The sequence below is a fragment of the Mesoplodon densirostris genome, chromosome 11 (genome assembly GCF_025265405.1).
Source record: "Mesoplodon densirostris isolate mMesDen1 chromosome 11, mMesDen1 primary haplotype, whole genome shotgun sequence".
Classification (NCBI taxonomy): Eukaryota; Metazoa; Chordata; class Mammalia; order Artiodactyla; family Ziphiidae; genus Mesoplodon; species Mesoplodon densirostris.
Genome location: NC_082671.1, coordinates 16,859,696 through 17,147,321, shown reverse-complemented (window position 1 = coordinate 17,147,321; position 287,626 = coordinate 16,859,696). Strand labels below are relative to the sequence as shown.

Here is a 287,626-nt window from a genome sequence, read left to right as displayed (position 1 = left end):
GAGCTGACAGTCTACGAGGAGAGGCGATTAAAATGAGTAAAAATCAATAATACAGTGCGAGGTACTGAGTCCATACGCGCGACATAGAGCCACAGGTTATCATCTAACCTGCGTTCGAATAACCCGAGGAATGGTTAAATCACAGTCTCAGAGCAGACATGTGTGTTCAAGATCTTCAAACTTTTTAGCTCCTGAGCCCTCTAAAACGATTTTGTACATCCTTATACGGTTTAAAGTGACATCCACATTTTTTCCAGCTTCTTATATTTTATAACTGTCACTTTTTTAAACGTAGCCAATGAACCCTAAATACCGTAGAGATTTAACACCCACCAATATCCACTTTTTAGAATCTGATCTCTTTTATGCTTGGGCAATTTCCATCCTTTATCTTCTGGGACTCATGTACATTTTACATCCTGTCCAGAATTTTATCTTAATAATATATTTTATATTCGAACTGTTTTATCGATCATCTTATATTTCCTTGTAACAAAAATGTGTACAGAAATTGAAATTTAACGGTTGTTTTTAAATCTCCTGTGATCATAACACTCTTAAGTCTTATTTCAACTGCTCAAAACAAATATATTTCAAAATATTTATAAATAAATATTAAACACAAAAGTAAAGTTTTGTTGGCAATGCACCTCACAAAGATGGAATTGAATACTTTTTTAAACGGGATTATTTATCAGTGGATGAGTATTTCTAGAATGAGAACGAGCTACTTCAATTCTATTCCAAGCTTTCAGTTCCATGGATGTAAGCACTGAGAAAACTTGTTCACATAAATAAGTACATGAGAATGAATGGAGTTTTGTTACAGCAATGCAACTCAATTCTTCGAACTGTTTCCAAATTATATGCCCCAAAAAGTCACACAAAGATCTAACAAGAAAAAAATACTTTTAATGGTCTATCTGCTGACAACACAGACTAGGTTCTCTTTCAACTTTGTTGAAAGCAAGTAATTGAAAACCACCTGACTTGTAAAAGGATGTGTTACTCATTCTCATTCACCAGTCAATTGTTCCTTTTTCGATGTCCTGGAGGTTTTTGCATCCCCGGAGTACAGCACCTTAGGAAGATGTGAGGTGGGGCAGAATTATGCCTTTCTTTTGTAAAGTAGGGGAGGGGCAATTGGGATAAGGGAAGCTGCAAAGGAGCCCACATTACCCTCTGACCCCAGGGCACATTGTCAGGCAGATCCTTTTAGGTAAAAGGGAAGTGAGAATCAGAGAACTGGACGCCTTAAAACAGGCTTGGTGCTCCTACACATCTTAGAAAGTCTTCATACACCATGAATACCCCAGTATTATGTCTATTGCCTTAGGCCTTTGGACAGCTGTTATATGTTCCATATGCTGCCTCAAGGGAAAGCAAAAATAAAAATAAGAAATAATAGTATGGGGCATTATGGGTTACAGATACCTTCACACACACAGACAATGCAAAATGCTAACCGCAAATATGTTGGCCTCAAAGCCACTCTTTGAGATAGACTAGGAAGGTATTATCTTGCTGTGTTGTCAGTTAAGAACTATTAGAGGGACTTCCCTGGCAGTCCACTGTTTAGGACTCCACGCTTCCACTGCAGGGGGCACAGGTTTGATCCCTGGTCTGGGAACCAAGATCCCACATGCCGAGAAGTGAGGCCAAAAAGAAAAAGAACTATGAGAGAGTGCAGCTGAAAAGTGTATATTAAGTGTATGTGCCAAGCACTGTATGAAGCCCTAGAGATTTTCGCTGAGTTACTTAAGGAAAACTTAACGAAGAATGTAGGATTTGAACAGTTGTGAATGTAAGATATACTACATTTAAGTTTAAGTCATTTGAGCTGGATCTTGAAGAGTGAATAGACTAGAATTCTGTGTGAGGGGGAATTCTAGGACTGAGAAGCAATAACACTGGAAAAGCATAAAAATTTAATTTGTGACTGTTAATTAACCATGAGAAAATGAAGCTAAAAAGCTGAAAAAGAGTTCAAGATGAGATTACAGAAAATCTTGAATAAAAAGATTGACTTTGAAAGATGACAGGTAGGGGCTTTCCTGGTGGCGCAGTGGTTAAGAATCCGCCTGCCAATGCAGGGGACACGGGTTCGAGCCCTGGTCCGGGAAGATCCCACATGCCGCGGAGCAACTAAGCCCATGCGCCACAACTACTGAGCCTGAGCTCTAGAGCACGCGAGCCACAACTACTGAAGCCTGTGTGCCACAACTACTGAAGCCCATGCGCCTAGAGCCTGTGCTCTGCAACAAGAGTAGCCACCGCAATGAGAAGCCTGCGCACCGCAACGAAGAGTAGCCCCCGCTCTCAGCAACTAGAGAAAACCCGCGTGCAGCAGCGAAGACCCAATGTAGCCAAAAGTTAAATAAATGAATAAATAAATAAATTTATTTTTTAAAAAAAGAGAACAGTATGGAGGTTCCTTAAAAAACTAAAAATAGAACTACCATATGACCCAGCAATCCCACTACTAGGCATATACCCTGAGAAAACCATAATTCAAAAAGAGACGTACCAAAATGTTCATTGCAGCTCTATTCACAATAGCCCGGAGATGGAAACAACCTAAGTGTCCATCATTGGATGAATGGATAAAGAAGATGTGGCACATATATACAATGGAATATTACTCAGCCATAAAAAGAAACGAAATTGAGTTATTTGTAATGAGGTGGATAGACCTAGAGTCTGTCATACAGAGTGAAGTAAGTCAGAAAGAGAAAGACAAATACCGTATGCTAACACATATATATGGAATTTAAGAAAAAAAATGTCATGAAAAACTTAGGGGTAAAACAGGAATAAAGACACAGACCTACCTGAGAATGGACTTGAGGATATGGGGAGGGGGAAGGGTAAGCTGTGACAAAGCGAGAGAGAGGCATGGACGTATATACACTACCAAACGTAAGGTAGATAGATAGTGGGAAACAGCCGCATAGCACAGGGAGATCAGCTCGGTGCTTTGTGACCGCCTGCAGGGGTGGGATAGGGAGGAAGGGAGGGAGGGAGATGCATGAGGGAAGGGATGTGGGAACAGATGTATATGTATGACTGATTCACTTTGTTATAAAGCAGAAACTAATTAAAAAAAAAGATGACAGGTATATTTATATACCACAGTGTGTGTGTGTGTGTGTGTGTGTGTGTGTCTGTGTGTCTATATATTTAGAAAAAAATTTTTAAAGGTGCGCTATGATTAAAGTTATAAGGGTATCTAATGTTATAGATGATATGGAGAAAAATGTGAAAAGACTGAAAGGTGAATGGAGATTAGACACGTGGAAATGGCAGGTATCAAAGCCACAAATGAATGCTCCGACTGCAGTATTTATACTTGAAGATGAAAACGAGCTATCTTAGAACTGGCTTTTTGGAGAAAAGTGTGTTTCCCATCACTGGAGAGGTTTTTTGTTGTTTTTTCTTGTAATTGCAAATTTTCTGAAAATTTGAAAGAATTCAATAATAAACACCTATACACCCGCCTAGATTCATCAATTACTAACATTTTGCCACATTTGCACAGTCTGTGTCCCTCTGTCTCTGTTTCTTTCTCTGTGTCCCCTCCCTCTCCCTCCCCACTCTCCCTTTCTCCCTCTCCCTCTTGGTTTAGTTGCAGACATCATTACTCTGCATGCATCTCCTTAGAACAAGGCCACTCTCGAACATAACCAGTGTCACAACGTCATTATCGCATTCAGTGAAGTGTCTGACTAAAGGCCGGACCTCTGGGTGATAGAATTTTTTTCAGGTGGCATCAGGTGAGAGGTTGGATGAAATGCAAGCAGTGTGGTCTGCAGACCAGTGCCCATCCACCCCCTGTTCGTTACCAGCCTGCAGCTAGATACATGCTGAAATTAGCTTCAGGAAACTTTTATAACAACATGGTAGAGTAATTTTACATCTGCTGAACCTAATAATAAAAAATGGAGGCTTATTTTTTTATGTCATCAGTTTATTTTTTATCTTATAATTCTGGTAATTCACTCTTTTTTTAAATTTGTTATCTTATTTATTTATTTATTTGGTTGTGCCAGGCCTTAGTTGCCGCTCACGGGCTCCTTAGTTGCGGCAGGCGGGCTCCTTAGTTGCAGCATGCACGTGGGATCTAGTTCCCTGACCAGGGATCAAACCCAGGCCCCCTGCATTGGGAACGGGAGTCTTAACCACTACGCCACCAGGCAAGTCCCATCTGGTAATTCACTTTTATTGTATTTTTCAAAAGCCTCAGTCCACTGGAAAGTAAAAAACTGATCCTTTAGTCGAGAATCACTGTTCTATTTCCCTCCTGCCTGCTTGGAGGGTATGTGATTCTATGCATAATTATAAGTTACCCAATAATACACCATTGCATAAGAGCTATTTGATTAGGAATAGTATTCAAACTCATCAGCCACAGTACCAATGGGTCAAATTAGCAACAATAACTTGAATTTTACCGGCGCTTCTACCTACCAAGCCTGCTAACACAGGCAGGTCATGGCCCGTTTTCGGGGAGCCCCTGGGGTGGGGGGGCTCTCTGCTCACCCAGTGGCCCCCTCCCCTGCTCTGTTCCTACCAGACACTGCAGGCTCCTCCTACCAGGGCCTGTGATACAAATAAAACAGCCAAAGCCATGGTGTAGCCTGAAGAAATGGAGATTGCTGTGTTGACCTCTTTTAGGGGAACCCCGAGCAGACTGCTTGGCGCGATATCATATATGGTTTTCAATGAAACAGCTCTTTATGGTTTTACTCAGAGCTGTGTCTCTCCTAGGAACCCAGACATGCTTTCATGGGCCTAGATTGGCCATGGATTTGAGTAACAGCTACCCCAAGCTGTATTTATTACTCCCCATCCAATGACTAAGTCTTTCTCATAGGGCTTCGCTGTCTAATTTTCTTTTCCACGAACGTGAGTCCTGTTCAAGGAAGCAGTCTCGGCCCCCAGGTCAGCAGGTTTCTTTCAGCCCTGCCTTACCAGTTTGCCAGACATGCCGAGACACGCGTGAACCCCAGCATCAGACCCAGCTTAGATTCAAGCTGAGATTCCTGCTATACTACATGTAAGATACTCCTGAAAAATTCTCTAAAATATGCAGCCGTAGCAGGTTTTGCACCTTTACTTGAAGTTCCTCATTCTGCTGGTTGACACTGCCATGGTGAGCAGAATCAATAGCAGTGTAATGACCTCATTCTCTGATTGACTTGACATCTAAAGAAAGTACGTGTGAAAAGAGAGAACATCTTACTGAAAGATGGAATGATAGGATTTTAAAGCTGGAAAAGAACTAGAAATCTGACGAAACCTTCCTCAATCTGTAGATTGTCATCCAACAAAAATACAACCAACTAATTATTACGTTTGTTTGTTTGTTTTTTAAATAGAAGAAGTATCTTACATTTACTGTAGCACTTTCTGGTTTCTAAAGCATTGTAGCATCCCTCATCTCATCGAACTGGAGAGGCTGTGTGGTGCGGTGTTAAAAGTATGAGCTCTGGGGCTTCCCTGGTGGCGCAGTGGTTGAGAGACCGCCTGCCGATGCAGGGGACACGGGTTCGTGCCCCAGTCCGGGAAGATCCCACATGCCGCGGAGCGGCTGGGCCCGTGAGCCATGGCTGCTGAGCCTGCGCGTCCGGAGCCTGTGCTTCGCAACGGGAGAGACCACAACAATGAGAGGCCCACATACCGCAAAAAAAAAAAAAAAAAGTATGAGCTCTGGGGGCTTCCCTGGTAGCACAGTGGTTAAGAATCCGCCTGCTAATGCAGGGGACATGGGTGCGAGCCCTGCTCTGGGAAGATCTCACATGCCACGGGGCAACTAATCCCGAGGGCCACAACCACTGAGCCTGCGCTCTAGAGCCCATGCTCCGCAGCAAGAGAAGCCACCGCAATGAGAAGCCCACGCACGGCAACAAAGAACCAACACAGCCAAAAATAAATAAAAATAAAATAAATTTATTTAAAAAAAAAAAAAAGCATGAGCTCTGGGGCCAAATTGCCCGGGTTCAAGTCCTGTTTCTTCCCTTTACACCTGTGACCTTGGGCAACTTAACTTCTGTTCTCTGATCTGTAAAAGGAGGTTGATAATAGTATCTCCCTCAGGGTTGTTGTAAAGATCAAAAGCTGAGTATCCCTAAGGGGCTCAGAAGAGCACGTTAGTTACCATCATTATCATCACTATCAGCATCATCATCTTCATGATTACAGTTTTTGAGTTAAAGTTTCTGTCGTCAGTAGGACCATTTTAAGACGTAACTGCTTTGGCTGGTAACTTTCCACAATAAGGACATCATAAGCATGTCTGGTATTTTGAATAGTTTCTCATTTTGAATTTAGTAAAATGCTTTTTCTATAAATTAGCAATGAAAGGATAAGCAAAATGTGAAAAGTGAATAACATAAATACCATGGTTTGGTTTTTTTTTAATGACAACTTAGTTTTCACTCAAATGAACGAACCTTTACATCTTAACCCATCAGTGTCCATTTCCTACTCTGTGTCTTCAATCCCACCCTCTCTACTGGCTCTTTCTTTTCAGTTCATGAACCCGATCAGGTCTTTTCATCCTTGTAAGTATTGATTCTGTTTTCATCTAAGCTTCTAAAAACATGAACAAGAGTTGCTTGTTGCACTCTCTTACCTCCCATATATTGTCCCTCTACTGCTAAATGATATCCAACCCCATTACATTTTTGAAAACTACTCTCAGTAAAATCATTAATTGCCAAACCTAGGGGATACTCTTCAGTTCTTACTTTACAACTTTGCTATCACACTACGATGAAAATAAGTCTCAGGTCAAATTCTGCATTGTGCACTTTGTGGCATATTCATTCTCCTCTTCTCTCTTGATTTCTACGATGCCACACTTATCTATAATAGATTGCCAATACCTTTCATCATTTCTTCTTGATCATCTGTTCTTTAAGTGTTGGTTCCCAAGTCTATATACTTGGCCAACTCTCTTCTTGTTCTACAGAGTCTTCCAGGTAAATAACATCCAGTCTCCCGATTCTGATCCCTTGATGATGAATCTTGAGAGCCTCCCAGATTCATCCTTCACACGGCTGGAGAGCACCAATGCCTCCCTACAATAGAGGATCCTTCATTTATACAGCACCAATATAAAAACTTGTCTGTGTGTCTGTCCCACAGTTTTCTCATGTATTGCCAATTGACTTCAGCCTTTTGGGTCCTTCAGCAACTGTCCGGTACTCTGAGTAAATATCAATTTACTCAAAGTCCATTGATTGGACTACGCAGAAGTTAAGCATGCCCCCTCTCCCACCCAACATTGATGTCAGGTGGTAGCTTACAAGGAAAGCGAGCCTTCGTCGACATTCTTCCAAATGTGTAAATTTTTATCTGCAAGTGGGCAAAAAAAGATATAACCTGCTCATGTAAGGTTAAGGAAATCCTCGCTCTCTGTCCTGAAGCACGCCTAAAGCATCCTGTAGGAGACGCTCACTCTGAGGTGGGTGCAGCAATATCCAAACAGCAGAATCACTCAACCTTCTATTCAGGTCTGTCAGTAGATGCCTCCAAGAACTGAATAGAAGATGGACCTAGAGATTATCACACTAAGTGAAGTAAGCCAGACAGAGAAAGACAAGTATCATATGATATCACTAATATGTGGAATCTTAAAAAAAAAGATACAAATGAACTGATTTATAAAACAGAAACAGACTGACAGACATAAAAAACAAACTTACGGTTACCAAAGAGGAAAAGCAGGTGGAGAGGGATACATTAAAAGTTTGGGATTAGCAGATATAAACTACTATATATAAAATAGATAAAAAACAGGGCTTACTGTATAGCACAGGGAACTGTGTTCAGTATCTTGTAATAAACTATAATGGAAAAGAATATATATATATACGTGTGTGTGTGTGTGTGTATATATATATATATATATATATAATACATATATATGTAACTGAATCACTTTGCTGCACACCAGAAACTAACAACACTGTAAATCAACTATAAATAAATAAAAAACAAAATTAAATAAAAAACAAAAAAGAATAAAGGAAACAATAGACACTATTTTAAAAAATTGAATAGAAGGCACTGGGGAGAGGTAGATAACACAGAACCATATACAATTTAGACTGAGAAGGTAGTAGGTTGCTGGGCTTTCTAGCAACTTACTCACCGTATATTGGATCTATTGACTGTCTCCTATGTGTCAAGCACTGTTCTCAGAACTGGATATAGACCTATGGTGGGTAAAGTCAAGAAAAATTCCTACTTTCATAGAGCTTACTCTCTGGTTAGGTGTTCTTGTACCTCATTCTCACAAGAGTGACAGGGCTGTGAAGTCTTTGTAGCCAGCCATATATCTGGGACATCATTTATTTCACCAATGAAAATGTATTTCTAACATCCCTTATGCTAATTAATGAACCTTCTGGTATAAATTTCAATAAAGATCCTTGAAATGCTTAAGTAGCCACCTGGGGAGTATGGATTCCTGATTAGGGCACTTCAGATGATAACTAACCACCTCTGGAGCGTGAATTCTTAATAGGGTAACTCTAATGATAACTAACCTCCCCTAGAGTGTAGATTAAAGTTAATTTACACACAAGTACATTACACTGTTTATAAGGAAGTATTTTAAAATAAATTATTACAGAGGCAATATGACAACACGGCAGGAAGTATGGCTGCTCAGAACTCCCAAGTTTCACATAGAGATCTTTTTTTTTTTGGGCTGTGCTGCAAGGGTCGCAGAATCTTAGTTCCCCCACCAGGGATTGAACCTGGGCCCAACAGTGAAAGCACAGAGTCCTAACCACTGGAATGCCAGGGAATTCCCCACATAGAGATTTTTAAATCCTGAAGCACACTACCTCCCTAGGACTCCCAGATCCTTCCCAAGACCCAGCAACTACAGGGACAACAAAAGGCATCAGGATGCCCCCCAGGCCCCTCCTACTGCCACATGGTTTCTATCCATTCTGAATGGCCAGTGCCCATATCATTCCAATCACTGAATATTTTAAATAGCACTCTTGCTCAAATCTTTAGCCATGAAGAAACTGACGAGACTCTCTGAATCTCAACCCCAAATACCTTGGGGAAGGAATTATAATCTTCCCAGTTGGTCCTGGGATTCACACCCAAACTGATTGAGATTGGGCAGACCACAGGACCTTTACACTCTCATTGGATGGGAGGATGGGGTTGTTTGCAGATTTTGTGTAGGAATCCAAGACAGGTATACTGGATTGCTCCAGTGTCAGGGCTCTGCCAGGAGGGTAAGTCAAAAGGGCAAAAATCCAAAAGAGTTGAAGATGTAAGCAGGAGAATGGATAATGGAATGTAAGTGGATAGAAAGGGAAATAAAAACAGGACTTTATATTAAACCATTTACAGTATTTTAATTTTATATCAATAAAATATTGAATTTTATTTATATCAGAAAGAGCTATCAATGTACACTCGAAATGCTATAGATTCTGGTCCATGTATATAAATACATATATGTAGGGAATTCCCTGGCAGTCCAGTGGTTAGGATTCTGCGCTTTCACTGTTGAGGGTGAAGGTTCAGTCCCTGGTTGAGATTCCACAAGTCACGAGGTGCAGCCAAAAAAAACCCCAAAAAACATATATATACCTCCCTGGTGGCGCAAGTGGTTGGGAGTCCGCCTGCCGATGCAGGGGATGCGGGTTCGTGCCCCGATCTGGGAGGATCCCGTGTGCCGCGGGGCGGCTGGGCCCGTGGGCCATGGCCGCTGAGCCTGCGCGTCCGGAGCCTGCGCGTCCGGAGCCTGCGCGTCCGGAGCCTGTGCTCCGCAACGGGGGAGGCCACAGCGGTGAGAGGCCCGCATACCGCAAAAAAAAAAAAAAAAAAAAACATATATATATATATACACACACACACACATATATATATAGTTCCACAGATGACCTGAGAGTGTTAATCACTGCTACTTTGACGCAATAATATTTTCCATATCTTATTGTGATGCTGTGATTTAATAAGGAACATATATATTTTGGTCGCCGTGCCCTGCTCCTGGCCAGTGCTCCTAAAGTCTTTGTAATTTCCTAAGCAATATAGGTGCTAGGAGCATCTTTTGTTTTAATATATAGTCTCTGACCTCAGCTCCTGACTCAGAGTTCCTAGACCATTTGGAATTTCCTGGATGATAGTAGCATCTTTTGTTCTAATGAGGCAACTCTTGGTGGACCCCTGGATAAATTCAGGATGGGGGCTGGTCACCAAAAGACCAAGCCCTGATTAGAAGCTTGGAACTTTCAGCCCCATTCCCCTCCTCCAGGGAGGGGAGAGGGGCTAGAGCTTGAGTTAATAATCTATCATGCATATGTGATGAAGCCTCCATAAAAATCCCTGAATTATGGGGTTCAGAAGCTTCCAGATTCATGAACCATGAGGAGAGAAGCTCCTGTGATTGGGACCCTTCTGGTTTGCACTATGTATCTCTTCATCTGGATGTTCTTCTGTATCTGTTATTATATCCTTTATTATATAATAAACTGGTAAATGTAAATGTCTTCTTGATTTCTGTGAGCTATTCTAGCAAATTATTAAACCTGAGGAGGGGGTCATGGGAGTCCTGATTTATAGCGAGTGGCTCAGAAGCACAGGTGACAACTTGGGACTTTCTTTTTTTTTTTTTTTTAAAGTAGTTATGTATTCAGTATTTTATTTATTTATTTTTGGCTGCGTTGGGTCTTTGTTTCTGTGCGAGGGCTTTCTCTAGTTGCGGCGAGCAGGGGCTACTCTTCATCGCGGTGCGCGGGCCTCTCACTGTCACGGCCTCTCGTTGCAGAGCACAGGCTCCAGACGCGCAGGCTCAGTAGTTGTGGTTCATGGGCCTAGTTGCTCCGCGGCATGTGGGATCCTCTCAGACCAGGGCTCGAACCCGTGTCCCCTGCATTGGCAGGCAGATTCTCAACCACTGCGCCACCAGGGAAGCCCCCCCAAAATTTTACTTCAAGTAAAAGCCAAGAATCCAAAGGGAGAATTAGGTCAGGCACCCAGAATCCTCCAGTGTTCCTCGTGAGAGACCCCTTGAAGGATTTAGCCTAGGGCATCATTGCTAAAGGTACAGGCTACAGACCTCTTGGGATTTGTACACCCTACGTACACAATGGGAGGAAAATGTGATTTTTAGAAAAATCACATATCTTGGGAATTCACTGGTGGTCCAACAGTTAGGACTTCACGTTTTCACTTCTGAGGGTCCGGGTTCAATCCCTGGTCAGGGAACTAAGATCCCTCAAGCTGCACGGTGAGGTGAAAAAAAAAAAAAAAATCACATATCTTTTTTTTTTTTTTTTTTTTTTTTTGTGGTACACAGGCCTCTCGCTGTTGTGGCCTCTCCAGTTGGGGAGCACAGGCGACCGGGGCACGAACTCGTGTCCCCTGCATCGGCAGGCGGACTCTCAACCACTGAGCCACCAGGGAAGCCCCAAAAAATCACATATCTTGAATATCTTTCATTTGGCCAGAAGAAAAAAATCTAATTTCCAACATTTATCCTGTTGTTCCATAGGCCATTGTTTTTACCAGTAAAACCCATTTCTCATGTTTGGTTGGCAAATTATAAAGTGTCATGGTTGGTCAAGTTACTGGTAACAGAAGCATTTGCAAAAGCTGCCTCTGAAAGCAAGAAAAGCACCACCCCTGGACTGTGTGTTATTTTTTTTTTTCTTTAGCTTTTCATTATAAACATTTTTTTATACATACAGAAAAGTGGAGAGAATAGTTTAATGAACACCCATATACTCATCACCTAGTCCTAATACTCTTAACATTTTATCATATTTGCTCAGGTATTACATAGTTAATTATAGACATCATGATATTTCACCCTTAAATACTTTATGATGCATTTCTAACAACCTAATACATTTCCCCATGATCACAATACCACCATCACGTTGAATAAAATTAACAGTAATCCCTAATATTCTCTCATGCCCAGCCTGTACTCAGATTTTCACATTTGTCCCCAAAAGGCATTTACAGTTGATTTTTAAAAACTAGACCCGGGCCTCCCTGGTGGCGCAGTGGTTGAGAGTCCGCCTGCCGATGCAGGGGATACGGGTTCGTGCCCCGGTCTGGGAGGATCCCATGTGCCGCGGAGCGGCTGGGCCCGTGAGCCATGGCCGCTGAGCCTGCGCGTCCGGAGCCTGTGCTCCGCAGCGGGAGAGGCCACAACAGTGAGAGGCCCGCGTACGGCAAAAAAAAAAAAAAAAAAAAAAAAAAAAAACTAGACCCAATGAGGATCTTGCCTTTCATTTGGCTGTTACTGGCTTGTACCTTCCAGATTAGAATGCTGGTAGCATCTGAATTAGAGCCTAATCTAAGTGGTACACATGTAACATCCCAATATACAGGCTAAAATATGTTAAAGAAAATTATAGAACTCATAATGACTTTACTAGATACTTTTACCAACATCATCTCATTTATCTCTTTCCCAGAAAGGAAGAAGGTTTCCAAAAGACTCAGCCAAGCTAACATGTATTCTCTGTAGAAGACACCTTTCTAGTCAATTTGAGAATTCTGAAGTTAAAAGAAAAGATGATTCCAACACCACACTTGGAGAAACGCTGGCCAGTGGTGTAATACGCAGACTCTCAGGTACGGCTCTGAAGGCTCCCTAGGATTTGGCCTCAAACCACTTTTCTACTGCCTTCCGTCCCCACGTAGGTACCCGGAGCTATTCAATGTTTGCTGACTAGTCAGGCGGGGACTAGGGCGAGGAGAGACGCCTGGGACAGAAAATGCCTGGGACGGGAGAATGCCACGCCTGTGCTTGCATGAAGGTGTCTTATTAAACTTTGTGTCCTGCGTACCTCCCTCACCTTGCCCTGTCCCCACCCTGAGATCTCAGGCACCTCACCTGTACAAACAATTTCAGCACATCACACACGGAGTTTAGGATTTCCTCTTATAAAAACTTTGGAAATCAAAGCGTGCGTTCTTGGTAACGGTTCATAGGTTACCTGAATTTTGGCACCTGAAGATTTGAGATTCCTAGGGCCTCTGAGAATCCAGACAAAGCCTACATGTGACTGCTGAAAGGTGCTTTTGTCAGGACAAGACAGCCCTGCAGAGGGTACACGCTGGGCAGGCAGTGGCCTGGGAAAGTGCAAAACCTGCTCTACCCAAATGGCAGGGATCTATAATCTCTACCTCATATGTGGGTGATGAGAAATGGGTACTGAATAGACCTTTCCAAATCCAAGCCAACCATTTTCCAGGAAACTTTGGGCTTCACCTGACTTGCTCGTGCCTGTTTCCTCATCTCTAAAATGTGAGTAATCATCATTACTTTTTTAGCATTATTGTGAGGAGTGAAAGAGTCATAAGTAAAGCCTTTCTGCCTGTAACATAGTTGGTGCTCATTAAATGCTAGTTTCTCTAGAAGGCTTAGTAGAGAGTTAATACATCTGTTTCCTTCAGGAAATGTTCCAGCAGTGGTGGAGGTTTTGGACCTGCCAAGACCTGAGATGAGGGTAAAAATAATAATAAGTAGGAGGGGGGAAGGGACGGTGAAAGGGAGGAGGAGGGGAAGAGAGGAGGGTGAGGGAGAGGAAGGAGAGGAGAAGGAGAATTTATTTATTACTATTATTTTTAATTTTATTGATTTATTTTTGGCTGCGTTGGGTCTTCGTTGCTGCACGTGGGCTTTCTCTAGTTGCGGTGAGCGGGGGCTACTCTTCACTGCGGTGCGTGGGCTTCTCATTGCGGTGGCTTCTCTTGTTGCGGAGCACGGGCTCTAGGCGCCCAGGCTCAGTAGTTGTGGCTCTCGGGCTCTACAGTGCAGGCTCAGTAGCTGTGGCGCACGGGCTTAGTTGCTCCGTGGCACGTGGGATCTTCCTGCACCAGGGGTCGAACCCATGTCACCTGCACTGGCGGGCGGATTTTTTTTTTTTTTTTTTGCGGTACGCGGGCCTCTCACTGTTGTGGCCTCTCCCATTGCGGAGCACAAGCTCCGGACGCGCAGGCTCAGCGGCCATGGCTCACGGGCCCAGCCGCTCCGCGGCATGTGGGATCTTCCCGGGCCGGGGCATGAACCCGCGTCCCCTGCATCGGCAGGTGGACTCTCAACCACTGCGCCACCAGGGAAGTTCCAGGAGAAGGAGAATTTATTGTCTTTACTTCTGCCAGACATTGTTCTAAGAATTATATGTGGATTAACTCATTTAATCCTCCCAACCCTATGAGGTAGTAATTTGTAAAATCCCAGCACAGAGATGCAAAACGGCCCTCTCCAGAGTCCTGAGGATCCTCTGGTTCAGTGAGCTAAGGCAGAAGAGGAAATTCTCATTGCTTTTTCTCTCGAGTCCATGTGGATATCTGGCCAGGCTGGGTCTCCTTACCTGGCCTGTGGCACGGCAGTCAGGGCACACACTGCCTGCCCAAGGGGGTACCATGCTGAGATGAGGAGTATCCTCTCCTCTGACCAGTTTCTAATATTGTGAATTATCAAATAAGCTGTGCCGTTCGTATAACACTAGAGCTAATGATGAACGCTAGATCCTAAGATGATTTCCTTTGTGTTTTATAAAATATGAGAGTAGGTTTGTTGGTTTGTTTAGTAGAGTTAAATGGTTTCAGAAGATCCACTCCCAAATTGTAGTTCAAGTTCCCACATGCTGACTTTCAATCATTTGCCAAAAGCTTCGCGAGTCCTTTAGTTTATCAGTCAGCAAAACGATTGTGTGGGGACTTCCCTGGTGGTGCAGTGGTTAAGAATCCGCCTGCCAATGCAGGGCACACGGGTTCGAGCCCTGGTCAGGGAAGATCCCACATGCCACGGAGCAAGTAAGCCCGTGCGCCACAACTACTGAGCCCACGTGCCCCAACTACTGAAGCCCGCACACCTAGAGCCTGTGCTCCGCAACAAGAGAAGCCACCGCAATGAGAAGCCCGCGCACCACAATGAAGAGTAGCCCTGCTCATCGCAACTAGAGAAAGCTCACATGCAGCAACGAAGACCCAATGCAGCCAAAAATTAAAAAAAAAAAAACACCAAAAAAAATGGTTGTGTGTTTCACGAATGGTGTGCGTTTCACATCTGTTAGCATCTCTGAGAACTGTTAGTGAACCTAGTCACTTCTGTCATCAACTTCTCCAGGCCATTGATATGGAAGTTAACTTTAAGTAACAAAAGTTAGTTTACCCAAAACAAATGATGCATTTTAGCACTTGTAAAGCATGTCATGTCTCCTCTCCATTGCCTCCCATGCAGCTCTTTACATTGCTGGCATATCAATGACAGATCTCTTCAAGCTCACAGCAATGAAAGGTCTTCAAAATGCTTCCTGCCCCAGAATTCTTGGCTATCAAGATCCACATGGGCAGAAAGGGTTTTGATCATTTCCAGCCTTCCGGCAAACAGATCACGTATGTCATAATTTGGTATTTTTATTTATTCAGAAAATACTGACTGAACACCTACTACGTGCCAGGATTTGTAGAGTCTCTGGCAGAGAATTCAGAAATCTTCTTCCGGTTGGAGAAGGGGATGGAGAAAGCCTAGAAAAAGGAGAGAAGCAATTCCTAGAGGCACAGGGAGGCTGTGGAGAGAGCAGGGCGTTCGCACAGACTCCCTCAGCTAGAGAAAACGTCTGTGAAAAGACCAGACACAATGCAGGTTCTGTCTCAAATATTTGAATCTATTCCATCTACACCATTTGGCTGGCAGGAAGTCCCTGCTCTCTGTGGATTTACTAACGGGAGACACAAACCTCTGACATAATGAAGTGGCAGGAGGCATGCTTTACTCCAACTTCCCTTGAAGGGAGAATAGTGACTAAAGTTTCTTCTGTTAATCCCAGGGCACACATTTTCGTGTGGGTGCACTTGCTGGTACGCAATTATCTGTTAAATGCAACAGGCTTCAGCTCTGTAAGATACAGAAAATGAACTCATTGGTATTTTCAAACAATAAGAAAAAGGAGGCGTAGCAGCAAAGTTTGGACACTGGGCCCTTTCTTAGAATGAGACAGTCTGATCTCTTAGAGGAGAAGCTTTGCTTGTATTGTTTTCTTGCCCTGGTCTGCTCCATCCTTGCACATTTCTGACAACTACACGAGCTACAGGCTGAACTCAGTTCCCTTGATCATATTTAGCTACCAGTGAATCTGGGGAAAACTCTAGATTTTAGAAGGTTAAATCAGACAATAATTCAGAAAGTTTGTTTTTAAGGAGAGGCAACGTAATTATTGCTCAGAAGAAAATTTTCATGCAGTCCACAGATAATTAGCTACAAAACCTAAATTAGATGCAGTACTTGCTACATCGACTTTCTGTAACCTAGAAAAAAAAAGATTCCTCAGCAAAGCCCACAACATTGTAATGAAAAAAGTCATCTACTAAGCCTGGCCTGATTGACTTGGTCAAATGGTATATAAATTAAATCCATCTGAAGAATCTGATCTCCAAATGGGATTTTCATTTCCATAAGACTGCAGTTTAAAAATGTATGTGAAGTAAGAAAGAATAAAATCATTTCCCCCCACGCCTGGTGAACTTGGCAGCCCACGTGGAAAATGAGCCAGCTCTTCCCCTGCTGAACAAATCCATTCAAAAGGATTTCATAGTTTTCCTTCCTTATCCTTTGGAATGTGGAAGCCATTTTCCAGTGGGTTTTAAAAAAAAAAATTCTGAATTTAACCCCTTGAGAGAAGATATTCATTCACTTTTTTTATTTCTCTAAGGGTATGTAGAATAATGCAATGGAGTTTTTGTTTGGTTTTTTTGTTTTTTGTTTTTTGTTTTTAGCACAAATGCTATAGGCATTTAATGAGGACCCAAGGGAAATAGTTGTGCCTAATATAGTGCAAAATTCTGTAACTGAACTAATGTGATTCTGCAGCCACCTGCCAGGGAAATACCAATGCAGGTAGATTAAATGATACAGAAAACTTTTTTTTTTTTTGCTTTGGTATTGCAAAATTAAATAAGCTAATTAAAAACACGAGTTGATGCAGCCATTATGGAAGACAATGTTCAGGTTCCTCAAAAAACTAAAAATAGAGTTTCCATATGATCCTGTAATCCCACTCCTGGGCATATATCCAGAGAAAACCATAATTCGAAAAGATACAGGCACCCCAATGTTCACTGCAGCACTATTTACAATAGCCAAGACACGGAAGCAACCTAAATGTCCTTCGACAGATGAATGGATAAAGAAGATGTGGTACGTATATACAGTGGAATATTAGCCGTTTAAAAGAATGAAATAATGCCATTTGCAGCAATATAGATGGACCTAGAAATTATACTAAACGAAATAAGTCAGAAAGAGAGACAACTGCCATATGATATCACTTATATGTGGAATCTAACATATGACACAAAGGAACATATCTATGAAACAAAAACAGACTCACAAATATAGAGAACAGACTTGTGGTTGCCAAAGGGGAGGGAGTGTGGGGGAGGGATGGATTGGGAGTTTGGGGTTAGCAGATGCAAACTATTATATATAGAATGGATAAACAACAAGGTCCTACGGTACAGCACAGGGAACTTTATTCAATATCCTATGATAAACCATAATAGAAAATAATGTGAAAAAGAATATATGTATGTATAACTGAGTCATTTCGCTATAGTACAGCAGAAATTAAATACAACATTGTAAATCAACTATACTTCAATAAAATTTTAAAAAAAATCGGGCTTCCCTGGTGGCACAGTGGTTGACAGTCCACCTGCCAATGCAGGGGACACGAGTTCGTGCCCCAGTCCGGGAAGATCCCACATGCCGCGGAGCGGCTGGGCCCGTGAACCATGGCCGCTGAGCCTGCACATCTGGAGCCTGTGCTCCGCAAGGGGAGAGGCCACAACAGTGAGAGGCCCGCGTAACAAAACAAAACAAAAATCTTCAGTTGAAAACCGCTAGCTTTTGTAGTCAAGCTGGATTCCTTCTGGAGTGTCATTCTTCCTTGTCTAGTTTATCGCCTATCCTAAGCCAAACTCTATTCCAGGTAGAAAAGATAAATACATATTTGCTTATATATGCATAAAATACATCTTCCAGAAGAGAAACACACACACACACACAAAAAAAAAAAACTTTGTAATTTTTGCATATTTTATATTTTCTTTTTCTGTATTGATCAAGACAACTTGTACACTGGGACTCACAAAACGAAGCCAGCCTCCGTGGCCTGGCCTACATCACAAATTTCAACCTAAATCAGCCTGTGTTTATGGGAAACACCTGTCAAGAAACTGAACCTAACCAATCAAAATCCTCTAACTCAGCTTTCACTAGCTTACCTGACCATAGAAAATAGGATGGCTGGCCTTATAAGGAAATCCCCCGCCTCCTAGCCCATCATGCCCTATTTCCATGTTACCTCTTCTAATAATCTGTAAAACTCACTCTTGCCCCAGATCTTGCTCCACTGTTCCTGAGGCACTGGACTCCCCAAATCCACGGAATATTTCCCTTAAATAAAGGACATCAAACTTGCTACTAAGTTGTTCTAGTTTTGTCATTTGACTAGTATAGGTAATTCATTCACATTAATCCAAACTGAGAAAGGATATATAGGAAAAGTCTTTCTATCCCTAACCCCTAGCTGCCCAATTTTTCCTTTCCAAAACAACTAATATTGTAAGTTTGGTTTCTTTTGTTGTTGTTGTTGTTGTTTTTTGCGGTACGCGGGTCTCTCACTGTTGTGGCCTCTCCCGTTGCGGAGCACAGGCTCCGGACGCACAGGCTCAGCGGCCATGGCTCACGGGCCCAGCCACTCGGCGGCATGTGGGATCTTCCCGGACTGGGGCACGAACCCGCGTCCCCTGCATCGGCAGGCGGACTCTCAACCACTGCGCCAACAGGGAAGCCCTGTAAGTTTGTTTTGATTTTGTTTTTGTTGCAGTAAGGAGTGTAACTCTTTCTGAGACATTTTATGGATATTTAGGTAACTACATATATGTATTCTCTAAAGCCTAATCTTTATTTTTATACAAAGGGTAGCGTAGCAAAATGTTAATCTGTGCCATACCTTTTTTTAACTCAAAATATACACTTGACAAAGGAGCAAAATCTGTAACAACTGGATATCCACATCCAAAAAGAAAAAAAAAAAAAGAATCTAGACACAGACTTTACATCCTTCACAAAACTTAACTCAAAATGGATCATAGACCTAAATGAAAAATGTAAAAAGTATACAACTCCTAGAAGACAGATTAGGAGAAAACCTAGATAACCATGAGTATGGTGGATGCCTTTTTAAATATAACACCAGAGGAATTCCCTGGTGGTCCAGTGGTTAGGACTCTGCACTTTCACTGCCAAGGGCACGGGTTCAATCCGTGGTCAGGGAACTAAGATCCCAGAAGCTGTGCATCACAGCCAAAAAAATAAAAGAAAGAAAAGAAAGAAAAAAAAAAAAAGATAACACCAGAAGCATGATTCATAAAAGAAATAATTGATGAGCTATTTTTCATTAAAATTAAAAACTTCTGCTCAGTGAAGGACATTACCAAAAGAATGAAAAGACAAGCCACAGACTGGGAGAAAACATTTGCAAAAGACATATCTAATGATGGACTGTTATCCAAAATATACAAAGATCTCTTAAAACTCAACAATAATTGGGTATGGTGAAAATATATTTGGTCTTTGCCTCAGTTCCTAACACAGAACTCCTAAAACCCTAGGAATTTTCTGAGTAATAGGAGTATCTTTTTATTCATAACCAGCCCCTTCCACCACAATGGATTTATGCTAATGAGGTGGCTCATGGTGGGGCCCTTAGATAACCTAGACCTAATGATTAGAGGCAGAGCTCTCAGCTCCACCCACCAACCTCAGGAGGGAAAGGGAGGCTGGACATTGAGCTCTAAGAGAGTTGGTGAACCCATTAAAGTACTAGGAGGGTGGTATATACAGAGTGGGTGTGGAAGCTTCTTGATTCCTCCTACCCCCATACTTTACCCTGTGAATCTCTCCATTTGACTCTTCATGAGTTGTATCCTTTATCCTAAATATAATTAAAATGCTTTCCTGAGTTTTGTGAGCCATTGTAGCAAATTATTGAACATGAGAGTGGTTCATGAAAACCCCTGAATTTGTAGTTGGTCAGGCAAAACTGTATGTAGCCTGGGTATGTCATCTGCAGTTGGCATCTGAAGTGGGACAGTCTTTTGAGCCTGAGTCCTTTAACTTGTGGGATCTGATGCTAACTTCAGGTAGACATTGCCAGATGAATGGAATTGTTGGATACCACGCTGGTGTCAGAGAATTGGCGAATTGATGGTGTTGGAAAAGACACCATATATTTGGTGTCTGGGGGGGAAAAGCCTCGCAATAAGAAAATGAACAAACAACCTGATTAAAAATGCACTGGGGCCTCCCTGGTGGCGCAGTGGTTGAGAGTCCGCCTGCCGATGCAGGGGATACGGGTTCGTGCCCTGGTCTGGGAGGATCCCATATGCCGCGGAGCGGCTGGGCCCGTGAGCCATGGCCGCTGGGCCTGCGCGTCCGGAGCCTGTGCTCCGCAACGGGAGAGGCCACAATGGTGAGAGGCCCGCATACCGCAAAAAAAAAAAAAAAAAAAAAAAAATGCACTGGACGGCAATTCCCTGGTGGTCCAGTGGTTAGGACTCAGCGCTTTCAGTGCCAGGGCCTGGGTTCAATCCCTGGTTGGGGAAACAAGATCCCGCAAGTCATGTGGCAAGGCACCCCCCAAAAAAGTTTTTTTAAATGCACTGGACTTGAACAGAGAAGATATACAGATGGCAAGTAAGTATATGAAAAGATGCTCAACATTATATATTATTAGGGAATTACAAATTAAAACAATAAGATCTCACTACACACCTATTAGAATGGTGAAAATCCAAAACACTGATAATACCAAATGCTGGCGAGGAGCCACAGGAACCACAGGAACTCTCCTTCTTTGCTGGCTTAATGCAAAATGCCACTTTGGAAGACACTTTGGCAGTTTCTTACAAAACTGAACATACTCTCACCATGCAATCCAGCAATTGTGTTCCTTGGTATTTACTCAAGTGTGCTGAAGAGTTATGTCTACACAAAAACTTGCATACACATGTTTATAGCAGCATTATTCATAGTTACCAAAACTTGGAAACAACCAAGATGTTCTCCAGCAGGTGAACGGATACACAAACTTTTTTTTTTTTTAATGAGGTTAATCTTACATCTGGTGACTCTTTCAAAATGATTCATATTATTTTTCCTGAATTGACACAAATTTTTTTTTTTTTTTTGCGGTACACGGGCCTCTCACTGCTGTGGCCTCTCCCGTTGCGGAGCACAGGCTCCAGACGAGCAGGCTCAGCAGCCATGGCTCAAGGGCCCAGCCGCTCCGCGGCATGTGGGATCTTCCTGGACCGGGGCACAAACCCGCATCCCCTGCATCGGCAGGCAGGCTCTCAACCACTGCGCCACCAGGGAAGCCCTTGACACAAAATTTTGAACAGGTCATGAAACCTAATATTTTTTTTTTATTTATTTTTATTTTTTTTTTTTGCGGTATGCGGGCCTCTCACTGTTGTGGCCTCTCCCGTTGCGGAGCACAGGCTCCGGACACGCAGGCCCAGCGGCCATGGCTCACGGGCCCAGCCGCTCCACGGCATATGGGATCCTCCCAGACCGGGGCACGAACCCGTATCCCCTGCATCGGCAGGCGGACTCTCAACCACTGCGCCACCAGGGAGGCCCAAAACCTAATATTTACTAGGCAAGGAGAACTACTGCTGCTAATAATATCGAACACTTTTTTTGTTTTGTTTTTGCTCTGCACACCACAGATTTATTTATTCCCCATCCCAATCAGGCTCTACCCCTAGTAGGATGCCCCAGTCAGCACCCTCAGACCTGATGGTCTGTTGACCACACTCTTTCCTGGGGAATAATAAGGAAGCAGGAAGAGAAGCTGAGACATTTTCTTGACCACTAGACTCCTGTTGGAGCCCGACAAGTCACCACAACAAACGGACTTCAATTGTTGTGACAATGACAAGTTATTGTCAGTTCTTTACTTTCCTGCTGTAAGAATTGAGGGAGGGGGTAGTGTCTAAAAATGAGGATCTGCCACGGGAATATGTTGGGCATGTGACTTTTATCTGTCCCATGGGTCCCAGCACTGATGGGAATGGCAGGTCTGGAGGTGTCCACTGAGGAAGTCCACAGCTTCCACGTGACAACCTGTCACGTTAGAAGCAGTACTCACACGCCCCTTAACAATATCTAACACTTATTTAGCACAACTATATGTCAGCCACTATTCGAAGTGTTTTACATACTTCTAATTCCTTATAACAATCCTGTGAGGACGTTTATATTATCTTTTTTGGGGGGCCTCACTGCATGGCATGTGGGATCTTACTTTCCTGACCAGGGATCGAACCCACGCCCCCTGCACTGGAAGCATGGAGTCTTAACCACTAGACTGTCAGGGAAGTCCCTATATTATCTTTATTTCACAGATGTATAGACTAAGTCACAGAGAAGTAAGTAACCTGCTCAAAGTTACACGGCAAGAGTAGTGGAGCTCGAAATTATAAGCAATTTGGCTTCAGAAGCCTTCCTCTTAACCATGAGGCTATATTCACTACTAGTTGCCAAAGACTGTATTTTAAATGTATTATTTCATTTTTAATCCTTACAGCCCTATCTGATTTAAAACTATTAAAACCATTTTACACATGGGGAAACACAGACTAAAAGATATCAAGTAACATGCCCAAGGTTATATACCAATCTTGGAGTTACTGGTATTCCAAAGCTGACCAGCTTTCTATTACTCCTTTGCTGCATCTCATATTGTCTACAAAACTGCACTGCTTTATTTACATACATACATACATGTATCCATTAATTTGATCTTTAGTCAAAGGTAAATAAATCTTGCAATCAGAGCTTCTGGTGAGGTTGGGTCATCAGAGATACCATACTGACGCATCTCCTTTCACTCAAAGCAAATAACTTGACCTTATAGTTAACCCATGAAGCCTTTTTGCAGAGAAATTTATTATTTTCCTTGAACTTTTAGAAAATGGCTTAGTGGCCCTTTTTCATCTTAAAGGTCTCTCCTCTCATGAAAAGTGCTTAGCAGCCCTTTTTCCTCACTCTACTATAAAACACGATTAATTTAATATTTATTATCGTTTGTTATAGAACAGGCACTCTACTAAGAGCTGGGTTACAATGATGAACAAAACAGCCATGGTCCCTACACTTAGGGGAACTTCCATTCTAATGGGGAGAGAGACAATAAATAATCATCCAGATTTATATTGATGAACTGTGATAACTGCTCTGATGCGAAAGTACATTGCTCTGAAAGCACATAACAGGGCAGTGGGTCTAGTTTTGGTGTGTGGAGGGGAGGGTGTTGAAGACAAAAATCCCTCAGGAAGTGGGACTTCCTGATGGTCCACTGGTTAAGACTTCGCCTTCTGATGCAGGGGGTTTGATCCCTGGTTGGCGAGCTAAGATCCCACATGCCTCAGGGCCAAAAAACAAAACAAAACATAAAACAGAAGCAATATTGTAACAAATTCAATAAAGAATTTTAAAATGGTCCACATCAAAAAAAAAAAATCCCTCAGGAAGTAATATTTGAGCCAAGATCCGCAGAAAGGGGTGATAGAGGAGGCATATTCAAGGGACTGAGAGGACTCCGGGGTGCCTGGAGCACTGCTGACCGAGGAGAACAGCTCACAGTTAGGCTGAAAAAGGAGCAGGCGTGAGCCAGAGAGCGTGCAGCACTTTGTGGGACCTTAAGGGATTTTGGTCTTTGGTCCATAAACAATGGAAACCCTTTGAAGGGTTTTGGGCTGTTTTTACTTATACCACTTCTGACACCACTTCTGTCTTTTCCAACACCATGACTCCAACTCTTTGATGCCAACTAGATGTGCAACAATTCAATTCAATTCTGATACTATCTACCTGGGGTTAGCGTCAGATCCCACAGGTTGAAGGGCTCAGTCCCACAAGACTGCTCCCACCTCAGATGCCAACTGCAAGTCCAGAACACTCTTACTTCTGAATGACCGACTATAATTTGGGGGTTCCCAGAACCATCTCCTCAGATTTAGGAATTGGCTAGAATGACTCACAGAGCTGAGGAAATTGCTTTACTTGCTGTTACTGGTTTATTATAAAAGATAGAACTCAAGAACAGCCAGTGGAAAAGATGCGTAGGGCAGGGTATGGGGGAAGAGGCTCGAAGCTTCCATGACCTTTCTGGGTGGGTGGGCCATCCTCCCAGTACCTTGATGTGTTCACCTACTAGGAGCTCTCCAAACTCCATTATTTAGAGGATTTTATGGAGGTTTCATTATACAGGCACAAATGGTTAAATCATTGGTCATTGGTGATTGGACTTGGTGATTGGTCTCAACCCCCAGCCCCTCTCCCCTCTCCAGAGGTTGGGTGGGGGGCAGGGAGGGGCAGAAAGTTCCAACCCTCTAATCACATGGTTTGGTCTTTCCTGGTGAACAGTCCCTAGCCTAGAGCTATTCAGGTGTCCCCAGACACCAGTCACCTCAATAGCATACAAAAGATATTCTCATCACTCCAGAGATTCCAAGGGTTTTAGGAGCTATATGCCAGGAACCAGGGACAGAAACTAAATCTTTATTATTATTATTTTTGGCCATGCGGCTTGCGGGATCTTAGTTCCCCTACCAGGGATTGTGCTCCCTGCAGTGGAAGCGCAGAGTCCTAACCACTGGACCACAAGGGAATTCCCTAAATCTTTATTATTTATGATACGATGGATTTTAAGTGGAAGGATATGCTCAAGTTTCCATTTTTGTGCAGAGGAAAAGGGATTGGGGGGAGATAAAAAGTGAGTGTTGGGGCTTCCCTGGTGGCGCAGTGGTTGAGAGTCTGCCTGCCGATGCAGGGGACATGGGTTCGTGCCCCGGTCTGGGAAGATCCCACGTGCTGCGGAGCGGCTGGGCCCATGAGCCATGGCCGCTGAGCCTGTGCGTCCGGAGCCGGAGGAAGAGATGAGGAAAAGAGCATACACTTGAGGAATACGAAGGTCCAACAGCAGGACTGGAAGGCAGATGTCGGGGGTAAGACAGGAAGAGCCATGACTGCGATAGCTCCCTGGGGTCCGTCTGCGCAGCTGCACAGAAAGTGACGCCAATGACGAGCTAAGAACTGGAGGAGGCCTAGGTTTAGAGCGAAAGTGTGTGAACTCAGTTTTCAGCACATTGTATTAAAGGTGCTTTTGAGACATTCAAGTGGAGATGTCAAACGTGCAGCTGGAGATATTCACCTGAGACAATGATGTGCTTCCAGATATTTCTGTCTAGGGCTAGTCCCGATATCACAGGGGACAGAATATAAAGTGAGAAAAGCTGGAGGCTGAAGCATGGGTTGATTATCTAGTTCATGAACTTGACCAAATTCTCTTCCACTCATCATTTGGTTCCTAACAGGTACTGAAAAAATGTTTGAAGAATAGAATCTTTTAATATTTTCAATGGTTATTTGGACCTCATCCTGGGCTGCTCATAAGAGCAAGAAAAACATCGGTTGGTATGTCTCCCTCCCTAGTTCCCTCTCAGTTACACTTTTTTTTTTTTTTTTTTTTTGAGGTACGCGGGCCTCTCACTATTGTGGCCTCTCCTGTTGCGGAGCACAGGCCCCAGACGCGCAGGCTCAGTGGCCATGGCTCACGGGCCCAGCCGCTCAGCGGCATGTAGGATCTTCCCAGACCGGGGCACGAACCCGTGTCCCTTGCATTGGCAGGTGGACTCTCAACCACTGCACCACCAGGAAAGCCCTCAGTTACACATTTTTTAGGGAGTGGAAAGGAGACAACACTAAGAATCATTTCTTTGGTGTCTGGCTGTAGCACAGTAGAAAAGAACTCTAACCACCACCGTCTCACCAAACCTCACTGCCATTTCCTCTGGAAATCCTTTCCTTGTGCTCCCCATCCCATAGAAGAAAATCCCATCTTTGGATCTCCCTATATGGAAGATATACTATCACGGTAGCAACACCCATCATTCCATTAAAGCATCAAGTGTTTCTTTGTTTCTGTCTCCCTGCAAGACTGTGAGCTCTTTCTTCAGGGCAGATATGTTGTCAGAATCCATCTTTGTATCTCTAGCACATTGCTTAGCTCAAAGTAGGAAGGGCTCAATACATTTTTTAAATCAAAACTTTACTTTTTAGTGCTGTTTTAGGCTCACAGCAAAATGAAGCAGAGAGTACAGAGTTCTCATATCCCTCTATCCCTACACACACATACCTTCTCCCCCTATCCAGCACCAGAGTGGTACATTTGTTACAACTGATGAACCTATACTGGCACATCAGAATCACCCAAAGTCCATAGTGCATGTTAGGGTTCACTTTTGGTGTTGTACATTCTATGGCTTGGACAAATGTATAATGACGTCCATCATTATAGTATCACACAGAAGAGTTTCCTGCCCTAAAAATCCTCCCGCCCTCTAACCCCTGGAAACCACTAATTTTTTTACTGTCTCCATAGTTGTCTTTTCCAGAATGTCATATAGTTGAAACCATACACTATGGAGCCTTTCCAAAATGGCTTCTTTCAGGAAGTAGTATGCATTTAAGGTTCTTCCTTCTCTTTTCATGGCTTGATTGCTCATTACTTTTTGGGGCTGAATAATATTCCATTGTCTGGAGGTACCACAATTTATTTATCCATTCACCTCCTGAAGGACATCTTGGTTGCTTCCAAGTTTTGGCAATTATGAATAAAGCTGAGATAAACTTGTGTTCATGTTTTTTGTGTGAACACAAATTTTCAGTTCATTTGGGTAAATACCAAAGAGTGTGATTGCTGGATTGTACGCTAAGAGTAGGTTTAATTTTCTAAGAAACTACCAAGCTATCTTCCAAAGTGGTTGTACAATTTTGCATTCCCATCAGAAATGAATGAGAGTTGCTGTAGCACTACTACACACCTATTAGAACAGCCAAAATATCTTTAAAAAGTTTTTAAATTTTCTACCTAAATGGATAGATTATATTTATTGGTAAGGTGCTGTGAAAAACCTCAGAGCTAAGAATTACTCCGGGGTTTCCCTTTTAGGAAAGCCCCGAACTCAAACTTCTAAAACTTTGTGAAAATTAGATTAGAACTAAAATGTAGGGGCTTCCCTGGTGGTGCAGTGGTTAAGAATCTGCCTGCCAATGCAGGGGACACGGGTTCCAGCCCAAGTCCAGGAAGATCCTACTTGCTGCGGAGCAACTAAGCCTGTGCGCCACAACTACTGAGCCTGTGCTCCAGAGCCCATGAGTCACAACTACTGAAGCCCACACGCCTAGAGCCCGTGCCCCGCAACAAGAGAAGCCACCGCAGTGAGAAGCCCGCACACTGGAATGAAGAGCGGCCCCTGCTCAACGCAACTAGAGAAAGCCCGCACGCAGCAACGAAGACCCAACGCAGCCAAAACTAAATAAATAAAATAAATAAATTTATTTTAAAAAAAGAAATAAAGAAATAAAATGTAGATTTAATTTATTTGGTTCCAATTAGTTTATAAAAAGTATTCTCTATATTTTTATAAAAAGCATAACATTGGCAGATTAATAAGAACAAGAAAGAAGTAGTTACCGAGTGTACCTGCATGTTGATTAGGAGGGAAATCTCAATGAAGAAGTTAATTAAAAATTTAAAGAAACACTTCAGGAAGTTTTAAAATCTTTGCTGATTAAAATAAATGACAGGGGGCTTCCCTGGTGGCGCAGTGGTTGAGAGTCCGCCTGCCGATGCAGGGGATACGGGTTCGTGCCCCGGTCTGGGAAGATCCCACATGCCGCGGAGAGGCTGGGCCCGTGAGCCATGGCCGCTGGGCCTGTGCGTCCGGAGCCTGTGCTCTGCAATGGGGGAGGCCAAAAAATAAAAAAATAAAAATAAATAAAATAAATGACAATAATTTGTTGCTCTCTATCATTTTGGAAGAGATAGGACATTCGGTCATTAATATCTGCCTATTTGTAAGATAAACCCAAGTCGTAAGTTACATCTACAATGCTGTCCTTATTCACTCGAAATGCCCTTTAATATCCTACTAAGAAAGCTCCTATCCAATTACTTAAGAACACTTCAACTTCATAAATTGTGAGCTGTTTCGACAGGTTGATTCAATTAAGAGTATACCCCCCCCCAAAATCCATGTAACTATTGTTATAAAATTCTTTAAAATTATGCAAAAGCCATATGATCTTCCTGAGGTAAGACTGAAACACAAACAGCGCTGTTTTCTTTCTACTGTGTGTTATTAAGTTTAATTGCTTCATTCTCATGATTGCTTTTGAAAGAGAAGAAATCAATCAAGCTTTCACTGAAAGTGGATACCACTGCATTATGTATGAGGTTGGCAAGGGAAAAGAGACCTGTGACCTAAAAGGAAATCAGGATCTAAAGCACTTACAAATGTGAGGCTCTTACGCGTCCAAGTCTCCTTTGTCAAGAGGCACGCTGCCCTTGAACATGAACTTCAACATTATTCACTTATATAAGTTTCTTAAGTTTATTTTTTAAGATCAGGCAGGCCCTTGAATGTGAAGAGGATGCTACTGATATATTAAAGAAAATATAAAGACACGCTTTCCCCAGGAGTGTTGAAAAGGTTCTGTCTACACTGCTTTCTTAAATCCCTTGGGAATTTACAGCATTGTTTTTGAGGTGACAAAGCAGGATTAGAGGTGGTGATGATGGGAGAAAATGTGCCTGTGTTTGAATCCCTTAGTCCCCTGGGGGGAAGCCTTTGGTCTCCTTGGCACCAGAGTTCAACAAGCTGAGTGAGTTGGCCTAGATTCTTCATTTAAACACAATTATTTCACATCCGAAATTTTTTTTAAGATATGTGCAATTTATTTATTTTTATTTATTTATTTTTTAATTTTTTGGCTGCACCCCAAGGCATGTGGGATCTTAGTTCCCCGACCAGGGATCAAACCCACGCCCCCTGCATTGAAAGGCGGAGTCATAACCACTGGACCGCTGGGAAAGTCCCTCGTACCTGAATGTTTTAAGTGAGATTCGAGGGGTAGAAAAATAACCCTTGTGTTTCTCCCCTCATTTCTGAATCTGTCTACACATTGAGTTTATTTCCTTGCTATAACAAGAGGTCACCACTAGGAACTGCTGAAATTCACAGTGATTGATTGATTGATTTGATATATACATATAACATATACTTATATATATAACATTCACAGAGTTTTCTTTTTAATTTTTTTTGAATTTTATTTTTTTATACAGCAGGTTCTTATTAGTCATCAATTTTATACACATCAGTGTATACATGTCAATCCCAATCTCCCAGTTCATCCCACCACCACTGCCCCCACCCCACCCCTTTCCCCCCTTGGTGTCCATACATTTGTTCTCTACGTCTGTGTCTCAATTTCTGCCCTGCAAACCGGTTCACGTTATAACCCATGTTACCTTCCACCACAGTTCCAGAGCAACTTCTCATATTGAAAGCCTTCTCATCCAACCTGCCAGCAAGACGGAGCTTTATTAATGTTAATTTGTTTGTTATCTTTGTAGGCAAGATGCAACAGGCTGGAGAAATAGCTAGCAAAGATAGGATATCTTAGTTGGGAAGAAATCTTAGGAGGTAAAATAGAATTTGGTAGAGAAAGTGTCTTTTAACGGCCTTCACTCTAGAAAAATCCCATAGACTTCTGCTCTGACAGAGATTTGATTCTCTAATCATTATAGTTCCATTGAACCTAGATATCATTAACAAACAACTTAAAAGCCATGTTTCTACAAAAAGGCAGGCATTCTCTTCCTAAGTTTCTAGTTTCTCTTTTATTAAGAAACATTTTAGTCTATCAAATGGTTGAACTTGGAGCCGGGCTTCCAGAACACACAGCCCTTCTTTCGCAGCCCTTGGGAGGATGGAGAGGGGACAAAGGGAACTAATATTTTTTGAGCTTCTCCTTAGAGCCAAGTACAGGACTGGGGAATTTCCCAACTTCTCTTACATACAGAAGAGGAAACTTTGGGGGAAGTTATGATGTCTGAGGAGGGGCCGATGGTTGGGTGAACCATAAGCAGTGACCACAGACCGGTTCATGCCACCATCCCCACTACCTTGCTGAAGAAGTGACCCCTGGTAGGAAGGGAGAAAGGCAGGGTTCACTGTCATTCAACTACAGCAAGTAGAATAGAAAAGCAATGAAGTTGTGGGTGTCCTCTTTGTTTGGGCAGTGCTAACAGAGCGTCCCTCTGCGCCGTAACAATGTCTTATACATCCTATACAACATGCAGCACAGTGCTGGAAATACGGTGGATCCTCAAAGGAGGTTTGTTTGTTTGTTTATTTATTTATTTATGGCTGGCTGGCTTTGGTTCTTCTTTGCAGTGCGCGGGTTTCTCTTGCAGTGGCTTCTCTTGTTGCAGAGCACGGGCTCTAGGTGCGTGGACTTCAATAGTTGTGGCACACGGGCTCAGTAGTTGTGGCTCACGGGCTCTAGAGCGCAGGCTCAGTAGTTGTGGCGCACGGGCTTAGCTGCTCTGTGGCATGTGGGATCTTCCCGGACCAGGGCTCAAACCCGTGTCCCCTGCGTTGGCAGGCAGATTCTTAACCACTGTGCCACCAGGGAAGCCCAAAGGAGGTTTTTAGAATTAATTCCATCATCATCCTTTAAAACATATGTTTAGGACATCCCTGGTGGTCCAGTGGTTAAAACTCTGCGCTTCCACTGCATGGGGCACAGGTTCGATCCCTGGTTGGGGAAGTTCCGCATGCCTCGCGGTGTAGCCAAAACAACAACAGCAAAAAAAACCCAAAAAACAAAAAACATACATTTAATGTCAGTTGTCATCACTTCTGTGACAGATTTTGGTCATCATTTGAGTCCATTTTCTAAAAAACACTAACCATCATCTGAGCCTTCAGATCACCATCGCAGATATAATAATAATGAAAACATTTCAAATATTGCCAAGAATTACCAAAATGTGACACAGAAAAGCAAAGTGGGCAAATGCTGTTGGAAAAACGGTGCCAATAGACTTGCTCAACGTGGGATTACCCCAAACCTTCAATTTGTAAAAAACACAAACCTGCGAAGCACAATAAAGCGAAGCTCAATAAAACAAGTTTGCCCATATTAAAAAACAACAAACACTTATGACATACTTATGCATTCAGTGAAGATTTACTATGTGCAAAGCACTCTGCTAAGCAGCAGGGATACAGCGATGATACACACATGTAGTTGCTGGCCTCAGTGGTTACTAAGTGCTGTGATAAGGGAGAAGTTAAAGCTGTGAGGGACACAAAAGAGGAGGGTTTCATCCTGAGAGGGGTGACACAGTCCAGAAAGGCTTCTAGAAGAGTGAGGTCTAAGCTGACTCAAGGGTAAGGAGGCATTTCTTAGACGAGGGCACAGTGTGTGTGAGTGAGTGTTTGCATCTCTACATTCCGTGAAGCGTGCGCCAGCAGTCAGATTTGAGGGGACAGGGTAGTGAGAGGATTAAGTGCACAGACTCTGAAGCCCTCTGTCTTTTTTAAAACAATTATGGTAAAATACACGTAAGATAAAATTTACCATTTTAACCATTGTAAAGCGTGCAATTCAGTGGCATTAGTACGTTCACAACTATCTTGTGTAAAAACGTCACCACTATCTAGTTACAAAACTTTTTCATCACCCCAAATGGAAATCCCAGGGACTTCACTGGTGGTCCAGTGGTTAAGTCTCCGTGCTCCCAGTGCAGGGGACCTGGGTTCCATCCATGGTCAGGGAAATACATCCCACATGCACACGGCAACTAAGAGTCTGCATGCCACACCTAAAGATCCTGCATGCTGCAAGTAAAGATCCTGCACACTGCAACGGAATACCCCGCACGTGGCAACGAAGATCCGGCGCAGACAAATAAATAAATATTTTTTTTTAAAAAAAGGGAAGAAAATAGATTGAGGGACTTTCCTGGAAGTCCAGTGGTTAGGACTCCATGCTTCCACTGAAGGGGGCGCGGGTTTGATCCCTGGTCAGGGAACTAAAATCCCACAGGTCCCGCGGTGCGGCCAAAAAAAGAAGAAAATAGACTGAAAGTAAGAGGTAACTCTGCGTTTGGTTTAGAGGCTGGTGTAGTAATCCAGGTGGGAAATCATAGTGGCATTGTGGGTGGAACTGAAACCAAGCAGGATCCTGTGAGGCTCCTGGGCACACAAGCCTTTCTGTCCCTGTTTCTTGCTTGTAGGAAATAGAATCCAACCTCCATGACCTTTCCTGAGTTCCAAAGGGCAGATTCAAACAGCTGCTAATCAAGGGAGGAGTAGCCAAGAAACCACCTGAGGCCAGGAACCAGAGAAGCTCATCAAGATTACCTGAGACCAGATTAGAGGATTGCAGGCCCTGCACACACCCTAATCTTATCAGCAGCCCCACCCTTGAACCGCTGCTATAAAACCCCTCATCAAATCCTCCTGGGTTGGGACACATAGTTTTTGGGGGCAGGAGCCCACTGTGTCCCCCTTTGCCTGGCAAAGCAATAAAACTACTCTTTTCTGCTTCACCCCAAACTCTGTCTCTGAGATTCAATTTGGCACTGATGCACAGAGCTCTTGGCATCAGATCTAAGTAGATATAATCAAGAGAGCCTTAGAAAATAAAATGGACAGAAAGGTATATGGATCAGATGTAAGCATATGCTGATCTTGCTGATTTTACCTCTTAAATATAAATGTTACTCAAATACAGCTAGATTTCTCCAACTTATCACTTCACCTGTGTAAGCTATCATCCTCTCTCAAGTAGACTGCTATAATGATCTCCTAGAGCTTTTGCATCTCAATTATTATTTTTATTCCATATCTATTCTCGATCTTTTCTAATCTCGTCTCCGTATTGCAAAGTGATGTTAATGAAGTATTTCAGACATACAGAAAGTAGTAAGGAATAATGTATATTCATGTATCCAACTCACATGTTAAGAAAATAAAAATAGGGAATTCCCTGGCGGTCCAGTGGTTAGGACTCTGTGCTTTCACTGCCGAGGGCCTGGGTTCAATCCCTGCTCAGGGAACTAAGATCCCAGGAGCCGTGTGGCGTGGCCTAAGTAAATACATTAATAAAATAAAAATACACCTGGTTGTGTCCCTCTTGTAACCTCTCCAATCATCTTCTCCTCTCCTCAGTCTACCTGTATTTAAATATTGCAGATAAACACCCAAATCAGCATGGTAGACACCTCTATCATTTCCTCACACATCTGTATACTTTTACAACATTAGTATGCATCCCTTTGTGTATCTGTGTATTTTCTTGAATGCTTTCATGCCTCATAGAGATGAAGTCACATTGCATGTGTCATTCTGCCACCGCTCTCCACCCGCACCTCAATTAAGCTCCTGTTAGTGTTCATGCTGAAACGTGTTGTCCTGGTCCATTTGTTTTCAATGCAGTGGAATCTTTTCATTGTATGCATATACAAGAATGACACACTTATCTATTCAAAAGGCAGATCCTATCATGTCAATCCCCTGCTCAAGATACCTCAAGCAGTAGAAAACTGCTGAGAACTGCAATCACGTCTGGCTTGATTTCAGGCTCCTTCTACCAACCAAAGCCTGTCCTAAGCCCCTGGCTTGTTCCCCTTCTACTAAGTAACTCCTACTCACTCTTCAGATCTCAGCTCAAATTTGCTTCCGTGAGAAAGTCTTCCCCACCATCTCTACCACACCTGCTGGATCGCTTCCTTTACATGCTTTCATAAGAAGTTTCTAGAACAAATAACTACATGGTTGAATTCCTGTTAGTACCTCCTTACCCAAACTAAAAGTCTGCAGAGGCCATATCTATTTTTGCTCACATTGCATCTCCAAGAGCCATACCAAGTGCTTGGCACTTAGTAGGCATTCAATAAAACTTGGCTGAATGAACAAGAACAGAAATAAGTATTAGAAATATTTTCCTGACTAGTAGATACGTACTTCTAATTAATTTTGCTTAATTTAAACTTGTTAAATACTATTAAGCCCACAGACAATGTACTGATCCAGTAAGCTTTTATTCAGCAATTCATGAATCAGGTAGCATCCAATCTAGCAGACAGAAAGGCACTCCAAAGAGCTGTGCAAGGCTAGAGATTTTATAGACAAAAGCTAGAAGGAACAAGGAATTATACTAGGCATTCCCTGATTGGTAAAAGCAGGACCACCTTCCTTATATGGGGTAAAGGGGAACTCTAGCTGGGTCAGGTAACTTGTGCTGAGCTGGCAAGTGCTGACTGGTTGACCTAGGTGTTCCTTTTCTGGGAGAGCTGAGGAGAGAAACTTAGTTAAGTTTTGGTTTGCTGATGTGGGGCTTAGCATGAGCAACTCCATCTTGGGCCTATTTTAGATATTTTGACACCACTTATTCTAGAATTTAATTTCAAACCCTGATTGGGTGGCTGGGACTGCATACACCCTCCCTCTGTAAACAACTAGAAAACTGGACAAAATATATGAAACTATTCTTTTCAGACAGTGGACAACAAGAGTGCAGGACTGTGAACAAAGCTGAGAGAAATGAAACCAATGAGATAAGCCCTACTTTGCTCCATAGGCATTTTGAGGACAATGGTGCAGGGAGGGAGATCCCAAGCAGAGATAGCACTCAATTCAAAAGAAGAAAAAAAGACAAAAAGACTAAAGAACAGATGAGATAATAGCAAACAAATAGCAAGATGGTCGATTTAAACTCAACCATGTTGAGGGAATTCCCTGGTGGTCCAGTGGTTAGGACTTGGAGCTTTCACTGCCATGGCCCGGCTTCAATCCCTGGTTGGGAAACTAACATCCTGCAAGCCTCACGGCTCAGCAACAAAACAAAACGAATAAACAAACAAAAAACTCAACCACGTTGGGCTTCCCTGGTGGTACAGTGGTTAAGAATCCGCCTGCCAATGCAGGGGACACGGGTTCAAGCCCTGGTCGGGGAAGACTGCACATGCCGCAGACCAACAAAGCCTGTGCGCCACAACTACGAGCCTGCGCTCTAGAGCCCACGAGTGACAACTACTGAGCCGGCATGCCACAGCTACTGAAGTCCGCGAGCCTAGAGCCCATGCTCTGCAACAAGAGAAGCCACCGCAATGAGAAGCCCACGCACTGCAACGAAGAGTAGCCCCACTTGCCGCAACTAGAGAAAGCCCGCATGCAGCAACGAAGACCCAATGCAGCCAAAAATAAAGAAAGTAAGTTTTTAAAAAAAGAAATGCACTTTAAATATAAAGACACATATAGGGTGAAAGTAAAAAGTAGAAAAAGATATATGATGCAAACACCAATCATAAAAAGGGTGATGTTCCTATATTAATACCAGACAAAGTAGACATGCAAGCAGATAAGGCAAGGGGTCGCTGGAGATAGAGAACCAGGCAGGGCTTTCTTGATATAAGAGAAGCCATTTTGGCCTAAGGCATTTTGTGATCCAAGCCTGGCTACAATGCTTGCCCTTGAACGGGTCTCAGTGATTAAAGACCTTAAGGGAACAAAAAATGCAGAAACAGAAGACTGTTATCAGGCAAGTGAAGTAACAAAAGCAAAGATAACAAATCAGTTGTAAAGACACCCAGTACTATTTCAATGGTAAAGACTAGCCTAAACCACTGTCTTGTGCTGTCTTGCAGAATTTAAATTCCCCCTCTGTTGCTCAACCACCAGATCAACTGGAATCTAAGGGATGATGATGTTGACTTTTTCTGATCCTCAGTGACTTCAGTCAACTAAAGCTTGGACTAGACCACCCAAGCCCCTTCATGAATATGCATGAATGCTTAGCTTAAAACTTACCCAATTTTGCTGTCCAGGGAGACACTGCATTGGGAAAGATCCCTGGTGTTCTCCCTACTTGGTGCAAGTAATAATAAATCCTTCCTTATCCAGATCTTTGGCTTGGTCGCGTCTTTCGGCTTGATACCCACCAAGAGGCTAACCCAGTTTTTGGGTAACAGACACAAGGACAAGGAATTTCACCAGAGTTAAAGAGCAATACATTTCATAATGACAAAAAAAAAGTCAATTCATTCAGAAGACATAGCAATCCTAAATATGCATGTACCTAATATCAAAATTTCAAGATACGCTAGGTGAAAACTGACAGAACCAAAAGGAGAGATAGACAAATCCACAATCACAATTTTAGGTGAAGCTTCCACTACTGCTCTCAGCAACTGATAGAATATCTCGAAGGACACAAAAGATGTGAACAACATTATCTTTTCAAGTACACATGAAACATTTACTGAGATAGAGAAAATCTGGAGACAAATTAAATCCCAATAAACGTAAAATGATTGAAAAACTACAGAGTGTTCCTTTTTAGTACAATAGAATTAAATTGGAAATTAATTACAGAAATTATCTGGAAAGCTGCCCAGATATCTGGAAATTAAACAACAAATTTCCTTGTAACTCATTGGTCAGAGAAGTTGCAAAGGAAATTAGAAAATATTTGAAAGGAAACACAATCCATCAAACACAATCAATAGAATGGATAAACTCTAGCCAGAGTGATTAAGAAAAAAGAAAGGGGGGCTTCCCTGGTGGCGCAGTGGTTAAGAGTCCGCCTGCCGATGCAGGGGACTCGGGTTCGTGCCCCGGTCCGGGAAGATCCCACATGCTGCGGAGCGGCTGAGCCCGTGAGCCATGGCCGCTGAGCCTGCGCGTCCGTAGCCTGTGCTCTGCAACGGGAGAGGCCACAACAGTGAGAGGCCCGCGTACCGCAAAAAAAAAAAAAAAAAAGGAAAAAAAGAAAGGGAATATACAAATTATCAATATGAGGAATAAAAGAGGGGACATCTCTGAAGATATTAAAGCGTTAATAAGGGAGTAGCATGAACAACTTTATGCCAATCAATGAAATGGGCCAATTCACTGGAGACATAAATTACTAAAACTATTTCAAGAAAAAATAAAAAATTGGAATAGTCCTATATCTAATAATTAAATAAAATTTATAGTTAAATACCTTTCTGCAAAGAAAACTCCATGCTCATATAGCTTCACTGTTGAATTCCATTAAACATTTAAGGAAGAAATAACACACAAACTCTTTCAGAAAATAGAGGCGGAAACCCTTCTGTGTATGAGGTCATTATCTGACAACACCAAAACCAGACAGTCATTATAAGAAACGAAAGCTGCAGAGTAATATTGCTTGTGAAGGATAAACGCACAAAATCCTTAACAAAGCATTATCAAATTGAGTCCTGAAATAGAAATGCAAAGGACCTAGACTAGCCAAAACAATCTTAAAAATGAAGAACAAAGATGGAGAACTTACACTATCCGATTTCAAGACATATTACAGTAATCCAGATAATGTCACATTGGGGAAAGACCAGACGTATAGACCAACAGAACAGAATGGAGAGTCCAGAAACACAAATATATATATAATTATATTACATATATATATAATTATATATAAAACGTGTACATAATTTTTATTATATATTACATATTATATATAATTTATAAAATAATATGTAACATATATATTATATAAAATATATGTTATACATATATAAAATTCTTTTTTCAATTGATTTTTAACTCTGTGAAGGCAATTCACTGGGGAAAGGAAAGTCTTTTCAACAAATGGTGAACCACTGGATATCTACATGAAAAAAAGTGAACACTGATCTTTATTTCATAATATAAACAAATATTAAACTCAAAATGGACCATATACATAAAAGTAAGAGCTAATAATATGTAAGTTCTAGGAAAAAAGTATTGGAGAAAATCATTGCAACCTTGGTATAGGCAAAAATGCTCAGATGAGATAATCTAATCACCAATTATAGAAGAAAAACTTGGTAAATTGTATTTTATCAACACTGAAAGCTTGTTCTTTGTGGGCATTGTTAAGAAAACTAAGAGACAAGCCACAAAATCAAAGAAAATATTTGTAACACATGTATTTAACCTTATATCCAGAATATATGTACCTTAAAACAAAAATAAGAAAACAACCCAATAATAACTTGGCAAAAAATTAGAATAGATGCCTCATGAAAAAAGACATAGGACTCGCCGATAGCACATGAAAACATGCTCAACATTTATCAGGAAAAGCAATTTAAAAGTAGTGAGATACCGCATACCCTAAATAGAACGGCTAAATTTAGAATGGCTAAAATTAATGACTGATAACACCATGTGTTGGCAAGGATATGGAGCAAATGCAACTCTCATAGGTTGCAGGTAGCAATGTAAAGTGGTCCAACCACAATGGAAAACTATTTGGCAGTTTTGTAAAAAGTTAGACTTACATCTAACCATATGACCTATTAATTCCACTTCTATGTATTTAGTCCAACAAAATGAAAACATATATCCACACAGACTTCTTTTATATAGCAATGTACATGCAGCTTTATTCATAACAGCAAAAAACTAGAAATAACCCAAATGTCCATAACAGATGAATGGATATACAAATTTTGGCATATCCGTTCAATGGAATATTTATTCAATGGAATAAACTATATATGCAACAAAAATGAATTTCAAAAACCTTATGCTGGGTGAAAGAAGCCAGACCAAAAAGGGTACACTATATGAGTCTATTTATACAAAACTCTAGATAAAGCAAAAACAATCCACAGGGTCAAGAAGTACATCAGTGGTTGCCTGGGGTGGAGGTTGCCAGGGGTAGGTCGGGGATATGATTTGCCAAGGTACAAGGGAACATTTTGGGTCTTACGGTTTTCTCGTTATACTTGGTTTTGAATCATTCTAGAAAGTCTCATGGCTAAGATTTGGAGGTCACGTAGGAGAAGAAGGCCTCATCAGATGGAAATGATCTATACCTTGATTGTGGTGGAGGTTAGATGGGGCTTACATATTTGTCAAAAAAAAAATCACCTAACTGTACACTTTAAATGGATATATTTTATGTAAATTATAGCTTACTAACAGTTCATCTAAAAAATGAAATGGTTAAAAAAAAAAATGCGGGGCTTCCCTGGTGGCGTAGTGGTTGAGAGTCCACCTGCCGATGCAGGGAACACGGGTTCGTGCCCCGGTCCAGGAGGATTCCACATGCCGCGGAGCGGCTGGGCCCGGGAGCCATGGCTGCTGAGCCTGCGCGTCTGGAGCCTGTGCTCCGCAACGGGAGAGGCCACAACAGTGAGAGGCCCGTGTACAGAAAAAAAAAAAAAAAAAAAAAGCGTCTTCCTTGGATACGCTCCAGACTTAGTGAATCAGTAAGTTGGGATGGTAGGGCTAAGTGGGGACAGAAAGGCCTCATCAGGTTGATTTTAACTGACTGACTTGTTTACCTCCTGTTTCAGGTCCAGTGAGAACTTAAAAATGGAAATTTATTTTCTGTTCCTTATTCTAAAACTAAGACATGATTGCTTGCCCAAAAAATTCAGGGAATGTAGAAATCTTTAAAGATCCAGAATTAACATTATCATATATATCAGGTTCTTCTGCAAATGTATAGTATACACATGTATTTTTAACAACATGGAGTCCTATGAAACATACTATTTTATCAACTACTCTTTTCACTAAATATACAGTGAACCACTTTTCATAGATTAACCACACCACAAAAAGTGACTGCTTACAATGGGTATTCTCTCATTTATTTGAACAGTTCCCCAAATATGGACATGTAGGGGCTTCACTGGTAGCGCAGTGGTTGAGAGTCCGCCTGCCGATGCAGGGGACACGGGTTCGTGCCCCGGACCGGGAGGATCCCACAGGCCGCGGAGCAACTGGGCCCGTGAGCCATGGCCGCTGAGCCTGCACGTCCGGAGCCTGTGCTCTGCAGCGGGAGAGGCCACAACAGTGGGAGGCCCGCGTACCGCAAGAAAAAAAAAAAAAAAGATGGACATGTAGGTTGTGGGGTACTTTTTGCAGCTTGGCCTACTCAACACCGACTTCAACTCCCTTCTCACTGCCCTGTTCAATTCTAAAAGCTGGTAAGATAAACACTTGCTTTCTCAGATACCCGGGCAGGTCCGGTGGCCATGTCATCTGGGTCTGGCCAATGAGACAGAAATGGAAGCAGCTAACACTGCCTCCTGGGCTTCCTGCTCCCGAGGGGGCCTGCACTTGGGGGCCCCAGGTACAGCAGTCACTGCCTAGAGCAGAGAAGGAAGAGGGCAGTCTGGTTCCCTCACAGCACCCCTCAGTCTCCAGACAGCCCTGGATGCCCCTCTGGTGGACTTCTAATGGCATGAGATAGACACCTTACTTAAACCACTAACAAAACAAACCACAAAATGCCGCTGGGTACTCACTAGGTTATTTCCAAGAAAAATTCCCGGAAGTAGAATTGTTGGATCAGAGTATGCGTTTTTAAATACTTTTGAAACGTTTTATCAATTGACACTCCCACCAGCCCTGTATTATTACTGACCTGCGTCCTTGGACTCTTTAATCAATAGAAATTGATGAGGACAGACAAGAACTTCACGCAAGGATTTCTTGGTGCTCGTGCTGCAGCACCATGGAACGAAAACAAGAAACAGGTGACCTTGCTCGCTTTCCGAGGATGGCTGGCTGGTTCCTCAAATGGGTGCGGGTGAGGCGGATTGGTGGGTGGGACCAGAGGCGTGGCTTTGGTGGTCTGCCCTCCCTGACCCCCTCCCTCGGTGGTGCTGTGCGCAGGGGTCATGCGCAGTATCCTGCTTTTGCTCCCGGCACCTAATACATGGCAGTAGGTTTGTAGCCTTTTTGTAGCTTGTTGTTCAAAATGGCTGGGACTGCAGCATGCATGCAGTTATTTTTAGTCCTTTATAGTTTCTTTGTATTCTGTTGCTTGAGGAGGCGTTTACACTCTGCACTCCAGTAAAGGGTCCCAGGTCCCAGGCTATCTCTATATAAATTTACAACTTTCTCTACACTCTGCCAACTCAGGATATTATCACTTATCATTTTTATATTATAAAAAACAAAACAGCTTTATAGCGGTATAATTGATATACAAAGAACTGCACAATTTGATGAACGCAGACATATTCAAAGACCTGTAATACTATCACAACAATCAAGGGAATATACACATCTAACCCTTCCCAGAGTGTCCCTGTGTCCCATCGTGTTTTTGTGTGCGTGCAGGCAGTAAGCACAGTTAACGTGAGATCTGCCGTCTTAAAATTGTTTTCCAGGGCTTCCCTGGTGGCGCAGAGGTTGAGAGTTCGCCTGCCGATGCGGAGAACATGGGTTCGTGCCCCGGTCCTGGAGGATTCCACATGCCGCGGAGTGGCTGGGCCCGTGAGCCATGGCCGCTGAGCCTGCGCGTCCGGAGCCTGTGCTCCGCAACGGGAGAGGCCACAACAGTGAGAGGCCCGCGTACCGCAAAAAAAAAAAATTGTTTTCCAGCTTTATTGAGCTATAATTGACATATAACATCGTATAAGTTTACTTCTTAACAGATTTTGAAGTGCACAACATGGACTGTGGACTGCATTATCACTTCTTTTTGCACCATTTCCAAACTGATGGGTAAAAAAGATACCTCATTGTAATTTGTCTCATTTTAATTTGTCTTTGATTACCACTGATAATTCATACATTTAGTGAATGCTTCTATTCCTTCTTTTGTAAATTGCGAGTTAGACCAGGGAACTTACTGGAAGCAGCTGCTTCCCTCGTCTTTGGCTGTGGGCAATGTTGGGGGATATGGCTAGCAGCCAATTTGTTTGAAATTCCAGCAACTCCATTACATCCCTGTCACTTTCCAGTAGGATATTACAGACATGAGCTCTGTTTCAGGCCTGCTCTTTGGCAGTTTCCAGATGTCTCCACAAGCCCAACACACTTGGGAAGGATCTTGGTGAGGTATGTTATGTCTCCAAGGAAAAAAAAAAGAAAAAAAAGCTAGGGATCTTTGAGCAGCTGCTATTTTAAGGTATATGCTGAACAAGTTTCTGAACAGCGTGAGTTGCTACTTCAGATACAAAGGGTTGAATCATTCATTTTCTTACATTGGGTGGAACCAGACAGTCCGGCAGAGAATAGCAATTTCTTACAGGTGACACGAATGTCTCCATATAAATCACGTACTGTATAACAAATAACATCATTTGGGTGAATAATGTAATGGATTTTTTCAGGGGTGCTCCTCCATGTTGACGTGGAGTGACACGTCTTCATTTACCCATTTTGAACTGGTGTTTTCGTAATCACCCAAGGCTATGAATAAGGAAGTATGAATTGGGTATGAGGGCTAGAGTAAAAATTCAAACACAGCTGGGGACCGAGGCAAGGCCAAAAGTGTGTGTTGAAGCGGACAGAGAAAAAGAGAGAGAACAGATATTCCAGGGAGCCTCAGCCTTTCTACACTTTTGCATGTATGGACGCCGGCTTTCTGAGTCATTTTTCATGAATGATTTGCAGCCTGCAGGACCCAAGAGAGACCCACAGGCTCTGGATGTCACTAACAGAAACTGGGGCTTTCAGTTCAAGGAGCAGACTGGTGGTGATCTGCAAGTAGTGACTGTAAGTAGCACTGTCCTTAGGAAGGTGGGCTGGTATCTCCTTCGCCCCTCAAAGCTTTCAACTGCGCCCTGCAACAGGAGGCTGACCTCTAAGGACTATATGAGAGATTCTCAGACTTTTGAGTCTCCGGATTCTCACAACTTAACAACTATTGAGGACTCTAAATAGCTTGTTTTGTGGGTTATATCTATTGGCATTTACGGCAATAGAAATTAAAGCTGAGAAACATTTAAAATATTCTCATTCATCGAAAATAACAGTAGTAAGCCCACTACGTGTTAACATAAATAACATGCTTTTTAATTTAAAAAAATTGATTTCCATTGTTGTACCGCTCTTTTCTATCGGGATTAACAGAAGACAGCTGGATTTTCACATCTGCTTCTGCACTCAGTCTGTTGACGTTATCAAAGGTCAGATAGCCTTTGGGAAACGCCGCTATTCTCTACTGAAGGAATGAAAGTGAAACAGGCAAATACCACATTAGTGTTATAATGAAAACAGTTTTGACTTCAAGGATCTTCTGAGAAGGTCTGGGAAACCCCCATCAGTTCCCGGCCACACTCAACACAACTCCTGTGACTTCTGAATCCACTGGGTTCAGCCATTGGGAGTCCTGGCAATAAGACAGTGCCATGGGAATACTTCTTGCTCTGACCCCATCCCTGCAGGGTTGCATACACTGAGGCTGGCTTGGTCTCTTGAAAAAAGATCAAGGCTTCTTTCAAGTGACTTTCTTCTATGGGTTCCACTTACTTCTCCCCTTACCCCTTTGGGCCTAGGGGTAGAACATCTCTGAGTTGTTGCATTTTTTTTTTTTTTAGTTTTTCTACACTCTGTGCACACCTTTGTAAATAAAAACAGAATTTATCCTAATTTTTTACTACCACATGTAAATAAAACAAAAATTCAAAAAATAACACAGAGCCTTATTATGTGCCAGTGGTCCTCAAGGTGTGGCACCTGGAGCGTCGGCATTAGAATCACCTGGAAACCTGTTAGAATTAGAATTCAAATTTTTGGGCCACACTCCGGACTGACAGAATCAGAAATTTTAAGAATGGGGCCCAGCGAGGCTTCCCTGGTGGTGCAGTGGTTAAGAATCCGCCTGCCAATGCAGGGGACAAGGGTTCAAGCCCTGGTCCGGGAAGATCCCATACATCGCGGAGCAACTAAGCCAGTGTGCCACAACTACTGAGCCTACACTCTAGAGCCCACGAGCCACAACTACTGAGCCCGTGTGCCGCAATTACTGAAGCCCGTGTGCCACAATTACTGAAGCCCACGTGCCTAGAGCCCGTGCTCCACAACAAAGAAAGCCACCGCCACGAGAAGTCTGCACACTGCAATGAAGAGTAGCCCCTGCTCGCTGCAACTAGAGAAAGCCGCGTGCAGCAACGAAGACCCAAAGCAGCCAAAAAGAAAAATAAATAAATATATTTTAAAAAGTGCTTCAAGTAAAACCAAAGTAACACACCACACACACACACACACACACACACACACACACACACACCAGGCAAACATAAAGACAAAAGCCCCACATAAAACCCCAAACAAATCCCAAAGAATAACATCAGCTCTCCCCTCAACACACCCATAAAAGATTGGTAACAATCATTGTGTCATGACTTAAAGGGAAATCATAATCTGTTGACTATTTCCCCTGAGAAGACTTCTGTGTGTCATCTTTAGAAAAAGGTAATATGTGTAAACATGTTCGTATGGATATAAGGAGCTAAACATTCTTCTCCCATTTTCACCTCTCTTTTCATTCACCTCCTACATTAAAGCCTGTATCTATTTGCACTTCATTTTGTGTGTTTCTGTTTGGAGCAGATGAATTCTTATACATCTGCATTTTACATTATATCTAAATCCTCTTTAACACAGCATGGAAAAAAAAAAAAAAAAAAAGACTGACCAGCACCAATTTAGTTTCAGCAGTTTTATATAGGAATCCCAAAGCCTCGCATTTCCTTGTACTCTGGGAACAATATACAGCCTGAACAAAAGGTTATAGTGGAAAGGAAATGTAATTGATTCTGAAGAGCGTGAACATCTGCAGAGAATGTGGTGTAAGAGACAATGATCTCTGCTTGTGAGGATGAAACGGTTTCTAGTTACCCATGTCAGAGAAATAACTCTGCCCCCCCCACCCCGACCCCAAGTTCAGTCCACTAAGCAAAGCGAGGCTGCAGATGCCTTCTGTGACACGGAAACCAACAGAAATAGGTAGAGAAGACTTGACAAAACTACATTTGCCCAGTGGTGTTGAAAAGTCAGAAAAGCCTTACGCTGGTGCAAATTTTGTCATTAAATGTAATGTGACTGTGGCCAAGTCAGCTTCTCTCTCTGGGCCTCAAGTTTCTCGACTTCGACATGGGTGAGCTGAGCTGGATGACAGATATGGTTCTTTTACGATGCTCTTTCCAGTAAGATTAACAGACTACTTTTTCATCTAGAAGTCTCTTAAAGTCTCAGACTTTCCATTTTAGCTGGGAAGAGCAAAAATTCTAACACAAGTGATTTAAGAACATCAACATTTATTTAACATGATAAAAAAGAAATGAGATATGAACATTTGCATTTAAACAACAGTAAGTAGCCTTTAATACTTACATTACATGTGCTCATTGTATAATATATACACAATGAACATAATTACATTTGTACACAAACTAAGTACTGGATTTGAAAACCTGCTTATTGCTGTACACATCTAGTTCAATGAAGTATAAGCCCAGTACTTCAAAATACCTACATTTTAAATTGCTTTTTAAGAAAAAAGTAAGCGATAACATTTGTATCTAAGCTGACAAGAGTGTGGCATAACTGCTGACAATGCAATCTGACTGAGAAATAATTATAGCAGGGAACGGACATACTCACTTAGCAGTAATAAAGTGGCACATTTTAAATATATATATAAAATTTTTACAAATCAAGGGTGAAACAGAGCATTGCAGTAGCCAAAATGGGAGGAAGAAGAAGAAAAAAAAAGGAAAACAAGCTTCACTGGAAATAATAACTAAATTTATGTACTGAAAAGTGAAAAGAAATATAAATCCACCTAGACTTTAGAAACATCAAAATCTGGAAATCAGCAACTAAGTAAGCTCTGGCTGTAGACCACACACTAAAAAGCACCTTTACTTATGTGCTCTGAAATCATAGCAGCAAGCTGGTGTCAGAATAATAACCTTGAGATTACATTACATAACCTTGAGTGTACATATGGGCCATTAAAGCTGTTTTGGAATAAACATTTTCCAGAAGTGATAAAATGATGCTCTGTGGCCAAAAGCATCAGAACTATGAATTTCATAGATTTAAAATATACTGTACAATATCTTCTCACATTGCCAAAGGTCCATGTCCTCAGCTTTGAATGGTTTCAACAGAAGTCAGTATAGCTGAAAAATACAAAGAAGTAAAATTACTTTGACACCTGCAAAGTTAATGAATGATCATTTCCTGAAGTAACTAAGGGCCACATTCTCTAGCAATAGAACTGACAAGCATGGCCATGAAAATCCCCAAACATAATACAATTGAAGGACATCTTCTCTTCATTTCCATAAGCTTAATTCACAAAGCAAAGAAACATAATGCAATATGTGCATAGCAATTCAGATGAAAAAAAGGACCCAAACTTGTGGCTGAATCCACAAGATTGACAAAATGAGCAGAGATTTGCACAACTTTACTAAAATACGTAATACTATATTAAGCTGCCTACATAGCAGTGTCATTTGTAAAACTTTCCTAAGTCTTGCCAAAACTACTAGTTCAGAAAGATGACACATGCACAATGAGAAGATGGATTATAAGATAATGCAAGTTTGAATGCCACTGGTTGGCTGTGGTGACTGCACAGCACAAAGCTAGAAAATATCCGGCAATCACTGTACCTTCCTCTAGTACGTAATACTACTGACTCTTGGAATGAAAGTAAAACAAAACAAAATCAAACAATAACAGCTTAAGGAACCTGGAAATGTACTCCAGTTTTAACTGTGAACATTCTTGTTATCAGAATGGTCCAAGTACAATGAATTGTAACCTGTTTATTGAACCAAGAGATGATGGGAGTGGCTCTCGAAGTACATTTCACCACTAAGACAGACAGAGGCCATCAATCAATTCTTTGCCCAGGAGGAATAAAATGAGCATAATGTTTATTATCCCTGTGTTTGGTGTTATTCTGTCACTAGTGGCAACGGCCACTTCTGAATGTATTAAGTTAAAAGTTTAAATATATGAGTGACAGAGGCAAGACACAGGTCAAGACTACAACAAATACAACAAATCCTAAAGATATACCAAGTGACAACAAACAAAGCCTCTTTTAGGCTCCAGACAGACATGATCTCAAATAAAAGTTACGGAAATGACAAGACAGTTAAACATAAATCCTCTGGCTGAAAAAAAGGGACACAGATTATAGCTGCTACAAAAAGGTGTGAATGGACGTAGATGCTAGAAAATGAGCACTACTGGATGAAAAACTTAGTCTAAGTTGGTATTTGTACTCATTTATTTTGAGTACCTAAAAATCAAAGAACATGTTTGTAGCCATGCTCATAATATCTGTAGGTGTTTTCTCAGCTTATAACTGTTTAACAGAAATTGGTGATAATCCGAAGGCACCAAACACTAGAAGATCTGGTAGATACTGAGAAAAAAAGTGCAGAAAAAGGCATAAAATGTTCACTCCATACCTCACAGCTTTTCTGAAAAATAAAAAAAGTATGTAAGTACAAAATTGAGGTAAAATTTAGCCATTGTTGATAAAGTTTAAAAGTAAGACACCTTAGGAAATTATTTGTGGTTCTAAAAGTGTGGTCTAAGGAACACTGGTTGAGAAAGGCCCCGTCTCCCTGTCCCCACCTGTGGCTTTTTTAAAAGCTACCTCCCTGACTTAAAAAAAAATAATTATTTAGAAATAATTTCTGATGGATCTTAAAGATTTTACATTCCATATCCAGTTGGCTGTGCCATAAACTTTTCTTTATTCTTAAAAATGATTAGCAAACTCCCAGTGTGGTAGATAGGTCACGCTGAATGTAAAAAACATTTCTGTATCAAAATGTAACGACTTGAATAGAATTCTCAGACCCAACTGTGGAAAGAAACGTTAGGTGGGAGCACCGCTGCAAAACACTGCAAAACCTTCCCTCCAAGTTTAGCTGTTTTTATGGATGAGGAAAGAAGAGACAGAGAAAATGTTGTTATGTAGCAAATCACTGAAGGGCTGATGTTGGAAATTTTGAGTTACTGCCCGTGGTTCAAACACTTGCTCTGCTAACTATCCCTAACACACAGGCCGGAATTCATCACAGTTTTTATTCACCAAATCAACAAAAGTCAGGCTGAAAGCTCTAACAGTAAAGCACAAAAATGAAAGGAAACGACGTACTTGTTCTGAGACTACACACACATGAAGTGTGAGCCTTCTGTGAGCTGTGGCTGAGTGGACGGAACGGGTGATGCCGAGGACTCGGGAGACGGGGACAGGCTTTGCACTAAAACACACCGAGAAAATGTGACGAGATCAAAATCCTGGAGACACCTTCAGAGAAGGAAATCCTGATGCTGCGATTCCCAACACAGAACGTGTGTCGGGAAGGAATTCTTAGTTGCATTTCGGCTCTGTTTTTTGCTATTCTGGCAACAGATTATTCAGTATGAAATGTCCCTTGAAGACTGGTTAAAAATTCTTTTTCCATGTACATCGTAAACTTATATAATGTTATATGCCAATTATATCTCAATGAAACTGGAAAAAAATAATTTTTTTTTTTTTTTTTTTGGCTTCAAGGTTAGTTTTCAGGTGTCTATCAGTGACTCACCCCTGTTGGGTCTCATTTTTAAAAGCTTTTCTAGTTGCATGAAGCTAAATACTGCAGATGGTATAAGTGTTGTGGTTTTAATACACCCACACAACCTTTAACACAGGCTTGGCATAATAATAACCGAATGTGATCAATGACAATTTTTAAAGAAAGTGAGAATTCCTGTACACATTGCCTTGTGAGTGATAAGAGGCAAAGGAAAAAGTGCTTCATACTGGTTACAAAGGAACATGGCTGATGATATAAATTTCCATGTTATATGTATATGATAAAGAAAATGCTCTTAAGAACAGTCCTGCATAATTGAATTTCATTGTACCTACCCTTCTGCAAAATGATTGGAGGTGGGGTTGGGGGTGGGAAGAGAAGAATTACTAGGGATAGCTTTTTGTTTATGGACTATGAGATGCATAACTGATACATTACACTAGTGGGATGATTCCCCTACCCCCATCCCTTGGCAAAAGTCATAAAGAAAAAAAAAAAAGAAAAAAGATGTGTGAAGAATCCAGAAAGTATAAAAGAAGAGCAAAGAAAATTTTATTTTTTCTTAACATGCTATGGATCATGATGTTCCACTATCAAAGAAAAACCCAGATGTGGATTATAGTAGGAGCTAAGTAAGTAAATCCATTCTACTAGTGTAGATATTCAATCTTCCACAGTTCCCAAAGGGGTAGGCTTATGAATACTCTGAGAATCCAGCGTCAGAGAAAAGTACTAAAAGATCTTCTTAGAAAAAAGTTTAAGGTATGTGTAAAGGTTCAGATTAAAAAAACAAATAAAACAAAACAAAGAGAAGGAACTGACGTCCAAGACAGGAGAGAGGGCGGATCTAGCTGCTCAGGCAGGGCTGGCCCTGTGCTCTGGTGCAACTGCAGCCCTCCTGACGGTGCAAGTGTAGGAAGGCAAAGGCTGCTTGGTCTGCAGTTGATGTTCCTGCGTGGCTCCCTTGTTAGAGTCTCCACATGGCAAATAAATTCAGAGGTTCAGAGGAAGCACCAGTAAGAAAATTAGGAAACATGTAATATCTACCTGCCATTGTCTGACTTCCTCTAGAAGCCTCAGGAGTTAGTTCATAAGAAATAAGAGTTTCTTCCTGCTCATGAATATTGTCCTTTGTATTTTCTTCAGGGTGGCCTTCTGGTTTATGATTTGGGATCTGTGACTCATCTTGAGGGCTAATGAAAATAGATGGAAGTTTTAAAGTTCGTTATTTTAGAATGCAATTTATTTTTTTCTTCCAACTTAGTGTTATGAAAAATCTTAACTATACAGAAAAGATGTCACCATCTGTACTTAACAATTGTTGGCATTTTTGTCCACATTTTGCCAATCTTATTTCATTCTAAACCCTCAGCCCCCAACTCCCCAAATTATCATTATTATTATTTTTAATTTATTTATTTATTTATTTATTTATTTTTGGTTGCATTCGTTCTTCATTGCTGCACGCGGATTTTCTCTAGTTGCTGGGAGTGGGGGCTACTCTTCAGTGAGGTGCGTGGGCTTCTCATGGCAATGGCTTCTCTTGTTGCAGAACACGGGCTCTAGGTGCGCGGGCTTCAGTAGTTGTGGCATACGGGTTCAGTAGTTGTGCTCACGGGCTCTAGAGCGCAGGCTCAACAGTTGTGGCACATGGGCTTAGTTGCTCTGCGGCATGTGGGATCTTCCCAGACCAGGGCTGGAACCCATGTCCCAGGCAGGCGGATTCTTAACCACTGCGCCACCAGGGAAGTCCTCCCCAAATTATTTTAAAGCAGATTCCAGACATATCATTCAGTCTGTAAATACCATCAAATACCCAGTCAATGCTCAAGTGATCCTGATTGCCTCATAATAACATCTTAGAGTTATCTGTTTGAATCAGGATCCAAACAACAAAGTCCATACACTGTATTTGCCTGAGAAGTCCCTTAAAGTCTACTTTAAAATATACCACCGCACACACCCGTTTTATCCTTTGTCATTTATTTAAGAAGGAACCTGGTTTATCTGTCCAATAATTTACTACATTCTGGATTTTGATGACTATATCCCTCATATGTTTTATAAACTGATACGATTCTTAGGCTTGATCAGACTTAGGTTTTGGGGGAAAGGAGGCAAGTAATACTCTATTAGGTGTGTGTCTGGCACTACTGCATTAATAGGCTGTCTCTTTTCCTGATGTTAAAAATGATCAGGGGACTTCCCTGGCGGTCCAGTGGTTAAGACTTCACCTTCCAATGCAATGGGTGTGGGTTTGATCCCTGGTCAGGGAGCTAAGAACCCACATGCCTCATGGCCAAAAAACCAAAACATAAAACAGAATATTGTAGTAAATTCAATAAAGACTTTAAAAATGGTTCACATTAAAAAAATCTTTAAAAAAACAAAACAAAATTTTTTTTAGCTAACAGCTTTAGCAGCACTGAGGAATATTGTTCATCCATTATTTTAACAGGGTTTTAGCAAAGCAGTGATATTCTAAGTCTCTCATTCTTTTTTTAAAATTAATTAATTAATTAAATTTTGGCTGCGTTGGGTCTTAATTGCAGTGTGCGGGCTCTCTAGTTGTGGCACATGGGGGCTCCAGAGCGCACAGGCTCAGCAGTTGTGGTGCGTGGGCTTTCTACTTGTGGTGTGCAGGCGCCAGAGCACATGGGCTCCGTAGCGGCAGCACGTGGGCTTAGTTGCCTCATGGCACATGGGATCTTAGTTCCTCCACCGGGGATCGAACCCATGTCCCCTGTATTGGCAGGCAGATTCTTAACCACTGCGCCACCAGGGAAGCCCTCTCATTCTTTATCGAGTGAAAAATTCTTCTAATAAAGAAGAGTTTCCTCATAAACACTCTGGTTGCAGTTTGTTTGGGAAAGGTAGGATAAATATTTACTTCTTTATGTACCAGGTTTTGGAACAATAAGTCGATTCCCTAGCATCCTCTGAAGGGGCCAACAAATTATTTTTTTTGTTGTTGTATCATTATGAACTCATAGATTTGTAATATACTGGAGGTGTTCTAATCTATATCTATTAACAAAAATTCAGCAGAGATTTTTTCTTATCAGCTATCGCCAAATATTTTTCAAATTCTCTCTTGCTATTCATTGAAGAGATAAAGGCATTCCTAATAACATGAAATCACAGCATTTCTCTTTTCCAGCACTAGGAATTTTTTTATGGATGGTGAGACTAAGGATATGCATTTAAAAATGCTAGTTAAGAAATATAGTTAAAAACTAAATGGCAAGGGCTTCCCTGGTGGCGCAGTGGTTGAAGAGTCCGCCTGCTGATGCAGGGGACACGGGTTCGTGCCCCAGTCCGGGAGGATCCCACATGCCGCGGAGCAGCCGGGCCCATGAGCCATGGCCGCGGAGCCTGCGCATCCAGAGCCTGTGCTCCACAACGGGAGAGGCCACAGCAGTGAGAGGCCCGTGTACCGCAAAAAAAAAAAAAGGCAAATCACTATAATTTTTGGAATGCTTATTCGACATCTTAGATATTTGATCAATGTCTGTCATTATACAGGCAACGCTGAGGTGCTTACTTTGCCGTAGCTTGTGTGCCTCTGGCATTTTTTAAAAAAAGGTATTTATTGATCACTTGCTAGGTATTTAGCACAGTGCTAAGTGCTATACACATATTTTCTTATTTAATCCCTATAACACACTTGTGAGATGGATACTATTATTATGCTCATTTTTACAAGTGAGGAACCTGCATTTAGGACAGTTGTGTAACTTGCTCAAGATCCTATCTTGTAAGAGATATTCTGGGACTGGAATCTAAGACCTCTGACTCTGAAGTTTACCATTTTTAAGCAGGTATACAATTTTGTGAATAACTCCTTTGTTTGTTTTTCCTAATTATTACCTGTATGGAACATCCTTGGGCATCTTTTCTTTGTTTTCTTCTTTATCCACCACTTCCTCAGAATTTACTCCATTTGGCTCAGGTGTGAAAAGTGTTTCGGAAAAAACATTTTCAGTTTTTTTAAACTATAGAAGAAGAAAAATTCTTTTTCAAATCATTTTTACCACATTTAATATATTATTGAATTATCTAAAATGATTCCTAAATAAAGTTTATTAAAAAACCCATACCCTATCAAATATTTACTGAAATATAAATTTATATTCAAGTGCATTAAAAATATTAATGTCCTATAAAAATAAATAAAATAAAATTCAAAAATTAAAATAAAAACACTAAAAAGAAAATTTAATGTCCTTTGCTACGAGGATAAAAGGTACATTGCCATTAGCTAGCCGCTTTGGGATATGAGTCTTTAATTGGGTTAATGATAATTTATTCCAGCCTTGATTGATCATGTTTTAAGTTTTCAATTAACCCAGTTTTTGTTGTGGCTGAATACATCAATCAAATTATACGAAGCCTATCATTTCACTAAGATCTATATAGCCCCTGTGACAGAACGACACGTAACTATTTTCAACCTTCTCACTTGATCTTATCTTCAAAAATCCACCCCTTTGTAACACTGTCCTAAAATAATCTCTCTACCTCTTCACTGAAATCTGTATTTTGAGGTTCAGCTTCTTTTAGTCGAACAGTTTCTGCGGCAGGAGTTTCATGGTTTGGCTTCACGTCATTTTCTCTAATGACGGCATCCAGTTCCTTAAGGTTATCATCCCTCCTTCGAGTCTGTTCAACAGATAGACAGCATTTTTAGATTCATACTATACGGTCATGCATACTTTTTAGATAGTACCTATTAAATTTTTTTAAGTTGGTTCTTCACTTGCAAGGAGGTTTCCTTATGAAAAACAACAGAGGAATCATATATATTATTCATCTATTTTGTAATGTGTAGAATGTGCAGTTATTCAACTGTTAATTGGTTGAATCACCATTAGCAATGCCTGCTCTCCATTAGACAAGACAGAAAGAGGATTTCTATGATGACAGGGAATCACTTTCAGCTGGTCCCTGTCTACTAACAGGGATAGACCAGACTGAAGCCACTGGAAAGGTTCCTTAGTCTGCTCTGATTTATGAATCAGGGTAACAAACAAACAAATAAGTAATAAGAAATGGAATGGTGTCTCTTTATAAGACTGAAGTTAAAATGTAATGAATAGTAGAACTTTTCTTTAGAAACCCTCTTGCTACAATTTAGGTCATGCTAAATTAGTATACAGAGTAATACACATTTCACTGGGAGGGGAACAGGGGACTATCCTGCTAACCTGCGTGGCATTTTACATTTGTTGAAAGCACTTTTATCTTCTTACTACCTCCATGAAGTAGATAGGACAGGTTGTATCTTTATTTGATTTACAGGAGAGGATATTAAGTCCACAACATATAGGAGGGTATCCAACAAGTAATTTAGCTCTGGTTTTCTGAACCCAGGGCTATTTCCATTCTACTAAGCTGTCCTGGCATATTATAAGAGTTGAATAATATAACTATCCATGTTGCTGACATTTAAAAGCCCATCAACCATGTAACTCTATGATTCTAAGATTCAAGGGATATTAGATTTACCCACAAGAATGAGTAAAAGCAATTGATATACCTGGGTAACCCGGAATGGATTATCCCTTAAATTTGAAGGACTTGGTAAGGGTGACTGGTCTAAAGCACCAATAATGTTTAATCCTTTTTTCTTTTCCCTTAAGCATGCTTGTTGATGCCTCCTGATTCTTTCCATTTGCTCTTCCACAGTCATCCTAGGTCGAGTGCTTTCAGCCAAACAGAGCTGTTCCACTGCACTTCTTGGTCTTTCCTTTAAATTGAAAGTAAACAAACAGATGAATACCTGAATACAGGATAACTTCTGAAAAGTATGTCAGAATAAAAAATGTCCTACAATGCATTTACTTTGTTTGCAAAATCTAAAGTGGAGGTTTTGGATGTCATTTAGATAACACCAGAAAGGCAGATTACTTCATGCATGCACTGATGCAGGATCAGCGGTGGAAAGAGAGAGAGAGAGAGGAGGTAGGAGGGAGGGGAGAGAAGAGGAACTTAAGGAGGGGATTTGCTTGTTTTTAAAAAAAAAGATACAAGAAAGTATGGCAGCTCTGGAGTGACCCTACCCCACAGCCCTGAGATAGGAAATTGTATAAAACTCAAACTAGGAGAAAACAGGGGGCATAGCTTCTAAAACTCAGCAATTTCTTCTATTATACTAAAAATGTAATGTTTCAAGTCACACATTTTTTACTGTGAAAAGACTGGTAGAGAAAACATCCTTAGTTCATGAAAAACTATGGAAGAATCTATTTTCTATAAATCAGAAGGTTATATTTTATATATATATATATATATATATATATATATATATATACATTTACGTGGCTCATTTTTATGGTTTACTGAAGGGTTTAAAAATATTAGTCACATTAAACAACCAGTTCTTACTTCTCACTTTCTTACTAAAGATATAAAACAATATTGGTATGAGATCCAAAATAAGTATATCAATAACTGCCATAAGGAAACTTTAGCTTATTTTATATAATAGAAATTTTAGAGATTAAACATATTCTAAGATCTATGGAATAGAATGCATAGGTTTGTGTCCTCTGAACTGAACTGCTGGGAACTGACTGAGACATTGGTGGAGTTGCTGGTGTTTTGGAAAGAACCCAGGGCAGAGGTAAGTATTTCTGTGACTAAGCAGTATGTCAGGATAACGGCCAAGATCCTCTTCTCTTCACTGCGATCTAAAATGTGTCTGCAGGGCAGTAGCTACAGATCTAGAACTGTTTTCTATTGTATAGAATATCTTGAAGAGCTCACATAGAAACTGAAAGGAGAATGAAAAATGAAAAGCCTTAGAGTGCAAAAATGATGCTTCTCATTTGTGAAACAAAGCATTTGCTTTTGTGAAAAAAATTTTTTAAATAAAGGTAAATTCTAGATACTGATTGGGAAGTTGGCTACTTTAGCACTCTTTCCTTTTATTTTTAGTAACAACAAACATGTATTCTTCCTGGTTTTTCTGTGTTTGTGCAAAAGTGTTGTCTCACTGAAACGTCCTTTTCCAAGTTATCGTATTGTACAAATGTATTTATTCTTTTAAAATGCCAGGTATTATTAATTTTTAGATCTTTTTGCCAGTATAACTGGAGAAGAGTATCTCACTGGGGTTTTAGTTAGCACTTTAAAAATGATTATCAGTGTTGAGCAATTTTCATATTTTTGTGAATCACTGTTACATAGTTTCCATTTTAAAAAACCCTAAAAATAACTGATTTATATTAATTCCTCAAATATTATGAAACTTGTCTGTTATACTGCAAGTATTTTCTTCTGGTATCTGTATTGCTTATAAAGGACTTTCCGGTACAGTATTAGGTAACTAGTCTTCTATACTTTCCCCCCAGCATTTGGTTATGTAGAAGTCTTTTTTCTAGTATTTAAGATAGTTATTTTTTAAAAAAGATAGTTACAGAATAATATAAATCCACTAATATCTTTCTGTTTGATCTCAACATGCTTTTTTTTTTTTTTTTTTTTTTTTTGCGGTATGTGGGCCTCTCACTGTTGTGGCCTCTCCCATTGCGGAGCACAGACTCCGGACGCACAGGCCCAGCGGCCATGGCTCACGGGCCCAGCCGCTCTGCGGCATGTGGGATCCTCCCAGACCGGGGCACGAACCCGTTTCCCCTGCATCGGCAGGCGGACTCTCAACCACTGCGCCACCAGGGAGGCCCTCAACATGCATTTTTAAAGTTTTTTTTTTCTGTTGCCTTATTTCACATTATAATTTCCAAAGAAAACACCCTTTTAATCTAAAAAATGCCTAACTCTATGAACAAGAGTATTACAGGACCATTATATTTCTTATATATATAAATTTGTCAGAATTTCTGGCATCTACTTTGTACCATATTTTAATATCTTTCAAGAATAATCATAAATCTTATCATTTGTTGTACCTTTCAGTCTTTTCTTATAGTTTTAAGTTATCTCATACCAAATAAATAGAATTTATAAAGATGAAAAGTAAAATTTCTTTTGCAGCCCAAATTTCTAGAGAGTACTTGGGGAAAGGGAGTTAAGTCCTTTGAGAATCTTCCCAAGAAGACCAAGATTAGACTGGTTAAAAGCCAGTCTGAATTAAATGGATCTCAGATGAAAGTGTGAAGTACAGGATTTGCTTCTCATTCTCAATTCACATTGCTCATTGTAACCAGAGGATTAGCAAACTCCAAGTCTACTGCAGCGGAAAGGCCCTGCAAACTCAGGCTGGCTTGGGTGACCACAGCACATGTCTATCACTCTCCTAAGGAAATTTTTAGAGGTGTCAAGAGAGGTAACACAGGGCAGCTATCTGAGAACAGATTCCACAAATTGTGCCCCAAAGACCACATGTGGAGTCTGAGCAAAGAAAACCCAGATTAGGCCTGTCCTCTGAGGTGCTAATTCCCTGAATGTAATTTAAAAAATTAAAATTACTAAATTTTTCTTAAGAGTATGTAAAAAAAAATTCTGATGGGAATTCCCTGGAGGTCTAGTGGTTAGGACCCCGCACTTCCACTGCAGGGGGCACAGGTTCAATCCCTGGTCGGGGAAGGATCCCGCAAGCTGTGTGGTGTGGCCCCCCCCAAAAAAAGTTTTGAAAAAAACCTCTAAAAATTAAAGCATATACAAGGTGGCAATAAATAGGTTGAGAATCCTTCTGGAAATTAATGTATAATTAAATACCGTTCTTGAATCCATCATCTTCTTAGTTTTCCTTAAAGTTACATATGAGGCTATTGTTGAAGATTCGGGTGTTGGTGATTTTGTTCTTGGAGGGACTACTCCAACAGGAAAGTGGGAACCTAAAAATAAAAACAGCATTAAGTTCTACAAAACATCTTCACATGACATTGCTTTCTTTGGACATATTCAATTTCTGAGGCTTTTAAAATCAGAAGGCAAATTTATCATTTGAAAAGAGACAGGGAAATGTAATAGCCTTTTGTTACTTATTTTACCAACCCTGTAAAAAAAGAAGGTAAATGAAGTGAAGAATCTGGGTTAACTGACTTCCTCAAGTACATATAGCTTAGCGGCAGCACGGCTAGAGCTTCTGCTTTGGCCCGTTTTCCCTTGTTGCTCTGCTTCTTCATGAAGTATTTACAATATTTTCAGAGGTTAAAAGTACCTTAATCTAATCCTCTCACAGAGATGAGGAAAGTTATGGCCAGAAGGGTTAAGTGATTTACCTAAATGTCCTTAATTCCCATTTGGTCTCTTTCAATCACACTGCACCACCTCAATAAAGAATCCACTAACAATGTTAACAATAGTTAACTACAGATAATTGAAGTTACTTTTACTTTTGCATTTTTGAAAATTTCTATAATGAACTCACACTACTTTTATACTTAGAAAACAAACAATACACACACACAAAATCATTAACACAACAATAAAAGCTAATGATCAGTTCACATAAAATGTATTCATCTGTATCATAGTCATCTTGTGTAAGCAGAATATATACACTATTGTCCACTGAGGACACAAGTAAAATAAGAAATTATTCAAATCTCACTAGTTTGCTGAAAAAAAAATCATTCTCTTTGGGCTCATTAAAGTTACATTAACTAAGTAGAAAAATGAAATCTTATTTTCCCCCCAAAGACAAATGGTGGTCAATCATGCAGGGCCCCTTTAGGTTATGAACCAAACAATCTGCAGCTTAATGAAGTTTTAATATTGTTTATGAACTCTGTGTTTATTACAGTTGTATATTTGAGAATGTGAAGAGCTGGACTGATGTATTACAAGTAATTTTTACAGTTCAAATAAAGAAAAGCCTTCTACTATGCCAGGCAGTGGCCCATTTTTAAAAGCCCGACTTTAAGTCATGTGGTACAAAATAAATTACACTGTAATCGATCTGTACACTTCAGACAATTTATTAGATGAGAGCTTATGATTATATACTAAAAAAAAAAAAACCCAAAAACCCAAAATTTAAAAGAGGAAAAACTTCCAGGAAGAATTCAAGCCATATTAGAGAACATATTTCAGATGATATCATTGTTATGACTAAATACATCTATCAGTTTTTTGCTGAGAAGTATTATAACCTGTTTAGCCATACTCTTGTTGACAGACATATGACTGCTTCCAGTTTTTGTCTATTATGAATTAAAGCTGCTATAACAACCCTTGTATATGTCTTTTGAGGGATTATGTTTTCATTTTTCTTAGGTAAATATATAGGATTCCTGGCTATGATGACTGCATGTTTAACTTCATGAGAAACTGTCAAACTGTTGTTCCATCCTATACCACCTCAGAAATGTGTGTGAATTCCAATTGTTCCACATCCTAACCAACACTAGGTAGTCAGTCTTTCAAGTTTAGCCATTCTAGAAGGTGTGAAATGTGATTTTTATTTGCATTAAAACTGCATTTCTTTTATGATTAATAAGTTGTAAGCTTTTCCGTGTGCTTATTGGCCATTTGTATACCTGATTTGTTAACTCTCCAAGGCTTTTGCCTACTTTTTTATTGGGTTGTTTATCTTTATTACTGATTTGCAAGAGTTATTTATATATTCTGGATACAAGGATTTTGTAAGGTATATGTACTGATAATATTTTCTTCCATTCTGATGGGCAAAAGTTTTAAATTTTGATGAAATTGAATTAATCAGTTTTCACTGAGAGTATAGCCCTCAGAGGGCCTCAGCTTTATTTGAGGGGATCTCCTAGCAGACTCCTAATTTGTTCATGCTCTGAGCTTTGTCCTGTCACAAGGTGAAAGCTGGCTTTCATGCTCCACTTAACTTCCTGGATGCCTCTTGCTATGGACTGAATTGGTCCTCCTAAAATTTCTGTTGAAGCCCTAATCCTTGATGTGACTATATTTGGAGATGGGGATTAAAAGGAGGGCATTAAGGTTAAATGAGGTCATAAGGGTGGGGCCCTGGCCCCCAAAGATTAGTGTCCTTATAAAATGAGATACCAGAGAATTTACAGGCACTCAGAGGAAAGGCAGCATCTACAAGCCAGGAAAAGAGTCCTCACCCGAAACCAAACCCTCTCAGAACTTGGTCTGGGATTTCTAGCCTCCAGAACTGTGAGAATAAACTTCTGTTGTTTAAGCCACTCAGTCTACGGTATTTTGTTACGGCGGCCTGAGCAGACTAATGCACTACCCTTCATGTAATTTTTGGCCTGAACATCCCTCTCTTTACTTTTCTGCAACTTGTTGAAGAGTCTCAAAAATATTTTAAAATGATATGAACCAGCATTTATAATCTGTGGAGGATTGGCCAGGTATCTAGTTACCTATTTGCCAAAAACATTTACTTTTGTTTGCAGTCTGATATTTCCTGCATATTTATAATTATATGCACAAATATGGTAAGGACGAAGACTATGACTGTTTCACTTACATCTGTGTATGAAAAGATAAAGTTAACAAAGACTTTCAATGAGAAAAAGATATGATTTGGATGAGAATGAGAAAGGTGTATAAATATTAAGTTTTCAAGATGGCAGTATTTTTCTAATTAAAAAAAACCCCAAAACAACAGCAACACAAAACCCAGCGTTAGAAAACCTAGAAGAATATTCCAATTATGGAAAAAGCTATGTGAATATTACCACTTACTATTTTTCAAGCTTTACTTTATGACCCTTTAGCAGATTATAAAAAAAAAAAATTGACTACCGGGTTATGATCAGAAATTACTTTTCTGAAAAATCCCATTTTGCCATATTTGTCTCAGCAGAGAGAGATGACATGTTGATATGTGGTTTATGGGTCATGTTATCTTCCCAATATCTGGAACTTCTGAATTCAGAAACGCATCAGGTTTCAAAGGTTTCAGATAAGGGACTGTGGACTTGTATATGTACTGTGTCAACATATAAACTAAATTTATTTCTAAGGTGTCTGAAAAGCGCAGGAGATAAAACATATCTCAAACGCTGACCTTTAACAGAAGTTTCCATTTCTGAAACAGATTCTGATTTTTCTTCTCCATTAGACTCATCAACTTCTGCCACTGTTGTTAACTCTGGTTCACTCTTGTACAGTCTATAATCTGGACCCTTGAAAGGAAGATATGTAATCACACACAAAACACACAAAAAGGCGAAAGTCTCTTTTAAAATGTTTATCTCTAAAAACTCACACTCTAACAATTAAAAGCCTCAGTCAGCTATCTTGGGTATAACACAATTAATATATATGTTACAATTAGGGTAGAAAAAAAGACTTTATAAAAGATTTTTAACCAGCATATCTTTTGATTTTAAAATTAAGAATATTCCTCTTAGGGACAAAGTCATCAGAACATTTTTATCATAGTAAAACTAAAGTCTAAAAATAATTATATCATATTAACTCAATTGGCCCTATTCCTTGTCTCCTTGCTTATTACATTTTACATTTATTTGTTTAATCCCCAAACTCCTTTTTTCCAGTTTCCATGGGTAATGTCTTTCCTTGGCAATGTCCACATCCTCTAACAGTTTTCCTAGACTGAACTGCCCACATCTCAACCTTTTGATCATTCCTGGTAAGAATCTTCTTTTCCTTGAGTCTTTCTGATCTAAAGATAACATTTTGCTTCTAATATCCTGAAATGGTATATTTAAAATATGGCTCCTTAAACACAGGCACATAAAGTAACCACTTTATGAAAATATTCATGAAAAGAAGAAACTATGAAATTTTATTAAAACTGTGAAAATATTACAAAATAAGAATGGTAAAACTAAAACAGGAAAAACAAATGATAATGTTATATATGAACAGAAAAGTGCTGGCTAAAAGTGGTGTTATAATAAAAAAAAGTTTGAGTCTAAAATAAATTAAGTTTGAAAAATGAGGGCATGTACAATTGATTATTCTGTGGCTATTGCAGCCACTTACACAGTGAGATCCATTTCTTGGATATCCTTGAACTTGGTGAATCTTCTTTTCTTCGGGCAGATGGACTGGGCCCCTGCTATAACAGAGCAAGGAGCTGCTATCACTGGGCAGAGGGGGGATTATGGGAGGCTGGTCTGTAAAGTCATAGGACCGAGGAAGTGGAGGACGAGGTGGGACTACTTCCTCTTCCTAAAGATTGTAGAATAGTCACCTTATTTAGATAAGCATATTGAATTAAGTATATCGAAATTCTTTGCAATGGTAAGTTAACTTACATTCACTTTAAGATAATTAAAGGGACACTGCCAAGCCAAAAGTCTCATATTAAAAAGTAAAACCAAAAAATGTTTATGATAGCCAATAACTGGGTTTTAAATTTGACTGCATTTAATTTTTTCTGTAACACACAGGTTAGCTTTACTCTAAAGTTCAACATCAAAACAAACGTATGAAACTACTGTATTTCATTTTAAAAATAAAAGGAAAGAATTCATTAAAAAAAAATCTCACCCTGTATTGTTTTGCTAATTTTTAAGAGAAAAAAAAAACATTTCTTTTTGACTGGCTCTTATATAAAATTCAAGACCACAGATGCTTTCAACTAGGTTGACAGTATCTCTTTGTAGTTGTCATTTCTTTATGGTATGCATGATACACAGCCAACTTATCATACCAAACAATGATAAATAAATACTCAAATTACTTAGAGTAGAAAAAGTATGACAATGTTAAAGTTCTAACATAGATGAGAAGTAGTGATTCTATTTTTTTTTCCATTAAGAAAAGGGAAGAAGATCACATTTGTTAGAAGAACCAAATTACTGAACCAGCAAAATTTCAAGATCAAAACAGTAACTCAAACATATTTAGAAAACATTTTTGTTATGAGTAGAGAAAATTCTAATTCATGTTTTAATTATAAATTAATTTATAGTTAGAGAAACAATCCAAACTTACCTCATTTTTGTACTTAACTGTTGAGAAAGGCTTTGATCCTATCATACCTATTAAAAAATTGTAAAATGTAACTACTTACACTAAACATATCTTCCTAAATCTACAGAAAAAAGGAACAATTTCATTTATTTTAAACAAAGCCTTCAGTTTCTAACCCCTCATTTATTAATGTTTTCTGAATTTAAAACCCATTACATTGCTATACAGTAGAAATTAACACATTGTAAATCAACCACACTTCAATAAAATACATTTAAAAAACCCCAATACATTAAAAAATACAAACTAAAATATCTAATATAAACAAGAGTATGGGGAAATGGGTTTTCTCAAATACTACTGGTTTAAGTATGATTTGATATAATCTTTTAGGAAAGCAATTTGGCTGTGCATATCAAAATGAAAAATGTGCACTTATTTCTCATTTCCTAGAACCCATTAGTACTAGCAGGTGTGTTTATTATGTACACAGTAATGTTCCATACATCATGGCTTATGAAAGAAAAACAAAAAAACCCACCCACCCACCCACCCAACCAACAACCTGGAAGCAACCTACACTGTTCATCAACACCGAAACGGATAAATTATAGTTCATCTATACAATAATTCTTACACAGCTGTTATTGTATTGTATTGTTAAGGAGAAAAAAACATATTGATGAAAAACAACATTTTCTGTTGTGGGGAAAAAACTCCCAAAACCAAAACACTGTGTGCGTTTATAATTATAGACGCAAAACAATGATTCATTTTTGTGTGAGTGTGGTTGGTAAAACTTTGCTTTCTATATTACATATAAACTTGGGTACTGGTTCAATATTACGAAGTGCCTGTTTTCTAATGTCAAAAATCCATTAAAATAACAAGAGAAATCCAATTCTATGTGTTATTCCATTTAGATATATTATTATGGTCAATTAGTGCAGAATAAAAGATGAAGCTAATGTACCTGTTTCTGCAGTACCTCTCTGTTGTTTGTGTTTACTCAGTCCTTCCATGACATCCTGAATTCTCCAGAGTTCTTTCTGAAGTTGTGCACGCTGAATTCCTGCTGATTCAGTCTATCAGTAAAAATGGACAGACCACATACAGGGGGAAAAAATCATTAAATACAGTTATAAATTCCACTAATTATATACTTAAAAATGAGAATTGCAGTGGACTAAGTTTTGAGAATATTTAATATGATCTGTGTGACCTTCTCAATTTTGCAATGTCAATGGCAAAGATAAAAGAAAAAAGCAGAGAAACAGAAAAATTTAATATTTCAGACTTACACACACTATTTCACATCTTTTCAATACACACTGTGTTGAGTTACTTACAATCCCAGGAAGGAATACTGATTAGATGGGACTAAAAATGCGGAACCCTTCCCCAAACCAAAATCAACAAAACAAAACAAAAACACAACAGATCAGAAACTCACAAATCCCAAATTAAACAAAACATTTTTAGGGGAAAAAAAGCAAAGTATTTTAGCCTCTTAAGTTCTAGAACATAGAGACATGCCAAAAAAGAAAAAAAGAAAGGGCAATTTGAAGAGTTTTTACTGATAGAGTTAAATGTATTTGCAGGACAAATTTTCAGTTTTCAAAATTGATTATTGCCATTTTTACTCTATCCTAAAGTTATTTCTTTACTACCCCAGTTCATGTCCCTTAGGCTAAATACTCTAACTGAAGCCAAAATAAGATCATCTTAGTAAGATTCTAGTAAAACTCTAACGACTCTTATTGATAAATACAAAAATGATAAATATCATTTTTAGGAATATAACTATAAAAGAAATAGGTAAATAAGTATGATAACTGTAACAATTATGTCAGCCCTGAGATGTGAATACTGATGAAGACTTATAGGGAGGGAATATAAACTATAAAAATCAGATAATTGCACATATAGAATATGTATTACTTTTATATTAATTTAAAGATATACATATTTTTGTCTATCTGAAAGGTGTACAATGAAAATCTTATTTTTGTTTTATTCTGCGATTTCTCTGGTTACTAGTTACACTGATCAACTTTTCAAACACTTGTTAGCAATGTGAGTTAAAATTTCCATTAATTAAAACTACTCATGTTCTTTGTCTATTTTTCTAATGCATTGTTTCTCCAAATTAAAAAGTTCTTTGCAAATCTAGACAGTGACTTGTTGAATTTTTAGAGGTCAAAGATACTTCACTTCTTCCTAGTATGTCATTTTTCAAGTTTTCTATATTGTCTTCATGTTTACTTATGTATTTAACAAACACTTACATATAGTCTGTTTTATTTGCCTGGTTCTATTCTAAGTGCTTCAAAAAAAATCAACACATTTAACCATGATAATAACCCAACAGGGGTAGGTATTATTATTATTTTCATTTTACAGCTGTGGAAACTGAGGTACAAAGCTGTTATGTAACTGGCCTAAGATACATGCGCAATGCTACTTCTCATGAGGTGTGTTTCCTAGTTCTTTATTTTTTCAAAAAATGTCTAACTACTGTGGTCTTTATTATACCCTAAAAATATAGAATCATTTTGTTAATTTTTTCTGGAAATTTGGTTGGAATGGAATTGTGCTTATGGGAAGAATTTCCATAGTGATAATGTTAAATCAGGCCATCCATGAACATGGTATAGCAATTATACCTCTCCATTTATTCAGGTCTTCTCTTATGTCCTATAATATAGTAATTAAATTTTCATGATGAACTCTTTTTGTTAGGTTAAATCAGGATTGGCAAACTGCTTTGGCCCATGGCTTCTTTTTTATGGCCTGTGAGCTAAAAATAAATTTTATAATCTTAAGGGATTATTAAAAACCCCCAAACACCAAAGATTTTGTGATAGAGCGTATATAACTGCAACATCTAAAATATTTAATATCTGGCCTTTCACAGAAAAAGTTTGTTGATCCCTTGGTTGTATTTTAGATGTTTACCATTTTTTTCTATTGTATTTAGTAACTTCAGTGTTCAGTACAGAAGTCACAACCACACATGGCTACTTAAATTTAGATAATTAAAAATTCAGTTCCTCAGTCACACTAGCAACATTGCAAGTGCCCAACAGCTACACGTGGTTGGTGGTTACTATTTTGGACAGCACGCATAGAAGACAGTTGACATTCTATGAGTCAACCTTACTCTTTATTTGTTGTATTGATTTGTTGAGTCTACTGGGCTTCCAATGTAGATGACCAAATTTACATAGGGTCACAAGCATAAAGTGACTTTTATTATTTTCTTAAATATGTATTATTTCCATTCCTCAGGGCAACACTTTAAGACAGGTATTGTTATTTCAACTTTATAGATATGAAAACAAACACCTGGAACTTGGTTCCATATCTGCCTATTCACAGAACTGGATTCTTTATGCCAAATGGTGCTGCATCTTCCTCTATTCTAATAAAATAGCAGTCAAGACAATAGGCTAAATAACGGTTTGATAAATGAGAGGGATTTAATATAGAATGGATAAGATAATTTGACACTTCAGTGCTAAGTGACATAGTTAGCTAGGAGCACAGAACACTCTAGGGCTCACCATGTGCCCAATAGGATAAAGAACTTTTAAACAGTGAGGGATGGGCTACTTTGAGAGATTGTAAGATTCCTATCATTGAAAGTATTGAAACCCAGATGTTAGGTAGCCAATAATGCAAAAACTGTTTAGGGTGTGCATGAAGCTAACAAGATGGTTTGTACAGTACCAGTCACAGCCAGTTAAAACAATGTAAAAATATTATAATTCTGTACCTGAATTTCACCAAGGCGATCTAGCTGCTCTTGCATCTGGTTCCTGGTGAGAGTTACATCGTATTCTAACTTATCATATTCTCTCCATGCTCGTTCCAGTTCCTGAAATCAGAGCTTTAATTACTTTAATGGAGAAAATGTGCTGGTGTGTTATCAATCCTGTAGTTTACAATGGACAACATAAAAAATTTTATAACTCATTTTCCTTTATTTTTTTCCTCTCTTTTTTGCTCAATTCAAGAAAAATTTACTGAGGAACTGAATTATTTATTATTGTGCTGCTGCTATACTCAAAATTACTAAAAAAAACTCCCCCCAAAACCCTAGACAACCAAAAAACCCCAAACAAACCCACCTGAACATTTATTATTTATTCATTCATGACATCAAAATATTCAGTTGATTCTAATATCTAAAGAGTTTTATTTTGAGAAAATGTGTTTTGTTTTGTTTTTTAAGAAGATGTTGGGGGTAGGAGTTAATTAATTAATTAATTAATTTTTGCTGTGTTGGGTCTTCGTTTCTGTGCAAGGGCTATCTCTAGTTGTGGCAAGCGGGGGCCACTCTTCATCGCGCTGTGCAGGCCTCTCACTATCGCGGCCTCTCTTGTTGCGGAGCACAGGCTCCAGACGCGCAGGCTCAGTAGTTGTGGCTCACGGGCCTAGTTGCTCCGCAGCATGTGGGATCCTCCCAGATCAGGGCTCGAACCTGTGTCCCCTGCATTAGCAGGCAGATTCTCAACCACTGTGCCACCAAGGAAGCCCAAAACGTGTTGTTTTATTCATAGTAATACATTTAAATTTTTCTTGAAAGTGATTTTTTTAAATGCAGAAAAGGCATAAATAAAGCACTTACTTATCTGACATGATTAAAATTTGTCCAGGAATAAAAATACTAAATAGGTTGTATTTTTTAGCATGTTGGATTTTCAATAACACCAGAAGCCTGACGTGACTTCACTTAGAATAAATTTACAGTAATGTAATGAAGCTAATTCAGCTAACTAATCTAGTGAACTTTGCTCCTAGAGACTCAACAGAGGTACGACCCACCTATACTTTTCTCCTTTGGGGAAAAAAACAACTACCCCCAAACCCTCAAATCACAGAGAAAACTTTCGTACTTGATCCTTATCCACCTGTCATCTATTTAATATAGAATAATTCTACAAGTGCTCAAAACTACACTGTCATGTCATTCTGCTTCAGGGAAGCTATTCCACAGGAGTGTAGATACTCTTCAGACATTTCGGAGAGTGGTATGAGGTCCAATTGATAAGCTAAGGACAGGAACTACATTTGATCACTATTTTGCCCCCAGTGCCTAGCGTGGTGTTGGCACACATGACACAACCAACAATGTTTACTGAACGCTGTTGTAAAATGAATTAGTAACTCTTGTCTAAGAACTTCCCTTGACCATAGATTTCTTGACTTGAATTGCTCTAAGCAAAGCTCCCCTGGGAAATGTTTAACAACAGCAATAGTTTTGGGATAAGAAAAGAGGGTACTGAACGTAGAAGAGAGGTTACTGAAAATCATCTTAACAGTTAAAAAAAAAAAAAAGCAGCAATATTCCAGATCCTAGAGGTTCTCTATTTTCTATATTCTGCAACTAGCTTACAATTGCTTAAAAACTTAGGCAATGAAAATTACCTTTAAAAATTAAAATGAGGGCCTCCCTGGTGGCGCAAGTGGTTAAGAGTCCGCCTGCCGATGCAGGGGATACGGGTTCGTGCCCCGGTCTGGGAGGATCCCATATGCCGCGGAGCGGCTGGGCCCGTGAGCCATGGCCACTGGGCCTGCGCGTCCGGAGCCTGTGCTCCACAGCGGGAGAGGCCACAACAGTGAGAGGCCCACATACCGCAAAAAGAAAAAAAAAAAAAAATTAAAATGAGTTAAAATTTGGGCCATTTGGAATAACTGATTTTTTTTTTTTTTTTTTTTTTTCTTTTTGTGGTATGCGGGCCTCTTACTGTTGTGGCCTCTCCCGTTGCGGAGCACAGGCTCCGGACGCGCAGGCCCAGCGGCCATGGCTCACGGGCCCAGCCGCTCCGCGGCATATGGGATCCTCCCAGACCGGGGCACGAACCCGTATCCCCTGCATCGGCAGGCGGACTCTTAACCACTGCGCCACCAGGGAGGCCCAGGAATAACTGATTTTTGAATTTAAGATGTCTCCTTATAAGGTTTTAAAAATAATTTATTTATTTATTTATGGCTGCGTTGGGTCTTCGTTGCTGCGGGCGGGCTTTCTCTAATTGCGCTGAGCGGGGGGCTACTCTTTGCTGTGGATCGCGGGCTTCTTATTGCGGTGGCTTCTCTTGTTGAGGAGCACGGGCTTTAAGCGCACGGGCTTCAGTAATTGTGGCTCGCAGGCTCTAGAGCGCAGGCTCAGTAGTTGTGGCACACGGGCTTAGTTGCTCCACGGCATGTGGGATCTTCCCGGACCAGGGCTCAAACCTGTGTCCCCTGCACTGGCAGGTGGATTCTTACCCACTGTGCCACCAGGGAAGTCCATAAGCAGGTTTTACAATGGATTATGTTTTTTAAAAAAGCAGAGATAAACCACTGGAGATTTTTTAATCATCTCTATATTATATAATTTAGGGAGTCTATTATGCAGATTTCACAGTGAATTAAATTTTAAAAAGGCAAAGTGGTACAGGACTAAAGATTTTAATCTCATTTATATTGTGTAAATATTACCCTCCTGACTTGGCTTCAGCAAACTGTTTTCACCTGAATCAATAAGGATATTGATCTCCTTTAAGAAAAACTGCCTGGAAAACGAAAGAAAAGAAAAGAAAAGAAAAGAAAAAAAGGGAATTCCCTGGCAGTCCAGTGGTTAGGACTCCACACTTTCACTGCTGAGGACGCAGGTTCAATCCCGGGATGGGGAACTAAGATCCTGCAAGCCATGTGGCGTGGCCAAAAAAGAAAAGAAAAATTGATTCTAGCCATCTTCTAAATTGTAAGCACCACAAAAACTGCAAATTTATTTTATTTTATTTTATTTTATTTTTTTTGCGGTATGTGGGCCTCTCACTGTTGTGGCCTCTCCCGTTGCGGAGCACAGGCTCTGGACACGCAGGCTCAGCGGCCATGGCTCACGGGCCTAGCCGCTCCGCAGCATGTGGGATCTTCCCGGACCGGGGCACGAACCCGTGTCCCCTGCATCGGCAGGCGGACTCTCAACCACTGCGCCACCAGGGAAGCCCCAAAACTGCAAATTTAAATAGTGGGCCTTTGAAGGCTTCAGGGAGGGTAAAATGAGGATAACAGACCCAGTGGCAGCCCAGCAATGAAATGAGATGGCATTGCCAGGCTGACACTGAGCCTCTTTTGTAGAAAAGTTCAAGGGGAGACCAAAGGTGTTGCAGAGGCAACTAAGTACAAGAACATTTTAGGATGGTGGGAATTCTTGTCTTTCTTACAGAAACACATGAAAAATAGAGATTGAGAGGTAGAGGTTACTCTACTAATATTCTAGGGGTGAAGAAACACAATATACTCTCAATTTTCCTAACCTGGAAAGTCCTGCCATTGTACTGTACCAGTTGGCCTGAGTCCCATTATCCTGCTGGGCCTGTTTCTGCCTTTACCTCTGGGCTCCTCCAGCATGATTATGGGTGGGTAGTAATACAAGTCAACGGGGACAGAAAGAAAAGCAGCAGCACTGGCATACCATCAGTCCTCCTAACACCTGGCTGAGTATTTCATTAAAGAATTTAGTGGCTTATACAAGTACAACGTTAAAAATCTTTAAATATGAGATTACTATTTTTTTTGTCAAGAAGATAATATATAGGTACACTAAGGCAATTAAAAGGGGTTATGACTTGCAAATATACAATTATCTTAAAATCACAGGCACAAGTCAGGAAACACAGCAGTGCTTTCAATAAAAACATGGATCTTCATGCCATACAGTTAAGAGAATGAGTTAAATCCTGCAATTTACAACCACATGGATGAACCTCATAATGTTAAAAAAAAGCCAAATAGTATATACTACATGATTATACTTTTGCTAAGTTCAAAAACAGGCAAAGCTAATGTAGAGTTTAAAAGTCAGGCAGTGGTGTTTGGGGAAGAGCCATCACTGGGAGGGAAGTTTCTGGCACGTTAGTAGAATTCAGTGCCTTGCTACGGGTGTTAGCCATATTTGCGCTGTTAAACATGTGTACTTTTCCGAGAATATGACCTACTCTAACAAAGGTTTAAAAAAAAAATGCGTGTGTGCATGTGTGGAGTTGCTAGAGGGATGGCAGAAAACTTAAAAAATTTGACTTAGTCCAAGTTTAAGGCTTGGAACAAGTACATTTTAATAGTGGTTACTTTATAGTCTGTACTGAGGCAAGACTCGGCCACCGTGGGGAAAAAAATAAACAAACTACAAGTAGGTTTGCAATCCTCAGAGGCAGTGAAACACCAGACTACCGAAAAGATGAGAGAGGATTTTTTAAAAAATTAAATTAATTAATTAATTAATTAGTCTGCATTGGGTCTTCATTGCTGCACACGGGCTTTCTCTAGTTGTGGCGAGAGGGGGCTACTCTTCGCTGCCGTGCGCAGCCTTCTCACTGTGGTGGCTTCTCTTGTTGCGAAGCACGGGCTCTAGGTGCGCAGGCTTCAGTAGCTGCGGCACGCAGGCTCGGTAGTTGCGGCACGCAGCCTCAGTAGCTGCGGCTCGCGGGCCCTAGGGCACGTGGGCTCAGCAGTTGTGGCTCGTGGGCTCTAGAGCGCAGGCTCAGTAGTTGTGGGGCACGGGCTTAGCTGCTCCATGGCATGTGGATCTTCCCGCACCAGGGCTCGAACCCGTGTCCCCTGTACTAGCAGGTGGATTCTTGACCACTGCGCCACCAGGTAAGTCCCTGTTCTATTTTCTATTTAAAAATTGAAGGGCAGTGTGAAGGAGGAAGTCTGGGGAGGCGCGGGAGCTGGGGGTCCCTGGGATTGAGCGGACACTATGCGCCGCCCGCACTGCACGCAGGACCCGACCCGTGCCCGGGGCCGTGGGTGGCTATGCGCAGCAGCTGAACCAGCTGGGCGCGCAGAAGTTCTCAGCCCTGAAGGAAGTGCTCTTCCACTGCCTCACTGAGCCAGAAGAGGTGGAAAGGTTTATGGCTCAGCTCTCTGAATTTGCCACCACCAAGCAAATCAGCCCCGGCCCCGTCAGAAGCATCGTGAAGAGCCTCCTCCTGATTTCAAATGGTGCCTTGAAGAAGAGTCTCACAGCTGAGCAGGTCCGGGCTGATTTCATAACTCTGGGTCTCAGTGAAGAGAAAGCCACCTACTTTTCTGAAAAGTGGAAACAGAATGCTCCCACCCTTGCTCGATGGGCCACAGGTCAGACTCTGATGATTAACCAGCTTATAGATATGGAGTGGACATTTGGAGTGACGTCTGGGAGCAGAGAACTGGAAAAAGTGGGAAGTATGTTTTTACAATTAAAGTTGGTGGTTAAGAAAGGAAATCAAACGGAAATTTTTTTTTTTTCTTTTTGCGGTACGCGGGCCTCTCACTGTCGTGGCCTCTCCCGTTGCGGAGCACAGACTCTGGACGTGCAGCCTCAGCGGCCATGGCTCTCAGGCCCAGCCGCTCCGCGGCACGTGGCATCTTCCCAGACCGGGGCACGAACCCGTGTCCCCTGCATCAGCAGGCAGACTCTCAACCACTGTGCCACCAGGGAAGCCCCAAACGGAAAATTTATACATAGAATTAACCTTGCCTCAGTTCTACAGCTTCCTGCACGAGATGGAGCGAGTCAGAACCAGCAAGGAGCGTTTCAGCTGATTTCTGTCCCCCTGCATCTCCACCTCGCCCCTCCCTACCCCCTCCTCCTCCCGGGTGAGTGCTCAGAGAGGCCGCTCGCTCCCAGGCCTGCCTGTGGCCGCTCCTTTGGGCCTGCTTGCCCCTTGGGAGCCCAGGTGCAAAGGTTTCTGAAAAACAAAGGATTAAGTACTTAAGGAGCCTGACAGGCTGGTCCTGAAGTGTCTTTGTTGAGGGACCCTCTACCACCTATCTCCCAGGTCACTGTTCAGATATTCAGAGAAGTGATTGCATCTCAGATGCAGGGGAGGAAATAAGTTGAGTCACCTCCCTTTCCAAGTTCCAGAGTAAACAAACGGTCTATCAATCTACACACTGAGGACCTTGCCCTGCAAAAGAACAAGGAAGGGGGCTTCCCTGGTGGCGCAGTGGTTGAGAGTCCGCCTGCCGATGCAGGGGACACGGGTTCGTGCCCTGGTCCGGGAAGATCCCACATGCTGCAGAGCAGCTGGGCCCGTGAGCCATGGCCGTTGAGCCTGCGTGTCCAGAGCCTGTGCTCTGCAACGGGAGAGGCCACAACAGTGAGAGGCCCACATACTGCAAAAAAAAAAAAAAAAAAAAAAAAAAAGAACAAGGAAGGGCTTGCTTATGGCTGAGGAAGCAGCAGACTCCGTGAATGACACACGGGGGAGCCCCCAACAGAGTTTGTATGTTTGTGGTGGTGGTGCTTTGTTGATCAGTCTTTAGTGGACACCTGTGTAAGAATACATGCTGGGTCTGCTCTGAAAAAAACTGAGGCTTCACTTCAGGTTTTGCCCTGTTGTGTGTAATGAGGTGGGCCTTCTGAGGCTATTTCAGCTTGTTTTGGTTCAAGCTGACCTTCTCTGGTGGTTAGAAGAAGAATAAAATAGGTTCTGAAGAAAAAAAAAAAAAATGAAGCATAAGGCTTTGGTGAGGAATTGGCAGTAGATGTTCTTTTTCAAAATAGAGGCGAGGCAATAATATAGATATGTGACTATTAGCTTCTTAAGCGCCAACTCTTCGATTTTAAATATTACAGATTAATGTCCACTACTAAACCTTGGATAATTAAAATACTGCGCTATCTAAATTTACTGTTATGTTTTGGGGATTAGGTACAAAAATATTAATTTTGGCCACTACCACTCAACAATAACAATTCTGTCAACTGGGTATTAGAAGCAGTTGATTTTTGAGATCAGTCAAGATAAAGTCAATCTGATTTCATTTTTACCTTCAGGATGTAGAAATTTCTTGCTATAGATTTTTAAGAATGTGTTTAGTACTTTGAATAATTTTTTTAAAAAAAGAATGCCTTTTATGATTTTATACTTGCCTTAGTACATAACTGCATCTCAAATAAAAATCACTATTTACTAAGCACATATCTTACTATACTATCTAATAATGACTACTATATTGGCTTATAAATATTTATTTATTTATTTATTTGGCCACGCTGCGCGGCTTGCAGGATTTTGGTTCCCCTGACCAGGGATAAAACCTGGGCTCCCTGCAGTGGAAGCGTGGAGTCCTAACCACTCGACCACAAGGGAATTCCCCAATATTGGCTTTTTTAAACCAAAAAAGATGTTGCAAGGGACCAAATTCAAACGGTATAAAGTGAGGTTCAACTAAATCAGGAATGGTTAGAGAGCTACCTTTATTTTAAATTTCTAGTTTACGATAACAATTATAGTCATCTGTTTTGGCTACTTATAATCTTTAACTCATTGGCTAATTATAATCGTTAACTTATATATTTAGTTTCTCTTCTAATCTTCTCTTTGAAACAAAACAATATTCCATCTCAAAGAAAGTCGTTACTTTTTACTGTACAAATTGAAGATATAATAAATTTTTATAATTATAAAAGTAGAAAGGGCTTCCCTGGTGGCGCAGTGGTTAAGAATCCTCCTGCCAATGCAGGGGACACGGGTTTGAGCCCTGGTCCGGGAAGATCCCACATGCCACAGAGCAACTAAGCCCCTGTGCCACAACTACTGAGCCAGTGCTCTAGAGCCCGCAAGCCACAACTACTGAGCCCATGTGCCACAACTACTGAAGCCCGTGTGCCTAGAACCCGTGCTCCGCAACAAGAGAAGCCACTGCAATGAGAAACCCACACACCCCAACGAAGAGTAGCCGCCACTCGCCACAACTAGAGAAAGCCCGCGTGCAGCAACAAAGACCCAACACAGCCAAAAATAAAATAAATTAATTTTAAAAAAGTAGAAAAATTAGAATACAGGATAAGATAAAAAAAGACCTATTATTATGCTACCCTTTTGTTAGCATTTTTGTGAATTTTCTTTTAACCTTTCTCAGACATACACAATGGCAATTTCCAAATATAAACAAAAGTAGCCCACTAGCACCCAAATTCAATAGTTATCAATACATGGCCAATTTGGTTTCATCTACAGCATCCATTTTCTATCCCTGTGAGATTATTTGAAAGCAAACACCAGCCATCATATCATTTCACTTATAAATCAGTATGCATTTCTAAAGAAAAGAAATGAAAATGAAACAAAAATAACAGGCAAATTCTTACTTATTTAAATCATTAATATGTATTCCTTAAAAAAATATTGAAATATATATATATATATATATATATATATATATTTTGTGGTGGCACAGCAAGGCTTGTGGGATCTTAGTTCCCTGACCTGGGATAGAACCTGGGGCCCCAGCAGTGAGAGTGCCAAGTCCTAACCACTGGATTGCCAGGGAATTTCCTAAAAAATATTTTTGACTATAACAATTTCCCTACACCCCGCCTCTTTATTCCCTTGCTACTTATTTGTTGAAGAGAATGGGTCACTTGTTCTGTAGAATTTCTCTGATGCTAGATTTTGTTAATTGAATTCCTGTGGTATTGCTTAGTTTGCTCTTTTGTTTCCTGTATTTCCTATAAACTCTTAGTTGGATATTGAGGCTTGCTGAGATTCACATTTGATTTTCCAAACCTCACAAGTGTTGCTGGGTACTTTCCACTGCAGCACATCAGGAGGTGTATCACACCTGACTGTCTCTATTTCTGGGAATGCAGTATTGTAATCATGAAATGACCAGGGTACTTAAAAACTATCTTGAAATCTTTCAAAGTGTATTCGTGACAATTCATAGATGTCAAAGATCTTCTGTGAAAAAAAAAATCACACTTTGCTGTCACCATAATTCTCAGTAGCTCTTTGTTACACTGAGAATGAGAATATGAAAACATTTAATGTGCAAGCTTCTCCTCAAGGAGGTTCATTTGTCCTCCTCCCTTGCCCCTTTAAGTTTATCCATTCTAGTCTAAAATCTCCATTTACTCATGGCCCTCCTATGCAGAAGCTGGTTTAAAACATAAATAAGTTTAATGGAAGTCTATACATAATGCTTATTCACTATGTAACCCTGGGCAATCTCTCTGTGCTTCAGTTTTCCATTTTTATCATAGTAATAATAGTACCCTTGTCAAAGGGTTATTATGTGGCTTAAGTACATGTAAAAAGCACTTATAATGGAATCTGGCACTCAGTAAAACTGCTCCAGAAATATTCACAGTATTTACTATTATTTCATATATTGGTCCTATTCTGCAGTAGATAAATGCATAAGCCATCTACCAGCCGTTTGGGATGACTGGGGGCCTTTATACTTGTTTTCTGATATCTGAAAGTCCAATATTAATTAATTAATTAATTAATTAATTTGGTGCCAAAACCCAGGATTGAACTATGAAATCCCAATTTTATATTTCTGAGTAAAAGAATCTAGGTTTGATTCCAAGTTTCAGAAAGTACAAATCAGTGACCACACAGACAGTGAAGTGGAACAGAAAGTACAGAAGCCCTAGAATTTAAAAAGTCCTTGATTTAGGTATTGACTTTTTCATATTGGCCATGTCACTTTCGCAAGTCATTTAACCTCTATGAACCTGAGTTTCTTCTTCATCTGTGCAGTGGAGGTAATAAAAATGAAAATAAAATGGAGATTATAATTATATCTATTTTGCAAAGCATTTGCTTAAGGACCAAACCAGACAATATATGTACAAAATATAGAAATACAAATATATCTTATTGGATGAGCCCCACATTCTCATCTGAGATATGTGCATAGCGTCTGCTTTACCTGGCTCCTTGAACTGTCGGAAAGAATAAAAGCAGCACCTGTTAAGCGGATGAAGCATGAGGATATTTCTCTTACAGTTAGAGATAAGGCCTAATGTAAACTCCCCAAGAGAGGTGACTGCAGCAGATGTTTATGCCCTCTGCCCACCTGATTTCAAGAAACTGTGGTTCAGCTCCACGTGTGCCAGCGTTCGTGGTCAATTAGCTAAGGCGGCTTGGAAATGTGGGTGAATTAAGGACCCTGGGGCAACTTCGACCAAGGAGTGATAGATACCCTAGCCTCTCCGCCTCTCAGCGGAAAATTTGGAAACATTCAGCTCATTTCCTCAGACGGTCCCCTGAGGGTCACCCACAGTGGTGACCAACTCAGAATTGAAACCCCTATTGGCTTTTCTTCCTCCCTGTCTCATTTTCCACACTCCCTCCCTCACTTCGGCTTCCTGTAATCGCTCCCAAATAAACTTTCTGAGCCCAGGCCCTCATCCCAGGCTCTGCTTTCAGAAGAAAACCTAAGCAAAGACAGCAACACATTGAAAACTTTCAAGGTATAACTGACTGCTATAAAAAATTTTCTCACGAATCAGGCTTAAGTTAAAAAGAAGTAGAATAAAATTTAAAACATTAAAATGAAAGAAAGAAAAAAAGAAGTAGAGGCCAGGAGAGCACACAAAGTCATTATATGCTTAAAGCACGTGTGTGTCTGGTGGGTGGGGCTTAGGGAGAGGAGATGCTGCATCAAGAATTCAATTAAGGACTTCCCTGGTGGCACAGTGGTTAAGAATCCGCCTGCCAATGCAGGGGACATGGGTTCAATCTCTGGTCCGGGAAGATCCCACATGCCGTGGAGCAACTAAGCCCGTGCGCCACAACTAATGAGGCTGTGCTCTAGAGGCCGTGAGCCACAACTACTGAAGCCCGCGCGTCTAGAGCCCGTGCTGTGCAACAAGAGAAGCCACCGCAATGAGAAGCTCATGCAGTGCAACGAAGAGTAGCCCCCGCACAGCAATGAAGACCCAACACAGCCATAAAAAATTACATTTATTTATTTTTAAAAAAAAGAATTAAATCAAGGGACTTCCCTGGTGGTGCAGTGGTTAAGGACCCGCCTGCCAATGCAGGGACACGGGTTTGAGCCCTGGTCCGGGAAAATCCCACATGCTGCGGGGCAACTAAGCCCGCGAGGCACAACTACTGAGGCTGCGCTCTAGAGCCCGCGAGGCACAACTACTGAGCCCACGTGCCACAACTACTGAAGTCCGCGTGCCTAGAGCCCATGCTCCGCAGCAAGAGAAGCCACCGCAACGAGAAGCCTGCACACCACAACGAAGGGTAGCCCCCGCTCGCCACAACTAGAGAAAGCCTGGTGCAGCAACAAAGACCCAATGCAGCCAAAAAAAAAAAAAAAAAAAAAGAATTAAATCAAACACAAAGGGAACACTGCTTTACATGTTTACCTTGTGTTAATCCTAGTTTTAATACCTTAGTGGCCGACCAGGTGAGGAGAAGATGTTCTCAGAATCAAAGCTTTGATCTATGGAGGCCTTAATGTTATACCTCTTATGTTGTATCTTTTAGAACTCAAGGCTTGGATTTGAACCAATGCCCCAAATCAACTGTGAAAGAATCAGAGGAATCCTTTGGGATTCTGCTGGCATAAATGTAGTTCAAATTTACGGCTAATCAACAACCATTGAGTGCCAACCATATGTCCAGTGTATTGTTATAAATGCATCATTTATAGCCTTAAGCTACAAAAATGAGTATGTTTACATAAAGGCACAAATAACATACTTTGTATTCTATGCATTAAAACGTGTCTTAGAAGAACATATTGAGAGTTTGTAATGACCACTGAATAATGCTGAAGGCAAAGAAAAAATACCCAGGGACGTGATTATATGGGATAACAACCAGAAAATGAGATACTCAAACATGATTAATTTCTTTGAACATATTCTGATAAAACTTCCATCAGGACTGGAGTTACTCTGGGATGGAGCAAATCCTAAGCCTACTGATCAGATTTAAGTTATGAAACCTATTTGGTAAGGGAAGAAGTAACAGTTTAATGGAACACTGTACTTCCCTAGAACTTTCCATAACAGACATGAAATCATGAAATAGTTTCTAACTTAATTTTGGTTTGACTCAGGTTGTCACAGGGATACTGAGCTTTTCATTAGCTTGGAACTGACAGCTTAACCCCTCTTCCCCTTTCTTATCTCATAATCAGCATCCTCTATTTCAGTCAGTCAGTCAGTTCTATTTTTTGCTTCTCCAAACATATCCTGCACATTCTCATCTCTGGGCTATGGTTCAGAGCATTTTGTCCTGTGTGGACTTCCTCTTTCTTCCAAATCCTACCCATCACTGACGAACTAAATGACTTCTCGCTTGCAGACAACATTTTAGGTTCATATAGTTTCTTTATGATGATATTATAAAAAGCCATGTAGATCTAAGTCTTCAGGACTGTGGTTAGAAGACCTGCATTTGACCTCTGGGCATTGCATTTATTTGCTTTGTAATGTTGGGTAAGTCATTCAGTTCAATCATTCATCACATTTTTTTTGTGGGGGGCTGCAATGGGTCTTTGTTGCTGTGTGTGGGCTTTAGTTGTGGTGAGCAGGGGCCACTCTTCATTGCGGTGCGCGGGCTTCTCATTGCGGTGGCTTCTCTTGTTGCAGAGCATGGACTCTAGGCGTACAGGCTTCAGTAGCTGCAGCACACAGGCTCAGTAGTTGTGGCATGTGGGCTTAGTAGTTGTGGTACATGGGATTAGTTGCTCCCTGGCATGTGGGATCTTCCCGGACCAGGGATGGAATCCGTGTCCCCTGCATTGGCAGGTGGATTCTTAACCACTGCGCCAACAGGGAAGTCCCAATAATAGTATTTTTTTTAAAAAAGAATAAGTATATTAAATATAAGGTACTTAAGAGGCACAAAAACCAGGTTTTGATTTATATAAAACCATGGTATATTCCTTTAAAAACAGTTCATGTTTGGAATGTGAATTTAGTGCTTAGAATTGAAGTCATGTTGAGATTCTGGTAGCTTCGCAGCTTGGAAAGACCTCTCTTAGTTAAGCTATACTGTCTGTGTACTTTCTTAAAAGGTAGCTGCCCCCTAAACAGCCCACTGAAGGTATAGTCAAGGGTGTGTTAGCAGTTTTCTATAACAGGTGGTTTTTTCCTCTTTCAAAGGGCTGCTTGGGCAGGTGCTCTTACTGTCTTTAGAAATGATGACATCACAGGATCTAAAATAGACTGTTTAAACTCATAAAACACTCAGTTTATATACTCTAAGTAAGACTTTTAGATTTGTTAATCCCAAGAGACTCTTTTATCAAGTAACTTGACTATGGGTTAAAAGATTCTGCTAATTATATTTCTCACTCAAAATTATCATCTAAACTTAGATCACACTGCAGCTATAAAATGGTAATGTTGACAGCGTCTTAAAAGCATTTCACAGGAACCTGTAATTGAAATGGGTGGTTAAATGAATCCAATTACTACCTTAAAATAAAACATGTATTTTCTTAACACTATAAATTTTAACATTTTTAAGAACTTTTCATTTTCATAATATATAACCAGGTGTATTTATCTTCTCTGTAAAACTATTTCACAAAGAACAAAAGCCCCACTAATTAAAAAAACAAAGACCACCCTTTGTTTTTGTTATAATTAACTAATAATTACAAATTAAATTTTTTTAACAAATTAAATTTTTGTTATAATAAAGAAAAATCCTAAAGAAAGCCCAATTAAATAGAGATATAAATAAATAGGGAAAAAGAAAAAAAAAAAAAGAACTACGTAACATTCCAGCGACTCTTACTAGGACAGAAAATCTGCTACTTACGGCAGTGGCTCGAGAGAGTTCTCGACACGTGCTAAGCAGTCCATTTTGTAAATCGTCCCTCTGTAACACCACGGTCTGAATGGCTGCTGGGTTATCTGCATTCATTTCTATCTCTTGGCTGGCTGACAGCAAAGCTTGCTCAAGCGTGTACTATTATAATAAAAATGATTACGCTTAATATTCTGCATCATCGAATTAATTCTTTTTTACTTTAGTTATCAGTGTCCTGATAATAATGATATAAAGTAACATCAATTGTAGATAATAAACATAATTGTCCTACTTTCTCCTTGTGGAGTTGCTGAAGTTTCTCTTCCAGAGCATGTACCACTTTATCTTGCTCGCATAATCGGCTTAACTTGACCTAGGTTACAAGGGAAGACATCTTTTGTTAGCAATTTTTAATTTTCCCTGTAATTGGATTTAGGCATAATAAAAAAACACATTTAAAACAGCCATAGAATAGCTAATTAGGTCAGCCTTTATTTCAATCAGTAAAATAAAAACTAAAATATAGTTTATAAAGATAGAATGCTTAAAAAATGCATATAGAGTAAAAAAGCATTTTCAACCATACTATTTAACCTATATAATTCAAAAGATTCTTAGTAATCAGGCAGTCTCATATGACTTTAATGAACCATTTTAATGTCGTTAAGATATTTTCTCTACAAACTGCTGGACAGGTTAAGTAATTATGCAGTCCTTAAATTAAAACACAGACTGGATTCTGTTTATATATTTTTAAAATTATGTTCTTATGTTCTTCAGAAAAATCGCTTCTAACTACAATAACACAAATAAAAACATTGCTAATGGAGAAAAATCACTTTCAATAGTTTTAAGGTTAATACCCCAATTTATTAAATTATAAAAATATGAGCAGGTACTTTAATAAAATTTCAGTCCCGCAATAAACCAGTTCACTGCATGTCTGAAAATAAAAACCCTGGACAAACTGTAACTATGTCCCAAACATTACTGCATAATGATAAGAAAGCAAGAAATTTGAGATTCCACTTTCTTTGCCATTTATCCATTAAAGTAACCACCTTATCTTTGTTAGACAACACAACTCAAGCAACATCAGATGGGATACAATTGAAATGAGAAAGAGGTACAATTCAATGGAATAAAACCAGGGGAAAGGAGGGGAGAATGAGATATAAAAAGGGATGTCAGTGATGTAAAATATAATTAACAACAACAACAACAAAGGATGCAGTGACGGAATTTCTTGAGGCCAATACTTTCTATAGATGACAATTTTACTTTGTCTCCAATCCTGCATAATTTTATATCAGAAATAGTCTTTACTTTCATTTAAATGATTCTAAATTATGTTCAGCTGCTAACTATGGGCGTGGGGTGGGCAGGGAATAAATAAGGAGGTGAGGATTTAATTGGTGCAAAAAAAGAAAATGTTACTTATTTGATGTCATTTTGGACGGCAGGAGAGGAAGCGGAAATTTTTTTGTCATGCTTAGTTCCAGTGTTTTGCCAGAGACTATGACAGAGCATTGATAATATATCGCATGCAAATACGTACATCAATATCTACTTCTTCAGGTCTGTATTTGTATAATGTGCCTCTACATTCATCCTGTGATAGCTATAAGGGAAAATGTCATAGAGCAACTTTAAAAATAATAAAAAAATACACATTTAATTAGCTTATAGTTAATATTTTAGATTTATATAACAGTAACAAAAATGGGTTTTTAATGATTCTTATACTTTTAGAAGTTTAATTCAAACACAGATCATTACAAAAATAGAAAATTATTTAACAGTGATACAATATGCAAGATACATAAGAATGATGTTAACTTAGGCTTGTCAAACAAAATAATAAGCTGGCCAAACAAAATCATACAGCACCTTACATTTTCCATTTGCAAGACACACATTATTTAAATGAAAAATTGACAAATACAATCGTAGCAACTGTGTTGAATCAAATTTTGAATCAGGCATATTTCAACAGTCAAAACCGTACCTTCACGGTATACACATAATCACACAACTGTGTATGTGTACACTCAGATGCCAACACATCTTAGTACAATTTTATTAACAAAACCTATAACACATTGTATACATATACATAATATATAAATACACATACACAATATAGACTTATCTTGTTCCTCTGTCTTAAGAACTAAAAGATAATGGAGGAAAAGGATGGGTTTAATCGAAAAGAGGTAAAGCACTCAAAAACCTCTTAAAACTGAAAGCCTACATTATAAACTATGGACAGTCAAATTGCATAAAAAGTTGGTTATGTGTTTGCTGACACCATTTGCTTCATTATAATGTAGTGAATTATTATTCAGTGTATTTAAACATCCTTTTTTCAGCTTCTTCCAAATATCTTTTGGTCAGGCAAATCCTCATTTCTGATGGTGTTTACCAAGATTCCAATAAGCCATCCCAGTCAGTTATACCCCAGGTCACATCATAGCACCTCTGCAGGCAAAACTGCACTCTCTCCCTTGTCTTTTAACTTTATATTGACTGCTAGACAGTAACAAAAACATAGTAGGAAAATGTAATTGGGGCTTATTGCATGTTTACTAAATGGTACACTTTTTCTCAAAGCGGGGATAGGAGTAATGTATCCCAACTACATTCTAGATTGGAAAATTAAATTTCGTATATACATATACAAATGCACAAGAATGTAAAAGTTACAACTATATATGACCTGTCTGTAAAAAACTGCTTGACATTTACATCTCAAGAGGCAAAATTTAAACAGTAGATAACTTTAAGTGGATCTAGGAATGTGGGAATCAGGAGATTAAAAATGTAAGCATTCCAAACATACAATAATAAATCCTGGATTTCCATGTTTCACTTCAAGACATTGCTTTCACGTACCTCATGCAAATGATTCTGTGACTACTTAGGGGTATACACAGTGATTATAAGCCACAAGACTTTCATAGACGTGAACATCACATGAAAAATGAATTTAAAGACAGAAGTCAGAATATTTGTGCACTATTTTAAAATAAAGACCACTGAATATGTCCTGAGAAGTGTCAATTGTCATTCTAAATTAAAGCACCTAGATCCAAGAAAATAATTTATATTCCCACTTGAAAAAAGGAAGTAATGAAAAATAAGTTTTAAAATGCTTAGATCCAGAATAAAAAATGTGAGATGATGCTAAAATCAGTGTTTCTCATTTTTAAGAAAAAAAAGACGTAAAGCCTTAGCTACTAAATGTCTACATATACTTTGCTTATTTAATATTTAAAGTTAAACGCCAAACAGCTTTACTAAACCATGGAATGCATAACTTGAACATAACTAGTGGCTAGTGCTATATCTAGATTAAAATATGCTTTGTACCCTATATCCCAGGGTCAAAAGAAAAAAAGACAAGTATTTTAAAATGGAAACTTAGTAATTTGTAAGAAATATTTAGGGTAATGGTATAATATTTTTATTTAGGGAATCTTACTGCATATTCATTTTCATATCAGTTGGCATATTATAAAAAAGAAAGATGTGTACTGTGTACTTATAACTTTAGAGTGGTATCTCCTTAAAGCCATAGAAATAATATTACACATATAAATTAGATTTATTTTGTTGTACCTATATCTTTGGTACCAAGGAAAATTTATTTAAACCTTTTATCAACTTATTCAATAAAGATAATTAAATATCAACTAATAAAAATCTTAAAATAATCAACCTTCCACTATATTGAATTCATTTCTTTTGCCTGTCAGAAGGAAAGCATAAGAAAACAAGATTATTCTTTAAATAATTAACTTGTAAGCATGGACTATTTCCCATTACTGATAATAATGACTGAAGTTTTTCTTAAGAAAAGATGAATATAATTTATTTATTTTTTAAAAAAATTCATTTTTTGGTCATGCCGCATGGCTTGCAGGATCTTAGTTCCCCGACCAGCGACTGAACCCGGGCCATGGCAGTGAAAGCACAGAGTCCTAACCACTGGACAGCCAGGGAATTCCTGAATATAATTTATTAAAAAAATTTCCATCTAGAATTGAAGTTTACTATTTTGTCCTCAATATGAAAATTCTACTAATAAGAAAAATGTAATTTCATGAATATTCTGATTAACTCAAGTTCTGCATGAAATAATGTTTCATGGCAATACTTCTTAGCATTTTTCAAACTCATCTTTAGCAAAAAAGCTCTGAGTTTGAATACCTTTGTTTGAGGTACCTCAGCAACACTAGAAAAGTAAGTGAAAGGGGGCTACATAGTAATTATATAAGCTTGAGCAGTGCTCAAGCTTCAACGTGAGAAGCGTATTATACAGACTACTGACTATATAAGGATATGTATATTATATTTAGAAAGTCAGAACTTTTTCATAGTAAGGTATCTTATAATCTTTTTAAAAACTGGTTTGGCATTAAGTTAAAACAAAATCACTTTTGCCAATTAAAATTCAACTTTCTATAGTATCCCTTTTTAAGTATGTGAAATATATATATGTGTATATATATCTTAAAAGCATATGAATATACATACAAAACCCAAAAAAAGACTTTTGGGGAAATATTTGATAAAATTAGACTTTAATTTCTATGAAAACTCAAAAATGCTCGTCGGACTGTATGTATTTGCTAATTAGTCTGTAACCTTTAAAGCAATTATTTATCATGTGATTAATTTCACTGATATTAAGTATGTTATAAAAATTCTGGTACATGGGCTTCCCTGGTGGCACAGTGGTTGAGAGTCCGCCTGCCGATGCAGGGGACACGGGTTCGTGCCCCGGTCCAGGAGGATCCCACATGCCATGGAGCGGCTGGGCCTGTGAGCCATGGCCGTTGAGTCTGTGCGTCCTGAGCCTGTGCTCCGCAACGGGAGAGGCCACAACAGTGAGAGGCCCGCATACCGCAAAAAAAAAAAAAAAAAAAAAAAAAAAAAAAAATTCTGGTACAAAATTGTACTCGTGAAAGGTGGTAGAATGCTTAATAAACGCAGAGGAGTTTTTCAACTTGAAGCTCACTTAGCATTTGTTTTGATTCAATTTTAGGTCCCTTTTTTTGACTAATTTTAAGAAAATTGCTGGGACTTCCCTAGTGGTCCAGTGGTTAAGAGTCCATGCTTCCACTGTACTGTGTGGGTTCGATACCTAGTCGGGGAACTCGATCCTGTATGCTGTGTGGTACAGCCAAAAAATTAAAAAAAAAAAATACTGCCTAGGTAATTTCTCAGGTATCCTCCTTCTTCTAGGAAGATGTAAACACAGAGGTTCTCCTGAGAGAAAACCTGAATGGCTATGATTCAGAAAAACTGGTCATAAAACACTATATTGCCACTTTATTTTCAGCTAAATTTCAGGAACCTATTAACACAGCATTGCAATGCAATGTCAGAAAAGCAAACCATCAGGTGTACAATATAAACTTTCACAAAGATTTTCTTTGAATAATAACATGATAATGGAAATCTGGAGGGAAAAAAAAGATGTAATTTCAATTTATAGAAGTTTATATTAACAGAGTTTAAGAAATGCATCTGTCACTTTTATCTACCAATGATGCTCTGCCATAATTAAGTACTTTACTACTGGCTGATTAAAGAAAAGTATCATCTAAAAACTCCCTAGATTTGATAGCACTGACAGGCAATATTGATGACCTGGCTGCCCATGTCATACCCAGGCGTGGCTGCTGCTGTTACACATTCAGATCTTCCTGTTCTATACAATATCAGGTTTTTTTCTTTCAAGTATCAATATGAGGAAATATATTTATATGAATCTATTACTCTTTCAGTATTCAAGGTTACTGATGCTATATAAGACCAGTCTCAGATACCTCCACATTTTTGAAGGACTCCAGTAAGAACGTTCAGTGCAACTGAGTGATTTCAATCAGCAATGACTTCTGCACCATCAACCTTGATTACCGATCAATATAAAAAAAGAAAAACCAAACCAAATGGAACAGAAAATCCCAGCTCTCATTCTTACTGTAAATATACAAAATGTGAAAAATGAAACCATAACCTATTAAAACAGAAGGCCTTTGATCTCACATCAATCGGCATCATATAAAATTATAAGCTGACAGCTTCAGACACTGAAAAAGGTATCAATTCCAGAACAAGTGCTAAGGTTGTCGGTGTGGCTTTTTGGAATGAAGTGTCAAGGTTCTAAAATCTGGTGACTTTAAAAGGAGTGGTAAGATTCCATTTTCTTTTGAAAAGAAAAGCTGTTTAACTTTAAATATTTAGTACTTTATCTCCTTATTGCTAATTAAAAACTATGCTCAGTCACTTAACATACTTCAAATGTTTTGAAAACTGTGCTCAGAAATAAGAGTCACCCACCCAGCAACTGTTTCAGTCTCCCAGTTTACAGGGCCCATGATGCAGACCCTCAAGGCGCCCAATGCAAACCAGAGGCCTTTAAAGCCAGTGCGAGCTCCAGGTGCTTCTTTTTACCAGGTGCTTTTACATATTTTAATCAAAATGTATATTCATTTTTCATGTTAGTTAATTTTCTCCCTCTGTATGATTTTTAAAATATTGTAACAGGTCGTAGGCCACAGTAATTTGAGGGGGTTGAAGTGGAAGAAGCTGATGTTGCGAAACACACAGCTAAGAACATTTAGACCATGAAATACAAAAAAACTGGAGAGGAATGTATAACATGACTTCTTTTGCAGATCTGCAGATTACCAAGGTCCTAAATTAAAGCCAGCCAACTCCATGGCACATATTTTGACTTAGGGAAAAGAATGGGGTAAGATATGATGATCATGATGACTACTACATAAGAGGGAAAAGAATACGGGGAGAAGATACTCCCAGTATGGTAAGAAATGGCTATCTTTAGTTTTTACCATACCACAGTACATAAACAACCTTTAAATAACTCCCATACAAATATAATCTATTCCTAAAACATTGGGGTGGGGTGGGGTGGGGTAGGGAGGCGGCCCCTGAAAGGAAAAAGAAATTTTTTTTAAGTTTTCCCTAAAAATCAGTTATGCTTTTAGAGTTAATCAAAATTAATGGCAAGTTAGTAAAAATTTTGCAAGTGTACTGCAGACCTCCAAGTACATATCAATCAAATACTCTGCACAGAAATTTCAGGAAAATGGCACACTTAATATTCAACAGCAAAATGTTCAGCAAAGCCATGCTAAGAATTGCAGCATCTTGAAAAGCATGGATGAATTGCATTTTTTCCAAAAAGACAGAAACAGAAAATGGAATAAGAAAAAGACTAATGTTATGAGTAACTCTGAGGATAAACCAAAACTGTCACTGAGGGATTTTGCAGATGATAAAGCAGTATCATTCACTGTCCAAGACCTTACTTGCTGGTACAGTTGGGGTCTTAGCGCCGAGTTCTCAATCATTGTGTGAACCATGGTGATAATAGGTTCATTTTCTTTCATCTATTTCAAATCAGGAGGAGCATACAGCAAACATCAGTTTACAGCATAGCTAGATTTGAAAGACGACACTGTAAATATAGCCTCTACTTTAATATCTTCCTAATAGTGCAGTTGTTTACATATTATCCCAAGGTTGCATAGAATCAACTTAATATAAACCATTTCAAACAAGTATTAAATGCTATAAAATACTTCCAAGGTTATAAAAAAGCTTACTAATTGCAATAAAGGTTTTACTTTATAAACATAACCAATATTGTCAATTAATGAATATTTCTATATATACTAGAATAGATAATAAAAGCATCAAGATTCAAGGGATAAACCAAAGGGCGACAACTTATAAACTTAAAAGGAGAAAAATGGCATGACTTAATCAATTACTTATATAGTAAAAAAAAAAAAAGCTTAAAATGATATTCAGTTCTTTATAAGGTTATTCAGAAAAATTTTAGTTCTCTACAAATAATATAATAATATATCTTGTCACTTAGACAATCACACATTTTATTAATCTTGAAAGACATATATATATATACTCTATTTTGGATTTTCTCAAAGTATAACACTGTATGTAGAATGATTTCCAAGACATGCAAACTAAAATTTATTCAGCAAAGACTAAGTGAATCTCCCTAGCTCCTTAAAAGGCTGAAACCATGTTTCACATTTCCAGCTATATTGTACTTAATTACTGCCTCTAGAAAAATATTTATTTTAGCAGGCTCTGGACTCAAGAATTAAAGCATTCAAAAGACAGTTTTATATATATATATGGTAAAAGGCCAACAAAGTTTGTACCATTTGTAAGCAGACAAGTCTGTTTATAATTGTAATTTGTAATACTTAGTTTATATAATTTTCATCCCCCATATTATAGAAAATAAGCATTTCTATCATGGTTAACAAATGTTACTTTACTGATTTAGCTAAATCTGCAACAAAAATTTACTAATATTAAGATTAAATGCATAAGTAAAAATTAAATCTTGAAAATGTTACACCTAGACATTTTTATTTTCAGTCTAGTTACCAATGTTTCATGTCAATAATACCTGTTTTGGTTGTTAAATGAGAAACCTCCTGTGACTGGTTTAATCTACTTTTAAAAAGTTTTATTCAAGGTAAGTAATTTGTTTTTAAATCTACACATTTACTTATTAGTTAAATTCAAACTTCTATACATCAGTTAAATCTACTTCATCGGTTGAACTCAAACTACATTTTTTCCCCAATGTTATCCAATAAGGGACCAAGGCATTTATAGGTGACATCTCATGCACACAGGTAAGAACTGTGTTGATATGCAGTGAAGGGAAAAATTTTACAGTGCTGGAAAGTAACATAAAGAGACAACTATAGATATAAATTTTTCTTTAGCAGAAAAAAACATTTATTACAGAAATTTAAGACCTCTTTATATTTTAAAGTTTATGTTTTAAAGGAACGCTGGTTGTTTTATTTGAACCAAATGTTGATCTTGGAACAGTGTAACTGCCTTTGGTTTTGGCTCAATCATTTGACTGCATTGATACATACTTTGTATAGCATAGGTAGCTTAAGTCTCTCTTCATTTTTAATATTATTTAATTTTGATTTTCAAAGCAATCTCATCTATACTTGCTACTTTTCAATAGCATGCCATGAAAATTAGACAGAAGAGTACTTGACTCAGAGGTTGGGGGGTTGGGGGCAGGTGGTTGAGGGACTGGGGTTTGAAAGAAGGTCAGGAGCATATGAATATTTAAGAAATAATGCAGGTCAGAGAGTATCCAATTGTAAAAGTCACTCAAGGTCAAACTGAAACTGCCGTGGAGTCTCGGAAATCTGGCACTACAAAGAGGCCACTGTCAAAGGGCTAGGTCTGCCAATATGGCGGCTCCCACCTTTAAGTGGAGCAGATCAATGATTGATCTGATGGTACAGATCAATGACTGGTGTTCAGCCTCTAGGCCTGAGGAATTTACTTGAAATGTATTTATAAAGGGAGAAGAGACAGTATGATTTCTGCAGAAGGGTAATCAAGCTTGATTTATTTAGTGGAATACTTTGAGAGGGTAAATATGTATGTTATAGAGGGAAGCCACGTTTGTGATTTAAAAATGACTCTGTTTAATTTACCTGTCAAAGATCATTAAATATTAAGTCACTGAGAAGGATCTTGCAAGAAGACACTGACTTAGGAACAGAAAAACTAAAAAAATACTAAGAGTAAAAATAACATTAAAAAAAAGATTAAATTTAAAAAATTGAAGTGTAGTTAATTTACAGTATTATATTATTTTCAGGTGTGCAACAGTGATTCAGTATTTTTATAGATTTTACCCCATTTAAAGTTATTATAAAATATCAGCTATATTCCTTACGCTGTACAATATATCCATGTAGGTTATTTATTTTATACATAGTAGCTTGTACCTCTTAATCCCCTACTTCTATCTTGCCCCTCCCCACTCCCTTCTTCCCATTGGTAGCTACTAGTTTGTTCTCTACAACTGTGAGACTGTGTCTGCTTTGTTATATTCATTCGTTTGTTTTATTTTTTAGATTCCACATATAAGTGATAACATGGAGTATCTGTCTTTCTCTGTCTAACAAAAAATAACATTTAAAGTGTACAGAGTGTCTCAGAGATCACTTCTGGAACTGACTGTTTTTCATTATGTAAAATTTCAAATGTAAATATCAAATCCTAGAATATTAAAATTAGAAGGCATCTTTGGAAAGTGACAATTTAGTACAGCAAAGAAATGAAAAATGTTAGCAGTAATTATTTTAAATTGTGGGACCAGATCATTATTTTTTTTTTCTCTACATTTCCCAAATTTTCTCCACTGAATAGATACTACTTTTCTCATTAAAAAAAAAAAAATGTTATTAGAGAGCCAAGGATAAAAATATATAAATACCAAATAAACTAGATTAATGGAACAACTATATCCTCTGGCAAACACCCCTTGGTGACACAAAGAGGCTAAGAAAAAATTTTAGCACATGTGTTTGTATCATGTTCAAAGCTGTTGGAGTCCTTTAGTGCAGTGAGGCCCTGATCTAGAGAACTGTTCTCACAACCTTTATTCTGCCGTATGAGTCTGTATCCACATCACCAATTGACTGAAGAAATGTTAACTAAAAAAAGTAAGCTGCCCTAATGCATTTGTAAATACCTATGACTATCTTATTAATATCTTTTTTCCCTTTTATTATTGGCTACTTCAGAAATCAAAGTTCAAGCTTATTTCAACCAGCGGTTCTTAACCCAGAATCACTTGAGGAACTTGAAAAGAACAGAGACCCTGATTCCCAGATAATTATAATGCGCAACTTGAAAATCTCTGATGTAGACAATACCATTAAAACATGAAGGTGACAGGCTGGTGTAAAGATTCCTTTTGGCAGAAGTAACTACAATGTTCTTTCTCAAGGTGTTGAAGTAAGTCAAGTATAATCTGATAACAGTGAATGTTCTTCAGCTTACATACTCCTTGGGAATCTCATTTTACTCAAGTCAGAGAGATGGGATAAGTCTATCTGCAGACAGAAGCAGCAGAACTATTTCAGAATTCCCCTGGGCACCACACTCACCTGACCAAGGGCTGTTAGGGTGACTGGGCTGGTAAGAAAAATCTGCACAGGGGAGTGGTCCCGTATGTGGTGGCACTCTCCTTGCACATGGCATGCAACAGCTGAGGCCAGCTAAACACAGTACTCAGGATCCCACACAATGGGTGTTCAGTCCGCATTAAACAATTTCAACGATCTGCCTGAAATTTGACTCTTTCCAGATTTACTGAATTGGAACTACCAGAACCGCTTTCTCTCCAAATAGATCCTAGAAATAGGCTAGTGATTTCTTTCACTAAATCACCTCTGAAATATCTCTATCGATCTATCTTATTGAAGTATAGTTGATTTGCATTGTTGTGTTAGTTTCTGCTGTTTAGCAAAGTGATTCAGTTATACATATACATATACATTCTTTTTATATTCTTTTCCACTATGGTTTATCACAGGATAGTGAATATAGTTCCCTGTGCTATACAGTGGAAACTTGTTGTTTATCCATCCTATATATACCAGTTTGCATCTGCTAATCCGAAACTCCCAGTCCATCCCTCTCCCATCCTCCTCCCCCTTGGCAATCACAAGTCTGTTCTCTATGTCTGTGAGTCTGTTTGTTTCGTAGACAGGTTCATTTGTTTCATGAAATATCTGTATTTTAAAACTTAGAAACTGATCATCTCTGAAATTTACACTGAAACAGCACATGCTATCTGGCTTTTGCTAGGTAAACTTTAGACAACAGCTTTTGAATTAAAGCAGTAAAATATGACTCCCCCCTCCCCCACACCAAATACATAATGCTCCATGAGCACCTTAGAATTTCATGCTCAAGTTCTTAAAAAAAAGGACTATCCAGCAATTCTCTTCTGGTTTGACTACTACAAGAATCCTAGGCAGCATTAAGGCACTGCTGCTAATAGCTAATGTATTTTTGTTTTAAGGAATCAGAGCAAGAGAAAGACTAATTAGTACTTGGGGGATGTTTAATAATTTACTTGAAAATGAGTTAAATGCTTCGCTTCCTGCTTTAATTCCTTCTTTGAACTAAATGGTAATACAGGTTTAGTTTCCAATTAATTGCTAAATTATAAAGCTATTACAAAAGGTCCACTATTTTATAATAATAAAAATGAGAATGTATGAATTGGGGATGACACTATTTTCATAACTAACTTCAGCAATAAATAAGAAAACCTAAGTGGAAATATCTTGGAAATACACTTAGGCAATGCCAATATATTTCTGTTTACAACAAAAACACATATTTTTACTTGAAATTTGTAAGTCCAAATGTTTACAAAAACCACCTAGAAAATGAGATACTTAACTCTAGCCTCTTTCTGAGGTTTGAGGTATGTTGGGCTAGTATGAATACAGAGCATCCTTTGATGTTACTGTTAGAAATATCTTGATTTAAAAACCCATCACCAAAAAACTTACTCAACACAATTCTATGCAACCGCATCATAGCTGGCAGGATCTTGAGCGGAACTTCCCTACTGACACCTGCGGGCTGGGAAAGGGTTCCAGGTGTCTGGAGTTGGGGACCACCTCAGTCCTCAGAGGGCCTAACACGCTCCCAACAGCATGGCCTCAAGTTTCTGTCAAGGTGCACACACCTACTGTCACTTTTCTATGTGGGCCATGTAGGAAAATGGTTAGAAAGCACTAAGATAGTGTTTTATGTTTCAAAAAAAACCCCAGACATCTCCTCTTTCTTTGGCGTTCCTTGTCATTATTTATCTCAGTAGTTCTCAAACCTGACTGAGGAGAAAAAATAAATCACCTGTGGAGTTTTCAAAACAGTCAGGGTTGAGTGGGCTCTGGCAACTCTCACTGGGGGCTGGGGGGCAGACAGCCTTGAGAATTGTACTTTGTTTTTGTCTTTCTAAAGATCCGCCTTAGGTCTGACAGGAAATCAGGCTTGAGAACAATGGTCCTACCCTGGCACTAACTTAAGTCATTGAGGACCAATTCAACCATCACCAATAAGGAATTCTTCAAGATCTTGATGAGTTGGTACTAAATGTTGGTAAGGATACCTGTGCAACTATCAAAAGGTGAAAAATTTCAAACTAATGATCTAAACACAAGTATATTGCATGTAGACTAAAATAGTCTTGTCTTTGTATGAAATACAGCATTAAGAGACAACCCCCTTAAAACATCAACTGAATCTCCTTATTAATAATATTAGTGGACTCAGCAGAATCACGGGGTGGGGGGCCAGGGTATTACTACAAATCCAATTTCCAGTTGCCAGTTGTTCTATTATCCTAGCAACTTCTAATATCCGTTTCAAAGTCTCTATCTCTACAGAAATTGGACCAGCTAGGAATGCAGAAGGAACAGGATATTGTAAGTCATGAGATAAATGTTCCAGAATAATTTTTAGGGGGAGGGGCGGGAAGGAGAAAGACGAGCTGTGAGCAAAGCCAGGACAATCATTCATATAATTTATCCTTGGAAAGATTAATTTCCCAATCCCCCTTTAGGTATAAGAAGTGGTTAAGTAGTGGCTTAATTGCTGTTTATTTATTTGGCCGCGCAGCATGCGGGATCCTAGTTCCCCGACCAGGGATCAAACCCGAGCCTCCTGCAGTGGAAGCGCAGAGTCCTAACCACTGGACCACCAGGGAAGTCCCTTAACTGCTCTTTGAAAAGTTTACATAATGATTCATCTAGAATAGCATTGTCCAACAGAACTTTCTATGATGACGGAAATGTTCTCCATTAGTGTAGTCCAACATGCCACACCAATGACTCCTCAGCCCCTGAAATGTGGCCCGTGTGACGGAGAAAATAAATCTTATTTTTATAAAAGTGTAACTAACTTAAGTAGCCACATATGGCTAGTGGCTATTATACTGGATTGTAAGTCTAGAAATTCTAGACCAGTAAAGTAAGTATAATTTCCCCCTAGATTTGGATCTCATTCCCATAAGGGAAAACATCTGCTCAAGCTCTGTCGAGTAAATGAGTTTCGTGGAGTCTGAATTCTGCAGTAACAGCTTCCTCCCTCTTTTGGGGGCGGGGCAAGAAGTCTGGACGATTTCTATCCGCCCTACAGAGCTATTGTCCTTCATTAGTAACCCATTTCTGTGCTGTCATTTTCCATTTAAATGGAAAATGGATTTTTCCTGAGTTCTTAAAGACACCTTAGAAAAAGAATTTTTAAGTTGGGAATCTGTCTTAACAATAGCCAAAAACCCTGATAGCCTAATCTCTGAAGAATCCATCTCTCAAGAATGTCCTCCTGTGTCTAGATCAATAAACTTTTTAAGATGTGTGGCAAAAATAAAAGGCTAAAGAATTTGACATGCCCAGGGTGAAGCTGTGAGGAATGCAGGGGCCTTTGTAAACAGGTCATTTGGATAATGACAATGTAAATGCCTTTCCACTCTCATTCCAGGCACTTCTGAAAGTCTGAGAACCTGAGATTGAAGGGTATGACTACCTATAGAAACCACGCATTGTTTAACAGGAAGCAGGAAAATCTGAAGTGACTTTTTAAATAGAAGAATGTAAATAAGTCTCTTTATAGCCAATGGGGCAAAGTACGGAGGTCTATTTCTTTGGAAATTTTAAAGCAATCAGAACAAACTCTTCTATGCTATATATGGTTTCTAAAGGTAAAACTTTAAGAAAGTATTACTATTATATGTATTCAGAAAAATCAGTGGTACTTTAAATGATGTAGCTAGACCATATAACATATCCTCTTTTTCTTCAAGGGAGAAAGACAGATTAAAAACAAAGAAAAAAAAAGAAAAAACAAATTGCGACACTAACACAGAAGTCAAATGTATCTGACATTTCCTTAAAAGAAAAGAAGGAAAAAAAAAAAAAAGAGCATTTCTAGACTGACTGATGCTGTAAGTACTGGCTTCATGAATAAGGTCCATTTATTGAGAAATATGAAAACACCCCTAATCCAGCAGAACAAAAGGAGAGCAATCTCTGCACACAACCTTATTTAAATTGCTGAATTTTTTAAGCCACCATTTTGAGGTATATACCTGTGGTATATTTTGAAGGAAACTTTTAAGGTCTAAGCTAATGTCTTTCCAAATAATTTACATATATAATTTACTTACCGTGAGTTTCATCCTTTTTCACCTATGAGTCTCAAGAATTTAAAAAAAAATTAAAATCCTTTTGGCTACAGGATACATTTTATAGACCTGATTTTTACTTCAGTGGCTTAAATCTGTTTTCCTTATTAATTACTGTATTTTTTTAAACAATTGTTCCTTTAACTTTAAGTAATGTATTATCTGATGCCACCATCTTTATTCCTGGCATCCACAGGCAACTGAAAGTATTAAAAAAGCTCAAAATCCATTTTGTAAAAATGTTTTATTGTGGAAACAAATAAATATTGTGTTTGAAATGGTCATATATTTCTCTTCTTTGCAAGCATTTTGTAAAACGATACCATAAAACAATACTATTTTAAAGGGACAAAACATTCCAAAAATGAACATCTTACATCTCTGTTAGCTAAAAAAAAAGTATTTGTTCTGGCCAATGGGTAAATCTACTAGGAAAATATATTTGAGCTTTAAGTCAAAAGTAAAATATCTTCTAGATACAGGATCTGGGTTTTATTAATAGCAATTGTATTCTTACTGAGTTAAAATTGGCACTGAGTAGCAGAATTCCTACCATTAATTCAAAGATTTATCAGCTTATGTTTTAACTACATAATCACATCCTTAGGTTGATCCCAGAAATGACTTTGGCATTTATGCTCAACTTTATTTCCTTCCTGAGCTTTGAAAATCATTTACAATTCTACTTTGCAAGCTCTAACATCCTGACACTGAGCTCCATAAATCTCTGCTGAATGAACTTTCTGAAAAAATACATTAAAATAAGACTGAAGCAAACAAAAGCCACAATAATTGGCTTATAAAAATATCTGCTTTTGTAAATAAACTGTGGAACTGTAGAAATATTATGCATTTTAGGAGGGGTGGGGAAATTTTGTTTTCATTTTCCTATCTTGTTAAGATAGGAGAATAACCAGTTATATAACCAAGAGCTGATATTCTTCAGGTAACAAAGATCAGCAAACTGAAATAGAACTATTCTATAGGTACAAGAACAACTCCTGATTTTAAAGGAAGAATAGATATTTTTTTCTTTTTTTTTTTATTAGTTTCTGCTTTATAACAAAGTGAATCAGTCATACATATACATCTGTTCCCACATCCCTTCCCTCCTGCGTCTCCCTCCCTCCCACTCTCCCCATCCCACCCCTCCAGGCGGTCACAAAGCACCAAAGCACCGAGCTGATCTCCCTGTGCTATGCGGCTGCTTCCCACTATCTATCTACCTTAGTTTGGTACTGTATATATGTTCATGCCTCTCTCTCGCTTTGTCACAGCTTACCCTTCCCCCTCCCCATATCCTCAAGTCCATTCTCAAGTAGGTCTGTGTCTTTATTCCTGTTTTACCCCTAGGTTCTTCATGACATTTTTTTTCTTAAATTCCATATATATGTGTTAGCATACGGTATTTGTCTTTCTCTTTCTGACTTACTTCACTCTGTATGACAGACTCTAGGTCTATCCACCTCATTACAAATAGCTCAGTTTTGTTTCTTTTTATGGCTGAGTAATATTCCATTGTATATATGTGCCACATCTTCTTTATCCATTCATCCGATGATGGACACTTAGGTTGTTTCCATCTCCGGGCTATTGTGAATAGAGCTGCTATGAACATTTTGATACATGTCTCTTTTTGAATTATGGTTTTCTCAGGGTATATGCCTAGTAGTGGGATTGCTGGGTCATATGGTAGTTCTATTTTTAGTTTTTTAAGGAACCTCCATAGAAGAATAGATATTTTTTTTAAAAAAGAAAGAAAATTCACTAATACAAGGTATTCATCCTAGCTTTGTGATTTTGGACAAGTCATTCAACGTGACTGGGGATAAAAGTAACTGGCCACATGCTGCAGAGGCAAGTATTGGAAGCAGATGGGACACGGTATATAACAGCACTTTGAAAACTGTGAAGTGATACTTAAGCTATTAGGTTGGACAGATGCTGTGCAGGTGCACATTGTAGAGAATGGGGGTGCTTCTGTAGTATCTGAGAAACGATGAGGCGCTGGCTGGAGAAAAGGGTTTATGGGGGAGGAAGTGTTTCACAGGTTGGTAGTGGGTGGTGGTGATGAAATGAGGGCTTGAGTGACAAACCAAAAAGAGACTTTGTTTTGTAGGGAACCGGGAGTTTGAAGTTTCCTGAGTTTAGCTGAAAAACAATGAGGCAGGTGCTTTGAGTACTGCCAGGATTTGTTGACTAAATGGTAACAAGGAGCTAGTACCTACGTGGAAGGTGTTTTGGTGGCTTCTATGATCCTGACTAAACACCACGCAGATATTATGTATCAGCTAAAGTAAAATCTGTTCAGGATGGTTCTACAGAATCGCATGATTTTTCCCGTTTTCAGTAAAAGTGTTTTGAAAGTACTTTTAACTCCAGTTTCAAGGTACTGTTAGCTTTAACATGAGTTGGTGTTGGGCACATGAAATATTAGGAGAATGTCATACAGCTCCAGGAGGCTGGATGACTTAATTCTGCCATTTTTGTAAAGTTGTAGAATCTCCACACTCAGAGTGGTGGGACAGCAGGCAGGGTGCCAAGGACCATCACACTGGGGGTCCGTCCAGGTAGCCTGCCTGTTGTTTTTCTTTTCATCCACCAGGCTGTGAGAGGCTGTCCGAGCCACAGCTGGAGGGCACTTTCCTCTTTTCCCACTTTATGTTCTAGGTCTAAGCAAACAGCTGAAGAAAGGTCCTAATCCTTCTCGAAGTCCACCAACCTCTTCCCCAAGGATGATGTAATCCCCAAGGATTACATCAATGGGGTTAAAGGTGACCAATATTTTGAACCACTTCTGCTTTCAGTTTTTTGGTCAGGGAATTGAGGGATCAGATAACAACCTTAATTTTGGACATGCTGGAGATGTACTGAAGGCAGAACTTGCAAATGGGGATCTCCATGAGCAACTCTAACTACGTAACGGAAACTGCAGAGAGAGATGTTTTAGATGCCTTTTGGGCCCCTCTCCACATCTTCGGTTTCAGGTCTTGCTGGGTGTATGGGAACCCACTGGGTGCTCATGCATGCATAACCTCAGTGTGCTAGAGAGTTAGTCTCAAGGGACAACCCTTGGTCAGTGGAAGACGGGAGTGAGTACTCTTCTCTAGTTCAGCTGGGTTTCTATTTGTTTGTCAACAAGTATCAGATGAGGCCCCAGTTGCCTATGGCAGTTGATAGTATACAGTCTCAATCTCTTTACTCCTGTACCTTGGAATCACTTCCCAAAGTAAACTTCTTGCAAACAAGCCCCCATCAAGGAAGCCCACATCACAGGCTCTGCTTTCTGGGAGAAACCCAGGGGCTAGAGATGAAAAGTAACAAAGAGACAACTAGTAAAATAATGAGTAGATGAATGTTCAGATGAGAGAACACCAAGAAACAGGGCACTTTCCCCAGTTAGGGTTGAGAGGGGTGAAAACAGTTATCAAGAAGGGCCAGATGAGTCACTGGTAAGAAACACAGGAGAACCATGATAATAATGGGTAAGCATCCGATAGGCTGAGAGATCAGAGTATTGACACATGTATTAAATCTTTCCACTTTCTAAATTCTAATCTACCCACTGTCCATTTATTTATATTCTGCCATTATGATGTCATATCCTGATTAAGAATTTTCTCAGTGTCATCTCCCTCTCCCACTTCTATATCAAATATACAGAGGAAGGGAGAGACAGAAAAAGAAAAAAAGGAGGAATGGTGTGTGAGAGACAGAGAGAGAGAGAGAGAGACAGGAATGCTCTGAATAGCACGGCAAAAGAAAATACAGATATTCTACACTATGTAACTAGTTTGGGTTAGTAAGTGTTAAATAATATTCTTTCAGTTTTCCAGTTTCCTTAGTTTGCTTTTTTCAAATGCCTTTTCTATATCCCCTAGAAACATTACCTCCTGTAGCTCTCAGTCATCCCTAAAAATAGAAGCTCTAGGACCCGTTCAAATATTAGAGAAAATGGGATCTTGCTTAATAGCTCAATAGAATGAGGTTGCTGAATGGACAACAATGAAAGCCATCAAGAATCTTTTCAATTATTTTGTTAGCATTTCTCCCCTTATAGGGAAGCTGTCTTTCATGAACACAAAGAACAAAAGGCAAGAAAGTACTGAGATTTTTACCTTGAATGGTTTCAGTACCAATTACATACACCCAGCTAACTGTTCCTTTTTGCATTTCCCTTGGCATAAGTATGTTTAAAAGTGGTCAGAGTTCCTGTTTTTACATTGTGGTTTCTTGAAAGGATACAGAAAGCATGCTGATGAGCAAGGTCCACAGCAACCAGTAATATTAATAGAATATCAGACTTCTTCCAAGAGTCACTAGTATTTTAGCGTACGGCTCATAAAATATTAATCTTTATAAAAGAATTACATTATAAAACCTGAATGCTACTACAAAACTTTTGCAAGTTAGAAACTTCAGCTTACTCTTCAAGATGTTTTAGAGGTTAGTATGATCAAAAATGACTCTTCTCACAAGCGTTTGCTCATACTTTAAAAAAATGTGCTGATAAAAGAAGGATTGAGCTATTGACTTGCTAACCTTCAACATTTTCATGCAACAAGAACACCACAGGGGGCCTCCCTGGTGGCGCAGTGGTTGAGAGTCCGCCTGCCGATGCAGGGGATACGGGTTCGTGCCCCGGTCTGGGAGGATCCCAAATGCCGCGGAGCGGCTGGGCCCGTGAGCCATGGCCGCTGGGCCTGCGCATCCGGAGCCTGTGCTCCGCAATGGGAGAGGCCACAACAGTGAGAGGCCCGCGTACCGCAGGGGGAAGGAAGAAAAAAAAATTTTTTTTTAAAAAAAGAACACCACAGGTATGCTTGAGCTGTATTTTTCCTTTCTTGTACTATGGCAAACTGGTTTGTTAGGAGAAACTTCCAGCTTTTCCATGAAAATTTGAGGATAAGGTCCTTTAGCCATCTGGTGTTAAAGAATATACCATTTGATGCTAAATTCAGAAATGACTTAGGTATGTTCCATGCTGGGGAGGGGTGGGGAAAGACAGCTCCAGCTGGGTAGGGGCAAATGAATTTCATAAAATTATCGTAGCAGAGTCATATTCTCTTCACAAAGAACTTCTGGCAATCCCCAGCACAGGTGTGACTGACTGAGGAATGTCCCTTCCTTTCCCGTTCTCACGCAGCTGTTTCTGACGCAGTTAACTACCGTGACTCTGGAAGGGACAGGGGTAAAGGCAGAATGTCATAATTTTTTTTTTTTTTTTTTGCGGTACGCGGGCCTCTCACTGCTGTGGCCTCTCCCGTTGCTGAGCACAGGCTCCAGACGCGCAGGCCCAGCGGCCATGGCTCACGGGCCCAGCTGCTCCGCGGCACGTGGGATCTTCCTGGACCCAGGGCACGAACCCGTGTCCCCTGCATTGTCAGGCAGACTCTCAACCACTGCGCCACCAGGGAAGCCCAGAATGTCATAATTTTAAGGGCCATTTGTGAAAGCACATTCGATGTTACCATTTTATGTTTAAAAAATGAAAAAATATCTGCTGCAGTACCAGCACAAGCAAAGCTCACAACTGTAGGAGTCAAGCTCCATTTATTGTATCAAGTTTTCTGTAACGGGGAGGCTGGCTACTGGACTGTTTAATCATACTGGTGGCTGTGGGGGGAATGAGGTCGGGGGGGGGACAAGGAGGTGGGGAAAGAGGGAGAAGAGGGTTGGTATACGCTCAACAGTACCCACCAGGGGGCAGCGTGCTTGCAAAAGGCCTGTGAAGGGCTGAGCGTCTCTAGATCCTTCTGTCCATCCCTCCCTACACATTTCTTCATCTCAGTTCTTAAGCATCTCATTTTCTGTTACCATGGCCTACATGGAAAGCTGGCAGAAATTCCCCCACAACTGCTCTTCAATCACTAACAGAAAAAGAAAGAAAAAGCAAGTGAGGAAGAAAGAAACAAATGGAGGGAAGGAGATGGATGAAGGGACGGGAACATGGCCTCATCTCCCCAGTCCTATAAATCCTCCCTTTACGACTGATCGAAGAAGCTCCAGCCCCTGCTCTAGCTCTTCATCCACAGAGGCCTTGCCTAGTTCCCTCTCCTCAGCCCCCGCTCTAGTTTCTACGATCCCAGCTTCATTCCTTTGCTCAGTAAAACCGGTCCTGGTCCAGACTACAGGAGCCGAGAACTAGACAGCGGAGGAAATCCTCATAAGGGACAAGAGTAAGAAAATGAAGTCCCTACTTGCCACATTAGACCTGCTGAAGTGGATATATATGCCCCAGCTGAACAGCAGGCGGTGGATAACAGTCAGCTTCTATGGGGACCTGTTACGCTGGCTTCAAACAGATGATGTGCACGTGGCTCCACGAAATACTAGGAACTCCTAGTCATCAAATACATGTTCAGCAGGGTCATACAGCTCTAAAACTCATGCTCAATCTGCCCTGTTCTGAGAAAAAAAAAGAAAATGTATCAAGACAGTCTCTTTTCCCTCACCGTCAAAGAACGGCAACAGGACACTCCATTCTTCAGGAGGGGATGCCCTTACAACTGCTGATAATCTCGAATTTACTCCAACTTCCTGGCAAGTACAGGGTCACTGCAAGATTGCACTTATAGCCTTTCTCCCCTCTCCTACATTCTGGTAGTAGAGGAGTGAACGAGGGAAAAGACAATGTCAAATCCATTGCAGAGGTATCCTGTAGGATGAAATTTCCAAGTTTCACTTAAACAGTACCCAAAAGCTTCTCTAACATTCAGTGATGACTAAGCTAAATGAGAAGAAAATGAGTTACTGATATATTATGTATTTATTCATTTTCGAAATAGAACCTGGATGAGGTTCATAAAGTACCCAGTTAGGCTTATTATACTTTCACAGGTTATACTTTGGGGCTTTATCTTACAATTCATAAAAATGACAAACCTAGGCTCAACTTAAGAAATGTAGACACTGAATAGTCTACTAACTGGGCTATAAAAACACAAACAAACTGTAATAGCATCCTTCAGAGTAAAACAAAAAGCAGAAGAAAATTATACCGTATAATTAGTATAGCTTTTGTTATTTTTAAAGACACTTCAGTACATGACTTGTCCTCATGATGGTGATATGGCACCAGAAGTCAAGAGTTTTCGATTGACTGTATAATATGTAAATCTTCAGAATTTCAGACAAGGCATTTTTATATTTTATTTGTTATAATATCAGAAATGAATTTACCTCTGAAGTAACTCAGAGACTACCCTTTGGTTCTATTTTTCATGAATAGCGATAGGGATTAAGAGAATTGAAATCAATTAAATATTGGCCTTAGGTTATTCTGATGATTTATTTGAGCAAGCAGAATAAGTGTTGAAAGAGTATCAATTAGTACATGTTCTCTTGGTATGATATACAGTTATATAAAATGTGACCAGAGCCTCTGACTTTCAGGTTTTAAAATCTACTTTCAAATTTATAATTATATAAAACTCGTGAATCAGTTTATAAACCCAGGCAACCAATAATGCCCATAAAAATAAACCTGGTCACCTAGAATCAGCTACTGGCAGTAACAAGATTAAAAGCTGGAAATGTTTGAGCTGAGTGAAAAATTTCATTAAAATTCAAAATTACCAAGAATTCTTTCTACATAACTTAATAACCTTACTACTGATGTAAAATACAGGACAGTTCAAAGGTAAATATTTCATTTATATTAAATGAAATTATTTGAAATCATAAAAATTTTTGATTTATTTAAAGAGAGGTTTTTCCTTAGGAAACCTTAAGGATGTACACATTTAGGTATATCTGAGTTTCTGGGCAAAGCCCTCACCATTTTTTTTTATGCACTATCTAATTATTATCTAAAAGTGGTCCAATTTTTGCCATCAGAAATAGTCTTATTTCAATGCAAATCATCATTTAAACAATCAAATTCTACAATTCTTCTCATTATCACAAAATTTTAAAAGTGGAATAATGTAACTATTTTGGGATCTAATATAATAAAAAGGTGAGTTACTGGAAAAGCTCTGCTGACATGTTGACAGGACAGAGAGGATCGATACAAAGTTGAGATTTTAATTTTAATTAATTAATTAAAAGACAACACACATTTATTATCTTATACTTCTGGAGACCAGAAGTCTGAAATCATCTCAATGGGCTCAAACCAAAGTGTGGGCAGGGCCATGTTCCCTTCAGAGGCTCTAGGGGGGAGATGCCATTTCCTTGCCTTTTCCACCTTCTAGAGCGGCACTCCTTAGCGCGTCGCCTAAAAGTTGAGATTGTAGAAGTCACCTTGCCAAGGGAGCAAAGGACGGGAACAGAAGCCTCAACTGGATGGATCTGGGCCACTGAGGCCAAGGGAAGAAACAGCTCAATCCGGGAAAGGGAGGTGAGGAGAGGCATCATCTTAGCAAATGGTGGTCTTTTTGCTATATTTACCTGTCCTTTCCCAAGAGCTGCTCAAGTTCTATGGGTCTGCAATGCCAGTTTTGATTTGTTGAGGTGAGCAGTAAATTAACAATAAATTAATAAACCACTAAGTTTATTTCCAGAGATTCTAGATAACTTCAGAGTCTCATTCATATCATCGTTTTTAACCCTAATTTTTGTAATATCCCATTGTTTGTCAGAACAATCTCTAGCTTTATAGACAGAGGTGCTTTTAAGAAAGTTATTCCCCATGTATCTTAGAAGCTTTCTGGCAGTGTGGAATTTTGAGGGAAGGCTTATCTTATTATTTTGTTGGCAAACATGTCTTTATTAGATTGTATAATGTACACTGTGGTTAAATTTAATAGCACCAGTCTCTGAAGTGAAGACTAGAGTTTGGATTCATGAAATGCTGATTTCTAAAGCATCCCAATAGGCAAAACTATGATGAAAACATTTTGTGGGAAAATAAATTACAAATTAACAAAAGCATATTTCTTTTAAAAATTAAAAGAAACATGATTGAACATCTTTTCAAGGGTTATCCTAATGAAAAATCCCTCTTTAAATATAACTAATTTAAAGCAGTACATTATTATTTTGTTTCAAACAGGACAAATATGAATATGTAAATACTGTCTGACAGCATTTTCCGCAGTAACCTCCTTCATCTGATAAAATATTCAAGTTTGAACGTTTTGAAAACAAGCTAAAGAAAATTCTAGCCTAATTTATATGCAAAAAGAAAGCATTCACTAGAAGAAATTTTATGTTTAAGAACATATAAAAATCCTCATCAAATTAAAATTAAATATTAACAGGTAAGTTCATAAATGCCAACATTTAGGAGTGTCAGTCCTTGTTCACCAACTTCCACTCACTTTTCAACATTTACCCATCGTTAACCTCCCCTTGGGAATACAAAGAACACCACACCCACCTCCTCCTGGCCGCCTTCAACAAGGCATTCACAGCTGGGTGCCTATATCTTTAATTAGGTCACCTCCAAGCTGATACAAGCCAATAAGTACAAGTATTCTTGGGATAAGAAAAAAGAAATCTAGAGAATCCAGGCTCTCAATTTCCAGAGACCTGGCATTTGTATCCCACCTCATCTCCACAACTGTCCCTTCTAACCTGCTTATTCTGGTATTCCTGAATTCCCCTGGTGAGGGGTCTCTTAGCCTGCCACTTGTAAAAGTCACACTATTAACGCAAAATGACTGGAAGATCTGAGTAGCCCGAAAATTGTACTACATTGAAAACATTAAAACATAAGGTATGATAAGTAAGAAAAATTCTTCAAGGCCCACCTGATGATCCAAATATATGGTGTTCCTTTGAAGGTGATGTGAAAGGATTTCATTCTAGTAGGCATCAATCAAGGTACGAATGGACAGAGAAAGAGGGTGCGGAATTCATGAAAAGGTCAATTTTGAAACAGGGAAAACAGGTAGTTTGTCACAACCTATATTATACCACAGCACACAACGACTTCCACACACATGCTCCCCTGTAAACGGCACAGATGGTGCATTCAATGATTATAAATTACACTTAGTTTTGTAAGAAATTAAGTAGACATGCATATAAGCTGAAACATTAAGCAGAAAAATCCTTCAAATGGCTTTAGCAGACTCAAGGTTAGAAGCTTTACATGTTAATTCTTTTCTGCAATATGTTACTACTTCTTTGGATGTTTCTCATATAACCAGAGGCTATTAAACCCTTTGAGAAATGTTTACGTGTGTTCATTTTAAAAATCAAGAACACACGAAATTAATCTTTGACATTTAAAAGGCAGTACTATGAAAACGCTAATCACTTCTCAACTTGTTACTTTATGGGAAACGACGGGACTCTTCAATCTCTGTTTTACTGGGGGTGGAAGTTAGCGTTGGAGGAATGACAATAGTATTCTGAAGTCTGCACGCATTTCCTCCCTCACAACCAAAAGTTGGTGGGTGAGTGGGTGAGTGGGTGGGTGGGAGGCTACGAAGAAATGCAGCCGACCCACGTTTTCCTTTCATAACGTATAACCAAGGGAATTCTCAAAGGGTCAATAGGAGATGCCGATGTCGCCGCCGCCGTGGTGGGATGGGCTCATGCTCACGGGAATGACGCTGATCAAACCGATTAATAATGAATGGCTCAGCGTGAGTGACAAGAGCAGACACACAGACACATCTCTCCAGAGCTGACCTTTGGGCTGTGCGCCTCGAGCTTTAGCTGCATGAGCTGTGCTAACGTGTGCTCCCGGATACTACTCAGTTCCGCTTGCTGCCGTCTCAGCTTTATAAGCAGCAGCGTAAGCTCCTCTGGCTGAAGGAGTACAATTTAAGAATCCAAACAGTGGAAAACAGATTAATTGTGGTCTTAAGTGACAGATATTAAACCAAGATTTCTTGGCAAGTTTCCTCTTATGGTTGACATCAAACATAGTGCCTAGGCACTATAATGATAGGTCATACATAAATGCATAGATATCTAGAGAAATAGAAGGAACAGTATTACCTCGTAAGATACAGCAAAACAACAGTCTATTAAGGCATTTTCTCAGAACTCATGAGAGAATATTTAAATCTTAAGTATAAAAAAGTGCAGTGCCAGAAAAACCCCCACCATTATAAAGGTTTGTACATGAGAGCTATTATTAAAATATATTTTAATGAGATGTTTAAAAATGACACCTAAGACTTTTATAGCAATAGAACAATACCTGCATGCCCAACACTCTATCTTAGAGAACAGAAGGAAAACAAAAAGAATTAAAATTCATGTAAAACTTGGATGACATCTTCACATCATTAAGCTCAGTCAGTACCTGAGATCTATTAACTGCTTCCCAGTTATATTTTTAAATGTCACTGTTAGTGTTTCTACAGGATATTTTATATTGACCAAAAGACCAGTTTTTATTTTTAAGGAAGAAAAAAATGTATTTACTACACACAGAAAGTTTCCATGTGCTCATAAACCCTCCTTCCACCCTTGGCAGAGAGCAGAGAACCTTTTGGTTCCTGATTGGTTACTCTGATCTCTGAGGGGAATAAACTTTCAAAGGTAGATACAATTCCTTAACAGGCCCATCCGATATGTTTTTTTTTCGTTAGAAATGCCGTAAAGTATGGTCATTGGCAGTCTTACAGGCCATAAAACATCATTCGGTGTTTGACTGAGCTTTGTTATGATTAAAAACTGCACAGAGACCACAGGGAGACTCTGCTCACTTAAGAGCTACAGCTGTGCTCTTAAAACTTCCGAGCCAAAAAGCGTTCCTGAGATTGACTTGTTTTGCCTACAGCACAGAGTTACACTTAGCTCTCTTCTGTTCATTTGCTGTTGCTCTTTATTGTCCATAAAAAAAAATTTTTTTAGGGTCACAAATCATTTTATAGAAAATGGAGGTATAGTTGATTTACAATATTATGTTAGTTGCGGGTGTATGGCAAAGTGATTCAGTTACATATATATATATATTTTTTTAGATTATTTTCCATTATAGGTTATTACAAGATATTGAATACAGTTTCCTGTGTTATACAGTAAATCCTTGTTACTTATCTGTTTTATGTATAGTAGTCTGCATCTGTTACAAACCAATTTTAACTGTTACTTGAAGTTACATTAAAGGCTATTGCCTTCAAGAGGAAAAAATGTCAGAAGTAAACCATAGTTACTATTGGATTCTCTGAGTATCCACACAGACGAGACAATAGCTTCTTAACAGTCAAAGAATGTGTGTGCATGTGTGACTTAAAGAAGAAACTTCTTAACAGGAAAAGGAGAGATGCTTTTGCTCTGAGGCCAACCACATCCTGTGACCTCATGACTGTGAGACAGTCCATATCTTATGTCGTCATATCAAGCTCTAGAGGTCTTGCCAGAGAGAAAGGAGAGTGGGGTAAGGGATTAGATGGTCTAAGACCCAGAGGGATATTTGACAGAAATACTAAAAGAAGAAATCTAAAAACTCTGGTTTATTACTTATGGAGTTAAAGAGATTTTCAAAAGCATGAAAGGTTACAATAAGTTTGCTAGATGTTTAAACTTGAGGCAAAATAAAAAGAGGCACAATTGATTCCTCCAAAAGAAGGAGGTGGTAAATAAATTTTGTCCTAAATATCCACTAGAGGGTGCAAGGTAGAAGAGAAAATTTCATAATAAGATACTTAGCATTATCTTATGATTAAGGTGTTTGCCAGATCAACGATCTAATGTTTAAAATTTCCAACAGTTAAAAAATTTTAGTTATAGTCAAGCAATATCTATCGCCTTTAATAAGTAAACCACAAGTAGTTTAAAGCCAAGAAATCTGCCTTATATCTAAGCATGTAAGAGATGAAATAAAACAATGTTTGAAAAATACATAGAAGATAAACTTGTTTTGATTACTGCAGGAAGAGGATTTTAAATAATGAACAACGATATGGTCCTCAAATCATATCTTCACAGAAATTAAGACTACCTACTAATATGAAAGCATAGTTCCCCTGATAAAAGAATGCCATTAAAATAAAAGGAAGTGATGAAAAGTCACCTTTTCTCTTTAATTTGAAGAGTAATAGTGTCCTGGTAACATAGCTCCTGGTAACATAACAGGAATAACACTGACTATGAAATGATAAAGGTAAGTACTTGCTTGAACTTAGTATTTCTAACAGTGTCTCTTTCTCTGCATAAATATGTAAGTCAGTTTCTTTTCTGCTCTAAGGTAGTTAATCTATATAAAAATCCACAGGAGAAACTTGACAGGCCTGTGGTTTGACTATAGACACAGAGTTGCTTGCTGGATTTGTTTCCCTAAGGAAGTACTCCAACTTCCGTTTTAAGGAAGAGGAAATTAACATTCAATGAAGTAAAGAAACCCTCCCAGGTTATAAAGACTCTGGAAAACAGCATCTTGTATTTAGGCAGTCAGACATTCAGGGAAAGGTATCAGGAAGACACTGAAATGGCAACATGATTCCAAATTCTACTGATGAGCATCTCTTCCACTTAAACTTAAAAGCTATGTCAGATATGTGCTATCATGTGTAGCACATAAATAAAACATGATACGGTAAATAAAGATATCGTACTCACCGTTTTGCCTTGGAGGCTCTGGGGGCTAACGGACTGTAAGGTTAGGCCAGCTGGCATTGACCTCCTGTCAGGCACATACACGTGCTAGGAAGATAAAGGCACAGTATAAATTCTGTGGTCAATGTCAGTGATGAAAATTATATTATAAAATGCCATTTAAAATTGCTATTGGTGCTTATGAAAGAAGACAGATACTAAAACTTCAGGACTAAAATACAGACACTGATGAACAGAGTAATTCCATACAGTATGGCTCAGTGGTTCTCAAACTTATTGGTCTCAGGAGCCCTTTACATCCTTAAAAAGGAGATTTTAGTGACAAGAGTGGCATTATTTTACAGTTTTACAAATCTCTTTAATGTCTGGCTGGATTTTCATATCTGCTTCTGTATTCGATCTGTTGTGATCATCTCTTTTAGGGGAAGTACATGAAGAAAAGTCACCTTCGATATACATAATTGGAAAAGGGAAGAGAACTTGAGTAGCTTTTTTTGGATATTTGCAGATGTTCTTCTTTGATATGGCACTAAAGGTCAAAAAGTGGTACTTTCTTAAAGGTTAGTTGCAAAGTGGTATCTGAAACCGTATCAATGAACTTCTTGTACTCTGTCACACTGACATCCATTCATCGGTCTATTTGCACTTTAAATGAATCTTTTACCCATCCATGATTTTGAGACATCAAACACTGGCCATGCGGAAAATACTGGCTCAGTGAGTTATGCAGATGTTCCAAATGCTGGCACATGTTAGTCTACAAGATCAGTAGCGCCTATCTGTTAATACCATTGTTGATCTTTAAGCACCAGAGAGCTGTCAAGCTCACAGAGGCAGATACAAGATTTCCAAAATTCTAATTTTTGCTTGAAAGCTCAAATGCTGTGGTCCGTGACAGATACTGTGGGTTGCTTTCCTTGAAGTGACAGGCTAACATTTCACTCTGAGGAAGTGTCTGTCAAATACCAAGTCTGAACAGCTATAGTTTGTCATTAGTTCTTTCAAGTAAAAATGGTGTTTCATAAAAAAAAGAAGAAAGAAAGAAAGAAAGAAAAGAAAAGGCCTGGGCTCTGCACTAGAGTGACAAGGTTGTGGCGTCAGATGGTTCTGGGTGATTCGAGTTCCAGCCAGGATGATCGAGGTTGTCTGCAATGACCGTCTAGGGACGAAGGTCCGAGTTAAATGCAATACTGATGATACCATTGGGGACCTTAGCGGCTGACTGCAGCCCAAACTGGCACCCATTGGAACACGATTGTTTTGAAGAAGTGGTACATGATTTTTAAGGACCACGTGTCTCTGGGGGACTATGAGATCCATGACGGGATGAACCTGGAGCTTTATTACCAATAGAACAGAATTTCTTCTCCCACCCTCATCCCACAACACTAGTATGGATGCTTGTTTGGTTTTTTTTTTTAATGTTTATTTTATTTACTTGGTTGTGCCAGGTCTTAGTTGAGGCTCGCAGGCTCCTTAGTTGCGGCATGGATGTGGGATATAGTTCCCTGAACAGGGATCGAACCCGGGCCCCCTGCACTAGGAGTGCATAGTCTTATCCACTGCACCACCAGGGAGGTCCCTGGATGCTTTTTTTTTTTTTTTTTGCGGTACGCGGGCCTCTCACTGTTGTGGCCTCTCCTGTTGTGCAGCACAGGCTCCGGACGCACAGGCCCAGCGGCCATGGCTCACGGGCCCAGCCACTCTGCGGCATGTGGGATCTTCCCGGACCGGGGCACGAACCCGTGTCCCCTGCATCGGCAGGCGGACTCTCAACCACTGCGCCACCAGGGAAGCCCCTGGATGCTTATTTTTGAAAACTCATGTTAATAAAAACTTAGAGGCTGAAAAACAAAAACAAAAACAAAAACAGAAACAAAAACAAAAATGGAGCTAGTTCTGCTGGCAACTCAAATAACCACTCAAGTGTTTTTGCCTGAGACAACTATTAGCACTTTAGTATGCAGAGAGAAATGCTTTAAGTACATTTCCCATTTTATCACACAGAATATTAAAATGCTATGGAATGAAAAGTCAAGATTGAATAAAATTATCTTTTACTGTTTCATCAAAGGGATTTATTTTTATGGCAAGTCTGTAGCAGTGAAGCATTACAATGACCACTAGTATAGTCTGAGCCATTCCCTTGACTTAGGCTAAGGTGCTAGTACTTTTATCCACTGTTCCTTTCGCACTATTAGAAAATGGTAACACAATGAATAATGCCTTATTATTATAAAAATAGTTCTGACCTTACTTACAGGCTCCCTGAAAGGGTCATGGGGACCCTCAGGTACCCCCCAGGTACTCCCTAAGGGTCCATGAACCCTACTTTGAGAACCACTGATCGCATCAAGGAAGATGATGGGACAGTTTGAAAGAAAAATTGGCGATGTTGGAGAAGTTTTTCGGGAGGAGGAGATGTTTCGTTGACTGGGAAAACTGGCTAGAGAGCACACACGCATCTCATATCTGCTGTTGCAAGAGATGGTAAATTTTGGCCATGAGAACACTCATCAACCACGCACTAATAATTTGTATTAGATCAGATTTCTCTCGAATACTGTTACTATTTTTATTAGTCTTTGGATGTACAAAGTGACAAAACATTGACCTTTGCTACAGCAGAGTTCAAAGTGAGCTTTTTTTGGTGAGACGAACTAAAGCTTCCTCCAGAAGAAAATTCCTGATTGACTTATTAATTTCTAACTAATGCTTATTTATGGGAAAATCAAGCAAATGCTTTATGCAATGATGTAACCGAAGGAGTCAGCCCATCGCCAGGATAAGAAAAGGTGCTATTCAAAATGGAATAAAGCAAGGTGTTCTTGAGAATTAAAAAGAAAGTGACAGGAAAATTCCTTTTCACTTTAGGACAGACATTAGAGACCCAGCTGCACGTAGGGTGACTGATCAAAACAACTGCTTCAGCATTATGAAAAGCTGATCGATGCAAAGCACTCGAATTCACTTCAAAAAATCTACTAAGCAAGGCTTATACCAACTTAAGGTGCAAATTAAAGCATGATCTCTATAACCTAATTTTTTAAAAAGTATATGTAGAGAATTCCCTGGCAGTCAGGTGGTTAGGACTCCTCGTTTTCACTGATGAGGGCATGGGTTTGATCCCTGGTCAGGGAACTAAAATCCCGCAAGCCATGAGGCATGGACAAAAAAAAAAAGTATATATATCAGTAAGCATTGTTACTTTAATATGCAATTGGGCACCTGAGGAGTATTTCAATATGTCACATCTTCTGCTGGTTAGAAGATATGGTTAGCACTTTAAAAAAAAATTATTTATCTATTTCATTTTTGGCTGTGTTGGGTCTTTGTTCGCGCGGGCTTTTCTCTAGTTGTGGCAAGCGGGGGCTACTCTTCCGTTGCGGTGCGCAGGCTTCTCTTGTTGCAGAGCACGTGCTCTAGGTGCACGGGCTTCAGTAGTTGCAGCATGCAGGCTCAGCAGTGTGGCTTGTGGGCTCTACAGCGCAGGCTCAATAGCTGTGGCACACGGGCTTAGTTGCTCCGCAGCATGTGGGATCTTCCTCGACCAGGGCTGGAACCTGGGTCGCCTGCACTGGCAGGCGGATTCTTAACCACTGCGCCACCAGGAAAGTCCTGAGGTTGGCACTTTTATCTTAACAAAGAACATGAAGGGCCTGACACAAGACTGCAGGGATGCTAGAAGAGGGTGGGTGTAGAATTTGTATGTATGAAGGGCCAATCAAAATGTGTGTGGTCTTAACCTACAGAGAAAGCTGATGAGACATGCTATCAAGCAGGGAAGAATACATAATGCATCTGTTCCAAAGAGCTGCTCCTGAGAGATGAAGCATTGCAAGCTTAGGTTTTCTACATGAGATTCTGAATACTCTTCCTTAATTTTTAAAACAAAAAAAGAGCTGGCCTTGCCTACCTCCTCCCCATTTTCTTGTCTCTCCCATTCAGAGAGAGAGAAACGTGTACTAGAAGTAAAACGCAGCATCCCTGGAGGAGCAGTGAACCCTGGATGAGCAGACGTCTTACCTTGGGGTGATGGGCCCGGTGCCTGCGGTCTATCGTCACATCTCCCCTCTGAATTGGTGAAGACACTTCTGATCTGTAGGTTCGCTGAGGCGAGTAGCCCTGATAAGCAGCTATGGAGCCGTGGGAAGGTGACGTGGGGATGGAGTGCATTGTCTGGTCAGAGATATTAACCATGGTTTTAGGACTGGTCAGGGTGCCATGGCGAGGGAGGGTGCCCTGCTTGTTATAAAACTGACGCTGCTGCCACTCATAAAGCTGCCACATGGTGTCGTCTCTCATGGATCTCCGCTTCTCTTCGGCCGCAGGTCCAGCTGTCTTGTCATGAACGGAAGGAGTTACGCTGCAGATACTTTCCGGCCGGGTCTTGCTGTTTCTTGGGAGTGTTCTATAGCCTTCAGGGTAGCGGGCCACGATCTGGGCTCTGTGGCTTGGCATATTTCTTGGTAATGTTTGGTAAGAGATTACTCTGAAATAAAAGAACAATTGGAACGTAAAAATGAAGGAGAGTTGTTTCCCAGATTCTAAATTAGAGTAAAATTTTTTTCCCTCTTGGTAGGTAAAACATATACTTAGGACTTATTTTTTTTAAAGACCAAAATATTATACAGGGTACAAGTGATTAATGAACAAATTTTAATCTTTTTATGAAATTCAATTCAATGGATTTAATATATTAAGTGAACAGCATCTATGTCACTCACATAAAAGACTATTAATTCCACACAAGGTACAGTTTTATTGCAAGAAAGAAGAGTATTAAACTTTTTTCAGAAATAAGAATGTTCAAGATCTCATCTCAAGTCTGTCCTCATATCTTATTTGTTTTTATATAAATAAACTCCTAGAATCTCATCTTCACACATCTCACCAGAATAGTTAAATAGGGTTTCTGCGTGTGGATGGAACACTAGAGTTTTTGAGTTGTGCCTAAGAGTGTGAAGACAGGACATGAAGGACTGCAGGTGGTGATGCTCTATTGTACTGTGTCCCTCTGACAGCAGGACTGTTTATGGGAAGAAGTACATCAATCAGTACCTTTGTGGCCTGAAGGAATAATTTCCCTTGATAACTTTTCTTAATTTGAGAAATAAAAATGACTTGAAGCCAAAGCTCAAAATTTAATTATTTAAAGACAAAATACTTCCAATATAATATTTCAGATACAAAACTGCAAATCTCTGGAATTTTACAATGCTTTAATATTAGTGAACTTCATTATTAGTCAAGTGGGGAAAAGCAGTTGATCAAAAACCAGGAGGGCCAAGCTTTCATTCTTGCTTTCCCACTAAGTGCGGAGACCTTAGAAAAGTTACACTTCTGGGACTGAGAGAATGTTCAAGTGTGTGTGTGGCGAAGACCAAGAGATCATACTCCTTTTAATACTTGGGGTTATCAACTTTCTATTTAAAAATTTGTGCCAAAAGTATGAAAATTATTTTTAAAAAACGTTACTATTCTATTGCAATGATATATTTAAAGATAAAAAGATACCCCTAAATAAGGAAGGACATAATCTTAAAGTGCTAGAGTCCTTCACATGCTACTGATATCTGGCCAACTGAAACTTTCTCATCTAGAAGACGATCTGATCACAAAGTGGTCTTCAACTCTAAAATCCCATGTCTTATATTGTACTTGAAATATTTCCAATTTCTTCAACCATTCCCCTGAATTGAATTTCCTTCATCATGCTGATCACCCCTCCGCTTTTCAATGTCTTGATTTAAAACAGTCTTGCTCAAAATTTATCCCCGTCACCCTCCCTCCCATACCTCCACCGCAAGAACCACTACACAGGGGCCAACCATCTGATGACTTTTGGGCTGAAGTGAGGGAGAAAAGTACCCAATAATACTCTGATATAAGCAGTAGAAAGAGTTTAATTTTTTGCTGCTTTCTCTTCATGTACATTTCCTAATTTTCCCCTGCTTGGTCTCCCTTCCTATTCCTACCTTCTCCATTAAGCCAGAAACTGGAAGCGTGTCAGACAGGGGAAGATGATCCAAGAAATTCTGTCCTAGCACTCAAGCAACGTACTCCAATATACCTTGGTTTATTTGGCCATTCATAAACTCAAGAAATATTATAGAGACCTTGCTGTGCAAGAAGCTCTGGATTAGGCATAGAACTATATATCATAGAAGCATATACTGAAAACATAAATAATATTAACTTTATACCCTGTTTGGAAATCTGTAAAAAGATCATATATAATCATATAAAGAGGGGACACACATTTTCGATCTAAAATACATGAAAAACTGCCTGTGGACTAATGTTTAAATTCCAGTTCAGAAAATCTGATTACACAAAACCCAAGCATTCATAACACGTGAGCAGAGATGGATACTGAAGTTGAACACTTATCGTGTGATCATTAACAACAGGCTATTTTCCTACCAAGTTTGGCTAATTAGGGACCACAAAGTATAAAAGGCTCTTCTGCCATCTTTCGAACTCCTTTTGGAGAATTTTAATGGAAAATCTGGTTGTCATCAAGTATATTTATTTTTATCCCGTATACTTTCTACCATTTTGAGACCTCTTTTTTAAAAAACTACATTCTCCTTCAGTGGTTTTCCCCCAAAGAAATTCAAATTAAGCAAAGTGTGATTTACTTTTAAGTGAAAGCTTAAGAAACGAACTTTGTAAGTGCCTGCATCAGGTTTAGTGCTCCATTCATCAGCAGTTGCCTGTCAAACACCATGAAAACCCTGACCTGTGATTCTGCCACGCAGAACAATGGCTTAGGCTCAGGCATCTGAACGCTGCCCGCGACTCACAAAGAAACTTTCAGGCTCTGCTCACAGATGCAGGCATCTACTATATGACTACATATTAAACCTCTATTCTTTCTATCAGAACTTTAGGAATAAAAGCCAGCCTTTCATAAAGTTTCACAAAACGAATTATACCACGTATTACTATTATGCTTCTTCCCACCAATAAAAATTATTTCATTATAAAACCTCGCAACTGTTTCTTAAGCATGAAGTTCATATGATAATGTAGATGATCTATTTCAGTGATCCAAACTGGACTCCAGCCAGTGAAGCTGAAGCTGGTGGAGCAACGTGGAGAAAACCTTAGCTCAAAATAACCTAATACTAGCCTTCAGAAGCTGGAAGGTCTGCAGTCAAAATAAAGAGCCTTTATGTGTGTTAATTATACCCAACCAAGGACTTTAACAAGTGCTTGAAAACTAATACTTAGGCTCAACAATTAAAAAAAATTAACTTCCAGATACTGAACCCCTTTAACTATACCCATTCAACCTTAAGAAAGTATGATTTTATTTGAGGAAAAGTGCTTCTATTGAGAAGTGAGATTTAATCAGCTGGGTAGAGATGCAGCAAATCTTCTGGCTGGGATTTTCATTATTGTTTCCCTGAAAACAATTACCTTTATAAGTACTTTCAAACATCCTTTCTTCCCCGCCACCGCCCAGAACTACCTCTGGCTTTTCTTCTGCCGAATCAAATTTTATTTTTGAAACAGCAACTGTTTCTCACAATTGTCCCTTGAGAAAATTAGAAAAGTGAGCACTGAGGGTGGAGGAGAAGAAAACGGAAGTGAGCAACATCACGGGAGTCGGGTTTTGCAGCCCTGGCTGAGCTGCACTCCTGAGAGAAGAGACTGGCAGACAACCACCCAGACCGGAAGGACATGCCACTATTACAAAAGGTCATCTTCTTTTAACCAAAACATTAGTGACTCATTGCTTTCTGGTTTCCTATTATGGAGAGGTAAGAGTTACAGGAAGTCTTCAGTTAATTTTACTGTTAGTTCATTAAAGTACGTTATAAATCTTGCATCACCAGCTTCCCACCTAACAACAACATAACACTTTTTCTCATCCACAATCACCTGCTTTTCCTCCGTTTCCTCTAGCCCTTATTTTTGGTCTCCTTTGCAGGCCCACCATCCGTTTTTTTTTTTTTTTTTGCGGTACGCGGGCCTCTCACTGCCGTGGCCTCTCCTGTTGCGGAGCACAGGCTCCAGACGTGCAGGCTCAGCGGCCATGGCTCACGGGCCCAGCCGCTCCGCGGCATGTGGGATCTTCCCGGACCGGGGCACAAACCCGTGTCCCCTGCATCGGCAGGCGGATTCTCAACCACTGCGGCACCAGGGAAGCCTTTTTTTTTTCCTTTAAATGTAAATGTTCTTTCTGATTTTCATCCTTACCTTTAAGCATATCTGATATAATGATGACACCCCAAATCTTATTCAAGTCCAGATCTCTCTTTGGAGGTACAGACTGCAGGCACCTCAGATCTAACCTGTCCAATCACTCATTACCTTCTCTCTTCCCAAACCTTCTCTATGCAGTGAAAGGCACCAGGCGACGCTTGATGACTAGACCAAAAAGCAGGGCGTCATTCTTGATTTCCCCCAGCCGCTCAAATTAGACTTGAGTGAGACCAGTTTGTAATCAAGCACATCCAAGCACCCAACTAGCCTTGTCAATTATATCGTGAATACATCCCCTTCCTCTCCTCACTTCACTCATTCCAATAGTTTTTGAACTTTCTCCAATTCATTCTCCAGATTCTGCAGCAGGGATGATACTGCTGAAACACCCATCTGCACACATCTCCTCTGGCTTCTCTCTCCAGCCTCGCTTCCCATCCATCATCACAGCAGTTATGCCTAAGCCAGACTCATGTCTTCAGAGTCCTTTCCCAGCTCTATCAGTTTTGCATATGTAAACCAAGACAAGCATACCATCCTTCATATCTTGCCCCATATTTCACTTCCTCCAAAGAGGTTTTCCTGAACCCTTAGGTTGTGTTGGTTGTCCCTGAAACATCTTCTTACAACATCCTGTTCTTCCATCACTGTGTTTGTCACCATATACTGTACCTGTCTGTTTAACTTTCTCCTCTAGTGGACTAAGAACCTTTGTGAGAAATCTGGACTATATCTTTTCAGTATTTCACTTTCTGGCCCCATGATTACCATAGAGTAGTTATACAATAAGTATATGAAAGAACAGATGTGTACATGAATGAATAAACGCTTAGATGAATAAATATAATACTTAGCCATGTGCATTATGAGTTTAAGAAAGCCAAGGAATGAGACTGAGAACTAGAGAGCCTAAGCCTTTCTGGTCTCCACATTACATGTCTCAGGAGAGCTTTGTATGACATCAAGCTGCAGAAGCTACTAGTGGAAAACAGCAGGGCAGTGGGGAGAGTGAAGACAAGTTCTCACTGTGTGTGTGTGTGTGTGTGTGTGTGCGCACGTGTGTATGTGTGCACGCACGTGTGCATGTAGAGGGGTGAGGCTAGGTCTTGCTCCTTTCCTCATCCCAAACAAACATGATCTGTACCCACAGCCTATGCCTTCTCTTGTGCTGGGCCAGGGAGGATGACTCCTTGCTGTAAGTCAAGTTGGGTGACAGAGTACTGAGAGGCAGAGAAAAAACACTGCTATCTGATTACCATCAAAACAAGATGAGTAACGAAGCTGTAATATCTCAAACGCAATTTGAACTTAATACTTTGAATTGGTATCTCAGAAATCAGTCTCCCACCAACATAACAGGAAAGAAACCTGGGTTCACAACATGTAACAAGACACTTACCCCCTGGTTTCTTCTTCATGACCTCTCCCCTTCTGGATTTTAATCCACTGTTCCAGCTGTTGCATTGAATTCGTTCTCTGTATGACTCGATCAGCCTCTGTGTGTAAGGGCCCTGTATTTGGGTGACTTCCACCTCTAAGATCTGCCAGGCTAACATTGACTGTTTTGTTCTCAGGACTATTCACATTGACTGGTCTGTAGTGTCCAGTCTGACCCGGGCACGTTGACCCGCTCTCATATTCAGACGACAGAGAATTCAGTTTTACACTGTTAATTTTTGTTAAAGGTCTATCTTGGCCATCCTTCTGAAATCCGTATCTTTCAGCTTCTAATGCCTTTTTTTCTTCATTTTTGCTCATTTCCTTGTTTTTCTGGTTATTTTGGACCTCTGGTTTAATGAGCACTCTATGGTTGGGAAAGTTATTGATTTCTTTAGTTGGTGCATTCTCAGATGTAATCTTATCCACTCTGAAATCAGAGAAGAAAGCCAGAGTAAATCAGATGAAGTAATGCACATGTTATTTCTGGGATTCAATCTAGGAAAAATATAAAATTACCCTCGACTTTACCAAAAAAAACCCCGAAACGGTCACAGAGGAGAAGTTTGCACAAATCCCCAGTATTGTAGTATGAAAATTCAAGTACGACACCAGAATGGATAAATAGAAAGGGGAAAAAAATTAAACCTAAAACATACAGCGTATAAAGCACTAGAGGAAAAAAAAAGTGATGAGTGTCCCCACCATTAGAAATCTGGAAAGAAAGCAAATAAGACTGCCCTTTGACAGTGAAACCACAAAAATCCACACTTAAAAGACCACAGTAACTCGTCATTTGAAATCACATGGTTTCCAGCCAGGAGGGTTAACTCACCACGAGACAAACATGACTCTGGTTTGTGGCGATGGAAGTTACACTCTGATGCTATCAAAGATCTGAACCATGTGACTGATTAACTCTCTGTGTCTGTGTTCAAGAGGACCTGAGTTTCAGGTAAGAGCTCTTGGAGCCAGACTGCATGTGCTCAGCTGACAGCTCTACCTCTTACTAGCGGTGTTTTGGGCAAGGTGCAGAAACTGACCAAGCCTCAATCTTCTCTGTGGTGAATGGGGAAAATTGTAGCACCAAGGAGACAAGATTGTTGTGAGGACTGCATGAGTAAATCAGTGGCTGCCACAGACTTTATTACCACTACCATTCCATCTCATCAAGCAATTGTGGATTAGAATCTGGCATCTCGGGTCCACATCACCGCAGGAAGAATGGGCTGCTCAGCAGTATGTGCCTGGGCCAGTGGACAGTTTTATTGCTCACCATGCCAGCTGTTATATCTGGGTCTTCTTGATGAGAATCAGCTTCCCTGAGACCAATCACTTCCAGGATCTGACAAGACCAAGCTGAGTGTCTGAACCTGCACGAAATTGCCAAGATCATACCACACCAGGGAGGCCCCTCTCGGGAACTGGCCAACCTTGCACATTTCAATACATAATAATGCTCCTATTGGGTCCCAAGTGTGCTACTGTTGCCAGTTTCAGTGATGTGTAGAAAATACATAATCTATACATATCCTATACAGCTATACAGAGATAGCTAGTTAGGAATACAGTCAGTGAGAAAAAATAAAAGGAAATGTGACTATCTTCTTTGGAGTACAGTTATGGACTATCCATATATTTATGTTAGATAAAACTCACAGCTTCCAGATTCGAAGGCATATTAGACACTGTTAAGTTTACTAAGATAGCCTATAGAGCTTCTTTCCCTTGAAAGATAAAAGTCAGAGAAGATCTACACTAAAAGCACATTCATCCGTGCTAAATTCAGGGGTGGGGAGGATTTTTTAACACTGAATATCAAATATCTGAAAAGGTTTTTAAAAATTAGTTACCTCTAGTCTACCAAAAGCTATTATTTTAAATTAGAACTGCAATGACTTTTTCCTCAATTTTTTTCTCAAAGATTTAAGAGATGGAATCAAAAAGGACACATGCTGACTTTTCTCTAAGTGGAACTAAAACTGATTCAGAAATGTATGCTAAGATAACATAAATAATGTAAAACTTGTGATCCAATTTTAAAAACTGACATTTAAGTTACTGCAGAAAATACATGCAAATATAGAAAATGAAAATAATGGGCCCAGAGATGGAAATTATTCAGAGAATGTATATTATGCTTAGAATTTTAATGCCATCAATGTTCTGCACACTCGGGGACAATGACATTGTAGTTCACAGGTTAAATACTTTATAAATTTAGAAGAAATGAACTGCCTAGTTAAAAACTGGATGTTCTATCTCTTAGGTGATATGCCATGATAAACATTTGTAAGTATTCTGGCCATACGGGAAAAAGAGCCCAATACCTTAAAACCAAGTAAACAAAATCTCCCTATCTTATGAAATGAAATAGCATAGTAATTAGGTACCTTCATATTGAATGATTAAGACTACCAGGGCAGAATAAAAATGCTAAGAGCTAGAAGTAGAATAAAGGACATAATTTCTAGAGGATAATGGTGACTGACACCAGGTTGGGCACATAGGTGGTATTCAACAATTCCTGGCTAATAGGGCAAATTATATCAACACAACTGGCTAAAAATTGCTGTGGGCACATATTCAACGAATAGTTGTCACAGTCAAAACAAAATATTGAATATCATCTTTATCACCATAAATTATGAGTAATTATTAGTTTTTAGAGTGGAAAATACAAGAAAAGAAAATGGAAGTTGAAATTCTGGGATAAGTGAACACACAATACTGAAATTACCTGGCAATCATATATCTTAATTATTATATTGATTTCTGTATTCTAAACAATTCCCTGAAAAGTCTACTCTTAAGTTAATATTATCTTAAGATTTTCAATGAATTTTTTTCACCTACAAATTTTCTCTAGCTGTCAATCATAATCACCCCATTTTTATGTCCATTCAGGTCATTTTTACACATGGAATTCCAAAAGCAGATTTTCCTTTTATTAGCTCTCAACCCAGAAAATGTATACGGTTGAGGTGGTTACTTTTTTTTTTTGGCTGCATTGGTTCTTGGTTGCTGTGCACAGGCTTTCTCTAGTTGCAGCGAGCGGGGGCTACTCTTTGTTGCAGTGTGCCAGCTTCTCATTGCGGTGGCTTCTCTTGTTGTGGAGCACGGGCTCTAAAGCACAGGCTCAGTAGTTGTGCCGAGCAGGGGTTACTCTTCGCTGCAGCGTGCGGGCTTCTCACTGCAGTGGCTTCTCTTGTTGTGGAGCAGGGGCTCTAGGAGCGCGGACTTTAGTAGTTGTGGCTCACGGGCTTCAGTAGTTGTGGTGCACGGGTTTAGATGCTCCGTGGCATGTGGGATCTTCCAGGACCAGGGCTCGAACCCGTGTCCCCGGCATTGGCAGGCAGATTCTCAACCACTGCGCCACCAGGGAAGCCCCGAGGTGGTTACTCTTAAAAACAGGTGTCCCAGAGTTCAACCCTGGACCTTCTTTCCTTTTTTTCTCCATACTTTTCCCTAGCTCTAATTACTAGTGATTAGTTAAGTTAATTTGGAATAGATACTTTAAAAAATAAACACAAATTTACTTATATAGCATCAACTTGAGTCTTTTAACCAACACAGTCAAAAGACTTTATTAACAGGTACACTTAAAAAAAAAAAGATTTACAATGTAACAATCCTATAATTTCCTGAGAAGAGAGCAAAAAGATCAAATTTGCAAGTTAGCGATCTTCCTTATATGAGATATGCACTCAATTGTTGCTGACTGGAAGAAAAATTTAACTGTATCATAGATCTTTCTTCAACTTATAGGAATATATAACAAAAATGTTGTAAGCCCATTATTCAGCTGCTATTTACATATTTTAGAAACAGATTTCCTCTCACTAGTTCTTAATATAGTCAAATATTAAAATGATTCATATGTTAAAGCAGGGGAAAAAATCACACTTAGATCAATTTTAACAGTACATATTTATATTACTGAAGAATCTAAGCCCTGGAGTTTTAAAAGAAAGAAGGTAGAATTCATCAAGAAGTAGATATACTTAGAAATAATCTAAACGCTTGATGAACTATTTTCTGGAGACATTCATCATAAAACAATCAGAATTAACCCAGAAATGCCAAAGAAATGAAACTCATCAAAAAGTTTTATTTTAATTTATTAAACTTGAAAAACATACAACATAATATAAAAACACAATGAAATTAACTTCATGACTATAAATTCTCTTCTAAGATTCAGAACCTTAAAAAACACTGTCTTGTGTACTTTTAAGATAGCAATTGAAAATGTACTTACCGGAAATTAAACGTAATTCTGTAAGAAGAAAGAACATTCAGTTGGAATGTTAGGATTCTGGATTCACCTCAGTACACTGATAGGTGAAAATGAATAAAGAGGGTAGGTGGAATAAAAATGCAGGTAGTATTTCAAACTAACTAAAGGTGTATTCGTTTAATATAAAACATGAATTAATCCTTGCTTTCTGAGGAAGAAATGGTTTCATATCATGACTACTAAAATGATATGTACTATGATAATGACATACTTGCAAGGCATGGAATAAAACAGAAGTGGAAATCACCATTATTTTCCCTACAAGCCTTTACCTTTTCACAGGTTCTGTCTGTACCAGGGCAGCATCTAACATGGCTTTCATCCACAACTCCATTTCCTTTCCTGTGTCAGTGCAGAAATAATAGGTCCGCATGTTTGGATGGGCTGCCTGATTGAAAATGGCACGATCATTTTAAATAGAAATATGGTATCTGTAAAAGAAAAAGAAAGAAAGTTTAGTGGCTCTCTACACAGATCATTACTATCCAATTTCAAAGAAAGCAGACTTGTCTTACATACCGATATAGAAATGAGGGACTTAAGAAAAATACAATTCAATAAACTATATACATATTACATTTCTTCTCCTAACTTTACCATTTTTCTTTTTCTTAAAAAAAAAAAAAAGATGTATAGGAGGGGAAGGAGGTAAGAAAGGAAGCACCTGGCCGTCCCTGTTCCATGCACACATCCCTAGCAATTTCCATTTACTACAATTCACATCTCTCTATTCAAGAATGTTCCAGAGCAACCAGCAACACAATTCATTGAAATGTACATGTCATAGCATTTCCCTCTTGTGTTACCAATTCCTTTAGCCCTTAAAAGGTGCTGCTGTTTAAAGCATTTTGACTAATCCTTACAGACACCTATACACAAACATAAAAGATTTATAAATGACCCAAAATGGCACTGCCCTTTAGCTTTTCTTCTCAAGTTTCAGAGTTAAAATGTAAATACACTGGGTTTGAGGCCTATATAACGGGCAAGTAGGTTTCTTTCTTTATGGTGACAATCTGCCTCTATCCAGAGAAACAGAAAACAACACAAAGAAGGCGCTGCTGAGGGATAGCTACCCAAGTTCAAGCACTGAGTGCTCAGCTTAGCCCTGGGCCTGCAGCGCAAAGATGGACAGCAGCAGTAGCTACATCAGAGCAGAAAACAAAGCCAGAAGAACACAACATGGTTAAGTCAACTAGACTTCAATAAAATTTCTTTAAAAAAGGCGGGGGGGAGAGAAAGAAAGAAAACAAAGGCCAGGGTGGGGAATTCTGTGGGGGAAACCATTCTTTTTTTTTTTTTTTTTTTTTTTTTTTTTTTTTGCGGAACGCTGGCCTCTCCCGCTGCGGAGCACAGGCTCCAGATGCGCAGGCTCAGCGGCCATGGCTCACGGGCCCAGCCACTCCGCGGCATGTGGGATCTTCCTGGACCAGGGCACGAACCCGTGTCGCCTGTATCGGCAGGCGGACTCTCAACCACTGCGCCACCAGGGAAGCCCGGAAACCATTCTTAATTTCCATTTAAGAATGCCTGTGACAGCTCCCTGGTAGACACTGAAGGACAAGGAAAATGAAACAAAAGCTATTTCAGCATAGAATGAGGCAGAAGGAAGGGTACTAAGCACAGAGTCAGTCTAAAGAGTCGAGAGGAGTAAATCTGGAGCCACACACTTCACTCAGAGATCTTGACTATCTGCTTTACCTACAATGCCAAATTAGCTGCTTCAGAATCTTTTTCAGAATCAGGATATAAATAAATTCAATCAACACAGTGAGCAAATTAACTTACAGAACCAACAAATCTCACTTGACCACGTAAGGGATGTAACACTATCTACGGAAACCACGCGAAAGAAACAGGTCAAATGTCACCGGTTGTTAAAATGATTAAAACCACCACCAAGTGTCACTGGACTGGCTGAGTGGGGTTTTGGAGAAATGGATGAAGACCACTGCCCCTATCTGTGATCAACGGAAGGAACACTGGGCTGGTGCTCAGAAGACCCAGGTGTAGCCAGGACTCAAGACACTAACAAACCACACCCAAGCTCGTGATCCATCAAATGGGAATATTTACAAGATGATGGCAAAGTTCCCGATTTAGCTTTAAGTTCCACAGTTTTGTTCAACAATTGTCTATAGTTTCTACTTACCACTGTGAAAGCAGCAGCATCAGTGCCAACGGACTTAGTAGTAAAAGTGGCTCATAAATTCAGAGAAAACAACATGGCAGAGAAGAGAATTTGAAATAGAAATCATTATTCTCGTTATAGATAAAATCCAATCAAAATTAAACCCAATAATTACAGAGACAGTATACTTAACACGCATGGTCACTTTTACTGCTATTTTAACATTCTATTTATTTATATATTTTTTAAAATCTATGTTTTTTTAGAGTTTAAGAACCCAGCAAAATGTCCTATGACTAGTACAAATTCAATAAACATTTGACAAGTTGATGAGCAAACAAAAAAATTTAAACCTGTGCCCAAATAACAGTGTTAGTATCATAGAGTTGGGCAGTGTACTTTTAAAAAGTTATTACTTTAAGTTATCGGTATTCGAGTTTGCTATAGCATCTTAAAATACTTAATTCCATTTCGCTGGTTCATACTGTTAATAACATTTATTGAAATGGGTAGCGACTGCCCTTGTAGCCACTGGTCTTTGCTCAGATATTACATTCTCTTTGAGGTCACCCATCACCCTCCCACCACTCTGCCTTTCCCTCTCTTTTCTCCATAGCTAATAATGTAACACATTAATTGGCAAAAGTTGTAAATCAGCTGCAGTCCTGAGTATTCTTTAAAAGTGGACAGGAATTAAAAACTGAATCAATTTTATAATGGTGCAAACATTTTCATTGTTAAATAACAGAATGTTACCCTTGTATTTCCTCTCTTCCTTAAAATGAAAAATTTAAACCCTTCAGAGTTCTTAATTTAACACTGACTTAAAAAAAAATAGGTGACTTCTGAAATTTATTTCAGCCATAATCATAAAGCAAAGAATGCAGTATGGTCCTTGAAAACAAAAATAACCAACTTAGCATTCAAGTGGCCTCTTACTTGAGGGCGCTCTACAAGGCAGCACATCACAGAGATGGGTGGGTATTGTTAGTTAGGGGAGGGAGGCTCAGGTCTGCTTAGACTTAGTAATAGATTTAATGTTTCAACTGCAATATTCTCTCAAAACTATCTGATGTTCATGAAGTACTTAGACCCAAGAATATCTTTGCAAATATCCTATAAAATCATGAACGCACATGTATTATGTTAAATAACACACCACCCCCAAATTTACTATGAAAAAATTCAAACATACAGTAACCTTTAAGGAATAGTACAATGATCACCAGGACACCTACAGCTATATCTATCAATTATTAGCATTTTAACATATTTGCTTTAACTAGAACCATTTGAAAGTAGAGACATAAAAGATGCTTGGCCCCTAAACATTTGAGCATGTACTGCCTAATTAAAGGGACACTCTCCTCCTCGACCCTAAGACCACTATTATGTTTTAAATATAAAAATAACTGTTACTAAAATATCTTTTTATAATAATCCATGGTCAATATCCACTTTTTAATCAGTGCAAGATTCAAATACAGAATAAAAAAGTATGATTATTTCCTTACCTTAAAAGCATATTTGCGATTAATGTGATCCTCGGAGGTAAGCATAGCTATCTGAAAACTAGGCAACAGTATGCTTCCCAGAATACCCTCTTCTTTCTCATCTAAGAGATAATTGAACATCTGATTAGAATTTTAAATGTTCTCATGAAACAGAATAAATTTTCTTGAAACTTATTTTGACAAAAATCAAAAGATTTTCATATATGAATGAAGAATTCATGTATTGTTTAGGTAGTTCTTTGTAAGGTTTTAAAAGAAAATATTAAACAGCAGAGTATATATACTGCTTTACTTTCAACACGCTTCCCTATCCTAAGCAAATCAGAAACTGGCCCACATGTCAGAAAAATGTCAATTAGACAGAAAAACAGCATACATTTGTTTGGCATATAGACGGCATTCTACAAAGCCTTTTGACATGTGAATCACTGAAACTACATTAGTATATAAGTGATGACACAGAAAAGTTATAAAAGGAATCCACCCACATTGCTGGTAGGATATAAATGTGCAACCGTTTTAAAGCTAGGACAAATGCACGGCTCACTTGTCACATCCTTCAGACTTGGCTCAATTTCTCATCAATGAAGCCTTCCTTGACTGCTCTATTTTAAAGTGCTTCCCACCCTGACCCATCCCAGAGCCCTCTCTTCTCCTTCTGGAACTCCAGCACTGTCTCCCCTCACTACCACCCCAATTATTGCTGATACACTGTATGTTTTAGTTTTTTATTTATCTTCTTTCTCTCTTCACTGGAATGTGAACTCCATGAAGACATTTAGAACAACAGTAGGAGATACTCAAAAAATCTTGAATAAATGATGATACACATAAATACATTATTGTTAACTATGCTATAAAAATCATATGCTTTTTAAGCATATATCTTTGAAGGGTTGTTTTTAATCAGTTGCTACAATATAGAATAAAGTTATGGGAATAAATTACAGGCCTACAAGGCAAGCACATAAAATATACCCAGGAAAATGATAAAACATTAATCTCCGCACAGTATAGATTCACATTATTAACTTGCTGCCTGGGGGCAGAGATGTTTAAGAAACTTGAAATACATAGTACATTGTTAGAGACCCAAAAGACAAGTTAATAAAGCTGTGCATTAGGCTGATGAGCTCACCAATGAGAAAAACCATAAATGAGAAATAATTCTTTTTATTATGCTTGCCATGTTTTTTTATTATTATAAACTTAACGAGGGATTTTATTTATTTTCCCCTCACTTCTAGACTATATGGTGAAACTTCCAAAAGAAAAAAGTCACATTAGAGGTTATTTCTATAGCTTGTCTCATAACAGTGGAACAAAATTTTGCTTTTACTATACTGTACTCATTCAGGTATAGTTCACTAATACAAGAAAGAATGAACAAAAGTGCAAATTTATTCTAAAAGGTAAAAAAAAAGAGGCAGACAGCAGACATCAATTATAGAGAACATGACAATTTTCTATAATTGAGTCATATTCTAATTTTAAATCCAATTTTATGCTTATATAAAGCATATAATCAGAAACAGCTTGAAGTCATCTTTATTAAAAGATTATTTTTTATCAAATAATACCTTCTTCTATGTTGCATAATTGGAAAACTGACTTTCCTAAAGTTATTTCAGAATATGCAGCAGCAATAAGCACAGGGTGACTTCACTGGATTATCATGGACTGTTTCCTGGCCAGATTCCAAGCAGCTCTGAGATCCTGGGCAAGTTACTGATGCTGGGCATCTCAGTTTCATCTACTACAAAACTGAGGAAAACAAGGCTTACCACTAAGGAACTTGTTGTGAGGGTTAAATGAGTTAACAGACATAATAAACGCAATAATGCACTCAGCTCATACCAAGTGTTCAGTAACTACTGCCATTATTACATAAAAATGAAGGCATATAAAATCTTCATCTGTCAAATGACTATCCGAAGAGTCCCCTGCGAGGTCACTTAAATGTTCCTAATCATTTAGTTCTCTACCTAGGTAACTGCCTTAGTGTCTATCACCCAGAGGGCCTCGTATACTGCCAAGCGAAGGGTAGGAACTGAGTGATGTTTGTAGAAAGAATGAAATCCTCGTTGGGGACGGAGAGTCGGCCGGGCCTTTCTTAGACCGCACAGCAGCCTAACTTCTCCCTCTGCCCTATCCTACTTCCCTCCGTCCCCGGGCCCAGGTCCCGATACCAAGAACACTCCCCAGTAGGCCTCTTGCACCCTGATCTCCATCACAAGGCTCGCTTCCTGAGGAACACAACCTGAGGCAGAAACCATAAAAATCTCAACATTTTAGTGGATTCAAGTGACATTTTAGATTCCCCCATTCCTTCTTTCGCTTTAAAGACGTTTGGGAACAAGACAAGAAATACATACAGTTACAGCTGGGTAAATAACTTACAGCCCGGAGTACTGTTACTCATTATCGTTCCCTCACCAGAATACTTCAATATTTTGCTAACTGGTCTCTTGGCTTCTAGTTCAAGTGCTACGGTGATTTTTCTAAAATGTACACTTGATCTTGATACTATTTTTGTATTCAAGACAGGAGTGTAAATTCATTAGAATAACAAACAAATGCCTTTTGTGCCTTGATCTACTTTTGAGCCTTTACTCTTGCCACGTCTTCAGACGTAACCTTCATTCCTTAAGTCCTATACGTAATTTTACAAATATGCCATGCTCACTCCTGCTTTGTATATGCTAAGTCCTTTGTCAAGATTACCCTTCTTTCCTAATCCCTTCCTTGTCCAGGCCTGGTCAACACTCATCAACACAACTGAAGACTATAACATTTTTTCTCAGACTCCTTCAGCTAATCTGTGAGTTCCATAAGGAGATGGGTTTATATTGTTAATTTCTGCATCCTACCACCTAATAAGATGTCTGGTGCATCAAAAGAGCTCCCTGGGGCTTCCCTGGTGGCGCAGTGGTTGAGAGTCCGCAGGGGACACGGGTTCGTGCCCCGGCCCCGGAAGATCCCACATGCCGCAGAGCGGCTGGGCCCGTGAGCCATGGCTGCTGAGCCTGTGAGTCCGGAGCTTGTGCTCCGCAACAGGAGAGGCCACAGCAGTGACAGGCCCGCGTACCGCAAAAAAAAAAAAAAAAAAAAAAAGAGCTCCCTGTTAGCTACCACCCTAGTCTAAAGCCATCATCATTTCTACACAGTAACTGCTAACTCTTGTTTCCTTCCTTCCCCTTTATAACTCATTCTCTAACAGCAGCTTGAGTGAGCTTTTTGAAATGTAAATCAAAAGCATATCACTCTTACGCTTAAAAATACACAACTGTTTCCTTATGGTATCTTGGGCAGAACCTCAACTCCAACAGAATCCAAGACTGGTGCGATCTCCCATCCATCTCTTCCCCTACTGCTAACCTCCCTGCTTGGTACACTGGTTTCTTTCTGCTCCTTCAACATCCCAAACACTTTCCTACCACAGAGCCTTTGCACTATTGCTCCCCCCACCTGGAATGCTCTGCTTACTCGGCCTCCTCCTCGTCATTGGGATCTTGCTACCTAAAACATCGGCGCAGAGCCCTGGTCCAAAGAGGCCCTTGCCCCATGCTCCTCTTTCATATCATGGCCTTATTTTCCTAAAAACACTTACCATGGTCTTGTTTATTTATCTATCTACTGTCTCCCTGACCTCTCTAGATGACAAGCTTCATGGAAGCTTTCTTTCACTGCTATTTTGAAAATACCTGGAACGAAGCAGGTCCTGCTTAGTAAACATTCGTTGAGTGAATTGTGTCCCATGGTAAATTTTTTCAATAGACTGACTACAGAATAGAGCAATTTCAGTACTTTATCACAGTGTTCACAATATGCCTGGTATATTGTAAAGAACAGTCGGAACCTGAGCTTCCACCTGGTGTTGGACGCTATCCCATTGCAAAAAAACAGCAAAGTTCTTATTCTCTCTCTGTATTATTTCCCATATCCGTAAAACACAGACTGACCTGTCAAAAAATTCTGACAGCACATTCTGTATGTTAGTGTATTAAATGCTTTGAGACATACGGAAGAAATGAATGGGGCCATTGTATTCAGGGTACAAGAGAAGACGAGATTGGTAATTCCCTGGTGGTCCAGTGGTTAGGGCTCCACGCTTTCACTGTCGTGGGCCAGGGTCCGATCCCTGGTCAGGGAACTAAGATCCCACAAGCTGTGCAACGTGACCAAAAAAAAAAGAGAGAGAGAGAGAAGACGAGATCTGGGTGTTTAGGAGAAGTGTCTGGGTGCAGATCCTGGCTTTGAGACTTGCTTGGGGAGACAGGCCAGCAATTGGACCTTGCTGCCCTTAGTTTCCTCTCGTGTGAATGGGAATAATAAGATTTGCCACCTTATCAGGTGGCTGTGAGGAAGAGATGGACAAGATCATAATGCTATGTGCTTAGCATATAGTAAACGCTCCAAAAATTGCAAGCTATTATGATCATCTCACTAAAATCTGACAGTTTTTATTTAAAATCTGACATTTCCTATTGATAAAATAGTGAGAATGTAGTATCATATGCTTCTTTCCAACCACCTGAAGAATGGAAGTGAGTTAAATGTTGTATCTTTCCTTTCTATATCTTCTTCTTTTTCACATTCCTCCTGTCTGGGGAACTGTACTAAAATTAATAAATACATTGAATGTAAAATGCATATGGTTAATAATAATATGGAATCTCATACTCAACATGGCTTCTGAATTCACCTTTACTTTTTTCAAATTAGGTTAAAAGTTTTTCTATTTTAATAAAGGTGACAAGTAGCAAGCACCTTTCCATGAGCAATAATAACAGCAAAAGACAAGGAACTCAGTGCGCTTTTTGTTGCAAATTAACACTAAGAAATTTTTATATGAGAAGCAACAAACATTTTCTTGTTCTTATTTAAAGTTCTAAATAGTCTATAAAACGTACTGAAAAAGGGAGAAAAGTACAAATTATAAGCTTAGGAATAATGTATGAGTTACAAATCCTGACTTTCTGCAAGACTGGGAAAACCTTTAAGGAAAATTGTAGAGTAAGTCTGGCACTTAACTAAAGATAATACCACAGTTGCGGCCTGACCAACATCTCTATGACAAAATGAAATTTTATAGTTCTGGTTAATTCTGACTCAGCAGTACTTCTCAACCACAGTATTTAGTGGAGGAAAAAAGATGAATACAATTCTAGTAATTTCTAATTCTGAAGGTCAATATGCACATGTTGCTTTGATAGATGACCACAGAATTTTGTCACACCTTTTTCTGGACAATCACAAAGTAAATTTTTTTTTTTTTTTTTGCGGTATGCGGGCCTCTCACTGCTGTGGCCTCTCCCATTGCGGAGCACAGGCTCCGGACGCGCAAGCTCAGCGGCCATGGCTCACGGGCCCAGCCGCTCCGCGGCATGTGGGATCTTCCCGGACCGGGGCACAAACCCATGTCCCCTGCATCGGCAGGCAGACTCTCAACCACTGCGCCACCAGGGAAGCCCCACAAAGTAAATTTTAAAACTGCTAATATAAATGAGTAATCATGCACTGACAATCTAATTCTTTAGTGACTGTTTCCAACCAGACTTTAGGGAAGAAGGAATGGTTGTCCAGATTCACGATTTTATATTGTAGCTGAAGCAGATTTCTAGGGAGAGCACAGTCTATGCACCCCTTTCTCTGTTCGTACCAACTTTGTGGTATCTAACAGATCCACATGGCACATGATCAGAGACTTCTCTAGACTCTGACTTAAAATTGTTATTAATCAACAACTTATTAACCAGAAAACATTAAAAGAAGAAGAAGAAAAATAAAGGACAGACTTCCCTCGTGGTCCAGTGGTAAAGAATCTGCCTTCCAACACAGGGGATGTGGGTTGGATCCCTGGTCAGGGAACTAAGATCCCACATGCTGCCGGGCTACTGAGCCCGCGTGCCGCAACTACAGAGCCCGCATGCTACAGAGTCCCCACGTGCTCTGGAGCCCCTGAACCACAACGAGAGAGAAGGCCGCGCACCACAACAAAGAGGCTGTGTGCCGCAAGGAAAAATTCTGTGAGCCACAACTAAGACCCCAAAATAAATAAATAAATTTTTAAAAAAGAAAAAAAAATTAGAGAGAGAGAGAGAGAAAGAGAGAAATGAAGACTGCCTTTAATAATACCTTTATTTCTTCTCCACCAACATTAATAGCCTGGTTTGTATCTCTTCTGTAACTTTCTCAGTGTTTCATGGAGGTCTTTTTGTTTTAAAAAAAAGTGTGTGTGTGTGTGTGTGTGTGGAGGGCTGGAAGGGATCATAATAAATACATTCTATGTTATTTTTCTTATCTGCTAGTACATCATAGCAGTCTCTAATCTAATGCACTAAAATCATTTGCTGGGGAGAATGGGATATCTAACAGACTAATGGCTAGATCTGACAAAACTGACAAGTAAAAAGAATCAAACATCAAACTAACGTTTTTCACCTATTAGGCGCTGAATTCAAGGATAACGTTATAGAGTGAATACTCACATGTTTTTCACACAAAACAAATCAGTTCAGCACAATCAGATTACAGAAACTGGACCAAAACTAAGGCCAGTCTGCTTGAAGCACAATGTTGCCTCTGTCCCTCCCGCCTTACTCAGAATTACATGTCAATAAAGAAGAGATTTTCTTGATACTATTTGTTGATAATAAAATAGCAAAAAGATTTGTAATGTTTTCTCTTTAAAAGACTACCTGATACTTAACATACATTCTATTGTTTACAGTAAACTCACCTCTATAATAAAAGAGGCAAAGGTCAGAAAGCACGAACCAGCGTTTCTTCCATAGCTTCATGCCAGTACTGTCCTGCATTAGATCAGCATATTAAAGGATTTTTTTTTCATTTCAGAAAATTAAAACTCATTTCTGGTTTTCTTATTTGTTTAAAATAAGCTTTTAAAACAAGGTGTGTTTGACATATGCTATACAGAAAGCTAACTAAAATGCTAAGCAAAATTTGGGGTTAGTTTTCTAGGGACTTGTATCATATTAAGATATTCCCAAGTATACTGGTCTTTGAAGAGTAATACTGTCATGTAAAAGGAATTCTGTTGAAGAAATGTGATTTGGTTTCATATTTGCAAGCAATTTGAAATCCACTCTATTGAACACGTCTGCTAGCATGAGAATAATGTAACTGTGCAGCAGTGTGTGCATTCTGGAAAACCAGATTTAATAAATATGTTAATCTTCAACAAGAAGAAAAGTATGTGATTTGAAATTATTCCAAAGGTAATGTGATTTTAAATGACTGCAAATAAAGGAACCTTAGCATATAAACACATTTTATAAACATTTTTTTCTTCTTACACAAACAGCTTGGGTTTTGCTTATCCAGCAGAAAAGAGTACCTACTTGGCAGCTTTTTCTAAGTTATTTAGGTAATAAAAATGCCAAGTTCAAAAAAAATCACAATTTCAATGAAAATTACCTTCCCACATGCACTAGAGCAAAACCACAAGAGAAAACGAAACACAGACCCAGACCCAGACTGAGAGACACACACACAACACACACAAAGGCAAAAAAGAGGTCAGTTTGTATGTGCATTGATTTATATTTCTTAATTTACTTTCTAGTTGTGACTATCATCTAAAAATGTCTTTAGAACTGAAGAAATTATATGGGTAAAAATCTCCTGAAGTAAGGGATCTGTCCTTAAAATTGACAGCTACACTAAGGAAAGCTCTCCCCCGCCCTCCCAAATTACATGGTATTTTCAATCTACTAATTAATTATCTCTTTAGTACAGATAATTAAAAAGTTTAGATCTTTAAGTGGCTCTACAAACAAATATTCTCTGTAAGTCACAAACCTTATAAAATAAACACTCATGGTAGAGAAACTGGTTGGTAACGCTTTGGCAATACTAAATTAACCAAGGGACCAAGAAATAAGAACAGCAATCATTTAAAATAAGGATCCTATATCCTCTATAAAGCTCAATATCACACAGAGCTATTTCAATAGAATTTGGACTCATTAGAAAGTCTAGTTAAAAAAACCTTTTAGCTTGGATAAGTTTAAATGTCAGATGGTTAAAATATAGTAAATGATCTTTAAGTAAAAATGAAAAGCTGGTATCCAAGTTACACACCCAATCAACTCAGTAAGAAATTGGCGAAACTAATCTGAATGGGAACTCTCTGGATTTTAAGTGGGTCTTCTGCCAATACAGTAGTTTAGTTGCCACCCAACAGACAGAACAAGGTCTAATGAATGTTTCGTAACAAAGTCATTATGAATTTTAATGAATATAATTATTAGGCCATCTGAAAGCAATTAGCAATATTTGACAGAATCAATTAGCACTATCAATGAAGTAATATTTAACTTGCTCTGCATCATAAATGTAGAATCAGAGAGACAAGACAAAGAAAGATAAAGGTCTTGAATGCCGAGTTATCTCAGTTATCTGGAGTTCATTTAACTGAAACCCAGCTGCAAACCAGAAGGTGAAAAAGAAAACAAAAGCCTCTGAGCAATCCAAATAGATGTCACCAAGTCCAACGTACATGCATCCCTACTAATTCCAAAACGTACAACAATGTTCCAAAAAAGCTTAGTTATCAGGTTTCCCAGATAACAGAACTACACAAACCCCAACTTATCAGGGTATCTGAGTGACCCATGCTTGATCAAACAAAGAAAAAACAGTACAGACACTTAAGAGAGCGGTCTTGAGAGCACAGAAGCAAAAATCTGAAAAAATCAGAAAAATCTCAACTTATGATCAGATTTCTCTATAAATTAAAGCAGAGAAGTACATAATTCTACATTTCTTGAATGATTTTTATAGGATAGAAAAATGTACAATACCTCTTTTTTTTTCCATTTAAAAAATATTTCTGCCTAGATAATTTTAGCATGCTGTTCTTAACATTTTCAGGCAGCATATATTTAATTTCAAATTTAGAACTACCTGCCCACCCCCGCCCACAATATCTCTAAGTAACATCCATTACTTTTTCTTTCTCCGTTGTCCCCCTAACTCTCTCCGTGGTAATAAGAAGTGCAGAATCTGGATGCCCACTACAGCTCTTTCTCCACTCTATACAATTGTCTTAGGTGCCTTCGGCAGAAAAGGTCCCTTTTGATTCTGTCCTTTTTTCACATCAAATAGGAAAAAAAAAAAGATACCTGTTTATAAAGCCAACCTCGTCTGACCACAGGTGCATTAGGATTCCTTTTAATTGAATTTGATCTCTTTCCAAAATTATGAACTTTTTTTGAAGACCGTGAAGTCTAAGAAAAAAAAAAAAAAGCCCAACAGAAAATGTGGTATTAATGCCTAGATACTGAGTTTATTTTTCATCTTCATAATTTTAATCTCTTTTCAGATTTCTCTGAAACTTCCAGGATTTAATCTTTTCAGGTGAATTATTGCAATTCCACTTTTAGGTCTTAGTTGTTTCAAATGTAAGAATTCTGCACAAAGACTTTTCCTCCTCTAGGAGATTACAGAAGGATCACAAATCTCTCTCCTTTAAAATCTGCGTGTACAATTTTTAAAAAGGCACAGTGTGTGGCACTACCTGCTAAACAGAAGGAACCTTGAGTAAAAATAATATTAACACATTTTAAAGAATAAACCAAATGACAGTACTTTTTGATTTATATCTGCATTTAATCGTGTTGCTCCAATTAAAGCAAGTTAACAGTGCCATGTCACAAGAGCAAATCTAACAGATAAAATAGAAACAAACATATCACATCAAGTCAAAACAAGACTGGAAGGATCTGCTTAACTTCATGTAGTGTTTTCTTCTTTACGGACAAACTCTGAGCGTGGATAATACCAGACAGATGGTGTTTACCATATTCTTAAAAGTACACATAATCTTTTAAAATACTGCTGTGTTTATTGCGAACATTTTATCTTGGTGCGAATGATAGCAGTAACCAACAAACATAAAGACAAAGAAGCTGAATTTGAATTTCTCTATGAAGGTAAGTAATATCAATTTATCTCTTATTTTTCAACTTATCTAGAATCTTTGGAAATCTAGTACATTACATTAGAATCTCCTTTTATGAGGCTTGTTATCAGTACATAATAGAATTTTAAGGCCCAATATCAACCATTTTTGGGGGATACATTTTAATTTACTTTTGAACAGATAATGCTTAAACACAGTATAAATCTCAAATGTTACAAAAAGATACAAAAGGACCAGTCTACTTCTCACCTCTGGACCCCAGCACCCAAACAACCCCAACACAACCCTGTGAGGCAACTGATACCACTGTGTATATATGTGTCTATCCATCTGAATAACTTTTCATAGTTATGGAATATCTTTTTTTCCCCTCAAATAACTGCATACATAATACCTACTCTTCAGTATACTTCTCTAATTATCATATAAATTACAGATATTATGCATGCATTTCTGTGGTTGGATTTCTCATTTTCTATTTTGACTTCTGGGATTTATGTCATATTTTAGACAGCCCATCTGCATTCTGAGTTTATTTTTAAAAAACCTCCATTATTTTCTGTACTGCTTTTAGAGTTTTGTTTTTACCGCTTTGACACCTGATCCATCTGGAAAATTTTGGGTGTAAAGTGTGAGGCATGGCTCCAACCTTCTTTCCAGACAATGACTTACTGGCCCTCAACTGGTAAGTCATTTTTCTAGATTTTAATTAGTATAAATTTACAAGCATTATAATGCTGAGTTATCCTGCTAGTGTTTTATGTTATACAAGAATTAGAAATAATTTACATTATTTGAAAATTTATATTTACTTGTAATATTCTACAATATTTCATTTAAAAAACCTTACCAGGCATTTAAAATAGATAATTGTCTATTACCCATTTCTTTACAATAACCATAATTTACTATTGCAATAACACAGTGGCTTGATGGGTTTTCCTTTAGCAGTAAAAGATTTTACATTTTAAAAAAAAAGTATAATATGATAGAATATATATCATTCTAGGCATACTTAACAGTCAGAAAATGGGAGTTCTAGGCCATTATATTTATCTTCACCATTAAAACTTAAGTTGATTCACTAAACTGCCATTTTCTCACACAAACATCCATTACATTTGTAAAATTCCAAATCTGAACTCTACAATATTTAAAAAATCATTAAATTATTAAAATATAAGCTTACTACTTTATATTCTAAGCCACTGCTTCTTATGTCAATTACCTCGAATGTAATTAGGTTCACGAAATAATAAAAACGAAATGATTATTCTAAAATTCTAAGTCCATTAAGAGTAACAGTAATAGATATTACCAATTATACCAGTTATCAATAATTAACAGTAAGCAAAATAACTTACTCTGCCTACAGGGCTCACTGGATGCACTCCATAGTCTGAAGTCATGTTATAGTTAGAAGCTTCATTTATCATACTTATAGGTCGTTCCTTCTTTTCGTCAGATGTCATGGTTGCAACGGTCCTGAAAATATAATATGCTAGAACGCTAGAACTTGCTGTTTATGTAAACTACTGTACAATAACATTTCCCTAGAGTTAACAATGCTGGTGTCTGATTTTTTCAAAACAGCTGGGTACTAGTTGGAGCTTAATAAGCTCTAGAGTTGGAGCTTAATATTTATAACTACTTTAAAAATAATTAAGCACAACTTAATATCATGTTTATTTTAATAAGCCTTAATACAGATATGCTACTTGGTCATCTAACTGGAACATTAAAAATTTAATTACAAGATTAGCGATTCTAATATTGAAAACAGTAACAATGATAGGGAATTCCGTGGCAGTCCAGTAGTTAGGACTCTGTGCTTTCACTGCTGAGGGCGCGGGTTCGATCCCTGGTTGGGGAACTGAGATCCCGCCAGCCGCGAGGCGAGGCCAGAAAAAAAAAAAAAAAGAAAAGAAAATAACAACAATGATACCAATAACTAATTTTTGTGAACAAATTTATAGTATATAAACTATTTTCACACATATTTCATTTGATGCTTATAAAAGTCCTTAGAAATGGTAATTGCCACTGCCTCTGATTTAAGGATGAGAAAACTAAGCTCAAATTAGTTTAATAATTTTACCAAGTTTACAGTTTCCCTGACCTTGCATCCTGCGCTCTTGAGTTTACTATCTGTGTCTGAGCTATTGTAAAAACAGCTTCTGGAATTACATTACTCATGAAAAAAATTTTAAGTCATGTTTCTATACCATACATAGTAAACAGACAACATTCTGTTATTATACTTGACTGCAAATGTCCAGATAAGAAAACTGTTAAATCGTACTGTATTTAGTATGGATAACAGCAATTTCAATGCTAACCCCATTTTTTTAACATCTTTATAGGAGTATAATTGCTTTATAATGGTGTGTTAGTTTCTGCTGTACAACAAAGTGAATCAGCTCTACACATACGTATATTCCCATATCTCTGTATGACAGACTCTAGGTCCATCCACTCACTACAAATAACTCAATTTCGTTTCTTTTTATGGCTGAGTAATATTCCATTGTATATACGTGCCACATCTTCTTTATCCATTCATCTGTCGATGGACACTTAGACTAACCCCATTTTGAACAGAGGCATTCCATGAAACGCTTTACTTACTGTTCATTCACTACAAAAATACAGTTGTCCTGTGATGGCTGTCCTGTGACTGGATGTTTACAGGTCACTTTCCTTTCATTATGGCTGGAAGAAAACAGAATAAGAGAAAATGTACGTGCTATTACCACAAACTTTAAAAAAATATCCTGGTAGCAAAATAGCCATTTCTTTATAGCAACATTAAAGTTAGTGAATAAAGGAGATGCAATTCAAACCCCCAGGTGTTGACACTCCTACATAACCTTTTCTACTATCTACCATGTGTACACATTTGTGTAAACGTTACTTACAGTTTTACAGTACAGCTAGACTCACCACTCCCAACCCCATGCTCACCCCCAGTATGACCTCAATTTGTTCTTCTATTGTATAAACAAAAGTAAGTTGATCTGACTCCACAATCATTGTATCTTACGTGACAGGTGGGCCACAAAAAAGTATGAGTATCCACCTACCTTCATTATTTGGTATCCCAATCTAGGTACGTTACAGAAACCTAATGCCAAATTCATGTATGGAAGAATAAATCTAACAGTACTACCAGATGGGCACTGGCACATTAAAACATAGTACCACTGAAAGAGCAATAATTTATGGCGTTTTGGTTTCACAAAGGAATCTTTACATAAATAATGTAATGGGATTGATTTTTATGATACCTGAAGTATGCTATAGAAAAATGGAATCTGAAGGAGAAAACAAAAATCTTAAATGAAATGCACAAGCAACAACACAGACAAAGAAAAATCTACTTATTATGTTTGCTGAAAAAAAATCTGGTTTGATTAAAGAGTGACTATTTTTTGGAGAATAAGACCTTTGCCTAAGAAATACTATTCTTTCTAGGTCAAATGATAGAATTAGGCTTCTATTGTTTTCTAGAAATGAGAGGAGAAAAATCCCAAACTATTTATCTAAGCCAAAAATAACAGATGCCCAAAATAATATGCAATATACATTGATATACTAAAAAAATATACATCATTTGTAAACAAATATTTTTTTCCCATTTAGTAACATAACACAAAGCGACCTGTAAGGAAGATCAATTATTGGTGTGCTAGATCTTAGAAAACTTACTTTCATTATGGAGAAAATTGTCAAGATGTTGTACTGAATACTGCTTTGTTAATCTTAAAAGATTATTACATGTGATCTGTATTGTAGGACATTTATAACCACAGGTCACAAACTTTCTGACAAACTTCAGATACTTAAGTTCCTTTTCCAAATCTGAACTTTCACTAATATTATTTTTATTGTTTACTCAAGTACTAGAAACTTTATTAAATAAAACTAAAACCGTATAAAAGAAAAGGTATACAGTTAAAAAAATTATATGACTATTGTGACAACGGAATGATTGGTGGAATATAATGTGTTTCTGTTAATCCTTTAGTTAATTGGTGCTTATTACACCAACTGGTGTTTACAAGACTACTAAATTATCAGCCTTTTGCGGTGTTTTTTTCTTTTACAAAACACATTCAACAACACCTTTAAAGCCCAAAGGTGTTAAAAGGTGGTGGATTTAGATATTTATTTGTGGTGATATTTTCACTACATAGAAAGTATGCAAGTGACTTTATTTTAACTGTTGATTTTTAAAAAGTACAACAGTAATAAATAAAATAAAATTCAAATTAAAAAAAAGTACAATAGTGGAAACCTGAAGTCTCATAATGGGATATCAGTTTATGTAATAAGCAATAAATTGATAACAGAATAACTAAGAAAGTACAGCCTCTGGAGATAAGTGGAGAACGATGAAGTACCCAAATGTGATGAATACCACGAATGTGTCAAGGTATGTGAATTCTCATGTTTTAACAGAATAAAACACTGTGGGGGAGAAGGGGAGTAAATTTGTGATAGAGATTAGACACCTTAATAATGAAAACTGGAGGATAGCATCTTTTTTCCTTAAAGTGTCTTCTTGGGGAGGATCATTAAAAAGCTGGAGTTGGTTGAGTGGAAGATAAAACAGAAATATAAAAATTCTTTTTATAAAAACCAATATTGAAAAAATAAAACAAATAACCCCCTATTGTATTATTTTCCTATGATATGTCATCTTGTCTAGAAGGAATATAGCAGACTCTAATCCTAATATTTTAGAAGCTGTGAATTATAACAACACGGCCCTGCAACGGTTACTGGGATAAGAGATTCCTCTGACCTCTGGAACAGTAGACTTGAGTACCCATTAGACAAGGAAACAGGGCAATGGAAATATTAAAATAAAGAACAGTCAAAAAGGAGCACAGGGCTTCCCTGGTGGCGCAGTGGTTGCGGGTCCGCCGATGCAGGGGACGCGGGTTCCTGCCCCGATCTGGGAGGATCCCACATGCCGCGGAGCGGCTGGGCCCGTGAGCCATGGCCGCTGAGCCTGCGCGTCCGGGGCCTGTGCTCCGCAACGGGAGAGGCCACAGCAGTGAGAGGCCCGCGTACCGCAAAAAAAAAAAAAAAAAAAAAAAAAAAAGGAGCACAAACATTCTTTTCCCCGAAAATGGATGCTATTTCAATGAAATTGACATTTTTATTGTACAAGTACTTTTTTTTAACATAAAGTAAACACAGAAGTCCTCTGAAATGTTTATTCATTTGTTCTGACTTATATTTTAAATTATAGTCATTCGAGATTACTAGGTTTCTATAAAATCCAAATTCAGAAGATTGAGATTTTATAGGCAATTAGTTTAGTTACAAAATTGTCATCTCCCATAAAACAACATACTTAGCAAATAAAAAATGAGAGTAATGTTTTCTAATCATTTTGTTAAAAATGAATTAAAATAAATTAAGAGTATGACAAACCAAAATATCAGCCAAACCAAATTCCAGTCTTCACTGTTTAAACGTCGTAATTTTCCACTACCTGAAAGGACTGTCAATTCTCACTGCTCTTGTGCAAATCTATTTTTATACACATTTTAAAATTTCAAAACCATTCCTTCTTATTATGTTGGCATTTACACTTCATTTTTATACTAATGTTGCATTTTTAAGTACTGTAATGGTAAAGGATAAACATAGTTTCTAAATTACTCACAGAAACTAAAAATATGAGTTAAAAGCATACTGAGTGCCAATAAATGACAGCAATGTAAATGAAATCCAAATGAACCTTTGAAAACATAAGGAAAAAGCTATCTCTGTTAATGCACAGAATTCTTTTAGTGCATAATACATGAGTTCTTTAATACACACAGCAACTGGGCACTGCGGGAGGTGGCTGGCCGAGGTATCATGTCAGGACCACCTTCCTTGGTGCAAAAGAAGAGTGACTGCTTAGGGCCACGAGGGGGCAGGGAAGACAAGATTCCAGCCTTCAATTCTACCAGTTTGTCCCCAGCATTATTTACAAAGTGTATCTTTTCATCCTACGCTCAGCCTTTTTGTAGTCCAAAGGTTGTTTTTTTTTTCCTCCTCCTTTGAAGGGCCTCAAAATTCAGATCAAGAGTACCATCAGTTTTCCTATAACATTCATGGAGAAGTGTATTCCAATTCAATTCATATATGAAGGAACCATTTGAGTGTCACATAAATCCTGCATTTGTTTATGCATGATCCCGTCCATGAGAAAGTCTAGGTGAGTGCAGAAACGGCACCTTGATGATGCAGCCCCTAGGAACACACAAATCACACACCTGCACACCCTCCAATGTCCACCAGCTACTTCAGTTCATTGCCTGCTTTATGAAACACACCCATCCACATGCAGTGATACAACTTTTTCTAGTTTCACAACTTCCTACTTCCAACAGTTCCCAATAATTCACAAGCTGAAACCCTTCCAATTCCATTTCCACAAGCAAACTGCAGGGCTTTCTCAACGCTGAGAGTGTATGTAGTATTTTTGTATTTTCTAACCATTTAATACATATGAAACTGTGCTACCACTTTCATTAGGTTCCTATCTTTATTTTTATGTGTTACTAATGAGGTTTTTTAGTGCTGTGCCCCTAAACCCATTTTCCACAAAAGCCCCGTGCTTTCATTGTCCAATTTTGCACAGAGAGGCAATTTTTAGGAAGACACATGCCGTGTTACAGCAAAAGTGACTGTACTACTAAATTATGAACTAACATACCTCTGTGCTACTAAAAATGCATTTGAAGCTTTACTAGACAAGGTGCTATTTTAAAAATCCTTGCCAGAGATTTTATGCTCTTCATGACCGAAAGGGAAAAATTGAAAAGATATGGTTTTATATAAATTTGTGCTTCTGGAGGAATCCTTATAAAGAAGGGATAAAATTCAGGTCTTGATATAAAATACACTTATGGTCACAGAACAAACTAATTCCCTTCTTTCTGACTCATTGTGGCATAGGAGGAGGTCCAAACTTTTCTAAATATGAGATCAAGCATTCGCCTCCACCTAACTCTTACTTCCAGACTTCTGTCTGTGATGGTTTAATGTGTAGGTTTAGACCAGTGGTTTTCAACTGGGAATGATTTTTATCTCCCATGGGACATTTGGAAATGTCTGGTAATATATACATTATTGAAGTACAGTTGATTTACAACGTTGTGTTAATTTCTGCTATACAGCAAATTGACTTATTTATGCATATATACATTCTTTTTTATATTCTTTTCCATTATGGTTTATCCCAGGACATTGAATGTAGTTCCCTGTGCTATACAGTAGGACCTTGTTGTCCATTCATTGTCTGGTAATATTTTTGAATGTTACAACTGGGGCTGGTATGTAGTGGGTAGAGGCCAGGATGCTGCTCAACATCCTGCAATGTGCAGGAAAGTTTTCCACATGAAAGAAGTATCCAGCCCCTAATATCAACAGTGCTGAGGTTGATAAGCCCTGCATTAGACAATCAGAGCCCTCTAACAATGAACTCTACCAAATAAGCCACATTTATTATTTGTGTTCCTGTTCTTCTCTAGAGACAACAGAAGCAGCCATTGAGACCACTGGTCCATGAAGCAGACTACTTAGGTGTGAATCCCAGCTCTTCCTCTCACTAGCTAGGTGACCTTAGGCAAGTTACTGGGCCTGTCCACGCCCCAACTGCCTTAATTAGGTAACAGTAGCTATGTCACAGGTTGTTACTTTATTTGTTCAGAACTGTTCTGGGCACCTGGGGATGGCACTGAATAAAACGTAAAAAATCACTGCCCTCATGGAACTTACTGTCTAGTGGAGATGTTAAGAGTAAAGAGTATAAACATGGCCTGGAACAGACAAGCCCTCGATAACTGTTATTTATTTTTGTTATGAACTACAGGACTTTGAGCATATGTTCTTGTCATCAGACTACTGTTCAGTCACCTGTTTAAACTGTAACAGTTCATATTAACATGTACCCCCCAAACTGTTTAAAAACTCATGTTATCCCACTACTCAGTATTTATTGTAAAGGAATAAAGTTGTGATTGCTCTTGGCTTTCATGCTTCTGGTCAAGATACCCCTAATATGTCCAAAAACAAAAAATAGAGGAGAAAAGTCATTCTAATATAAAAGCTCCAGAGCAAGAGTAGCTATGTTTTTAACACAGTATTCGAGAAGGTTTTTAAATAGTGACAGACAACACTTAAAAAAAAAAAAAAAAAGGCTTCTGCTATTCCAGAGAGTTCAGGACTGAAGAAAATTGGTCATATTCAATAGCTGAATCTGAGGATCATGCTCTATCAAAGGCCCAGATAAAGGATTGAATCAATGCCATTTTTAGAAAAGGTTATCAAGAAATTGACAAGTTGCAACACAAATTGCTCGTTCTTTGGCACTATGCCCTCTTCACTATTTATTACTAGACATTTAATCATTTACTAAAACTAGAAAATCAAATGAAAGACCTGCTTAATTCCAGCCTTTATGGAACTATTCCATTCAATAATAATTTGGTTTTAAAAGATATTAAGATGAATAAATCAGTGTGTGAATAAAATGGTGTATTTCCACCAAATTATATAAAAAACAAATTAAAAATGACATATCTACTGGAGATGAAACAGAAATTCATTACTCCCTTATTCTTTTTCAGATCTTATCTGTGAAGTGAACAATGCAGCATGGAAATAACTGTACAAGAAAACCTGGGCAAAGGTGTGCTGTTTTAGCAGTTCTGAGCTCTACATCAAATGGGAATAAGCTGATAAACTACATGGCTCCTATAACCTATTTATGGAAACAAAATTTAGTGGGTTAAGAGTCAACTCTAAGCGGCAGGTTCTGTTATGTGAAGAGTAACTGAGACTGTGGGGCAGCGCTCTGAAGACCAGGGATGATGGGTGTCCATTTCCAGGCTTGCCGAAGGAAGACATTGTTTGGTTCAGTCCACGTTGCTAGTCTGCTCTCAGCAGGAGAGCAGAGGGAGGATTCCAACCAACCACATCCCTAAGGAAACAACCCCCATACACTAAAAAGATGCATAAAATGCACATTTCAAATATAAACCCCAATAAAATTACAGGTTTAGAAAGAGAGGAAAAAAGATGTCTGCTAATATGGTGTTTACATTTTTTAGTATAATGATAAAAGTCAGGAACACTGACTTCAGTAACACTGAAGGAACTGTTTCATTCTTAACGGAGTGTTATTTCAAACTACACAAGGTAAAAGATGAAGTATTTATTTATTTATTTATTTATTTTTTGCAGTACGCGGGCCTCTCACTGTTGTGGCCTCTCCCCGTTGAGGAGCACAGGCTCCGGACGCGCAGGCTCAGCGGCCATGGCTCACGGGCCCAGCCGCTCTGCGGCATGTGGGATCTTCCCAGACCGGGGCACGAACCTGTGTCCCCTGCATTGGCAGGCGGACTCTCAACCACTGCGCCACCAGGGAAGCCCAAGATGAAGTATTTAACACAACTGACTATGAACGGACAAATGAAATCTGGTTATAAAACTCCTGTCATCCAACAGTAAGGCCAAAACTTTGCAACTTTTGTTGAGCGTAAATGTAAATTTTATATCAGATATTTATAAATAGGTAAAATACCCTCACAAGAAGTTCTTTAAAACATCAGGATTTGTCTGATTTTTTCAAAAATGAATATAGTACTGAGAGTACTAGATTGAAAAATTAAAATGAAAAATTAGAGCAATGCGGCATATAATGAATCAATACAGCACATGGTATTATATTCTTTGAACCAAGCATGGAAAGGTGCTATTCCTGATTTAAAAATAAGAACACTTGAGATTTCAAGGAGATATTATTCATGACTGCATAATATGGCAACACTGATTGGCTTGTCCTGTTTAGTTAGCATCTGCATAGTCCCAAACTGGCTGCTGTGGTCCCAAACATCACATGCAGACCATAGAGTCCAGAGGTGAAAGTAAAGTCTCTGCTTACATATTCCTTTCCAAGAAATTTCCCAAGAGCTCCCCGGCCATCCTTGTCCAGGCTCTCATTAGCCAGACATATGCGTCTATGTCTAATTCAATCAACGGTAAGTGAACTCACACCATTCAAGATTCACAATTTTGTCTGTGGCTCACAGAGAGGAAAGTGAATAAAATGAGGTTATATTATAATAGCAAGGAAGAAAGAGAAGGGAAAGGTTATTAGCTAAGGAAACATTTCATTTTTCTTAGAGAAAGCAACTCAAATAGGTTTTCAAAGAAAATACTGGTACTAGCATATTCAAAACTAGATTTTCCTGTTCTATCTGATAAAAGAGGAAAATGCTTTACCGGGTTATTCTTTTGGGAAGCTCTGGGAAGGTAAAGTGGGTGATTTAAGCTGAACTTTAGAAACTCTAGAGGTTTTATTTACACCCTCAGAAAAAAAGTTTTTTCCTTTGCATTGTTTTAATTAATTAATTTCAAACTTGAAATTAATTGACATATAACATTATATTAGTCTCAGGTATAGAAGATAATGAGTCAGTATTTGAATATATTGTGAAATGATCACAGTAAGTCTCGTTAATAGTTAACATCAGTCACCATACAGTTACAGAAATTTTTTTTCCTGTGATAATAACTTTTAAGATCTTAGCAACTTTCAAATATGCAAAATAGTATTATTAACTATAGTCACTATGCTGTACATTATACCCCCATGACTTGTTTATTTTAACACTGGAAGTTTGTACCTTTTGACCTCCTTCACCCATTTCACCCTCCCTACCCTTTCCCCTGCCTCTGGTAACCATTCATCTGTTTTCTGTTATCTATAAGCTCTCTCTCCCTTTTTAAAGATTCTACATATAAGTAAGATCATATAGTATTTGTCTTTCTCTGTCTGACTTGTTTCACTTAGCATCATGCCCTCAAGGTCCATCCCTGTTGTTGCAAATGGAAAGACTGCCTTCCTTTTTAATGGCTGAATAATATTCCATCGTGTGCGTATGTACATGTATGTGTATGTACACACACACATACACACTACATCTTCTTTATCCATTCATCCACTGATGGACACTTAGGTTGTTTCCATATCTTGGCTATTGTAAATAATGCTGCAGTGAATGTGGGAGTTGGGGGGCAGTGCAGATAGCTTTTTGAGTTAGTGTTTTTGTTTCCTTTGGATAAATACCCAGAAGTCGAATTGCTGGATCAACATGGGAGTTCTATTTTTAATTTTTTGAGGACATTCCATATTGTTTTCCACAGTGGCTGCACCAATTTACATTCCTGGTTCCCTTTTCTCCATATCCTCACCAACTCTTGTTATCTCTTATATTTCTGATGACAGCCAATGTAACAGGTGTGAGGTGATATGATAGCTCACTGTGGCTTTGATTTGCATTTCCCTGATGATTAGTATTGTTGAGCACATTTTCATGTACCTGTTGGCCATCTGTATGTCTTCTTTGGAAAAATGTCTATTTAGACCCTCTGCTCATTTTTTTTAACTGGATTTTTTTTTTTTTTTTGCTATTGAGTTGTATGAGTTCTTTATATATTTGAGATTATTACTCCTTATCAGATATATGATTTGCAAATATCTTCTCCTATTAGGTAGGTTGCCTTTTCATTTTGTTGATTGTTTCCTTTGTTGTGCAGAGGCTTTTTAGTTTGATGTAGTCCCACTTGTTTATTTTTGCTTTTGTTGCCATTGCATTTGGTGTTAGGAAAAGTTTTTTTTAATGTTTTGGCCATTAATAACTATATACTGGCTACTTCTTAGTATTGCAATTCTCCCCGGGAGTACTTGTTTTTGTGTGTTTTTTTTTTTTTTTTTTTAAGTACCATTGCTTCACAAGTAACACCAATGACCACTTTACTGCAAAATCCATTCTGTTTTTTAATTTAAGAAATAAATATTGAAATTGCTATTAACATTGTCAATAACAGCCAATAATTCTTCTGAGTAATACATTAGATAAAGCAAGGTTTATTAGGTAGTGTTTTATACGTGTATCCAGGGCAAGAAGGTTGAAAATTTATCCACTATGCACAAACAAAATATGTTATTTTAGAAAACTCTGTCCCACAGAAGAGATTTTGGTTGTCTCTTATTAAATTCAGCTGCAAACCCATTTGTATGATTTGCTCAGAATCATGTATTTCCCTTATGGGAGAGAAAGAAGGATTTAATTTAGTCTAAGAAAGTGGTTTGGCAATTCTTTCTGCAACCCTGGTAGAGAAGCCAGTATCATGACTTGGACTTTTACAAGGGCCCAACCCACACAAGCTGCCACATACCCACAATGTTGTTAGACTGGAGCAAGGCAGAGAGATGTGGGGATTATGGAAGCGATTGTATTTCTCAACTTTAGGTAGAAAACCAGACAGCAAACAGCTCAGATGTTCACTGACAACTCTTCAAGATCCTTCCACTCAAACCAAAAAGAATATTGTACATTCTCAAATTGGCCTTGGTTTCATTACACTATCAGACAATTATACTTTTCAGCTTACTTTAAAATTGAAGAGCTTTGCAAACTATTACATATAGAATGGATAACAAGGTCATACTGTGTAACACAGGGAACTGTAATCAATATCCTGTGATAAAACATAATGGAGAAGAATGTATATATATATATATATATATATATATATATATATGTATAACTGAATCACTGTGCTGTACAGCAGAAATTAACAACACTGTAAATCAATTATACTTCAGTTAAAAAAAAAGCTGAACAGCTTTTATCAATAGAAATCATAACGCTGTATGTTACCCTCTGAGACTCAGTCTCAAATTAGGTTTAAAAAACGTTTGTAGCAGTGATTTAGTTATTAAATATTATTTTTATTTTCTAGTTATGAATTCCACAATTGGTTCTATGGTGGTTCAAGGTAAATTTTAAAATATTGTTAAATGTAAAGTTGCTTAATGTCTTATGCAGATAACTATTTAAATTCATTTTCCTTTAAATAAAAAGGAGAAAAATGTTATGTTGAAATCTGACTACCACAGTGACTGACTCTGCTATTTATTTATTTGTTTGTTTGTTTGTTTGTTTGCGGTATGCGGGCCCCTCACTGTTGTGGCCTCTCCCGTTGCTGAGCACAGGCTCCGGACGCGCAGGCTCAGCGGCCATGGCTCACAGGCCCAGCCTCTCCGCAGCATGTGGGATCTTCCCGGACCAGGGCACGAACCCGTGTCCCCTGCATCCGCAGGCGGACTCTCAACCACTGCGCCATCAGGGAAGCCCTGCAATTTATTTTGAAACTGAAGTACGGAAAATTATGCCTACAATTAAAATCAGTGTTTTAAGAACAAAAGAAAACACTAATAGTGCCATGCCTTTTCTTGAGAGAAACTGAATTCTTGAGCCTTAGTTATGTGGAGAAATAACCACTGAGTCAGCAATCTAAAAGACTGTAATTTTTTTTCTTTGCAAAACATGTAAAGTATATATTTCCTTTCCCCACATTTAGTTCTAAATGCCATTTGCCTTTAACTTAGAGCTAACTGCTTCCAGACATCCTGCTCAAACCTCAGTGATTCATTTACCCACATCTACAAATTCTCCCTACACTTTTAACCCTTTATAATCTCTCCTCTCTTCTCTCATCATTCAGGAAATGGATTGGCTCAGATTTCTTGGGGGAAATGAAGGACTGAACAGGTGTGAGGGCCTCGGTGATCCTCGCTCCCAACAATAAACATTAAAATCATCACCTAAATAGTAGTCACCACGTGACGTCACACTCAGTGCTGCTCACACACTCCTTCTGTCGCACGCTACACTGGCAACTTGACCACCTATCCTCACACAGACCCTCTGAGGTCTGCATTACTATCTTCACTTTACGTGTGAATAAACTGAGGCTCACAGCATTTACGAAGGTGTCAAAGTCACATGGAGACCTGGTCCCCAAGGTTTCAGTTGTGCCGTTTAGTCCCCCTTCCCCCCGTTTCAACAGTTGCCCCTTCCTTGACTCATCTCAGCCAGTGGGACTTCTACGTTCTGCCCTACCTCTTTTCCCAATGTAACTGAAACACAGCACAACACAACACAATCCTTTCCTTGGAGGTCCTTCCCTCTTGCACAGACCATGGACGTGTATCTTCCCTCTTCTCCTTTCTGTCTCATTGCTTACCATCACCCCAAGACTATTTCTATCCGAAGCACAGTAATGAAACCTGTTCTGATTCCAACTTAATTTTAAACCCCGTATTTCTTTTCCATCTTCTTATTTTCTAAGCCTTTGCAATCATTTTCCACGGTTAGTGGCTCAGACAACATTATCACAACATAATTGTAAATGTAACCTCACATTTGATTATCGGTCCCAAAGAATTTAAGTACAAATAACAACAACAGTAAAGAATGGGTTTTACAGAATCACCCAACAGGAACAGAAAACTTCGCTTTTCCCGCTGGGAAAATAGGAGTATGATGCAATGCTGCAAAAGGACAAAGCTGAAAGCATTATTATAGACTAGGAACAAAATAAAGAAAAAAATTTGAAATTCAAAAAATGAGACATAAATTCATCTGTTTTAGTGTTTTGTATTTACAGATAATTTCTAAATCATCTTCTGAAAAAACCCTTCCTGAATAAAACCAATATGCTCATTTAGAATCTACAAAATAAATTTTACGATAGATTTTAAATAATTTTGGAAGTAGTGCAAGAATAATTCAATTAACACCATGCTAGTTATGAACAAAATGTACCCAGCACGTTAATAACTGTTATCCATCCTGAGGGTTATGGGACAGCTACATTTTAGATCACTTAATAAATTACATTATACACAAAAATGCTTAAAATAATTTAGATAATTCTCTCACTTGGAAGCCATTTAAGTGATTCTTAAGAAGCTTTTAAATGGGAAGGTTAAATGACACTTTATGGTTAAAACAAAAAAATGGCTCTTAGAATGTACAAGCTAATCCACCAGAGTAATTTTCTGTCAAGCACTCAAGAATCAAGTGACATTTCTGGATGCTACCCAGAAATTACCCTACGCAAGTAGACAGCGAACGGCATCTCCATCACTGCCTTAGTCTAGGCTCTTATGTCTCCAAGACTCTTAACATCCAAATCCAATTCATTTTAATCAGGATATCTCCCATTTAGACCATCCTCACCGAGCCTCAACTTCTTTCTGTAAAACAGGAACCAAAACCAGAACAACAACAAACTTTACTCCATGGGGCTTTGTAAAGGATCAAGTACCCGGTAGCACCACCATCCATTACCTAATAAAGCCCTCACGAAACAGTAGCTAAACTTGAATGTGCAGGTAGAGTTAGCTTTCCTGAAAAGAAGTAAAATTATGTCACACCCTTGCTTTAAAATGTTGCTGGCTCTCTGCCCTTTCTTTAATGTGAAGTACAACTAATCTAAGGTTAAAGCTTACTCTTGAATGATCTATGTAAAAAGTCCTTGTAAAACCACACAACAGAGTAAAAATGATCACAGGGTATATTTTAGAGGTTTCAAAGAATACTTATTTGAAAAATGACAGTCACTTGTATAAAAAAAACTACTAATTACAAAAATCTAATGGAGTTTTAAAATAAAACTAAGCAGAACCCCAACTTGGAAACATGTCAGTAGTCAGAAATATTCTTGGCATTTAAAAGCAATAATGTGGCATTAAAATATATATATAACCTAGAATTTCACGAATTCAGACAACTCTGCTAGTCCCTAATGAATGCTAATTAGTACTGTTTCATTGTAACATGCATTAAATGTAAGTTTACTATACCACTGGGAAGGAAGCAAACAACAAATTAGAAAAAGAGGAATTTAAACACCATCTCTTTTGCTTTTGTGGGTGGTTATACACTACTTTAAAAAGTTAACCTAATTCTAACCTACACTTAAATAACCACACAGCTGCAAAAAAGATCCAATTATTTTATTGTAGATGAAACATTCTTCCCAACAGAATCAAGCTGACAGACTGAACAGCTCAATTCAAATAGAAAAAAAAAGTCATCATTGAATTTTACTATCCTTCAGTGCATAGTTTTTAATCATTTTAATATTGCATGAGCTTTATCTAAACAACCACTTCAAGAACAAAAGGGGACTTACTAATACGTCAAATGATACCTTTATGCAACAAAAAGATTTTGTTAAAAAACGGTACTTTCTTTCAAAATGGCTGTGTTTTTGTGTAACTTAAATACTTTCATTCATTCAATATGAGACACGCACTGATGACAAACAGCCTTAACAATGTTATACATAAACAAATAGGAGGAGTAATATAACCAAAAACGAAACACAAAGGGGAGGCAGATTAGGGACTGATCTTGCTTAGAAAGGGGAAGAGCATGGAAGGTGGCACAGAAGTGGCTGCCATTTGAATTGAGCCTCCATGAATCAGCAAGAATATTCGGATGTGGCCAGAGTTTAACATAGACTGAAGGGATGGGGGCACAGAAATGGGGCTGAAAATCTACATATAAAAATTGTATTATATAAGTTTTGAAGCAATGTATTTGCTCCATTCTTAGGTTCTCTGTCACTTCAATTTCAAAGGAATATATATTTCTTAACTCTGAAAAGGTCCAAATAATAATGCACTTAAGTGACGCACATAGCACTTTAACTAAGGCTCAGTTTAGTCAGCAAATCATTATCCCCAAGTACTGAGAAATTTCTCACTTACAGATGAGGTAGGAGGAGGTGGACAGAAATCTGACTCAGAATACCAGGGCAGGGCCCACTTCCCACAGCAGAGACCGAGACACAGTGAGCAAAGCTGGCAATGAACTCCAATGGCCACTGTAGGCCACTGCGATGGCCGTATTCTACTCTGGAGACACTTCCTTCGAACAGAATGCAAGGCCACGGCATGCTATTAGTTGGTTAGATAACTAGTAGGTGTTCAACATCCTAGAAAAGATGAAATCTCTCTAATACAGGATCAAGATATTCTCCTCACTCATTTCACTTGCTTCATCAATTCACTTATTCATGCTCAAATATTCGTTGAGCATCTATTAAGCACAAGGTTTTGTACTGTCCACTACTAGGAAACAAAAATATAGCTCAAGACTATAACGGGCTTAAAGAATTACCATTCCACCTGAGTTTACTAATTAAGCTAAATTTCAAACTTGAAGAGTACAGCAATTATATTTTACCGTCAGGCTTCAGTTTTGGTGGGAAGATTCCTCAAAGCACACCTTACTCACTAGAAAACAGACAAGCACTTTATTCCCAGTGCTTTAGACTTGAGTCAGACTATTAAGTCAATTTCAGGTTATCCCTCCCCCCCCAACAAGCTCTGCTCATCCTCCCTTCCTTTTTGTTTTGCCAGATTTAATTTCCTGTTCCTACAAAAAAGTTTAAGTAGCTTGTCTTCACTTGAACTTTAATAGCGTTTAGGCCAATGACCTCTGATGTCATAATGCTTCAAAAACGTCTTTGTTTAGAACGTATAGGGAATATATTCCAATTCATCATTGCTACAGTAACTTACTGATTAAGTTTAAAATATAGGCTATTTTAAAACCATGTTAAAATATTTTAGGTAGATTTGAGATAAATTTTAAAGGGAATAAAAATATTAATGAATTCTCTATATACTTTCTAGCTCTGGGCAGAATTTTCAGCTGAAAATTCTGCAGCTTATGGGAAAAAATGTGGATCTTGAATTAAGACTGTCAAGTCAAATAAAATAAAGTTGAAACCCCACTTCTATATCCTGTGCTTCTAAATATAGAAGAAATACAATGTATTAGGAGTCATAATAAGGCAATTATTGATATCTTTGCACATTTGCATATAAACAACTGATTTAGATCACTTCCTTTAAGCACTTATCTTATTCACTTAAAAAATATGTACAAATAGTCTTATTCTTTAATTGCTTCAGAAAATTGATGTGAAAATATTTTCATTTATTAGAAATTTTCGTATTGTCTTTTCTTCAGCTAGACTTACAGGTAAAAAGTGCCTGTTCTTTAAGAGAAAACTTTGTTGGAAAATTCCTCTAAAAGACCTTGAAATCACAAGGCTGCTACTGAACCTGTAAGAAAAGAATTATGCCAGAAATGACAAAGCGTAAGGTTCTAAAGGCTTCAGTTTAGACTATATAAACAGTATGAAATTAAAATATCATTCATCCACTCAAAATGAAGGGGAAAAAAAGCAAAATAGCCCCCCCACACACAAAACTTACCCAACATAGCCTACTTCTGAAACTAATGATTTCAAAACAACTAAATCAATTCATATAGTGCAATTCAAAGAGACATGAATTAAAATTGCTAATAAGAAATCTTTAAAGACATGTTGCCAGCCTTTACAATCAAAGGCAGTAGTAATTTAATTACTTTAAATGCCAAAATATTGTCTATAATAATCTCCTGCCGTTATATTGCTCTTAAATTTTAGGTAAATGAGGATTCCTATTTTGAGGATCCTACTTTGTGAATTCTTATTTTGAATCACATTATCAGATAATTAAAGAATTAAATAACTAGCAGCTCAGCTAACTGTTAATTAATTTAGACTAGTAATATACTTTTTAATAAAAGTATTATATAACGAGTACTGTTAGCATCTTCTCCAAAGGAACTTCTGAGAATTATTCATTTGGCTCTCGTGAAGGGGGAAAAAAAAAAAAAAATCAAGCTTCTCCTCTGAAGAAGTTAAAACAATAAACAAAAATCTTTAGGGTTTCAAGCAATTTGCAACTACTGTGCATTTATGCAACTTCAAGTTAAGGAGAGACCAAAAGGAAGATTACATCTTAAAATGCTCCAGTCATTTGAAAAGCCTAACAATGCATTTACATTTCTACAAGAATACAATACTTAGTTATAGAAATATTTATAATATGTAAATCCTTTGCACTGGGTACTGTACCTGGCACTAGGGCTACACAGATTACTTATCAGAGGATCATTAACTGAGAAAAAAGGACTACCACTCATCTAGCCATCAGCTATTTATTATTATACACGAAAGTAACAAGGATTACTCACCAGCCTCCATCAAAATCACATTCGTAAACAGACATTCAACTACAGGCAAAAGGGGATACTGGAATAAAAATCACACTCCACTGCTTTGTCTTTGAGCTGCTCCCAAATGAGTGCTGTGGGGACTGAGCATTCAGGAAATGCACTGTGGCTGCCGGCCAGCCTGCCACTCTGCCAGTCTGACACCAGACTGACGTCACGCACCAGTATGTCATTGCAGCTGCAAACTGAGGCAGCTTCTCCAGAAGAGTTTGTTGTGATTATGCATGCCTTCCAGCCATAAGAGTAAAATATGATTTCAGTTCCCTTGAAGTTGGCACATAGCATAGGGTAAAATACCAGCATATGTGGTTGCAAACAGCTCATGAAGAATGTTCTGGGAGGAATTTTAAATAACCTTAGCTCTACACAGATATTTTGTTAAAACTGTAAGCAAACCTATTTAAATGATTCCTTTAAAAACATTTTTTTTGTTGCTGTTGTTTCCAAAGTTGATACATACTTATTTCAAAAAATTCTGCTAATAAAAGGTATAAAGAAAGCTAAAGTTGCCTGCAGTTCCACCACCTAAAAATGATAATAATAATGATAATAATTGATCACTTATTATGTCAAGCACTTTACAAACTCATCTGAGCCTCAGAACCCAAAGATGTAGGTTCTGTAATGATCTCCCTTTTCCTGAAGAGACTGAGGCACAGAGTAGTTAGGGAACTTGCCTCTGGTCACAATGCTAGTAAGTGACTGAGCAGGACTCAAAACCCATACATCTGATCACTAAGTTATACCAACTAGCAGTAAAGATAACAGCTATTAACATTTGGGTGAACATTCTTTTTAGACCAGAGTTTGTGTGTACATAAACACATATTTATTCAATATAAGGAAATCAAACTATATATGTTGTTTTGCAACCCGCTTTTTAAATTCAACAATATGCCATGGGCAGCTTTCCATGTCAGTAACTATATCCCTAACTTTTCTTTTTTGATGGCCGCACATCACAATTCCCAAAACCTGATTCCTACTGGACACTTAATTTAAAATTTTTTCTTATAAATAGTGCTTAATGTATACCACGGTCTAGATACCTTTGTACTTTTCTGTATTTAGCTGTGTAGGATAATTCTTAGAAGTGGGATGGACAGGTCAAAGCATGTGCATGTTTTCAATATCCGCATGCTTGGCCCTCCAAAAAGAGGTAACAATTTATATTTATATCTCAGTGCATTAGATTTCTCCTTTCCCACATACTGGGTATTGACAATTACTTTCCTCCTCTGCAAATCTAACAGAAAATCTAACTTTCCTCCTCTGCAAATCTACGGTTCTAACTCTGTGTGTGTGTTTTATTTATTTATTATTATTATCTTAAAAATTTATTTATTTTATTTATTTATTTTTGGCTGCGTTGGGTCTTTGTTGCTGCACGTGGGCTTTCTCTAGTTGCGCTGAGCGGGGGCTACTCTTCGCTGCGGTGCGCGGGCTTCTCATTGCGGTGGCTCCTCTTCTTGCAGAGCATGGGCTCCAGGTGCCCGGGCTTCAGGAGTTGTGGCTCACGGGCTCTAGAGCGCAGGCTCAGTAGTTGTGGCGCACGGGCTTAGTTGCTCCGCGGCATGTGGCATCTTCCCAGACCGGGGCTCGAGTCCGTGTCCCCTGCATTGGCAGGCGGATTCTTAACCACTGTGCCACCAGGGAAGCCCTGTGTGTGTGTTTTAATTGCAAGTGAGGTTAAACCTTTCTTCATATGCTTATTCACACAGGAGGCAGTCTAGCTAATGGCCACAAGCACGTAGGCTCTGGAGTCAGAAGACTCCAAGTTCAAGCCCAGCTCTTCTTCTCAATAGTTTTCTGACCACAGGCAAGTTAGTTAGACCCTCCATGCTTCAATTTCCTTATATGAAAAATAAAAATAATAATTTAATCCTCATGGGATTTTTGTGAGAATTAAATGAGAAAAACCATGTAAGCAATTGGAAAAGTGCCTACCACATAACAAGTGTTTGATTAAATGTTAACTCATATTTAATGACCGACTATATTTCTTCTGCATTTCATGCCCTTCAACCACAATGGTGACTCTTACCAAGAGTACGGACAAACCATTTTACAAAACGTACTGGAAATATCCTGTTAGAATGCTAATGACATAAAAATGTGCAGATACCTCAAAGTGAGTTGTCTTACAACTAAATTTAGCATGTAACATAACTGGAGCTGAAACACTCCTTTCATAGGGAACTGCTATAACAAAAATTAAAAATAGCATTTCAAGTTGAGAAAACAAAATTGTTTCATCATGTAGCTTGAAATATAGACAAGCAAGCCGACACAGTTTGCTATAACCAGAAGGGTTTGCATATGTTTTAGAAAAGTAGTCAGTCATTCATGGATCTGTCCTATTTTTTTCTTCAAAGTGAAGGTTTTGCTAGCCTCAATTAGTCTCTGTTTAAACTTCTCACACTAAAAAGGAAAACAAAACCCACTCTTGAAAACGTCAAAGAGAAGTCAACAAAATAACTTTTTCCGTAGTTCTAAAAGCAAGGGACAGCCCCTTTTAAATGACACAAATCATAACAATGTCTAAGCAGAATATTTGAAGGTTAAAATGTAGTAAGCTTATTATATCTACCCCAAACCGATGTGACCTTGTGTTATGTAAGTCTTCAACTGTTCACACCATCAGGACAGTTTTAACAAAACACTTTTAAAATGATCTAAGAAGGAAGTTTTATGTTATTCTAGCAGATCTGGTTTAGGTGCAGTCACTGTTGTATATGCTATAAAATTATCCCATCTGAAGGCAAACATTTCTGTAATAAAATGGCAGCATACTATGTTTGCAGAATCACAGTGGCATGGTGGTTCTGTATATGGCTGCCAGGAGAAAAAGAATAATGGAGCAGCACAGATCTGTAAAGAGACTCTGAAAGATTACCAGGGATACCGAGAACTAACAAGTCGACCAGTGTTTGGTTTATGAAGTTACTAGCACCCTGCACTATTTCTCTAGGACCTGGGAGGCTCAGGTCCTTCCACCCACCACCCACGGTTTAAAGGACCTCCACAGGTCAAACAGTGTGGCTGGGCAAGGAACATAAAAGAGGGAATAAGATAAGGCCCCTCCTCTCAAGGTCAGAACAGTCTGGAACTGACAGTTTAATAGGGAAGAGAGAGCTGTAAACAGATCGTTATAACATAACCTGATTTGCAGAGCACAGAAGAGGAAGTGGCTAAATGCCTGGGGGAATCTGGAAAAGACTTAACAAAGTACAGTAAATGACAGCTGACCTATTTCAAGAGGAGATTTCAGCTAGAGGTAGCAGCAGTTGCGAAAGCACACATTTAAGATGTAATCTAAATTTTACACCTACGAAAGGTGCCCAATTAACAGAGAAACTATTCATTTAAGGAAAAAAAAAAAAAAAGCATACCAATAGGACAATTCTTACAGGTGCCTTGTAAGATTCTGCCCTACTTTTCCCCAAAGTCAGGGATGGCTAGTTTAGCTTTTTTGATTCTGCCCAAACAACATTTTTAGGAAGGAAGCTGAGGTAGATCGTGGACGTATGCCGCATTACTTTGTCAGACCTAATGAGCTTCTTTAAATCAGGAGAGAATCCTAAATCTCAATTCATCTTGATTCTCTTTTCATGAATCTCTACACTACAGGGCAGGAACCATGCTTTGTTAAAAAGCCACAGAAAAAAAGCCCAGTGAGGGGGCCTCCAAAATATGTGCCACCAACAATGTGCTTCAGTATGTTCTTTAGGGCTGTTTGTGATAATGACTGAGGATTCAGTTGTGATAACCATCATTTTTCAATTCTTGGTTACTTCACTTCTCAGTGGCATTTAAAACTCTTGACCACTCAGTTCTTAAAACCTGACCCTGCATTATGTGACCTGGTTCCCCAGCCTTCACTTTGCAAAACAGGCATGAATCCAAACGACTCAATCCAGCACCCAACTGTCTCTATAATTTGGTGCCCATTTATTTACTCATCACTAATACCCAAAACAGAAGCTCTCTTTTTTTTTGTGGTACGCGGGCCTCTCACTGCTGTGGCTTCTCCCGTTGCGGAGCACAGGCTCCAGATGTGCAGGCTCAGGGGCCATGGCTCACGGGCCCAGCTGCTCCACGGCATGTGGGATCTTCCTGGACCGGGGCACGAACCCGTGTCCCCTGCATCGGCAGGTGGACTCTCAACCACTGCGCCACCAGGGAAGCCCAGAAGCTCTTTTAATGGGTGAGAAACAGATCTACCAATGTCTTTTCCATACTGTGTCTCATACAGTATGGATAATACAAAGTGCTCAAATGTCCCATCACTAGATTACTGATTTTTATCTTCTAGGTCACTTAATTAATGCAAATCTTTCAGGTCAGAAAAATATGAGTACAACGAGAAGACCACAACCACATATTTCAGAGGTGTGTTTCTTCTAACACTACCAGGCAATTAACTTTGGCACAATCTACCTGGAGATAGCGTCAGAGCCCACAGGCTCAGTTCCACAAAACTGTCCCCCCAGCCCCATCCCACCCCCGCCCAACTTTAGATACCAATCACAAATCCAGCTTGTTATCTGTGCTTCTGGCTCCCTGGCTATAAATGGAGGTTTCCACAACCCCCTTCTCACATGTGATTGATTAGTTTGAGTGGCTCACAGAACTCACAGAGTTACTTACATTTACCAGTTTATTATAAAGAATATTATAAAGGATACAGATAAATAGCCAGATGGAGAGGTACACAGGTACATACTTTACAAAGGTAAAGTAAGAATACGGATAGACTCCTTTTCCTTTCTCCCAAATTTCCAAATTCGCTTGTCTTGGCATATCAACCACCATATCTTCATGACTTAAAAAAGAAACATCTGGGCCTCCCTGGTGGCGCAGTGGTTAAGAGTCCGCCTGCCGATGCAGGGGATACGGGTTCGTGCCCCGGTCTGGGAGGATCCCATATGCCGCGGAGCGGCTGGGCCCGTGAGCCATGGCCGCTGGGCCTGCACATCCGGAGCCTGTGCTCCGCAACGGGAGAGGCCACAACAGTGAGAGGCCCACATACCGCAAAAAGAAAAAGAAAAAAAAAAAAAAAAAAAAAAGAAACATCAAGGTATCGATTTACAAAAGTAAATTTAAAAATACAGTCGTCCCTCAGTATCTGTGGGGTTTTGGTTCCATGACCCTCATCCCTCAGATACCAAAATTCATGGATGCTCAAGTCCCTTATCTAAAATGATACAGTATTTGCATATAACCTACATGCATAGCCTCTAGCATACTTTAAATCATCTCCAGATTACTTATAATATCTGACACATTGTAAATGGTATGTAAATAGGCAAATTCAAGCTTTGCTGTTTGGAACCTTTTGGAATTTTCGCCCCAAATATTTTTGTTTGTTTGTTTTGTTTTGTTTTGTTTTTGCAGTACGCGGGCCTCTCACTGTTGTGGCCACTCCCGTTGCAGAGCACAGGCTCCGGACGCGCAGGCTCAGCGGCCATGGCTCACGGGCCCAGCTGCTCCGCGGCATGTGGGATCCTTCGGACTGGGGCACGAACCCGTGTCCCCTGCAACGGCAGGCGGACTCTCAACCACTGCGCCACCAGGGAAGCCCCGCCCCAAATATTTTTGATCCACAGTTAGTAGAATCAGTTGATGAAGAACTCTTGGATACAAAGGACTGGCTATAATTCAAAAATACGGTGTCTCACATCCTCATTATCTTCTGTTCAAAGGTGGCAATCAGGTAAAGAGTAAATCTGTCAACTCACAAAAATCGAACACTCACACCCAACGATAGCCTGAGATAGAATCCAAATGTCCCATGAACTTAGCGCACGGACAGGTAACCGCTACATCAACTGAAGTTCAGCGCAGAAACCAACTCAACACCACTAAGGAAGACAATCACTGTGAGCGCTGGAGTCATCCTCACTCGACACTGATGTAACAGTTCAGGTATTCTCCACTCACTACACAAAAATGTTCAAGGGTTGTTCCACACTACTAGCTGGGTTAGTGCTAAAATTTCATAACACAGTAAACCCTTGGAAAAAGTAATTGGAAGAGCTGAATGATTTAAGAATCAGATTAATCCACAAACACCTGCTTAGGAAGGAACCAATTATAATGAAAAAGCCCTTCATACCACTAGAGTCTTCTTCCCCAGGGAGTGGTAGCTACTAAATATACTTGCTTACTAACAGGACAAGGAACCTTCTAATTTGAAAATATCCAGTTCTCAGGTCATTGATGACCAAGCTGGCCCTTAAAGGCCAGTTTAATAAGATACTGACTTGGCCATCATATAATCCCTTTAATTTATTTCTTCCAATCCTTTTAAAATTCTTTCCACTTCTTGTGTGAGATTGCTAGCCATGACTTCTTCCTTGTGAGCTCTGTCATAATTTGTGTATCTCACCAATTTACACTTTTGGTCCAGCTCAGATGTCACCTCCTTGGAGAGATTTCCCCCAATTTCCCTCACTCAGGTAGTTGCAGTAATACATATCACGAACAGTTAGCATGACCAACAAAATGTGCAGTCATACACACCCGTATCTCAAAGGATCTGTCAGTAAAGATGTTTGTCAACTAGTCTGCAAAATAAATAGAACATATATACTCACGGGAAGTGGACTAACTCTAATAAGTTTACACATCTATAAAACCAAATACAAACCAAAGTGAGAGATAAAATCTAAAAGGCAGCAATGATATGGGCATTAAAACCGATCATCTTTCTTCCCTTTCACGACTAGCAAATGACATCTCAACTTCTGAGCTACAGGTGAAATGTCTGGTTATGTTTATACCTCCTTTGAATATTTGAATTCTCAAAATATCTCCGGGTGCTTTTCACTTGATAGGGAAAGAAATGGATTCTGAGTAGTCAATTTTTTGATAGGCTCTGGCATCTTTACCTATATTTTAACTGCAACCATTTCAATTCTAGAAAAATTCCAGGTAAAAGTGTATGTGCACAACAAGTAAAGTATGAAAACTTTGCTAATTTTGTACTTTAACGTGCAATGGTAACTAATAAAAAGTTAGATTTGGAAATGATAAAAGATAATCTTAAATTCTAACATAATAAATTCATTTTATAAAAGATAATCTTAAATTCTAACATAATAAAGAAATTCAGACTCCAGAACACATTGATGAATATGAAATAATATATAAACAACCAAGGAAAACAAATACAAATTTACACCTAATTTCCTTGACTAGGTCCTAACTTCAACTCTGGATGAATATACATTTTTGAACGATAGTTTGTGACTTATACCCTACCTGTATATAGACTGATTTCCATTCTGAAAGAAATTATAACATCTAACTGGTTTTCTACAGAGCCTGATTTACCAACAAAACATCTATTATTCAAGTACTAAATAGATTCTACACTTATACCGTCTGCCTGGAAGATGCATGGCCTATTTTTGATGCGGGAATAGAATCAAACATATGACAGTGTCACCAGTTTCATTATCATCAAAAAACAGGCCTCAAAGAAACTTATTATAATGGTGCTTTGTGTGTCGGCTTCATTTAGTCAATAGAAGTACTTCTTACTCTTTTGAAAGGAGGCAAGAGAACATGCATGTTTTTTAAAGGTTTTACTACCGCAGAACAGGATGGAGTATGTTATGGAGACCCATAATTGAGACATAGCCTCGGGAACAAAGAGACTTTTATATCTACAAATGACTCCACAAAAGATCCTCATGAGTCATCCCTTTCTCTTCATGACATTATATAACAGACACAATCAGGTGGTTTTGTGGCAACAACTCCAAGACCGGTTGCCTGCCAAGGCCAAGTTTGAGGTATGAGTATTCTCCCTTACAAAACAAAACAGGTTTTAATGTACTACACTTCTACACTCACATTTCTGGCACTGCAGGAGTAATTTCTTTGTTTTTACACCTCATTTGCACAAATTCCTTGGCCTACAAGTTTTTTTCTGCTTTTAAGTGAAAATACCTTACATTAGAAGTTTATTAGAAATGTTACACATACTGCTGTCTAGTGTTGAAAAGAAAAATTAAACAAACCTGGGTTGAGATTTAATTTCCTTGGCTACTATTAACAGATTTTAAAAATTCATTCAACGAATATTTATTGAAGATATTGCTTCTTCTGCAGAAGAAGCATTTGCTTTGGCTCCTGTGGGAGAACTAAAAAAAGAAAGAAAGGGCTTCCCTGGTGGCGCAGCGGTTGGGAGTCTGCCTGCCGATGCAGGGGATGCGGGTTCGTGCCCCGGTCTGGGAGGATCCCACATGCCGCGGAGCGGCTGGGCCCGTGAGCCATGGCCGCGGAGCCTGTGCTCTGCAGCGATGAGGGGCCCGTGTACCGCAAAAAAAAAAGAAAGAAAAAGAAATGAAATGTCCAAACTAGTTGTGGGTAAATAACTACATAAATAAAAAAACAAGTAAGAATATGAGATGCTATAGCATAAGTGGATTCTGGAACCAGATTGCCTAGGTCAGAAGCTTAGGTCAGGCCTTAGGAAAACTACTGTACCTCTTCTGTGCCTCAGCTCTTCATCTCTAATACGGATATAACAGCAGCATCCTCATAGGATTGTTATAAGGATTAGATGAATACAAACATTAAAGCCCCTATAACAGTATTTGACACATAATTAGAGCTCATTAAGCAATAACAATTACTGTTCTGAAAGACACGTGGATCAAAAAAGCAGAGACAAATGTAAATGGGCTTTGAGCATAAACCCACAGAGGATGGGTGGAATCTGAGATAATAAGGCCAAACACCAGTGAGAAGCAGCACAACTCCTGCAGAGTTAAGGGTTACTACTTTCAAACCCTACTGTCACTCCCCAGAGTTGCACCCATGCCTTCTACAGAGTGTGAGTATATAAACCATCTAATTCCTCTTTTTGCCTAAAAGTTTGAGTTCGATTTCCATAACAAAAGAGTCCTGAGTAAGACAATGTATTTAGGAAAAAGTAAAGTGGTTTACAAGGTATATGAAACAGAACAGGAAAGAAATTTAAAAAAATGCTTTCCTCAAATTATACAATATTTGCCATGTCTAAACAAAGCCGCTCAATAAACAGTACAGAGAGAACAAAGGACAAATTCAAGAATGGCACTTTCACATATATTTCATATCTTTGACAATCAATGTCTCAGTATAAATTTAGCTTCTGAAATGTGAAATTCAAATACTTTTTTATTACCAGCAAAAAGGGCAGCAGTATTTAGAGTTCTAAAGCACTGAGAAATTTAGACATTTATCCTAGGTCAGTGATTCCTAAACTCAAATACTGGTTGCCTCAGAATCATGGGAGAACTGGCTTAAAATACACACTACCAAACCAAACCTCAGGAGATTCTGATTCAGCAGGTTTAGTTTGGGCATTCCATTCTAGGCCACAAAACTACTTTCAGGCACAAATAGGCTGAGTAGCTGCTATGTATGTGTGAACAAAACTAGTTCTACTTGTTTCTTCCCTTAGGTAAAACCCATCTTTATATTCATAATTTATATGACAGAGGATAATAGTTACCTCAATGGTAAATGGAAAGCATTTAAAGAAAATGTCTCAGCCTATAAAATTTCCTGAATTTTTACCTATAAAACAATTTTTTTTAACCTATAAACTTTCCTGAATTTTACACGTGGGAATTATGAAGTATATTGTTTTTTCACATTTTAACAAAACATTTTCTATCTATCTTCTGGTATGAGTTAGGATGCTTTCAGTAACAGAATGATCAATTAAAAAGTGGCTCAGACAATGAAGAATTTAGCATCTCCAATTGCAAGAAGTGGCAGGGCAGTCTCTGGGTTGACTAACTCAGAAGCTCAATAATGCCAGGGCGCTTGGGCGGGCCTCCTCTGTGAATGCCTTACTTTTCTCTCATAGTTCCACCGTTGCCACTGCAGCTCCAAGTATCATGTTCTATGGTAAAGAAGGGAACAAATTCCTGTCTTAGGTTTCTTTTTTTTTTAAGAAAATGAAGAAAACCTTCACAGTTCTTCAGCTTAAACCAATTACCTATAGCATAAGGCATAGGACTAACTCCCTAAGAATACTTATGATCTATACCCTGGGGCTTAGGAGGCTCACCTTCCCAGAACACATGGAGGAAACAACCATTAGAACAAAGTCTGGACTCTTTCCAACAAGAAGAAAGTTGGAGCGATGTGTCGACAGCAGTTTGCTAGGCACCAAAAGGGGTCCATCACATTCTGTGACAAAGTAATAAACCATGTTTAAACCAATCAAAATGTAATTCAGCATGGAGAAACCAGTTCAGTGCATTAAGTAACTGGAAAACATTGGCAACGACCAACAAAAGGAAGATTAAGCTGCCAACAGAAAATGAAAGAAAAGATGTACCCAACTGGAAACTGGAAGGATAGAACCGACTTCCTTATGCAGTAAAATTTCTGTCAATCAAATAAAACACTTGATTTGAAAATTACTAGTCAGGAATTTTTTCCTACTCTAAACAATCTGTGCGTCCATTACTCTCTGATTGCTAGATCAGCTAAATATTTCAAAAGTGTTATATACATATTAGATAGAAGACAAAACAAGAAAGGACTAGATATATTAATTTAAATAACAGAGTAAATTCAGTTCTTAAAAATTTTGTTCAGATGCCTGAGGATCAATGGCCTAACAAATGATGGATACTCAAATACAAACTTTAGAAATGGATCACTTTCATAGGCTTCCTTTGAAAATTTTCCAAAAAAATATATACTGGTGTTATCTGACCAAAAATAAAACATCTCGATCATTCAGAATTTCATCTGGAAGCCCCAGAGTCAGTTTGAGATCCCAGCATAAATACGTAGTACTGTCAGGAACGTAGAACTGCAGCTGCTATGGAAAACAGTTCAGTGGTTCCTCAAGAAGCTAAACGTAGAATTACCAGACAACTTAGCAACTCAACTCCTAGGTATATATCCCAAAGAACCGAAAACGGGTACTCAACCGAAAACGGGTATAGACTGAATTACCAGACAACTTAGCAACTCAACTCCTAGGTATATATCCCAAAGAATCGAAAACGGGTACTCAAACAAATACCTGTACACAAATATTCATAGCCACTGTTCACAAAAGCCAAAAGGTGGAAACAACCCAAATGTCCATCAATGGGTGAAAGAGCAAAGAAAATGCAGCATATATGCACGATGCAATATTATTCAGCCATAAAAAAGAATGAAGTATCGATAGATGCTACAGCATGGTTGAACCTCAAAACCATTATGTTAAGTGAAATAAGGCAGACACAAAACATCACATATTGTATGATTCCATTTATAAGAAATACTCAGATAAGGTAAATCCATAGAGACAGAAAGCTGATTAATGATTACCAGGGGCTAGGTGGGGAAGGGGGAAATTGGGAGCCAACTGCTTAATCGGCACAGGGTTTCCTTTTGGGGTGATGAAATTATTTTGAAACTAGCTAGAGGTGATCGGTGCCTACCACTGTGAATATACTGAATCATACACCTTAAGACGGCTAATTTTATGCTGTATGAATTTTACAGGAATTAAAAAGTAACTAATGTAGCTGTAATATGAAATATGTAAAGATGTGAAGGAAGATGTGCATTGGAATTTAGTCAATCCTGATCAGAAGTATTAATATTTCAACTTGCTTTAATACAGCATAGCATTCTACAATTCTTCCTCTGATTGGATATAATCTGGGATCTTCTCCATTACATCCAGCATTCTAAGGTTTAAAATGTGAGTCTATTATACTGAATTTCAGATTAATTCCCACAACACAAATGGTATTGCCCACCCAGCTCATTCAGGAAAAAGCTAAGTTAAAAAGCATTCTGATCTAAATTACAAATGAAATAGAACCTAATTATTTACTGTTGTGGAGAGCCCTAGGGAGATTTCTTGGTGGTTTAGGACCCTCTGAAATCACTCTGTAAGTCTGTTTTTGCTTCTCAAGAGAAAGATGGGATAGACAGATGGTTTGCTACCGCTGTTGTTTTAATGAAAATGTTCTACAAGGATCAGATTGGTCCTTCCAAGAAGGCAGGCCGTACAATACAACATAACAAGGGAAAAGAGCAAGCAACATTTGCAATTCTGTGTTAAAACTCCACACATTCTGGAATTAAAATTCCATCTTTGTCTATGAAGTTTCCTTGTTTGCAGATGTTTTCGATGTGGTAAGCAAGTTTTGCACGGGTCCGGAATTTCTGCCCTGAGGACAGGAATCGGAGGTGGCTGGGCTATGGCTGCGGCAGCAGGGACCCCCCTGTCAGCTGCTATCATCCCTCCTCCAGGCCGAGCAACAGCAGCAGTCCTGGGCCATGAAATAGTTAGATACTGAGATCCTCGCCCTTACGGATGTAGGCTGGAATCAGCAGCACAGGCAATAGCTGGGTACTGCCTTGCACTTCAGAGAGGGAATTAAGAGACGACAAAAACCCTTCTCATGGGTGTCTAGCCTTTACTGCCCTAAAACTGCTGTCCCACTGTGGCTGCAAGAGAGGAAATCCAGTGCTGACAGATTCTAAAAATACAAAACATACATATTTCACAAGTTGATGGCATACACGGGTCAAGTCTACCTGTAACTGTCAGAGGCTACAGGTGCTTGCCAGCGTTGAATTAACAAAGGCAAATGCCCAAGTTGGCTTATCTCAGCTCACAACATACCTAAAAATCGTTTAATATACTACCAGGGACATGCATACCATGCTTTGAGAAATGCCAAATGAAACTTTATGTTAAAAAAAAAGCAACTATTTATTCTAACAAAACGAACAATTATGGCTATAGACTGAAAGTCCCAGATTTCCCAGATGAGTCGCTGGTGTTCAAAAGTGCTAGTATAGCTACCATCTCACAATAAGAACTATATAAACATGCTTAGAGTACCCTATTCATTTATTCCAAGAAGCATGTTTTTAAAAACATTTAACAGCTCTGAAAGTGGGAGGCTTCTCACATCTCATGGCATTTTACGATCACAGTCCACCAGCAGGCAGTTGTGATACCATTTGCATAACTTGTGGATGCTCGGATGTCAGAAGCACAGTGTGTGCATCCACAGCAGGGAATAAAATCCCAGAGACAGCAGCAGAGCACACCTCTACCCCTAGAACCCAGAGGCTGCGGGGAGGAGGCCCTCAGCAACATTTCAGGGGCAAGAATCAAAATTAGGCCAGGACTAACTAACTGAAAAGCTATCTGGATAAAGTCATAGATTTGATGTGCACAATAATTGAAGGAAACAACAACAAATTTCACTCACGTCTAGTGTGCTTCCCACCCAAGTAAAACAAATGTTTATCTAGTAACATCCCTGGCATTGTGTGAGCTGGTGCACTGGGCAAAAATTTAGACCAAAGCAAACTGGCAGCTATGTCCCCAAGCATGGTGTCGGGAGACGTGAACGCTGCTGGCAGGGAGGGCAGAGCCTCCCCGCCCCGATGGCATCACGCCTGACCCAACTGCACGTGTCTACAGTATCCGCCTTGCTCTCAGGCATGTCATCCCAGAATTAAAGAGTAGCTAAAAGAAAACCTGATGTGCTTCTGTTTCAAAAAATATTTACGTACACTTCTGGGTCTGACTCAAACATGTATTTTCTCTGGCACTGATTTTTCGCCTCCCTTCTTCATATATTATTAATTTATTGTCTTTTTTGTTACAGGCCATTTCAAATTCTTCATGGGAAGAGGCGGGTTGTGAATAAATGAAAGTTTCTAGTGCTTGAACCAGCTCTTCACTCATTCACTATTTCATTCAACAACTATTGAGTGTGCTTATTAGCAAGAGGGGGTGTTGTGTGTAAGGGGTGCACACACACAATTGCACTCTGTAATTCCTGCAGCTGAGAACGAACAAATCATTAAATTAGGCACTGCTTACATTTTCCAAAGATACTTCTATCAAGATTTTTATAAAGAACAGAAATGTTTGGTGTACATAATAGATAAATTGCTATGCACCAATTTGGCACTAATTACAAAATGAACTCACACATGCCTAAATCCAAATCAACTGTAACTCTGGAAAAATTAAAAAATGCATCTTTGTTTGAGGATGTTTGTACCCTATAATCTGAAAGAGGGTTGGACAGTTAACCATGTTAACTAGTCATGTTACCATGTTATATCTAGTCATCATGTTATATCTAGTCATGTCCTTAGGCTTTTTCTTGGCTGTGACACTTTCTCAGAGTTCCCTTGTTTTTCCTGACCTTAGAGAATAGAGTGTTTATGTACAGAGTCTTTTGTCTTTAGTCTTAGAGACGCCATTCACTTCCATAGTCGCTTTGGTCAGCACCTTTCTGCCCCACTCTGTCCAATAAGGTTGTGTCACGTTTTTGTCACAGTCTGCGTTCTATCCTGGGATCCCTTGACCTCCTAAATGATTTTTAGAATTTGCATATAGTCTGGATTCACTCTGTGTGTGTAAAGTTCAATGGGTTTTGTCAGATAACCACAATTAGAGCATCACACAGAACAGTTTCACCACCCTAAAAATCCCCTGTGCTTCAAGTATTCAACTGGTCCCTCCTTTCCCTCAAACCCCTGATCTTTTTACTGACTCCATAGTTTTGCCTTTTCCAAAATGTCTGTGGGAATCATACAGTTAGTAGAGTTTTTAGACTGGCTTCTTTCACTTAGCAATATGCATTTAACATTCATCTGTGTCTTTCTGTGGCCTGTCCACTTTTTCTTACTGCTGAATAATATTCCATTATATATGGATGTACCAGTTTGTTTATACATTCACCTATTAAAGGATATCATCTTGGCTGCTTCCAGTTTCGGCAACTATGAATAAAGCTGCTATAAATATTCATGTGCAAGTTTTTGTGTGGACATAAATTTTCAACTCATTTGGGTATATACCAAGAAGCATGACTGCGGAATCATATGGTAAGACTATGTTTAGCTTTATAAGAGACTACCAAACTGTCTTCCAATTTTGCATTCCCACCAGCAATGAATGAGAGTTCCTATTGCTCTACAACATGGCCAGCAAATGCTATTGTCAGTTTTTTGGATTTTAGCCATTCTAATAGGTGTGTAGTGTTATCTCACTATTATTTAATTTGCAATTCCCCAATGACAAATGTGTTAAGCATCTTTTCATATACTTATTGGCCATCTGCATATTTTCTTGGGCAAGGTGTCTACTCAGATCTTTTTTTGTTCATATTTTAATTGGATTATTTGTTTTCTTACTGTTGAATAAAGACATTTTAATGAATTATTTTTTGTTCAGATTTACATAATTTACTAGAGAACAGATTATAAATCAATCTCATCATTTCATCTAGGTCAGCAAAAACAGAACCGATAACTAACTACTTGAGTTTTTGGTTTTACTTTTCTAAAAAGCAGCACATAAAATGAAATCAGTCCCAAATGTCACAATCTCTTATGGAGAAATAATTAAAGAAATTAAGGTACATTCATGAAAACAGTGCACTACAGAGCTTTTAACACGTTCATTATAAATTCTGAGCACATTTTGGCTTTATTAAAGATTGAGAGTTGTATTGTTTAAAATACAAGCCACATAAATGGCATAGCCTGTCCACTATCAGAGTTTTGGCAAACATCTATGCTCCATTTCCATACCTCAGTAGAGCTTAATGATGCAGATTCCAAGTCGGTTAACTGATCATTTTTCTCAAGTGGTATTGGGCATTTTATCTGGAGATATGGCTAACTACAATTCAAAGGAAATTAACTTCTCTATTTTCTGTAGGAATTATAACTGTATTCAATGAGTCAAGGTGATGGATGCATTCAAACACTGGTTTTTAAAAAACATCTATTGAAGATGTTTCTGACTTTCTCTTTGTGTGAATTTGTTTTTTGAGGAAAAAAAAATCTTTGGCAAGTGTATGTATTAACTGTTACTCTATAGTGTTTGACACAACCAGAAAGAAAGGTGCTTCTATTGTTCTCATTTTTTAAATGACCCTCCCTCACTTCCAGATCCACCAAAACCAATTATTTAAGATCTTATATGAGACAGCTTTCCCTGAATGATACCAGAAATTCAGGCCATTCATTAGGTTGAAGATCATCTTTCCTTCTGAAAAAAATCCATAGGGAAAAAATTCAACTGAAGCCTAAAACTAAAAACAATTTAACTTGTATTTTTAAAATATAGGGATATGTGAAATGTTACATTAGTATGCTTTTTAAATAAGAGTAGGTTACCTATAAGCACTCATCATATAGTAAGTTAGTCTTTCTATTTCAATTATGATTGCCAATTCATGGTAGGAAATTTAAAAAGCAAGAAACAGAGGTAATCCACAGCAGTACATATCCAAATGAATCACAAATCTTTTGCAGTTGTTTCTAAAAACAAAACAAAACATATACACACACACACACACCAAACAAACAACCAAAAAACCCCCCCCAAAACTTAAAAAATATATGTCTACAGCCCTAGGGGATTAAAAATAGAAGTATAATCAACAGATTTGTTATTAAGAGGTTTGACTACATTTCAAGTTTGGAAATGTAATTACATTTTTAAGTATTTTATACTATATCTCACTACATACATAGTAGTGTCTTTTATTTAAAATGAACCCTATTGGGTTTTTAAAAAAATATACAATGACATATAGAAGAAAATAGGCCAATGATCCCAATGCCTAGAATAATCTGTTGACACACAGAAATAAATAAATGAAATATATACATATGATTTGATGATTCAAAAGCTCATTTAGGGGCTTCCCTGGTGGCGCAGTGGTTGAGAGTCCGCCTGTCGATGAAGGGGACACGGGTTCGTGCCCCGGTCCGGGAGGATCCCACATGCCGCAGAGCGGCTGGGCCCGTGAGCCATGGCCGCTGGGCTGGCGCGTCTGGAGCCTGTGCTCCGCAATGGGAGAGGCCACAACAGTGAGAGGCCTGCGTACCGCAAAAAAAAAAAAAAAAAAATCTCATTTAGGCAGAGAGTGAGAAGTGAAACCCATCTAACCCTACCCTCCCAATCCAGGCAACATGTGTTACCTTCTGCTTCAGATATACCTATTATTGAAATTCCCTCCTCCCTTCCACTGGAGCAAAGTCAATCATACATACAACTTTCGACATATTTTTTACAGAGAAAATAATTTATTTTATGGGGAAACATTTCTGTTCTACAGCATTTTTGGATACTGCTGCTAAGATCATGAATTTTTAATACAGAAGAATATGTTGCTATCTCCTGTTCTTGTTGGGTCTAATGAAAGTAAGGCTCCTTTCCCAAATGAGAACAAAACATATTCATTCCTCATTCTGTAGTGTCCTTGACAACTAGGTTAAATAGTTGGTATTATTAAAAAAAAAAAATCTCTGGTGTCCCCAACTTTTTAATTTACAAAGAAGGTCAAGAGCTGAGGTTCAGGCAAAAATAATTCAGTTCAATCATATGACAAATTCATGATCCGCAGAAATGTTTACTGCTGTTTTGAACACCACACTTTGGGATGATTTGTTTCACAGCAATAGACAAATTAAGGTAATCCATTCAGTTTTTCCTAAAGGTTGCAAATATTACTAAGTTTTCTCAAATGTAAAAGCATTCTTCCCTTGCTTCTTCCATCTTTCTCCAAGTTCTGCCAAACTTCTCTAGAGAGTCCATACCAAGCATGCCACTAAAACTGCTTTCTCAAAGGTCAATCAATATTCTCATAATTGCTACATAAATGGTCTCTGCTTCTTTCTCATCCCTTTGATGTCCATGCATCTTTTGACAATTGGAAATCTTTATATCCTTGGCTCCCACAATACTGAATTCCCCTAAATTCTGACCCAGGCTCTCTGGATTAATTTTCTGACTTTCTTCATGTGCTATTTTTTTTTTTTTGCAGTATGCGGGCCTCTCACCGTTGTGGCCTCTCCCGTTGCGGAGCACAGGCTCAGCGGCCATGGCTCACGGGCCCAGGCGCTCTGTGGCATGTGGGATCTTCCCGGACCGGGGCACGAACCCGTGTCCCCTTCATCGGCAGGCGGACTCTCAACCACTGTGCCACCAGGGAAGCCCCATGTGCTATATTTTTATTCAGATCCCTTAAACACAGGTATTTCTCCAAGACTCTGACTTCTGTCCCCATCCTTTCCCACAATAGGTATGGTAGTAACAACAGCTGCAACCAGCACAATTAAAATTTATCAAGTACTAATGTGCTAGACCTTATGCCAACCTCTTTACATACCCTGTATATCATCCCATACTTGCCTAGCCTCTTAACTCCTTGGTGCCTAAATATACTCTGCAATTCTGGCTTATCTACCACTTTAGTCAAGCTTTCTTACCTTTTCCGGTAGTAAACTGCATTCCAAGTACCTTATTCTCTCGTTTATCACGATCTCTCCAGTGTTTAGAACAGTGCTTGACACACAGTAATGTCTATGAAGCACATGGTAGTATATCTGCTGCATAAAAGGTTGGAAAACCCACACATATCCCACCTCTTTTTGACATAGGGTGGACTGCCATATAAAACAGACTATTGGCTTAGAGCTTACAACTGTTATAATTAGGAATTCAACCTGCTTGTCCTATTTCTGAAGCACATGTATGTCATTCCATGTGTATTATAAAGTACCAGCATATCAAAAGTTGTGCAAGACCTCTATGTAGAAAACTGTAAAATACTGAGTGAAGTTTTAAAAGTTCTTAAGAAATGGAGGAATATCTCATGGTATATCACGAAAAGTCAATACTGTGAAGATGTCAGTTCTCTCCAAATTGATCTGCAGATTCAGTGCAATTGCAATCAAAATTCCAGCAAGATTTCTTGTGAAAATTAAAACCAATTCAATAATTTATATGGTAATGCAAAGAGCGAGAGAGACAAGATTCATATCTGCAGGCAAATATGACTTGGCCTCCCTTCTCCCCTCCCTGTTCTAGCAGTGGTCCCTGGACCGCAGCCTTTCCGACGGTGAATCTCTTAAGCAGCGTAGGCTCTGCCATTTTTGCTTAGACCCTCTAAGAATCGCCTACATTAAGATATGGCCAGGGCCTCCCTGGTGGCGCAAGTGGTTAAGAGTCCGCCTGCCGATGCAGGGGATACGGGTTCGTGCCCCGGTCTGGGAGGATCCCATATGCCGCGGAGCGGCTGGGCCCGTGAGCCATGGCCGCTGGGCCTGCGCATCCGGAGCCTGTGCTCCGCAACGGGAGAGGCCACAACAGTGAGAGGCCCACATACCACAAAAAGAAAAAAAAAAAAGACACGGCCAATGTCATTCCCTTAGCTTTTTTCAAAGGCAGCTGTAATGAAAAGCTGTAGGAAGTCTGCCCGTTTTGCTGCAAAATTTTTGTAGAGTGTCTATTACACCATTAAGTGTTCCCAAATAAAAACTCACATGAGAAATTCTATTCAAGGAAAAAAATGTCTTGTGGATGAACCGATATGCATCTTCTTTCTAACAGCATGGTAACTTACATTTCCATTTTACATTGGGAAAAAGAGCTAAAAGTGGAGTTCAATTATAGTAACTCTATTGACTTCTACTTTTTGCAAGTTTGCACTTAGTGATGGTCTTTAGTTTTGAACTTATCTATTTTTATTTTACTAATCATATTGTCTTACCTTTTGCTTTAAGTTTCCTAGAAAAAAACCCCAATATAAATAAATCTAATTCATATCAAACTCATTATTATGCAATTTCTTCTAATACATCTTATCTATAAGTTGGGGACTAATTGTTAAATTATCCCTTTACCTTTGGAGATACAAACTCAGTCAGAAAACCAAAACCCAGCACTTCTTTGAGCTATAACATGGCTCTCCAGTAGCAACTGCTTAGAACAGATTTCTCTACATTTGCTAAATAATTTGTGATTTTACAAACTGCTAAATAGATTTTTTAAAGGGGTCTCAGGGAATAAGATTGGGTCTTGTATATGGCTTACTAGGACATTTTTCAGGATATGAATTTATGGTTTCAAATACAAAAATGCTTTTGGAAATTTCAAATGTAACTTGAAGTAGGGTGGGGTGGATCCAAACTACTTATATGCAACCCACACATGCACATGCACATACATGGCTAAAATCTCAGCTGTTAACATGTCAGAGTCCATATTACCTTGGCCGTCTGTCTCTGCATGCTAGACAGCACATAACAATGTCTGGATTCCGTTATAGCTTCTATATTATTTATAACTCATAACATTTTTATATTTCACATTTGAAAAAAAAAACTTTGCACTAACCTAAAGAAACTTAAACTGACAGGGATTTCAAGTACTGCAAAAGAAGGGAAGGACTAGTTTTTAGTAAGCAAATAAATTCTGGAGAAAAAAAGGAAGGGAAGGGGAGAGGAGAGGTGGGGAGGGGAGGGGAGGGAGGGGATGAAAAGAGAAGAAAAGAAAAAAATGCTTTCAAATAAGAGGTAGCATCTATCTACCCGTGCAGATTGATGTGATTAACAATTCCTGGCTTCCAGCTTCAGAGTTAACACCACTTGGCAGGCAACTTTTAAACCTGCTTTTATTCTCCCTTCAGCAGCCACTCTAAAACTTTCTGTCACTCTCCTTAAGCTACCTACTCAATCCTTCCTGGGCTCCCTAGTAAACATTTGTTGCCCTAGAGCTCACATCTTAACTGTAAGTTACATCCATGCTTATTTCTTCCTTCAAGTCTTCAGAAGATGAGATGCCTGACCCCCATTTTATATCCTTGACCTGTTTTCTTCCCAAGTTCCCTGGGACCTTGTTCTAACAATGTTTCTTCTCTTTCCTGCATCTTCAATCTCTTCTCTCCTGGCTCCTACTTTACCGGCTAAAAAACACACTTTAGCCATTCCCATTCTTTTTTTTTTTTTTTTTTTTTTTTTTTGCGGTACACGGGCCTCTCACTGTTGTGGCCTCTCCTGTTGCGGAGCACAGGCTCCGGACGCGCAGGCTCAGCGGCCATGGCTCACGGGCCCAGCCGCTCTGCGGCATGTGGGATCTTCCCGGACCGGGGCACGAACCCGTGTCCCCTGCATCGGCAGGCGGACTCTCAACCACTGCGCCACCAGGAAAGCCCTAGCCATCCCCATTCTTTAACGCATCTTGTCAATGAATTTCTCTTTTCTTTCTCAGCCCGAAGACTAGTTCACACTGGCTGCGTGCACTCCCCCTGCCCCCCTTCACTCCTCCGCTGACTGTCACCCCACTTGCATCCTCTCCCTCAGTGAAGGTCGCTGATGTCTTCCTAACAGACAAAGTCAAAGGCTGCTTCTTGGCCGTCACCTCAGAGGACTGACGTGCGTGCAGCACTTGGTACAGTTAATGGTCCTGGTTTTCCTAACCTCACTCCTCCGCTTCTCTCCTGCTGACGATCTCCTCCAGGTCTCCTTTGCCCCCCACCCAGACAGGCGGTTTCCTTTCAGGTTCTATCTTCAATCCTCCTTCACTTACACTCTCCATCCTTAAGTGATGTAATTCAGTCTTTATTTAATGACTCCAGTTATTGTGCAATAACAATATTGGTGTTTTCATTAAACCTATACATTCTGATCTACATCTCTTGGCTGGTATTTTTCCCCGCTCTGTGGGGTCCTATAACTAATTTGTGCTCTCTCGGCAAAAGGAATATCCTATCCATGTTTCAAACTCAAAATGTCCAAACCTCTTTGTTCCCAGCTAAACCTGTTTCTCTCCTAAATTTCTCATCTCAAATATAATCCAAATGCTGGAGAATGGCCTTTCCCCACCCCTTTGCTCTCCCCTATCCCAGCTCATCGAACCCTAAGATTCTGCCACCTTAACATCCACTGCACCAATCCCCTCTCCCTTTCTCCTGCCAGAGTTTGAAATCCTGGCCTCCGTTTCAAACATTAAGGCATCCAGGCCCGGTCTCCGCCTCCTCCAATGTGTCCTCCACACTGTGGCACGTTTATCTTTCTAATACACAAATGTGTCCTGCTCTGCACTCCTACTTAAACCCTCACAAATGGCCCACCAGTGCTACAGGGACCTGCCCTCCTCACCTCCTGAGCTCCCTCCCCGCAATACTCTAGCACCCCCAATACTCTAGCAGCCCTGGAATAACTGCTCCTTGAAGAGACCTACAGGCCTTTAGTCTTGCTGGTCACTCTGTTTTGACTGCGACCCATCCCTGCTCTTCTGCCTAGCAAATTCTGAATCATCGTTCAACACCCAGCACAGACATCATGTCCTCTGGGGAGCCACCCACGCTCTCAGGTCCCTGGCAGCAGGGATCACTTCCTCCGCTGTGCCATCTCCCACTCTGCACACTTCTCTCCCTGTCCTCAGTACTCGCCCCAGAAGGATCCCTCGCCCCTCTCTGGAGATTCGGGCCACCTGGTCTGGAATGTGTAAATGTTTGTTTAATTATTTGACAGAAATTACCTTTTTAGACCCTGTTCCCCTCTACTGGTCAGACTCAGAGCTGTCTGAGGCTCATCAGAAGCTAGCACGGGGGTTGGAACAATATAAAAAACACAAGAGTTCTTCAGGTTGGAGATGAAGAATTCTGAAGATACTTAAATCTGGGTTTACATCCTGGCTCCGCTACTTACCAGGCTCTGTGAACTTCAAAGAACCGCTCTCAACATGCTTTCCTGTTTCTGAAATGGGGATTAATAATACCTTTCCCACAGACAGTTGTGAGGATTACATGAGATAATAGGCACTCAACAACTGTTAACATGAAGTACATGAAATACTTGGTGAATTTATGAGCGTACTGATCACATAACATTTCGAAAGTTATAAATACTTAAGGTGAAAACTAAACATGTGAGCACAGATTAACTTTTCAAAACCTACTTATCAACACATTTACATAAAAGTAATAGTTTAACAGATGCTTTATATTTTTATCAAAACTAAAGGAATTCTTTCTCTTTTGATTTTGGTTGATGGCTACTCCATATTTAAAGTTTTTCTAATCCCTGTAATGGAAGGAAGCATAAAATCACTAATTTCATCTACTTTTTCAAACTCAGCATGACTGAGATTCAATGACTGCCTCTATCTTACTACTCAGTAACTCTGGTGCTTCAAAATGAAATTAAAAAGAAGTGACTGAAAGACAGACTGAGCTAACAGGCATTAGCTAATAAGGGGAAAAAACACATAAATTAGATATGGAAAAGTCATGTGAAGTTAAGACAGCCATTATTCAATACCATCAGGTTAAAACTGAACATACAAAAATCAAGAGCCAGCAAAATATCAATATTAAAACAGGATCATGAATGATTTTCTTTTTTCTTTTTTCCTTATTCATTTTAAAAAACATTTTCTACAATAAGCATGTATCACTTTTTACAATAAAATTATTTTAAAAATCTTTTGGAAAATGCTCAAAATAAACGGTTAGTGAAAAGGTAGAATTATAACACTGTATATTCCAGATGGTACCCATTACGAAAGAAAATGTGTATACATGGAGAGAGGGGTAACACATAAGGGGAAAAAAAACAGAAGGCAATATATAAATAATGTTCTTGGTTTCTCTGTTGGTGAAATTACCAGTAGTTTTTATGGTCTTTATAGTTTTCTGTATTTTCTAATTTCTTTACGATGATCTAGCATTACTTTAAAAAATAACAGCTTTTTGGACTCATATACCATAGAATTCAATTATTTAAATTGTACAATTGTTTTTAGATAGCCACAAAATTGGGGAACTATCACCATAATCAGTTTTAGAACATTTTCATCACCCCAAAAGAAAACCTGTACCGTGAGTAGTCACTCATTACCTTCTCTCCCCAGCTCCTGGAAGCCGCTAATCTATTTTCTGTCTCCACAGATTTGCCTATGCTGGATATTTCATATAAATGGAATCATATAATATGTGGTCCTTTGTGAATGACTTCTTTTATTTAGCATAATGTTTTCAAGGCTCACTCATGTTATGGCATGTATTAGTGCTTCATTTCTTTTTGTCACCAAGCAGTAGTCCATTGTATGGATAGAGTGCATTTTATTTATCCATTTATGAGCTGTCATGAGTTGTTTCCATTTTGAGGCTATTCTGAATAACGCTAGGAGCAATGTTCACGTACATGTTTTGTATACACATATGTATTCAAATCTCCTGGATATACAACAAGGAGTGGAACTACCCGGTCATTTGGTAACTCCATGTTTAGCTTTTTGACAAACTATCAAACTGCTTTTCAAAGCAGCTGCATCATTTTATATTCCCACCAACAATGGAGGAGAGCTGTAATTTTTCCACACCATTGCCAACACATGTTATTGCCCATCTTTTTGATTAGAGCTATCCTAGTGGGTCTGAAGTGACAGCTCATTATGGGTTTGATTTGCATTTCTGTGATGGCTAATGATGTTGAGCATCTTTGCAGGTACTTACTCTTCTTTGGCGAAGTGTTCATTCAGATCTTTTGCCCATTTTTAAATTGGGGTATTTATCTTTTTATGATTGAGCGGTGGGAGTTTAAAAAAATTTATTCTAGATACAAGTCTCTTATCAGATATATGATTTGAAAAATGTTTTGTGTTAACATACAAAGAGGAAAAAGAACTCCATCTCTTCCAAAAATTCAGTCAGCAAACACTGTGGTCATGGGGTAAAACATGGTCATGACAATTATAAAACACCTTAATACATTAGCAGCATTTTATAATTTTCAACCTAATCCTCATATGGATGGTAATAACAGGCCTATATCTGAAGCTGAGAATCAAAGGCCAGCAGAGGTAAAGTGACTTATTCAAAGTCTCTCCTTTGTTATTTTTCTATCACTATTTTTCTATGTGTCATCTTTCTTATTTGTTTTAAATTAAGGTTCTCTCCCTGTGTGGCTTTCAAATTTGTGAGCAAGCTGTCTCAATCCTTTTTAGAGCAAGGCAGGTACGTTTACACAGGAATTCCTCAAAGTCTCAGAGCTAAGTAGGATTAATAATACCCAAGTCTTCGGGTACCTCGTTCAGGCTGTGAGATTATACCTACACACTGATAGTGTGACAGATCTCATAGAAGGAACTGTGCAGCCTGGCAGAGATTTGTGAAGGCTGACATGACAAAGGTGGAAGGTGAGCGTCCCAATGAACCCAGTTTGGTGGTGTTCTATTAGTTTCTTAGGACTATTACCACAACATTGGCAGCTTAAAACAATAGAAGTTTATTCTCTCACAGTTCTGGAGACCAGAAATCAGGCTGAAATTAGTTTCACTGCATCAAAATCAAGGTGTTGGCAGGGCTACGATCCCTCAGGGAGGCTCTAGAGGAGAATCAGTTCCTTGCTTCTTCCAGGTGCGGGTGGCTGCTGGCATTCCTTGGCTTGTGGCCCCAACATTCCATCTTTGCCTCTGGGGTCACACTGACTTCTCTTATGCCTGAAATCTCCCCTTGCCCACCTCCCCTTATAAGGACACTCGTGATTATATTTAGTCCCAGCTCCCACGATGCAGGATAATGTCCCCATCTCAAGGTACAAAATCTTTGCCATGTAAGGTGACCTTCCAGGTTCCAGGGACTAGGACATGATCAGTACACATCCAGGGACCATTACTTAGCCAGGGGAGGGGGGTTTTACAAGACCCAGGAACAAAGTCCCAAAGTTGTGAAGGAACAACTTCCACTATCTTCCTTTCTTTATACTCACAGTCCAGTTGTTTTACAAAAACTGCTCCTACAGCTATGGTCTTTCTATTCCAGCCCTAACATGATCCCCCAGTACTGCTGAAAGTCACCATCTTAAGTTACCTGACCAAGTAGCTTCAATTACTCTTGAGAACAATTTCATACAGAGGAAAACACTATCGAAGATTCAAATCTGTTGTACAAAAAACAGGAGGAAAAAAAGAGAAACTTAACAATATATTGTTGTCTCTTAAAATTATTTACAAATATATGATAGAAATCTAACATTAAACGAGGAATTATATATTTAATATTAAATCACTTCTCAGCTATGCCAGAATAATTGAAATGTGCAATGCAGTCGTAAATGGTACACATGCAGTACAAGATTTAAAATGTACTGGCAAGGGCTTCCCTGGTGGCGCAGTGGTTGAGAGTCCGCCTGCCGATGCAGGGGACACGGGTTCGTACCCCGGTCCGGGAAGATCCCACATGCCGCGGAGCGGCTGGGCCCGTGAGCCATGGCCGCTGAGCCTGCGCGTCCGGAGCCTGTGCTCCACAACGGGAGAGGCCACAACAGTGAGAGGCCCACGTACCGCAAAAAAAAAAAAAAAAAAAGTACTGGTAATTTCTTTCCTCTCATACTAGATAGTGAGCATATGCGTATTTTTACCCCTATCCTTTGTAGGCCTATAATATCTTTACAGTATTTTTAAGATAATTTTTAAGTATTAAAAAAGAAAAAGGGTACAACGTAATCTTCCTCCATAAGCCCTAAAAAGCATCCAATGTGCTAAGCTTCAGGTTGATGTCTAGAATGACATCAGTAACTGTCTCAAATGCCATTGCTAAAATCTACAAACTGGTCAACTCCTTGGTTATGGAAAAAACTCTTGCTTCCTTATTAACTCTTTAGGGAAGTAGAGGAAAAAAGGTAGTGAAAATGAGAACGTCTCTGACCAACCAGGAAACAGACATGCTGGTTAAGTTTCCCGATCTTCACATCCTTTGCCCTACAATTTCTATTTTTTGACACAGAAAGATTTTTGCACTATTTACTAAGATTAAATTATCCGTCTCCCAGATGGATTTTGCTGGCTAGATGTTAACTGCCACAGTTCTCCCTTTCTTGCCATAAGCAACTTGGCCTCAAAGGAAAGATATGCTTCTGAAATACTTATTAAGTTGCTTTTAGTAGAGAAAAATCATACTTTCTCATTGACTTAAACTGCAATTTCAGAGATTTATTCTTAAGAAAAAAGTATAGCTCCAAGAAAAATTTATTTTTATATCCAAAGCATACTTTCTGACAGACAGGAGAAAATTTTCTATCATAGTTCATCAGAACCATTAAAAAAACCCCTCAGAGATGTGTGCTAGACAGCAGACAAGCTATCTACCAGACATGAAGAAGGCTGGAGAAGGTCCCTACCCTTAATTCTGAACCCCTTCCGTTGGAAATCATCCATGCTAAATGATGGCTTTGGGCAGGGGAAATTCCATCTGTATTAAATAAGTCACAGATCCTCTATTCTCGACTTGTGATTTTTCTATCTTTACGAAGTAGGTTTTAAACTTATACGTGAAAAATGTCAGAAATAAAAATCTCAGAATATTTGCAGGATTTAAGTAAGACATGTATTTTTCATTAAAGGTTCTCTAAATTGCATATTCAATGTCTAGTCCTTTACAGTGGAGTAAATATGGCTACTAAACCACCAAAATACAATTCTATGCTAGGCTTAATAAGAAACTTGGTCTATGTCCACCCTCAGAAACCAAACAAGACCGACATTCAATGGGCAGAGCATCCTGGGGTAAAGCAACCAAGCCCACCTCAGGCTCCCAAGTAGCTCGGGATAGGAGTCCTTGCCCCCAGATCCAGTACCCTTTGGACCCGCCCTTCTCAGAATACAATCGTATTTGAGAACTTGTATACTTGTTAGGTTAAAGCAAGAAAAAACACAGTTTAAATTAATTTCAAATTTAACAGAGGTGCCAGAATAAGAGCCTCAACTGCTAACCAAATCAAACTATCAATTTTTCAAAGCAAAATCAAAACAAAGAGCCCCTAAAGTAAGTGGGTGGGCCAGCGGAGCAGCCAACAGGTGTTTTACCTCCACGTGAGTCTGATGTGTTTCACTGAAGAGGCAGAAGGCTAGAGACTCAAGTCAACTACAGGCCATTCTGTAACTCCCCTGGCAGCTCAGGATAATGGGAAAGAACTAGCACCTCATCAGGAGGGAAGAGAAAAAGTTTAAAATTCAGTTCAGGGCCAATGGGCTAAAGAGCTGCTGAGGAGAAGTCGTTCTGAGGTTATTACAGTACCTTGTAGTTCAAACCGTTTTAAGGCTTAAAAGCCCTAAGACAAATGTGTGGCAGATTTGGCTAGGAGAGCATGCCCATAGCCAGTCAATCCAACGTAACAAAGACATTCTAGAAACTGAAGAGCCTGAGACGGTTTGTTTGCATTCGAACATTAAGCTTAACATGGGTGGGAGGAAGATATTTTTTTTGGAAATGATGTAAGGCTATTGTTTTTGTTTTTGTTTTTCGCCAGGCCATGCAGCATGCGGGATCTTAGTTCCCCCACCAGGGATCCAACCCATGCCCCCTGCATTGGGAGCACGGGGTCCCAACCACTGGACCACCAGGGAATTCCTGTAAGGCTATTGTTGTTGTTGCTGTTATTATTTTTAACGTTTATTCTGACCTGTAGTTCTTACTTTTTATTGCTCAAACTGATGACACCTGTGGAAATACAGGTTACACAAAACTGAAAATGTTTAGAGTAAGTTAGGCAAGACCGATCCCATGCATGTGGCTAACTGAAAGTCCCTTTCTTCTGTGCTAGGTGCGAGCAAAGATCTGGATGAGTGCATCCTGGGAACTCCCTGGCGGCCCAGTGATTAGGACTCTGCGCTTCCACTGCAGGGGGCCTGGGTTTGATCCCTGGTCGGGGAACTATGTTCCCGATCCCCGCAAGCCTCACGATGGCCAAAAAAAAAAGGCTTATTATGGATGAGCGAATCCAAGATTAGCAGGGAGAAAGAGCAAAACGAACCTAAGACACAAATACTGAAATGTGAATCCTGGACTAAATGTCTGAGCTATAAATGCAAGCAAGTACTTGGTAAAAGGTTGCTAAGAAGGATCTAGATGAGCAAAAATAACCAGGAAGCCACTAAGTCAGGAAGTGCAATCAAGAGAGGCTTACAACCTGAAATGGAGCAGGTAATCTGGGCACCATCAACAGAACATCGAGGAAACAACAGACTGAGGGTAAACTCACATGAATTTGCTGAGGGTTTAGTGACCATCTATTAATAGCCTATTTAAAGAGTTATGTCACGTTAGGTTAAGTAAGGGGATTACATATACGTATATTTTGACACACATATCTTACATCATTCATGCCCCTGAGCTCTCCTTAAAAGTTTAATATCGACTTAGTTAACTGACCTTGAATTAGCCAAAAAGCCAGTGTTAGAGGAAATGTACTAGAGAGAAGCTAGTGTACAATGGCTATGGCCCCAAAGACAAAGCATTTGAGGTATTCTTCCAGTGCCAACCCACGCACCCATTCAGTCTCTGATAGCTGAACAACTTCGCTCTTTGTAAGGACTATGTTGGGCCAGATTTAACCAAATTTTCAATGGATGGGCTGCAGAGTTCCAGGCTTCTTGGCTACAAGTAATTATAAAATTCTGTCAAGGTCAACAGAGAATTATTTACAGTTAAAAAAAAAAGTCCCTATCTATTCTTATTATTGGCTCATATGGCGATTACATAACAGAGTCTGATAGTTTTAATGTGTTTCTTAAACAATAGTAGTGTGAAAAGGCCTTTGTTTTTTAAAAAACAGCAAGTTTCACAAAAGTAAAGAATCAAAAAGAACCGAAAATATAAGCTCTTAAATAGGTTATTCATTGATATGGATTGAAAAATATGAGATGGAAAAAAGGTTAAGTGTCAATTGTGTACCAGGTACAGTTGGGTTTCCACTAATTTAAGAGTTCACACTTCAATAAGTGTGATTTTATTTATCTAACATTGTTTATATACTAATAGAAACAAATTTGAGGTATTTTTTTAGCTAAAATATTTATCACTTTGTCTACCAGGTCAAACACAGCTGGAACATAACAGGTATCTAGCAATTATTCTATTTATAGAAGTTGGCTAAGCAACTGAGACCCTTTTAACATTTTATCATGTATGGATTCAGGTTTTTAAAATATATTATTATAAAGAGATTCCAAGTACATTATTATTTATAAATCAGTATACTTCTATGAATCTGATATTTCAGAGAGCTGATAGGTAATATTTTGAAAAAACTTTAATACAGAAAATATGTAATTGTTTGGAGAGGAAATTAAGGAGACAGATATTTATTCGACACCTACTTTTTGACTAACATCATCCTTGGGTTATTTTTATAAAATTCAATTCCTATAAATCTAAAATAAAAGTACTGACATTTCTGTTTACTATTGAAAACACAGAAAATAGAGAAATGCAGATACTTGCCTACAGTTACAAGTGGCAAAAGCTAGATTAGAACCCAGGCCCAACAGATTATAAATACATTATTTCCCATTACAAATCATATTTTAAAAATTAATTTGTTTCTCCATGGGACTAATCTAGGAGTAACTTTAAGAGTATGAATTAGAACTTGTGAGAATTATCAAAATCTTTACTTGGTCATATTGTGCCCCAAATCCTCCACAGGGTATTCACTGCCTACACTTCTAGCATTTGGGACTTTTAAGAATGTAATTTTAGCTTATATCACCATTTTTATCACCAAATTTAATCATACCCTATAAATCCCATTTACATCGTAATTCTAAGACGGTTCTTCTAAATACAAAATGAGAAAAGAACTGAGGTAATTTTCTGGAAGATATATGCAAACCCATAATTCTTCCTTCACTTTTCCATATATTTCAATATAAGATATACATATTCAGGGCTTCCCTGGTGGCGCAGTGGTTGAGAGTCCGCCTGACGATGCAGGGGACGTGGGTTCGTGCCCTGGTCTGGGAAGATCTCACATGCCACGGAGTGGCTGGGCCCGTGAGCCATGGCCGCTGAGTCTGTGCATCCGGAGCCTGTACTCCGCAATGGGAGAGGCCATAACAGTGAGAGGCCTGCATACCGCAAAAAAAGAAATACATATTCAGAATTACTAAAATGTTTGCTAAATGTTTAATACCATGTACTGGTTTTTCTTTTCAAAAGTAAACCATATTCCAGAGGAAAAAGTTCTGAACAAGATGTTAAAGGCCAAGAAGTTCTGCTATAAACAAGCCCTTCTGTCCCATTATTACCCAAACTTACGTGACCACTGTCCCATTTTCAAGTAACACTACTTAGGATCTCTAAGCACTACTGAACTCCATAAAAGCTATGGAAATAAATGCTCCTTAATTGGCAGATGTTAAGTTAAATGAGTAACTGAACTTAATGATTTGGAAATGAACAAAATATACAGGTATACACTTAATCTTTAGAAACCTGGCAAAGAAATCCTTGTCATCAGTAATTTTTCTTTTCATAGTCCCCTCTTTTCATTTTCCCAGTATTTCTTAATATTTTTCTTAAATAGATCTTCTACTTATTATCCATTTCTCTTCTACTGAAGATCTAAGATTAGAGGTAAATGGGACTAAATACGTAAGAGAAAATAGTGTAAAGTATCATTTTGCCATGCAAATTTCATGATTATTTTGTGAGTAAATATGGGGGAAAAAGTTAAAATCTGTAATCTTCTACTTATATAATACACATGGAATGTGTATTTCTGAAGACCACAGAGAACTTACACATTTGAAATATTTTTGATTAAAAAAGAAAACAGCTGATAGGATTCTGTAGAAGCAATACTTGCTTCTTTCCCCACAGTAGCTATCTGTGAATGACTTACAGCCCTCATGAATCGTTGCAACAGTCCAAGAAATCATCTTATTACTTTAGAAACCTTAAATGAACCTCCTATTACCATGGTAAAATATTATATTAAAAATAAGTGGAAATAAACAGGGTATAGCTGCCACCCAAGGGCACACAAGTGCGTCAGTATTTAGAAGTGGGGATAGAGTTTTTGAGTATTGTCACCCAGTGCTCATCTCTAATTGCTAACCCTGCCTTTTCCATGAATATACAAGCTTAAGTATACACCCACCTCCTTCACATGTGCCAATCCTGGAAAATGGCATAGTGGGGGCAGCTCTCAAAATAAAGGTATTTTAGGAAAGCATCACATAATTGCCTGGTGTTTGAAGGCACCGGGCTTTTAGTATTCTTTTCCTATTCCTCCCACTCCCTCATCATTTTTCTAGAGCTCTTTAATGCACTGTCTATACCTCAAATTCCCTACCTGACATTTCCGTTTACTCACAAACATGATTTTCCCCCAAGGAAATAAATATGGTAATTTTATGCTTTTTCTTCAAATCTTCAAAAAATACAATGATTTACCTCGAGCAGAGTATGCAATTTTAATTTCTAGGAGAATACCCTGAAGATCTGCTTGCCAAGTTTATCTATTATAAATATATAATAAAACCATTTTCATTATGAAATAATAATTTACAGATTTTATATGTTGCTTGATATTATGAGAAGATAACATGACAAAAAATTGCAAAAAAAGATTTCCCCCCTTTAACTTCATGGAAAAACATGAACATGTTGGATAACAAAAAATAATCACAAAACATTTTAGTAAGATTATCTGCCTAGCAATCACCATACTATGAGCTCAAGGGAAGTGAGAAGAGTCCCAAATGCCAAAACTATTATTGTACTCCCGACACTTCTGTAGCTAATTCAATAGCTAAAAACAGAACAAATTCCAAATATGAATCCTGAATAACTGTAACATATTCCACAAAGTGTTGTCAATCTCATTTTATTTTAGAGTATTTTAAATGACCAATTATATTATAAAGCCAATTTATTTTTGAACCACCTATGTAACATACATGGACATATTATCACAACGGAGCCTCTCATTCTCTTTAAAGAATTTTTGCTCTTATGCTATTACTTTATTAGATACGGTTTAAAAATTCTTGCTCTTAGGCTAAATTCTTGCTCTTAGGCCACTACTTTATTAGATACAGTTTAAAAATGTGAAAGCAGAAATTACAATTTAATTAAAATACAAGAACAAAAATGTTAAACTGTTCACATAGACAAATCCTGAACTCCCTCAGCACGCAATTCTGCCAGTGTTATTTAGCACCAGTGAGCAAACGAAATTTGTGGAGAATACGGAGGAATATCATCATAGCAATTTACAAACTTGTCACCTGAGAAATATATTGAAAATGTTTCAAAAGATTGAGATTTGGACAGCAGAAACAATTCTCTCCCAGGCTCAGCTAAGTTACTTGCTACATAAAGCTTCAGCTTAGTACAAAACAAGCAGCAGATATAAGTAAAGACAGAGCCTTGCTAGGAATTACAGAATAGAATAAAACAGCTAATTAACTCACCAAATAGCCTTTGGCTAAAAGCTGCATTCTTCTCTTTGTTTCAAGCCTCTGGCTTCCAAAGACAAATTACATGCTCCCTGACAGAATGATGACAAAAGGGCACACCGTGATCTCTTTTCTGCTATTTCCACTAGAAGAAAACTGAACCACACTGCAGCCTCCAAGAATAAGTACTTCATATGAGCATGCTCGGTATCTAATTTAAATGACTTGGTATTTCATGTCGGCATGTGATGGCCTACTTCCAAACTCCGAGAGCTGCAAATTCAGTCGAAGATCATTTACTGCAATAAACTAAACGGAACCACCCAATGATAACTGATTTGTTTTTAATTTCATGATTTTTGTGGTTCATTTAACGTGATGTGACTGGAAATGATTATTTCTATACCGTATTCAAACAAATCCTTAGGTTTCATTAACTATATTTCATTAACTATGTCCACATAAGCATCCAAAATGCTAGAATAGAATGAACTGGAAATTTCAAGATATCCAGGATGTGATCCTCAAAAATAAATCTGACCACTGATACATTAAGCAAACTATAAGCCTTTCATATTTCACTTTTTAACCTCTTCTTCTGTCCTCTTGCCTACTCACTAAATAAAACCATCTACAGACTATCTAGTAGTATTTTAATTTCTCCTTTGGAAATATTAGTAAATACCAGTAAACTAGAATGTTCAGTGTGTTTATTAAAAATGTCTGCTCTCTTCAAACTATAGCAAATAGGATCTTTCTCACCTATAGATTATACATTATATAACAGATTACATGCTTATATAAAACAGACCTCACCCAAATGTTGATAAAGCTTTAAATAGGACTTAATTTTTTTTTGTTTGCATTTTCAAGAACAATTTTTACCAAAATGCCACACACACACAAATCAACCAAATAGTTTGTGTATGCATGTTTCTGTCACCAAATAACTAATTTGCCTGGTGTGTTGAGTAACTTGCTGCAAAGACCATACAGTTTTATATGATGGAAATATGGTCAAGAAGCTTATCCTCTGCTCACTATGACCAGTTCAGTCTTCCAGAAACAGAAACCTAGCACAGCAGATACAGCCAGCCCCACCAAACCAACCAGACAATTCTCAAATGTCCACTTCCCATTTTCACCTTGGGCAGACAAGCAAAAATAGGAAGTGTCCATGCACTCAACACACACCCAGCCTGGGACAGCAAACCACTGACAGAGTGGGGCTGCCCTTTAAATGGGCCCATGTGCTAATTTATGATTTTTCTTTCTTCACAACCCTTCTTGGTTATTTCTACCACTTCCCTATTGTAAACTACGTACACCCCGCCCTGCTACAAATGTCTCATTTTGTGAACTCTCTCCCTCCTCCCCCCACCCCCAAATTAACATGGAAGGCCTGGGAAAGTAAGAAGGCATAGGAAATGGACAAACTCCATGGTAGCAGCCGGGATAAGGTCCCTCATAAATGGTGGGGCAAGATCCTTAAAGGTTCAGAGAGGTTGTAAAAAATAAAATGTTAAAGCTTTAAAACAAACAAACACAGAGAACCATTTATGGAACCACATCTAATTCCAATACCCTTCTAGAAAATAAAAGTGTTAAGTTCAAGGAAACGTACCAACACACTAGTTTCTTTAGCATTCTACCAAAGCAACTCGTTCTACCAAAGAAGAATTTGTAAGTGCAACTACAAGGTCTACGGGTGCTGTGTGCTACATAAACATTCTATCTTTAACGAAAAAGCACAGGAAGTGAAGGAACACAGAATAAAAGCAAATTATCAAAAACTGTCAATATGCATATGTTTCGTGTACTGCTAAGTCTAGTAAGTTTTGTGTACTGTACATGTCAGGGTGAGGATTCTGTAGAAAGAGTAAGTTACCTCAAGTACTCAAGGAAAGCTCTATGATTCCTGAATGAGAAAGGAAAAGTGCTTCACTGAAAACTAGCAAACAAACAAAAAAATCTATATATGACACATGGTGCAAGGCAATGCGGGTGGAGTGGAAGTAAAAAACGAGAAGGACTACCTGTCTCCAGCAGAGCTTACAGACGATGAGGCAAGTGGACAAATAACTAAGGTAATATCACCACGGCAGAAGAGAGGTTCTTCCGTGCTCTGGAGAGTTTGGAGGGGAGACAGAAAGCATGCTATGAGGGGAATTTAGAAAAGGTTTTGCGAGGGGGTGAACTTTTTGAAATGCCTAGATGAAGAGTGAGGATCTGGCCCAGAAAGGAGAGGGAAGGAAAAGGAAACGGCCAGGTCAGGGACTGGGAGGGAGGACAGCAGAGGACCCGGGAACTGGTATGGGGACCAGAAAGTGTCAACACTGGGACGAGGGAAAAGAGGACAAAGAAGCTAATTATTCTGGGACGGTACTTGGAAGCAGACGGCAAGAAGCATTTTATACCCTGAATAATGGGAGAGTTCGGGTCACGTGCTAGAAAGCAGAATGGAAGAGTCAACTGTGGAAAGACAGGCAGATACAAAAACAGGGGAAAGAGGCATTTATTTATTCCAGCACATGGCATAATGAATCCCTTGTCCAAAGCACTTTTTAAAATTCTTCCGTATCACTTAATAGCTCTTCACACTGAATTTCCTCTCTCCTAAAAATCTGACCTCAGCATTCTGATTCAAATTTGAGGTCATCTTGTAATTACATGTATCCTTTGATTTTACCTAGAGGGCCTGTTTTTTTTTCTCTTCTTTTAAATCTTTCTCTCTCGTCACTCATTCTTTAATTTACTTGCTTACGCTTTCTCTACCTACAAAACCTGATAAAAAGTTTCCCAAGTGCTACCCTGATAAGAATGGATGAATCTGTAAAAATTCAACAGAAGATATAACCTATGTCTATGAAGAGTGAGCAACCTCTGAAGACCTGTACACAGTTCTAGTGCATTTCACTGCATGTACACACGCGAGGCTGGATGGATCTGTGTAATAAACATACCGGGCATTCATTCCTCACCACAGGAAGCGGAGGGGAGGAGGGAGAATGGAAATGAACATACGAGCCTTATATTGCAATTTGTTGTTTTGTTTTTTACCAGAGGGTCACAGCAGAATCATTTGGGTAGCAAAAACACACTCCAGCACACGCGTTCAGGGTCCAGAAATCTTTCAGTCTGCCCACTCGTTGTGGGGGCCACACATTATGAAGAAGCTCCCTACGTGATTTTGAGGTTCCTCTGGTTAAGAGCCGCTGTTTGAGGTACCCATGAGTTTACAGAGCAAGGTGGACACATAAATAATTGAGGGCTTCCCTGGTGGTGCAATGGTTGAGTCCGCCTGCCGATGCAGGGGACACGGGTTCGTGCCCTGGTCCGGGAAGGTCCCACATGCCACGGAGCAGCTGGGCCCATGAGCCATGGCCGCTGAGCCTGCACGTCTGGAGCCTGTGCTCCGCAACGGGAGAGGCCACAACAGTGAGAGGCCCACGTACCGCAAAAATAATAATAATAATAATAATAATAATAATTGAAAGACAATGATAGAGACAGGGAAGGGAGGATGTTAAAGATACAATAATTTTGCATAATTTACAGTTCAGTTAAATTTGAGCAGGATTGGCAGGAAGAATGAAGATGTTCTGGTACAAAAAGGCAGACGGATACCTCCGAGGACCTTTCAGAGCAAACAAAGGACCAACACGGGCAAGGCAGAAAGCCAGGGCAGATGCGTATGGGTGGGGAAAGGCGGGAAGCGTGTGTATGGCATGGGGGCAGCAAAGCAGAAAGAGGCCAGCAAGGCACATGGACAGTTTATGAAAGACTTTATAAGTAATTCTAGAATGCACTAAACACATGAATGAACACATTTATCACTGCTAGCTCTTCAGAGACACAATTTTTTTTGGCTGCGCCTTGCAGCTTCCAGGACCTTAGTTCCCCAACCAGGGATTGAACCTGGGCCCTCGGCACTGAAAGTGCAGAGTCCTAACCACTGGATCGCCAGGGAATTCCCACGAAATAATTTTAAATAGTGCACTGACATGGTCCTATTTATGTTTTTAAATATATTGCTGATGGCAACTTGTCCGCAGAAAATGGATGAGGGAAGGGAGATTAATGGCTGGGGACTGATCGTTGATATGAGAATTAGAGGGAGAGTCAAAAGTAGTACAGTAAGAGGAAGACTGGAGAGGAAATAATAAATTTGAGAGATTTTAAGGACAGAATCAATAGGATATGGTGCTGGACTGGATGGAGGGGTCAAACAGATGGAAAACTAGAGTACAACTACAAGGATTCTGGTTGGGGCAAGTGGGTGCAGTGAGGCGACTAATTAAGCCAGAGAAGACAGATGCAAAAGACGGGTGGAAGGGTTGCATCTCAGGGAGAGTGAGCTCAGCAAAAGGAGAGAGGACAGGAAGGAGAGTTAGCTCAGTTTGAAACAGGTGGAGTTTAGCATCCTGACAGCTCCCTGGTGATATCTACTATTGGCTGAAGGAAATATACATCTGGGGTTCACCACTACAGACCCCAGGAACACTGTTTTAATGGCATTGTGGGGTTGAAAATCAGCTTAGGAAAGGCTCAGGTGGGACTGAGTCCTCAAGAGACTTAATAACAAGTATATTTACTGAGGGCTTACTTTTTGTCAGACACTGTGCTACTAACTTTACAAGGGTTGCATCATTTGCCCCTGCAACAACGTTACGTGATAACTTTATTTAAAATCTCAAATACAGGTGAGAAGATGAAGGCAAAGAGCTTTTTAACTGTCTTTCCCAAGTTCACACAGCTGGCAAATGGTACAGCTATGCTATGATTCCCTAGTTGGTGTGTTCTCCAGGAACTTGCTATACTAACTCAACTGTTAGGATGCTTAAAAAAAAAAAAAAGCAATAAATAACACTTACAGAATGTTAAAAACATATGGGTTCATTTAATATTAGCAACATCCCTATGCAATAGATCTGATTATTATTCTACCTATTTTACAGATCTGGAGACTGAGGCTCAAGAGGCTTACCCAGTGTCACTGATAATCAGTACAGGAATTTGGATCCAAAATTTTGGACCCCAAAACCCATGGTCTGAATGAGATCTAAAGGGCAGTAAGCTTATGAAGGAGGAAGAATTATCAAAAAAAAAAAAAAAAGATTTTCAATAGCAGAGACAATGTGGAAAAGAGGCGGGGTAAGAGATGAGAGTAACTGTGAAGAGAAGAACTGATAGTTAAGGGAGAAGTAATGAACATGAGGCAAGGAGGACTAAACCGGTTTCTATTTAGTTTTATTGAAGTTAAACTTACATTCATGAAACTCATACCTGGTAAGTGCACGATTCAGTGACTTTTAGTAAATTTATAGGTCGTGCAACCATTACCGCATCCACTTCAAGAACATTTCCATCACCTCTAGAAGTTCCCTTAGGCCCCGTTTGCAGTCAGTCTCCACTTCCACCCCCAGCCCCAAGCAACAGGCTCTTGAAGAGGAGAAATAAGCCACAAGTTAGAAGCAGCCACAGCCACCACTGTCACCACTTCCTTCTTTGGGACAAACGGATGACATTCCTCAGTACAACACAGTAACACTCAGTCATTAGTACTGACGCTATACATCTTGTTGGTAAAAGAGTCCTATTCATATTTTACTGCTTTCCAATTCAAAGATCTTCAGAGCGTATCAACGAGAAAAAAAGTAGAAGCCCTGTGACTTTTTAGAATATTGCACTCTTAATAACTAATACAACTGGGATTTTTTTTCAAATATATAGCAATAAAGTGAGCCCAGGCAATGTACAATATAAATAAATAAATAAATAAATAACAGGAAGAGTCTCTGCAAAATCCAGGGCATATATTTGCAAAAGTCTTTGGTAAAGGAATACCTTCTGCACGATAATTTGTTACTGTCTGACAAAAGGAGAATTGTAAATTTTAAAACATATTTTCATAAAGTAAACTTAAATATCCCAATGACTTTTATTGCAGTGACAAACCCTTAGCATCTACTTAGCATGTGACAAGATAATGAATAGAAGTAATTATACATTATTTGGGAATTCAAGCTGTCTCTTGTTATAGACAATGCTTAAGACTATAAGAAAGTCTCTCGTGCTTTACGAGAAAAACAAAAGCGAATGCAAAATTTTGCTTCTAAATAAAGACATAAGAGAAAAATATTTTTAAAGATATTGTATTGTGTAAGTGAAAAGAAAAAATGAGGGTGGGGCAGAACCATTTTCTGCTTTCTACTGAGAGACAGAACGTATTTCTTAGTGTCTCTTCCCCAAAACCAGAATAGTCCATTTCTTTCCATTCTAAGGATTCTTAGTCAATTGGTTAAAATATTATCATAAGTATCACAGAAATTTATAACCTAAAAAAAGCAATTTGTTCCCTTTGTTCATTCATTCATTCTACAAATATTTATTTATTTACTTATTGGCCACGCTGCATATGGGATTTTAGTTCCCCAACCAGGGATCGAACCCGCACCCCCTACAGTGGAAACACAGAGTCTTACCCTCTGGACTGCCAGGGAAGTCCCCACAAATATTTATTTTTACTTAAATGTTTTATTTGATAAATTTGACATGTCACATTTTGTAAATTTAAGGTGTACATGTTACTTTGATACATTTATATATTGTACTATGATTGCCATGGAAGCAATATTTATCACATTACATCATTATAGTGCAATATTATTGTCTATATTCATTACACTCACAAATAGTGATTGAGCATCAACTCTGTGCCAGACACGGTTCTACATACTAGGGACAGAGCAGCAAACAGGTCTGTGCTCTCACGGAGCTTACTTTCCCTTGGGGAAGAAACTCGATAAACAAATGTACCATATTCCCTCAGGATCCACGGGGGATTGGTTCCAGGATCCCCCCAAGGACACCAAAATCTGCAGAGGCTCAAGCACCTTATATAAAATGGTGCAGTATTTGCATATAACCTAGCCCGTATACTTTAAATCATCTCTAGATTAGTTATAATACTTAACAGAATGTAAATGCTACATAAATAGTTGCTGGTGCGAGACAAATTCCAGTGTTGTGTTTTGGAACTTTCTGGAATGTTTTTTTCTAAGTATCTTTGATCTGTGGTTGGTTGAATCCGAGGATGCAGAGCTGTGGATATGGAGGGCTGACTACAAGACAGTGGGAGAGGGTTAGGCTAAGATAAGTGACTGACTGAAGGCTGGATGGCCAAGAAAAGTCCTGAGGAGGTAACACTTAAGCACTGGCTTGAATAACGGCAGAGAAGGCGGAAAAGAAACCCAGACAGAGTGGACAGTGTAAAGGCTCCAAGGACGCCATATCTAAAGAGAAGAAAGAAGGCCCAGGGACCAGAGTGTGGTGGGCGAGAGGAAGAGCTGAGAGATGAGGTGTGAGAGGTCGCAGGTCCACTGGTGTTGGATTTATGAGCCAGAGAAGGAGTTCTGGATTTTATTCTAAGTGCTATGGAAAGCCGCTCAAAGGCTGTGATGTGATGCGATTTGTACATCTGTACATTTTGAAAAGAGGCCTTTGGCTACAGCATGGAGAATGGATTGTAAAGGGTCAAGAAGAGAAGCGAAAACAGTTGAGAGGCCATTGGAATTGTCTGGGTGAGAAGTGATGGTGGCACAGCTGTGAGGTAAGGCAGAGAGAGAGAGAGAGAAGTGGGCAGATCTGGGATGCTTTTGGGAGGAGGAAGTGTCAACAGAGCCTGCTGATTGGAGGTTGCGGGTAGGTGGGTGAGTGAAGGAAAGAGAGAAATTAAGGACGGTGCAAAGATCTTATTGTTCTTCTGATTATGTCCATGAAACACTATGTGGTGAGGTCAGTAGGTGGGGAAGGGGGACAAGGTCTGGCTGGAGATGTGGGTTTATGGGTGACTGGCAAATGGTGTGCAAAGCGCCTTGGAAGTGAATGAGGTGACGGAAAAGGGAACACAGGACAGATGCTGTGCCTTCATCAATCCACAACGCCTATTACAGGTGCTTGGAGTATGGGTGAAAAAGTCAGACCCTTGCCTTCATGGAGTTTACACTCTCTCAGAGAAGACAAATACAACATAACAAATAAGTAAACTGTGTTGTATGACAGGGTGGGTAAGTGCTATAAAAAAATGAAAAAACAGAGGAATCAAGGGTGTGGTTAGGGTGGTGGAGCTAAATGGGGGTCTGGGTGAGCTCATTCAAAAGATGAGATGTGCACGAAGGACCAGGCTGAGGGAACGGGCAGTGCTAAGGCCCTGAGGTAGGAGTAAGTAAGATCTAAAGTATCACTGGCATATCTGAAGAATGGCAGGGAAACCAATGTGGCTGGAGCAGAAGAAGAGCCAGCAAGGAGTGCCCAGAAAAGCAGCATGAAACCCAAAAGTACATGATGTCATGGAAGCCAAGGGAGAAACGGTGTCAAGGACCAACTATGCTGAACGCTGCCAAGAGTACGAGTAAGACCAGAACAAAGAGGTTCTGAATGCTGGAAGTGCAGTGTGGAGCCAGGAGAGAAGAAAGCCATCGCTATGGAAGGGCAGGGAATGAGGTCCAGCTGGCAGGCGGTATATTCACTTCTAAATGTAATAAGAAGACAGGTTCTCAGGACTTAACGATCTGCCACAGCCATCAAATAAGGATTTAAAAATTTTAATGATGTCAACATCATCAATGATTTCTGGAATCCAAAAAGCCCATTTTGCTTATTTTCTCACTCTATTAATTACAAACCACTCAAAAATCATACTCTATTTCTCTCACACACACACACACACACAAAAAGAAAACAGTACAGATGAACCGGTTTGCAGGGCAGAAACTGAGACACAGATGTAGAGAGCAAACGTATGGACACCAAGGGGGGAAAGCAGCCGGGGGTAGGGGGTGGTGGTGGGATGAATTGGGAGATTGGGATTGACATGTATACACTGATGTGTATAAAATGGATGACTAATAAGAACCTGATGTATAAAAAAAAAAAGCATGCCACAACAAAATCCATGGAACCAAATTTCCAATCCAGCAGTTAGTGTGAATAATTTATCTATGTGTTCTTTCCATAGCCCATCTAACTCCCTATCAAATAACTACAGTTGACCCTTGACCACAGAAGGTGGTAGAGGCACCCACCCTCTACACAGTCAAAAATCTGCGTATAACTTTACAGTCGGCCCTCCATATCTGCAGTTCTGCATCTATGGATTCAACCAACTGCTGATCGTGTAGTACTATAGTGTATATTTACTGAAAAAAATCCATGTATAAGTGGACCCATGCAGTTTAAACCTGTGTTGTTCAAGGATCAATTGTACATCATGAACCTTATTATTCCTTTAAGTTTGAAGTACATGTGGTAAATCCTTTAAAATGCATTTACATTTAGATATCTTTGTTCACTATATCATTCACATTTAGTCTTAAAAATTGAACATAATAAAGGTCATTTTCTTCTGTACTATAAAAAAAAAAGAAAGAAAGAAAACAGAGAAAAAGAGCTAAAAACTCATAAGCCAGAGAAGCAGCTTCAACAGCAATATGGTATCAACCTGTTTTTGTGGATATATGACCGATCTTTCATTTGCACAAGAATACTGTCAGATAACTACCATATGACCCAGCAATCCCACTACTGGGCATATACCCTGAGAAAACCATAATTCAAAAAGATACATGTACCACAATGTTTACTGTAGCACTATTTACAATAGCCAGGACGTGGAAGCAACCTAAGTGTCCATCATCGGATGAATGGATAAAGAAGATGTGGCACATATATACAATGGAATATTACTCAGCCATAAAAAGAAACGATTGAGTTATTCGTAGTGAGGTGGATGGACCTAGAGTCTGTCATACAGAGTGAAGTAAGTCAGAAAGAGAAAAACAAATACTGTATGCTAACACATATATATGGAATCCAAAAAAAACGGTTCTGAAGAACCTAGGGGCAGGACAGGAATAAAGACACAGATGTGGAGAATGGACTTGAGGACATGGGGAGGGGGGTGGGTAAGCTGGGACGACGTGAGAGAGTGGCAATGACATATTTACACTACCAAACGTAAAATAGCTAGCTAGTGGGAAGCAGCCGCATAGCACAGGGAGATCAGCTCGGTGCTTTGTGACCACCTAGAGGGGTGGGATAGGGAGGGTGGGAGGGAGACGCAAGAGGGAGGAGATATGGGGATATATGTATATGTATAGCTGATTCACTTTGTTATAAAGCAGAAACTAACACACCATTGTAAAGCAATTATACTCCAATAAAGATGTTAAAAAAAAAAAGAACACTGTCAGATAGATTTACTATCCACATCCTATATGAGGAAAAAGGTGAAACAGACAGAGGTTGCCCACAGTCTCAGTGCTACAAAATTGAGGGCGGGGTTAGAAAGAGTTCATGTTTTCTCTCCTCTGCCACCTCGTGTCTCTCTTCTATTTATATGTACCTAAAACAAGAGGCAGACAGGGTAGGTTTTCTTCTTGCTTTGTAAGACACTCTTGCTAGACAGACATGATAAGTTTTTAATTTTCGTTTTATTTTTCCCCTTCCTCCCTCCTATCCATCTATCCATCCACCCCCTTCTATCATTTATAAATATGTACCAGTGTCTGCTATATACAAATAGCCACTCTGCACACAAAGTCCTATTGCATTTTAGAAAAGTTGATTTTCTAAAAAAAAATAAAAAAATAAAAAAGGCCTTCCAAAATAAGCAAAACTGCTGTATAAAAAGTATAATTAACCAATATATCAACAATGATGGTAAATTGTGATCTGCATTTAAATAAATTACTAAAATGACACCAGAAATTAGGTTATCTTAATGTTCTTTTGGAAAAATTACTTCCTGACAGTTTGTGGCTCAAATTTTTTCACTACATAGATCTAACAATATATATGATTTTACAGCTTAATGACCTATGACAAATCAACTCAAAAAATCACTTTTCTGTGATAATTTAAAACATCTGCTTGAAATAGCAGATCCCTAAAAAATTTTAAATCAGAATTGACACACAAAACGTAATCTGTTGACAAATGAGCAAAGAAGGACACTTCTCAAGGAGTTTAAGAAAGGGTTACAAGAATTCATGACACAGAAACAAAATCCTATTCAAGAAATTAGACTCAATAAAATACCATTTAAGGTCGCAGAAGAACGTAACTATGGCTTTTCAAAGATCACCTAGACTCACAGATACACTTCAGTCGTCTCAATTAGTGTAGGTAAGGCAAACACCAGATGCTCATTAGGCAAAGTTACATAAACAGCAACAAAGAGGGAAAACAAGATGCCAAGAGTCCAAAGGACACTCAACAGGAATGGCTGCATAAATGAAAGTATCTGTACTACGGAACAGGTCGTGCACCTGTCCAAAAGAACAGGGCAGAACTCTGTGTCCCATCCTGGCAGGTGTCTCTGGTGCATGTACATCATCCCAGAAGCAGGTGAGAGAACGGTGACTGCTGGCAGCATGCGTGAAGTGACCTTCATGTTTTATTGATACTTTGTACCCTTTTGGGCTTTATAAATTGTTTTCCACAGCATTTATCAGTTATGCAATTAACTGATAAAAAGGGAAAAAAGGAAATGAGAAAAGGGAAAAAGAGATGGGAAGAAGGGAAAAAGAGATGGGAAGAAGGGAAAACAGAGAGGAAACCAACAGGAGCCGGAAGCAAGGTGACAGGTGCCCAGGCGAGCAGCGTGGTGTGGAGAGACCCGAGCGAGATGCCCCCACATTCAAGCCCTAGTCCTGCTACTAAATGCGGGCAACTTAAACTCTCTGAGCTTCAGGTTACTCATGTGCTGACTGAAGATAACGTCATTTCTTACCCTATGGAGTTACTGTGAGCATTAAAGGAGCTAATTTTTGAAATGTACCTGACACAATGCCTGGCCCAGTGTAAGTACCCAATAAGTGGTAGCTGTTAATTTCAGGGAATACTAATAACTTCACCTCTAAATCTTTTCTTCTTTATACCGTAATCTTAAAGTATATTATATTTGGTATAAATTCTTTTCATTAGTTTAGAAAAGTAGTGTTTAATAATGACCATAAAACCAATCCAGCTGGAGAATATATGCTGCTGGTACTATCAGAAATATATTGCAACCCTTGCACATAAGTACCTAGTATCTTGTCCTCACTCGTCTGACCCTGAGCCCTAAACTTTGTGCTTCTTACCTAGAAATTTCATTCTTCGGTTTGTCTGCAGCATATTATAAGACTGATAAGTACCTGTATCTCTTCAAGTCATCCCACAGTAGATGGGTAGAAAACGGGTATTACTCAGGGGCATGTTCTTAAGACTATATTTTCATGTTTAAAAAAAAAAAAGGAAATCATAAACCAGGATAGATTACCAAGTAAATAATAACACTCCTCACTTCCAATTCAGAGTAAGAAACTGATTAAAAATTTTAAATTGCTTTTTCACAATAACCTAATTCAGTCAACATAATGTTTACATTTGTTTTTCAGATGTTGGCCTCATGTGTTCCCCCACGAGCCCCATGTGAAGCTCATGAATTATCCTAATAAACAAAGTCTTCCCTAATGAAGCATTATTCTTGTGAATCTCACTATATTCTACTCCCTAATTATTAAGACTTTTCTTCTAAAAAAAATTAAAAACACTTGACACTGCACCTTCTTTTGTGTTTACAAGTCCACTTACATGCTACAGTCCTTGGATTTATGCATCTCATCAACACTACAAAACCTAACCTTGTATTTAAAAGTCTAAAATCTAAATCTCGAGCAGTGGTCGACAAACTTATTCTGCAAAGGATAGCAAATATTTTAGGCTTTGTGGACCAAACAGTCTTGGTCACAATGATCACCTCTGCTGTTGTAGTGAGAAAGCAGTCATAGACAACATGTAAACAAATGGATGCGGCTGCATTCCAATAAAACTTTATTTACAAAAAAAGGCAGCAGGCTGGCTTTGGTGCACAGGCCACTTTTGCCAACTCCTAATCTAGAGCAGCAATTAAGTGAAATGTGTATGACAGTCTTCTATCTACTCTGTAAAAATTTAGTGACACATGTCTCTGACCAATCAGTTGATGGGTCATTTTACTTATTTAATGATTAGCATTACTAATTTTACTAAATTATTTTCTATCCTTATTAATTCCATTTAGATTCTTCCCAATATTTAACTAATTTTTCATAATTCTGCACTTTAAATATAACTTGCTTAATGATTCAGTATTTCCTCATGAATCCCATTTTCTAAAAATTTATCATTTTTATACCTTTGGATTCTCTCCAAATTTCCCATGAAAAGTAGAAATGTCAGCACTTCGCTGCAAATGAAATGGCTTACAAAATTAAAAAATAAAACAGGCATTTACATGTTTCCTTTTCCCTTCATTAAAAAATCAAGGCAGGGCTTCCCTGGTGGCACAGTGGTTGAGAGTCCGACTGCCGATGCAGGGGACACGGGTTCATGTCCCGGTCCGGGAAGATCCCACATGCCGCGGAGCGGCTGGGCCCATGAGCCATGGCCGCTGAGCCTGCACGTCCGGAGCCTGTGCTCTGCAGCGGAAGAGGCCACAACAGTGAGAGGCCCGCGTACCACACACACACACACACACACACACACACACAAATCAAGGCAATGATTAATAAAGATATTCTTTTAAGGAATGGTAGCCAGCCTCTAAGATAGCCAAGGATCCTCACCTCCTGGTACACACACCTATGTATCGCGCCTCCTTGGGTTTCCGTCTTGGTCTTTAGGATGGCTTGCTCTGGACAAAGCCAGCTGCCATGTCACGAGAGGCATGTAACCCGGTGGAGAGGTCCATGTGGAGAGAAACCAACTGGCCAGTCCCAACTTGCTAGCCATGTGACCCTCCACCCCCAGCTTCCAAGCCCCAGCCAACATCAAACTAAAACCTCATAAGACACCCTGAGCTAGAACTGCCCTACCAAGCAGCTCCAGAATTCCTGCCCTGCAGGAACTGTGGATGACAAGAAATGGTTATAGTACAAAGTTCTGGAGTGATGTGAAGTCACAGGGGATCCTCCTCATCTGATTAAGTTACAGTTTAGCTTATTCTGTATAGCTGTTTCGGTCAGTGGCAGCTGCAGTTGATAAACAAGCATCTCCTGTCTTGCAATAGGATGAGTTTAGGGGACGAGACTGATATCAGCAACAACTGATTTGGCTGTACAGTAGTAATGACTGCTGTGCTGTGTTTCTTCAACAGTAACTTGACACTTGCTGGGTGGAAAGCTGTGTGTCAGATGATCAAAGTAGTTGGATTTCTACAAACTGGCAGATAACCCACAGTAACAGTTACATCCAAAAAGCAATCCTTACTTCACTTCTGTTCTTGCCCATGTGAATCTCACTGTTTCCCAAGGCAGTATTTTTTACCCCTGGTCTGGCCCATTAGAGGATAATGAAATGCAATTAATGGGATGCTTTCTGCCAGCACTTTAAAATAATAACACAGAAAAGAAGGTACAGGTAGTAAGGGGAAAATAATTTTTCACTTCAGTTTTATCTAAAGAAATGTATTTATATGTGAACACTGGGTCATGTAATAATATGTATTTCTTGTTGCAGATAATGGTCAAAAAAGTTTAACACCAGTGACACAAAATGCCAAATACATTAACATCCTAGAAAACTAATGAGTCACCATACTCTCCCAGCTCTCACCAACTTGCTCTCCTTTTCTGACTTCTCTTCTGACTGTCTGTTAAAAACCTGGGCTTCACTGCTCATTTTGTTTTCACATTGATATTTTAAAATCCACGTGGAAATCGGCTTTTTCCTAACTTCAGTTCTGTCCATCTTGGGGGTTGGGAATAGGGAAGTCCCTTTTCCTTGGGGACATCCCTTTTGAAACACACTCAGTGGCTGTCTCGAACGGGTAAGGCAAGCAAGAAGAGGAAGATCACATAGGGAACCTGAAGTGACCCTGAGATCACTGGGACTTCTGACCAAATGAATCACCTTCACTTTCCCAACATGCTAGAAATAATCAGATATGCTGGGCTTCTAAGTTGATTTTTAACTCTGTAATGTCCCAGCAACAATTATATTTTCCACCCGGTAAACGTTCCCATTGTTATTACTAATATGCAGTAGCTAAAAGCTCTCTGCTTTTATGACAAGGGCTGCAGACAGAGGACGTATCTTCCATGCAGAAGTATCTTCCAGTTCTCTCTTCTGTAGTGCCTGGTACAGGCTTTGCATTAAGCTGATCAAAGAGCATTTATTTTGGTAAATAAAAAATAAATTTATCCACTCAACGGATAATTCACTTACTAATTTGTAATGCTTCAAGAGGAAGGCATTATTATCCATGAGGAAGTTTTCCTAGCATTAAGGCAGTATTTCTACCACTGAAAATATAAATACTAGAGCCAAACATTTCTTAAGACTGTCTAATAGGAGGGAAGATTTCAAGATTACTCCAAAATGAGACAGGATGAACAAAAACAGCTCAAGGTGATGATGGTTGTATTGTGAACTGATGATTTTCTTTCTATGAAAAAGGCACAATGAAGCTTCAGAAAAGCTCTGGAAAAAAATGATACTAAGAGTAAGACTGTGGGCTTCCCTGGTGGCGCAGTGGTTGGGAGTCCGCCTGCCGATGCGGGGGACGCGGGTTCATGCCCCGGTCTGGGAAGATCCCACATGCTGAGGAGCGGCTGGGCCCGTGAGCCATGGCCGCTGAGCCTGCGTGTCCGGAGCCTGTGCTCCGCAATGGCAGAGGCCACGGCAGTGAGAGGCCCGCGTACCGCAAAAAAAAAAAAAAAGAAAAGAGTAAGACTGAGGAGACCTTCAAGACGGCGGAGGAGTGAGACATAGAGGTCACCTTCCTCCCCACAAATACACCAGAAATTCATCTACACGTGGAACAACTCCTACAGAACACCTACTGAACGCTGACAGAAGACCTCAGACCCCCCAAAAGGCAAGAAACTCCCCCACGTACCTGGGTAGGGCAAAAGAAAAAAGAATAAACAGAGACAAAAGGATAGGGACGGGACGTGCACCAGTGGGAGGGAGCCGTGAAGGAGGAAAGGTTTCCACACACTAGGAAGCCCCTTCGCGGGCGGAGACTGCGGGTGGCGGAGGGGGAAAGCTTCGGAGTAGCGGAGGAGAGCACAGCAACAGGGGTGTAGAGGGCAAAGCAGAGAGATTCCGGCACAGAGGATCGGTGCTTTGTCTGAAGTAACAACTGACACTGCAGAAATACAAAGGATCTTGAGAGACTACTACAAGCAACTGTATGCCAATAAAATGGACAACCTGGAAGAAATGGACAACTTCTTAGAAAAGTACAACCTTCCAAGACTGAACCAGGAAGAAACAGAAAATATAAACAGACCAATCGCAAGCACTGAAATTGAAACTGTGATTAAAAATCTTCCAACAAACTAAAGCCCAGGACCAGATGGCTTCACAGGTGAAGTCTATCCAACAGTTAGAGAAAAGCTAACACCCATCCTTCTCAAACTGTTCCAAAATATAGCAGAGGGAGGAATACTCCCGAACTCATTCTAGGAGGCCACCATCACCCTGATACCAAAACCAGACGAAGATGTCACAGAAAAAAAACAAACTACAGGTCAATATCACTGATGAACATAGATATAAAAATCCTCAGCAAAATACTAGCAAACAGAACCCAACAGCACATTAAAAGGATTATACACCATGATCAAGTGGGGTTTATCCCAGGGATGCAAGAATTCTTCAATATACGCAAATCAATCAATGTGATACAATATGGTCAATGAAATAAGTTCTAAAGGAAATAATCTCAATGTATAATATATTATCATCTACCCTTTTGCCGTTTGGGATCACAAACTTATTAATATATTAATTTCATGAGTCATATCTGCAAAATAAGACCTTAAAGATAAACAAACATTATAGGCTATTATAGTTATTCCATGGAAACGTGTATTCTAGGTTGGCTATGACCGGAAGCATCAATAAAATTGCATAGCTAGAAATGTCATTTCTAATATGATTTGTTTCTATAATGGTATTGAAATCGACATGAAAACCAGATCAATAGAATTCTAATATTTTAAGTGGTTTATATCCTCCCATATTTTCCTTTCCCATCCATTTACAATGCTGAAAGTAGCACTGCTGTACTTTCAAAATGAACATACCAACCTGAAAACAGATTTTACTTATGAAAACATGTATTAAGATGGGATGGAAAACGGGGAGGAAAATTACTTGGCGGGAAGGTAGCAGAGAGGAGTGGGAACTTTAATTTTCCTTTCTAATTTTACTTCAAAGACCCGATGTTCTTAATACTAAAGTAAGATTCTGTTCTAGACACTTTACTCTCAGCTCTGCTCACATCCGTGCTTAGTAACCTAGCAATGTTTAAACCTGCATATGCATGAGGTGGCCACACTTTCCTTACCACCGGATCATCTGTATTTCTGCCATTTTTATCACAACCTTGTTGAGGCTAGCAGCGTTCTGACAGGCTGTAGACCCAAAACGGTGCTCACTGCTCAAATTAAAATATGTAAGCAATTTGACAAAGAATCTTTGAGAAACAAGCAGCCATCACTAAGCATCCTCTCTGCAGAAATACTTCTCACCACTGAGTGGCACGGAAACAGAAACAGATCACAGATTTAAAAAATGAAAATGTTTGTCTCACGTTCATAAAAATTTGTTCTCATGAGACTCATTTCTAAGTGCTCTGTTTAAAAGCATTAGCTTGGGGCTTCCCTGGTGGCACAGTGGTTGAGAGTCCGCCTGCCGATGCAGGGGACACGGGTTCGTGCCCCCGTCCGGGAAGATCCCACATGCCATGGAGTGGCTGGGCCCATGAGCCATGGCCGCTGAGCCTGCGTGTCCGGAGCCTGTGCTCCTCAACGGGAGAGGCCACAACAGTGAGAAGCCTGTGTACCGCAAAAAAAATAATAAATAAATATAAATAAATAAATAAAAGCATTAGCTTGGGAGCACTGAGAACTTATCAGCATTCTCCCAGGGGAATGAAGAATGAAATTAAAGTGAAGATGAGCTGGTCTAATTTTTCAACCCTTTATTTCACCCTAAAATACTTCCATTTGAAGATTTACTAGTGTCTTCTTCGTATGGGCCCAGATTCACTGACAGAGGCTCACAAACATGGGGTTGTAACACGTGGTGGCCAGCAGACAAGGTGGCCCCCAGTGACTCTCACCTCCTGGCAGTCAAGCCCTACACAGTCCTCTTGCCTCACCTATAAGGCGAGGTCATTGAAGACACTGAGGCCTCCCTCTCGTTCTCTCTTGAATCGCTCACTCCAGGGGAAGCCAAGCGCCATGACCTGAAGAGCTGTGGCCTCCCACCGATCAGGATCGACTTGGAAGCATATCCTAGCCTTAGCCAAGCGTTCCGGTGACTACAGCCCCGACCAACGTCTTGACCACATTCCCCTGAGATGGAGCCAGACCACCCAGCTAGGTCACTTCCGTAATTCCTGACTCTCAGAAACTCTGAGATATTAAATGCTTACGATTTTAAGCTGCTAAGTTCCGACGTAATTTGTTAGGCAGCAAGAGAGAACTAAGGTACAATACTTCTTTATTTTTCATCCATCACATGTACAACCAATTTGAAGCTCAGTAGGCCTAGAAATGTTAGATGCAGATAGGAAAACACTTTGCAACCCAAATATGGAGGCAGAAAGTCAGCTAGACACATCGAAAGCACGCCTTTGTCACTCCATTTGAAAGACCTCACTATGTGTAAACTGTTGCTACTGAAGCCCAGAATGCTGCTACACCAGACAAGGCACCATCAGAGTACTGATAAAGGCTGTCATACAGAAGATGGTCATTACATGACTGACCAATCAGTGAATGAATAAACGCAGCAGGAATGAAAGAAACGGATGATGCCAAGGCTGATGAAGAGTCATAGCACACAGATCTTTATAATCACTTGTTTGCAATGTTTCTTTCAACCACCAGAGGGCAGGAATGGCACATTGTTCTTCTTTGACCCACTAGCACTTACAATGCCTAAAGCATGTAGTAGGAAAAAAATATATAAAGTCTACACAAATGGAGGGACGGAGAAAGGGAGGATGCTTGTTCATAAGTGGGAAGAAATTAAGTCTGACTATAATGCCTCAAAAAGCTTCTTGGAGTGTGAGCTGCATTAGAGTACAGGACTTCATATACTAATGCTAATTAGTGCTAATTCATAAATTACATAATTTAATACTAAATCATAAATGGTATTTTAGATAGAGAATAAAATAAAAAAGTATGGAGGCTGAGAACATCAGACCAGTATCAAGGAACACATGACCAGAGTATAGGGAATGTGGTCTGGGACTCAATTTCAATCTAACCTTTTTACTCTTACTCCTTTTCTTCTACCTACTAACTAGAAATTAGTTGGTATTATTCTCTTATGAAATCTCTCTTTCTACAGAAAACAAGAAATTTAGTAGACTGAATTCAGGCACATTCTCAGCTCTCCACAGGTGATTATAATCCAACTTTTTTGTTCTATGTAAGCCAAACAAGCATCAGTGTGTGCCTGGGAGAAGCTCCATCCATGGCACGTGCAGTGCCCAGAATGAAATAATGACCCTCTCTGTGGCCAGCCTTACTAACTCAACCCAGAGGGCAGATGTCACAATGCCCTTGGAAATCTTTTTATCATAGCAAGTACTTTCCAACTGCCCTAGTATTTTTAATGTTGCCTTCTAGTAAATAGTTTTTATTGAATTAAATTTTTAAATATCCATCATTTTCTACTGAATTGGAAGCCTACTCCTAATGACAAAATTAGCAAAACCATTTTCCTTTTTCTTCAACTTAACTTAGCTAGAGTCAGGGACGACTTCATATTTTATTTTATGAGGCCTTTGGCAAGTTATGTTGCTTTTATGGTTCATGGTCTTGCTTCCTAGATCTAAGATTTATGGTTGGCAAGAATATTTATAAGCCTATAGAGACAGATAACGAATAAAATGGAATCCCAACATTTCCAAAAGGATATCCTTACTGAAAGAGGCTGAAGGAGATAAATGGGTTAACCCTCGATTAATCTAAAAGGGATTAATAAAAATGTCCCATTCCCCTCATCTACAATAAAAAAACAAAATGTTACACGTATGTTTGTAATAAAGATCAAACTGTCCCAAGAATGACCATTATAAATTAGTTAATGATAACAGTACTGAATCTACATTTGTGGGGCAAATCTTACTGATAATAAATGAACAGAGTAAAGCATTTAATTCTGTTCAGTGGGCCTCTACTCATCTGTAAACCCCTGAATCATCTGCAGGATTTAAAATACGTTAAGTACATAGTATTCTTCAGAGGAATGAGAGACTCTTTGAGCCTCAAACGACAGAAAATCCAATTCAAAAGAACTTAAACAAAAGAAGGGAAATTTATTGGCTTAAAAAATTGAAAAGTCCAGGAATCAATCCAGAGACTCAACTCACACGATAAAGGGGTGTGTGTCTGTCCGTCTCAGCCCCTCAGCCCGCTCCCTCCCCGAGTTTCCTGTCCCATGAGGACAGCTGTAGGCTTACCCCTTTACAGCTTCAAAGCCAACCAAAGAGATTCTTTCCCTCCAGAGCTTCAGCAAAGTCCCAGGGTCAAGTCTCACTGGTCCAGTCACATCACGTGCACATTCCTAAGGTCAGGTGTGCATCAAATACAGGGCAAGACCAGGCCTGAGAGTGAGCAGGGAGTTATTTCCCAAAGAAAATGCAGGTTAGGTTGTCAGGAGAAAGAGGACGATGGGCAGGGAACAAAATAAAGAGACCCGTCGACGTCTGTACACAGCTTCAAAGAGGCCCCTGGATGCCCTCTCCAAGGTCAAGAACCAGTGCAAAAAAGGCTTAGAGAAGAACAGGCACATTTCTAAAACGTCACCTGAAATCTAAGCTTGCACGACACTGACTGGTGGCCTAACCACAGCCGGCGCCTTCCTCGTCCGCCTCCACGTAGGGGCGCTGCACCCCCTCCGCAGACGCCGCATCACCTCTTCCCAAAGCACCAGTCTGGCTTCTGACTCTGAGGTTCCGGGAACCTCTCTGACTTTCTCAGGCATTCACTCCCCAGTTTCCTCCCCTCTTTTTCTACCTTATTCTATCACTAATCTATCTTTTCTGTCACTTCTATTCAAACGAGTCTCAAATATTCACCTCCGGACCAAAAAAAAAAAAAAAATCCTTAAAAAAATTCCACTCCCACATTTTAAAAAACCAAATATACACCTCAGAACCTAAGTACTGTGCCCCAAATATCCAAAACAAACATCTCCCCTTTAAAACCCAGCCCTTCATCCCTCTCAGTGTGAGAAATACTCTGATCACTTGTGCTTCAGGACTCAGCTCAAACATCACATCTTCCTTCCATGACGCCGTCCCCCCACTCCTGCCCAGGCTGGGGTACGTGCTTTCAGGGCACCCCGCCCGCTGTCACAGTATTTATCCCATTTCACCGTAATGACTGGTGTACTTCCTGAGTTCCCACCCCAGACTATAAACCAACAGCAAGGGCACAGCTGTGTCTTACATCTGTATCCAACAGGCCAAGCAGAGCGGCTGGTACACAGAAGTCTCCCAATGAATGTTTAATGAAAGGGAGAGAAAAGTTGAATTCTTATTAAAGATCTACACTTTTCCTGGTTTAAAATATTTACTACTTGCTAAAAAGGATTGTCAGAAGGAAAAAAAAAGTTTGGCTTTATTATTCCAGCAGTCTGTGTCTTGGTAAGGTCTAGGCAAAAGACCACTACTAAAATTTATAAAACAGAAAGTCAGGGAACAGAAACAGAATTAAGGTGAAAAGCCACTACTGACTTCTTTCCTTTTTCTTAGTAATCCCCTAGGTTAAAAAAATAATAATGTTGGTAGATATTAAACACTAAGATACTCTGTTTTTTTCTCTCCGAGGGACTAATAGGAACAGTCCATCGATAGGCCGGAGATGTGCGTGCTGCTGAGGCCGTAACAAATCTTTCCTCGTAGGTACCAAGCAGCTCAGATGGCCTCCTGAGGCAGACAGAGCTGACTGGGAATTCCATCCTTTCAACCCGAAGCCCTTGCTTCTTGGTGATATTCCTCCTATCTTTAAAGTGTCTTTAATTCTTATGACATGAATTTTGGCCTGAGAACACATTATTTTCTAGTTTTTGTGGCACTGAACGCATTGCTTAATGTCTCTGAGCCTAAATGTCCTCATCTTTAAAATGGGAATAATAATACGTGTCTCACAGGGACGCTGACGAGAGTAAGTGAAGGAGAAGCCCCTGCAGCACAGCTGGTGCCCATAGTAAGGGCTGTGATGATGGTGATCACAGCGCTGCCTGGCAGTCATAGGGGGCACTAAGGTCGGCTGGCTCACTAAGCTGATGCCCCTACCCCCTTCCAGAGTCACTTGACAGCAGCTTTCTTGACTGCTCCAGGGAGGTATTCTTCATCCTCATCTTGCTATACGTATATTTTAAAACTAATTCATTTCTTCTCATGACTTTTAAACTTGTGCACGATTTTAAACAAACTTGCTCTTTGGACTCATTCATGGTGGTTTCTCCCCTTTTTAATCTCCTTCAAGTCAATCAAGTTTGATGACATTTATTTTCATTAGTGTTTTTTAAACTTTAATAAGCAAGTTCCCTGTTTCATTGCTGTTCAGAAACTTAACTTTCAAAACAAGTCCTAAACGTGTTTTATCTACGGGGAGATGACAAGAGCTTTGTGACGGGGGCCTTTTAATATAATCCTCAACATGACTCTGTCTTTGGTTTTCTCCTTAGATTATTCACATCAACACGAAGCAACTGCAGTCTGTACTGTTTTTTTGGTTGTTTTTTTTTTTTTGCGGTACACGGGCCTCTCACTGCTGTGGCCTCTCCCGTTGCGGAGCACAGGCTCCGCACGCGCAGGCGCAGCGGCCATGGCTCACGGGCCTAGCCACTCCGCGGGATCTTCCCGGACCAGGGCTTGAACCCGCATCCCCTGCATCGGCAGGTGGAATCTCAACCACTGCGCCACCAGGGAAGCCCTGTACTGTTTTTAGTACCATCACACATAACCTTAGAAACCTTAGCCTACTCAACTCACCCTAGCCCTTGACAGCCAGCACTACAAATAAAAAAGTTAAACATGCTACATCTGATATTTTACTTACAGGTGTTGGACTGTGGTCTATCTAACCTTTCTATTTATTTATTTTTGGTTTTGGGGTTTGTTTTTAAGACAAAATATTTCTGGTATTTTATTTCCTCTTCATTACTTGGATTTTGATGGAGATACAAAGTGACACTGATTCAATGTAAAGTAGGCATAAGAAGTTTGATGAGGAAAAGAGGAGTCTGTCTAATTCCACTTCATCTTGCTATGGACAGAGTACTCAAATTAGGATAAAAGTAAATGTCAACTGCTATTACTAATTATAAGCAAAACTACAAATCACGTACACATGTATTTCTTAAAACTACCCTGTACCACAGAAATTGTCATTCATTTTACAGTTCCCGTATACAAAAATTTTGCAAGAAGCTGAAGCTTTTTCCTTTTGGGGAAAGATCAACCTCTAAGAATACAACACAATCAAAACATTAAAAATGTCAGAACTATTTCTCTCACTGGCAATAATAACAGAAAGTAAGTAACAGCTTGGATGGAGAAAAACAAATCTGCTTCAGAGCTCAAACTCCAGAAATGTAAAGAAAAAGTGCCCTCATCTGGCCAAACAAAAAACTTAACATTTTAAGTGCTCATATTAACGCCTGTTCAAGTATAATTTACAGGGCTTTAATTGGTGTATAAATAAATCTGAAGATTTAAAAAAATAAGTAGCAAGTCAACAGTATAAAATTTTTTTCTGCTTTTTACAAATATAACTATTTGCTGTTCAAAAACAACTATTTAAACCATAAAATATAAAGCAAATTATATAATATGTAGTCTCTTACCAACCAGATATATTAGAAATGTATTAGGAAGAAAACAGTTACCAGTCCTCTTATTTGCAAATCATTAATAATAAAATGGCACACATAACTTTACATTCTGATGACAAGGCTGATTAATGACCACCATATGCTATTATCTGGAAAAAAAATATCTTTGCACAACTTAAGAGTTCAGAATTTTCCTTCCTGAGTACTTCTAAAAACTAACATGCCACCTCAAGTTAAACTACTTATATTATCAGATTGACATCTCTGCCAAACAGATCCAGTAGAGCCAAACAGATCCATCTCTGCCAAACAGATCCAACAGATCCAGCAAATGAAAATAAAGCTTTCAGCAGTGACACTAACGTTACCAGTGAAATGCTAGCGGCGAGTGATCCTGTCATTAACAGTAACAATGATGACAACAATAATACTAATAGTACTAGAAACTGCTTAAATGGTAGCAATTTGTAGGCACGGTGGCACTGTAGGGGTAACAGGGTACCCCCCCCAAGATATCCACGTCCTGATCACCAGAACCCGCGATTCGGTTACTTCACTACCTTACATGGCAAAAGGGACTTTGCAGACGTAGTTAAAATGGGGAGACAAGATGGAGAGATTCTTCTGGAGTAGCTGGGTGGCCTGATGGAATCACCAGGGCCCTTAAACATGGAAGAGGGAGGCAGAAGAGTCAGAGGGGGGGTGGAACCGTGCAAGAAGGCTGGGAGAAATGCAACACTGCTGGCTAATTTTTACAACAGTAAAGTGTGTCTAATTTTTACAACAGCAACAGAAAACTAATACACTGGGCTAAACTCAGTTACTCCTCATGCTAGTGAGGGTGGTACTACTACTAATCCTACTCTAGCAGAAGGAACTTGAGACTTAAAAAGACAGACCAGGGGCTTCCCTGATGGCGCAGTGGTTGAGAGTCCGCCTGCCGATGCAGGGGACACGGGTTCGTGCCCCGGTCTGGGAGGATCCCACATGCCGCGGAGCAGCTGGGCCCGTGAGCCATGGCCACAGAGCCTGTGCGTCCGGAGCCTGTGCTCCGCAACGGGAGAGGCCACAACAGTGAGAGGCCCGCGTACCACAAAAGACAGACCAATTAACTTGTCTGGGGTCACACAGCTAAATAATCTTCAGACTTGGGTTTGCCTCTCTGATATCAGCATCACGCAAGGCTGATGTCCATCTAGATCACAGCCTTCACTCTGTAAGCACAGTACTAGGGACCTCTCGGTGCCGAATGGGCTCCACGAATTTCTCCCACCCTCACTGTCCCAAGGAGAGTGATGATGTAAATAGTTTCAAACAACTGTAAGTGGAAGTGACATCTTCCTCCCTGTTCAACCAACCTTTGACTCGTTCTACCTGCTCCCTTCGACATCCACTGGGACCACGCTGAAGCAGAACAAATCCCTTGGATAAAAATAATACTCTAACTCGCATCCTATTATCAGCTTCAGTCATGTAATGTCCCACTTGAAAGCTTTCAGTTCTCCAGAATATAATCAAGTAAAACGTAAGTTCCTTTTTGAGAATCTGACTTTAGGAATCCTGTCCAGATCTCAAGAAGATCCCATCTTACCCTTCCATCTTGTACTCCTGCCTCGAAACACTACAAGACCCATTCAAATGCAGTCTTTGGGCCCTTATTTTGCTACTCTCTCACTTCCATATCCTTTGTTGCTCCATGATATTTATCCAGACTGTGCATCTAACAAAAACCATGCCGCCCCCCGCAAAAAGTAGTACACCAACCACAAAGTCCTAGAAAATTTTGCTTGTACCAGTCATCAGTCCCTGCCTTGCCCAGCTCCATTTGGCTTTGGATACTAACGATCCACTTAGGCTAAAGGAGGTGATACGCCATCTCTTAGGTCAGACAACGCTGGGTCCAAATCCTGGCTCTACCACCGCCCAGCCTTGTGATTTAGGGCAGTTGTTCACTTCTCTGGACTAAGCTTCCTTAACTGAAAAGTGGGGAACATAATAGTATCCTCCCCATAGGGCCGTTTCAAGGATTAAATGGTACAAGTAGCTGGCAGCGTAGCTGGTATATAGTCTTGATTTTTAATGCAGTTCCCTTCAAGAAGTGGCTTCCTCCTTCAATCTTAGTTCACTTGGCCGACACAAGTGATACGGCTAATCATTACCTTCCCTTCTCCCAGACGGTTGGACCTTGTGACCTATTCCACAGTGCCAAGCTATGCCTCTCTTTCCACCAGATGGACCACAACTCCCAATCCCCGGTACTGCAGTACAGAGATCACCACGAAGCAGTACCTCCTTTTACCATCTTTCCCTTTTCCCCTCCTGACCGATCCCCCCCGCTCCCAGATCAGATCCTTAACATATCTTCTTAAGCACCATTTTATTTATCCACTTAAATACTGTGACTTTAACAACTGACAGTACATGAGTTAACCCTTCTAGCACTGGCTACTCCAGTAAACAAACCCCTTTTCCAACTACTGTATCAATGAAAAAAAAAAGGTCAACGTTCTGTTATTGTTGTTACTGGTATACGTTCTATTCACCTACACACCTATATTGTCTTATTTACCTACAGGTTTCTTGAGAGCAAGGACTATGTAGTAATCATCTTTGAATTCCTCCAGATATAAACACACTCAGTTTTACTGATTAAGCTAATGGATGAAATGAGTCACATCTGACCCACAGTTGTGTGACCAGTCAGCAAAAATATCTTTCTGTTTACCACCCCTCCCCTAGCCACTGGTACCAAAACACGAACCCCAGCAAATTTATCCTTGCTTGTAATTATAAATGCCTGATGCTATTTCACTTTTCTCAGGTTTCTAGTGACATTTCTTTATATGACCTTACCTTAATTATCTTAATGTACTAACCTGTTCTATGCATCACATTTTAAAATACCAAAATAATAATCAACATAGCCACATTCATGCTTTCCAGCATTTCCACTTTTAATTACAGTGAGTCACTGTACCTTAAGCCTTCAGAGTCTATACTTCAGTTCTATGAAATTACTATGCTTCATTCAACCAGAGGTTTCAAGCTTCTTTAAAAGGTTACACAGTACTACTGTTCTACTTCAGTTACTCACATGCCTCCTCCCTTTAACCTCAGCTTAGTGCTGAATTTAACTTGCTTGATAATCTAAGCCTAGTTCAAGTCTAATTCATGCCAGTGTTGGTCTGTAGCTATCAGCTGTTCTGCCATCTTCTATTTGGTTATGTTGAGTTCCGGGCATCTCAGGTAAGGAATGAAATTATTTCTTAGAGAGGGAGGTATTCTTTTCAATCTGATATTTTCCAGAATATTAAAGAACTAAACTGATTTTTTTTTTCTTTTTACAATTACTACAAGGTAACTACAAGATTTCTTTCAACTACGTGCCTTTCCATGTGAAACACACAGAACTTTAGAACAGTGGCTGGGAAGCCTGGCTGTGCACTGTAATCATCTGAGGGGGTTCTTGAAAAGTAGACCCCCAGGCTCCACACCAGAGGGGTCTGACTTGGTTGGTCTCTGCTAAGCCCAAGTTTGAATGCTGTTGCGGATGTTTGTTGAGGAACCAGTGAAGAAGAAGCACAGCCTGCAGAACCTTTCTTCTCTTTAAAAGAAAATACTATACTTCAAAGATCTATATAGGGCCTCCCTGGTGGCGCAAGTGGTTGAGAGTCCGCCTGCCGATGCAGGGGATACGGGTTCGTGCCCCGGTCTGGGAGGATCCCATATGCCGCGGAGCAGCTGGGCCCGTGAGCCATGGCCGCTGAGCCTGCGCGTCCGGAGCCTGTGCTCCGCAACGGGGGAGGCCACAACAGTGAGAGGCCCGCATACCGCAAAAAAAAAAAAAAAAAAAAAAAAAAGATCTATATAAATATAGATATATATTTGAAAGTATGTATATTGCATCCAATCAGTCATTTAATTTAAAACTCTCACGTAACCAACATATTTTACATCATCAATGTACTGCATGTATCTTTGAAAATATAATTACAATAATCACTGTCAAATTTTTTTCCCCAACTGATCAGTCTTCATATTGGTGAGTTCCTAAAACAAACTTTCAGGTGTAAAAATTTCTTGCACATCAAACATAATAACACAATATACATTCTAAATACCTTTAATCCTCGGTATCTGGACCAATTGTTTCCTATCTGCGCGCTGCCAATTTAAAACCCACTTGCTGGGATCAGTCTACAGAACAAATCCCCCTGTGTTGTATTATTATTATTATTATTTTTTGCGGTACGCAGGCCTCTCACTGTTGTGGCCTCTCCCGTTGAGGAGCACAGGCTCCGGACGCGCAGGCCCAGCGGCCGTGGCTCACGGGCCCAGCTGCTCCGTGCCATGTTGGGACCCTCCCGGACCGGGGCATGAACCCGCGTCCCCTGCATCGGCAGGTGGACCCCCAACCACTACGCCACCAGGGAAGCCCCTGTTGTATTGTTTTTGTATGTGTAATACCCCAGATTAGTACTCCTCAGCCCGGAGAATGATGCCCCTCGTGGGCTGATGGAGGAGCTTTCTGCTGGGCCTGCAAAACAGTCTTGAGAATGAAAATGCCCTTGACTACTGTCAAATGACCTAGTCTTTCAGAGTAAAAATCTAAATCCCAACGGTGATTTAAAAATCTATATTCAGCTGTTAAGCCCTTTTGGACTCAAATAGCAGACACACATAATAAATCTCAAAGCTGACAGTTTGAGATTTGCTTACTACCTCTGGCACTCCCAAGCTCTAAAAAAATCACTAAGTAAAACTAAGTATAACATTAATTATATAGGAGAGGAGGGAGACTCTGAAAGACTTTTGCTTAAATAAATGCCATTTTTTCATATAAATTTATCAAGTTACCTTCTACCTCATTCTATTTTTTTTCTGTATCTCTTTCACAAAAAAAAAAAAGTTATATTACTATTCTGTTACAAACAAGAGGCTAAATCTCAACTACCCTGAAATTAACTTACTTGTTAACTACTGGAAAAGCCCATTTCTCCCCCATGCAACAGGGAAAAACCTATATTCCAAAAATCTATATTTAACTAACACTTCATTCTTTTGCAATTCCAATTGTTTTTCAGGCTCTCCTCCAGTCTCTAGCAGTATGCATAAATTTATAAAATTGTGACCCCAGAGTATCACACTTGTTTCTTCTGTTTCAATACAAATAATATTGCTATGCTGAGGTCTTTAACAATAATGCATGGAATCAAAAAAAAAAGAAAGAAAGAAAAAGGAATGGAAAAGTATTCAAGAATAGTTATAAAATAGTCAATTTCACACTTAAAAAAATTGTACCCCCAAAACTGATTTCCCGGTGCCAAGGAATTAAATGCCTTGCTTTAAAATGTAATGTAATCATTAGTCATAAGAAGAGTCATAAGAATTTCTGAAACAGGCATTGTGTGTTTGCAATTAAAACAACACAAAGATAAGATTTTCCCTGCTTTCTACAGAGCATTTGGTTTCTATTTCCAAACAGAATAAACCAAGTAAGATATACATGGCTTTCTAGATTTCAACTAATTAGACTAACATACCTCCACTCACTATAAATAATTCTACTTCTTCTTCTTTTCTCCTTTTTAAAGAAAGCAATTAACAGACATCATCACATGACAGCCCACACCTCCTCTGTAGAGATGAAGAAACTAACACCCAGTGAGAGAGATGGGAAGTGAAACGGAGGAAGGAGAAGTTCTACCACTTTCTGCTCAGAACAGACGCACGTCAACCAGGAAAACCCTGTCAGTATCTCACCAAACAGAGGTGAGCAGGCTCCATACTACCTCTGTGCACATCAGCACAATCTGTTTCATTACGTGGATTTTGTAACTTCAATCATGAAAATTAAGAATAAAATTAACTACCCCCTTGGAAAGCGTGGTCAAGCATCCTACCGCACAGCCTATTTCATGGAAGCCCCACAGTTGCAATCTGTCTCTCAGGTCTTTTTTTTGGGGGGGGGGATTAAAAAATTTTTTTAATTTCATATTGGAATATAGTTGATTTACAACACTAAGTTAGGTATACAGCAAAGTGATTCAGTTATATATTCTTTTTCAGATTCTTTTCCCATTTATGTTATTACAGAATATTTAATAGAGTTCCCTGTGCTATACAGTAGGTCCTTGTCGATTATCTATTTTATATATAGTAGTGTGTATATGTTAATCCCAAACTCCTAATTTATCCCTCCCCCTGCACCTTTCCCCTTTGATAACCATAAGTTTGTTTTCTAAGTCTGTGAGTTCGTTTCTGTTCTGTAAATAAGTTCATTTGTATCATTTTTTTAGATTCCACATATAAGCGATACCATATGATATTTGTCTTTCTCTGACTTACTTCAACTAGTATGATAATCTCTAGATTCATCCATGTGGACACAAATGGCACTATTTCATTCTTTTTTATGGCTGAGTAGTATTCCATTGTATATATGTACCACATCTTCTTTATTCATTCATCCATCAATGGGAATTTAGGTATCTTCCATATCTCGGCTATCGTAAACACTGCTGCAATGAACATTTGGGTGCATGTATCTTTTGTAATTATGGTTTTCTCCAGATATATGCCCAGGACTGGGACAGCTGGATCATATGGTAGCTCTATTTTTAGTTTTTTAAGGAACCTCCATACCATTCTCCATAGTGGCTGTACCAATTTACATTCCCACCAACAGTGCAAGAGGGTTCCCTTTTCTCCACACCCTCTCCAGCATTTGTTATTTGTAGACTTTTTAATGATGGCCATTCTGACTGATGTGAGGTGGTACCTCACTGTAGTTTTGATTTGCATTTCTCTAATAATTAGCGATGTTCAGCATCTTTTCATGTGCTTTTTGGCCATCTGTATGTCTTCTTTGGAGAAATGTCTATTTAGATCTTCTGCCCATTTTTTGATTGGGTTGTTTGTTTTCTCCAGGTCTTGATTTCCCTGTTTTCCTAGAAATTGAGTATGCTGGCCTAGAATTCCAAAATCCCTGAATATGTCTTTAACTAATGATGAGATCAGTTTGACATTTCCTCTCTCTCTCTCTGCAGCTTTCACCTGGGGAATAATGAATTCTGAACAAAATGGAAGGTACGAGTGAAAATCAAACTGACACCTGTGTTACACTTTTATAAACATCTGTTTTGCTAGCAGTGCTTCCTCCACTTCTTTCATGTCACAGATGCACAAAGGAAACGATAATACTTGAGCAGCACACAGGAGTAACAGACCAAGGGGACTGATAGAGTGGGGGCTGGGGGTCGGTTCCAGCCCTGAAGGCTGTGGGGGAGGGTGGGGTGCGGTGCTCAGTGGCCTCTGGAACCTGATCACTGCAGACCAGGAGCAGCAGAAGCTGCGAACTGGAGTATGGAAATGATGGGGACACCATCACAGGCTCAACTCCATAATGAATGATTTGCTCATTTTCAAAGCTAGGACCTATATACCTCTAGAGTTAACTCACAAAGGTATGCACAGAGAAACTGATCAGCCGTGTTGCCTAAATCATAGAAAGTTAACAATGGCAGCAAGTACTCCTACCACAGGAAAGACAAATGAAGCATTTTTGAGTAGAAAAATCATTTATTATGAATTATCCTTCAAATTACAAATCTACCTATAAATTATAATTATAGAAGTACACAGAGGTCATAGTACAGGTCTGATTATTCTCAGCTATAGATTGGAAATGAGATATGGAGGGAACCACCACTTGTGCATCCCAGAGTTCAAAGAGGCTACAGATCTACTCTTGGTGTGCTTTAAAATCATTATTACTGATTATTTAAGCAATATTTCCAAAAGACGAGTGCAGAACTTCTTCCTGAGGGACAGCATGCACTGTGAGTGTATGGATGGATTGGAGTGGGAGCTGATGGGCTTTGACACTGGGGCTTCAAAACAAAGCTCATCTACATGACAACTGCTGAGCTCCCCTCACCCTTAGTTTCCTTTTCTATCAAACAGAGGCAATGTCTAGATATAATATAATAGGAAACCTGGTTTCTACCATGCATGTCTCATACTCAAATGCACTCAAAAAGCATTATTTTAACCACTGGTACTATTTTGTATGCATACCTTATCTGTGTTCAGTATTTGTAAAGACAACATAACATTCCATCTTATCTCACGGTTTGGTCAACGGGAGTCAATTGCTAGACATTTGTATTACAGTCATTTTCTACTATTATGAAGATGTAAAATTTTTATTTTTTTAGCACCTAGACCCAGAAATGGAATTACGGAGTCAAAGAATAAAATTACCTCTATGACTTTTGATATATGTACTTCTTAGAAACGTATCTTCCTGAACGAAGACTGGGGTATAGGACGTGAGTGGGGTAGAATTCTACTGATTTTGAAACTTTTCTGGTTGAGTCTCAATAACTTTAATTAAATGTTGGAACTAAATATGCTTTTTCTTTAAGAGAAATTAACTTATAAAGAAATCAAGAATAAGTTTTTCAAAATTACTTCAAAATAAGGGAAGATTTCCTCCCTTGCAGTTAATAAGCAAAATCATTTTAACAATGAACACACCTTACTGTTTAAAAAAATTTAACAAAAACAACATACGTGTAGAGAGTACATATATATATATATATATATTTCACAAAGTACAGAAAGATTTAAAGTGAAAAGGGAAGTCTCTGCTCTATCCTCAATATTCCTCATAAAACCGAATAAAACCCACAAGACATACATTATTACTAACATTTTCATTTGTATCTTACCAGAATTTTTAAATAGAAAGAACATAAATATGTATACCTTTATTAGTATACAAACATCTCTAAAACTTGCTTGTTTTTTCCTCTTAATAAATCTTGGACTTCAACACATACTGATCTACTGCTGCATATATTTTCTACTATTTTCTACAGTTCTATAATTTATATAACTGGTTCCTTATTAAAAGATACTTGAGCAATTACCAGTTTTTGCTTTTTTTTGATCTGTGTAAATGTATAAAAACAAAACTTCAATAACCATCCTTGCACATCATTATAAACTATATGAAAAGTTTAACTTCATACTATTACTATTATATTTGTAGGACAAAGTTGCAGCCATAGAATTTACAGATCAAAGGTTATGAGCATTTTATATTTGACTATTCCCACAGGTAGTAAAAGAGAATGACTATTTCCCTATGCCTTCACTAATACGAGGTATTACCACACTTAATTCTTGGCCAATCTGACAGGTGAATAAGATAGCTCATTCCAGCTGGCGTTGTTTTAGTGGCTATTTGTATTTGTTTTAGTGTGAGTTGACTTTCACTGTTCCCATCTTTTACCCACATTTTCTACTAGTCTGCTCATTATTTTCTTACTGGGAATCAAATATTTTAAAGTGCTACATATTCAAGGTCACTCGACAAAATTTCTCTCATTACAAAAATAAGTATGAAAACTGGATGTAGTTTGCTTGTCATCTGAATTGCTTGTTAAGAATTCTTGTACTTACTTCTGTCCAACAGAAATGACCACATGTAGATTTGTTTTTATATGTAGAAATCTATTGTAAAGATCAATAAAGATGCAACCAAGTGGCACTCTAGTGTGGAGGGAACTAACAGGGACACAGCATCATGCAGGGGAACAGCCAAGAGGCCAGGGTCTGTCTAATTCCGGTCTCAGCTCTGCTCCAATAAGCTGAATAACCCATAGATGTCACCTCAGCCTCAAAGAATCAGCTCCTCATTCAATCAAATGAAAAAGTTGGGCAGAAAGATCCCTAAGACTGCTTCCAGGTATAAATCCCATAAATCTAAGAGCTTCTTCACAGATTCACAGAACCATGAAATACCTATAGAAGGACATAATGAAATAACTTGATCATTACAGAGTAAAAAATAAATAATAAATATAAATAATGAAAAATATGTGTATTTAAAAAAATAAAACTAAATCATAACAAGATGATCAACACTGTAGTATCTCACTTCCTAGACGTCTCATTTTTTTTAAAGTACTCAATATGTTAGGAACTTGGGAAAACACGTGTACACTGAATATATTCAAAGCATTAACTTACCATCTTCAAATTTTCTCTATAATCATTTTATGAGTAGTTTAGCAGGAATAAAAAATAAGCCTGTTTAAGAGCCCACTGCTATTAAAAGCTTCTTGTTGCTGGAATAGTATCATGTCACTCACTGGCATCTATGTTATTTTAATTTTTTCAACTGTTGTTTTAAATGAGATATATCAAATTTAACTAGACTTGTATTCGACTTTATGTTCCTACCCATTGAGATTTGTGATCGAGTTTTCATGTTTCCACTCATAAAATTATTAAACACAAATCACCTTTCTCCCATTTGAATAATTATTTCAGGACTATGATGCCTATGCTTATTCATTTTATAGTTTTAAAAACTGTGTTTTTAAAAAAGTCTCAAACACAAATTTTATGTAGGTGGAAAATCATTGCTATAGCAACAGTAGCTTCAGTTTATGAGAATCGAAAGGTGAAAAATTCACATTTCCAACGCTTGAAACTTAACTATTTGATTTTTGAGGGCTGAGGGCACAGGGTGTAGCTCCTGACCTTTCCGCACTACTAACATGAATTGGATCCCAATGAGACTTGGCCAAACTCAAGCCTTAAAAGATAAAAATACATGGTGCTTCCTCTGATGAGATGGTTAATTACTATAAATCAAACATGACACTTCAGGCCATCACCAGGCTATTCTCTCCTGACTCGGTTCCAGGGAGTCAAAGGGGTTAGTTAGTAGGATAGTGACAGTTTCGAATGGTGAGTGATTTGTGCATCCCGAGATCTTTTAGCTAATAAAAAGCACTAGCACCATGTCATGGCTTTGTCTGGGGGAAAAAAGTGCTGGTCCCAGCTAGAACTGGAGTCTCCACCCTCAACTGTAGCTGGCTCCAAGAAGCCAGTCTTTTTCTGAGGATCCTTTCCTTACTATTCTGATGGGCAAAGGTTGAAAATTAGCAACAAAAAGAAATTAAAACAGTATTTTCCCATAAACAGATGGCACAATTTTGTGTGCCTGAGTCTATATAAATAAGAAAGGAAAATCAGGAGCGATTTTCCTTAAAAAAACCAAAAAAACAAAAAACTTCCCATTCTATTGCCCAGGTGCAAAACACAGTCCCGGCACAAGGGCGACAATCACTACCACTAACTTAAGAACCCAGCAGCACATGACTGACCCACTGAATATGGCAGAAAATATAGTATTCATGTTATCACAAAGAGTATCTCCTATGTTTTCTTCTAGAAGTTTTATAGTTTTAAAATTTAGATCTATGATCCATTTGGATTTTTATAGAAAGCATAAGATACGGGTTGAAGTTATCTCTCTCTTTTTTTTGCATATGAATGTCCAGTGGTCCCAGCACTGCTTGTTAAAAAGACTAACCTGGGGCCTCCCTGGTGGCGCAGTGGTTGAGAGTCCGCCTGCCGATGCAGGGGATACGGGTTCGTGCCCCGGTCTGGGAGGATCCCATATGCCGCGGAGCGGCTGGGCCCGTGAGCCATGGCCGCTGAGCCTGCGCATCCGGAGCCTGTGCTCCGCAACGGGAGAGGCCACAACAGTGAGAGGCCTGCGTACGGCAAAAAAAAAAAGACTAACCTTTCTCCACTGCAATACCTTTGCACCTTTGTAAAAATAAATAAATAAATTGACCATATTTCTGTGGGTCTCCTTCTAGACTATTTTATCCCACTGCTATATTATTATTCTATAGACTTTCCCTGAGATCACACTGTCTTGATTACTGGGGCTTTAGAGTAAGCCTTGAAAACAAGTAGTATGAGTCCTCCTACTTTGTTCTTTTAAAACATTTTTCTGGTTTAAATTAAATAAATATATAAATAAATCCACATAAATTTCAGAAGAGCTAATTCAGTTGTCTTAAGTAGGGTAAATCTATACTTACAAGCAGCTATTCTTACAGGGTGTTGTTGGAACTCACAGCCAATATCAAGTGTTTCTTTATCCTCATATTAAAAGAAATATTAAAATCTTCCCAGGTGCAGTTAAAGGAGCTGATCGTCTCCATGTTTCCCAGACCTTTTATCAAAGTCTGTGACAGAATTTAAATGCTCACCCCCTCAACTGATTTCTTCTTAATAATCTCAGTTTGGGGGGACATAACTTGGCATTACAGTCTCAAGCTATAAAAAAAAAAAAGCTGTTTTTCTCTAGCACCTCCCCACACCCGCCCCATTAAGTCAAGCCAGGCTGCTTGGGGTTTCTCTCTGGAGTAGGGGAAAGAAATAGACTAGGAGAAGTATCTCTATCTCTACTGTAGCTATGATTCTCATTTTACATCTTAAACTGCAGAAAAATTTTCACTTAAGATTTTATGAACTTTGTGCAATTGCCTTATTGGCCAAATCCCCAAAGACAATCAGAAATTAGCAACAGTAACAGATGACAACTATAAACAAGAGTTTTACAACTGTGGTTTTTGAAGCATATGAGTTGTGGCACAGTCACCCTCCCAAGTAATTCAACTACCCTCCCAGCCAGCCAGGCTGCTCACTTTTAACTGAAGTATACGAGGAAAGACAGCCAAGTTTCAAAAAATCATGTGGACTCCAAAAATGAAGGATGATAAACTACCTATAAAATAATTACAGGGAGATTTCAGTCATATATTTTGTGCAGAAATTTATTGATCTCCATTAACTGGGTTTAAATGCCCAACAACAAAACCTTAGATAATCATAGTCACTGATGCCCTTTGCTTCCCCCTTACAGTTTGTTTACAGGAAAAAAAAACCACTCTGTAAACACAGAGTGTAAATATGGTAAAGCAAAACTTAAAACACAAAAGAAAGCCATTAAATTATTCACTGAATGTCTTTAAGGCCAGGTTGAAAATGAACCTCTATAAATAAAACACCATCCCACCTACCACAAGTCAGATGGGTGATCCATATTCCACTCCAAAGGTTAAGAAGAAACCTTTCCAATTGAAGAGTGTGACTCTTCAATTTATGACCCGAGTTTCCCACAATTTAATTAGGCTAAAGTCAAGGACCAAGATAAAAATGGCATCATTAAGATTCTTCTGAATTGCTACCTTACCAGTGTCCCTCATACAATTAAACGTTTTTACCTCACTCATTCTTATACTTCCAACTTTTTTGTTTAGAAACAAAATACTCGCAGAAACTTCAATACCCAAGTATAGGTTTGGTACAGGGTTTATTTTTTAATTTAAGGGGGAAAAGAAGAAACATTCCAGATAAGCCAACCACAAAAAGATTTTTTTTTGATCATACAGCAAAGGTCACACACTTGTGTTTTACCAATAAATGAAAACTAGCAAGAGATGGAGCTCACTGGGATCAGGGTTTCTACCTGACCTTGTTTGACATTTTAAAGCAGGATTTATATGCAGGCTACTTCCTAGAGTGGTTCAAGCAGGGCTAGGGCTTGCTAGGCAGTTCTAGAACAGACAGAACACACACAATCAACAATGCATAGTAAATACTGATAAAATAGTCATTTATTTTGCATATTGCTTTCTCTCTACACATGGTACTTAACATTCAGGTCTTATCTCACACGGCTGCGTGAGGAATCAGAAGAGAATGAATGACAAAACAGTTTACAAAAAAGAGTGGACTCTGGTGAGGAGTGTTGATAATGGGGAGGCTATGCACGTGTAGGGGCAGGGGGCATACGGGAGATCTCCTTCCTCTTTATTTTGCTGTGAACCTAAAATTGCTCTAGAAAATAGAGTGGAGAAAAAGGTACACAAAGTAGAAGAACTGCACGTTATCAGTAATGGCCCAACAGATGCCCAGTCCAAGCTCTAGTCTAAGAGACAGTGGCCCAATTAAATCTTAACCTGGTTTTCACCTAAGCCCTTTCACAGGAGCCACTGATGATCCTGTGGGATGCAGAAGACAGGTTTGGGAGACCCTAATTGTATAAACACATGCAAGGTCACAAAAAAGACTCGCTAATGGGTTCTTCAATTTATATATTTCCTGGATGTATATATATATTTTAAATTGAATGAAAGGTGCTTTAAATTCTGTAGTGCTTTACACTTTTTAAAAGTTTCACACAAATGATTTCATATAAGCCCATAATAACCCTTTTCTCCCCCACTACCCCTATATTGCCCCTCCCCCCTTCCCTCTCTCCGTTGGTAACCACTGGTTTGTTCTCTGCATCTGTGGGTCTGCTTCTTTTTTGTTTTATTCACTAGTTTGTTGTGTTTTTAGATTCCACATGTAAGTGCCATCACACAGCATTTGACTTTGTCTGACTTCACGTAGCATAATGCCCTCCAAGTCCTGGAGTCATACATTCTGTTTCACATTTTAATGTTTATGAAATTGGGTTCATCTTAGATTCAATGTTTGAATTTAATGTAGTAGTTTGTTTGTTTGTTTTCCCTAGAAAAGTAGGTATTAAACCACTGGCCAATCTTTCAAAGTGTCTCAGAAGTCAACGTGAAACTTGAGTCTACCACTGCTAGACAGAGGCAGTCAACTCAGCACTGTTATACGAATCACTGTAAACTGGATGGGTAAAGGCCAGAAGGTGTTTGAGGCCCTCCCAGTACTGGACAGGAAGAGAGGGCTCTGATTCCCTTCCATGTAGTATCAGCGGAAACCAACTAGGCAAGCAACACTAACACCATTCATTAGTGGTGGCTTTAGTTTACAACCACTTCTCCCCCACCTTTTTTTTTTTTAATTGATAATCTTTAAATAGACCTTTACTTAGGTCCAAAGATAAAGCTGAAAATTGGTCTAAGTTAACCACTGGGTCTAAACTAGCTGTACGACATCAGCCAAGCTGCTAAACCCATTATGGATAACCCAATTTTTCTTTAAGCGAAAAAGAAGAGAAAGATGACACATACTTCCTAGGACTACTATCAGAATAAAATAAACCAAGCAATTTGTTTTATCTTTCATAAGTTATTTTGAAATAATAACTATTGCATCTCATTATTTGCATGTCTACTATATACCAGGAACTCAAAGTATCTTACTTTAATCCTGTGTGACAGCAGTTAATCTCACTTTGCAGAAAAAGAAACAAGAGACTCAGAGGGGTTATATGGCTTAGAATCTGGTCTGGGATTCGAAGCCAAGTCTGGCTGATTCCAAAGCACAGCTTTTTCCATTTCATCAAGTTGGTTCCAGAATATTGATTTACTATTTCACCATCATTCACTTACCTTTATTTCTGAATATAACACATTTTTAAAAGAAATCTCAAAATTTGGCATTACCCACTACTGTTACACCCTTCCCCTTATAAGGGAAAGAAGAGTTCTTTCTTATTGATGTTAGTTGTAATAAAGCATTATGAAAATCAGAACGTGTGCAGGTTTGTGTACAGGGGAAGAGGAATACATGGGAAGATACAGAATTTTAAGTAAATTTAACATTCAAACAAAGGCAAAGATATTGGTACCAAGTTTTTATTTCTCCGACCCGAAAGAAATTGCTAGATAGCTATTAGTTTGTAAATCACAGCAATAAACTGCATCCACTTCAGAGTCTTGTGGTTTCCACAAATGTACTTGCCACAATTGATTTGTTTCATCTATGGTATAAATAAGGTATAACTCACTGTGGCTGTACAAACTCTGAAGTTTACTTTGTATTATGATAGCCTATTTACACATAAAGCAGAAAAAAATTTTTTTCCACCGATGGAATCCAAATACATGATTTCAATGAAAAGTAAATCTCAAAAACCATTAAGTCAGCCAAGGAGAATACTTCAAAACAAATGAAGCAAAATGGCAGCCAGGAGTTGGTTCCTTCTGTTTATCTGCAACAGCTTATATCCTGAAGCCAATCCGAAGGCTGTCTCTATTCAAAACACAAGGCTTTAATGGACTGAACTCTGGTTCAAAAGTAATCAAGATCTCCTTCAGGGGCTGGGTGTTGGGGGAGACAACATATAGAAGCTTAAAGAACCCACACTACCAAGGACGCCTTACAGAAGGATGACGCCTAGGAAGATCTCCAGCATCCAATGACAAGTGGAAGAGGGCCATCTCAAGGGTTGTCATTTTCCCCAGCAGTATTTAACTTCCCTGCATAGGGAAGCTGATCTAGGGTTAAGAGTTTTTCTCGGTGTTTACAGCAAAATGGAAAAGAACATGAGGAAATCAGATGAGATTCGTGGAGTTGAGAAGATCAAAGGAATATGTCACAGACCTTAGTTGGTAAGGCTCACCACCCCACAGTTCTCCTGACACTTACAAGAGCCCTAAAGGCCACGTCTGTACTCTTAAAGTTGAAGCATAAAAAAATGCTTTTTGGGTTCAAAAACAGCCCAATAACAGCAAATTATTATGATTCAATCTACTGATACCACATATGGCTCTGTCTCCCATCCACCAAGCAAATCTGATTCTCTCCCTTGGGAATTTGAGTCTTGAGTGAAGAGATGGTCAGAGCTGAGTCATCTTACTGAAAGCGCTTCAGAGGCTTCAGAAGCTCCTACTGCTAGGGCCCTTGATTCCTGCCCCACACAAAATCTGCCTGGGCAACAATTCATTCAAGACTGCAAGCTTCCCAAGAATCCTTTCAGTGACCCATTTGAACAAATAAGTTCTTTTGATGAGGTTAGACTTCAGTTTCTGTCCTGGCAGCACAAGGAACCTTAACAAATACTAACTGTGAGCCTGGGAGGCTGGACAGGTGGTTTCAGCTGACCCTTGAGTCACCAGTCCAGGACCCAAATTTTGTTTCTCTTTCTGTTGCTCACAGAACCTGGGCGTGACTGCTGAGTAAACAAAACACAGCAAGCAAGCAAGGTTTCCTCTTTCTTCTTCCAGAGACCTTACAGTTGTTGCACATATACAGACTTGCTCAAAGCATGTTATGTAAACCGAAGGAGAGGATTATGTTAATATAATGTCTAGAGAGGCTCAAGAACTTAGGTTATTTTAAATAGTAACTTTAATAGTCACGCAGGTTAAGGAAATTAAAGTAATATAAAGTGCTTATTGAAAACACAGTCCCTCATTGAAGCAACCTAAGTGTCCATCAACAGATGAATAGATAAAGAAGATGTGGGGGCTTCCCTGGTGGCGCAGTGGTTGGGAGTCCGCCTGCCGATGCAGGGGACACGGGTTCATGCCCTGGTCTGGGAGGATCCCACGTGCCGTGGAGAGGCTGGGCCCGTGAGCCATGGCCGCTGAGCCTGCATGTCCGGAGCCTGTGCTCCGCAACGGGAGAGGTCACAACAGTGAGAGGCCCGCGTACCGCAAAAAAAAAAAAAAAGAAAAAAAAGAAAATGATGTGGCACATATATACAATGGAATATTACTCAGCCATAAAAAGAAATGAAATTGAGTTATCTGTAGTGAGGTGGATGGACCTAGAGTCTGTCATACAGAGTGAAGTAAGTCAGAAAGAGAAAAACAAATACTGTACGCTAAACACATATATATGGAATCTAAAAAAAAAAAAAAAGGTTCTGAAGAACCTAGGGGCAGGACAGGAATAAAGACACAGATGTAGAGAATGGACTTGAGGATACGGGGAGGGGGAAGGGTAAGCTGGGATGAAGTGAGAGAGTGGCACGGACTTATATACACTACCAAATGTAAATTAGATAGCTAGTGGGAAGCAGCCACATAGCACATGGAGATCAGCTTGGTGCTTTGTGACCACCTAGAGGGGTGGGAGGGAGACGCAAGAGGGAGGAGATATGGGCATATATGTATATGTATAGCTGATTCACTTTGTTGTACAGCAGAAACTAACACACCATTGTAAAGTAATTATACTCCAATAAAGATGTTAAAAAAAAAAAAGAACAAAGTTGAAAAAAAAAAAACCCACAGTCGCTAAAGTTATCATGATCCCAGTTTCCACTAAAAAGAATCTATTTTAACTTCACTCAGCACACAGCCTTGCAGGTATACCCGCCTCCCCCATGACTCGGTGTGAGATGGCATGAAGAGCACAGGAAATGGCAGCCAAGTAGAGCCTCATGTAATTAGATGATAAACCTACAACTGGGGACCAACTCGGAGCATGGAGAAGATTTCCTAAATCTAAGAGCATACCATAACCTCTGAGCCAACGAAAGGGACTTCACCTTCTCCACGATACAGTGTTTAATGCTTAGTGATGCTGCCTTCTGTTTGAGGCAATGTGGCTCTCTCTGCTTCAAACGGCCCGGAGAACTGAAAACTTTCTCCCGTACTCCATCCTAGTCATTAATTAGAAGGATAATTTAAAATACTTCATAATAGTTTTATGTGTTCATCCAATCCTATACATTTTAAAAAGTTAATTCTACTGCGACTAGTAACCAACTACTTGGCAAAAATAGATTAGACTCTATGCAAAACCGTTTCCAGGCGGATTAGAAATGTAAATATGAAGAATAAAAACACAAACATATAGAAGGAAATACAGCTACTTTTATAAGCCAAGAATAAATCCAAGCATGATGCCAAAAACAGAAATCAAAAAAGGAAAAGACTGATTTCACTACAACAGAACAAAAACTTCTCTGGCAATAAAGAAATGACAATCAAAATACAAATGAAAAGCATATTAAAAATCAAAAGAAAATGACGAATTTATCAAACAAAAATGGATACTGAAGACAATCAATTTGGAGACCAATACAGGAATGTGTATCAGAACCTTAAAAATGGGCTTACCTTTTGACCCATCAAATTCTACTTCTAATAACTTACTCTTTGAAAACACTTTTCTTATCAAGGATTCGCTTTAGCATTGTTAATGCTTAGCAAAAATAAATCAAACAAAAACTGCCAATACGAGCATGTTAAATTATAATCATCCCATTCATTCAATGAAATAATCTACTGCCATTAAAAAACAGAGCGAGATATATCTCTATTCATTGACACGAAAAGATAGTCACAATGTACTACTAGTAAGTGTGGGGGTAGGAAACAGATCAAAAAACAATAAAAATGGGGCTTCCCTGGTGGCGCAGTGGTTGAGAGTCTGCCTGCCGATGCAGGGGACACGGGTTCGTGCCCCGTTCCAGGAAGATCCCACATGCCACGGAGCGGCTGGGCCCGTGAGCCATGGCCACTGAGCCTGCGCTCCGCAATGGGAGAGGCCACAACAGTGAGAGGCCCGCGTACCGCAAAAACAAAAACAAAAACAAAAACAAAACAAACAATAAAAATGATGTGCACGGCAAAGACTATGGACTATTAAAGTACATTCTTCCTGGTCACACAGTAGACTACATTTCCGCCCCCATCTTTCCTCCTGACACACTTAGTTTGCTGTGCCTTGTGAGTACGTTTTCTGCAACAGAACATGACCGGAGCTGTAACCTTGGAGCTACATGCTGAAGGTGGCAGAAACACCAAGTTCCTGAAACACCGTGAGGAGTGGAAACAGCCCCACCCTACCCCCAGCTGGAGCATCTACCCTGGGCTGCTGTGTGGGAGAAAAAGAAACTGTTGTGTCTGTGCCATGACATTCCAGGCCTACATTCAGTGGCTTCGTCTACCCTGACTAGTAGAGTAGAATACCAGCAGTTTCACTTTTTAAGGAAATCTATATGTGCACGTAAGTATTTTAAAAGATCTAGAAAGATATGCATAAAAACGTATCTTTATGACATTTAACTCTATGGTTGCATGCAGTTTTAAACTCTTTTTTTCTCATTGCTGTATAGCACTTTATTGTGTGAATATGCCTCAATTTATTTACCTACTACTGACGGGCATTTGAGTAGTTTCCAGTTTTTTTTGCTGTTATTATATGTGTCTTTTAGTGAACATATATTCATATTTCTGTTGCGTACTTACATAAGAGAAGAATTACTGGGTCACAGGATACGCATATGTTCAGCTTTAGAAAATATGATCAAACTAAATATTGCAAAGTGATGGCGCCAATTTGCACTGCCACCAGCAGCACAGGAGAGTTCTAGCTGCTCCACCATCCCTGTCAACACTTCTTTTTCATTGTCTCCCTTCTGGTGGGTAAGTACCATATGCTTTTAATTATTCTCAACATAAAATAATTTATTATCTAAAATTAAAGGAAGTTTAATTACAGTGCACCTCTACAATGACATGTGATTTCAAAGCTATATATAAATGTGTTCTCAATGATGTAAAATAATGTTTAGAAAACAGTAAAAGAAAATCGGCCACCACTCTGTAAAGTGAATTAGTTGTAGACACTTGCAACCTGACCTTCTCTGACTTAAAGAAAACTATTCTTCCCATGCTTGTAATTCACTTGGAAATATCACGTGGGCTCTGACATCAGAGTGCCTGGGCTGGAGTCCTGCATCCACGACACACTGTGCAGTGTGACCTCGGGCTCTAACCTCCCTAACTGGCCACTTCTGACCTTTCACCACTTAAAGGAAAGGTTAAGAGCTTGGTTCCTACAAGTAAGCTGCCTGAGTTCAAACCCTGCTCTGCAATTTCATAAATCTCTCTGGGCCTCATCCTCATCTATAAGTAGAGAAAGAAAAAGGTCAAACACCACATGAGACTATATAAGAAATAAATGGATGTTTATATGCACAGCACCCAGGACGCTGTCTGATATAACTGTACATTTTCAACTATCACTACTGCTGCTGCTGCTGCTAGCACCACCGTCACCACCACCAGTCACATATCTAATAGACAAATAAATAAATAAGAAGCCAATGAAATCATCAGAAGGCAAGATAGCACCTGGACCTCAATACACCTGAGCTTATTCTCTAAGACTGACAGTTAATCATCTGCGATCACGTGGCCAGATAGTTGGGGGTCTCAAGTAACCTTCCCCTTTACCTACTTCCAAGTAGATTCAAAGTCCTTTGCAAGTCAGGTGGAAAGACAAGCTTCCACCAGGGAAATCCCAACACAAAGCACAAAGATAGTGAAATATGGGCACCATTTTGTATCTGAAAATTCGTTACAATGATATTTGCAATAGCCTCCTAACTCATTTTTCTACATCTATTCTGGCCTCTCTAACCTCGTCTCACTGGATGAGGTTTTCAAAACAGAAATGTGATGCTGGCACTCTTCTGCTCTGAGGACAAACACAAAAATCCTTAACATGGCCTTCGTGATCCTGCCTGGTAATGATTCCGTGCCTACTTCCCCTGCCTCAGCTTGCCCCAGACTTCTCGGTCTACAAAAACCCACCACACTTCCTCCCTCCAGAGGGCTTTTGGGCAAACGTTTCCCTGTGCCTACAATGAGCCGCCTTTCTGTCTTTGCCTGGATAATTCCCGTTTATCCTGTGGATCTCTGATTCAGTCAACTCCCTGCAGACTAGGTCTTATGACACTGTGAGCCCCTCCTTCACTAAGCTTATCACACTTGCAATTTGACCTTGATTTGTGTGACAGCTGGTTTACTGACTGCCTCCCCCCCACCAAAACAAAGGCTCCATGAGGACATCTGTGCTCACCACAGTAACCCTGGTGAAGAACACACAACCTAGGGCAAAGGAGAGGCTGAACTCACATCTTCTGGTTGATCAAATGAATAAAGAAAATGGAAGAAATGAAAGACCGTGGCATGAAAGTATCTCGGGTCAAACCTACAGGGAAATGACAGGATTTCAAAACCTGAAGCTGTCAGCATAGCTAAGGACTATAAAATATATCTCTGCAAGAGCGAATCTGCCCACAGCCATGTTTCCAAAGTGGAAAAAAAAAGAAGCCTCAGAAGACCTGCAGAGTCTCACGTGAGCGTGATGCCAACACCAAAATCAAAACTTCTTTCTGCGGTTTCCTAAATCAAATAAGCGACTGCATCTACCACTTTTATCCGTCTTCTGCGTAAGGAAGCTACATTCAGTTCACCCCTTTTGAACGATACATTTTAGCTCTCCTTGGTTCCCAGAAGAATCTGAGATCAGATTACGGCTCCAAGGTTACCCTGGCGAGACTGCTTTCATCACTGGTCTATGGGCAAAGCCTGGACTGCAAAAAGGGAAACCACCCTGAACAGATACAACAACTGGGTAAGTATGGGGTAAGTAAGGTGGGGCCTGGGTGTGTGAACAGTTATCATCCTGTTTATGAAAACAGAGAGTAGGGATTATCTGTCTGGATGAATATATGCAACAACTTCCTTCACTTTTTATTTTTTCGTAGTGGAAAGAAAATGTATAGAAGTTTTTTGTTTGTTTTTAGTCGCGGCATGCATGCGGAATCTAGTTCCCCGACCAGGGATCGAACCCGCACCCCCTGCACTGGGAGCGTGCAGTCTTACCCACTGGACCACCAGGGAAGTCCCTATGTACAGAAGTTTTAAAGCTGGCTTATTTGATAAACTTGTTAACTCAATTTAAACAAAATATAAGGTGGACTGCACAGTATCAGACACAAGGGTCACAAAGAGTGACAAATCACAGGTCAAATGGTCTACATAATTAGGAAAAACTAAATTGATGTTGCCATGATAACTACTACTTTCAAAAGGAAGAAAGGGAGAAAAGGTGAAATACACAGGGCTTTTTAAAAAGTTGTTTACCATTACATATAATAGCTACCAACACAGAAACCTGACACTTAACTGGTAAACTGCATGATCTGGAACTTCTCCTGGACAGCTGACAGACTTTGAGTAGGTGCCAGGGACGCAAGTTCCTGGCTCACAGCCACTAGTCAGCTGAGGTACAAAAGGACAAATTTGGGATGTGGCAGACCATTTAGGGGTGATAATCAACAATGTGCGGAAGTTGAGTACAGACACAAAGATCCCACCTAGGAGAAGAGAGCCAGACACTCAAATGAAAAACAGGCAAAAACAGACATAATTAGGTAACACTGTTATCTTTGGCCATTTAGGTATAAAACGTCAGGAACAAGACATTTAGTACCATGAAGTATTTGTGTGACTATAGTACATTTCAATGAGGTCAACATTACCTGGAATAAGCTAGATAATATTAAATCAAGTATTAAATTTAGATTAAATTCTCTTCAACCCTGTCCTAATCTGGGACTTCTTTTATGTTTTAGCATTAGAAAAGAATTGTTACTGGTTTTTTTTAAAGCCCACACACAATTTATAGAAAAAAAAAAAGTGCACTAGGAGAGGCTGTATAGTGTCACATTAAGAGTAAGCACTTTGGGACCAGATACCACCTGTGTGACCTTGGGCAGTCACTCATCTCCTTTTGCCTCAGTTTCCTTCTTTAACATGTCGAAAATAATAGTATCTACTTCCTAGTTACAAGGATTAAGTGTATTAATATTTATAAAAGTACAAAGACCTGGAACACGGCATGCTTTATGTAAGTATCTGTTGAAAACACACTCTTTACATTCTTTGCTTCCTTCAGTTAAGTCGATTTCTAAAATTCCATGTCATGAAACACATGAAAGTGTTTAAGTATATATTTTAAGAGATCTAATTGCTCAAACCTTCTACTCATGCTATAAATACCTTCTGCTCATGCAACAAATTCTATTAAAAGAAAAGTGCCCATCTTTTATTTTTATTCAACTTACATAAAGGAATGGCCAGAAAAAAACAGCCATCACTTATTGAGTACTTACTTCGTACTATTCATACTTTACATCACTTGGCCCTTACAACAATCCTATAAATTAGATGTTATTAACCCCATTTCATAGATGAGGAAACTGAGATGCAGAGGTTAAATGACTTGCCCAAGGACACAGCTAATAAGGTTAAAACACAGCTAATAAGGTTAAAGCTGGAATTCAAATCTGGGTTTTTCCAATTCCAAAGTCTATCTTCTTAATCACAAAATACCTTGCTTCTAAAAATAGTTTTGTCATCTACTAGGTACAATGGTCTTTAAATACGTAGCTTAAACGTAGGTAGACCTAAAAAAAAAATCAGGTCTTAATAAAAACTAGGTTTTTAAATAGTACATGGGTATTCCAGAGCACTTGGTAATAAACATAGTAGTTTCTCATAATTACTTCTAAAATCAAACTGACCAACTGAAAAATCGTTATGTTAACAAGTATCACAACAGTTAGCTGAAAATGCTGGGCACCATAATTTCAGAATATTATTTATTTCTGAAAAGAGTGAAAGGGAATTCTTTTTTTTTTTTTTAAGGAGTGAGATGCTGAGGCTTGGGATGTGGACATCTGTGTCCATCCACTAATGATTTTGAATTCCCAAATGCCCTGGAACTCTCTGGGCCCACTTCTCCCCAAGAAAGGCTAGTGCTGACCCCTTGCTTGAAGATGATGCAGAAGCCTGTGCCTTGCAAGGCAGCAGGATAAGCAGGGGCCCCGACTGGTTTCCTCCTAAGAGCTGAATAAGAGGGGTCCTTTGGTCCAGGATAAATATTAATATAGCTGGTGTCAATACAAAGCAAAGAGCTGGAGTTAAAATGCCTAATTTCTGTTTTTGTTTTTTTGGGTTTTTTTTGCAGTACACGGGCCTCTCACTGTTGTGGCCTCTCCCATTGCGGAGCACAGGCTCCGGACGCGCAGGCTCAGCGGCCATGGCTCACGGGCCCAGCCGCTCCGCGGCATGTGGGATCCTCCCAGACCGGGGCACGAACCCGTGTCCCCTGCATCGGTAGGCGGACTCCCAACCACTGCGCCACCAGAGAAGCCCCAAAATGCCTAATTTCTAATTCATATTTTTAAGTTCAAATGAGTCACTCATGAAAGTAAAATGTGAAAATAAGTATAATGGGAACACTAAATGCAATTGCCAATATTCCACTCCTTTTTTTTTTTTTTTTTGCGGTACGTGGGCCTCTCACTGTTGTGGCCTCTCCCATTGCAGAGCACAGGCTCCAGACACGCAGGCTCAGCGGCCATGGCTCACGGGCCCAGCCGCTCCGCGGCACGTGGGATCCTCCCGGACAGGGACACGAACCCTCGTCCCCTGCATCGGCAGGCACACTCCCAACCACTGCGCCACCAGGGAAGCCCTCCACTCCTTTTTCACAGGAAGTAAGGGAGGGGTGGGAGGAGTAACACAAAAGCCAGTGAGTCCTGGCATCCAGGCACACAGCTACCTCTGGTATTTCAGTGAAGAACGGGGCAGCTACCTTCGGATTTACATCACAACACCCTGTTAACTACTTGTTCAAGATGAAATAAAGAGTTTCTTAGTGAAATCCAATTTCCTAGTCTGTAAACTTGTCTACACATGCATATCCCCTTAGGAATGGGATCTCTTCCCAATGTTGTATTCCCTAAGGGTCCAATCATGGTGCCTCCAGAGTTAGCCTTCAATAAATCTTTGCTGGGCTTCCCTGGTGGCGCAGTGGTTGAGAGTCTGCCTGCTGATGCAGGGGACACGGGTTCGTGCCCCGGTCTGGGAGGATCCCACATGCCGCGGAGCGGCTGGGCCCGTGAGCCATGGCCGCTGAGCCTGCGCTCCGCAATGGGAGAGGCCACAGCAGCGAGAGGCCCGCGTACCGCTAAATAAATAAATAAATAAATAAATAAATAAATAAATCTTTGCTACTGAAAAGTTACTAAATCTTCCACACTTCTATATATTTTACAAATTGAAAGGGCAGGTAAATAATGGTCTGGGACAATACTAATTACTTTCCCTTTTGGGAACCCTCTTTAAAACTGCTCAGAGTGTAACTAGGATGTCGCCACACCTGCTAATGTGGTCTTTGTGTTTAAATAATCTGACCAAAACATACAGAAGATCGAGAGAATACAAGACATTATAATAAATCACTAAGCACAGGAAGTTCCCCAGAGCAGATGCTGCAGAGAACCTGCCCTGTCTTGGTTACCACACAAGCTGAACAGGTATTGCAGGTTTCTAGTTTGAGCTCTTTTCTATATTCCATACTTCAGACCTTATCTACGAATGTCAAAGATTCCATCACTGCCTATGTAAAACTGATTAAGGATGTTAGCGAACTAAATACTCTCCCAAAATCTGTAAAAATGATGTCTAAGATGCTAACATAAAAGGTTCCTATTCAGAAATCAGATTCTTTTGATTGAAGCTTTACTACATGATTGAAAGGAAACAAGGGTTAAACAACAAAGAAGTGAGGTACTCACATGCTACGTTTCTAAATAAAACAACAAACGTGTGCCAAGCATCAGGGATGGACCAGGTATAAGGATGCATGCATGTAAGCTTGACTTAATGGTGTGATAAGAGTTCGTACTCCTTACAAAGCCACTTACAGAATACTAAATAAGAAAACCAAACTTCACATGATACTTCCTAGAAGACCAGTAATCTGTCCACCTGTGGGAACATCATCCTCACCCTATCAGGAGAAAATTTTTCAGCAGCTCCAAAACCATAACCTTTAAGGTATTTTGCACATTCTGAGTAGATGCGTGTGTCCCCTAAACCAGAGTCTTCATGGAGGAAAGAGCAAGGTTGTTTTCGATTTTGCTTTTACCTCCTGGCAGGAGGTTCTTTAATTGGCTATTTTTGAGGAGAAAAGTTGAGGAAAAAATGGGGGGGGTGGTGTTGGGATTCCAATGGGGAGGATTCTGAGCCAGGCAAACAAGGAGATTTTAAAGAGTGGGAAACGGTGTCAAAGAAGAAGGATAACATAGTAGCCACACTGAAAAGGAACCAATGAATCTGGCTGTTAAAAAATAATTTGGAGCAAAGTGGGAAAGAAATACAGAGAATGTGAGGAAGTTAAGGGATGCCTTTCAGAAAGGGGGAGGCTTGAGCCAGTTTTCTGATCTGAAGAAAGGAAACAGAAGGTAAAAAGGGTGACCATATAAGCCAGGGGTCCCAACACCCGGGCTGCGGACCGGTACCAGTCCGCGGCCTGTTAGGAACCCGGCCGCGGGCAAGCAAAGCTTCACCTGGGGCTCCCCATCGCTCGCGTTACCTCCTGAACCATCCCCCCTCCCCAACTGGTGCGTAGAAATATTCTCTTCCACGAAAGCAGTCCCTGGTGCCAAAAAAGGTTGGGGGCCGCTGATATAAGCAACATTCGAGACTTCAGGGTTGCAACGGGATCAACAACAGGAGGGGAAGAAGAGTTTCTCTTGGAAGAAAAGAATAAAGGTCACTCCTTTAAAACAGACAGAATGGAAGCAAAGATGGGATAAAACTGTACCTTGGTTTGGGTGGTGGAAGAAAAAAAAAATTCTTCGCAGGCAGCCTTACTCTTCTCTAGACAGAGAAGGCACAGGAGTTGTTGGATAACCTCTGAAGAGGTATTAGAAACCATTTAAAGGGTCACTGAGTATTACTGAGGACCAAAGTGAGACTCAGAAATTAGAAATTTGTAACGGCCCCAAATGGCAGTTATTTTTCCCAAAGAGCGGATAAGAAGATCTGGGTGAGTAAGCACACTGAAAAACAGAATGGAAAACATGAACAAGAAGTCAGCCACGGGTTTTCCAGAGGACACTGGAACTCACCAGCAACAGACAGCAGACGTAACATTTGGGGGCATAAACACCTCCACCCCAGGCAGGATGGAGGAAAGACAAACATAGGTGGGTTCAAACTTTTGTGCCTCGTTAACTAGCTATGATGTTGGTCAACCTAACTTACCTCTGATTTCATTTGTATCGTATTTTGCATTGTGCTTTGTCAATCATTTCACCTCTTTTGTTTGTATGTTTGTTTCCCTTGTTTAGGGAAAGGTCTTGTGACTTTCTTTTTGCCTTTATTTTATTTCTTTATTCTTTATACAGCAGGTTTTTATTAGTCATCCATTTTATACATATTAGTGTATACATGTCAATCCCAATCTCCCAGTTCATCCCACCACCAGCCCCGCCACTTTTCCCCTTTGGTGTCCATATGTTTGTTCTCTACATCTGTGTCCCTACTTCTGCCTTGCAAACTGGATCATCTGTACCATTTTTCTAGATTCCACACATATGCGTTAATATACAATATTTGTTTTTCTCTTTCTGACTTACTTCATTCTGTATAACAGTCTCTAGGTCCATCCACGTCTCTACAAATGACCCAATTTCATTCCTTTTTATGGCTGAGTAATATTCCATTGTATATATGTACCGCATCTTCTTTATCTGTTCATCTGTCGATGGGCATTTAGGTTCCTTCCATGACCTGGCTATTGTAAATAGTGCTGCAGTGAACAGTGGGGTACATGTGTCTTTTCTTTTTTTAACATCTTTATTGGCGTATAATTGCTTAACAATGGTGTGTTAGTTTCTGCTTTATAACAGTGATTCAGTTATACGTATATATATGTTCCCATATCTCTTCCCTCTTGCATCTCCCTCCCTCCCTCCCACCCTCCCTATCCCACCCCTCTAGGTGGTCACAAACCACCTAGCTGATCTCCCTGTGCTGTGTGGCTGCTTCCCACTAGCTATCTAATTTACATTTGGTAGTGTATATATGTCCATGCCACTCTCTCACGTTGTCACAGCTTACCCTTCTGCCTCCCCATATCCTCAAGTCCATGTTTTTTTTTTTCCTTAGATTCAATATATATGTGTTAGCATACGGTATTTGTTTTTCTCTTTCTGACTTACTTCACTCTGTATGACTCTAGGTCCATCCACCTCACTATAAATATCTCAATTTCGTTTCTTTTTAGGGCTGAGTAACATTCCATTGTATATATGTGCCGCATCTTCTTTATCCACTCATCCGATGATGGACACTTAGGTTGCTTCCATGACTTGGCTATTGTAAATAGAGCTGCAGTGAACATTGTGGTACGTGACTCTTTTTGAATTATGGTTTTCTCAGGGTATATGCCCAGTAGTGGGATTGCTGGGTCACATGGTAGTTCTCTTTTTAGACTTTTAAGGAACCTCCACACTGTTCTCCACAGTGGCTGTACCAATTTACATGCCCACCAACAGTGCCAGAGCCTTCCCTTTTCTCCACACCCTCTCTAGCATTTGTTGTTTGTAGATTTTCTCATGATGCCCATTCTAACTGGTGTGAGGTGATACCTCACTGTAGTTTTGATTTGCATTTCTCTAATAATTAGTGATGCTGAGCAGATTTTCATGTGCCTCTTGGCCATCTGTATGTCTTCTCTGGAGAAATGTCTATTTAGGTCTTCTGCCCATTCTTCGATTGCGTTGTCTGCTTTTTAAATATTGAGCTGCATGAGCTGTTTATGTATTTTAGAGATTAATCCTTTGTCCATTGATTCATTTGCAAATATTTTCTCCCATTCTGAGGGCTGTCTTTTTGTTTGGTTTATACTTTCCTTTGATGTGCAAAAGCTGTTAAATTTCATTAGATCCCATTTGTTTATTTTTGTTTTTATATCCATTACTCTAGGAGGTGGGTCAAAAAAGATCTTGCTGTGATTTATGTCAAAGAGTGTTCTTCCTATGTTTTCCTCTAAGAGTTTTATAGTGTCCGGTCTTACATTTAGGTCTTTAATCCATTTTGAGTTTATTTTTGTGTATGGTGTTAGGGAGTGTTCTAATTTCATTCTTTTACATGGAGCTGTCCAGTTTTCCCACTTATTGAAGAGACTGTCTGCTCCATTGTATATCCTTGCCTCCTTTGTCATGGATTAGTTGACCATAGATGCGTGGATTTATCTCTGGGCTTTCTATCCTGTTCCATTGTTCTGTATTTCTGTTTTTGTGCCAGTAACATATTGTCCTGATTACTGTAGCTTTGTAGTATAATATGAAGTCAGGGAGTCTGATTCCTCCAGCTCTATTTTCTTCTCTCAAGATTGCTTTGGCTATTCGAGGTCTTTTGTGTCTCCATACAATTTTTTTTTTTTTTTTTTTTGCGGTTCGCGGGCCTCTCATTGTTGTGGCCTCTCCCATTGCAGAGCACGGGCTCTGGACGCACAGGCTCAGCGGCCATGGCTCATGGGCCCAGCCGCTCTGTGGCATGTGGGATCTTCCCAGACCAGGGCACGAACCCGTGTCCCCTGCATCGGCAGGCGGACCCTCAACCACTGCACCACCAGGGAAGACCTCCATACAAATTTTAAGATTTTTTGTTTTAGTTCGGTAAAAAATGCCACTGGTAATTTGATAGGGATTGCATTGAATTTGTAGATCGTTTTGGGTACTATAGTCATTTTCACAATATTGATTCTTCCAATCCAAGAACATGGTATATCTCTCCATCTCTTTGTGTCATCTTTGATTTCTTTCATTAGTGTCTTATAGTTTGCTGAGTACAGGTCCTTTACCTTCTTCGGTAGGTTTATTCCTAGATATTTTATTCTTTTTGTTGCAATGGGGAATGGGATTGTTCCCTTAATTTCTCTTTCTGATGTTTTGTTGTTAGTGTATAGGAATGCAAGAGATTTCTGTGCATTAATTTTGTTTCCTGCAACTTTACCAAATTCATTGATTAGCTCTAGTAGTTTTCTGGTGACATCTTTAGTATTTTCAATGTACAGTAGTATCAAGTCATCTGCAAACAGTGATAGTTTTACTTCTTTCCAATTTGGATTCCTTTTATTTCCTTTTCTTCTCTGATTGCCGTGGCTAGGACTTCCATAACTACGTTGAATGATAATGGCGAGAGTGGACATCCTTTCTTGTTCCTGACCTTAGAGGAAATGCTTTCAGTTTTTCACCATTGAGAATGATGTTTCCTGTGGGTTTGTTGTATATGGCCTTTATTATGTTGACGTAGGTTCCCTCTATGCTCACATTCTGGAGATTTTTTGTCATAAATGGCTGTTGAATTTTGTCAAAAGCTTTTTCTGCATCTATTGAGATGATCATTTTTTTTTTGGTTTGTTTGTTTTTTTTCACACACACACACACACACACCGTATTTTATTTTTACAAGAGATAAATAAACTGACACCAAGCATTGTAAATGTATGACCACAACAAAAGCTACAATGATTGCAATTACCAAACACGAAACACACTCATACTATGTCATAATATTGACATTCAGTCCAGCACTCCTCCACTGTAACAGCTCCTTTACTTTGCAGTGAAAATTGATTTGTGTATTTTTTGCCTCTGAGTCCCTGTGGGATTTTTTGTTTTATTATTCAAACAGAAAGTCACAAAAATTATAATCATCCTCATCAGTTCACTGAGTCCCATGTAATTAATTTTTTTGTATCTTGATCTTTTGTTAGCACTTTTATGAATTCATTAGTATTCCATTAGAGTTCTGAAAATGCTTATTCATTCAGTTCAGCAGGATAGTCAGTTACCAGAAACCTGTACTTGTCAGAGTCTTTTCTGAATTCCTTGAAGATGAAACCCTTTTATAGGAACATTTTTGCAAAAGCATCAGAGTACACCCAGAACTGTCTGTAAATGACAAAAGACTTAAAAATGACCACAGTTAAAGATTTGATGAAAGTTCATAATAATGCAATTGACAAGGAAATTTAGTTATTTCTGAGATGCATATTTTATTTTATTTTATTTATTTAATTTTATTTTAATTTTTTTTTTTTTGCGGTATGCGGGCCTCTCACTGTTGTGGCCTCCCCCGTCGCGGAGCACAGGCTCCGGACGCGCAGGCTCAGCGGCCATGGCTCACGGGCCCAGCCGCTCCGCGGCATATGGGATCCTCCCAGACCGGGGCACGAACCCGTATCCCCTGCATCGGCAGGCGGACTCTCAACCACTTGCGCCACCAGGGAGGCCCTGAGATGCATATTTTAAAGTAACAACTAGAATTATGACTTATAAAATTATACCAGAATATATAAGATTTTTAGAAATTTCACATAATGTCTGAAACATTTATATTAACATATTTCCATACAAATAACCCAAAGAAAGTTTAGTATTAGTTGTTTTTTAGTTAGTTTGTTTGTTTTCTTATACTGCAAGCTCTTATTAGTCATCAATTTTATACACATCAGTGTATACATGTCAATCCCAATCGCCCAATTTAGCACACCACCATCCCCACCCCACCGCCGTTTTCCCCCCTTGGTGTCCATACGTTTGTTCTCTACATCTGTGTCTCAACTTCTGCTCTGCAAACCGGTTCATCTGTACCATTTTTCTAGGTTCCACATACATGCATTAATATATGATATTTGTTTTTCTCTTTCTGACTTACTTCACTCTGTATGACAGTCTCTAGATCCATCCACGTCTCAACAAATGACTCAATTCCGTTCCTTCTTAGGGCTGAGTAATATTCCATTGTGTATATGTACCACATCTTCTTTATCCATTCTTCTGTCAATGGGCATTTAGGTTGCTTCCATGACCTGGATATTGTAAATAGTGCTGCAATGAACATTGGGGTGCATGTGTCCTTTTGAATTATGGTTTTCTCTCGGTTTATGCCCAGTAGTGGGATTGCTGGATCTTGTTCCTTCATCTGGTATGTAGCCCCTCTGCCTTTTCATCTTGTCTATCTTTCTGTGAATGTGGTTTTTGTTCCACACGCTGCAGGACTGTAGTCCTTCTTGCTTCTGCTGTCTGCCCTCTCTGGTGGATGAAGCTATCTAGGAGGTTTGTGCAAGCTTCCTGATGGGAGGGACTGGTGGTGGGTAGAGCTGACTGTTGCTCTGGTGGGCAGAGCTCAGTAAAACTTTAATCTGCTTGTGTGCTGATGGGTGGGGCTGGTTCCCTCTCTGTTGGTTGTTTGGCCTCAGGCAACCCAACACTGGAGCCTATTCGGGGTCTTTGGTGGGGCTAATGACAGACTCTGGGAGGGCTCACGCCAAGGAGTACTTCCCAGTACTTCTGCTGCCATGGTCCTTGTCACCATGGTGAGCCACAGCCACCGCCCACCTCTGCAGGAGACCCTCCAACACTAGCAGGTAGGTCTGGTTCAGTCTCCTATGGGGTCACTGCTCCTTCCTCTGGGACCCGATGCACACACTACTTTGTGTGTGCCCTCCAAGAGTGGAGTCTCTGTTTCCCCCAGTCCTGTGGAAGTCCTGCAGTCAAATCCCTCTAGCCTTCTAAAGTCTGATTCTCTAGGAATTCCTCCTCCCATTGCCGGACCCCCAGGTTGGGAAGCCTGACGTGGGGCTCAGAACCTTCACTCCAGTGGGTGGACTTCTGTGGTATAAGTGTTCTCCAGTTTGTGAATCACCCACCCAGCAGTTATGAGATTTGACTTTATTGTGATTGCGCCCCTCCTACCGTTTCACTGCAGCTTCTCCTTTGTCTTTGGATGTGGGGTATCTTTTTTGGTGAGTGCCAGTGTCTTCCTGTCAATGATTGTTCAGCAGTTAGTTGTGATTCTGGTGCTCTCGCAAGAAGGTATCTCACGTTTTTTAATAAATTTATTTATTTTATTTATCTATTTTTGGCTGCATTGGGTCTTTGTTGCTGCATGTGGGCTTTCTCTAGTTGCAGTGAGCAGGGGCTACTCTTTGTTACGGTGTGTGGGCTTCTCATTGCGGTGGCTTCTCTTGTTGCAGAGCGCGGCCTCTAGGTGCGTGGACTTCAGTAGTAGCTCGCGGGCTCAGTAGCTGTGGCTCGCAGGCTGTAGAGCGCAGGCTCATTAGCTGTGGCACACAGGCTTAGTTGCTCCGCGGCATGTGGGATCTTCCCAGACCAGGGCTCGAATCCGTGTCCCCTGCATTGGCAGGCGGATTCTTAATCACTGCACCACCAGGGAAACCCCTCACATGTCTTTTTAAAAAGGCACATGTTAAACGCTACCCATAAATAAGAGAAAATATACAAAATCAGATAAATTATCTAAAAGTACCTAGATCGGTGCCTGGCTTTGCGGGCACTCAGTAGATGTTTGTTGATATGCAAAACAGCTTCTGATGGAAGATTACAAATTCCTTAATAATTTATGACATATGACAATCGTTCCCTGCATTTTATATTTACAGGTATAATTTATTTCATTAGGAAGGGGCTACAAGGTGAAGATAGACTCCAATTTGCTTTTTTTCCCTACATACAAATAGTACCCCAAGGAATCAGGGGAATACAGAGATCTGGGGATGGAATTCAGAAAATCCATTAAGTTAGGTGAGAAAGAAATTATCCTTTATCATCACTGATCTCTAACTGAAATTTAACATTTCCTTTAATTATGAATATAGACAATAGGCCACACTTGTATCAGCAGCACCTCTGATTTTTATCAACAAGAAAATTCAGATATTTTATATCATATTATATTTACTGCAGATATCCTGAAATATCATTTACACTCATTGCCACTCCAAAATTACCAGTTATCAGACTCACTTTTAGACTTTATTTAATGTGATATAGATATTGCTGTATCACAAATATGTTTGAAAATTGTTCTATCTATATTTCAACATAATTGGCCTGCTCTGCAATCATACAGTTGCACGCGTGTGTGCAATACAGATTTTAAAAAGGTTAAGAACTTCTGCTTCAAAGGACGGTTAAGACCCTGCAGACTTTCCCTCTCGGTGCTCTATTCCAAGAGATTCCCCCCTCCTTCTCTCCTCTTTCCCCTTCTGCCCTCCTCACGCCCCTCTTCCATCTGCCTGGCTTCAAATGCAAGGAACCTGGGAAGAGAAAGAGGGCAAAGAGGAAAACCTATGGCCAATTCTGCATCCCTTTTCTCCTCTCCCCTCAAATATGATTATTATTTATATTCACAGCCTCTAAATACATTTCCTCTCCTAAACTCTGAAGTGTCTTTTGTGACTCTTCGCTCCTTAAACCCTAACACCAATATCAGTGATAAAATGTCTAGGGTAGTCAGCGTGTCACTCTCAATTGGACAAATCATAGCTTTTTAATGCCCAAAGACCCATAACCTGTGTGGCTACACAACTGATAGAAGGGAGTCTATCAGACAAGGAGACAGTTGGATAGGGAGAGGTGGGCAGTGGAGGGAATGGGCTGGGAAGGGAGGTGGGCTGCAGAAAGAGTTTTTATTTCTCATCTTCCTAGTGTTGGAAGGAAAGAAGGAATGAATAAAGGAAAACACATACACACACACTCATACTTGGAGAAACCAGCACATGGGCTATGAAACTGCTCCGGGGAAGGAAGAAGAAAGAGTAAGACTGTGCCCCCATTGGAAGTGGGCCAGGAAGAAAAGAAGCACTGAGTGAATAGAGAACAGTGAAGATAGAGGACCTGCTGGTTAGTTCTTGGTACTAACTTGGTTAGTTCTCAAGCACCTAGTTCAGACTAAGAAGTGTCCAAATGGGAAGCCCAGGTTTGTTCCTATTCATATGGGTCTTCTCCCTAGCTTCCATGTACCCGGAACAAAACTCCACTGGAGACCCTATAGCAAGCCCAGGAGCCATCTGGCGAAGCTTAGAGCTAGAGAAAGAGGTTTCCATCACACTTGATTAAGAAGGGAGGGGGAAGGCAAAGGAGAATCCTTACAATGTTACAGTAGAGGGATGTATCTGCCCCCCAAAATACTGCAGATGAATTAAGTTTTCCAGTACTATCAGTGTTACACATCATGAGTTGGCTGATTTATCTACACATTATTTCTATGAGACAATGCACTTTTGCAAGTTCTAAACAAATGATTCATATAAAGTCTGAATATGACTCATGACAAAGAACTACTTTTATTAATTATGCACCAAAGCACCAAACAAATGTAGGAACAGAACATAAGAAAGTAAAAGTTTAAGAAATGATGAAAATATTGACAGGGGTTAACATCTTTAAAAAAAAAAATAACAAGGAGTATTTTGATATTTTGTACAAATTTTAGTTGATTACACTTTATTATTAAAACCAGATACACGGGCCTCCCTGGTGGCGCAAGTGGTTGAGAGTCCGCCTGCCGATGCAGGGGATGCGGGTTCGTGCCCCGGTCTGGGAGGATCCCATATGCCGCGGAGCGGCTGGGCCCGTGAGCCATGGCCGCTGAGCCTGCGCGTCCGGAGCCTGCGCGTCCGGAGCCTGTGCTCCGCAACGGGGGAGGCCACAACAGTGAGAGGCCCGCATACCGCAAAAAAAAAAAAAAAAAAAAACCAGATACACATAGCGAAGCCAAGCTTAAATTCAGTATATAAATTCAATGCTTTAACATAAATTTTAAAACACACACAAATTGGTTATTTTTCTATGCTATAAAAATTTTTCAATGAAATGCCTTTTTTGTTTTTCATACACAAAACACATTCTCAATTAACCAGAAAATCAACATGAGGAATAGTATTTACATGATACAATGTTACTCTTTTAAAAGATGAAGCAAAAATTGTGTAGTTACAAGACATACAGAAAAATAAAACTAGAATTTCTTTGCTTCTGATGTATGAGTAAAATAGCTTTAGAAAAACATTTTGTTATTCTAGCAATTAATGTTCAAATAAGAGTATTTTAAGCTCAAGCTGATGTAACAGCATCCTACTGCTACTTGAAAATACTGGGATGCGATGACACACCAAGACTGTAAACACTAGAAGGAAATGAAAAAGCCAGCTGCATTTTTCCAAAGTAATTGTGAACGTTGACCCTTCCGTACTTACTACAGTACTTGTCTAATTACACTGTCTAGTTTTTCCCCCTATAATTTCAAGTATTATTTCATCACTACCTTGCTAACATAATACTTGGAACAAAATTTCTATCTAAATTTATTCACAAGTCCTACATTCTTAAAAGATGAAATGTTTAAGTGCTTTATTCTTTAAATTCACAAAGCAATCTGACAAGGAATATATCCTAAAACTGAAGGGTCGAATTAGAAAGTGCATAGAGAGACGGTGCCTTATAATTTTGGTTCCTTTAAATCTTAAAACATTGCAAGAAAAAAAAATATTGTCTTCACGGAAATGACTTGAAGGGATGAATTATGTCCAGCAATTTCATGTTCAAGAAAAATCTGTTTTACCCATAACTTACCCATTTTCTTTGCCTCAATAGAAAACATTTTCCCAGAAAGGTTCAATATAACACTCGTATATGGAAGGAGAGTTAAAATTAAATAGAAACCCATTTCTTATGGAAGAATAATGCATAAATTAGTGGTCATCACTTTAAAATCATGTACCAAGATGCTGGCAGAAAAAAAATCAGAGCTTGCCTAGCACATAGTAGGAGCTCACTAAGTATTTGTTAAGTAAAGCAATTTAATGTTTAAAAACTTTCCAGTGGGAGTAAATTGAAAGTTGGAGTAGCAACCTGTCCTCTCATTCAAATTACTTAAGTGTAAGTTCCGTAATAAGGAAAAACATTAAACTAAGGTAAATGTATAATAATTCCATTTTATATTAAAACAAACTTGTATTTCAACATAAATACAAAGCAATTGCTAAAGCAATAAACCTAATTGTGAACTTCCTGCACTTTCCCAGAAATGATTGCATCATAGTACAATTGCTTTTAAAAGATCTCTGATTTACATCAGATGACTAATTGGGGGGGGGGCATTTACTTAAATGGAAGTGTACAAATTCATATTATGGAAACAAAAGTAAGACTACTTTTTGACCCCAGAAAAATCTACTCATTCTGTTCTTAAAAGGGATATCTAATTTGAATAATCAAGATTACATTTCTTGGGCTTCCATGGTGGCGCAGTGGTTGAGAGTCCGCCTGCCGATGCAGGGGACACGGGTTCGTGCCCCGATCCCGGAAGATCCCACATGCCGCGGAGCGGCTGGGCCCGCGAGCCATGGCCGCGGAGCCTGTGTGTCCGGAGCCTGTGCTCCGCAACGGGAGAGGCCACAGCAGTGAGAGGCCCGCGTACAGCAAAAAAAAAAAAAAAAAAAAAAAAAAAAGATTACATTTCTTTCCTTTGCCCTGAAGGAAAGTACATTCTCAGTGCTGTTTTGAAGCTGGCACACACATAACTCAATCTTGGTTAATTTCCAAAAGCACATATGTTATAGTAAATCCTCTTCTTTCAATGCCAAAAAGGTTTTGCTCCTAGAAATTGTTTCCCTGGCATATTCTCAACGTATCAGTATCTCAATACCTGCTAATCCTAGAGAAGGAAGAGTAGCCAACACACTTTAGAAAGTAAAGGTTCCATTTTGAATCTATAAAAGGTTGACTTTCACTTTGTGCAAAACCCTATCTGTTAAATCTGAGAGTTTAAAATAGTAACCTTTGGTGCACATTGGAATCACAGAGTGGGAAAGGGGTATTGGCTGTGTGTTTTAATATGTAGCTAACTATTAAACTGTCTTCTCGGAACACATTAAGGATTTTCTTACAAATGAGGTTAACATTTCAGTCTTTGGAAAGACAGAGAAACATATTTTGGCCAATTCAGATGGAAGTTTTATGACATTTACTGAAGTGTTTTCCCAGTGAAAAACCAATGATTAACTCAAAATAAGCTATGAGAGAGAGGGAGAGAGATAAAATTTTGCTTTTCTTCTCCTTTCAAAAAATGAGGGTAAAATTGAAGAGTGAAAGAAAAAAATACCATAAAAAACACTTAAGTTTTCCTATATTCTTTCTTTAGGGAATATTCTGAACACTTCTAATATAAAATATTAATATGTTTCTATAACAAATCCTTTGATTTAAATGAAAGCACAAACCTCACTGCTTTCTTTTATAAATACAAGCTATTATTATTATTAACACTATTATTACTATTGATTTTATTTTAGTATTTAGCCATAGAACATTCAAGTAGCAAAAAAATTATTTCTTAGGACACCATTAAAATTATAAAGGCTTTGCACCCTCCCACTAAATTTAATTTAAAAATATCTTACTATAAAATGTCAAAAATTTAAAATTCAAACTCATTGACACAGCAATACAACTGTGAACTTACCTAAAAAAAAAATGTCCTAAGGAATTTATATTCAAGGATGTTTATCATAGAATTAAATTATTTTAACAAAAAGGATTTGAAAACTAACCACTGAAAATAGGAAATTAATGAAATATATTATGATACATCTATATAATACAATACTGTGTAGTCATTATAGAGTAAGAAATTGTCACTAGTGGGGCTGAAAGCATAGGAACTTTTTCCGTCCTCTTACACCCCTTTATATAAACTGCCTGAATTTATCATCAGCATGTATTGCTTTTCCAGTAATTACTAGAAAGATGTAGAAGACAATTTATTTAATAGAAAAATTACAGACATATTAATGGAATCAAGTTATGAATGTGTATACTATGATCCCAATTCCCTTATGTGTATAAATGTGTAGGTAGAAAACTAAAAATATGTCAATAGTTTGTATATGTGGATGGTAGAGTATAGGTATTTTTTTGGTATTAATTTTCTATATTTCCCAGTAGGAGCATTTCTTTTACACTCAGAAACAAAATTTTATTTCACATAATATATTGTTATGCCCCATTTGGCTGCCATATAATAACTAAAGCTAAAAATTATTTGGCTTAAAAGAAAAGGAATAATTTATGATTTGGCCTACAAAATCGTACAAGGTAAATGATGATAATGATGACAGGAATGGGGAGGAGGTGATTCTCCAAGTGTCCAATAGCAAGGACTTTATCTGAAAAAAATGAACAACACTGGGATTATAGTATATCTCTATGTCATACAATAAATAAATTTAGAAGAAAGCACTATATTACAAAAAGTTGTTTATAATATACACTAAAAAAATAGATTTAACAGAGTGAAATTAAGTCCATGGATGACAGATACATAATATGTAATGTATAAGAGATATGTGGGGAACCTATCACTAAACAAATCACAGAAGCCAACTATGCCCTATTGGTAAATCACCTTAATCCCACTATAGACAGATTATCAGCTGAAGGAGTCACATCAACTTGCTATAATAAACAGCCTTCTACTACCAATTACACAAAAATTGTTATGTATGAACACTGCTACATACACACTACATAAAAAATGGACTCACCAAGGCCTTTGACACATCCCTCAAGGCCTTGTGTAGATTTGAGACTAAGAAATACTTCAAATACTTTGGGTAGTAATTTCAACTGTTCAAATTAAAAGTTTTCATTTACTCATACCTGACTTTCTTTGAACTGAAACTTTTAACCTATGCTAATTTGCACAACATTAATGGCTTTAAGAGAATGCTAATATTTAATTAGTACAATGTCCAGAAAAGACATTTGAACAGTAAGCTTAAAATGGAGGTTATTCATTACTGAAAGTAATGTTATTTTAGAACTAAGTGAACTACATAGAGTTTTAGATGAAATGTTGAACAATGGAATACTATGCAGAGGCTAACATTTTAATGACTCTACAGAAGTGTAAGAAAATGTTACAGCAACCATCTAGTGAAAACAGCAGATTACTAAAGGATACAAAGATTATGGCTATAGCTAGATGAAAACGGATGATGGTGAAATTGTGGGTAAATCTACTTCAAAAAAATTTTTTAATATTATGGATAAATCATTGTTTCAATTAAAAAAGATAAGGCAATTTTTCTAAGCCTAAATGCCCAGTTTGCTTCTTTTGAGATCCAGATTTTAAGCAAAGGGATAAAGAATAAAATTGAATGCACAGCTGTTTGCTTCTAGGAATACAAACAGGAGGAAATAAACAGAAGGAGGCTAATGCCTGTGAGACTGGGCTAACTACTTCATTCCCAGCTGTGTTTTAATTTGTATTACTAAACGGTAACAACCCCTTTTTATGACAGTCAGAGGCTGAGAATTTCCATTTGTGCCCAGCAAAAGTTAAAGGTGCACTAGAAAATACTTGGAGGGACTTCCCTGGTTGCGCAGAGGTTAAGAATCCACCTGCCAATGCAGGGGACATGGGTTCGAGCCCTGGTCTGGGAAGATCCCACGTGCCGCGGAGCAACTGAGCCCGTGCGCCACCACTACTGAGCCCGCACGCCACAACTACTGAAGCCTGTGAGCCTAGAGCCCGTGCTCCGCGACAAGAGAAGCTGCAGCAATGAGAAGCCCACGCACCGCAACGAAGAGTAGCCCCCGCTCATCACAACTAGAGAAAGCCCGCACACAGCAACGAAGACCCAATGCAGCCAAAATTAATTGATTGATTGATTGACTGATTGATTTAAAAAAGAGATTACTTGGAATGTTAGCTTCAGTAATCTATTGTCTGGTTTATATTCTAAGTTGTACAACATCAGTTGAAGTACTCAGGAGTTAATTCTAATTTAATGCCATTTAAAATCAGAAATGACAAAAGAGATGCCTCATCACTTACAAGTAACCTAAAATACAAGAAAGATGGGCAAGTTAAAAATCACACCTGATTTGCTGTGGTAAGATAATTAGGGAAATAATAAAGCAAGTCAGTACAGACTGAGGTCAGTTAATGCCACGGATCACAACTGCAAATGGCCCTGTTCTCTACCCTCCAAAAATGATACAAGATTTCTACTGTAGCCAGAGAAATCAGGGAGGCAGGGATATGTTCAGATGGAGACAAGGCAACACTACAGCAGGTGAATGTCTTCGTTAGAGCTACCTTAGACACTGCTCTCTCTGTTAGTCTCTTAAATGGAGAACTGTAAGGTCAATGGAAGCCCAGAACCTATAAGAAATTCAAAACTTTACTAAAAAAGACATTCTTCAAGCTACCGATTTTTAATGCCATCAAGCATAAGACACTCCCTTTATACAGGACACCTGACTGTAAGAAAATACACTAATTTTCAACCAAATTTTATGGAATTTTTGTTTTTTCAGTTTCATTATAAACTTGACCCTAGGTTTATAGCAATAGCCATATTTGTTGAAATATGGAAGTATGGAAGTTTTTTTTTAAGCCGGTCATAATATATATGATATTGGTTACATAAGATGATGAATAAATTCCATAGCTGGGTATCACAAATCTTTAACTGCTTCTTTTTTGATCTGGTAAATTTTAATAATCTGATTATCTATTAGTTATACTGTAAATGGAAGTTTTACCACAAAACTCAACTGCTAAAAGATCTTTTTGGGTAGGGTACAGCCCCACAACTGCCAACCCATCCCAAGTTTGAATTCCAACTCTGCCAGTTCTTTAAGGTTTGAGGTCCTCATTTTAAGGTTTCTGAATATATAAATGCTCAAAAACCGGTGGATAGGTCTGTAAAATGTATGCAGTAAATGATGTAAGGCAGATAAAACACTCACCAGAGTACCTGGACGTAGTGTTCCATAAACAGCAGATACTACATAAAACGAATAGACAAAAACTTAAAATACAAGTAAAAGTGAAAGTTGTCTCTGATTCAAATAACTGTTTTCTCAAAATTTGAAAAAACAAAAAGCAAACCAAAAAATCCCCTCCCATTATTACCATGCAATGTGTTATCCCTAGCATCTGGCACCATACCTAGCAAACAGTAGGTATTAGATAAATATTGTTACATTACTAAATAATAACTATCAAAATCTATTATGAAATTCTGAGAATTTCTAGTTTGGAGACCTTGCCTATTTCACCTCTGCATCCCAGGGCCTGGCAGATTATGTAACATATTCAGTTAATTTCATCTTTTCTCATGCAATTAAAAATTAATTTGAATTCGTAAAACTTCTGACTTGTAATTTAACTCAATGTAAGGGCTTTTGTGTTTGGACTACAACATATGTAAGGGTAAGGGCCAAGTCTGTCTGGTTAATTATTCCCAATAGATGCTCAATGTTTGACAGAAATTAGGGGCTCAAATACTTAAATAAATGCATGAATTTTCACGTTCTGTAAAACAGGGGAACAGAACCATAATTCCTAACCAGAGGTCAGACCAAACAAATGTTTGAGAAGGCTATAATGAAAATATTACTGCTGGAAGCTCTGTTTTAAGAAAAAGTCTTAAACTATGTCAATTATTTGTCAATAAAGCTAGAAAAAAGAAAAGAAAAAGTCTTAGAAGCTGATCACCTTAAGGAACTAACAGCAGTGGTATCATTTTAGATCCAAGAAGCATTTACTCTAAATGGCATACTGGATTTTTGGGTGCCTTCTTACCAAGACCGAAACATAAGAATTCAGTGTCATATATAGTTTCACCAATAACACATGGATTTTACCTGAGAAACTCCATACAACCAACTTTCTAAAGTAAAGAGCCAACTTTCCACACTGCTCTATAAAAATCTCCAATTACTTCCTGTTCTGTTTCACAGAAGTTGTAATGACTGGCTTGGCTCCATTCCCTAAAGGAAAGAAAACAAAGCAAGGAAAGGCTCCTATCTAACCTTTTGATCCCTCTGCCAATTAGAGAACATGCTCCCAGGGAGGTCCCTGCAATACTAACCTTGAGAGACAATAACTGATATAGGAAACCTCAAAAAGCAAGATTCTAAAATGGAAAATACTTCCTAATACAAATAATCCTTTCAAAAAGCAAACATAAGTACTAATTATAAAAATTACCTTCTCTGTACACCTGGGTCTGCCTATATCAACTATTACGGAGAGAAGGATGGTTCATTCAATGTACACTTTTCAGGAATGTCTCTGAAGATAAAGAAGATCTTCCATCAGAGATGAGTTAGCTTCAGAGAGCCATGTGAGTTGTTTCAGGGTGTATTAGGATACTTGGGACAGTAGGTGTTATCACACTCAGTGCCACAGAAGCCAGAAACTGTCACAATTTTTCCCCATGTGTTTGATTTATTATGAGGATTAGGAGAAGTAATTCTATCTCTGATAGAATCTTGTCGCCTAAGTACATGAACGCTTTGCAATCTTGTGTGCAGCGCACTAACAAATTTTAAAGATTAATGATATTGTATGCCCGAGACTATGATTCACTCTTTTAAACTGTTATCTTCTTTTCCGGAAGAAAACATATTCCACTTGATTCTAAGTAGGTTACATTTGAAGTCCTGATACGGGGGATTCCAAAGCTTACTAAAAAATCTACAGATCCTCAAACTGCAGTAATCAGGTAGATGTCTGACTAAAGACTAACAGAACAGTACACAAATGGGACCTGAAGAAAAACTAAGGTTTAAGGACTTAATAAGAAAGAATCTTGCTTTCTTCCATTCCTGGCAGGGGCTCTCTTACTAGATGGAGTTGGGTTCATTATTCAGAAGCATCTAATAAAAAGCATTTTTATTGAATCTCATGATCAAAACAAGTTCAGAACTGTCTGGACTTCCATCTTACCAGGCAAAAAGTTGATAATATAAAAACACACTTCAGTTATTTTACATAGAGCTTCTGAGATCTTCCCAGTATGTGACAACGAGCTTTCAGATAAGTACCAAGAGTTCCTATGCACACCTTTAAAATAATCTGTTTAAAGACAGGCAATTCTGTCCACTTGAATACCTCCAGTAGTATTCCTTCCTGCTTTTCTGACTGTTCCTTTACTGCTTCTCCCCCCTTTGCTTCATTTTCCACTCTATGCTTCAGCCATGCTTATATGAACCCAGAGGGTTAGCCCAATACTGACATACAAAGAAAGGGGTTTCTCACTCTTACCTGACATTGATTTAACACCAATATATAATGTTGGGGCATACGAACCCCTCAGGACAAAGCCTATCATTTCTCTGTGCCCACAAGGTACAGACCTTAGAACAGAACTCACTTGATGTTGCCTGGTGTCCTGATAAAAAATGACATTTTATTTTAAATCACTGAAAGCCAGTATAAATATCAGACTATTAACAGAAGATTCTAGTGTTTAAGTCTAAAAAACACACCAAACACTCTGCTTCCACCAATAAGTACAAACAAAAAAAAGTGAAAAGCATTTAACCAACATATTTAACTCCTCCCACTAAACAAAGATCAGTACTCTTCTTTAGAATAACTTCTTCCAAAAAAAGAAAAAAAGAATAACTTCTTCCAAAATGATGAAGGGATTTTATCAGGCTTTTCCTCTAATAACCTCTTACTGAACTTGTGGTGCATATTGAAATCTATCTTTCTTGTAAAGCCAACTACTGAGGGGAAAATTTGTTATCTACTACTAAGTATTTTGGGTCTAATGTAAAAGACAATATATGTATTACCCTTTTAAACACTCCCCTCTAAAAAAAAAGGCAAAAGTAGAAAGTATAAAAGAGGAAAGCACAAAATAAGAAAGCAGAAATAATTTTAAATATACCAGTAATCACAACAAATATAAACTAAATTTCCAGATTAAAAAAATTTTGTTAAAGCTGGTATGATATATTAAAATCAGACAAATAAGCAAGACCATAAGTATAAACGGAGGTAGAGGTCAACTCCCCAGGATAAAATGTTGACTTCATTCTGATGACATAGTCTACACTTAACAAAACATAACAATTCTACACTTAAATGCATCCTAATAATGTAATTTCAAAACTTAAAGAAAAAAAACAAATAGAACTTCACAGAGAAAATGAAAAGTCATCACAACAGTCAAAAATTATTAATATACCTTTCTCAGAAACTGACTCCAATCTCACGCAAACTTTTCCAGGACACAAAAAGTGGAATACCTTCCAACTCATTTTTTGAGGCTAGAACAACCTTGATTTCAAAGCCAGACAATGACAGTACAGAGAGGGAATTTACAAGGCAATTTCACTTATTATCGCAAATGGCAAAGTCCTAAACAAAATATTAACAGGCCCAATGGAGCAATGTGTAAAAGAGAAGGTACATCATGACCAAGTTGGGTTTACTCCAAGAATGAAAGGTTGGCTTACCATTAACAAGTGTAGTAAACAAAATTCACAGTAATTTGTTGAGTTAGCAAATTTTTAAAAATTCATCTAAATGGATGCAGAAAAAATATTTGGTAAAATTTAACACTCACTCCTAATAAAAGTTCTTACCAAACTAGGAATAGCAGAGATTTTTCTTAACCTAGAAAGAATACCCTCCAAAAATCTTCATTAAATATCATTCTTAACGGTAAAATTAGAAGCAGTTATTTTTAAGTCAGAGCTGTGGTTGCTTCTATTAATTCTTATCATTGTACTGGAGGTACTAACCAGAAACATAAAGAAATACAAAGGGTAAAATGGAAAAAGATAAAAGGACTGGAAAGAAAAAAAAAATCTGCCATGACTTACAGAAGATTGATAAACAATTATATATTCATCAAAAGATCCCTCAAAAAAAGTGAAGGCAGGGCTTCCCTGGTGGCACAGTGGTTAAGAATCCGCCTGCCAATGCAGGGGACACGGGTTCGAGCCCTGGTCTGGGAAGATCCCACATGCTGTGGAGCAACTAAGCCCATGCGCCACAACTATTGAGCCTGCACCCTAGAGCCCGCGAGCCACAACTACTGAGCTCAGGCACCATAACTACCAAAGCCTGTGCGCCTAGAGCCCGTGCTCTGCGAAGAGAAATTATGGCAATGAGAAGCCCACGCACCGCAATGAAGAGTAGCCCCTGCTTGCCGCAACTAGAGAAAGTCTGCATGCAGCGACGAAGACCCAACACAGCCAAAAATAAATAAATAAAATAAATAAATTTATCAAAAAACAAGTGAAGGCAACAAAAGCACTAATTGGAAAAGATACATGCACCCCAATGTTCATAGCAGCAATAGCAGCATTATTTACAACTGCCAAGATATGAAAGCAACCTAAGTGTCCATCAACAGATGAATGGATAAAGAAGATGTGATTTTATATACATACACACACACAGGCACACACACACATACACAATGGAATACAACTCAGCCATAAAAAAAGAAGGAAATTCTGTCATTTACAACAACATGGATGGACTTGGAGGGTATTATGCTAAGTGAAATAAGTCAGACAGAAAGACAAGTACTGTATAATATGATTTATATGTGGAATCTAAAAAATAAAACAAACTAGTGAATATAACAAAAAAGAAACAGATTCAGAGATAGAGAAAAAACTAGTAGTTATCAGTAGCAAGAGGAAAGGAGAGAGGGACAAGATACATGTAGATTAAGAGATATAAACTATTATGTATAAAAATAAGCTACAAGGATATACTATACAACACAGGGGATATAGCCAATATTTTGTAATAACTATAAAGGGAGTATAACCTTTAAAAAAAGTGAAGGCAAGATACAAACCCAAAGAGTAGATTTGCAAAAGATTACTATCTATGTTTAATAAAGAAAAAAAATTCCTCAAAATCCAAAGAAAAAAGACACAAAGAAAAGTAGACAGGGCTTCCCTGGTGGCGCAGTGGTTGAGAGTCCACCTGCCGATGCAGGGGGCACGGGTTCGTGCCCTGGTCCGGGAAGATCCCACATGCCGCGGAGCAGCTGGGCCCGTGAGCCATGGCCGCTGAGCCTGCGCGTCCGGAGCCTGTGCTCCGCAACGGCAGAGGCCACAACAGTGAGAGGCCCGCGTACCGTAAAAAAAAAAAAAAAAAAAAAAAAAACAGAAAAGTAGACAAAAGATATAAACACATTTCCCAGAGGAAGAAACATGAATATACAATGAATCTAATAAAAGATACTTAATTTCATTAACCTGGGAAATTCAAAGTAAAAGCCACAATTAGGAAACATTTGACAACCACCAGACTGGCAAAAATGTAAAAGTTGGACGATATGAAGTGCTGACAAAGATACGAAGCAATAAAAACTCATATACTGCTGGAGGGAGTACAATAGTACAACCACTTCGGAAAATAATTTAGATTTATTCAAAGAAGTTGAAACGCACCTTACCACCTCGATTATACTCCTAGTGATATGTTTGAGAGAAACTTGCAAATGTGCGTGAGGAGACATACGATAATGCTCACATTAAGCCATAAAATAAAGAGCAAACACATGTCCACCAATGGGTAATGTTTGTATTGTAGTATAATCATACACTGAACACAGTCATAAAAATGAACCACATCAATTTGGGATGAATCTCACAAATAATTATGTTTAACAAAATAAGCAAATCACATACAGAATGTCTTCACTTTTATGAAGTTATAAGAAGAAGCTGGGGAAGTTAAGCCATGCATTGTATATGGACTCAAACATATGTGGTTAAAATTTAAAGAAAACCATTGGAATGTTATAAACACTCAGGATGGTGGTTGCCCATGGGGGCAAGGGGTAGGGGGAATGACAGAGAACTGGCATCAAGGAGGGGCAAGAGGGGACTCCAAAGGTCTGAGACTTGTTCTCTTTTTAAAGCTGAGTATCTGGTGCAGTGATCAACCATCGTATTTTTCTTTATGTCAGACAAATGTTATACTCATTTGGTATGTATCAACTTTTTCATAATTAAATAAAACACATACTCAAAAAAGAAGTTTAAAAAAGTACTTATCATCAGACACAAGTAGTAGTAAAATAAGCATTTGTCTATTGTCTAAACCCACAGAGTTTAGACAATTTGTTGCTATGTAAAATAAACTCACCTGTATTGCACAAGCAGACAATTTAAATTCTGTACATTATTTTAACCTGCCTTGCTCGTTTCAGTGGAACAAGTCTGACCAAAGGGAGGCAAGAAACTAATTACTATTAATTATTCTTTATGTTACAGAGTCCCTATTTATGAGCTTATAGTCAAAAGTTTTTCCTAAAATTACTGCCAGGTGGTTCTGGGACTTTGTAAAATCTTCCACTGCTGTCATTCCTACTTTGTTGCCTATTACGCAACTTTGTGGTTTAAAGATTATGAAATTCTGCTCTGGTTCATCACACAGTTTGGACTTTCAAAATGACTAACAGCAAAAAGAAGAGATTAAATATTTACATTTAAAATATCTACTTTGATTAATACCTATGTGAAAAACTTTATGACCAAAAAATAGATTAAAATACTAATCTGAAAATCCTAATCCTTGGATTTTAGATGATAAATAGCGCTACACAAATTGATTAAATCATTGGCCTTTAGTATATGCATATATCATTGTTTCATATTTTTTAATAGTTTACATTTAGAAAATGCCATTTCTAATTTTAAAAGATACTTAAAATATTCTGAAAAACCTACCATGAAAATACTGAAGTAATAAATGAGGACACATCTGTTTAGAACTCATGTAAACTGCCATGAGCTCCACCTAAAATCCCTGCACACAGGCAGAGCCCACAACTTCCAGGCTGACCACTACCCTTGGCCAAATGAGTCACGGCCTCTTGTCTGGTTAGTCCCAGGGTCACTTTTCTCTAAGATTCTACTGAAACTAAATCCATCAAGCCTCTCAATGCCCAAGTTCATACCATCTCCAGTCCCTTTCCCAATCCATCCCTGCTGGGTCTGTCCAGGCTTTGCTCAGTCTGTGCCTGATTTAGCCTCCACTCGGCCTCTGTCTTGTAAAGAAACTTCCTGGGGAAGCGGTGCTCCGTTGTTAGCAAACCTCTCCTCAAAGCATTACCCCCAGTAGCCTGGCTGTTAAGGACTTCCCCCTAAGGACACCAGCTGTCCTGCTGCACCCTCTCAAACAACAGCTGTCAATTCCCCCCTCCTCAAGGTCCTTCAACCACTTGAGCCATTCATTTCCTTAATCCCAGGACCCCATCGTGCCCATAACCTGGCACATGATCTGAAATTACCAGCACATCAGCGATCATACTGCATCAACACGACCCCCAGCCTCTAGCATGCATGTCTTACTACTCTCCCTCTGTGGGGTCTTTGGTCTTGGGAGAATCTCTGTTCTAGTTCATCAGATTCCTTCTTGCTCCACTTCCTTCGTTCCCAGCCTGAAATCCAACAGTCTAACATTTCAACAAATCTATCTTACTCTAAACTCTCCTGCTCATCTGTCTTTCATCGCATTCATCTGGAAAAACCCTTGGTGGCTCCAACTATTCATTTTCTCTGAGCTCCCACTGCCCACGACCCTCCCTAAAGGTTCCATAAACACTTAATGAGTGTCTACAATGTACCAGAGACATAGCACATAACATGCTGTGTTTTACTGAGCTGCGGACTTGTTTAATCACAGAATTTTTATTATAAATATTCAACAAATCTCTATTGAGCATCTCCTAAGGAGAGGAAGGCACTCTTCTAAGCTCTGGGAATTCAGCAGTGAACAGGTCAGAGGAGGTCCCTGCTCTTGGGAAGCTTACATCTCAGTGAGGGGAGACAAATAACCAAAAAGTATATGAACAAGAATTTGAGCCACTGCTAAGTACCAGGAGGAAAATAAAACATGGGAGGTAATATGACAGCAAGTGCCTGGTCAATGGATTCTGGATATGGTAGGACAGGGGAGGTTATATACTTGAGAGCTTTCTTAAATACACTGAAACCTACAATATCTTCGCCACACCCCACAACTGAGGCACTAGGACCCATTCTGAACCTTAGAATGACAAAGCCCAGGAAGACTACCAAACCAACTAAACACATCATGAAAAGGGAAAAAAAAAAATAACCCTGCTCTATAGGAGTTAGGAACTAACTGATTTAATAAAGAAGAGATTTACACACACAGGTCCACTTAATTTTCTACATAGCTGAAGCACATGATCAGCAGTGTGACCAAGACCAAGTGTAATCCCCTATTGGAGACAGAGGAACCATGAACTTCAAATGGGTTCAGTAAATTTAGGGGCACATGTTCTATACAGATTACAAAAAGGTTCCAACTCTCCACCTCTCCCGACATCCACAACCTTTGTTTTTCTTGTTTGTTTGTTTGTCAATTTTTTAATTATAGTTGATTTACAATGTTGTGTTAATTACTGCTGTACAGCAAAGTGACTCAGTTATACATATATACATTCTTTTTCATATTCTTTTCCATTATAGTTTATCACAGGATTTTTTTTTTTTTTTTTTTTTTTTTTTGCGGTACGCGGGCCTCTCACCGTTGCGGCCTCTCCCATTGCGGAGCACAGGCTCCAGACGCGCAGGCTCAGTGGCCATGGCTCACGGGCCCAGCCACTCTGCAGCATGTGGGATCTTCCCGGACCGGGGCACGAACTCGTGTCCCCTGCATCGGCAGGCGGACTCTCAACCACTGCACCACCAGGGAAGCCCTATCACAGGATATTCAATATAGTTCCCTGTGCCATACAGTAGGACCTTGTTGTTTATCCATTCTATATATACCAGTTTGCATCTGCTAATCCCGAACTCCCACTCCACTCCTCTCCCTCAGCAACCCCTCCACCTCTGGGCAACCACCAGTCTATTCCCTATGTCCGTGGTTCTGTTTCTGTTTCATAGATAGGTTCACTTGTGTCATATTTTAGGTTCCACACATAATTGATGTCATATGGCATTTATCTTTCTCTTTCTGACTTACTTAGTATGATAATCTCTAGTTGCATCCATGTTGCTGCAAATGGCATTACTTCATTCTTTCTTTATGGCTGAGTAGTAGTCTATTGCATATATATACCACATCTTCTTTATCTATTTGTCTGTCGATGGACATTTAGGTTGTTTCCACGTCTCAGCTATTGTGAATAGTGCTGCTACGAACATAGGGTGCATGTATTTTTGAATTATAGTTTTGTCTGGATATATGCCCAGGAGTGGGATTGCTGGATCATATGGTAGTTCTACTTTTAGTTTTCTGAGGAACCTCCACACTGTTTTCCACAGTGGCTGCACCAACTTACATTCCCACCAACAGTGTGGGAGGGTTCCCTTTTCTCCACACCCTCTCCAGCATCTGTTATTTGTAGACTTTTTAATGATGGCCATTCTGACAACATTTGCAATGTGATTTTTCAACTTCCCTCAAAAGATGGAGTCTATCTCTCCACTCCTTGAATTCGAGCTGGCCTTGAGACTTTCTTTGGCCAATGGAAAGCAGTGCATGAAGTGACGCTGCCCCAATTCTGAGCCCAGGCCTCAAGAGACCTGGAGCACTAAGGCTCACATGTTTGGACACCTGCCTTCATCACAAGAGCAAGCCTGGGCAAGCCTACTGGGAATGAGACCATGCAAGAGAGTCCAGTCATTCCCACCATCTCAGAAAAGACCATCTTAGACCAGCCAAGATCAGCAGAGCCTCCTGCTTAACCCACAGCTGATCTCAGACAAGAATAAATGCAACAGAAACTAGAGGAATTGCCCAGCCAACCCAGGGACCTGTGCTCAGTAATATACAGTGATTATTTTAAGCCTCGGAGTGTGGGGACAGTTTGTTATACAGCAGTAACTGACACAGCAAGATTAATCATATCTATTCAACTTGAATAATCTATTACATTTCTTCTGTAATGTTTTTGAGGAATTAAAGCCAAAAATTGTGAAATATTTTAATCTCAGGGTCTTCTGCAAGAAGGCTTTAATAGCAGGCTGGGTAGATACAGAAAGGATGTAGAACCCCATCAAAAGATTTTATTTCTCTTACCAATAATACTGCCTGTTTCCAATTCAGAGTTTCTTTTGCAGCTCCACTGAGAAAGGAACAGCAGCTGGACTGAAAATCAGTCACATCAGAATAAAGGGGGTGGGGGGTAGGGGTGGGGGCCTGACTTGACATAGTAGAAATCTAGATTATTAGGTAAATGTTCAAAATGGACATGGAATTCCTCTGTGTAAGAAAAAAAAAAAAGTGCTTTTATCATTCTTTTCTGAAATACAGAAATTCCTCAGTGTGAACTATTTCTGAGAAATACATCTATTCTTCCAAATATACAAAGGATTTCGTTTGTTTTTTGCACACTGTCTTCTACCCCTCCAAGAGTTTTAAGTAAGTTTTTGAAAGTAGATATAATAAGTAAGCATGCCACCGCCCCTTCCCACTCATCTGGGTGAGCATAAAAGGTTTAGTGAGTTGAACTGGACTAGGCCTGTCCTGCTTTCTACCCCATGGGGTTGTTCTGAGAATCAAAGGAGAGGGAAGGAGGGGAGAGTATTCAGAAGGAATGTGACCTCGCCTGGCCCACTGCCCACAGCTCAGTCCCAGCCTACTCAGGCCACTACTGGTCATGGGCCGGCCTGGCCAGCCAGCAGCACGGGCCTGAGAGCGCCTGTTTTCCAGCACCGTTGCAGAGCCTGAGTGTCAATACTTGTGAAATATTTCAAACCTATATATTTACATCGTTGCAATCCCAATTTTCTTATTCTTTTTTATTAATGATAAGGGGTTCAGTTCTTTTATTTCTCCTCCCTCCATCCACTACCTTCTACAGACAATAATAATTTATTTTACAGTTAAATTCATTTATTTTTAAAAAATTATAAAACACATTTCTTAAAAACAGGATTATCCACGTTCAAAACTGCCTTTTCATCATCATTCCTGGGTTCGCTGTATCATACACCGCCTTCCTCATAATGCAGTTCCACCGCTTACATGAGAGACCCTACCGTTACAATGCCTTGAGTTCTTCACTACCTTGGAGAATATATTCATGCCAGCTCCTGCCTTTTCTCTGCAGCCCTGGACAACAGCTACTTTACTCTATCAAGAAAGTCTTCCTTAGTGCCACTGGGTATTTCACAAATAAGCTGATTTCTAATTCCTAAATCATAGGGCTTTCTTAAATAGAAAACTTTTTTTTTTTTTTTTTGCGGTACTTGGGCCTCTCACTGTTGTGGCCTCTCCCGTTGCAGAGCACAGGCTCCGGACATGCAGGTTCAGCGGCCATGGCTCACAGGCCCAGCCACTCCGCGGCATGTGGGATCTTCCCGGACCGGGGCATGAACCCGTGTCCCCTGCATCGGCAGGCGGACTCTTCAACCACTGCGCCACCAGGGAAGCCCCAATAGAAAACATTTTAAAAACCAAATATGTATATTATTAAATGTACATACACCATCAACAACAAAACTTACTGACCATCATGTGTAATAGTTTCTACCTTCAAGAAGTTTAAAATCTGCACACGATGAAGACTTAAAATATTTCTGAACCACAATTAGTAGGCCAGCCATTTTCAACTGTTTTCCAGCATAAACGATCCTGAAGTATGTTGTCTTATATACCCAATGTTATGACCTTGCAAAATAAATATCCAGGTATTTCACATGTACCCCATGTTTTACAGTTTTTCAAAGTTTATTCACATAGATTAACTCACATCATAAGCCTATAAAGTAGGCAAGACAAGGACTACCCTCTCCATTTTACACATGAAGAAACTGGTTCTTAGTGAGAGTAAGCAATTTTCTCCAAGTTGTACGGTTAATAAAGGTAATAGAGCCAAGGTCTGACCCTTGGCTACTTTCCACTTCACCAGAGTACTCAGTGGCCAGGGGCTTACAGATATGCACACTGTGGTCACAGAACAGAGAGCGTGCTCTTCTTGGCCAACCTAACTGGCCTGGAAAGGGCCTAAATCATATTTCGCTCACAACTCCTGATTTCCTAGGTGAATGCACACTAGACTCTACACTGGGCTGTGGACAGGTTAGCACCCCTATTTACACTTATTGTTAAAACACAATAAAACAAGGAAAAAATAAGCTTTACTAAGATGTAAGACACAGACCGACAACAATACACGTATATAATCTATAAATAAAGACATATAATGAGAGTATATAACCAAAAATGTTTTACTTATCAGGGTGCACAGCAAAAATACCTTGGAGAGCTCTACTAAGCTAACTGGCTCAGATATCAAAAATACAAAAAAGTACATAATGACATAAATCATTAAGAAAAATAACAATAGAAAAATAGAGAAAATATATGGAAGAGGCAATTTGTAGAAGAGACTCAAATAGGCAACAAATAGAGGGAAAGATGACAAGCATGGCCAAAACCAACAACGTGCAAATTCAAACAAGATACCATTTTTGTCCATTAGATTACTCAAAACTTAAGGCTGGTAACACCAAGTGCTGACAAGGATACAGGAGACAGTAATCCTACACACTGCATGATGCGAGGATAAGATGGTAAAGATTTTTTGGAAGTTGGCCTAACTGTAAACCACAAATAGTAAAACCACAAATTAATCTGAATGTGACTGTGGAAGGGCTCCAATAGTTGGACCAACTCCAATTCCAAAAGGAATTTAGGAGGTGAATGCCCTGTTTTCATTTGGGGCTTTCTGATTCATTATGTAGTTTTGCACAATGTGTCACTTTCTACCACTTTCCTATTTTTTGTGTGTGACTCCATGAACTTAATGAAAAATACTGCTTTTCATTAATCTTATAATTATGCATTTTAATCATTTCAATATGTTCAGACCCTATTTATGGTGTTTAGCAGGATTTTACTACGTTTATCAAAAGCTAAAATACGTATACAGCCTAACTCAGCAATTTCCACATCTATTTTATAAAAACATTTGCATACGGCCACAGTTTATGTATAAGTATGTTCAAGACAACATTTTTAGAAACTGAGGAAAAAAAAAGGAAAAACACTAAATGTCCAACTAAATAATTAATGTCCAGCTAAATAATTAATGAATATTTTGTAGCTACTGAAAGAACGGTGTTGACTTCTAAGTACTAATATGAAAAGATCTAAGGTATTAAATAAAAAGGAAAAGTCAAAGAATTGTACATATAGGGCAAGCTCATTTTGGTAAAAATAAATGAATGTATGCATGTATGCATGTATAGGTATGCAAAGAAGGGGGAGGAGGGCACACACCAAACTGCTGACATACACAGAACCTCCTCTGGGGGAGCGGAGTATGGGGTGAGAGGGAAAAGCATGAAAGAGACTCTGCACTACTGTATCAGGAGGAATAGTAACATTTTCCTATAAGTCTCCCACAGAATGCCTGTTAGGAACCGGGCTGCACAGCAGGAGGCGAGCGGCAGGCGAGCGAGGGAAGCTTCATCTGTCGCTCCCCATCGCTCGCGTTACAGCCTGAACCACACCCCCACCCCGTCCGTGGAAAGGCTGTCTTCCATGAAAGGGGTCCCTAGTGCCAAAGAGGCTGGGGACCACTGGCATAGGCCATAGTGCCTACTCTTAAATATTGCCACTGATAATACTGGTTAAATCACACGAGTAAATCCAAGGGTCAAGTTCACAACTCAGGAAAGCTCTTAAAATCACACACTCACACATGCAAATACGTATATATGTGAGATTATGTCTCCATCCATCTAGCCATCCACCCACCCATACTATGACCTTGGGCACCACTGTAATCACTAGTATAGGTACTTGCTCCTCATCTATGAACCCTGCTACAGCTTTTTCACTCAGCAATGGGAAAGAGCGGTCCTGGTGTGAAATACGGGTATCTTGCAAACTAATCTAGCACAAGATGCCAATTATTGATATCTTTTTTTTTTTTTTGCGTTATGCGGGCCTCTCACTGTTGTAGCCTCTCACTGTTGCAGCCTCTCCCGTTGCCGAGCACAGGCTCCGGTCGTGCAGGCTCAGCAGCCATGGCTCACGGGCCCAGCCGCTCTGCGGCATGTGGGATCTTCCCGGACCGGGACACGAACCCATGTCCCCTGCATCAGCAGGCGGACTCTCAACCACTGTGCCACCAGGGAAGCCCCAATTATTGATATCTTATACTACCAGTTGTATTAATTGTCAGTACGAAACCAGGATGAATAAAAGCTTAAGGCTCACTTTACTCAAGTACTCCAATGTTTTTAAAGTATTTGGGCTTACATGTAAGCTCTTGAATTGCCTTTCATGTTTATGTTTGTGGCTTTATGATATAAATTCAGATATTAAATTAAGGATGGTAAATACACCATTATACCAACCTCCTCACCTAAGCCCTTGCAAACATCATTAACTTGTCACAATACGCTTTCCTACTGATCCAGAAGTTGATCTCCAAATTCTTCTAAACACAGTGTTCCAAAGCGCTATTGCTCATCAATTAGAGTTGCAATGCTAGTTGAAACTTATTTACTATTTCTGGTAATCCATTACATCAACGGTCTGCAATGAACCACATCTCCTGGTATTCACAGGTTTGTATAGTTCTCTCCCACTTTTGATTTTGGCCTTGGTCATGTGACTTGCTTTGACCAACAGGACATGAGCAAGCATAATGCAAGCAGAGGTTTGATAAACGCTTCCACCCAGGGGCTTGTCTTCTTGGAATGTTCCCTCTTAGAAGCCAGCTGCACTGTTAGCAAGAAACTCTAGATAGACTACTAAGCAATGAGAGGCCACAAGTAGAGAAGACACGGGATATTCCAGCCAAGTTTCAGCTGAATGTATCTGCAGGAGGGCCCTCAGTTATATCACAGGTTGACTGAGCCCAGTCAACCCAAAGAAAGGTGAGAAATTATAAATCATTGTTGTTTTAAGCCACTAAGTTTTGGGATAGTTGGTTATGTAGCAACAGATAACTGAAAGATTTATCCCTGTTCCAAACTATCTGAATCACTAATGACAACCCACACAGATTCTCCATCAGTTACCTTCAAATTTCATCTGTCCAGAGTATGTATTGTAGGTATGGAGAAACAGGGGCACTTTTATACACTTCATATACCAAGGGGAGAACATAACTTTGTACAAATCTCTTAAGAGGGCAATTCGGCAAAATGTTAAGTAATGAACCTTTTAAAAAGCTCATACCCTATCCCAATAATTTCAAGTCTAGGAAACAGACATGCATATGTTATATAAGGTTTTTTCTCACAGCAAAAAGTTGGAAACAACATAGCCATCTAAAAAAAGAGGGATGATTATTATATATTCATAAGATAGAACATCAGAGTTATTAAAAAAATCTTCCATTGAATAAATATATAATGACATAAGGACACACGATATAACTTTAATGAAAACAGCATTCGACATAGTATTAGCAATAAGACCCAAATCTTTAAAAATATTTTTGCATATATACTGAAATATTAATAGAAATTCTCTCTGCATAATGAGACCAGGTGATTTTATTTTCTCCTTCTTTATACTCTTCAGTTTTTTCCAAATGTTTTACTTCTATAATCAGAAAGAAACACTTCACATTATAAAACAGGTTGGAAAAAAGGACACACACTAAACATAGATTTGGAATCATTCTCTGACATTTCTTTACTAAATTTTTTTAAATGCCATCATTATTAGATGCATCTATACTCTGTGATAGATTAAGATTTTCAAAATAAAACTGGAACAGATGAATTTTCAAACAGAGAAAAAAAACTGACACTAAGTTTAACAAGTTACTTTCTCCCCACCATTGCCTTGTATACTATGAAAAATGAGCAAGGAGTAATTCCTTGTTTCTTCTTAAGACTCTGCCATACTGTCCTATTTTACTAAGTTTTAAATTTTAGGTTAAACAGCTTCATTGTAAATATTTAATAAAATGGGTATTATATGCACCTTCAACCAAGTTCAGCAAAAGCTGATGGAATTCACTCAATATGAAGTCTAAAACTATTTTTCATCTCAGAGGCAAATTCTCTTTTGAAGACCATGTCTGTTCCAAAGAAATAATATGTGTAAAGAATCTTAGTCACTTGGAAGGGACGGGGAGAAAAAAAGCATGTAGAACATCCACGGGAGGCACGTAGCAAGCAAGTTTGGGTAGCATTACTCAGTCACTGACACTGTGTGGGAATTATTCTCTGAAGTGGCCAGTGATTTCAGAAGAACCAGAGGGAATCCCTGGCCCACTGTAGCAGGGTGCAGCTTTGATCACAGTGAGGCTGTACTGTCACTTGTACCAAATCGAAGTTGGTTTCCTCAATCCCCCTTGCTCAAGGCAGCCAGTATAGGATTGGTTTCTATTGCTTCTTCCTCAGTATTTTTTTTTTTTTTTTTTGCGGTACGCGGGCTTCTCGCCGCTGTGGCCTCTCCCGTTGCGGAGCACAGGCTCCGGACGCGCAGGCTCAGCGGCCATGGCTCACGGGCCCAGCCGCTCCGCGGCCTGTGGGATCCTCCCGGTCCGGGGCACGAACCCGTGTCCCCTGCATCGGCAGGCGGACTCTCAACCACTGCGCCACCAGGGAAGCCCTCTTCCTCAGTATTTAACTCTTCCTCTTCATTCTCCAGGGTCCAGGCATGAACCACCCTGCATGTATCTTCAACTACTTCTTCTTCAATGGAAGGCAGAAAGCATCCTTGAAAATCATTGATAATATCACTTCTTAGGAAGTCTGCAGATGCTCAGGTTCGTGGCCTTCCTGGCCTTTAGCACTGTGCACTGTATACAAGGGAGAAGCAGATCTCTGATCATGCAGCCTTTCACACCCTGACTTCCTACGTGACCGGGCCTTCCTCCCTCATCACACAGTTTCTTGGAAGGCTGGCTGATAAGAATCTTGGCTTCAGCCAAGGACAGAAAATTACTTAAGACCAGAGGGCCAGTCTTCACTCCAGCAATGGGCATGTAATACAAGGTGGTCAAAGTCCTTGTCTAAGATTTTTTTAATTGAGAAATAGAGAGGAAACATTATCTTTTGGGTTAAAAAGTTAAAAGGGTGTAATTTGGGGCCGTGGGCAAACATTTTTCTGGTTAAGTGGAGAAAAGCTTTCTAAAGTGAAAAAAGGTGAGTGAGGAAGGGACTTGAAGGATTCACTTGTGTCACTCCTGGAACTAATGTGGGAAAAGAGTTTGCTTTTGCTTATAAAATAGTTAGCTTTGGGTCACTGACATTTACAACAATATGAATCCTGACTAGATGACAAGTGAGAAGCAGAAAAGTGTCCTGGGATGTTCAGATTTGGGCAATGACTTGTTTTTCTTACAATCTGTAATAGGTCTTCATTTCAAACATCTCACTGCCTATTATGTGTCAAGTGCTGGAAACATAAAGATGATATGACACAGTCTCTGCCTTCAAGGAGGTAACAATCCAGAGGGATTCTCTTGGGTGCTTCTGAAATTACTGACCACTTCAGAGAATAATTCCCATATAGCTAGGAGGCTACTTCTAAGTAACCAAGGAATTCTCCGCACGGCTCTGAAATGTCTGTCACCTGTACCTCGTGAGGGCTAATTTCTATTTCTCTCAGGCCTCTCTAGGACCCACTGAGTTCAGTGGTCTACACTTGCTTTACTCATACTAATGATGACAGTATACCTCCCCCGTTCTCCAAACCACAGCAGCCTGAACTGTGAACGTTTCTAAATGGAAATGGTATGGTCAGTGGCAAGGTCTGGGATTCAGCTGTCTCCCAACAGCCCTCACAGGTCCCTGCATTATCTTGGCTTGATCCTGGATCTGGTCCCACAATCAGGAGCAGATCCTATCTGTCTCCTGGAGGAGTATCACAGAAGCCAAACTCAAGAAACAGCTGATTTCCTAATTCATATTGGGACAGATAGATGTCACATAAAGAGAATATTTAAATTTCACAAAGAGCCACATTACAAGGTTTCTGAATAGCATGGAATGAAGTTGACTGTCATCATCAAAATTCATCAATCAACAAATATTTACTGAGGAACTACTATGAGAAAAATTTAAGCTGAGGGACTAAAAACACAGCAATGAGCTGCTTTTCATGAAGCTTACCTACCATAAGGAGTGTAGGCAAACGGGTATTAAGCAAGCACTGACTTGATTTTAAAACGTGCTTTTTCAATATACTATTTCTGAATTAAGGATCAAGGAGTTTATTTAATATGGTTATGTCTCTTCCCTCTGAAAAGCTGTTACTATTATTAAATCAATGGCACTGATAATCGCTGGCAGCTTAAAAGAAATATGGGGTTACACAATTAAATATTTAATCATGATCTTGTTAAGTGTTAAAAAGAAATATAAGGAGAGAATCTGATGAGGGAGTGACCTTACACTGGAGGGGCTCCACCAGGCCCCCAAAGTCTCACCTTCACACAACAGTCAGACTGACCCTTTCAAAGGGCGAAGCCAGACCACGCATCTCCTCCTCTGCTCAGACCTGCGACGGCTCCACATCTTCCCGTGTAACAGCAAATTACATCAACCAAGGAGGCCGCCACGCAGCTGGGCTCTCCCTTCTCTGATTCCACTGTCTTTTTCTCCCACACCCATCCCTCTTCACTCTTCTGATCCTACACACCTTGCTCTAATTTTTTTCTTACAGCATTTATATATTCTTACATACCATAAACCTTATATTATATTTTCTTTTTCTGATATTCTCTCCTCCACCATCCCAGTCCCCAGAAGGGTAAAGTTTTTTGGTCTATTTTGTTTAATGATTGTACCTAATTGCTAAGGCACATAATTATGAGTTCAAAATGTATTGATGAGGAGTGAAGGAAAAAAATGCATCAGTGAACAACTGAGTAATTGGAAGACCTTGCCAATGGGACTGGAATAATAGTCAAAATCAATTGGCTTAGGCTTGCTCTCTACTAGATAGTAGAGAGTAACTTCTGCTGCAGCTTTTCTCCTTTTTCTAAATTTCCACATCACACCAACCCCATCCCAAGTCTTTCTTTAGCTATAGCAATGCTTTCACTCAGGTTATGGTCCAATCTCAAGCCCAGGATGCTATCAATTCATCTTTCAAGTGACTTTGCACTGCTCTGTTCTCATCACTCTGTGGGGTTTCGCAGCTGAACTTTCAGAGGAAGGCTTATTCCTTATGTTTGTGAGAAAGGCCTCTTCTACACTGGGCCGAGTCCTCACAATACATCTGCTCAAAGCATGATGTATATACTTCATAGCGTTTATCAGTCTACAACTATATGTTTGTGATTATGATACTGCTCTCTCCTTAATTTAACTATAAGCTCCTTAAGAGCAAGGTCCATGTCTGTTTCGTTCATAAAACCTAAAGCACTTGGCACACAGTACTCAGTCAGTGTTTGCTGATTGAATAATTGGATGGATGAATATGACATTCCTGGCTTGGATCTACATACTGTTTGGAGATAATTAGGTAGCTGAGATAGCATTTTGTGGGGGCAGGGGAGAGGGGGGTGGTTTGTATTTCTTATTCATGAGGGAGGAATAGAAGATAATGTCGGGAGTCCTTTGGAAAGGCCAGATTTTAGCCACCTAAAATGCTATGCCCTCTCAAGATAAGCAGCTCAAAAACCAAATCATCATTAACACCTCCACCTAGAGCTTCCCCCAACCACCTACTCCCTTATTCTGGTCAAGGGTACCAATCATTCTTGTAGCCACTCAGACACAAAGGCTTCTGTGTAACTTTTGACCTCTCTGACAACCTCCCAGCTCAGCAAGACTCCCAAGGCCTGTCAACTCCTCTTCAGTATCTTTGATCAATGGTCTCCTTCCTTTCCATTCCCACTGCTACCAAGTTGGTTCCAGCAACTAACTCCCAGGTTACAGCAACAGAGCCAGGACAGGACTCCTCGATTCCAGGTTTGCCCCTTTCTAACCCAAGCTGCCTATATTAAAATCTCCCTTAAAACCTTCGCTTTAAGCTATTAATGCTATACCAAAAAACACCTGCAGTGCGCTTGCCAAGAAACAAAAATCTCAGCCTTACATTCAAAGACCAGACACAACAACAAACAGTACTCCTAACAGAATTCCTCGCCTGACTTCCCATTATCCTAGCATTTTCTAATCACTTACCAGCAGGGCAGTTATAACTACTCATCACACATATTATACATGTCCCCACCCCCATGAATTTATGTTATCAGCCATCTATCTCAACCCATCTGAATTCCATCCAAGCCCTTAAGGCCTAGCTCAGCTCCTGCCTCTTCCTTCGAGCCTTTCCACGTCAGCCCGGCCTAAGTAAGCTCCTTCTTCCTCCTCTGACTTCTTAAGACACCGTCTGACGGAAAACCAGCATCATTTTTTATATTAACTCCAATTTACGCATACACATCTACACAAGTAAATTTTCACCATTAACCCCAACTTCTACATATCTGTTATAGAAAAATGAAAAGGTCCCAGGAGAGAGTATTGACCCACAAGTGCTGAGAAACCCCTTGTCTTTGTAGAACAGACAGAGGTGCCTAGACAGGGATATTTACATCCTACCAGTCTTCAAGGCCTCCAACTCTTTGACTCTTCCAACCAATTCTTTCTCTACTCCCCATTTCTTCCCCCTTCCTAAACTACACCAGCTTTGAGAATAAGAAGAAAACAAAGAAAGAGGTCTAGCCACATTAGGGGAAAATCATTTGAGAGATCCAGGAAGGGCTCTCCAAATGCAGTCACTTGAGTTGTGGGGACTCCTCTGTTCTACCCCGATTAACTCCTCGGGAGGGTGGAGGCCAGCATCATCAGTACAGACACCATTTCTTCAGAGGCTCACTGGATGCTGGCATTAAGCTGTAGGCAGGCACTACAAGAAGGCACTGAGCAGGCCTGGTCCCGAGTAACCGTCCTGGGGCTAAAAAGGACAATGAGATCCCAGATAAAATTCACTAAAGTTGGAAATCCTGTCACCCCACCCTTGAAACTTAAACACATTTTATCACTGAAACACTGTTCTTTATGGTAAACTTTCCTAATCTGCCACAAAACACTCTGCTTTTCTTTTATGAAGACGCCATTTTAAAATTACATGTTTGTTCCATGTTTTGTTTTAACGTCTCTTTTTCCTACTAGATTGTAGGCTCCAGGAAGGCATGGTCTCAGTTGTATCACCAAACACCTAGAACAGTGTCTAGCACTCTTGAGTGGATGTAAAGGAAGGACCAAATTCCAAGGTTCTACTAAAATAATACTAGTCAACAGGTTTATAGGGGGTGAAACAAACTTCTATTTGTAGGTTGGCCTACTAACCTAACCACTGTACTTATTTCTCTGAAATGATATTTCTGTCCCCAAGCAACCTACTTATGGAGGGACACATGCTATAGGATCTGTTTATACTGCCCTGTATTTTTAGGTCTAGAAGGGTTTCAGCCCAGAGACCTTAATTTGAATGGTAGTGACTCATAGTGAAACTATATGACCTACAACAGGCCCTTAACCTCGTTAAGCTTCAGTTTCATCCTGAAAAAGGGGTGGTGGCGGGGATAAAAAGAAAACTAGGGGCTACTGGGAGGATTTAATTCACTGAATGCTGTGTTGAAGTGCCTCACACTAACCAAGTCCATGGGGCCCACACCATCTCCCTTTTTTAATACACTGCATGCTTTTCTCTATACTACAAACTCCCTGAAGGTTGAAAACATAGTTCAATTGTTATGCTGTACCTATCAAATCAGCATAAAGTGCTTTACACATGTAAGGATTACTTATTCTGGGACTCCCCTGGTGGCCCAGTGGTTAAGACTCCACACTCCCAATGCAGGGGGCCTGGGTTCGATCCCTGGTCAGGGAACTAGATCCCACACGCATGCCACAACTAAGAGTTTGCATGCCAAACTAAGGAGCCCGCCTGCCGACCCAGCGCAACCAAATAAATAAATTTAAAAAAATTTTTTAAAAAGGATTACTTATTCCAAAAACTCTGTTATGAATACGAAAAAGATGTACCGCGTCCAGGAATTGTTCTGAAACATTGTGTTGCTATATCTAATTATAATATCATAGTACTACTGTACCAATTTTAAATATCAAATATATTGCAATATATTCTCATTCTTGTGGCAGCTGTGCTCCCTGTCTTCACTCATAGTTTGAATTGTGATAATCTGTGAAGAAACAGATTTTCCTCTCACTTGCAACCTTAAATGGCTATTTCATACTAGAATTCCCATCATTGCAGATTAGTTTGAAATTCTAAGCACACATTAGATCCAACTACAGATTCAGCAGATACTGAAATGAAACTTCATTAGTCAAAAATCAAACACTGCTCTATTTGCATATCTAAGAAAAAGTTCAATTTTCAGAACTTAAAATTTTAAATCAAGAAAAAAGCAATATGGGGGCTTCCCTGGTGGCGTAGTGGTTGAGAGTCCGCCTGCCGATGCAGGGGACATGGGTTCGTGCCCAGGTCAGGGAAGATCCCACATGCGGCAGAGCGGCTGGGCCCGTGAGCCATGGCCGCTGAGCCTGCGTGTCCGGAGCCTGTGCTCCGCAACGGGAGAGGTCACAACAGTGAGAGGCCCACGTACCGCAAAAAAAAAAAAAAAGAAAAAAGAAAAAAGCAATATGAAAATATAACCTCACAAAATTTACATACTACTTTATTACCCTGCAAAGACATTTTTTGATCCCCAAACCTGCCACATAAGACAATGACCTCTAAATAATTAGAACAAAGTTTCTCACTATTAGGAGAGCACTGTTTTAAGATTTTTTTTTTTTTTTTTTTTTTTTTTTTTTTTGCGGTAGGCGGGCCTCTCACTGTTGTGGCCTCTCCTGTGCGGAGCACAGGCTCCGGACGCACAGGCTCAGCGCCATGGCTCACAGGCCTAGCCGCTCTGCGGCATGTGGGATCTTCCCAGACCGGGGCACGAACCCGTGTCCCCTGCATCAGCAGGCGGACTCTTAACCACTGCGCCACCAGGGAAGCCCTAAGATTTACTTAGCCCTTTAAATTAACCATCTTAAAGCTTTGAAGCACAAAGTAACAGTCAATGACACATCCATTTTAAGCTACCATGACCTGTCATTACAGAGTCATTAAGTAATATTTCAAGAAGTAAGCAGAAAGTTTTATAACCTTCAAATATATAAGATTACCTTCTGAACTTTACGAGCTAAGTTATTTGAATATTTAAAGCTACACTTTATAAATTATAAAAATCACTGGCAATTTTCAGCATTCTTCCTAAAGATAAAAAGCATGAATTAAGTGTTGAAAAGCAATATGGAAACAATAATCAAATTCAAACTCTGTGTATATATATTTACACACACACACACACACAAGTAATAAAATAATTTAGAGGCTGGCTAGCTTAAAGCAAGCTTTTCTCATAAAAAATTAAAGCTAAATATTTATCTTTACAATATAGAATTAATTTTCAAATTTTAATATTTTCTGGCCAAACTGATTTAAAGTAAAATACCTTCTCTATATTATATATTCTGTTTCCCAACTGTAGACTTTCATGAAAGAACCAATTTCAAAAACTGTATAACGTAAACTGATTGTCCAGCTCAAATCTATACAACTCAACTCTGATCGGCTCCTCTGTTGACATTAGTTAGCACTGTTAACTGCGTGCACACAGCTCTCCCTGGAAGATAAGTACACAAAACACAAAGTGCGGCAACAGAAAGACAGCAAGCACAACACAGCTCTGGCTCTGCTTAGACTTATCTACGGTTATCTGCACAAAGCTTAAAGAGGGAGATTAAACAGTTAACTGGGATAGGAAAGCTAAGTAACTTTCCACATTTCCCACATTATCTCTTCTTGGCACTTGAGTCCATTATTTTGTAGAATACTGTAAATTCCCAGGATAGTATAAAATTCAAAGAAATTTGAAAGTGGGCTGGAATTGAGAAGTTGTCTTTTCCAGCCAGCCTAATTTAAAGACGGGAAGACTGAGCTTCAACGTGTTAGAGGGTCAAGGCCTGCCTTCCAACTCTTCCCCACAAGCGTGCTCTTCTCCTTAATGCCCACAGGGATGCAGTCGTTGATACCAAAATACTGTGCAAAGATAAATTCTTCTTCTGCCATTTTGAACAAACACCAACATTTGTCCAGGAGAGAAATAATTTGAGAGTTAAATGTACTTCACTTGGGAACTAAAGTAGAAACAACTCAAGTTCTTTCAGTCTCCGTTCTTGCTCTGGGAGCCTCCCAGGAACGCAGGATTAGGAATAACAAGATGGTCAATGTGTCTTTTATTGGCCTTTCATCTTGCCTCTTCCCCTGTGAACAAAATCCACCCTGCTCACTAGATCACCTGTTTTTCTTATAATTTGAGAGTAACCTCCTTCCTTCATCTAAAAAAGAACCAACAATGAGAAATATATCCACCAACAGTCATCACTTTCCTACTGAAGACTCCTATCCTTTCTCCTACTCTGAACATTCTAAATATAGTTCATGTTCCTGCTGTTTCTCATCTTGCTGTCTTTGCAGACCATAAATTCCAAAGGCATGTTTCTGTTGTTTTATTATGTGGTGTGACAATGGAAAGAGTAATTCTTCTGACTACATCCACAATTAAAATGAGATTCAGACGTGGTAACATGTGTGAAAGCACTCTGTAAATTGTGAAGTTTAAGATAAAAGTAGTGCCCCTATTATATTAGAATGATCAGGCATCCCTAATTGCTCATAACAACACAAGTAAATAAAAAATTTCTAGGAAATTTCAGCCCACATTAGAGATTTAACTAATCTTAAAAGAAATTAGTCTTCTGATATAACCCACAAAGGAAAAGAAGTAGCACCCAACATTCAGCAAATCATGTATTTGTCAATGGTTATTTTACTTGAAGTTTAATGAGTGTATATTTCTAAAACATGCTCAATTTTAGAACAAATTACCTTCATAATATAAATTCTTTATTGCTACTTTTGGACACAATGATTGGCTATCAATACCACATGATTAAAACCCACTAGTTTAAAAATGTATCCTGAGTTAAAGTAAAATTATTACCACTTTCTTAATATTGTCCTCATTTGCCTGAGAAGCTTACTTAGGCATGACACTCAAGAAACTCTAATCAAAACGGCTAGTAAAACAAAAGAAAACTCAGTCTTTCTAACAGCTTACTTCTAAATTAAAACATACATATTTGGCCCACACAGAATAATAACATTTTGTACTGTCAAACATTCGTCTAAGGATGTACACATTCACTGACATTTAAATAATATTGAGAATTGTAATGTTACTCCTATTCTGTAGATCAGCTAGGCTTAAGGTACAGTAGTTAAAATTATACTGGATAAAAATAAATGAACTCCACCAAAAAAACTGTCTTTCTTCAGAAATATCAATACTTTGTCCAAAAAAAAAAAAAGAAGCATCCCTTTTCATGGCAATACAAACTCAGTTTAATTCAGGATAAAAATAACCGCTAGAAAAAATACTTGGTGACTCTGCACTTTACTCATGCCTTTATTTTTTAGGCCATCTAACAATGCACAGCACCATCTCCAAATAAAAGATGTAAATTAAACATATCCAGAGAAGGACCACATCATGAAACTATACTTCATTCCTGTATCTTAGTTCTGCTTTCTCTATTTCTACATCCAAAAAAGGAAGCATAGCTAATACTATACATATCCCTTAACATTTTATGCAAATATCATTCTAAAAAATGTTAAAACCATATAGGTAATTATAATTTAGTGAAGTGCGGAATCATCTTTAAAATGGCACTTAGCAAAATACCTTACTGGGCCCAATGTAACAGAGGTGTCTTTATCTAGGTACCTGTTATTATTATTAAACCATTGACATCTCAACCAAATCTTGTATTTAAGCATTCTCTTTCAAGCCTCAGTTCCTTAAAATTAAACAAAAAATTTTAAAACAACAAAAACAAGCTCTTAAGTAAACAGTTTCTAATTTAAAATGAAGATAAAACCACCTTTATTTTCCCTTGAGGGATAAAAAATTTTCCTATATAATATTGCCCTCAAACATTGTATTTGTCTCCAAGTACTATCAAGTTAACTCCTCTGAACAGAAAATTATTTCAATATTCTACAGAATTAACTTAACGTTAGGACTGGTCATTTGTCCCTTGTAAGTGCTACTGAAAGCCTTTTTATTCAAACACAATTACCAGTAAAATATTTCGACATGTATTTTTAAAACTTAGATATATTTAAATAAACTGAGGCAAATTACCAACAATGCTCCAACAGATGTTTGTGAAATATTCCTTATTTACTTGTTACTTTCAGTCCTGTTATTGTCCATCAAACGGTAATCTAGCTTTACACCACTTTTGCTACTTATTAATAGTTCTGGTCAAAATACACATGAGCAGAATTCACTTAAAAAGAAAAAAAAAAGGTAACATACTAAAGACAAAATACTGTAATGCTCTGTCACTCAAAAATATATACAGAAGCACCAAAAATGTAACTGTGGCCATAAATGATCTAACTGCCAAATCAATGAAGGTCCAGGCAAACAACATAAGAAAACTAAGAGTGTCATCTTTTACCTCAAAATTCCAACACTCATAAAGCATAAAGTCAATATAATACAATAAACCTTAAGAAATCATGATCATACCGAGACATACAACCAAAGGTTAATCACATTTGAATTACCAAGGAAAAAAATCATAATTAAAAAAACTCACTTTATATAGTATCTTGCACCTTCAAAAGTATATGCTTCTTCCCAGCCAGTAGGCAAATCTAAAAAAAACATACATTTCACCATTAGTATTACTTCGATAGAACAGCACAGTAAGTTTCAAACCATTTTAATTATTCCTTTTCATGATCAGCTATTTTCATTTATTAAGTAGGTTTGTAACCCCCCTAAAAAGCATTAGACTGGTAATAAAACTCAGATATAATATCATTTTGGGGAAAATGGCAATTCAAATGTAAAGTCACCAGAAAAGTATCAACAATATTAGAGGTTATCTGACATAATTATACACTTTGATCAGAGTGGAGAGGAACTACGCCCTGGCAGCCAAAAAAGCAAAGGGATGCCTTGTAATCCTAGGTAAGTACCCTTGAACGGTAGGCCAAAAACTCCCCCAAAACCAAAGAAAAAGACTATGCGTAAAAGGTAACACCCACTTCTTCCTAGGTATGTTGTGTCTATGTAAGACCATATCTTTAGCTACATAAGTGAATCCATCCAGGAAGTGTCACTGATGAGAAAGAACTTCCTAAGTACTTAATTAGGGGGAAAGAAATCTGAAATCACATACTTATACATACATGTGTGTTTCTACAGACCTGACTTTAAGAGATGTGAAGTTTCAAGTAATAAACCTGGCAATAATGCAGGTGAAGGATGGCACCATTCTGTGCTACATATTACTTACAAACGACCAGTGTCTTGTATTTAACCAAAAAACCGCTCTGAAATAAAAAACCGATGATGTGTGTACAAAGTCAAAGTAAACCAAACCAGAGAAAAATCAAGATCATCTCTCAAAAATAAAATTAACCTGAAATCATATAATAAAATTTTCTGAGGTGTGAATGTTATCAAATCCTTGGGGGTAAATAGGATAAAGATTTATATTTCACATAGCCAAAATAATCATGGAATAATTCCACTAGACGATTAGGCTAAATAAATATCATATTATCTCTTGTGACACAAACCTGTTACTATCCATAAGGCAAAGAGGCCATCAAAGTTGACTTACGTATGCAAAACACTGAAATGTACATTCAAGTCAAAGACGACATGGGGAGTTAAGAAATATGACGCCGTATTAGTCAGAAATGCCTTAAAAATGTAACCTCATCATGCTTGCTATACCAGCTTTCCCCTTCCTCCTCCACCTTTTTGCAAATTTAGAGATATTAGTCACTTCGCTGAACTCCAGAATTTAATAGAGAAGGCAGGCTTGTTCAATATCCTGGCAACTTTAAGAGAGAATCTCAGAGTTGGAGAAGTATCCCGGAGGGCAAGCTCTGCAGACTTCTGAAGCCGGCCTCACCTTCCACCCAAACTGCTCTCAAGCCTTTCCAATCACCCGAAACAGAGGCAGGCCAGGAAGAGGACACATGTTACGTTTCAAAGACAAACAAGTTTCAAGAATGTACACAAAGAATGACAAAAGAAAGCCAGACCAGCACTGAAGCTCCAATCAGCTCTCCTCCAGCTCAACTCACATGCAGCATTCAAACAAGCTACCCAAGGCACCAGGAAGATATGCTTCGCCGGCGACCCTCTCCTATTACGGCACCAGTGCCCACACGCAGGACACCTCCCAGCACGCCGACCGCCTCCTGGCCGAGTGTGCGACCTCGGTGCCGCCGCCGGGGACTTCGAATCTGGCTGGCCAGCAACTGCAGCTGCAAATGCCTGCCCCGGCCCCGGCTGCTCCTCCGGGGGCACGAGGGAAAGCGTGCTGATTTCCCAAGCCGCTCTGTCGCGGAGAGGATCGAAGCACCCCCAAACTCCTCTCCTCCTCCTCCTCCAACAGCCACCTACCCACAAGTCCCACCTCGGAGGAGGAAGCCGCACAGGAGGAGGGAGGCAGCTCCCGGGGAGGAGGGGGAGGATGTGGACACATTCTCCCGGCAGACGAGAGGCAGGGTCCCGGGCTGCAGGAGGGGAGTGGGAAAGGACTTCCTAAAGGTTCAAAGGGGGGTGAGGTGGGGGGCCCGGGGGGCGCTCGGAGGACTCAGGAGTGGCCGCGGGAGGAAAAACTCAGGATCCCAGGTTTCCCGGGGGAGGGGAGTGGGCCACCCAGGGGCGTGGAGGAAGAGCAGGTTGGGATGGGGCAGAGGGCGCCGTGGGCTAGTGGCGATCAAAGGCGGAGGAGAGGGGCGTCCGGAGACTCGAGGGAAGTCCCCCGGCCCCTCTACCTGCGGCCGCCCCCGCCCGCCGGCCTCCGCCCCACCTCGCCGCCTCCCGGGGACGGCGGCTCGGGGCAGGTTGCCGGCTGGAGGTGGGCGGCCAGGGCTCTGCAGCCTCCTCCCGGCGAAACCCAACTCCGCTCGGGCCCGGCCGGGCTCGGGGTTACCTGTGCTCTGCCGCCGGTGCCCGGTGACCACGGCCTCGCCGGTGACGGGGTGCAGCCAGGTGGTGCTCTTCGCCTCCTCGCTGCAGGGGTGAGAGAAGGGGCCGAGACGGGGCGTGAGTGGGGGCGCGGGAGGAGCCGAGGGGGCCGGAGAGGCACCGACCCGGCTCGCTCCCCTCTGTCGCCAGCCTCCCGCCCCCTCCGGGCCCCCGCGCCGTCCCCAGCTCTTTACTTGATGAAGAAGACTCGGCCGCCCCGGGTGATCCCGTAAGTCCAGGAGCGGGGCAGGGAGCAGATCCACTCCAGGTTCAGATCCGCCGCCATGTCTGATCCCCAGCCGCCGCCGCCGCCTTCTCCTGCTGCCGCCGAGGCTGCTGAGGGAGGAGGGAGCGAGCGAGCGAACCAGCGGAGGGAGCGCGGAGCGAGCGCGGCCGGAGCGCGCCTCCCCGGCCCGGCGCGCCCCCGCGCGCGCCCTACCGCCTCGGGCGGCGCCCGCCCCGCCGCCCGGGCTGGGTAGGGCCCGCGCCGCCGCCCCTCCGCATCTTCCGCGGCCGCCGGCCGGCCGCCCAGCCGCGCGCTCGGGGGGGATGGGTGAGCGGCGCCGCGCCCCGCGGCCAGACCCCTCCCACCCCCGCCCCACCCCCGCCCCCGCCGCCAGAGCGAAGGTTCCGAGATCTATTTAAAAAAAAAAAAAAAAGCGTCCTGCCCCCCGGGCTTTGCCTGAAGGCTTCCCAGCCCCCAGGGAGATTCAAAGGGAGGTAATCCGCGCTCCTCTGATTGCTCTCTCTTTAAAACAACAGAGACACAGCATCTGAGCTTTGTTTTAAAAGAGCTATTGGGTATCCAAGAGATTTTTCAAACAAACAAACAAAAAAATATATATATATATAGGTGGCTTTAAAATGGAAAGCTGTTTTTGTTGAAGCACACGGAAGGTTTTTCCTGTTTGTGTTTTGTGTGCGAGATATCATAGGTTTGACGGGTTGCGGTAGACTCATGAAATAGGGGTGGATTCAGACTTGACAAAACAAGTTTGCCTCTCCCTAGACCCCTTGAATCATATAATGTTTTATAAAATACAAACCTGTCTTTTTCTCTTACTTTTTTAAAAGATTCACTTATTTATCAATCTGAATTTCTACTTTCTTCTATCTCCTATAAATTACAATAATAGTTAACTTTCTTGAGTCCTTGTAACCCTGTACGTTTTTAAGGCCCTACAATAGCCCTATAGATGTTATTATACAGATGGGAAAAATGACGTTTAAAGAAACTTGCCAAGGTCATAGTATTAAGTGGCAAACCATGGATTCAGACTGGCTTTAATATTTCGAAAGTCTATTTGTATAATCACATTGCTCTACTTATTTTAAAAGTGCCCCCCTGCTTTGGTTTTTTTGAACGAGTAAAGGGCAGATTTCAATGCAACTAAAATCTACCTTAACACCCGCTTAGTTCACTAGCCTCCTTTTAATTGTCTCTGATGCTCAGCCACACTTGGAATTGCTTCTGTGTCTTTGCCCCAAGATGACTCATGCCAACAGGATACACAGCTCAATAATAATAGTACTACTTGGTTTTCTCATAGCACCTTTTTCTGACCACTTTTTGGGGCCCCTAAAGAATTATCTTCCCAATCACTAAAGAGGCAAATAATCTTTCTCAAAGAGTCATGTACCACAATGTTCATTGCAGCTCTATTTACAATAGCCAGGACATGGAAGCAACCTAAGTGTCCATAGACAGATAAATGGATAAAGAAGATGTGGCACATATATACAATGGAATATTACTCAGCCATAAAAAGAAACGAAATTGAGTTAGTTGTAGTGAGGTGGATGGACCTAGAGTCTGTCATACAGAGTGAAGTAAGTCAGAAAGAGAAAAACAAATACCATATGCTAACACATATATATGGAATCCAAAAAACAAAAAAAAACGTTCTGAAGAACCTAGGGGCAGGACAGGAATAAAGACACGGACGTAGAGAATGGACTTGAGGACACGGGGAGGGGGATGGTAAACTGGTATGAAGTGAGAGAGTGGCATGGACATATATACACTACCAAACATAAAACAGCTAGTGGGAAGCAGCCACATAGCACAGGGAGATTAGCTTGGTGCTTTGTGACCACCTAGAGGGGTGGAGTAGGGAGGGTGGGAAGGAGATGCAAGAGGGAGGGGATATGGGGATATATGTATATGTATAGCTGATTCACTTTGTTATAAAGCAGAAACTAACACACCATTGTAAAGCAATTATACTCCAATAAAGATGTTAAAAAATAAATAAATAAGATATATTTATATAACCAACAAGGACCTACTGTATAGCACAATGCTGCTCAGTGTTCTGTAATAACCTAGATGGGAAAACATTTTGAAAAGGAATAGATACATGTATATGTATAACTGAATCACTTTGCTGTACTCCTGCAACTAACACAACACTGTTAATCAACTAATCCAATATAATTTTTTTTAAAAAAGGAGCAAGAAATAAAGAAAATAAATATCTGTTGTTTAAAAAAAAAATCTTTTTCAACAGTTATAGAAACTAAGGCACAGAAGGGTAAATGACCTTGGCCAAATCCAGCAACTCAGGTGGAGCCTGGATGAGAATGTAGTTTCACTGGACTTTTTCTCTCATACTCTAATTCCCCAAGGCCATTCTGTCTTTGGTGAAAAGGAGTCTGCAATTACTGCTATAATTTTCCTGTCCATCTGCATACACAGGGGAAAAAAATAACATCACTTTAATGTTTTTCTCTTTTTGGTTCCTTTGCATTATCCTCTTTCATTTCATTACTTCTTGACATCTTATCTCCTGCCCAGTCTCTGGAAAAATGTGGGTTTTTTAAATCAGTGAATAGCAGGAAATGTTTCACATTACCGTCAGTGGTCACAGGATGTAACATAGCAAGAAAATCAAGAGCTATTGACTTTATATTGTACTATCGTTACAGACTGAAAAATCTAAAGTGACTCTTTAATATCATAATAACTTTAGAATTCTAGTACCTGTTAGTCCAGCGATAGCATTTGACTTTTTGACAAGTACTGCTGAGAAGTAAAGTGGACCATATGTTGTCATATGTTTCACCCATTCATTCAATAACCATCTATAGGATCCCTATATATTCCTTTTAGTTGTGAATCTTTGATTTACAAGATCCATTAATGCAAGGCATATTTCAAAAAGTGATATTCGGGGCCTCCCTGGTGGCGCAGTGGTTAGGAGTCCGCCTGCCGATGTAGGGGATACGGGTTCGTGCCCCGGTCTGGGAGGATCCCATATGCCGCGGAGCGGCTGGGCCCGTGAGCCATGGCCGCTGGGCCTGCGCGTCCGGAGCCTGTGCTCCGCAACGGGAGAGGCCACAACAGTGAGAGGCCCACATACCGCAAAAAGAAAAAAAAAAAAAAAAAAAAAAAAGTGATATTCACTTAATAAAAATGTGTATCTTATGAAATCACATTTGCTGTGCTTAAATAGTAACCTAAAATCTTAAGTACAATTCCATGTGTCCCAAAATTTAGGAAAGGCAGTAAATAAAAAACTTAGTGACAATATACAAAATGAGGCGTATACAAAGTGCTCCTGATTTGGGAAAATAATAGCCCTTGTGACTTCCGGGAACCAATAAAAGCAGCTTCATACATTAGAATGTGAGGCACTCTGAATAATTTTCACCCTTAATGAGTAAAGCTGTATTGTTCTTTAAATTTTCCTAGAATGTCCTTTCTCTGTTTCTTTGTCGCCTTACTCAGGTCCGCTTTGCTTTCTAGTTGCGTGTACATGTGTGTTTTCTTCACTGCAGGAGGCGAAGAATCATGTCTTCCCCATCACTGAATCCTTCCCAACCTTGAGTCAGTACTTAGATGGTTATTGAATTTCATTTTCTTCCCAGTGCTTTGACCTCCCAACAGTTATTTCCCAGTAACATATTCCCTTTTTATCACTCTGTACCTCTTCAATAACTGATTCAGACCTAAACTCATATCTAACCTCTGCATTTTATTGTATTTTTTTATTTTCTGTCTTATGAAACTATTCCATTTCATACATCATGATCTACCTTTCTGAGGTGTATTAGCCTATGATTAGTGCACCTTCTCTGAAAAAAAGAAGAGGTTTAAAAGTACTGAGCACTAAAAGTAAACATCGCTCCGTCCATATATAGAGGACAATCCTTGTCCCAAAGAGCTTCCAGTTCAAATATAACAGAATAAATACACACTGTGACAAGAAAAACTCAAAGGGAAGTTTCTTAAAATATGTGAAAGGAAAGAGAACAAAGTGACATCTTAGAAAACAGCAAATCAAGTTTTTCCCCCTTTTAAAGGAAATGATAAAAGCGTAAGCTCTGGAAAGTAGAGCAAGAGGTTCTAGAGAGAAATTTCTTCTTTACTATCAAGAAACATTTCTCATTCATGCACATTAATGTTTGTTCAAATCTACCAACAAAGTTTTGTGACTTTGGTTAGGTTGTCTTTCCAACTATATTTGTGTTACCTTATATATTTTTTACATTATTAGTTCACAAAATAAAGAATATTGTAAACAGTTCCTTTAACTGGCCAACTATAGAGTGTTATGTATCAGGAAAAGTTGTGAGGAAGGGCAAAATAGAGGTTACAATTAGCTTAGTGGAAATCTAGGCAGAAAAGATGGAGATTGAGGGTCTAAGGGAAGAAAAATAATATTCAGAAGTCAATTTATTAGGGATTCTTCTGTTAAGGAGTAAAGTGATAAGAGAGTTATGGATGAAACTATTTCACTCATTCATTCAATAACCATCTATAGGATCCCTTCTATATATGATGCCTACTATATATGATCCCTACTATATATCCCTACTATATATGCCATTCTGCTAGGTGAGAGGAATCAAAAGTCTTGGCCTGCTCTGGGCGGCTTAGAAAGGAAGATGGAGATGTACATATTTAAGTATAGTGTGGAAGTAGCATCTCTATCCTTCTGATAGAAGCAAACC

At 39.3% G+C, this 287,626-nt stretch overlaps 1 protein-coding gene and 2 pseudogenes across 8 annotated transcripts; 2 read left to right on the top strand and 1 right to left on the bottom strand.

Moving 5' to 3' along the window:
* Nucleotides 1-45,085: 45,085 nt before the first annotated feature.
* PLEKHA5 (pleckstrin homology domain containing A5) lies at nt 45,086-283,007 on the bottom strand. 8 transcript variants are annotated; one of them, XM_060111854.1, is made up of 28 exons: nt 282,865-283,007; nt 282,636-282,715; nt 280,272-280,329; nt 138,431-138,514; nt 137,167-137,287; nt 135,003-135,107; nt 132,596-132,668; nt 125,854-125,954; nt 122,481-122,596; nt 117,871-118,338; nt 112,281-112,746; nt 108,258-108,341; nt 87,028-87,108; nt 81,819-81,854; nt 81,240-81,302; nt 79,974-80,054; nt 79,691-79,840; nt 65,902-66,003; nt 63,097-63,208; nt 62,145-62,191; nt 60,244-60,361; nt 57,006-57,124; nt 53,866-54,075; nt 52,848-52,988; nt 52,197-52,321; nt 49,374-49,519; nt 47,903-48,008; nt 45,086-45,896 (listed from the first exon to the last, which is right to left on the bottom strand). In XM_060111854.1, exons 1-27 carry the CDS (start codon nt 282,954-282,956, stop codon nt 47,914-47,916), a joined length of 3,474 nt encoding a protein of 1,157 aa, XP_059967837.1. In that variant the 5' UTR covers nt 282,957-283,007; the 3' UTR covers nt 45,086-45,896; nt 47,903-47,913. The 8 variants fall into 8 exon arrangements, with proteins under 8 accessions (XP_059967837.1, XP_059967829.1, XP_059967830.1 ...); XM_060111846.1 differs by lacking the exons at nt 81,819-81,854; nt 87,028-87,108; XM_060111847.1 differs by lacking the exons at nt 47,903-48,008; nt 81,819-81,854; nt 87,028-87,108.
* Nucleotides 70,873-71,724, top strand: LOC132499230 (COMM domain-containing protein 7-like; annotated as a pseudogene).
* Nucleotides 109,387-109,607, top strand: LOC132499449 (ubiquitin-like protein 5; annotated as a pseudogene).
* Nucleotides 283,008-287,626: the final 4,619 nt, after the last annotated feature.

Bases quoted from the DNA above. Each gene is read 5' to 3' on its own strand.
- PLEKHA5 (XM_060111854.1), bottom strand. From the start codon at position 282,956: ATGGCGGCGGATCTGAACCTGGAGTGGATCTGCTCCCTGCCCCGCTCC. The intron at 87,109-108,257 runs GTGAGTACGATA...GATTTGAAATAG, and splicing joins AGAGCCTCCAAGGCAAAACG to ATGAAAGAAAATGAACCTAT. The intron at 79,841-79,973 runs GTAGGACAATTA...TTATTATAATAG, and splicing joins AGCAACTCCACAAGGAGAAA to TACACGCTTGAGCAAGCTTT.